Genomic DNA, 288,358 nt, shown 5'->3' on the forward strand with positions numbered 1-288,358 from the left:
CGATTCTCCTTCTGGCCTTGTAGCCAGATGGGAACCCACTGGACAAACCCCAAACCTCTTCACACTGGAATCCGACACTGAGAAGAGCAGCTTTGGGGAAAATCTCCCTAGAGATACTGAACCAGTGTTCAGAATGAAATTTTTCGCCTGACCTCCGTCTTCCCATACCCATGGCTCCCCAGAGTCCTCTCAGAGCTCTCCCGAAATCCCATTCACTTATGTCTCAGGAATATTGGGAAAAATGGGGCTTTCCAAGATATCTTTCTTGTAAACCTGATCCCATATAGATTTGCCAGAACCAAAACTAATTTGGAAAGTCCTTAATATTTGCCTATTTGATAAAATAAAAATAAAAATGGGCATAAACGTTTTTTGTCATTGAATTTTTAAAAACAATTTTAAACTTTTTTTTTTTTTTTTTTTTTGAGATGGAGTCTCGCTCTGTCACCCAGGCTGGAGTGCAGTGGCGCGATCTCGGCTCACTGCAACCTCTGCCTCCCGGGTTCTCGCCATTCTCCTGCCTCAGCCCCAGAGTAGCTGGGACTACAGGCGCCTGCCACCACGCCTAGCTACTTTTTTATATTTTTAGTAGAGACGGGGTTTCACCATGTTAGCCAGGATGGTCTCGATCTCCTGACGTCGTGATCCACCTGCCTCGGCCTCCCAAAGTGCTGGGATTACAGGTGTGAGCCACTGCGTCCAGCCAATTTTAAACATTTTTAAGGCTGGGTGTGGTGGCTTATGCCTATAATCCCAGCACTTTGGGAGGCTGAGGTGGGTGGATCATTTGAGGTCAGGAGTTTGAGAACAGCCTGACCAACATGGTGAAACCCCGTCTCTACTAAAAGTACAAAATTAGCTAGGCGTGGTGGCATGTGCTTGGAATCCCAGCTACTTGGGAGGCTGAGGCAGGAGAATCGCTTGAACTCGGGAGGCAGAGGTTGCAGTGAGCCGAGATAATGCCATTGGCCTCCAGCTTGGGCAACAAGAGTGAGACTCTGTCTCAAAAACAAACAAACAAACAAACATTTTTAAGTGTACAGTTCAGTGTTAGGTCCATTCACATTGTTGTGCAATCACCACCACTATCCATCCACAGAACTGTTTTCATCTTGCAAAACTGAAAGTCGATACCCACTAAACACTAAGTCTCAGCCAGGCATAGTGGCTCACAACTGCAATCCCAGAACTTTGGGAGGCTGAAGCGGGAGGATCCCTTGAGGCCAATAGTTCAAGACTAGCCTGGGCAACACAGCAAGACCCTGTCTCTACATTTTCTTTAAAAAATTAGCTGGGCATGGTGGCATGTGCTTGTAGTCCCAGCTACTTGGGAGGTTGAGGTGGAGGGATCGCTTGAGCTTGGGAGGTCAAGGCTGCAGTGAGCCATGATTGCACCACTGAACTCCACCCTGGGTGACACAGTGAGATCCTCCGGTCTCAAAGAAAGAAGAAGAAGAAGAATGAGGAGGAAATGGAGGAGAGGGAGAAGGAGAAGAAAGCTTCTTTCAAGTTCTTTTTTAGAAAATGCTGGTATATTAACCATGCTCTCTTGAAAGAACATTTTTCTTAAGTCAAATACTTTGTCAGCAATAATCCCACTGTTCCTCCAAACTTAACACTGGTTCAAGATTCTGTTTTAATTCTTGTGACAAATACTGTTGGATGAGGAGATAATTTTTCATTATGTGATCCAATGAACTCACCATTGAGTAAGAAGTATTGTTTTAACCAAAAATATGTATTTGAAATTTTAAAATGAGCCAATGAAAAGAATTGATGAAAGTCAAGCAATCTAATGTGGAATATAGAGTAAGATGGATTGTCCTGAAATATAATTTTCAAAAAGTTGAAAACATGACTTATGCAACTATAAGATGAAAACGTATCTAAGATTCTATTCAATTGATTAATGGAGGACTCAGTAAGTTGTTGATCTCAAAGGAGAACTAGCAAGATGTTAAGGTTCAAAGGAAAATCCGACATCAGGAATGATCACATGAATTTGCTAATAGGTGCCAAACTGGTTAACTAGTTAGTATCATATAGGACAAAATGAAATTAGTGGGTTTAACTTATTTATTTTCTGGCAGAAAGGACTGATCACTTATATTTCTCTTGGAAAACATTCATTTTCACTGCTATGGACATAAATCTTTTACATTATCATCAGTTTTCTGCAAGTTAACTTCTAGCCCTCTAGTGCTGCAAAATAGCCTAGTCAATAGGAAGTCCAGCGACGGTGCACCCAGCACCCCACTGAAAGGATACCCAGTAATCTCTTTTGCCCATTTCCAAGTTTTGGACAATTTTTCCTGACATTATCAATAAAAAATGTATATACATATATACTTAAGTTTATTTATTTTGCAAGGGGCCACAGTGGGGATGAAGTGGTATAGGCTGGTTAAAAATCTTAAGTGAATGGTATATTTGTTGAAACAATGACATGATTTCCAAGTTTGAAGTTTATGGAGAGCTGAACTTAAAAAAATTGTCTAAATAATAGAGACACACCATCCATCTATTGCTCCCCAAACAGGTGCCTGTCTTTGTTGATCAAAAATAATTTTCAAGAAAGCCTGCTAAGAAAAGAGCTTGTGAGGCCAGATGCAGTGGCTCACTCCTGTAATCCCAGCACTTTGGGAGACCAAGGTGGGAGGATTGCTTGAGCCAAGGAGTTGGAGACCAGCCTGGGCAACATAGCCAGATCCTGCCTCTACAAAAAAAATTTTTTTAAATGAGCCAGGCATGATGCTGCGCCCCTGTAGTCCCAGCTACTGGGAAGTTGAGGCTAGTGGACTACCTGAGCCCAAGAGGTTGAGGCTGTGGTGAGCTGTGCACTCCAGCCTGGGCAACAGAACAAGACCTTGTCTCCCCAAGAGGAAAAAAGAGCCTAGGAAGATGAGCTTTTTCTTTGTTTGTTTTTGTTTGTTTGTTTTTTTAAGAGAGGGGGTCTCACTGTATTGCCCACGTGGGCCTTGAATTCCTGGACTCAAGCAATTCTCCTGCCCTTCAGCCTCTTTAGTAGCTGGGACTACAGGCATGCCACACTTCACCCAGCTTGAAGTTGATTTTTAACTACTTGTTAAGACTCCACAACTTTAGCCCTTATATGGGTGTGTTTGAAAGTGGTGAGATTTAGGGCAGGCTCATGGCAGAGAGTAAACAAGTGAGGATATGGGGTGAAGTAGTGGGGTGCCTGCTCTCGGCTGCGCTCCCACAGACATCACAAGCTCAAAGCCTTCAAACCGGATCTTATTTATTTCCTTCTCCCCCACTAGTCATAAAACCTAGTGGATTCCACTCTTACACACTGCCCTCTTCACACTCATTTGTCAATGCCCAGCTGCAGGACACATCTATCTCTATCTCTATCTGTCTGTCTGTCAGTCTGTCTGTCTGTCTATCTATCTATCTATCTATCTATCTATCTATCTATCTATCTATGGAGTCTCACTCTGTCGCCCAGTCTGTCTGTCTGTCTGTCTATCTATCTATCTATCTATCTATCTATGGAATCTCACTCTGTCGCCCAGTCTGTCTGTCTGTCTATCTATCTATCTATCTATCTATCTATCTATCTATCTATCTATGGAATCTCACTCTGTCGCCCAGTCCGGAGTGCAGTGCTGCGAGCTCGGCTCACTTCAACCTCCGCCTCCTGGGTTCAAGCAATTCTCTCGCCTCAGCTTTCCGAGTAGCTGGGATTACAGGTGCCTGCCACCGTGCCCACCTAATTTTTTTTTTTTTTTCAGTAGAGACGGGGTTTCACCAAGTTGGCCAGGCTGGTATCGAGCTCCTGACCTCAAGTGATCCACCCGCCTCGACCTCCCAAAGTGTTGGGATTACAGGCGTGAGCCACCGCACCGGGCCAGGACATGTCTTCTATTGCCTGATTCCTGCAGCAACTCCGGGCTGGACTCTTTGCCTTCCACATCCCAACCCAACCCCAATCCCAATGCCACAGAACAGACAGAGATGTGTCAGTGATGAAGTCATTCACTGCTTGAAACTGTGACAGCTTCCCGGCGACCTCCATCACTTGGGTTAGGAGGGCTAACTTCCCTCTGCAGCTCAACGCCCCTCTCCAACCCTCTGCTCTCACTCTAGGTCCCCATTCCCCATTTCTACAACAAACTCCCGCTTAGATTCCTCCCCAACGTCCTTCTCATCCTTGGGTCTTGGTTTACTCCTTCCCTTGGGATGAGTACGGCTGTGATGGAGGTAGGGGCTGGCATCAGCGCGTCCCAAGCCGGGTGTCCTCAGAGCAGCGGGGACTGATGCCAGCCCCTCCCTCCATCACAGCCCTACTCTCTCTCACTCCCGGTGACCAGGTGTCACCTGGTCAAGTGTGTCGCCCCTGGGTGGCCTGGGTCTGCGTCTTCCGACCTCTCATCTGGGCCTTGCGCTGTGGTCACCTCATCCAGCTCCCTTTCACGTCCTGGAAGATTTCCGCCCCTTGCTCCCCTCACCCCTCTCCCCGGGGGTGCCTCCCTGAGCCCTCGAGTGGCTTGAATCCCCCGCAACATTTCCTCCCCAGCACTCTCCGGGGCTCTGCGTCCAGCTGTGTCATTATCCGATGAGTGTCTGTCCCCCTTTGCGAATGTGAGCGGCGAGAGGGCAGCAAGTGCGGAGCCAGAGACGGACGCGGAACGGGCGTGTCCTAAGCCCAGGCCCCGACAGGAGGAAGGACCCGCGCTCTGCGGCCTCCCCGGGACCCCGCAGCGCCCCCCGCTTCCCTCGGCGGCGCCGGAAGCCGCCGGCGGGTCCCCTCCCCGCGGCGCCTGTAGCCTTATCTCTGCACCCTGAGGGCTCCGGGAGGAGGCGCGGGCGCGCCGGGAGGGACCGGCGGCGGCATGGGCCGGGGGCCCTGGGATGCGGGCCCGTCTCGCCGCCTGCTGCCGCTGTTGCTGCTGCTCGGCCTGGCCCGCGGCGCCGCGGGAGCGCCGGGCCCCGACGGTGAGTGCGGGCTGGGACGGGCACGGGCGGCCGGCGGGGCCCCCGGCTGGGCCTCGAGGACTCTGGGCGCACGGACGCTTCCCCGCCCCTGGGCCGGGCCGGCGCGGTGCCGAGGCGTGGGGCGCAGGTGGGGCCCGCGCCGGCCGTTGGAGATCCGCAAGGAGGAGCTCAGAGAAGCGGGGGGCTCCCCGCCGGGCTTCCCTGCCCCCGCCCGACCCCGCGACGCCGGGGGACGCCGGTTTTCAGGCGGCCTGGCCGGGCCCCCAGGGACCTCCACTGCCCAGGAGGCGGGGTGGGGGCTGGGCGCGAGCGCAGACCCGGGCAGGGCGGCGCCCGGGGAAGGGCGGGGAGGCCAGGGCGTTCTGCGGCGCTGTCACGCTTCCGGCTCTGCGGTGGCTTTTGCATGACACATTTTTGACCCGAAGCAATTTTCTTACCACTTTTAATTTTTTCACGTTGTTAGAGAGCCGGATGCTAAATATGGTGAGAAAGACGCGTAAGGAAGAGTACAGGAATGAAGCCATTAATTCACTCATTCATTCAACAGATGGCCCTTGAACAGCTTCCCTGTGCGCGATGAGGGCGGGCAGTGCGGGCCCTCGTGGAGCTCATTGTCTGGAGGATTTAGACCAGCAAATGTTCTATTTCCAAGCAATCGAGGGAGTTGTTTTTCCTCCTCTGCAAAATGCAGTGTTGAGCTGAGTAAGAATTACACAGAGGATTCAGACACGCAGGGGAGGTGACATTCATCCACATAACTGTAATACAAGGCAGAATGGCATGAGTGCCATGAGAAGGTGTGGGTGGTGAGGGCAGGGAAAGGGGAATCGGTGGTGACCCTTGAGCTGGGCCATCAATGATTGGTCATATTTGGATATGGGAAAATGTGGAAAAGGTATCCCAGCTCATAGCAGAAGGCACTGTCACCTCTCCACAAATGAGTGTAGAATGAATGAATTCCTTCAGAATTCATGCCCGGGGGAGAAGGGAAGGAAGCACACGGAGCCACCAGAGGCAGAGGGCAGAGTGCCTTGATTGGCAGACCTAGGCCTTTGGACTTAGCTGTGCCTGGAAGCCACTGGAAGCTGTTTCAAGGAGTGACAAGAAAAGTGGGTCTAGCCAGTTCTAGGCGCTTCGGGAGCCACAGGTTACAGTGCAGACATGGCCAAATCCAAGCACCACACCACACACAACCAGTCCCGAAAATGGCACAGAAACGGCATCATGAAACCCGGATCACAAAGATACGAATCTTTTAAAGGGGTGGACCCCAAGTTCCTGACAAACACGCGCTTTGCCAAGAAGCACAATAAGAAGGGCCTAAAGCAGATGCAGGGCGACAGTGCCAAGGCCATGAGTGCACGTGCTGAGGCCTTGCCCTCATAAACCCCAAGGAGGTTAAGCCCAAGATTCCAAAGGGTGTCAGCTCTTGCCTACGTTGCCCACCTCAAGCTTGGGAAATGTGCTCATGCCCTCATTGCCAAGGGGCTCAGGCTGTGCCAGCCAAAGACCAAGGTCAAGGATCAAACCAAGGCTCAGGCTGCAGCTCCAGCTTCAGTTCCAGCTCAGACTCCCGAAGGAGCCCAGGCCCCTACAAAGGCTTCAGAGTAGAGATCTGTGTCTGCCAACGTGAGGACAGAAGGATTGTCCCCCTTGGACTGCCATCTGCATGGGGCTGATGTCCTCCTTTGCTATTTGTATAAATAAACTTGAGGCGGGGGGAAGAAGGGTCTAAGGAACCCCCATCTTCCTTACTAAAACCAAACACTGATCCTGAAGTGGAAGGAAATTTCCATGTGATGACATACAAGGAGACTTGTGGTTGAGAATCCTGCCTGCCGCCCCCACCCCCATTCTCTTTGGCTTGGGACTTTTACCATGCCTGATGGGTATTTCAATGGCTTGATCTTCTGGAGTGGCCATTTTTGTAATATTAGGTGCCCTGGTTAAGATTCCTTCCTTGGCTCTATCTCCCAGAACAGTGCGCATAGGACTTGTAGATGCTTGGCGTCTATTTCAGGATCTTCCTGTGATCTCTCTAAGGTAGGAAACTGTCCAGTGCGATCCCATTGAATTGTTAGACTAAGATGGCTGAACACAGCTAGTAGCTACGTAAGGTCATCTGTAACTAAAGGTTTTGGGGTGAATTTGGGGAAACAGAAGTCAAGGCTTCCTGGTTGAGCCCCCTCTCCTTATGTAGACATTCTCCCTTCATGTTCAACCTTGGAGAACCTGGTTTTATGAAGGGCAGGTTTCCTGACAGTGGACAATGTAGGGAAAGACTGGAGGCTTGGACAAGCCCATTGAGGAAGTTGTTGCAATAGCTGGCCTGGAAGTTCTGAGGACTGGACCCACAGTAATGACAGCAGAAACAGACTGAATGTAGACAGTAAGGTGGAAATGGACTGGAAGGAAGGATTTAATAACAGATATGAAGGTGCGAGGGAACAGAAGGGGAAAGATGACACTAAGGCTTGGGGGCTGGGTGACTTGGTATATGTTTCTACGGGAGGAGAAAGATTTGGAAAGAAAGATGATTAGTTGTTTTGGACATCCTGAATTTGAGGTGCTGTTATGGATTTGGAGAGACGAAATCAATAGACTTGATGGTTGCTTGAAACCTTGAAGTTGACAAGGTTGGGAGGATGAAAGACAGATTCTTGGAGAGGATTCTTGGAGTTTAGATGGTAGATGCAAGTCGAGAAGGAAGAAGCAGCATCTGGGTAGGATGGAGAAAGACTAGGCTCATTTAGTCAAGGAAACTAGGAGACGGGAAGCCGAGAGGCAGAGATTGAGAAAAAGCCTTTGAATTGGATGGATCTGGTCAGTGGAGACCCAGAGCTAGTAGAGGAGAGAGGGTGAGAGCTAGATGTGAGGGCTCTAGGTTGAGGGCAGAGACCTTGTTTACGGAGTAGATACTCTTTTTTTTTTTTTTGAGACAGTCTCACTCTGTCGCCCAGGCTGGATGGAGTGCGGTGACATGATCTCGCTTGCTGCAACCTCTGCCTCCTGGGTTCAAGAAATCCTCCTACCTCAGCTTTCCGAGTAGCTGGGATTACAGATATGCACCACCACACCTAGCAAATTTTTGTATTTTTAGTAGAGATGGGGTTTCACCATGTTGGCCAGGCTGGTCTCAAACTCCTGACCTCAAGTGATCTGCCCGCCTCAGCCTCCCAAATTGCTGGGATTACAGGCATAAGCCACTGCTCCTGGCCTCGGAGTAGATACTCTTTAAAGAAATTAGAAGGAAAACGAAGGTAGCATTCAGTTGGGCTGGTCAAGTCAGTCCAAGATTTTTAGAGAATGCAAAACAGACTCAAACATATTTTAGACTGAGGGGTATTATTTAGTAGAGAGGGGAAAATTGAAAAAGCAAAAATAAATGAGATAGTTAATGGACGGAGCAGGTCAAAAATTAAACTTGGGCTATAAGTTGGGGAGGTTAGTTTCTGAAAGTGGGGGGCGAGGAAGAAGATTAGAGGACTGTGTTTGCCTTCTCCCATGGCGGGCTACTTAATGAGTGCTATTCATATTTCAAAGCAAGCCTGGGTGTCCTCACTCCTCCTAGGAAGTCCGTTGCCGCTATCCGCTTCTCTTTACAGCACCAGTAATACCATATTCCGTGCCTTGGTTGTACACTTATACCATATTGCCGTGTGATTGTTTACTAAACTAAGAGCTCCTTGTGGGTAGGGACAGTGGCTTGTATTAGGAATCTGGTAGGCAAATAAATGAATACCATCCAAACAAGAATAAGCAAAGGCTATTTATTCAGAACTTGCTGTGACAAGGGAGTCAGCCATCATCACTTCCATTTGGCAGAGACTCAAAGATAGGCTGGGGGTGGAAAAGTTTTACAGTAGAAAAAGGAAGGGCGTTGGGGGTGGTGGTGGTTCAGGTACGCCCAGCTGGAGAAGTTTTCTAGCAGCATGCATCCCATGTGATTGGTGAGAGGGCCATATCTGGCTTTTCTGGTTAGTCCCAAGTTGGAATTGGGGGCAAAAATTAGCGTAGCTGGCCATTACTGATTAAAGCCTGACCATTTGGGGCTGATTGCTACAGAGTTCCTGGAATGATTGCTGCAGATTGTGGGTTAGACTTCTATTTTAATATATGGGCTGGGTGCGGTGGCTCACGCCTATAATCCCAACATTTTGGGAAGCCGAGGTGGGTGGATCACTTGGGGTCAGGAGTTCGAGACCAGCTTGGCCAACATGGTGAAACCCCATCTCTACTAAAAATACAAAAAAAATTGGCCGGGCCTGGTGGTGGGCGCTTGTAATCCTAGCTACTCCAGAGGCTGAGGCAGGAGAGCCGCTTGAACCTGGGAGGCAGAGGTTGCAGTGAGCCGAGATCATGCCACTGCACTCCAGCCTAGGTGACAGAGCAAGGCTCTCTCTCTCTCTCTCTCTCTATATATATATATGATCTGGCCATTGTCCATTTGTATATTCAGTCTGTCACTGGCAACATGGGCTGAATGACATTAATTGGCATCAAAGATGTTTTGGGGAGGAGAGCTGAAGTCAGTTGAGCTGAAGTCAGATGACCTGAGTGTAAGGAAAGTGTGTTTCGCGTAACTGATATGGCAGGAGGGTGTTGGTGGCTGGGTGGGGTGCAGGGCCCAGGGGAGTCCAGAGGGTAGGAATGGGCGAGGAGGGGTAGAACCAGTTAGTCCTGTTTCTTAACCTTTCTCTGGCATTCGTTGCTAGAGTCAGGCCTGTTGGCTCAGGCCTGGCTGGAGGTCAGGAAGTTGTTCTTGCTGTATACAAAGGTCACCTGACTTCACTCATCCTGCATTTCATGCTTGATCTTCCCTCTGTCTTCAGGAATCACAGCAGCACATTCACTATTCAGGGTGAGCCACAGGAGGAAAGAAGAGAAATAGAGTGAGTGGATTGTTTTGGAGTGATTTAAAGTTACTTAAAATAAAGGGTGCAGGATTAGAGTTGATGAAGATGCCCACCATGGCCTGTCTTCCACCTCCAGGGACTTGGTCCTGGGTGTATTCTTGGTCTTCTGGTCAAATCCTAAAATGGGATGCTAGGTCTCTGTAGCTCAAAATCACAAGTAGTCTGTTGGCCTCAGCTCTGCAGAAGAGAGAGGGAAAATGAACTGCAAAGATTAAGAAAAAGGATACACTCAGCTTGGCGTGGTGGCTCACACCTATAATCCCAGCACTTTGGGAGACTGGGGCGGATGGATCACCTGAGGTCAGGAGTTCGAGACCAGCCTGACCAACATGGAGAAACCCCATCTCTACTAAAAATGCAAAAATTAGCGGGGCATGGTGGCCCACACCTGTAATCCCAGCTACTCAGGAGGCTGAGACAGGAGAATAGCCTGAACCCGGGAGGTGGAGGTTGCAGTGAGCCGAGATTGTGCTATTGTACTCCAGCCTGGGCAACAAGAGTGAAACTCCATCTCAAAAAAAAAAAAAAGGTACACCCTTCTGGAGAATGAATCAGGTATGAGACAGGTGTGAAAAGAACCGGTAGGGGTTAAGTGAGTGACTGCCCGACGTGAACCGTAGGGTGTGGCGTAAATGAATGGCACTCAGTGTGGGTTGGTTTCTGGTCCTGAGGCCAGGTGTGGGGGCCCCACTGCTGGTTGATCTTGGTCACACCAGAAAGTGAACAGGATTGGGTCGTATGAGCCATTTTTTATGAGGAAAGGTTGAGAGTTCTTTTTTTGTTGTTTGTTTTTTGATTTTTTTTTTTTTTTGACTAGTCAAGTACAGTAGTGAGAAGGGGGAAAGAGTAGAATGAGAAGTTTGATCTGTAACTGACTGTCCACAATCAATTGAGATAACTCACTACCTTTGGACCAGCCCAAGTGAGAGTTCTTGATGGAGAATGTCAGTCCTAAATTTGGGTGGGTGTGGGAAATATATGACAATTTGAATAGCCCTGCAAATATTACATTGCTGGAGAGAGTAGAGTGCTCTCTGTCTTGGAGGGATTTAAAAGCAGAGTCTATGTATTCATTTCTGGATTTTTTTTTTGTCAGGGATGTTGGAAAGGAGAGAACATGAGATTTCTCAGATTCCTTCCACCTCTGGAATTTGGTGCAATCTCTTAAGAGCAATGCAATTTTATATAGTGTTAGAGACCACTTGGGAATGCTTTTTCTTCCTGAGTTTTGGGCCCCATTGGCTTATTTCCTCCCGTTGTTTGATCTGTCTTTCCAAATTTGACAGACAGAATCTCAGGAAGGTTGTGCTGGATTTGTTTGGTCTGACTGTGAATGGTTGAGGGTTAGGTTAAAAGCAGATTTAAAATTTAAGTACTGCATTTGTGCTTTTTTGTTATTGTTGCTGTTGGGTTTTTAGAGATGGGGTCTAGATTTTTGGCCAGGCTAGTCATGAACTCCTGGGTGCAAGTGATCTTCCCATCTCAATCTCCCAAAATGCTGGAATTACAGGTGTGAGCCATTGTGCTTGGCCTGCATTTGTGCTTTTAAACTACCTTCTTCCCTTGACTGTGAACATCTCTTTACTGTACTATTAAAGTCCATCAGCTAATGTCTCAGAAGTACACTGAAGTTGTTGCTCGTGTATTGAAGTAAAGAGTGAGAGTGGTTCTCAGAAGCTGGCAGCCTCCCTCCCATCCTGAGTTGCAGCTTTACTTGGTTGCAGTGGAGAGGAAGGACAGGTGAGCAGGGCTGAAAAGGTGAGGAGCTGAACTTTCAACTTCTGAGTCAGCTGTTACCCAGAAGGCTGGGAGGATGTGGCGAAGACAGGGAGTGATTATGTAAATTTGAATATTATGGTTTCTGGGATATCAGCCCATCAATGGGTAGACACCTGAATGCACAAAGATACTGCTCTTGATTTTTGCATCAGTGCATTTCTCCGTCACTCTTCCCATTGGTGTAATTGGGAGTTGGCTAGCCAACCACCAGTGTTAATACCTTCTTTTATTCATTAACAAAGAGTTGTTGAATGGTTGGTTATAACAATGTCTGACACATTTTAATTGCTTTTCATGTATTAACTCATTGATATGGTTTGGCTGTGTCCCTACCCAAATCTCAACTTGAATTGTAGCTCCCATAATTCCTATGTGTTGTGAGAGGGACCCAGGGAGAGATGATTCAATCATGGGGGAGGTTTCCCCCATACTGTTCTCGTGGTAGTGAATAAGTCTCACAAGATCTGATGGTTTTATCAGGGGTTTCTCCTTTCACTTGTCCCTCATTCTCTCCTGCTGCTGCTGTGTAACACATGCCTTTTGCCTTCTGCCATGATTGTGAGGCTTCCCCAGCCACTTGGAACTGTAAGTCCATTAAACCTCGTTTTCTTTGTAAATTACCCAGTCTCGGGTATGTCTTTATCAGCATCATGAAGAAAGACTAATATACACTCATTTACTTTTGAATCCTCACAACAACCATATAAAGTAGGTTTATTATTCTTCTGATTTTACAGATTTACAGGAAACTGAGGCACAGAGATCTCCAAGGATTACATAGCTAGTAAGTGGCATAGCTAGGATCGTAACTAACCCAAGCGCTTGTAACCACCATGCCAAATACCAGGCACTGCATCTTGCAGACTGTTTCTAACAATAATAATAAAATCTGTGGAAATGGATATAAATATTCATGTCAATTGTCTCATATTTGCATGTTGCTTTACACTTCATACAGCATTTATATTTCTCATTTAATCTAGACCACAACATGTTCATCTCATGGATTAAAATGAGAGACCTGGCTGGGCACAGTGGCTCATGCCTGTGATCCCAGCACTTTGGGAGACTGTAGCAGGAATATTGATTGAGCCCAGGAGTTAGAGACCAGTCTGGGCAACATAGGGAGATCCCGTGTCTATAAAATAATAATAATAAAAAATTAGCTGGGCGTGGTGGTGCATGCCTGTGGTCCCAGCTACTCGGGAGGCTGAGATGGGAGACTCGCCTGAGCCTGGGAGGTCGAGGCTGCAGTGAACCATGATTGTGCCACTGCACTCCAGCCTGGGTGAAAGAGGGAGACAAAAAAAAAATTTGGAGAACTGACAGTTTAACTTGCTAAAATCACATAACTAAGGATCAGGACTCCAACCCTGACTCTGGTTGAGACACCAAAACCTGTCTCACCCTCTCATTGTTAGGTGCAGTTTTAGCTGGGGTAGTCACTGCAGAGCTGGGACGGGTAGTGAAGCTAGCTCAGCAGCCTTAGCCGGGGGATGTGGTAATAGTAACAAAGAACACTTGTCAGGTTTTCTCTCCTTTTAGATTTTGGGTTCTTCAACTTTCCTATTTCTCTGCCAGTAATTCTAGACGTCCCTCGGGGTCCCTCACCTCTGCAGTCATTCCCTCGGTTACTACATGGCAACCACCTCTCTGCTTTCAGGCCCTGAGTATGCTGACGACAGAACTAAAGCCATCCTTGACGTGGGTACCAAGTGCCCCCGACCCAGCTCTCCCTCAGATCCTAGCAAAGCCCTAGTGATCTTTCTCTGGCCTGGAGAATTCCTCTGCCTTGGGTTATTCTATTACATTTGCCCCACAGCTGTGCTATGCGGCAGTCGAGACTTGGTGAAAGACTTCTTTCAGTATTGCCTTTTCTTTCCCCAGGATTCTGACTCCAGTCCCTGAGGTTGAGGTTCAGCTAGTCTGGCAGTGTTCCTCTCTGTGTGGTCCACCTGGGAGCAGTTTAGAAATGCAGATTCTCAGGCCCTGCCTCTCCCCTACTGAATCAGAATCTTTGGGGACACTGTGTTTTAACAGGATCGCCAGGAAGCATGACCAGCTGTCTTGGTTTGCACAGAACTGAGGGGTTTCCTGGGACACGGGACTTTTTGTATTAAAACTAGCATGAGTTAGTCACTCCGTCTCCAGGTGATTCTTAACTGAGCCTCAGGCTGTGGAACAGTGGACCCGTGTGGTCAGAGAGTTGTCCCGCAAAGTCCTGCAGAATAGGCTCATCATGGCTGAATAATAAGCACCCCTGCCTGTATTTCTTTGGAAATCACCTTCTCATCTGCAGATAGTCTGAGAAGCCTTGGCAGCCTGGAACCCATCTTAGGTTTTTTTGCTGGTGTGGGGAACAAACATGTATTGAGCCAAATTCTACTGCATGCCAGCTACTGTCTTTGGGGTTATACTTATGCTAAATTATTTTTTCTTTCTTTCTTTCTTTCTTTCTTTCTTTCTTTCTTTCTTTCTTTCTTTCTTTCTTTCTTCCTTCCTTCCTTCCTTCCTTCTCTTTCTTTCTCTCTCTTTCTTTCTCTCTCTCTTTCTTTCTTTTTTCTCTCTCTCTTTCCTTTCTTTTTGATGTGTGTATCTCATCTAAATAAATGATTCTTAATGGGTCATTAAAACAGGTACCCTAAGAATGAAGTGTATGCCAGGTGTGGTAGCTCACACTTGTAATCCCAGGACTTTGGGAGGCCGAGGTGGGTGGATTGCTTGAGGTCAGGAGTTCAAGACCAGCCTGGCCAACATGGTGAAAACTCATCTCAGCTAAAAATAAAAAAATTAGCCGGGTGTGGTGGTGCACACCTGTGGTTCCAGCTACTCAGGAGGCTGAGACACAAGAATCGCTTGAGCCTGGAAGGCAGAGGTTGCAGTGAGCTGTGATCGTGCCAATGCTCTCCAGCCTGGGGGACAGAGCGAGACCTTGTCTCAAAAAAAAAAAAAAAAAAAGTGTCAAAGACCTAGTATTTGATAGCACAACACCACAACAGGGTTACTATAGTTAATAATAATTTAATTGTATATTTTAAAATAACTAAAAGACTATGACTATTGTTTGTAATACAGAGGATAAATACTGAAAGGGATGGATATCCCATTTTACAATACATGATTACTACGCATTGCATGCCTGCATCAAAACATCTCAGGTACCCCATAAATATAAACAGCTATGTACTCACAAAAGTTAAAGTTAAAAATAAAAAAGAAGGAAATTTCAGAACTTTAGGGAGAAAGGACTTTCGGGGGGCTCTTTATCCTCTGCTACCTGTGAGCTTCTTAGAAATCCAAAATATAGGGCTCCTCCCCAGACCAACTGAATTGGGGCCTGCAGTTTAACAAAGGTTAAGATCCCCAGGTATTTTTTTGTTTGTTTTTTTTGTTTTGTTTTTGAGACTGAGTTTCGCTCTGTCGCCCAGGCTGGAGTGCAGTGGTGCAATCTCGGCTCACTGCAACCTCCGCCTCCCGGCTTCAAGTGATTCTTCTGCCTCAGCCTCCCAAGTAACTGGGACTACAGGCACCGGCCACCACACCCGGCTAATTTTTTGTATTTTTAGTAGAGACGGGGTTTCACTGTGTTAGCCAGGATGATCTCAATCTCTTGACCTCATGATCCGCCTGCCTCAGCCTCCCAAAGTGCTGGGATTACAGGCATGAGCTACTGTGCCTGGCCCAGGTGTTTTGTTTGTATTTTTCTTTTTTAGTATGTATGTATTTTTTTTTACCTTTACGGTTACATAGTAGGTGTGTATATTTATTGGATATATGAGTTTTCTTTTTTTTTTTTTTTTTAGAAACAAGATCTCATTCTGTTTTCTAGGCTGGAGTGCAGTGGCATGATCATAGCTTACGTAACTTTGCACTCCTGGGCTCAAGCAACCCCCCTGCCTCAGCCTCCTGAGGTGATTTGAATGCACTTTAAAATTCGAGAAGCCCAAAGTCCTTGTTTTAAAGGTGAAAAAACTGAGATCCAGAAAGGTTAAGTGGTGTGCTCAAGGTCACACAGTGAATTCGACTCAGCTAGATTTAGGATCCAGCTCTAACTAGCTTTCAAGTCCAGTGCTTCCCCCTATACCTGGCTGCCTTCCTCTAAGGCCATGTGTTTGTCTGGGGCTATTTATTAAATAAACTTGAACTTAATTCAGTTTCTTTTAAAACATTTTCTATTCTATCCTTCACTAATTCAGACTGGACTTCCTTTAATTTATCTGAGTGAGTCCCACCTCTTTTCTTCTTAATATTTTTTATGTTTATTAGATTTACTCAATAGTTACATGAAATAGCCATTTTCCAGCTGATATTAAGTTTTTTTATGTGTTTTTTTTTTTTTTTTGAGACAGAGTCTTGATCTGTTGCCCAGGCTGGATGGAGTGCAGTGGCATAGTCTTGGCTCACTGCAACCTCTGCCTTCCGGGTTCAAGTGATCCTCTTGCCTCAGCCACCTGAGTAGCTGGGATTACAGGTGTCCACCACCATGCCTAGCTAATTTTTTTTGTATTTTTAATAGAGACAGGGTTTCACCATGATGGCCAGGCTGGTCTCAAACTCCTGGCCTCAAGTGATCTGCCCTGCTTGGCCTCCCAAAGTGCTGGGATTACAGGCGTGAGCCACCGCGCCCGGCTGAGTTTTTGCAAATGGATCTATTTAATCTCCGCATCTTTATAAGGACAAGTTTTTTAAATTTTATTTTTAACATTTTTAAAGAGACAGTCTAGCTCTGTTGCCCAGTCTGGAGTGCAGTGGCTCAATCAAAGCACACTGCAGCCTTGATCTCCTGAGCTCAAAAGATCCTCCCACATCAGCTTCACAAGTAGCTGGGATTACAGGTATGCACCACCATGCCCAGCTAATTAAATTTTTTTTTTTTTTTTGGTAGCGATGAGGTCTTGCTATGTTGATCAGGCTGGCACTTTGGTAGGCTGAGGTAGGAGGATTATTTGAGGCCGGGAGCTTGAAACCAGCCTGGACAACATAGTGGGATCCTGTCTCTAAAAAAGTAAATAAATAAAACAAAAAATTGGCCAGGTGTGGTGGGATGTGCCTGTTGTCCTAACTACTCTGGAGGCTGAGGAAGGAGGATAGCTTGAGCACAGGAGGTCAAGGCTGCAGTGAGCTGTCGTCACACCATTGCACTCCAGCCTGGGTGACAGAGGCGACAGAGTGAGACCTTGTCTCAACAAACAAACAAACAAACCAAAGTGATGAGATTACAGGTGTGAGCCACTGCACCTTGCCCTAGACAAGTATTTTATATAAGAAAAAAATCTAAAAAATTTGCATTTGTCAACCTTAAATAATAAGATTCAGAACGTATGATTACATATAGAGTTTATTCAAGCATAAAACTTGAGGGTGGCCACTGGGAAACACTGACTTCAATGAATGGAGTGTTCATTCAAAAATGGGGAAGTTACAGTTTCATTTATGTAGAAATTGTAGCAGAATTACATTTTCCATACAAGACCAGTGCATATGCCACAGCGATTTGGTTGGTTACAGATTGCTACACTCCAAGGAAAATTACTTTATTACTCCATGAGGAGAGATAGCGATCTAAGGGGGTCTTATCTCTGGTGCCATTTGGGCTTAATTATTTACAGGGGGAAAAAAGGCAGAAGTTACAGCTGTATACTTTGTGACTCAAACTGCATAGCCACATTCCTCTCAAGGCTTGGTATAATTTAAAGTTCCAACAGCTTTAAGTTTGAATTACTTAATTTCTCATATTTCATTGTTTCAATAGAATCATATTTATGTCTATTATTGTACTACACACATTTATGTGTGACTTCAGTGTCTACTTAAGGTTTTTAGCCTTTGAACAGCGTGTTTATATTGTCTGTTCACTGGGGAAGTAGCTTATAATGGGCTTCTTTGGTTTTCAGTGAAAAATTCTTACAGGCTTCCTTAGCTTGGGTTACTTTAGTTACTTGTTCTCTAAAGCTATGTACCTGCTATCTACCATCTCTCAATGGCATCATGAGAAATTTGGGATCCAGACACAAAATAATTTCCCTATAGAAATTTGAGTTTCCCTCCCCTTTTTTGCCATCAAGGCTTTAATTATATTAGCCCCCAAGTGAAAACAAACCAAATGTTTATCATCAGATTGTGTACCATATATTATCAGATTATCATCAGATGCAAATTGTGCATCATATATTCTGCATCTTGCGTTAGGCAGTTGTTTCATGGTTGTCTACATTTGTTAAAACCCACTGAAACTGCACACTTAAACATGGGGGTGTTTTATTGTATGCATATTATATCTCAATAAAGTTGATTTTTAAAGTAAAAACTGTAATTTTCAATATTTTCTTACTATTGTGGTAAAGTAGACATAAGGCAAAATTTTACCATTTTAGCTATTTTGAAGTGTACAATTGAGAGGCAAGTTGTATATTGTTGTGCAACCATTGCTACCATCCATCTTCAGAACTTTTTCATCATCCCAAATTGAAACACTACCCAAGATTTAGGGTAGTTAATAAGATTGCATTTTTTTTTTTTTTTTTTTTTTGGATGGAGTCTTGCTCTGTCACGCAGGCTGGAGTGCAGTGGCACAATCTCAGCTCACTGCAACCTCCGCCTCCCGGGTTCAAGCGATTCTCCTGCTTCAGCCTCCTGAGTAGTTAGGATTACAGGCGCACGCCACTGAACCTGGCTAATTTTTGTATTTTAGTAAAGACGGTGTTTCACCATGTTGACCAGGCTGGTCTCAAACTCCTGACCTTAGGTGATCTGCCCACCTTGACCTCCCAAAGTGCTGGGATTACAGGCATGAGCCACCGTGCCTGGCCAAGATTGCATTCTATCTACAAATTAAATTGGGGAGAATGTTCATATGTTCATCCTTGTAGGGTTGATCACAAATGGGTTTTTCAACTTGACCCAGGATCCATTATTTAGAAAGTATTTCCAAGATTTTGGTTGTATGTCATTATGAATTTTTTTTTTTTTTTTTGAGATGAAGTCTTACTTTGTCACCTAGGCTGGAGTGCAGTGGTGCTATCTTGGCTCACTGCAACCTCTGCCTCCAGGGTTCAAGTGATTCCCCTGCTTTAGCCTCCTGAGTAGCTGGGACTACAGGTGTGTGCCACCACGCCTGGCTAATGTTTTTGTATTTTTGGTAGAGACAGGGTTACGCCATGTTGGCCAGGCTGGTCTCAAACTCCTGACTTCGAGTGATCCACCTGCCTCGGCCTCCCAAAGTGCTGGGATTTATAGGCATGAGCCACCGTGCCCGGCCCTGCATGTCATTATGAATTGACAATGTACTGATCATATGGTTTAAAATGTTTTGTGCTAAAATGTTAATGTGTTAAGATGGTTAAATATACTTACCTATATGATGGACATTTAGGTATGGGGACTCATCCTCACTTCAGTTTGGTGTGTTGTCCTTCTAATCTGGAGCCTTCTGGTTCATTTTCTCCCGGTCGTAAAATTCTGTTTTGTGCGGCATCAGTGAAGGAATCCAGGCATTTAACTACTCCTTGCAGGTATTTTCAACCAGTTCCTTGAACTTTCATTCCTGTTCCTTATGTCTGTCTTCTGAAATTTGCAGAGACTCTGCTTCCTGGGCCTTTCTAGGATTGGCTTTTAGTTCTTCCTCTCTGCTAAGGCAATTACCATGCATCCATCTCTTTTTCTTTTTTAACAGAGATGAGGTCTCATCATGTTGCCCAGGATTAGTCTCGAACTCCTGGGATCAAGGCCTCCCAAATGCTGAGATTACAGGCATGAGCCACTGTACCTGGCCCATCCATCTCTTTCTCATCTTCTTTATTTTTATTTTTTGAGATGGAGTCTCACTCTGTTGCCCAGGCTAGAGTGCAGTGGTGTGATCTCAGCTCACTGCAACCTCAGCCTTCTGGGTTCAAGCGATTCTCTTGCCTCAGCCTACCAAGTAGCTGGGAGTACAGGTGCCTGCCACTGCGCCCGGCTAATTTTTGTATTTTTAGGAGAGATGGGGTTTCACCACGTTGGCCAGGCTGGTCTTGAACTCCTGACCTCAAGTGATCCACCCGCCTTGGCCTCCCAAAGTGCTGAGATTACAGGCGTGAGCCACTCCGCCCGGCCTCATTTTCATTTTCTGAAATACTGTTAGCATCTTTTGTCTGCTATCATCTTCTCTCTCAGGGTTTATACCTTCCTAGTCTTTTATGTAATTTTTCCCCCAGTGCATTTGATAATATTTTCTAATTCTTTAACATCTTTAAAATTGTATTTACTAATCCCTAAATCCCCATTTTCTTTTTTCCTTTTTTCAGGTTTCTTATATTAAAATTCTAGTGTTTTCTTTTTTTTTTTCTTTTTCTTGGCTGCCTGCTTTTCTCTCTCTTTTTTAGGCATCAAACCAACTGAGACTGGGAGATTTCCAAACATGCTAACCATGCTGCTGTTTTGTGTGTTCTTTTTTAAAATAAGAGATAACTCAAAAATGAGAAAAACCACTAATTATCACTAGGTAATACCAAATTAACCATGGAATATTTATACTATCTCAGATCATAAAGGAAAATGCAACAAATTTGAAAAAAGTAAAAATTTTAAAGGCCGCATTGAAGTATAAAAGTATACTCTTAAGGTATAAACACGCATAAGTCTTACATTTGTGGAGTAAATATGTTTTTATACCTAGTGTTAAACATTTCAATTTTGATATTCCCTTTGTCCTAAGAATTATTTAGGAGAATGTTCTGTGTTTTGCAAGTATGTTTTTTTGGGGATGCCAGTCTTATGTTTTGTTTGATAGTTCTATTACATTATTATGTGGTCAGATAATTCAGCCTTTAACATTTTTACTTGTTTGGAATTTGTTGCATTTGTCTTTATGGTCTGAGATACAATAAGTTTTGGAAATATTCCATGGTTAATTTGGCATTACTTAGTGATGATTAGCGGTTTGTCTTATTTTTGTGTCGTCTTTTATTTTTTTAAAAAACACACAGAACAGCAGCATGGTTAGAGTGTTTAGAAATCCCTAGTCTCAGTTGGTTTCATGCCTGGAGCAGCCTAAGGGCTAGGCTGTCTTACCTGGGTAACAGTGGAGCCAAAACTAAAATGAAATTCAATGCTAGAAAGATTCTCTTTACTAGGTCGCTCCTGAAATTACAGAGGCACTGAGAGTGAAACACAGTATACCACATAGCCTTGGGTAGAAATTCTTGTTTGATCTTGGGCCATATATCACCATCTGGTAGATTTGGATGTTTTAGAAGTTTTAGCCTCAAACAATTCTGCTGTTTATTTCAATAATTGGGATCTGGTCATCCTACTGGGACTTGGCTGTTATATCACTGTCATCTTAAACACATTCATTTTTTTCTTTGGAAAAAAAAATGAGTAGGGTAATAGGCAGCTGTGTTCCTCTTCACTCCATTTGCTTTTTGAGTTGCAGCAAGCAGGATTTCAGATTTCTCTATCCAGGCAGTCAATAAAAATATATTGAGTGTCTGCACTGTGCCATCATAACATATGGGCAAATGACATCATCCCTATCCTTGAGCGGCTCATTCATAATACTGAGCTTGGAATACAAAGCTAGAACCAAATATAATGACACATTAACGTGATTGATAGGGAATGTGCCAGTGTTAGGGGAGCACAGAGGAAGATGCATTTAATTTTCCTTAAGAATGGAGGAATGGGCCGGGCGCGTTGGCTCACACCTATAATCCCAGCTCCTTGGGAGGCTGAGGCCAGTGGATCCCTCAAGCTCAGGGGTGCGAGACCAGCCTTGACAACATAGGGAGACCCCATCTCTACAGAAAATACAAAAATTAGATGGGTGTGGTGGCATGTGCCTGTAGTCCCAGCTACTTAGGAGGTTGAGGTGGGGAGAATTGCATGAGCCCGGGAGGTCAGGGCTGCAGTGAGCTGAGATCATGCCACTGCGCTTCAACCTGGGCAACAGAGTCAGACTCTACCTCAAAAAAAGAAAAAAATGGAGTAGTGGGGAAGACCTCAGAGAGAATGTGACATTAAGCTGGGTCTTAAAATATGAATAGGTGCTAGCTAGGTAGAGAAGAAGGCATAGGCATTTTAGGTATATAGAGAGGATTGTGATTGTGGCATGCGAGTAGGATAGTAGATATTCTGTTAGGGAAAGAGTAGTTAGCCTCTGACATCTGGCAAGTACCATGTGTGGTTGGGGCTCGGAAACAATGAGGCTGGAGGAGTATGTCTGGAGTGAGATCACTAAGAGCATTGACTGTGGCCTAGCTTGGTGGCTCACGCCTGTAATCCCAGTACTTTAGAAGGCCAAGGTGGGTGGATTGCTAGAGCCCAGGATTTCGAGACCAGCCTGGGCAACATGGCAAAACCCTGTGTCTACAGAAAAAAAAAAATTAGCCGGTGTGGTGATGTGTGCCTATAGTCCCAGCTACTTGGGAGGCTGAGGTGGGAGGTTCACCTTCTCCCAGGAGGTTGAGGCTGCAGCGAGCTGTGATTGTACCACTGCACTCCAGCCTGGGCGACAGAGCAAGACCATGTCTCGAAAAAAAAAAAAAAAAAAAAAAGAAAGAAAGACATTGCCACACAGAGGAAGAGATTTGCACTTTATTCTGTGAGAAATAAACAGCCACTGAAGGTTTTTAAGGATGAGACTAGGTGTGTCCTGTGTTATTTTGGTCTTCAAATTTTGGTTCTTCGTTGTAAATGTCCACTAACTACATGTGTCTCATCTTGCATTTTTCTTTTTCTGAAACATACACTTTATGATTCAGGTTTAGACGTCTGTGCCACTTGCCATGAACATGCCACATGCCAGCAAAGAGAAGGGAAGAAGATCTGTATTTGCAACTATGGATTTGTAGGGAACGGGAGGACTCAGTGTGTTGGTAAGTTCTGAACTCTGGGTTAAGTTGAAAAGCTGAATCGAGAAACAAGATTCTCTTGTATTAAAGAGTTGATGTCCTTGGGGGAAAACATTGTTATTTTGTTCACATGTTTTTATTATGAGAAGTTTTGTCAATTATAATAAGTCTTTGTTTTAGTGTTTGGATACATTCTTTCTCTAGTGTTTCCAAGATAGTATTCCTCATGTTAGAGGTCATTGAACTTGAATCTCTGGAAACTCTGGGACCTAACACAAATTTGACATCTGTTTTAAGTCTTAAGTTTAACTTCACAACTCAAGTGAATATTGCATTCCTTAATTTCTCTGGTTATTTTGATATGAAACTATTTATATTAGTACTATGAGGAAAAACAAAACAATTTGCCATCGGACTTTTTGGTTAATTGGTAAAATACTGTTGCTTTGGGTCTTATGTCTGTCAGAATTCATCCTCCAAATTTTTGGTAGTTGTGATACTTTTAGGGACTTAGATGACTTAAAGGAACTCAAAGCCCTTTAGGTTAGAAGCATCTGAAATTATTTTTTGCCTGATGATATCCACCATGCCATGACAGTCAGACAATATCCAGGTTGAAGCTCAATTCAGAGAGAGGGAGACTTTCACAACAATTTTACAATAGTAAATGTTGCAATAATCTTCCAATTTCCTCCCAGCAACCTTGTTATATGCATTAAAAATATTGATGGTTTTACCTTACAGTTGTGGATAGATGGTATATACAGCCTTGTTGTGATATCTTTGTGTGCTTTTTTTCTCCCTAAAGAAAAATAACAGCGAGGTACTGAGCCTCGATCTTGTAATCCCAACTATTCTGGAGGTTGAGGTGGGAGGATCACTTGAGGCCAGGAGTTTGAGACCAGCCTGGGCAGCATAGTGAGACCCCCATATCCAAAAAAAGTTTTTTTTAAATTAGCCACATGTGGTGGCACATGCCTGTACTCCCAGGTATTTGGGAGGCTGAGGCAGGAGGATGCCTTGAGCCCAGGAGTTTGAAGCTTCAGTGAGGTTTTTTTTTTTTTTTTTTTTTTGAGGTGGAGTCTCACTCTGTCGTCTGTCGCCCAGGCTGGAGTGCAGTGCTGCGATCTTGGCTCACTGCAACCTCCGCCTCCTGGGTTCAAGTGATTCTTCTGCCTCAGCCTCCCGAGTAGCTAGGATTACAGGCGGGCACCACCACGCCCGGCTAATTTTTGTATTTTTGGTAGAGACGAGGTTTCACCATGTTGGCCAGGCTGGTCTTGAACTCCCGATCTCAGGTGATCTGCCTGCCTCAGCCTCCCAAAGTGCTGGGATTACAGGCGTGAGCCACTGCACCTGGCCCTGCCCTTTGATTTTTGAACAAAGAAACTCCTCTTAATGGGCAGAAGGGACTTTATTAATTTATGTGGTACTACTCCCAGGCACTAGGTACTGTGCATCCCGATGCTTGGCCTGCTGAGACTTTGCCTTACATAGATTGCAGGCAAGGTTATCCATGTGCCAGAGGTGCTATAACATGGTATTAAGCCTAGGGTCTTGAGAATTCTAGACTCCTCTACAAACTGAAATGTCCCTTCCAGTGAGGTCCACAGAGGAGGCCTGTCTCAAAAACAACAGCAAAGGACAGGAATATTCCATTTTATGGACAGCTGGACTTGTTTCTAAAACCACTGGATAGTGTTCTGTAACCTAGGACGGACACTTGGCCTAACTATGGCTTGAGAGTCTGCTCTGTCTCTCTAAGCTCTTATGCAGATCTCCCCAAAGATAGTTTTTTTTTGTTTGTTTGTTTTTCTTTCAGACAGGGTCTCACTCTGTTGTCCAGGCTGGAGTGTAGTGGTGTGATCATGGCTCACTGCAGCCTCGACCTCCCAGGCTCAAGTGATCTTCCTGCCTCAGCTCCTGAGTATCTGGGACTACAGGCACACACCACCATGTGCAGCTAATTTCTCTCTCTCTTTTTTTTTTTTTTTTTGTGTGTGTGGAGGTGGGGTTTTGCCATGTGGCCCAGGCTGGTCTTGAACTACTGGGCTCAAGTGATCTGCCTGCCTTGGCCTCCCAAAGTGCTGGGATTACAGGTGTGAGCTACTGCACCTGGCCCCACTGATAGTTTTAATATGGTGAATCATGTTCCAAAGCCAATTACATTTTACAAAGGTAATACAGTCATGTGCCATATAACGATGTTTTGGTTAATGATAGACCGAATATACAACAGTGGGCCCATAAGATTATATAATGGAGCTGAAAAATTCCTATCACCTAGAGATGTCGTAGCTGTCATAATGTTATAACACAATGCATTATGTGTTTGTAGTGATGCTGGTATAAGCAAACCTACTGTGCTGCCAGTTGTATAAAAGTATAGCACATACAATAATGTATAGTACATAGGCCAGGCATGGTGGGTCATGCCTGTAATCCCAGCACTTTTGGAAGCCAAGGCAGGAGGATCACCTGAGGCCAGGAGTCCAAGACCAGCCTGTCCAACATGGTGAAACCCCATCTCTACTAAAAATACAAAAATTAGCCAGGCACGGTGGCAGGCGCCTGTAATCTGAGCTACTCGGGAGGCTGAGACAGGAGAATTGCTTGAACCCAGGAGGCAGAGGTTGCAGTGAGCCGAGATCGCGCCATTGCACTCCAGCCTGGGTGACAAGAGCAAAACTCTGTCTCAAAAAAAAAAAAAAGTATAGTACGTAATACTTGAAAATGACAATAAATGATTATATTACTGGATTATGTATTTGCTATATGTTTTATCATTATTTTAGAGTGTACTCCTTCTACTTATTAAAAAAAAGTTAACTACTAAACAGCCTCAGGCAGGTCTTTCAGGACGTATTGCAGAAGAAAGCATTGTTATCATAGGAGATGACAGCTCCATGTATGCTCTTGCCCTTGACAACCTTCCAGTGGGACAAGATGTGGAAGCGGAAGACAGTGATAACATGATCCTGACCCTGTGTAGGCCTAAGCTATTGCCTAAGCTATTGTGTGTGTGTGTGTTTCTGTCTTAGAATTTTTTTTTTTTTTAGCCAGGGTCTCACTTTGTCACCTGTGTTGGAGTGCAGTGGTGTGATCTCGGCCCACTACAGCCTCGGCCTCCTGGGCTCAAGTGATCCTTCCACCTCGGCCTCCCAAGTAGCTGAGACTACAGAGGCACACCACCACGTCAGGCTAATTTTGTTTATTTTTTGCAGAGACAAGGTCTCATTATGTTGCCCAGGCTCTTCTTGAACTCCTGGGCTCAAGTGATCCTCTTGCCTTGGCCTCCCAAAGTGCTGAGATTACAGATGCAAATCACTGTGCCTGGCCTGTGTCTGAATTTTTAATAAGAAAGTTTAAAAAGTAAAAACATTTTTTTTTCCAATTAAAAAATTAGCCAGGTGTGGTGGCATGTACCTGTGGTCCTAGCTATTCAGGAAGTCGAGGCAGGAGGATCCCTTGAGCCGAGGAGGTTGAGGCTGCAGGGAGCTATGTTCCCACCACTGCACTCCAGCCTTGGTTATGATGCAAGACCCTGTTTACCAAAAAAAAAAAAAAAAAAAAAAATTAAAAAAAAATAATAGAAGAAAAAAGCTAATAAAAGGCTGGATGTGGTGGCTTATGCCTGTAATCTAATCCCAGCACTTTGGGAGGTGGAGGCACAAGGAATCCTTGAGGCCAGGAATTCGAGATGAGTCTGAGCAACATATTGAGACCCCTCCATCTGTACAAAAAAAAAAAAATTATCCGGGCACAGTAGCAGTCACCTGTGGTCCTAGCTACTCAGGGAGGTTGGGGTGGGAGAATCACTTGAGCTTAGGAGGTTGAGGTTGCAGTGAGCTATGATCACACCACTGCACTCCAGTCAGGGTGACAGAGCAAGACCCTGTCTCCAGAAAAAAAACAAAAAACAAAAAAAACCATATAGAATTTCATATAAAGAAACAAAAAAAAATTCTTTGTACAGCTGTAGAATGTGTTTGTATTTTAAGTTAAGCATTATTACAAAAGAGTCAATAAGTTAAAAAATTGAAAAGTTTAAGTAAAAAAGCTACAGTAAGCTAAAGTTAATTTATTATTGAAGAAAGATCCCCCTTTTTTTTTTTTTGAGACAGAGTCTCACTCTGTCACCCTGGCTGGAGTGCAATGGCGCGATCTTGGCTCACTGCAACCTCCGCCTCCTGGGTTCAAATGATTCTCCTGCCTCAGCCTCCCAAGTAGCTGGGATTACAGGCGTGCGCCACCACAACTGGCTAATTTTTGTATTTGTTTTTTTTTTGAGATGGAGTTTCGCTCTTGTTGCCCAGGCTGGAGTGCAATGGCATGATCTTGGCTCACTGCAACCTCCACCTTCCAGGTTCAAGCAATTCTCCTGCCTCAGCCTCCTGAGTAGCTGAGATTACAGGCACACACCACTGTGCCCGGCTAATTTTGTATTTTTAGTAGAGACGGGGTTTCTCCATGTTGAGGCTGGTCTTGAACTCCTGACCTCAGGTGATCCGCCCACCTCAGCCTCCCAAAGTGCTGGGATTACAGGTGTGAGCCACCACACCCGGCCTAATTTTTGTATTTTTAGTAGAGATGGGGTTTCACCATGTTGGCCAGGATGGTCTTGAACTCCTGACCTCAGGTGATCTGCCTGCCTTGGCCTCCCAAAGTGCTGGGATTACAGACGTGAGCCACTGTGCCCGGCCAAGAAAGATACTTTTTTTTTTTTTTTGAGATGGAATTTCACTCTTGTTGCCCAGCTGGAGTGCAATGGCATGATCTCTGCTTGCTGCAACCTCCACCTCCCGGGTTCAAGCAATTCTCCTGCCTCAGCCTCCTGAGTAGTTGGAATTACAGGTGCCTGCCATTATGCCCAGCTAATTTTTGTGTTTTTAGTAGAGATGGGGTTTCACAATGTTGGCCAGGCTGGTCTCGAACTCCTGACCTCAGGCGATCCTCCTGCCTCAGCCTCCCAAAGTTCTGGGATTACAGGTGTGAACCAACGTGCCTGGCCAAGAAAGATACTTTTATAAATTTAGTGTAGCCTATGTGTACAGTGTTTAGAAAGTTTACAGTAAGGCTGGATGTGGTGGCTCACACCTGTAATCCCTTTGGGAGCTCTTTGGGAGGCCAAGGTGGGAGGATCCCTTAAGACCAGGAGTTTGAGACCAGCCTGGGCAACATAGTGAGAGCTGATCTCTACAATTAGAAACTAGAAATTAACTGGGCACGATGGCTTGTGCCTGTAGTGCTAGCTGCTCCTAGCCCCAGGAGGCTGAGGCAAGAGGATTGCTTGAGCCCAGGAGTTCAAGGCTGCAGTGAGCTATGATCGTGCCAGTGCACTTTAGCCTGGGTGACAGAGGGAGACCCTGTCTCTATATAAAAATAAAAGTCTACAGTCGTGTATCATAACGTTCTAGGCCTTCCTATTCACTCACTCACTGACTTACCTAGAGCAGCTTCCAGTCCTGCAAGTTCCATTTCATGGTAAGTGCTCTCTAGAGATGTATCAGTTTTTTATATTTTATACTGTATTTTTACTGTACCATTTCTATGTTTAGATATATTTAGATACACAAATACTTCCCACTGTGTTACAGTTGCCTACAGTATTCAGTACAGTAACATGCTATACAGGTTTCTAGCCTAGGAGCACTACACTCTACCATATAACCTAAGTGTGTAGTTGGCTATGCCATTTAGGTTTGTGTAAATACACCCTATGATGTTCCCACAATCATGAACTTGCCTAATGACACAATCCTCAGTATGTGTCCCCATCATTAAGTGACATATGACTGTAAAATAAAAATAATAATTAAAAAAACCACCCAGATCTTCTGGAGGGTACTTTTGAGTGAGTAAGAATTGAGTGCAATTGTGACAGGCCATTAAACGGATATGAGGGGCCCACTGGTGAAATAAAACACGAAGTAACAAACAAGTTACAAATTCATAAGTTGATGATTTTTCTCCCAAAAAAAGCTAACTGGGTAGATCAGCTCTAAAAGGACGCATAAACAATTTGGTCACAGGAGTTTCCTCTTAAATTAGAGGGTTAGGCAGAGTCAGCAAACTATGGCCCATGGGCCAAGTTTGGCCTGCGGCCTGTTTCTGTAGGTGGAGTTTTACTGGAACGTAGCATTGCTTGGTAGTTTACCGGTTGTCTACAGCTGCTTTCGTGCCCATGAGCACAGGTGAGTTGTTGCAACAGATACTGTGAGAAAAAGTTTGCTGACCCCTGAGCTAGAGGGCAGAGATGAGAGGGAGATTTATGTTCATTTTGCATCTTTCAATTTCATATTATTCAATGAAAAACACTCCGGGCAAGCTTCTGGAGACTCATCGAGCATCCATGTTCCAGGCCTCTGCACTGAGGGACTAACATTATTCACCACAGGTCATTGACCATTAGCATGAGCTGTTCCTGCTCCTGCATTAGCCCTGCTCCGGATGAGGCTGCAACACTAATTCCATTGTGTTTCTTGGTAGTTCAGAAGGAAGAAATTTTCCAGTTAATCACTGGCTGTAAAATCACCCTACCCTGGCTTTCATGAAAAACCATGAGAATGGCTGAACTGGAAAAGGGGAATTCTGCTGGTTTGTTTCCGTGGGCCTCTGAAAAGATCTTTTTAAGCTTGGAAAAGTTCAAAGAGAACCCTCTTCTCCCAATCTTCAAATCAGACGGATTGCCAGATTGAGGTGTTGTGTTTCTCTTGGGGTTTCATACACTCCTGGCACATAACTACGAGGGGCCCAGGTCCTGTAGTCTGGGGAGCATCGTGAAAGGAGAAGAGGCTGGAGAAATAGATCACTAAGGTCTGGTCACAGAACATTGGTTCCCGAGTCCATAGCATGGGAGGACAGTCTGGGCTGTTGAAGTCGGTGTGGATTGATAGCTCTTCCGGTGCCTTGTCTGTGTGTCAACAGATAAAAATGAGTGCCAGTTTGGAGCCACTGTTGTCTGTGGGAACCACACATCTTGCCACAACACCCCCGGGGGCTTCTATTGCATTTGCCTGGAAGGATATCGAGCCACAAACAACAACAAGACATTCATTCCCAACGATGGCACCTTTTGTACAGGTACTCAAGAAGGGGGCTGCGGTGTTGACAATTGGCGATGGCAGGATAGTATCTGGGCTGTGTATTTGTTAATATTAGGGAATTAATGTTAGTTTTGTTAGATGGGATAATGGTATTGTGGTATATAGGATAATATTCTTATTTTGGAAGATGCATGCTGAGGTATCTAGGGGTGTTATGATGATGTATCTATAATAGTGTTTCTTTAGTCTGTAAGCTACTTTAAATGGCAAAATGTAAACAACGATTGAATCTTGGGGGGATGTGGGTCTATGGGAGTTCATTGTAATATTCTTTTTTTTTCATTGTAATGTTTTGTTTGAACTTTTTTTTTTTTTTAAGGGGGGGATCTCACTCTGTTGCCCAGGCTGGAGTGCAGTGGCACAATCTCGACTCTCTGTAACCTCCGCCTCCTGGGTTCAAGCGATTCTCCTGCCTCAGCTTCCTGAGTAGCTGGGATTACAGGCACGCACCACCATGCTCAGCTAATTTTTGTATTTTTGGTAGAGATGCGGTTTTGCCCCATTGGCCAGGCTAGTCTCAAACTCCTGGCCTCAAGTGATCTGCCCGCCTCGGCCTCCCAAAGTGCTGGGATTAGTCACGAGCCACTGCACCTGGCCTGATCGTTTTCATAATGAATAGTGAGGAGGGACTCTCTGGAGATGGTGTGCCTCCTGCAGGTTCCTGTAACCACAGGTCGGGGGTCCTTGGGGTGAGTGGCACTCCTCAGCTCAGAGCACACTAATCTGGGGGCTGGCACCCGGCTGTTGGCTCACAGGAGGTCAGAGTTGTCCCTGTTAAGAGATGTGGGCTTGCCTCCCACATGTGTGCGCTGAGTGAGGAGTGCGAGTTTTGGGAGCACGGGAGCTTTGTAGGTTGGGTCTCTGAGCATAGGCTGGTCGAATACAGGGTGGGGACAAACCCTCCTAATTTTTAGCGGCTCCTCTGTTATCTGAACTCTATAAACAGCATACGCTATTTAATGTTGCTCTCTGGCTTTCTAGGAAAACCTTTGAACAATAATGAAGAGGAAAGGCAGAAAAAGCCTCCTGGTTCTAAGATGCTTTTGCATAGACTTAATGACTCTGCTGGAAAGCTTCGTGATATTTAAAGGTTTTCAGGAAAAATAAAATGAAAGGAGAACATATTTTATCTTCTTAGCTACCAGGAACCGTAGGTTCTTATGCTCGGATTCATCCTCCCTCTCGACCTGTACCAAGGCAGAATCTCTCAAAGGATACATTTGATTTATTCTTGGCACGAATGAACACATTCCTTCAGAGAAAACATTTTATAATATCCTGTTGTTCTAGGTAGCAAATTACTGGCTGCATGGTTGCAGAAGTATAATGTTACAGTATTAAATTTTGTATATTAAGAAGAAAAGACACTAACTAAAAAAAAGCATATAAGATGATGATCTAGTGTTTTGTTTATTCAATACACATTTCTCATGTACTTTTTCTTTTCTTTTCTTTTTGAGATGGAGTCTCGCTCTGTTGCCCAGGCTGGAGTGCAGTGGCATGATCTCGGCTCACTGCAGGCTCTGCCTCCCGGGTTCAAGCGATTCTCCTGCTTCAGCCTCCTGAGTAGCTGGGACTACAGGTGCGCACTGCCATGCCTGGCTAATTTTTGTACTTTTAGGAGAGACGGGGTTTCACCATGTTGGCCAGGATGGTCTTGATCTCTTGACATTGTGATCTGCCTGCCTTGGCCTCCCAAAGTGCTGGGATTACAGGCGTGAGCCACTGTGACCCAGGCTGGAGTGCAGTGGCACAATCACGGCTCACTGCAACCTCTGCCTCCTGGGTTCAAGCGATTCCCCTGTGCTTCTCCTGTCTCAGCCTCCTGAGTAGCTAGGATTACAGGCACCCGCCACCATGCCCAGCTAATTTTTGTATTTTAGTAGAGACAGGGTTTCACCATGTTGGCCAGGCTTGTCTCGAAGTCCTGACCTCGGCTGATTCACCTGCCTCGGCCTCCCAAAGTGCTGGGATTACAGACGTGAGCCACCACGCCTGGCCTTTCATGCACTTCTTATATGACAAGACTGTGCTAGTGGAAAGGTGACGAGCAGACAGCTAATTTCAGTATAAAGTGTTAGTCATAGGTAAGCAAACAGCATTTACTGGAATCTAGGGGTCACTTATCTTGGCTGTGAGGAAGGAATCAGGGGAATCTTCTGGAGAATATGATCCTTGAAATTGTGTTTTCTAGGCTGTGGGAGTTTGCCAGGGAAAACTTACAACTGTATATTTATCAGTATGTTTATAGTTCCAAGAGATGAATTCAGCTTTTGAAAGTTATGAAGAAGGCTGGGCATGGTGACTCACGCCTGTATCCCCAGGACTTTGGGAGGCCAAGGCTGGAGGATCACTTCAGACCAGGAGTTCAAGACCAGCTTGGGCTACATAATGAGACTTCATCTTTACAAAAAATAAGAAAATTAGCTGGATGTGGTGGCGTGTGCCTGTTGTCCTAGCTACTTGGAAGGCTGAGGTGGGAGGATCGCTGGAGCCCAGGACTTTGAGGCTACAGTGAGCCAAGGTTGTGCCATTGCACTCCAGCCTGGGTGACAGAGCGAGACTTTGTCTTAATTTTTTTTTTTAAGTTAGGAAGAAGAATGAGGAGGAGGAAGAGTGAGAAGATTGGTGGGAACAGGAGGAGGGAAGAAGAGGGGAAGAGGAAAGAGAAAAAAATATTTTATGTAAGGGCCAAATAGGTGTCAGCCGAACTAGACCTAATCTGCCTGGAACAAAATCCAGATCTAGGCTCTACTTTTATTTATTCCATTCTTGCAATGATTGAATGACCTTCTCTTTTGTAAAAAATTGAGCTATAGTTTACATACCATCAAATTCACCCTTTTGATGTATACAACCCAGTGGTTTTTAGTATATTCACAAAGTTGTGCTAGCATCACCACTGTCTCATTTTGGAGCATTTCCATGCCCCCACCATGAAGACCATGTCCACTGGCAGCCATTCCCATGACCTTTCCTTGTGAGTTCTCCAGTTATCACTTTGTAAAAGCTGATGAATTGCTTTTCTTGATAATACTGTTTCTTTCAGAATCACGGTTGCCAGAGAAACATCAGCGGGCTTTAGCTGGGGTAGAGCTTAGCAAGTGTTGGGGTATCAGCAGTTAGTCACTGTTTGCCTGGAACCACAGGATGTGAATCCTAGCTCCTGGATTCCAAGGAATCCTGCATCCAGGTGTTTATTGTGCTTTGCAGAGTCAACATCAAGCTCAGGAGCTGGTTGCAGGTAGGCCTCTGAATGTCACCAATGTTAGAGGAGGAATGAATTGCTGGGGTTCTAGTGTGAGATGATTCCAGCCAGTCATGGAGAACAGGCAGATGTTCTGGCCCTTAGAACTGCCCCCTGAATGACTCCTGGGAATCATGGAAACCACCATGAGCCACAACCCAGGAGAAGAAGCTCTGTGGCACTTCTTCTTGTGTGAGGGTGGTTTGACTTGGATGGGCTCCTTCAGCGATTGAATAGAATTACTGGTTCCCAAACAATAATTGGTGTGAGTGGAGAGGCGTTCATTGATCCAAGACCCAAAAGGAAAAAGAATAAAGAATATAAAAGTTCAAAAGGATTCTGAGACAATTTTCTTTTATCTTTTGGGGGCTAAAATGTCATTTAAGAAAAAGAAATTATAGCCAGGTGCATTGGCTCATGCCTGTAATCCCAGCACTTTGGGAGCCAACTGGGTGGACAACTTGAGGTCAGGAGTTCGAGACCAGCCTGGCCAACATGGTGAAACCCTGTCTCTACAAAAAGACACACAAAAATTAGCCGGCGTGGTGGTACACACCTGTAGTCCCAGCTACTCAGGAGGCTGAGGCAGGAGAATCAGTTGAAGTCAGGAGGCAGCAGTTGCAATAAGCCAAGATCACACCATTGCACTCCAGCCTGGGCAACAGAGTGAGATGCTGTCTCAAAAAAAAAAAAAAAAAAAGGAAATTATGGTATTACTAGCTTTTTGAATTTTTTTTTTTTAAAAAAACAGACTTTCTTCAATCATGCTGCTTCCTGTCTTCTGCTTAATCCCTGATGTTTTTATGCCAATGTCCTAGGAATTTCAGTTAGGGTGCTTTTTTGTTTTCTCCAAGTGGAATTGAACTATGTGGCTCTGATGAAAATAGTATTATTATTATTTTTAGAGATGAGGGTCTTGCTGTGTTGCCCAGGCCGGCCTTGAACTCCCGGACTCAAAGCAATCCTCCTGCCTCAGCCTCTTGAGCAACTGGGACCATAGGCATGCCCAGGCACGCCCAGCTGATGGAATTCTTAAAGTTGTAAAGTCAGTTCTGAGGGAAAAAACTACTAACTGGCAGAGAGATTTCTTCTCCAGCCTCTGGCTTATTGGGCAGTTTTTACCCTGTACCTGCTGCCTCTGATAGTCTTCAGTCAGGTGCAAAAAATCTGCAAAAGGGCATGTCCTGTCCTTCTAGAAGGCTGTTTTAAGGCTGTCTCATTTTCATAAAATTAGTAAGACCTTTCCTAATTAAGTTACCACCTTATTACCTGCCACACCATCCTATACTCATGGGCTGGCATTTTCACTCTCCTGGAGATTGTTTTCCTTATTTAAAACATTAAAAATTTTGTTTATATTTTAAGTTAATTTTAAGACAGGTTCTCACTTCATTCCCAGGCTGGTCTCAAACTCCTGGACTCAAGCAGTCCTCCCAAAGTGCCAGGATTACAGACATGAGCCACCGTGCCAGGCCTGTAAATTGTTTTCTATCTGAAGCCCTACTTTAGATGTTTTAGTATGAGGTTGGGACCATTCTTTTGTTATAGTGTTTGGGTATATTTATAGTGATTGGATATATTTATAGTGATTGGATATATTTATAGTGACTGGATATATTTTAGTGACTGGATATATTTATAATGACTGGATTCTTTTAGTGATCAGATGTATTTATAGTGATTGGATTTTTTTAGTGATTGGATTTTTTTTGTTTTTTCTTTGAGACGGGGTCTTGCTCTGTCACCCAGGCTGAGTGCAGTGGCGTGATTTCGGCTCACTGCAAGCTCCGCCTCCTAGGTTCAAGTGATTCTCCTGCCTCAGCCTGCTGAATAGCTGGGACTACAGGCATGTACCACCATGGCTGGCTAATGTTTGTATTTTTACTAGAGATGGGGTTTCACTATGTTGGCCAGGCTGGTCTCGAACTCCTGACCTCAAGTGATCCACATGCCTCGGCCTCCCAAAGTGCTGGGATTACAGGTGTGAGCCACCATGCCCGGTCAGGATATTTTTTAGTGATTGGAGATATTTATGTTTTTGAGTTCATTTTGTTGGGTGTCAGGGAGCTGGTGATGGTTATCAGCTTTTGTAAAATCCCAGAACACACTGACAAACATTTATTGAGCACTTGCTATGTTTTCAGTGCCTATGATATGAACGATACATGAGAAGAACCCATAAGGCATAAAATAAAATGTATGATACAATTGCAAACAAATGCATCTTTTTACAAGAGTAGCTTGAAAATGTGAAAAAATGGCTGTCACAATATCCTCTCCTTTTTTTTTTTTTCTTTTTTCTGTTTTTCTCTCCTTTTCTGTATTTGGATTGGGTCCCAAGACATAGATGAGTGTGAAGTTTCTGGCCTGTGCAGGCATGGAGGGCGATGCGTGAACACTCATGGGAGCTTTGAATGCTACTGTATGGATGGATACTTGCCAAGGAATGGACCTGAGCCTTTCCACCCGACCACCGATGCCACATCATGCACAGGTGGGTTTCTGCCAAAAAATGCGGCATCTCAAGGTGAAATTCTGTTGATGGTGACTTTCTTCTGCTCCAAGCCTGTGTTGGGGAGGCAGGTGGAGGCGATCTGATCCTTTGCACATTTTGTACAACCTATGAAATAAAGCAAATAACAACAATCAAGTTAGAGGGGGCCATGTTAAAAAAGCTAAAATTAGGCCAGGAGCAGTAGCTCTGTAATCTCAGCACTTTGGGAGGCCGAGGCTGGTGGATCACTTGAGGTCAGGAGTTCGAGACCAGCCTGGCCAACACGGTGAAACCCTATCTCTACTAAAAATAAAAAAAAAATAGCCAGGTGTGGTGGTGGGCACCTGTAATCCCAGCTACTCAGGAGGCTGAGGCGTGAGAATTTCTTGAACCCAGGAGACAGAGGTTGCAATGAGCCGAGATCATGCCATTGCACTCCAGCCTGGACAACAGAGTGAGATCTCTGTCTCAAAAAAAAAAAAAAAAAAAAAAAAAAAAAGCTAAAATTCATAAACTTAAAGGATTTTTATTAGCAGTTAATAGATATTCCGATATTAACTACTATGTTAGATAGTAAATGCCAATGATTTGGTAAGGTCCCTGCATCTCAAAAGTGACCCTGAAAATCATCAAGGTACATATATCTTAAGGTATTTTGCAATTGAGATTTTTTATTTCACTGGACAAGGCTTCTCTTTAGTTGGTGTAAATTAGTGAGGGTTGATTGCTAAGTTATTTCAGCTTTGTGCATGTATAGATGCTTTACCTATGGAAGGCCAAAAGATTGAATAAAGACAATTGTTGGAAATGTTCCCAGAAGTCATGTGGGAATGAACCAGTGTACTTAAAATATGGCTCGGGGGTGTGTGTGTGTGAGGAATAGGGTAGAGGTGGAGAGAGATTGTGAATTTTGAAGATTTACATTCACGAGGTAATGAATTTGACATTAATTTATTTTCAGAAATAGACTGTGGTACCCCTCCTGAGGTTCCAGATGGCTATATCATAGGAAATTATACATCTAGGCTGGGCAGCCAGGTTCGTTATGCTTGCAGAGAAGGATTCTTCAGTGTTCCAGAAGATACAGTTTCAAGCTGCACAGCCCTGGGCACATGGGAGTCCCCAAAATTACATTGCCAAGGTGAGTTTTCAAAAAATTCAGGTTCCCAGTTCATACCACCTTGAAACTGTTTTCATATTTTTCTCTAAATTTCAGTTTCAGGGAATAAATGAGTTAAGTAAATCTTTAAAATTCCTATTTGTTTCTCATAGATTTTCAGGTGATTTTCTTGATTTTTCAGGAATAGTATCATACCATCTGCAAATCATGATAATTCCATTCATAAATTTTTTTCTTTATAATAGTTATGTTTTTCTCTTGATTGATCACTTTGTATTTTTAGAACAAAGACTTAAATGGTAGTGTTGCCTTTGAATATTATTTTTTTATTCCTGATATTAGGGAAATGGTTTGGGTGTTTCTTCATTCCTGATGTTAGTTTTTTGATGTTAGGTGTATATATATATATATTCCCAGAAGTCATGTGGGAATGAACATATATATATACATATATATACACACACACATATATGTGTATATATACACATATATATACACACACACATATATATATACACATATATAATATATATATAAAAACGTCATGTGGGAATAACATATATTATATATAATATATAATGTATACAATATATGTAATATATATGTAATATATATGTTATATATGTAATATATATGTAATATATATTATATATAATATATATATTATATGTATTATATTATATATTTTATATAAATATATTTTTTTGAGACAGAATCTCGCTTTGTCACCCAGTCTGGAGTGTAGTGGCACAACCTTGGCTCACTGCAACCTCTGCCTTCTGGGTTCAAGCGATTCTCATGCCTCATCCACTCGAGTAGCTGGGATTACAGGCACCCACCACTACACCTGGCTAATTTTTGTGTTTTTAGTAAAGATGGGGTTTCACCGTGTTGGCCAGGCTAGTCTTGAACTCCTGACCTTAACTTATCTGCCCGTGTTGGCCTCTCAAAGTGCTGGGATTACAGGTGTGAGCCACTGCGCCTGGCTGATATTTGGCATATCTAATCATGTCTACTCATATGGCACTGTGTGCCAAGTATTATTTTAAGCACTTTATATATGATGATGGACCACATTGTAGTGGTCCCATAAGATCATAATGAGACTGAAAAATTTGTATTGCCTAGTGACATCGTAGCCATCATAATGTTGTAGTGCATCACACTCACGTGTTTGTGGCATTGCTGGTGTAAACAAACTTACTGCTCTGCCAGCAAGTACATTACTGTATGTATGTTACTGTATGTACATTACTATACATAAAAGTGTACAGTAATGTCCTAGGCCTTCACATTCACTCACTATTCACTCACTGACTCACCCAGACCAACTTCCAGTCCTGCAAGCTCCACTCATGGTAAGTGCCCTATTACAGGTGTATCATTTTTTAATCTTTTATTCTGAATTTTTACTGTGTCATTTCTATATTTAGATATATAAGTACTTCTCATTGTGTTATAGTTGCCTACAGTAATCAGTATAGTAACATGCTGTGTGAATTTGTAGCCTAGGAGCAATAGGTATACCATACAGCCTAAGTGAGTAGCAGGCTCTACTATCTAGGTTTGTGTAAGTACACTCTGTGACTTCACACAATGAAGGAATTGCCTAATGATGCATTTCTCAAAATGTATGCAGATTGTTAAGTGATGCATGACTGTAATTTGTTTAAGGTCACACAACTAGAGACAGAGCTGAACTTGAACCCAGGAATTCTAGTTTCAGAATTGTTTTCAGCCACTTTGTTTTGCTGCTTCTGCTTTTATGGTGACACTGGCTTTTGGTTAGTTTTTTTAAAATTTTGGCTTTCTGTTTCTTTTTCCTTTTTTTTTTCTTTTCTTTTCTTTTTTTTTTTTTTTTTTTAGACAGAGTCTTGCTCTGCCACCCAGACTCGAGTGCACTGGTGCTCCTGGGCTCAAGCCATCCTCCCACCTCAGCTTCCTGAGTAACTGGACTACAGGCACGAACTACCATGCCTGGACAATTTTTGTATTTTTTATAGAGATGGGGTTTCGCCATGTTGCCCAGGCTGGTCTTGAACTCCTGGGCTCAAGTGATCTGCCTGTCCCTGCCTCCCACAGTGCTGGGATTCCAGGCATGAGCCACCACACTTGACCTGGTTTTCTGTTTCTCTGTCTACAAATATTATCATTTTATGTGCCTGTTTCCATCTGAAAAATGAAAAAAAAATTTTTTAATTACCATTTTTCTAGTTTTTGGCTATATGTCCATAATCTAAAGGAAGCATCAATCTATTCCCACTTTTTAGGAATTTCTTTTTTTTTTAATTGGAAATAAGTTATTTTTATCATGTCTTTTAGGCAGGTGATTATATATATTTTTTCTACTTTTAAATAATGATGTGGCCAGATGCAGTGGCTCATGTCTGTAATTCCAGCACTCTGGGAGGCCCAGGCAGGGAGATAGCTTGAGCCCAGCAGTTCAAGACCAGCCTGGGAGTGGTGGTGCATGCCTATAGTCCCCGCTACTTGTGAGGCTGAGGTGGGAGGACCACTTGAGCCTGTGAGGTTGAGGCTGCAGTGAGCCATGATCACACCCTGCCCTCCAGCCTGGGTGACAGAGCGAGATCCTATCTCATAAAGAAAAAAAAAAAAAATAATGTGTGGGTTATATTGTTAGATTTCCTGATAATGATCAGTACTAATTGCTGGAATGAATTAATCTAGGTTTTTGGTGTTTTATTCCTTTCATTTGGATTATATTTGCTAAATTTTACTTAGAAATCTTGCATTGATATTCATAAGTGAAATTGCTCTATTTTCTTTTCCTGGGCCATCTTTGTTCAGTTCGGTATTAATGTTATTCTGAATTTAAAAAAAAAGAATGTAAAAATTTCCTTCTTTCTCTATTTCTGGAATACTACAAATAGAATTTTTAAAGATTTGGGAGATTTCACCTATAAAACCATCTGGATGTGGCACTATTGGAGAGGTAGCCCTTGGACTATTTGGACTACTTTTAAATTCTTCCTATACTTGCTGGTCTATCTAATCATGTCCATTCTTTTTCTTTCCCTCTTAAGATCAATTTTGGTAAATTATGTATTTCTAGAAAATCATTTACTTCATCCAGATTTTCCAATTTATTTGTGCATGCAAAGAAGTGTAAAGCCTTCTAATTTGCTGTGGTTATATTTGTTTATAACCATTTATTGTAGTGAAATATTAGAAACAATCTCAAATGTCTAACAATAAGAGATTGGTTAAGTAAATCAATCCCTTAAAATGGAATATTATGTATCCAATAAAATTATGTTAGAAAAACAATATTTTAAAAAGAATATTTATTGCAGGCCAGGCACAGTGGCTCACACCTGTAATCTCAGCACTTTGGGAGGCCAAGGCAGGCTGATCACGAGGTCAGGAGTTCGAGACCAGCCTAGCCAGCATGGTGAAACCCCATCTCTACTAAAAATACAAAAAATTACCTGGGTGTGGTGGCGTGCACCTGTAATCCCAGCTACTCAGGAGTCTGAGGCAGGAGAATTGCTTGAACTCGGGAGGTGGAGGTTGCTGTGAGCTGAGATTGTGCCACTGCACTCCAACCTGGGTGACACAGCAAGACTCCGTCTCAAAAAAAAAAAAAGAATATTTATTGACATAGATAAGTATTAATAGTATGTTTCAGAGTTACAAATTCTATGAATAACCATCTTAATTTTGAAAAAGTTCCTATATACAGATAAGCTTAGAAAAATGTTTAGAATGCCATACATCAAAATGTTAATGGTGATAGTTTCCAATGGGAGGGTTTGGGATCCTGGACTTCATATATATATATATGTATATACACACATATATATACATTTTTATATATATATACACATTTTTTTTTTGAGATGGAGTCTCACTGTGTTGCCCAGGCTGGAGTGCAGTGGCACAATCTAGCTCACTGCAACCTCTGCCTCCTGGGTTCAAGCCATTCTCCCTGCATCAGGCTCCCACGTAGCTGGGATTACAGGTGTCTGCCACCATGCCCAGCTAATTTTTTGTATTTTTAGTAGAGATGGGGTTTCACCATGTTGGCCAGGCTGGTCTCAAACTCCTGACCTCAGGTGATCCGCCCACCTTGGCCTCCCAAAGTTCTGGGATTACAGGCATGAGCCACCGCACCCAGCCAATTTTTATATTTTATATACTTTCTGTATTGAAAGAAATTTTTTTAATGGAATGCTTAATGCATTTGCATGTCATACTTGCACAGGGATCATGCTAGTATCTGTATCGTTCCAATTTTAGTATACATGCTGCCAAAGTGAGCATGATGGAATTTTTCACATATCAGACAAAGAAACCTGTTTTCATTTTGGAAAAAAGAGAAACCCTCACAATTTTCATTGAATTTATTGCATAATTAAGAAACCCCAGTGATGTGCATGGCTAAGTTAGTCATTTTGATATTCTGACTTGCTATGTAGGCTCTACACGCATTTTGATCATTAATTATCATCCTCAGGGGTTAAGAATTTCTAAAGATAACATTTTAGTTCTAAGATGATCTTTCAATGGATCAACTAAAATGCAGAACTTAGATTAAAATGTGCCATAGTGCCTATCAAAGAACGCTCTAAGGATTTACATAGGAAACCCCATATAAAACCATTTAGATTGCCTTGAAAATTAGCCATCATCTGGATTATTAGACTGAGAATGTAGAAAATTAATTTAGAGGAGAGTGCTTGCTGCATTTTCCCAAAGAACTGTTATTTAAAAGATCTTCGCTTCTTTTTTCCTTCTCTAATAAATGCTCCCTCTGCCCGCTGACACCTTCCTCCTCCTCCTCCTCCCCTGTGTCACTACATGGCCTCGGTTTCTCACTGCTGTGCCTGCTCCTTTCTGAGCTCACACACCCCTTCTTATTTATCCTTCAGTCTTCTTTGGGACTCTAGAATCTGGGCCATGTGCCAACTGACATTGTATTTTTATCTCAGAGTTATAAAGCCACAGGAATTGGGAATTCCACTAAAAACACTAGAAAATTATGAACTTGGATGCTGCTGAGGAAAAGGGTGTTTTTTGTTTTTTGGTTTTTCTTTTAGACAGGGTCTTGCTCTGTCACCCAGGCTGGAGTGCAGTGGTGCAACCGCGGCCTACTGCAGTCTTAAACGGCTGGGCTCAAGTGATCTTTCCACCTCAGCCTCCGGAATAGCTTAGACTACAGGTGTGTGCCACCATGCCAAGCTATTTTTTTTTTTAATTTTTCACAGAGGCAGAGTCTCACTATGTTGCCCAGGCTGGTCTCAAACTCCTGGACTCAAGTGATCCTTGTGCCTTAGCCTCCCAAAGTGTTGGATTATAGGCATGAGCCACCGCACCTGGCCTATTTCTAAATTTTTTTATGTATATCTTTTAGAGATGAGGTCTTGCTCTGTTGCCCAGACTGGAGTGCAGTGGTATGATCATAGCTCAGTGCAGCCTCGAACTCCGGACTCACGTGATCCTTCTGCTTCAGCCTCTCACGTAGCTGGGATTACAGGCATGAGGCATTGCACCTGGCCTCCTTGCTTTAAAAAGTTTTTTTATTGGGTAAAATATACATAATATAAAATTTACCATTTAACCATATATAAGTGGACAATTTAGCGCCACTAAGTACATTCACAATGTTGTGTCACCATCACCACTATCCATTTCCAGTACTTTTTCATCATCCCAAATGGAAAGTCTGTACCCTTTAAACACTAACTCCTCATTCCCTCTCCCTCGAGACTCTGGTAACCTCTATCTGCTTTCTGTCACTAAGAATTTGCCTATTCTACACACTTCAAATATGTGGAATCATATAATATTTGTCTTTTTATGTCTGGCTTTTGCTTATCATGTTTTCAAGGTTTATGCATGTTGTAGCATGTATCAGAACGTGATTACTTTTTAAGGCTGAATAATGTTCCATTGTATGGATGGATCACATTTTATCCTTTCATCTCTTGGTGCAACCTCTCTGCTTTCTGCTTATCAAGCTCCTTTTCATGTTTCAAGTTTCAGCTTAAATGTCACCTCTGGGGCCAGGCGCGGTGGCTTCTACCTGTAATCCCAGCTCTTTGGGAGGCCGAGGTGGGTGGATCACAAGGTCAGGAGATCAAGACTATCCTAGCTAACACGGTGAAACCCCATCTTTACTATAAATACAAACAATTAGCCAGATGTGGTGGCGGGTGCCTGTCTCAGCTACTTGGGAGGCTGAGGCAGGAGAATGGTGTGAACCTGGGAGGCGGAGCTTGCAGTGAGCCGAGATCGCGCCACTGCGCTCCAGCCTGGGCGACAGAGCGAGACTCTGTCTCAAAACAAAAAACAAAAAAACTGTCACCTCTGTCATTATTCTCTTTCTTAGTACCCAGTAAATAAGTATGTTATTTATGATTGATTTCATGGCTTTCATTAGTCTCCCCTACTGGACTATAAATCCGGGAGCTCAGAGACCATATAGCCTTCCTTAGCAGGATCTCACCAGGACCTAACACAGTGCCTGGCATACTCAAGGCCTGTGGAAACACCTTGAGGTCCCCTCAAAAGGCGCCACAGACGACGGCAGGCATCATGGAATGGGCTCCTGAACTGCCATCCCAGCTTATCGTGTTGCTGAGCCTTGTAGAAACCCTTGCCCCCTTTTTTGTTTTGTCCCCAAGCTTTATGTCCTTTCCCAGTTCTGTACCTCCTTGCTTTGTCTTCTAGGCCTTCATACTTGCTTCTCTCTTGGCATGACATCTCTAGGCTTTGATAAAGCAGAAACAGAGGCCTTGAGGCTGACTCCTGGCTTCCCCCATTATCTTTGTGTATGGCCCTGATAGGGTGGATGGCCCAGCATGGTGGGCTGATTACAGAGGCAGAGTTTCTCCTTTGAGCTGGTCAACGGGGTGGGACATGGTTTCCAAAGTCCATTAATAGCAAAGCCTGATTCTCTAGAGGTGGCCAGCTCTTTAAGGTGTATAAGTTTAATAGATTGGTATTATTTCCCATTTCACAGAGGAGTTTAAGGACCAGGATAAGGAAGTGACTTACTGTATGTCATGAGCTTATGCACCAAGATGAGAGCCCGATGCACTTTTCTAGAAGGCAGCCCCAGTCAGTGTGCCCTGGAGATGGGAGGTGATGATGAAAAAGCTGGAGGGCCCTAGGAGAGGGGTGCCAAGACAAACATGCACATTCATGCACAGTGTGGTCTAGGACCCGGCCAGAAGGGTATTCATTGTTGCCGAGTCAACTCTTCATCTTTTGAGATTTTTCTTAGTAGAGCCTGATTTATCTCTGCAAAAGTGGAAAGAGTTTGAAAAAGCTTCGACATAAATTGTACCACAATTTAGTGCATTCAAATGAAGAGTGGCAGATAAGCTTCATTACACGGCTGCCTGTGGAATTTTAGTGCTGGTATGGAAAGGATCCTGAGACCACATCCAGACTTAGCACAGATGAATGCTGTGATTGACTAATGATGCCACCATGGGTGAGGGAGGAGCGAGTGAGAGCACATTTACCTTGTGTCTGTCATCTGTGTTCCAGGTGATAGGATGTTTGCTCATTTGAAATACATTTTCTGGACTGGGCATGATGGCTTACACCTATAATCCTAGCACTTTGGGAGACCAAGAAGGGAAGATTGCTTGAGGCCAGGAGTTCAAGACCAGCCTGGAAAACATAGTGAGACCTTGTCTCTACAAAAACATATAACATTTTTCTGGGCATGATGGCACGCACCTGTAGTCCTAGCTGCTCAGGAGGCTGAGGTGGGAGGATCACTTGAGCCCAGGAGTTCAAGGTTACAGTGAGCTGTGATCATGCCACTGCACTCCAGCCTGGGCAACAGGGGAAGACCCTGTCTCTACAAAAATTTTCAAAATAAATAAATAAAAATTAAAAAACAATTAAATACATTTTCTGGCACCTCACGATATACTGATCTTTTAACACATTTTTAAAAACTGCATTGACTTACCCGTTGCATGCAACAGCTCTGTTGGGTTACACTTTTGCCAAGTAAATGCCATTAAAATATGTCTCCATATTTGTAAATGGTTGAAGTCATTTGAGTGTGCAGAATGAGTGATGACATTGGTTATAAGGCTGCCAATAGTGGGGACGATGCATGAGCTTTTGGCTCAGAAAGACCCGTGTAAGTTTTATCTGAGCCACTAACTAGTTGTGCAACCACTTCTGAACCTCTCTAAACTCCGGTTTCCTTTTGTGGAAGGGAATAAAATGGTGTTCATCCCTTAGAGCTATTGTGAAGATTTAATGGGATAATGAATAAAGCCCTTGGCCCTGTGCCTAGTGCAGAAAACGTGTGGCTCAATGTCACGGTCATGAGCAAGTGGGCCATTTTCTAGTGAGGAGTGGCAGGTCTCCTCATCAAAAACATAAGGTCTTTCTGAAACTTCTTACTATAAAATGAGAAGGTCTAAAGTTCTTCAGTTTTTACTTTACCTTATTTATTTATTTTCCATTCAGACATTCTATTTACAACTAGAACATTAGAATGAAGAGTTTTAATGTTATCTTTTGATAAAAAGAAATATTCATATGCAGCTCAAAGCATCAACAAACATTATTGTCACCTCTGCAAATGGAAGATCCTTACAAGAGATCTTGCTAAGCCCTTTTTTTCTCTTAACATTCATGCTTTTACACACCCTATCACCTCCTCTGCAGTTTCTGAAGTGTTCAGATTCCAGTTGTTTCCATATTAGACACTATTTATTGATGATAAGTGTTATATGAAAAGGAAAATTTTCTTTTTCCTCCAAGTGAGCTTTCTGTATGAATATGATCTGAAGAAAATATATTGTTAGTCAAGGCTAAATAAAGTTCATGGAAGAATTTAGAATACAAAATGCATCAAAAAGTAATCTGTTTTTCTTTCTATCGCCTTAAGAGCAAGTAGACTTTTGGGTACTAATGAGCTCATTAGAGCAGTTAATAAACTACTCTTGAGAATGTGCTTCATGGCAAACTATAACCCTCCCATTTTTCTTTTATGCTTGCAATAACATTTTCTTTTCTTTTCTTTTTTTTTTTTTTTTTTGAGACAGTTTGCTCTTGTCGCCCAGGCTGGAGTGCAATGGCACAAACTTGACTCACTGCAACCTCTGCCTCTTGGGTTCAAGCGATTCTCCTGCCTCAGCCTCCTGAGTAGCTGGGATTACAGGCGCCTGCCTCACACCTGGCTAATTTTTGTATTTTTAGTACAGATGGGATTTCATCACGTTGGCCAGCTGGTCTCGAATTCCTGGCCTCAGGTGATCCTCCTGCCTTGGACTCCCAAAATGCTGGGATTACAGGGGTGAGCCGCCGTGCCTGGCCACATTTTTTTTTTTTTAATAATTTCAACTTTTATTTTAGATTCTGGGGGCACTTGTGCAAGTTTGTTACAAGGGTATATTGCATAATGCTGAGATTTGGGATATGAATGATCCTGTCACCTATGTAGTGAGCATGGTACCCAACAGTTAGTGTTTCAACCCCCTTCCTCCCTCCTCCCTCTATTTGTCCTCCATGTCTGTCGTTCTCATCTTTATGTCCATGAGTACCCAATATTTAGCTCCCACTTATATGTGAGAACATGTGGTATTTGATTATCTGTTCATGTGTTAATATGCTTAGGATATTAGAATTTTCTGTTCCTGCATTGATATGCTTAGGATAGTAGAAGTGGCCTCTAGCTGCATCCGTGTTGCTGCAAAGGACATGATTTTATTTTTTATGGTTGTGTAGTATTCCATGGTGTACATGTATCACATCTTCTTTATCCAATCCACCACTGATGGGCATCTAGGTTGATTCCATGTCTCTGCTATTGTGAATAGTGCAGCAATGAACATATAAGTGCATGTGTCCTTTTGATTGAACGATTTATTTTCTTTTGGATATATACCAGTAATGGGACTGCTGGATTGAATGGTAGTTCTGTTTTAAGCTCTTTGAGAAATCTCCAAATTACTTTCCACAGTGGCTGAACTAATTTACATTCCCACCGACAGCATATAAGCATTCCCTTTTCTCTGTAGCCTTACCAGCATCTGTTATTTTTTGACTTTTTAATAATAGCCATTCTGACTGGTGTGAGATGGAATCTCATTGTGGTTTTGATTTGCATTTCTCTGATTAGTGATGTGGAGCATTTTTTCATATGTTTCTTGATTGCTTGTGTGTCTTCTTTTGAGACATGTCTGTTCATGTCTTTTGCCCACTTTTTAATGGAGTTATTTGTTGTTTGCTTGTTGAATTGTTTAAGTTCCTTGTAGATTCTGGATATTAGACCTTTGTCAGATGCATAGGTTGTAAATATTTTATCCCATTCTGTAGGCTATCAATTTCCTTTGTTGATAGTTTCTTTTGCTGTACAGAGGCTCCTTAGTTTAATTAGGTCTCACTTGTCACTTTTGTTTTTGTTGCAATTGCTATTGAGGGCTTAATAAGAAACTATTTCCCAAGGCTGATGTCCAGAATGGTGTTTTGCAGTTTTTCTTCCAGCATTCTTACAGTTTGTGGTCTTATATTCAGGTCTTTAATCTATCTTGAATTAATTTTTATGTACGGTAAAAGGCAGGGGTCCAGTTTCATTCTTCTGCATATGGCTAGCCAGCTATCCCAGCACCATTTATGTATAGGGAGTCCTTTCCCCATTGCTTGTTATTGTTTACTTCTTTGCGGAAGATAAGGTGACTGATCAGGTGTGTGGCTTCATTTCTGGGTTCTCTATTCTGTTCCATTGGCCTATTGGCCTATGTACTAGTACCATGCTGTTTTGGTTGCTGTAGCTTTGTAGTATAGTTTGAAGTCTGGTAATGTAATGCCTCTGGCTTTGTTTTTCTTTTTATCAGACATGAGGTTGCCCAGGGTGGAGTGTGGTGGTGCAGTCATGGCTCACTGCAGCCTCAAATTCTTGGGCTTAAGGGATCTTCCTGCCTGAGTCTCCCGAGTAGCTGGGACTACATGCCTGGCTAACTAAAACAATTTGTTTTTTATTTTTGTAGAAACAGTGTCTTAACATGTTGCCCAGGCTGGTCTTAAACTGCTGGGCTCAAGTGATCCTCATGCCTTGGCCTTCCAAAGTACTAGGATTACAGGAGTGAGCTACTGCGCCCAGCCTTGTTCTTTCTGCTGTATAACATTTTCTAAGTTCAACTTGCTAGATATTGAGACATTAGATTCCAACCTCCACCATGAGTGATATGTGTAATTTAGTGCCCAAGGGATCCTGGAATGAGGGGCCATCCTCAACAGTCAAATTCATGGTTGTATGCAGACATGCTGCAAGATACATGAAACTTTGTCGCAGGTTCCTTAGACCATCACAAAGATTAATGTTTAAAATAATGTTTATAATCCAAGAGACTGCAGGGGATATTTAAAAATACAGGGTATATGCACAGCCCAGAAAGAGCTTACCGTTTAGTAGGGGAGAGAACACTTTCACAGATGAAACAAATGAAGTAACTATAGGTATCATGCTGAATTATCTGATTTGGAACGTAAGCATTGTGCAGACCCTGGTATTAATCTGCCTGGACTGTTTAGGCCCTTACAACATTCCACTAATTTCCAGGTGATGTGTTAGCCTTCTGACTGGATTCTAAGGCACGCTAGAGACTTATTTCTGTTATTGTTGGGTAAAGATGAAAACTGACTCGAATGTGATTTTCTTCAGTTTTTAGCACTTGCTTCTGCTCTTTTGCAAAGCTTTACATATAACACTTGCTTATTTTTCTGGGGAGATTTTATTTTGGGGTCAATATCAATAAGTGGAATAGGTCTATCATTCATTCCCCTGGCAGTTGGCAAAATGTCTGCCTCAATTTATTGGCATTGTTGGTCACTTTTTTCTTTCTCAGCTTGTTATTTATTGATCTCTAAACAGTCTTAGATGGAGCCTTTATATTACTAGATTCTTTCTGTCATCAATCTATGTTATTGTGCTGATGCGTATAATAAACAGCAGCCAATATGGGTGACATTTGTGATACAGTCAGTTGTTGATTAGATGCCGTAAGTTGCCTGTACCTTTCATCAAACAAATTTCCTTCTGGAATATTTCCTTGGTAGAATATCAAAGCTAGCCCTGTGGATAAACATTTTTATCTTCAAGATATGAGATATAAGTTATATTATAAATTTGGCCCTTGAAACCAGCAGAACACATTCTCCTTCACTCCCTCAGGAGTCCTATTTTGAAGCTGATTATTTGAATAAAATCACAGACAATGGGAAAGTAAGGGAAAATTCCCAGCCATGCTCATAATTAGTTGACTGTATTTCTGATGCAGATGCAAACGTTGTTACTTAATAACGTAATTAGCCAGAGAAACATGTGCTTTAATGAATGCCCCTATGCATATGCAATGCAAATTTGTACTGCTTATTTTTTCTTCCTTGGGGGTATAAACTGCTTTTAAATGTTTATTTCCTTGTGATAGTAAGAGTTTTGGGGTTTTTTAATGTATTAAATAGGATTATATTTTTATTTCCCACTGTGGCCTCTGTTGGATTGATTTTTGAGTATTTCTTAGTAGGAACTACCTATTTTCTTGGATGCCATTTGGTCTGAGCAGAAGTGGCAGTAGCTGGGAATATCTGTGACGGGGTCATGTTCTAGGCAAGCCCCAGGCCAGACTATAATGTCATACATAGGGTTAAACATCAGGCCCAAGAAGGTTTCAGGGAGTCACAGAGCTACAGAGAGACATCTATTTCCAGCAGCTCTCTTGCTCTGGGAAAGCTCTTGGAGACAAGATTGGGCAGGAGGCGTTGTCATCGAACCCTTCCAGACTGACTTGAATGCTTATTCAGGCAATGTTTTCTCCTTAGGTTTTAGCTAACCTGTAAGATTAGAGAACCAAGTCAGGGCCTAGGTGGAGCCCTTCGTGGTGAAACTGCCCAGATTTACTGGACCTGGACTTTGAGGTCATACAAACCACAGTTTGGATATCAGCTCTTTTACGAATGGTGTGACTTTGAATGTGACTTAAGCTCTTAGGGCCTCCATCTTCGTATCTCTAAACTATATGAGATATAGTTTCCACCTACCTTGAAGGATTTTCTTTTTTGTTTTTTGTTTTTGTGTTTTTGGGACAGGGTTTCTGTCACTTAGGTTGGAGTGCAGTAGTGCGATCTTGGCTCACTGCAGCTTCCACCTCCTGGGCTCAAGTGATTCTCCCACCTCAGCCTCCCAAGTAGCTGGGACTACAGGCATGAGCCACCAATGCCTGGCTAGTTATTGTATTTTTTTTTTTGTAGAGATGTTGCCCAGGCTGCTCTTGAACTCCTGAGCTCAGAGTGATCTGCCCTCCTCAGCTTTCCAAAGTGCTGGGATTACAGGCGTAAGCCACCTTGCCTGGCTACTTTGTAGGATTTTCTGTTGGAATAAATAAGGTAGTGTATATCTGGTAGACTACCTTGTGTTTGGGAGTATTTCAATGAATGCTATATTCTCTCTCTCTTTCTTCCCTTCCCTTTCCTTTCCTTTCCCTTCCTTTCCTTCCTTCCTCCTTTCCTTTCCTTTCTTTCCTTTCTTTTCTTTCCTTCCTTTCTTTTGTTTCTTTTCCTTCCCTCTCCTTTCCTTCTTCTCTCCCTCTCCTTTCCCTCTCCTCTCCCTCTCCTCTCCCTCTCCTTTCCTTCTCCCCTCTCCTCTCTCCTCTTTCCCCTCCCCTCCAGTTCACTCCCTTCCCCTCCCCTTCTTTTATTTTTGAGATGGAGTCTCGCTCTATTGCCCAAGCTGGAGTGCAGTGGTGCATTCTTGGCTCACTGTAACCTCTGCCTCCCAGGTTCAAGTGATCCTCCTGCCTCAACCTACCAGGTAGCTGGGATTACAAGCATGCGCCACCACACCTGACTGATTTTTGTATTTTTAGTAGAGACGGGGTTTCAACATGTTTGCCAGGCTGGTCTTGAACTCCTGGGCTGAAGCAATCCTCCTGCCTTGGTCTCCCAGTGTTGGGATTACAGGCGTGAGCCACCATGCCTGGCTGAATGCTATTATTATTTAAATTACTGAGGCCTGAACAACTTTCTTATAATTCCCTGGCACAAGATTAATACTGGTTTTTGTGGGGCTTTTTCTCACCTCTCATCTACTTGGTGTTTGGTATGTGTGAATTACCTGCGTTGGATAATAAATATGGAAGTAATGTCTGCCCTGTTATTTGGACGTATGATCTACTGATGTTTGGTTTCTTCCTGAGGGGCTGTTGGCATATCATAGCAGCATTTATTGCATCTTGAACTGTGATAAAGTAGTAGCAAGCTATCAATGAACAACAGTGTAAAACATACGATTTTAAGCAGACCTGGTGGAGGTACAAGAATTATAAGACAAAGACTCTGTCCTTGAGGAACTGTCCATATATTTGGGAAGGCATGTATTCATAAAAAGACACTAAATCTGCAAGGCAGGAAATAAAGGTCATATGAACAGTATAGATAATGTTTGTATAAGGATAGATAATACTCGGCTGAGTGATGGCTCACGCCTGTAATCCCAGCACTTTGGGAGGGCGAAGTGGGCAGATTTCATGAGCCCAGGAGTTTGAGGCCAGCCTGGGCAACATGGTGAAACCCCATATTTACAAAAAATACAAAAATTAGCCATATATGGTGGTGCACGTGTGAGGTCCCAGCTACTTGGGAGGTTGAGCTGGAAGGATCACTTGCGCCTAGGAGGTTGAAGCTGCAGTGAGCTGTGATTGTGCCACTGCACTCCAGCCTTGGCGACAGGAGTAAGGCCCTGTCTCAAAACAAAACAAAACCCCCCGAAACAACAGAAAGAACAGATAATACTCTATACTTCGTATATCTCTAAGTGTAGGTAATACTCTTTATTCCACCCCCCTTCTCACCCTCACATCCAAACTATCACCACGAACATTCATTTCTGCTTCCAGAATACATCGCAAATCCATCTCTTCCTTCCATTTCCATCCCCTCTGAAGTCCATCCAAGACCGTATCATCTCTCTGTTGGACTACTGCTGTAGACCCTGGCTGATGTCTCTTTTTTTATTCCTATTCTTCTCCCAACCTTTCTCTACCTAACAGCCAAAGTGGTCTTTTAAAAACCTAAATCAGATTTTTCATTCCCGTACTTAAAACCCAACAAGAGCTTCAGTTGCTTTTAAAATAAAACCCAAGATTTATAAGGCCCTGTGTGGTTTGGCTCTGCTTTTTTCTCCACCTTCATCTCATGCCAGTCTCCCTCTCACTAACTAGGCTCCTGCCACGCAGGTTGCTTTTCCCTTTTTGGAACCCACCAAGAGTTTTCTTATCTCAGGGTCTTTGCATTGGTTCTTTCGTTTGATTGAAATATTCTTCCTTTGGTCCCAAACATGGCTTGCTCATTGCCATCCTTCAGGTCCTAATGTATGTGTCATTTCTTCAGAGAGATCAAATCATTCTGACTACTACTCTATTTAAAAAGTTTTTCTGGGAGGATCACTTGAGGTCAGGAGTTTAAGATTAACCTGGCCAACATGATGAAACTGTTGTCTCTACTAAAAATACTAAATTAGCTGGGCGTGGTTGCAGGCACCTGTAATCCCAGCTACTCAGGAGGCTGAGGCAGGAGAATTGCTTGAACCCAGGAGACGGAGGTTGCAGTGAACCGAGATTGCACCACTGCACTCCGGCCTGGGTGACAGAGTGAGACTTCATCTCAAAAAAAAAAAAAAAGATTGTAGGCCGGGCATGGTGGCTCACGCCTATAATCCTAGCACTTTGGCAGGCTGAGACAGGCAGATCATTTGAGCTCAGGGGTTCAAGACCAGTCTGGGCAACATGGCAAAACCCCATCTCTACTAAAACTACAAAAAATTAGCCGGGTGTGGTGGTGCATGCCTGTAGTCCCAGCTACTTGGGAGGCTGAGGCATGAGAATCACTTGAACCTGGGAGGCAGAGGTTGCAATGAGCTGAGATCGTGCCACTGCACTCCAGCCTGGGCAACAGAGTGAGACTGTCTCAAAACAAACAAAAACAAAAATAAACAAAAAACAAACAAAAAAAGTTTGTTTGAAGTTGAGGCCGGTAAGATCGCTTGAGTCCGAGAGTACGAGAGCAGCCTGGGCAATACAGAGACCCCGTCTCTACAAAAAACTGAAAAATTAGCTGGGCATGGTGGTACATGCCTGTGGTCCCAGGTCCTCGGGAGGCAGAGGTGGAAGGATTTCTTGAGCCCGGGAGGTCAAGGCTGTGGTGAGTTGTGGTGGCACCACTGCACTCCAGCCTGGGCAATAGAGTGAGATCACAACAACAGCGACAACAACAACGGAAGTTTTCCCCGTCCTATCACTTAATAATAATTGTTATTATTATTTCTATATAACATTTGCCACAATCACAGTTATGTGTTGACTTATTATTATCATTTTTTGCCTATTGGCTCTCCCTAAGCTCCATGAGGGCAGAAATCTTATCCACTTTGTTCACTGCTATAATGACTAGCATGTAATAGGCACTCAATAGTCAGGAATAAATAAACAAATGAACATAGATCTTAAAAGTTCAGAGGAAGACAGGATCCCTTTGTTAGTAATGGAGCAGATCAGGCACGGGGAAGGACTTTGCTCAGTGTGAGGGTGAAAGAGTGCACCTGCAGAAGAAGGTGTGAGTGCAAAAGCAGAGGAGAGTAAGCTGAGATGGGAGGCACGGGGACTATAGAATTTCAGAGTTGGAACAGCATTTTTCTTTTTCTTTTAGAGATGGAGTCTCACTCTGTTGGCCAGGCTGGAGTGCAGTAGCACAATCTCAGCTCACTGCAACCTCTGCCTCATGGGTTCAAGTGATTCTTGTGCCCCAGTCTCCTGAGTAGTAGGATTACAGGTGCATGTGCCACCACGCCCGGGTAATTTTTGTATTTTTAGTAGAGATGGGGTTTTGCCATGTTGGCCAGGCTGGTCTCAAACTCCTGGTCTCAAGTGATCTGCCTGCCTCGGCCTCCCAAAGTGCTGGGATTACAGGTGTGAGCCACTGTGCCCGGCCAACTTTCGAGAAGCTGTGAGTGTAGGGAAAAGAATATGACTGACATGCCTTAAACTCCTGGCCATCCCACAATTGCCTGTGTAACTTTGGGTGTATCATTCTATCATTTTGAGCAGTCTTTGCCTGTACAGTGGGGAAAATACCCCTTAACATGGATGGGTATTTTGAATATTAATGCTTTATACTTAGGATCCTGTTGGAATGCATATGATGACAAATGGTAGCCATTTGTACCAGGATTTCATTCAGATTGTCAGCTGAGGGTGTGCGCCAAAATGAAATTTGGAGCTTTGTAGAAATTTGAATACCAAGAACCCAATTCTGTACTACTGAATCAGAAGAGTTATCTCTGGGTGGGTGTGGGACTCCAGCATGTGCGTTTTTCTAAAGCTTCCCCGGGGATTCAGATGTATAGCTGTTAGAACCATGCGTTTAATCCAAGCCATGCTGAAATCCTCTCTAAATGTCTCTTGCTGAGGGATTGTTCAACTTGAATAGCTCTGTTAACGGGGAACTCACAGAGCCACAGGTCCAAGCTGCTTCCTAACGGGGCATCCACCTGAGCCTTTGAGCCTTAATCCCTAGATAACAAGTTATCGATTTTTATCAATTGGGTGATATTTGGTATTAATTTTTTTTTTTTAATCTTGCAGTCCCAACCAAAGTCATCATGCCTTCCATTATTCTTGGTCACGTCCAAGATGGAAGCCAATCTAGTTATCTTTTGTACTTTTATCCCTTTTGTATTTGTGCTTCTCTCCTAATCCAATGACTTGTCACTGGGTTCCCTCCCAGACTTCTCCACTGAGCACTTTAACCTTCCACCTTCAGTGTACATGAATCTATACCTCCAACCTCTTTAGTGATGTCCCCTCTACTTCCTGCTGTAACTGAACTCTGTCTTAAATTAGAAGATGTTTCAGATGTCAACAATGTGACTAGGCAGTCTTATGGAACATTAACCATCTCTTTGGTTGGTTGCTTGTGTACACACAAATATATTCATTCTTGGAATGCCTTGGGCCATTAAATACATCTAAAGGTTTGATGCTGGGAAAACATGATGAGGGCGAAGGGGTCTTGTGTCTGGTGAATATGCATGAAAAGGGAACCAAAGCTCTGTGGGCAAACATGGGACATGAGAGATAGACAGGGTTGGAAATTAGATGAGATCCTGCTCTGGGAAACCTCCCTCCTGGAAATAACTCTGGAGTCCTGCAACAGACCAAGCATCCATAATGGGATGGAAAAGAGTGCAGTTCCATTAAATCCACACATTCTGTATCAGAGGCTCATTTAAAAGAAGCCATCTATTTCTAAGGCCAAGGATGGCTGATGGGGATATGGAAACAGGTTATATGATTTTCTCTAGTTTGAATGCTGTTATCTCAATAAAAGGACTTCTGTTTAAAAAGCCTGGATGTCAGGAGGGCTGAATTTTCTTGGCTTTCTACGGATTGGGGAGAAAATAACAAATCAGAATGAATGCCTCAAGTTTTTTTCTTTCTTTTTTCTTTTTTTTCCTCTGACCATGGAAGAACAGATTTTTTTTTCTTTCTGCGTTTAGGTATAACTGGGACTATTGGTGACACTTGAAATTATTAGAGCCATCTTATTTTATAGTTATTATACTTTCTTGAATAACATTGTATCCATGAGTGCTACTGTGTGACATGAAACATTAGTATGCTTTACTTCTTCCCTTCAACTCACTGCTCTGGTTTTATTGAAATAATTTGAAAATTTATTTTTTTTATTATTTTACATTGTTCAACTTTTAGTTCTAGAATCCTTTACTAATAGTTATGTCAAACTCTACAGTCACATTTAAATGATTATGGAGACATCCATACATCTTGCTGATTTCATTGTTCCTTAGTGTTTTCTGTAAAACCTATCTGCCCTGCACACTTATTCTTACGATATTCGTTCTGATTCATCTTTTCGATTTTTTTTCCCCAGAAAAGATAAACGGATCGATTTTTTAAAATTCTGAAATATCTAAAAATGACTTTCTTGGGCTCTTAAGTGAAGTATAGTTTGGCTGGGTCTAGAGTGGTTATGTCATAATCTTTTACCTGTAGATAGTTCTTTGTAAATATTTAATTGTCTTTTAGTAGTCAGAGTTGTAGAGAAAAAAATTTCATATCAATTTTGTAATTCCAGGTTTGTCTCCTCCTATGCAACTGATTTTTTTCTTTGAAAGATGCATATAAGTTGAATCCTTAGGAGATAAATACTTTCTCCATTAATTTGCTTTAAAAAGTTCAGAGATTTTGAATATCTTCTATTTAACAGTCAGTTGGCAATAATTGCTGCAATTGCGTTATCATCTACTCTGGGATTGATGATCTGAAGATACATAGTAAAATGTACTAGAGAACTGTAATATTTAAAAGGACCCTAAGATATATTATTTCATAGATCAATGAATTCTTTATAAGTAAATAATTGCATAATTTGACTATTCTCTATGTGTGCATGTTTGGAAATTTTATTAAATTCAGACATACTTATATTGGATTATTTGATGGGGTTAGTGTTTTCTCTTTTCCTGTTTGAGTGGCCTCTATCACTATTAAATATCTATTTTAAAGATATGAATTGTAGGGCTGGAAGTCAGGGCTTGTAACCAGTGCTGTCTTGGTTCCCATTGCAGAGATCAACTGTGGCAACCCTCCAGAAATGCGGCACGCCATCTTGGTAGGAAATCACAGCTCCAGGCTGGGCGGTGTGGCTCGCTATGTCTGTCAAGAGGGCTTTGAGAGCCCTGGAGGAAAGATCACTTCTGTTTGCACAGAGAAAGGCACCTGGAGAGAAAGTACTTTAACATGCACAGGTACAGATTCTGTTCTTCTGGGCTCCTGCTACCCAGGAACAAAACAGCCAGTGGGAGCCGAGGGCCTAAAACTATCTGATTGCTGCTTCACTCTACATACTGTACCCAGCTCTGCTGTTTACCTGGTTGTGTACCTGGCTTCAGATTTGTCAGCTAAATCCTGAAGATTTACTGGGTGGATTGGAAAAATAAGTTGGATAGAAAATGTTATGCATCCATCTTTTGAGACTCACCTTAAATCGCTGTGATTCCTGTCCCCTCTGCTTGACTGGCTGAGACATTTTTCTCCATGAACCATTTTCTCAGAGGGGCAGGCTCCTAACTTAACACCTGTTGACCGCTTTTCAGAGAAAAGGTGGTATGATGAAAAATAGTTTTTTAATGTTTCTTAATTGTGTTAACACACATAAAACATAAAATTTAACATCTAATATAGTTTTATTTCTTTTTTTGAGATGGAGTCTTGCTCTGTCACCCTGGCTGGAGTGCACTGGCACGATCTAAGCTCACTGCAACCTCCGCCTCCTGGGTTGCAGTGATCAAGTGATTCGCCTGCCTCAGCCTCCCGAGTAGCTGGGAATACAGGTGCCCACCACCATGCCCAGCTAAGTTTTGTATTTTTAGTAGAGATGGGGTTTCACCATGTTGCCCAGGCTGGTCTCGAACTCCAGGTCTCAAGTGTTCTGCCTGCCTAGGCCTCCTAAAGTGCTGGGATTACAGGTGTGAGCCACCATGCCTGGCTTACCATCTAATATAGTTTGGATGTTTGTCTCCTCCATATCTCATGAGAAATGTGGTCTCCACTGTTGGAGGTGGGGCCTGGTGGGAAGTGTTTGGGTCATGGGGGTAGATCACTCAGGAATGGCTTTGTGTCCTCCCCTTGGTGATGAGTTCTTGCTCTTAGTTCACATGAGAGCTGGTTTTTAAAAGGAGCCTGACACCTCCTACTCTCTTTCTGGCTCCCTCTCTTGCTGTGTGACATGCCTGCTCCCTCTCCACCTTCTGCCACAATTGTCAACTTCCCAAGGCCCTCACCAGAAGCAGATGCTGGTGCCATGCTTCTTGTACAGCCTGCAGAACCATGAGCTGGATAAACCTCTTTTCTTTATAAATTACCTAGTCTCAGGTATTCCTTTATAGCAACATGAAACTGATGAATACACCATCTTAACTATTTTTAAGTGTGCAGTTCAGTAGTGTTTATGTATACCAATGTTGTTGCACAACCAATCTCCAGAACTTTTTCATCTTGCAAAACTGAAACTTTATACCCATTAAACAACAACTCCCCATTTGCCCCTCCCCACAGCCCCTGGAACCTCACCCTTCTACTTTCTGTCTCTTGTGAATTTCACTACTGTAGGTATCTCATATGGTACTTGTTCATTTGAGACTGGCTTATTTCACTAAGCATAATGTCTTTAAGATACACCCATGTTGTAACATGTGTCAACATTTCCATTCTTCATATAGTCCATTATATGAGTATCCCATGTTTTGTTTATCCATTCATTTGTTGATGGACACTTGGGTATGTTCCATCTTTTGGCTATGATGAATAATGCTGCTATGAAATGTGTGTACAAATCTCTCTTTGAGACCCTGTTTTCAATTCTTTTGGATATATATCCAGAAGTGGAATTGCTGGTGAAAAGGAGTCTTGAGGCCTGGTGCAATGGCTCATACCTGTAATCTCTGTACTTTGGGAGGCTGAGGCAGGTGGATCACTTGAGGTCAGGAGTTCAAGACCAGCCTGGCCAACATGATGAAACCCCATGTCTACTAAAAATACAAAAATTAGCCGGGTGCAGTGGCTCACACCTGTAATCCCAGCACTTTGAGAGGCCAAGGCAGGAGGATTGCTTGAACCCAGGAGTTCAAGACCAGCCTGGGTGACATAGAGAGACCCCCATCTCTACAAAAAATTAAAAATTTGCCAGGTGTGGCGGTGCACACCTGTAGTCCCCACTACTCAGGTGGCTGATGCAGGAGAATTGCTTGAACCCAGGAGACAGTCGTAAGCCAAGATCACGTCCCTGTACTCCAGCCTGGGGGATAGAGCGAGACTCTGTCTCAATAAAAACAGGAGTTTTGAGACTTCACTTCATATTCTAGCAATGCCATATATTAGCTGTGTGTCATTAGGCCAGGCATTCTGAGCCTCGGTTTCCTCATCTATAAAAGAGGGAAATAAAGTCTGTTTTTCTTACCTCAGAGAGTGTTGAAAAGGAATCGAATAAGATAATCTGTGGGGCGCATTTTAGAAAGCAGAAAGCACCATGCACATGTTAGTCTTTTTCCTAAAGTTGTTAGCCTCATGTGAAGATCTTCTCATGAATCAGAAGCGTGTACTTCCACATGATTCATTTCACACCTCTGCCTCTGAGGAACAAGGTGAGAAAAGGCAATGATTCTTACCATTTGTGGTGGTTGATCAGAAGGTATGACAAATGGTTGTCACATAGTCCCTGGGAATATATTTCTGGCTGTTGACTTGCTTGGCTCTGAAGACAGGTCTCTGAAGAGTGAAATCTCCAGGAGCTTTGATCTGGGTCTCTGGTTTGACTAGGAGCAGAATTGTGGTCTTGCCCACCAACATTTTCCATCTGAAAGTCTGGCCAGAGCAAACAAGACATGTAGGCCCCTGGGGATTATTTGTCCATAGAGCAGTGGTTCATAACGATGTTGGGGATGGGAATTTGAGGAAATCTGTCCATTCATTCAATAGATATCTATTTAGCATACACTATTTGTCAGGTACTTTGTCGGCATGACCCTCTTGGAATTTACAGTGCAACAGGGGAAACAGACCTTTTCCCCAAAGGTATGCACATACACATACACAGATAATGTTTTACAAGTAACAAGGTGTTCCTGGACCTCTGAAATCCTTGAGTAAAGCATTCTTGGGATAGATGGAAAGCTCACCTCTGCTGTTGAGGCCCTGTATGTGCCATGCAATTCCTATATTTGGTTATCTCCATCTCGAATTCAAGAGGATGTAGGCCAGAGACTGCAATCAGAAAAACAAAGAAGGGTAGAGCTGGATAAGAGCCCAGAGATATAATGCAGTCTTCTCTTAGAGAGATCTCATTGACTTGCCCAGCCTGCACAGAGGAGCAAGGGCAAACGTGTAACTGACACCAAAGACTCTAGGGGGGTCCAGTCTTAATAATTGGAGCTAATGCCACGCTGGACTAGACTGATGGTCACTCCAACCTATCATGGCATTTGCAAAAGCACCTCCAAGAGTTATTTGGAGGAGGTGAGGTAGCTGCCTCCTGGAATGCTGAATTCAATGTTTGGGGAAGTGTTCCCGGCACAGAGCAACTGCTGGAGTCACTTGGTAAGAGCTGGGTATAGCTTCTGAGCCTCAGCCATTTGCTTCATTGCTCAAGCTGCTCTGCCTTCACCATTCAGCAGTCAATGGGGGTATAAGAATTAGTCACCGCATGAAAAACCAGTGGACCTGCATGGGGCATAGTAAGCTATTAATTAGCTGATGCTTGTAGAGCACTTTGAAGAACAAACATGTTATGTAACTGCTAATTATAATTACCATCCTCAGCCTGCTACCTTTCACAAAGTCTGTGGCTCCAGCTGCAGCTGTTTCCATGGGTTTATGCGAGCTTTGATTTAAGAAAAGAAAAGGCATTCTCCCTGAGAGCTGTGATCTTTCTGTGAGGAGGCCTTTATGCCCTCAATCAGGATTGGCAGCTAAATTCAATTTCCGCAGATAAAGGGGATGATTTACATGCTGATTAATTCATGGTACAGTGCAGATGATCTCTGGGTGGGTAGGTAGGAGAGGCTTCTGGTAATGTAGTGAGAGCTGCTGATTACCATGGCTCTTGCTCAGCTACCCCTCTTCTTTTTTTTTTCCCTGTTTTTCACTTGTTACCTATTTCTTCACTCCCCTCATCCCAACTGTCTCTGTGTATTTTGTTGTTGTTGGAGATGGAGTCTCACTCTGTCACCCAGGTTGAAGTGCAGTGATCACAGCTCACCACAGCCTCCAACTCCTGGGCTCAAGCGATCCTTCTGCCTCAGCCTCCCAAGCAGCTGGGACTACAGACATGACCCACCATGCGTGGCTAAATTTTTAAAATTTTTTTTGTAGAGACGGGTGTCTCACTATGTTGCCCAGGCTGGTCTCAAACTGCTAGCCTCAAGCCATCCTCCTGCCTCTGTGTATTTTATATTTCCCTGTCTTCATGTTCACGTTTGGCTTCCCCTCTCATCTTTTTCTTCTTTTCTGCTTCTCTCTGAATGCCTCCTACCTCTGTCCTGTTTTCACTGTTCATCTTCCTGTTTAGTTCCAAACTGGGTAGAATAATTTATCTTTACCTGGGTTGTTTTTAAGGAAGCCACTAGTCTTTGGGATTAGTAGCACAAATCGTATGTGCTTTTAATGGGGTGTGAGCTCTATCAAGCTGGTGGGACTTATTTTTTCCCGCCCCCTCCTTCCCCGCCAGGCCAGTTTGGACTGGAAACTCCAGACAGCTGGGAATTAGGCAATCACTTTCGTGTCTGGAAAAACCCCAGGTGGAAGCTTGATGTTAATGAGTCGGTTTACCTCAAGATCAAAGAGACTGATTCATTCTTGATAAGACTTTCCCTGGCTTCCATTCTGCACAGGCCATTTGGCTTTTCATGTTTAGAATCTGAGTTAATGATTATAAGGCTGACGCTCACTCACTCCACGCTCTCGGAAGGGTAACATCTCTGCTGGAACAGAGGCTGTTTATCGCTAGGATCCTTTCTGTGCCTCTAAACTGCTCTGGGCACTGCTCTGATGCCTCCAGGACTACTATTGGCCTCTGTCCCTTCTGTTTGGCTGGTGACCCTCTTCTCCAGCCCACTGGGTGCTCACTTGCAGCCACACACATTTCAGATGGAACAGAAAGGTCAGCCGGAATAAATGGATACATTTACATAAATAGCCACATGGCCGGATGTATTGGAATATGTGAATGAGGTTTGGACCATCAAGCATTATAGCTACTGCTGGCTGAGCATGAACGTACACACCCAGGGCTCAGCTAGGGACCTTAATGCTCGATTTCATTTCATCCTCTTAAAACCCTTTTGAAGTAAGCTCTGTTATTTTCATTTCATAGATAAGTAATCTGAGACTCATAAAGGTTAAGTGACTTTTACATGGTCACTCAATAATTAGCAAATGGTAGAGCCAGGATTTGAAGTGAGACCTGTAAGCCCAGAAAGACCACATTCTTTCTCCTACGTCAGTGTCTTCCAAGCTTGAATTATTTGTATACCACCCTGACACAATGTTTACCATAATAAGAGTATTATTTACTTGGAGTGTTTCCTTAAACAACCTAACCTTAAATTTATAATTCAAATTTATTAAGGACAATATATATGATCTCATGAGTTTGATGAAGTAGGTGTATTTTTCTGATATACACAAAAACTGATACATAACGAACAGATAAAAATGTATTCCTGGCTGGGCGCGGTGGCTCACGCCTGTAATCCCAGCACTTTGGGAGGCAGAGAAGGGTGGATCACCTGAGGTCAGGAGTTTGAGACCAGCCTGGCCAACATGGTGAAACCCCGTCTCTACTAAAGATAGAAAAATTAGCTGGGTGTGGTGGCACGCGTCTGTAGTCCCAGCTACTCGGGAGGCTGAGGCTGGACGATCACTTGAACTCAGGAGGCGGAGGTTGCAGTCAGCTGAGAACATGACACTGCACTCCATCCTGGGCTACAGCGCAAGACTCCGTCTCCAAAAAAGAAAAAAAGTGTTCGCGTGCCACCAAAAATCATCCCAAAGTGTGCAATCTATTTTACACTAACGTACTCTAAGCCATGCTACTCCTATTTTATGTGAATCTAAGACTTCAAAGAAAGAAAGGAAACACATGAAAACTTTTATAGCCAAACATACATTTATTCAAGTAGCTACTGTGGGAAGCCATACCCTGATTTCTGTGGTGCTGCCATTATCATCATGTGTTTGCCTTGGAATCCTATTTGATAATGGCCTTTGGAGGTAGTTTATGAGCCGTATTAGAAGATCAGTTACATTCCTTTTGAAATCAGATGCTGTTTTGACTAGAAATGATGCTGAGCTTGCTTGACCATCTGTTTGGGTCACCTGGATTTATTCTCTATGACCTTTTGCTGTTTCCAAAAATAAAGAAAAAGGATATAAAATTGGAAACCAAGGGAGTACACTAGACCAGCCCCTGTCCTTGCACAGTGGGACTTCTGAAAGAGTAGTCTGGGCTCACTGTCTTATTCCCTCCTCTCCTATGCTCTTCTCAGCCTACTGGGGGGAAACCAGGCATCGAACACCCCCACTTCACTGTAGCATCTCACCAAGGTGACTGATGACCACCTAACTGCCAATTTCATGTTCCAGTTTCAGCTGTCATTCTTCTCAGCCTTTCCACAACATTTAGCATTGTTGATCCTTTATCCATCCATTCAACCAGTTCAACCAAATAATACATAGTTTTTAGTATCTATATTTAAAGCACTGTACTAGGGCCTGAGGATAGAGAGAGAAACATGGTCTTTGCCATCGTAAAGTTACATTCAGGAGAGGTGGTCATTATATAATGACTTACGTATTTAGTTACAAATGTGTTAAGTACCACATACAGAAATACTAGATGCTAACAAAATACCAAAATACATAACATTATGTATATCTATATCTATATATACATAACACATATATGTACCTGTGTGTACACACACACACATAGAGTAAAGCAAAACAAAGGCACTTACTTTATCACTCACTGAGACTTTCTCTCCCCAAATCCAATGAGACTTCAGCTGGACACTGTGGGGGCCTCCTTCTTTTAAGCCAGAGAGGCCTCTGTGTTCTACAACTGGGCAGGCTGAGGGCCTGCTCTTCCCACCTCTACCCAAAGTCAAACCACAGATCTAATCCTGATGCCGTGGGCACTCCATGAGGGGAGAAAAGCCACGTGAGAGGAGAGAGGGAGATGGAGTTTGCACCCTCTGCCTTGACCTGCTCCAGGCCCTTCTTGGCTAGGGGATGAGGAGGCTGTGGGAGACTGGTGGGAAGGAAGGCTGATAATTTTCTTTAAAAAATTTTGTTTTTATTTTTTAGGGACAGAGTCATGTTGTATCACCCAGGCTGGAGTGCAGTGGCACGATCTCAGCTCACTGCAACCTCCGCCTCCCAAGTTCAAGCGATTCTTGTGCCTCGGCCTCCTGAGTAGCTGGGATTACAGGTGTGCACCACCACACCTGGCTAATTTCTCTATTTTTAGTAGAGACATGTTTTCGCCATGTTGGCCAGGCTGGTCTCGAACTCCTGGCCTCAAGTAATCCGTCTGCCTCGGCCTCTCAAAGTGCTGAGATTACAGGTGTCAGCCACTGTGCCTGGCCTTGGAAGGCTGAGAGACACTCTTTCAAGTCCTTCCTTTCCTTCCTAGACATCAGTCACTCTACCAGCCTCCTGCCTCTCTTCTGCATTGCCTTTCTCCTCTGGTTCCCCCCTGGGTTTCAGTGTTTCCCAGTGTTCTGCCATTGGGCCATTCACTGTCTCTGTCCTACCTGCATATCTCACCTGCACCCATACCTTCAACTAACATTCACAGATCCATGACCTTCAAGAGCACTTTTTCCCTACATAGTCAGCAGGTAACATCGTCACAGCCCAGTGCCTGGCATGGCAGGATGCTTGGCATTTGATAGCCATTCAGTTAGTAGTGAGCAGGGAATGAAAGAGCCCCGGGACAGCTCCAAAGAGGACTTCCAGAAATGTTTTCAGTTATCAGCACTATTGGAATGAGGGCATGTAGTCTCCATTAAAAGGGCAGCATTAATGTAGATGTTGAATATCTGATTCTTTTATAAAGGAGTCTTTCCAACTAATTTGTAGGCACCTGGAGGGAAAAGCAACCAAACTTTGTTAAACTGCTCCCTGGGATGAAATATCTGACACCCCTATAATTGGATCTGGGTCCCATCTGTGCAGAGAGCATGGCACAGGCTGGAGGCAGATGGCATCTTTGAGATGCCATTTACAGTTGTCATAGTGAATGAGCAAGAAGGAAGGACAAGAAAGAAAACTCCTTTCTAATCTCTGCTTCGATGACAAAGGAACTGAGAGTAAAAGGGAAATTCGCTTTGCTGGCAACTCAGAGAGAAGATGAGGGCTGGGCTGGTGCCTTTTCTTTCTGGACCAGGTGGTGAGTTAGCATCAAAGGGATGTGTAAGTGAGCAGAGATGCCAAGAGCTCTGGGGCTTTGAAGGGCAGCAAAGAGGGTAGAGGCCAGAAATATCTGGGGCTTGTTCAGGCTGATAAAAGACTGGTACCAACATCATCTTTATGCTACCCAAGGGGGTGAACTGGTAAGGTCATTGTGTCTCTTAGGGTACCCATGCTCATAGTTGGAGTATTTCTCTTCTTTTTTTTTTTCTTTTTTTTTTTTTTTTGCAATGGAGTCTCATTCTGTCGCCCAGGCTGCAGTGCAGTGGCACAATCTTGGCTCACTGCAACCTCTGCCTCCCGGGTTCAAGCAATTCTCGTGCCTCAGTCTCCCAAGTAGCTGGAATTATAGGTATGTACCACCACGCTTGGCTAATTTTTTTGTATTTTTAGTAGAGACGCGGTTTCACCATGTTGCCCAGGCTGGTCTCAAACTCCTGACCTCAAGTGATATGCCCATCTCAGCCCCCCAAAGTGCTAGGATTACAGGGGTGAGCCACCGCACCCACTTGGCCCACAATTGGAGTATTTCTTTGATTTCAAATTGTGTGTGTTCTAGGGAGAAATACTGATATAGAGATCCAGGAATGCTGCAGACAGCCATAGGTGGCCTTTCTGGTATCTCGGCAGGAGTTTGCCTATTTTTCCCTCTCTGCCTCCATTGATTTTCACTTGCTAATAGATGACCTGGGCTTACCCAAGACCAGGTCATGTGGGACACAGAATCTAGGCATTGCTGCTGAAGGGATGATTTAGTAAAGATATAAACTCTTCTTTGGGCGGAGAGGTCAGTAGATCTGGGTCAATCCAAAGCTAGCATTGGTTCTGAGTACAGGAGAATAGGATTGGCCCTACAGGTACCTAAGGTGCAGGCTTCCTTTTGCACTTGGAGACTGCGAAGAGATTTACTAGAAGGGAGAAACAGGAGCTGAGTTGTGGAGAGTCATTTTCTGAGATGGAGAAATAGCTTTCTCACTCTTCTTAGATGGGAGCCTTTCACTGGGTTTATATTTATTATGCAGTAGAGAATCAAATCCCAGGCACCAGGAGTGGGAAACAAGGGCAGTAAAACAGGGAAAGAAGGAGAGTCAGCGTACGATGCCTGATTGTACTGGTCTCCACAGAGGGCGGGCATTACCACATCTGTGTAAAAGTGTCCTCAGACGCTGAAGAAACTAAGTCTTTGTTGGACAGCCCTTCAGAGGAAAGAAAGGAGGAAGGATTTCTCTACCAGCTCCTGTCCCCACAGGATTTTAACTCCCCTGCACTTCCAGATGGCATGTGCTGGGGTGTGGGTGCTGCAGCAGGGAAGCCCCAGAATAGGAGGCAAGACCTGGTCATGTTGTCAAAACCCATCCAGGGATGGGACAAGGAGCAGGGGAAGCTGAGAGAGGCTGAGGAGTTCTTAAGAGGTGTCTGCTTCAATGGGAAAGCTTGAGCTGGGGCTGTGGAATATCCCTTTTTGGTGACATAAGGACAACTTTCTCCGGGAATAATTATATGATAGCTTCTGTCTGCAGGAATTTTGTTTGTTTGTTTTTGTTTTTGTTTTTGAGATGGAGTCTCACTCTGTCACCCAGGCTGGAGTGCAGTGGCAGGATCTTGGCTCACTGCCACCTCTGCCTCCCAGGTTCAAGTGACTGCCTCAGCCTCCCAAGTAGCTGGGACTACAGGCATGCACCACCATGCCCGACTAATTTTTGTATTTTTAGTAGAGACGGGGTTTTGCCATGTTAGCCAGGCTGGTCTTGAACTCCTGACTTCAGGTGACCAACCTGCCTTGGCCTCCCAAAGTGCTGTGATTACAGGCGTGAGCTATTGCACCAGGCCTGTTTGTTTTTGATAGTATTGTAAATGAAATTGTTTTCTTAATTTCATCTTTGGACTGCTCATTGCTAGTATATAGAAATACAATAGATTTTTGTACATTGACCTTGTATCCCGCAACCTCACTGACCTCCTTTCTCAGCTGTAATACTTGTTTTGGTGTGGATTCCTTAGAGTTTTATATATAGAAGTACATAAGATTGTATCATTTGCAAGTAGAGATAGTTTTACTTGTCTGTAGGAAGTTTATTTTATTTTATTTTATTTTATTACTTTTGAGATGGAGTTTTGCTCCGTCACCCAGGCTGGAGTGCAGTGGTGCAATCTCAGCTCACTGCAACCTCTGCCTCCCAGGTTCAAGTGATTCTCCTGCCTCAGCCTCCCAGATAGTTGAGAATACAGGCATGTGCCACCGTGCACCGCTAAGTTTTGTATTTTTAGTAGAGATGGGGTTTCACTATGTTGGCCAGGCTGGTCTCAAACTTCTGAGCTCAGGTAATCCGCCAACCTTGGCCTCCCAAAGTGCTGAGATTACAGGTGTGAGCCACTGCACTCGGCTGGGAATTTGATTTCAAAGAAATAAAAAGCTAGATCCCCTTTCGTTCTTCCTGTCTGCACAACCACTTGCGGGTTGACTGGGAATGTTGAAAACTATGTTACCTCAGGGAACCAAGGCCTTCATATGGTTTCCCACATTGCTGAATTCATTACCTGGAATATATGCAGAATATTTAAAAGAAGCAGAACAACCCAGAGGAATCAATGGCATCCTGATAGACCAGGATTAAATAGCTTCAGTTACAGGAGTCCCAGAAGTACCTAGGAACCTTGTGGAGAATTTCTTTAGTTTGCCCCAACCTGTTTCTGAGGCGTGGTCCTGTGTGGTGTGACATGTCATTTTCCCCCTGGGGATAGCAGTGACTTAAAGGAGTTTCCCATTATTCTGCTGGGAAGAGAAAGGTGGAAGCAGGTCTTACCTGTGCAGTTGCAGGGAAGGTCTCACTGAGGACCCAGCTCTGGGCCTCATTCCATTCTACCAGAGTGGAATGCCAGTGGCATCCAGTGGCCTGTCAGGTGAATCACAGGTTAGAATTCTGACCTATACCCAAGCTGGAATCTTTCCTTTCCCTCTAAGTCAGGTAATGGGCCACGCTCATTCATGATGAAGAGAAGTTGGGTGATTGGCTTGGGAGAGCTTGCATTGCCTGACTCAGTGTCTGCCTCTGAGGATGAATGGTGACCAGCAGAGATACCAGCTGTGCAGAGAGACTGATCTCCTTTAGAATTTTCCTAAAGCCCATTGATGCATTTTGTGAGTTGACTGCCTTTTTCTCTTTTAGAAATTCTGACAAAGATTAATGATGTATCACTGTTTAATGATACCTGTGTGAGATGGCAAATAAACTCAAGAAGAATAAACCCCAAGATCTCATATGTGGTAAGTAAAGTGATCTACTTTTTCCTGCTAGGACAGACACGTCACCCATGGGAATATGAGTCAGAGGGACTTGCTTCCGTGAGAGCTTCTCAATCTAATTGCTTTTTTTTTTTCTTTTTTCTTTTTTTTTTTTTGTGAGACAGTCTCACTCTGTTGCCCAGGCTGGAGTGCAGTGGTGGGATCTCGGCTCACTGCAACCTCAGCCTCCCGGGTTCAAGCGATTCTCCTGCCTCAGCCTCCTGAGTAGCTGGGATTACAGGTGTGCACCACCATGCTTGGCTAATTTTTTGTATTTTCAGTAGAGATGGGGTTTCACCACGTTGGCCAGGCTGGTCTTGAACTTCTGACCTCAGATAATCCACCTACCTTGGCCTCCCAGAGTGCTGGGATTATAGGCATGAGCCACCGCGCCTGGCCTCAATCTAATTGCTTTCTGATCCCATTGTCATTTAAAAAGAGTGGACGAAATTTTTGAAGATATCTGGATGATTTCGTTATTTTGCATTTTGTGTTTAACATATTTGTCATTCAGCAGGGTGCATGTGTGGGGGATGCATTTATATTTGGCATCCTCACGATTGCTTGTTTCCAAGCACTTGTATTTCACTCCCCCAGAGCAAGCCCGGGAGCGTCTGCTGACTTGGTGACAGAGTGCGGCCAATGGTCCTCAGGTTGCAATTGTCTCCATTTGATCATTTGTGTGCAGGAGAGCACTTCCTAGGGAGATTGCTCATTTATGTCTCCTCTAGGGGTTTAATATTCACTGGGCTGATCAGACTTTATCAGCAGACCAGGTTTACCTTACGAATGCTCCCTGGCTGAGCAGCACAGTATAAAATAGAATAGTAGGAGAATGGGCTCCAGCACCACAAATCCTGGATTGTTTTGACTGGAGTCAGAGTGGGTTCTCTTGTCTTTTCCTCTCAAAGATATCCATAAAAGGACAACGGTTGGACCCTATGGAATCAGTTCGTGAGGAGACAGTCAACTTGACCACAGACAGCAGGACCCCAGAAGTGTGCCTAGCCCTGTACCCAGGCACCAACTACACCGTGAACATCTCCACAGCACCTCCCAGGCGCTCGATGCCAGCCGTCATCGGTTTCCAGACAGCTGGTAGGTGGAGGTGAAGTCTCATTTCCTCCTAGAAAATGCTAAGCACAGAATGTGGGGAAGTATGCTGCAGAATCAGCTGGGCTGGAGAGCTCCTATTTGCTGTCTGAGATTTATACTCAGATGTAGTTGCTCCAGCCACAGAACTAGAGCAGGTCAAGAGATCCGTATCCTCTTGGTACCAGGCTGAATGGGCTCTGGGGTATTTTTTCTCAGCTGAGCCCTCCGGGAGAGGTGAAAGTAATAAAAAGGCATTTAAAAGGAATGCCTTTTAAATGATGATCAGTCCACTCTCAAATATCCAAGGCAACAGAGGGTAGCCATGTGGCTTATCTTTGGTAGTAAACTCAAAAGTCATTTCTGGCCAGGTGTGGTGGCTCACGCCTATAATCCCAGCACTTTGGGAGGCTGAAGTGGGCAGATCACTTGAGGTCAGGAGTTCCAGACCAGCCTGGCCAACATGGCAAAACCTTATCTCTACTGAAAATAGAAAAACTTAGCTGGGTGTGGTGGCACACACCTGTAGTCCCAGCAACTCGGGAGGCTGAGGCACAAGAATCACTTGAACCCAGGGGGCAGAAGTTGCAGTGAGTGAACCGAGATTGCACCACTGCACTCCTGCCTGGGCAACAGGGCAAGACTCTGTCTCAAAAAAAACCCAAAAAAACCAAAAAGCCATTTCTTGCTCTTGCGTGTGAAAGAGGAGGTGCCAGGGAGGCTGACCCAGCAGCTTTAAAGAGATCAAGTTGAGAGTGGGGAAGTGGAAGCAGGGGCACCCCTAGGGTGCAGGAGGGTAGGTGTTAGCTGAAAAAAGGAGTGGAAGGAAGGAGCTTTAAGAAGTAGAAATAAACCTCATTTTACATAATTGTCATGTAGGTTTTTAACAACATTGTGACAATTACAGTAAGTTAAAAAAAAAAGCTCTGGTTATGGGTATGAGGACTAATTAAATACCTTGTAGACAGGTGGGGCACGGTGACTCATGTCTGTAATCCCTGCACTTTGGGAGGCTGAGGAGGATTGCTTGAGGCCAGGAGTTTGAGGTCAACCTGAGCAACACAGTGAGACCCCATCTCTACAAAAAAAAAAAAAAAAAGGAAGAAAGAAAATTTAGCTTGGTGTGATGGTGCATGCCTATAGTCCCAGTTACTCGGGTGGCTGAGGCGAGAGGATCACTTGAACCCAGGAGTTCAAGGCTGCAGTGAGCTATGATCATGCCACTGCACTCCAACCTGGGTGACGGGGCAAGACCCTGTCTCAGAAAACAAACAAAAAACCCGGTAGACAAACCTTGACAAGTAATTGATGTCATTTATTTATTTTTTGAGATGGAGTCTTGCCCTGTCGCCCAGGCTGGAGTGCAGTGGTGCGATCTCAGCTCACTGCAATCTTTGCTTCCTAGGTTCAAGCAATTCTCCTGCCTCAGCCTTCTGAGTAGCTGGGATTACAGGCATCCACGACCGTGCCTGGCTATTTTTTGTATTTTTAGTAGAGACTGAGTTTCACCTTATTGGCCAGGCTGGTCTTAAACTCCTGACCTCAAGTGATCTGCCCATCTCAGCCTCCCAAAGTGCTGGGATTATAGGCATGAACCACCACAGCTGGCCGATGTCATTTATTATTTTGGGGGAGTTGAGAAAGTTCTTAATTAGCTGTTTGCTATCCCACTGAAACTGTACCTTAACCCGAGTAGCTGGGAATAGTTCAGCAGAAATAGTTGAAAAAGTCTGCCAATCTTAACAATATAAAACCAACTATGAGATTATACAAATTAGGTCTCTTGACATTTGTATATAAATAAAACAAAATTAATTCTTTGCAAGTAAATAATATGCAGGCAAAGATATTATAAAATTAATATGGTAACTAATCAGAGAAGTCTTACAAAATTATTAGTAAACTACTATAGGGAAATGTCTTTAAAAGATCATCACTCACCTGCCACTGTTCAGTGAGGATGACAGGTTGCTGTTTGGCGTCAGCTGTTTTTACTAATATCCAATTACCTGTTCAAGTTCCTTTCCCTTGGGAAAAACATGGTCTTTGGAGTCAGGCAGATCCGGTTTTGCATCTTAACTCTGTATTGAAGAGTTGGCTGATCATGGCTGAGTTATTTAATGTCTCTGGACTAAAGGGAATTGGATTATATTTGCAAGTTAATCTAGAGAGAATTAGGATTTATGTTGAGCCATCCTAACTGGGAGCAAGGTATGTTTCCACATTTACTCAGTGTCTAGTCAGGTCTTCTGTTTATTTATGCACTGTTATAAAGACTTGTCATTTTTTTCCTCTAGATCCTGGACATTCTGTTGTCTGATTTCATTATTGGAGTTATGCTATTTTCCTTAAAATGAATTGGGAAGTTTTCCATTGTTTTTCCCTCTGGAATACTTTATATCACTTTTGAATTATTCCCTTCTTTTAAAGTTGAACATTTTCTCAAAAGATTGTTGAAGTTTCACCCCTTTCAGGAGATGATTCTTTAACAACTTTGTCAATTTCTTCCATGATTTTGGGTCTGTTTATGTTTCTGACATTTTCTTGAGTCAATTTTTATATTTTTCTAAAAAATGTATATTTGGTTGATATACTACACATATTGGCAGAATGGCATATGGAATATTTGCTTACATCTCCTCTGGGGTCATAGGTTATATAATCCCAGGTTATTCTGACTCCTAAGTTTGGTTCTTTCTCCTTTTAGAGGTTGATTGGTTTGGGTTGCGTGTTTTATTACTATTTTTTTTCCCCAAGGGATGAACTCTTGGGTTTTAAAATTGTTTTTCTTTTTCTAACTCACTAATTTCTCCTCTTGTTTTTATTTTTCCTTCTCCATGTTTCTCTCTCTCTTTTTTTCTTTCTTTCTTTCTTTCTTTTTTTTTTTTTTTTTTTTTTTTTTTTTGAGACACCCAGCTCTGTCACCCAGGTTGCAGTGCAGTAGTGCAATCACAGCTCACAGCAACCTTGACCTCCTGGGCTCAGGTGATCCTCCCACCTCAGCCTCCCAAGTAGCTGGGACTACAGGCGTGCACCACTATGCCTGGCAAATTTTTGTATTTTTTGTAGAGACAGGGTTTTGCCATGTTACCCAGGCTGGTCTTGAACTTCTGGGCTCAATTGATATGCCTGCCTCTGCCTCCCCAAGTACTGGGATTATAGGTGTGAGTCACAGTGCACAGCCCATATTTCTGTTAAATTGGTTATATTGTTCTGTTTCTAAATTCTTGAGTCACAGTGCACAGCCCATATTTCTGTTAAATTGGTTATATTGTTCTGTTTCTAAATTCTTGAGTTGAATGCATAACAAAATTCAACTTATTTTCATTCGTTTCTGTTTGATAATAAAAGTCTTTAATGTTTCTTTCTCCCTTGCAGATTTGAGCTTTGGCAGAATTCTTTAGGCATTGATACATGTTTCAAGGCATGATATAATTGCTATTCTGATTTTCTGTTTGACAGAATAATTATTTATGAGTGTTTTAATATGTGTTCTCTTTACCCTTACTTTCAAAGCATTATATAATCACTATTCTGATTTCCCCTTTGAATAATTAATTACAAGCATTGTATACAGTGGTAGATTTTTTCTTTGTAACATTTATACTGTGTTGTTGTTTTCTAGTTTTATTACATTTTGGTATGTTTGGAGGATTTATCGACATTTTCTTGGGCCTTACCATTTGGCTAAGTTTGGTAATTTCAGTAGGTGCTAGATAATAAGGTAGAGTGTTTGCCTGTAAGGGGAATAAGATCTGTTTTTAAGTCAACTTTATTAATAAGGTTATTCAGGACTTCTGGTTTTTGTTTATTTTTAACATGGATTGCCATTTTCTGTTCCTCTTAGAAATTCTTATTGGTTTGTTTCACACATTTTGATATGATTTTTACGTTCATGACTGATATCTTTATTATAGATTCTTTCGCTAGTAACAAATGGCTTATTTTAGCCTGTTTAATACCTTTGCCTTGAATTATATGTTGAAAGTAATATTGTTTTCTTAATTTATTTGTGCTTGCATTTGCATGATATGCCTTTGTCTACTTTTTTTCCTTCTTGAAAGCTATCTGAATAATATTACTATAAATGTACTCTAGGAGACAGCATGTATTGAGAGCTTTTCTGGAAAACTTTTATTTTTGATTAGATAAGTTATCCAACTTACATCATTGTTATTTGTGATATGATTTTCCTTTCATCTGTCTATTTATTTATTTACTTATTTATGAACAGAATCTCGCTGTGTCGCCCAGGCTGGAGTGCAGTGGCGTGATCTTGGCTCACTGAAACCTTGGCCTCCCGGTTTTAAGCGATTCTTGTGCCTTAGCCTCCCAAGTAGCTGGGACTACAGGTGTGAGCCACCACGTCTGGCCTCTTTTTTTCTTTTTTTTCTTTCTTTTCTTTTTTTTTTTTTGAGATATGGTCTAGCTCTGTTGCCCAGGCTGGAGTTCAGTGGTGCAACCATGGCTCACTGCAGCCTTGACCTTCTAGGCTCAAGCAATCCTCCCACCTCAGCTCCCAAGTAGCTGGGACCACAGGTGTGCAGATCACTTAATTTTTTCATTTTGTAAAGACAAGGTCTCACTATATTGCCCAGGCTGGTCTTGAACTCCTGGCCTCAAGGGATCCTCCCGCCTCAGCCTCTCAAAGTGCTTGGATTACAGGTGTGAGCCACTGCTCCCGGACTGTTTTTTCCCTTTTTAATGCTACTTTCCTGTGTCTTTTGTTTTCTTTTTGTTACACAGATTTTCTTTTCCAGTGAGTCAGATAGTATAGATTTTGTTTTCTTTTCTACAAGTGATCACATTTAAAAAAGACAAATTCTATTTGAGTGTGTATTTCTTTTTTCACCAGTGTTAAGACTGAAATATTGTTCACTTTTCCCTGAATGAGATAAGTTAGCATTCCTTTTATTTTTAAAACTTCCTTTTATTTCTTCCCCTCTCTCTTCTCTTAGGTTATTGGTTTAGTATAGCATTATATTACCAGTTTCTTATTTTTAACATGTATTATCTCTCCAAAGAGCTCACTCTTATATTGATTTATAGAAACCTTGGTAGCGATGATTTAACCTTGGGTACATGTTTTAATAGTTTCAGTGCTTACTGACAGTCTTTTCAAACCACGTTCTCTATTATTTCTCTGTCTCTATTTCTCTCTCTGTATGGTGATTTGCCTGCTCCTCAGGGAGGGAGTGGGATACTCTCTGAGTCCATGATGATCTGAGAATGTCTTTTGTTGCCTTCACATGTGAATGAGAGCTCAATTGAAGATAAAATTCTTGGGTCATAAACTTTTGTTCTTGGAATTCTAGAAGTATTTCATATTGACGTTGGGAACTGGAAGCTTTGAAAGAAGAGTTAGAAGGTGTGACTTTCTTTTAAAAAAAAAATCCTGGCCAGGTGTGGTGGCTCATGCCTGTAATCCCTGCACTTTGGGAGGCTTAGGTGGGCGGATCACCTGAGGCCAGAGTCAACATGGCTAAACCCTGTCTCTACTAAAAGTACAAAAATTAGCTGGGGGTGGTGGTGTGTGCCTGTAGTTCCAGCTACTTGAGAGTCTTAGGCACGAGAATTGCTTGAACATGGGAGGCAGAGCTTGCAGTGAGCCAAGATCGCACCACTGCACTCCAGCCTGCGCAACAGAGCGAGACTGTCTCAAATAAATAAATAAAATATAAAAAATTCGATGTAAGCAATTTGATTTTCAGCTTGTGTATCATGAAGGCTTCTTTAGCCATGAAATTTAAGACATTAATCATTTATTAATGTACCCGGCAAATGTTTATTGACCACCTATTATGTGTCTGATGTTTTTTAGGCATTGGGAATTCGATAGTGACACAGAAGTCTCTTCATGAAACCTCCGTCTGGGTAGTGGACAGATAGAAATGTTCATGTTCTGCACTGAGTTTTCCTAGTACCCTGTGAGTTGTTGTTGTTGTCGTTTTGCGACTGAGTCTTATTCTGTCACCCAGGCTGGAGTGCAGTGGCGTGATATTGGCTCATTGCAACCTTCGCCTCCTGTGTTCAAGAGATTCTTGTGTCTCAGCCTCCTGAGTGGCTGGGATTACAGGCTTGTGTCACCATGCCCAGCTAATTTTTGTATTTTTAGTAGAGATGGGGTTTTACCATGTTGGCCAGGCTGATCTCAAACTCCTGACCTCAAGTGATCCACCCGTCTTGGCCTCCCAAAGTGCTGGGATTACAGGCGTGAGCCACTATGCCCGGTCCCCTGTGAGTTTTTTGGTCTTTAGAATTTGGTTTAACTATATATTAGGAACATTTTCTTTTATTACATCTCTGATTGTTGCTTTTTTTTTTTTTAAGTTTGTTTTTTGCTCTTCAAATACCCCTATGTGGAATTGCTTGTTCGTCCACACTGGTTTCCCATTTTCTCCTTTTTATCGTCCATGTCTTTTTCCTCTGCCTTCTTTGAATATATAACAAGTTTGTTCTCTATGTGCACTTACACAAATATGCATTTTTGCATTGACATTTCCTATCTTTACCATTTCCAATGCACTTTAAATTCTGCTGTTGCACTTTCATTTCCTTTTCTTTGGGTCTCATCTAGTTCCCTTTTTATTTCTGCTTCTCTCTACCAGTTTCCTCTCTGCCGTCACGTTCTTTTATTATCTAATCCTTTATCTCTTGTTTGAATCTATTTTTAAAATTTTTATTGAACCGTATGAAACAGATGCTGCCTAATTTTACCATTCTTTTGCTCAATATTTTCTTTTTTATAAATATGCTCATTCTTTGCCTGCCGAGCACAATTTTCCTTTCCTTCCCTCTCCTTCTTTGTAGAATCATTTTGCAGTTTTTTCCCCCCCTTCTGGATTACTTATCCTTAGAAGATAAAAGTTCTGTCTAGGTCTGATATTTCCTTCATAATAAAATGGATGGCCTTCCCTTTGATCCTCCTTTTCATTGGATAATGTTAGTATGTTTATGTCAGATCTCAGTATGAAGGATTTACTGCTGGTTGGGTGACCCAGTGTCCTTTGGGCAGCAGCTGTGAGAAAGCCCACCACCCCGTGCTTTATTTCTGAGCATTTTGCTATGATTGGTGAAGCTGTTGGCTTTGGGCCTGGCTTCTTTATGGCATTACAGCCTACCAAGGCAGGAAAGAGGCAAGCCCCTTCTGTCAACCCAGGCTCTCTGCCAGATGGTACCTTCGGGTCCTGAGGCCTCTACTTCGAAGTCCTTCCCCATTACTAATCTACAGTGGGCTAAAGAAGGACTATTATTATTATTATTACTATTATTGTTATTAGCAGTAGCAATAGTAGTATATATACTATTTTTTTTTTAATATATACCTTGTTGCCTATCAGATTGCCTGGTGAGGTTAGGGGCGTGGTTGTTCATGCCTGTAATCCCAGCACTTTGGGAGACTGAGGCAGGTGGTTGGCTTGAGTCCAGGAGTTTGAAACCAGCCTGGGGACATGGTGAAACCCTATTTCTACAAAAGAAACCCCCAAAATTAGCTGGGCTTGGTGGTGCATGCCCGTAGTCCTAGCTACTCAGGAGGCTGAGGTGGGAGGATGGCTTGAGCCCGGGAGGTGGAGGTTGCAGTGTAGTCTGGGTGACAGAGTGAGACCCTGTTTAAAAAAAGAGAGAGAGAAGAAGAAAAATTGTCAGGCCAACTCTTAAAAAAATACAGACGTTGAAGCATTACTTCAAATCTGCTGATGTCTGGGTGATTCTGATGTGCAGTTTGGGAACCACTGGGCTAAATGGCTCCAGATGGAGCATGGGTCATTGATTTGTCTTGTGACCTGTCTTGATTTTTCCATGGGCTCTAGTTCTCCTCCAGTTCTTTCTTTTGAAACTTTGTGACTACATTCCTTTGCTTGGAAGCCAGGTTGCATAGTAGGTCTTAGGGTCTTTCTTTAGCCCCGGCTCTTCCATACTGTGCTAAGCTGAAATGTCTTCATGTTTCCGCCTTGTGTATGGCAACCGACCCTTCTTTCCAACCCAGATGCAAATTTTGACCCATTTTTACTTATTCTCCATCACTTCTGTCAGGCTTGGGCGTGGGAAGTGGGAGCCAGATGCCTTTGTTCACACTGCCATCTTCCCCTGAATTCAGACGATAATGACTATCTTATGTGAAAATCATATTGAGATGTGAACTGTGCAGACAGTACTGCTTCTGTTCTGCCTGTACAGAGACAGAAGCTTTATGTGGTATTTCTTACATACATGCATTTCTTACGTGCAGACACTTGGTATTCCTCACAATCACATGCATACATGTGACCATTTTTATTTCTGATGTCCTTATGAAATCTTTAAAATAAAAGTTGTGAAGACAAAGGAGAGCACATATGATAGGTCTTCACATTCTCTCTCATAACCATCTTTCTACACTTTCCAATTATAGGCAGGAATATTTTCCCCAGCTGGCTGCCTTGTGCTGAATATGTCAGTGATATTGAAAATGCTGTGGACAATTCTGATCTTGACTAAAATAATTTATTGTTCTCATTCTTAGGTAGCAGAAACTCCCACGGGAGAAATACACATATAAAAGGTAGTTATAAAATAGCTTCTCTCTGGTAGACATTTACACCTTTCTCACTGGTAGAAAACATGCAGTCTTGTTTGTTGGGAAATTTGCTTTTTCTTGAAAATCACTGATATTATTCCTGACTCTCTGTTATTCTTTAATTCATTAGTAACAAATCTATCCTTCTAAACTATATTAAGAAAATAGAACATTGTAAGAATGAATTAGACTGCAGGAGGTATGAAATGACTTTTTTCTGTACAATGGTTAAAACAAGTCTGCTTTCTGATTATTTTATTGCCTTAGTACTCAGCTGAGTAGCTCTTGAAATACTGTCTGCTGTGAAAGCAAATTTCCTCTTGCTTGGTCATCTACTTTCTGGTTATTTTCTAGGTTGGAAAGCACTTGCTCTGAGAGTTTAAATCTATAGCCTTTGATTTTTATTTGCCGTTTTCCTTATTCTCAGACTTTCTGGCTACTGCTATGCTTACCTTCATGACATTTTCCTATGGACGATCCAAGCGATAGGATTAACTTTCTAAAAATATCACAGCTTTCTTTATTAATTTATAGCAATTTTTAAATATTTCATTTGATTAAGCAGCCTATGACATAAGAAAAGCAAACTGAATTACTTGATTTTACAAACAAGGAGACTGAGGTTCAGTGACTTAGCTAAGGTAATTACAATTGAGAAGCTGGAGAGCCAGGACTTGAAGCTAAGTCTGCTGATGCCAGTTTTAATATTATTCCTGTTAAACACCCACTTGGCTCTCTTAAGGTGTCAGAGTTTCACTTGTACTCAGCCATGATGCATTTTGCTAAGATGGTGCAAGCTGTCTATAACTCTCTCTCTTGTCTTTTAGAAGTTGATCTCTTAGAAGATGATGGAAGTTTCAATATTTCAATATTTAATGAAACTTGTTTGAAATTGAACAGGCGTTCTAGGAAAGTTGGATCAGAACACATGTACCAAGTAAGGAGATCTCTTATGCTTTCCATTAAAGAATTGTGTCATTTAAAAATTTGGGCGATCTCCAAGTAAGTATCCAAAGTATTTAAAAATGAATGAACTTCTAGACAGTTTGTGATTGTTGTTTCTAGAGATGGATGTAAGATGTGAGATGGGTGTAAATGAGGTACTAACTTGAAGAAAGATACTATATTTGGTGACTTGCTATCATTTTCTGTGCCTGGCATTTCAAGCTTATATTTTATTTTAATGCATTAAACAATACAGCTTATTTTGCTATCAGATTCACATTTGGGCATGGAATTTTTTTTATTTTTTATTTTTATTTTTTGAGACTGAGTTTTGCTCTTGTTGCCCAGGCTGGAGTGCAGTGGCATGATCTCGGCTCACTGCAATCTCTGCCTCCGGGGTTCAAGCGATTCTCTTGCGTCAGCCTTCCTGAGTAGCTGGGATTGCAGGCATGAGCCACCACGCCCAGCTAATTTTGTATTTTTAGTAGAGATGGGGTTTCTCCATGTTGGTCAGGCTGGTCTCAAACTCCCAGCCTCAGATGATCTGCCCTCCTCGGCCTCCCAAAGTGCTAGGATTACAGGCGTGAGCCACCACGCCCAGCTGGGCATGGAATTTTAAGGAACTCATTGGATGGCTATTGACCCTCATTTAACTTGATTTTTTCTTAAACATCATCAGTAAAATTGTAAGTAAATTCAGGCAGGAACTGAGATTTATTTTGTGTCATTTTTAGTGCCTAGCAAGTCATCTGGTAGAGAGCAAACTCAGTAAGTATTACATTAAAAAAATTTTTTTTTTCTTTTTTGAGACCGAGTCTTGCTCTGTTACCCAGGTTGGAGTGCAGGGAGGCGATCTTGGCTCACTGCGACCTCCACCTTCCAAATTCAAGCAACTCTCGTGCCTCAGCCTCCCAAGTAGCTGAGATTATAGGTGTGCACCACTATGCCCTGCTGATTTTTGTATTTTTATTAGAGATGTCGTGTCACCATATTGGCTAGGCTGGTCTCAAACTCCTGACCTCAAGTGATCCACCCGCCTCAGCCTCCCTAGGTGCTGGGATTACAGGTGTGAGCCACCGCGCCCAGGCCAAAATTAATTAATTTATTCTATTTACCAAAAGTATATCACATATTAGGACTTGGAAGTTTCCAATTCAAACTGATAGAAATATATAGGTAAATAGGCAACTACAATATGGTATAATGAGTGCTTTGACAAAAAGTAAATTAATAATGGAATAATAAAAGTAAATAAGTATAAAAATAGATATTTTATTTGTGTGTGTGTGTGTGTGTGTGTGTGTGTGTGTCCAGGTACAATTTTTTTGTTTTTTTTGAGATGGAGTCTTGCTCTGTCGTCCAGGCTGGAGTACAGTGGCATGATCTTGGCTCACTGCAGCCTCCCTCTCCCAGGTTCAAGCAATTCTCCTGCCTCAGCCTCCCTAGTAGCTGGGATTCCAGGCATGCCCCACCATGCCCAGCTAATTTTTGTATTTTTGGTAAAGACGGGGTTTTGCCATGTTGGCCAGGCTGGTCTCAAACACCTGACCTCAGGTGATCCAGCTGCCTTGGCTTCCCAAAGTGCTGGGATTACAGGTGTGAGCCACTTGCTAGGCCAGGTACAATTTTTTTAACCAGAAGCAAAGACTGTTATACTGAGTCATAGAAAATAAGTAGGAATTGGCCAGGCGTGGTGGCTCACGCCTGTAATCCCAGCACTCTGGGAGGCCAAGGCGGGCGGATCACGAGGTCAGGAGATCGAGACCATCCTGGCTAATATGGTGAAACCCCATCTCTACTAAAAATACAAAAAATTAGCCAGGCGTGGTGGCGGGCACCTGTAGTCCCAGCTACTCGGGAGGCTGAGGCAGGAGAATGGTGTAAACCTGGGAGGTGGAGCTTGCAGTGAGCCAAGATCGCACCACTGTACTCCAGCCTGGGCGACAGAGCAAGACTCCGTCTAAAAAAACAACAAAAAAAAATTAGATAAAGGTTAATTTGTGTGACATGTGAAACACTTTTAAATTGACTGGAAAAAAGTCAATGTTTAAAAGCGGTTTGCTAAAGAAAATAGATGTATTGCCTAAACACGCATGAACACATTATGCCTCACTAGTAAGTGGTCCAGAAGAATAGGGGACTGCCAGACCGTGGAGGAGCAGCTCTGACGATAGCATAGTCTAGGTTGTGGCCATGGATATGGGTGGCCGAAGTGGAGTGAAGGAAGTTCATAGCATTGAGCTCAAAGAACTCTGAGGCCAACATTTGATGGTTTATCTGTAAGGACCTTTAAGTTATCCAAGAGAATTCAAAGAGTTTGAGAGAGAAGAATCCTTATGAACCACCTGTCAGGGTCTTGGATGACTGTCAAAATTGATAAGAGAAGAGTCAGTGATTGACGGGAATAAGGAGGGATTGAGGGTGGTATAGACAATGGTGCTAGCATCAGTGGCAACACCGAGCATATGTCTCCACCAGCTAATGCACCCTAACTGATCAAGGGCTGATCTTATTACTTATAGGACCTTCACGAAAGTTTTTTCCCTATAATTCCCTGCTGGAGCTGGCAGTGCGTAGAGGATGGTTAGGTGACAGTGTGTGATATGACTCCATGGATCAAAAGCCCTTTTACCAGAGGTCTAATAGGAAGGATCCAGTGAAGTACCATGGCATTTGCTTTGAATGCATAATCTGGGGTGGTCCCCATATGTTTTTGTTTTTTTTTTTCTTCCATGGGTAGGGTTAAGGAACCCACCTAGTTTAAGTACTCTGTTCTATGAGGCTTGTCCATGGATTTCTTACAATGAAAAGAAATTAAAAGAATTTTGGTTGGGTGCAATGGCTCACACTTGTAATCCCAGCACTTTGGGAGGCTGAGGTGGGCTTGAGGCCAAGAGTTTGAGACCAGCCTGGGCAACAAAGTAAGATCCTGTCTTTACAAATCAATTGTAAAAATAATTACCCAGGTGTGGTGGCGCGTGCCTGTAGTTCCAACTACTCGGGAGGCTGAGGATCACTTCAGTCCAGGAGTTTGAGATTGCTGTGAACTAAGATTGTGCCACTGCACTCCAGCCTGGGTGACAGAACAAGACCCTGTCTCAGAAAAGAGACAGAGAGAGAGAGAGAGAGAGAGAGAGAGAGAATGAAGTATTCAGAAGGGAAGGAGGAAAAAAAATAATTTTGCCCATTAGCTCCAATGTCATCTCTTTCACTTGCGTTATAATCAAGGGATTATTTTGGAATAGACTAATATTTTCTTCATCTGAGATGTAGTTATGCATATTAAGCTTGGTCCTATACCTGATTGTGAGGACAGGTAAGGTAGCTTTGTCAAGTCCTTCCTCAGGTTAGCTTGCTATTGTCTCAAAAGTAATTCTAAGTGGGCAAGTATAAATAAAAGGAACTTTCTTGTTTTAACTCCATTTTGCTAATCATCTAGGCACCTGTTAGTCAATGGAAAATCTAATGCAACACTTTCTTTTAATCTCATGACAGTTTACCGTTCTGGGTCAGAGGTGGTATCTGGCTAACTTTTCTCATGCAACATCGTTTAACTTCACAACGAGGGAACAAGTGCCTGTAGTGTGTTTGGATCTGTACCCTACGACTGATTATACGGTGAATGTGACCCTGCTGAGATCTCCTAAGCGGCACTCAGTGCAAATAACAATAGCAACTCCCCCAGCAGGTGGGTGTAGATGTCTTTCTTTTTTGTGCCTCAGGACAAATTACCTATGTGAATTGAGCAGTGTGGGCGGGCATAAGAGTGCTAGTTTGGGAGTCAAGAGACAGGGGTTCCAGTTCTAACAAACTTTGTTAGCTGCGTCTGGGGTTCAGGATGCCTGAATCTTACCACTTATCCCCTTCCCTGAAGGGTACTGGCTCATAGAGGGCACAGACCAAGGATAGACTGATTTATTCAGAGCTCCCTGGGAGTCCTAAATTGAGAATTCCATAAAGCATTTTATCTCACCCCAAATTTAAGACAACTGAACCCTAAGGGTATTCATTATCGGCAAGTAGAACGAACTTCCAGGAGACCAGAAACGTGGGTCCCACAGTGTCAGGCACTGGCAGGCAATACAGCCTCAGGACTGGGCCATGCATAAGCAAATTAACTTGACATAGAGAACAGAGGCCTGATTAAGGTCAGGCTCCTTAGAAATTCTTCCCTTGCAGCCTTTTGAGGAAGCCACATAGGTGCCAGCTGTATTAACTCCACAGCTCCCCCTAGTGGGATGGCTGTGGTGCAGCCATCACTACTATTTCTTTTGTTCTTTAATCCTGTGGGTTTATCAGACAAATTTACGGGCAACCAGAAGAGGCTGCCCCTTTGAAGGAAAGCAGCAGAAGAGGGTAGGTCCTGCTGCTACCTCCCTGAAGCCTCTCTGTGATATTCACCTCTGCTCTTTGTGGGTCAGGGTGGGCAGTTTGGCCTTTGCATTTAGAAGACTCTGGGCCGGGTGCGGTGGCTCACGACTGTAATCCCAGCACTTTGGGAGGCCGAGGCTGGCAGATCACCTGAGGTCAGGAGTTCGAGACTAGCCTGGCTAACATGATGAAACCCTGATTCTACCAAAAATACAAAAAATAGCTGGGCATGGTGGTGTGTGCCTGTAATCCCAGCTACTCGGGAGGCTGAGGCAAGAGAATCACTGAACCCGGGAGGCAGAGGTTGCAGTGAGCCGAGATTGCGCCATTGCACTCCAGCTTGGGCAACAAGAGCCAAACTCCATCTCAAAAAAAAAAAAAAAAAAGACTCTGAAATGTGTTAGACACTCATGAGAGCCACGTAGCACCTGAGGCTGAAAATTAATTTTTTTTTTTTTTGAGATGGAGTCTTGCTCTGTCACCCAGGCTGGAGGGCCAGGTGCCATCTTGGCTCACTGTAACCTCCACCTCCTGGGCTCAAGCGATCCTCCTGCCTCAGCCTCCTGAGTAGCTGGGACTACAGGCGCATACCACCATGCCCAGCTAATTTTTGTATTTTTAGTAGATATAGGGTTTCACCATGTTGGCCACGCTGTTCTCGAACTCCTGACCTCAAGTGAGGTCTTCCGATTCAGCCTTCCAAAGTGCTGGGATTACAGGTGTGAGCCACCGTGTCTGGCTTCAGTTTTTATCCTGTTTTTTATCAGATTGAGCCTGGCACCTTGTCCTGTCTATATCAGCAGAGTTTGCACAAGGAGCACCTCATGACATCATAAACCTACCCCCCAACACATTTTCAGCTGCATAGTAATGCTCACAAATTGAATATGAATTCCCTCCAATTATTAAATTCTCAGAGAAATAAAAATCTGTAAATAAAATCTAGCTGGGTGCAGTAGCTCACGTCTAATTCCAGCACTATGGGAGGCCGAGGTGGGTGGATTGCTTGAGCTCAGGAGTTTGAGACCAGCCTGGGCAACATAGTAAAACCCTGTCTCTATAACAATACACAAATTAGCTGGGTGTGGTGGCATACGCCTGTGGTCCCAGCTACTTGGGAGGCTGAGGTGGGAGGATCTCTTGAGCCTGGGAGGTTGAGGCTGCAGGGAGCCGAGATTGCACCACTGCACTTCAGCCTGGGCAACAGAGCAAGATCTCCTCAGATAAAGAAATAAGAATAAATAAATCCACCTCTCCTTGTAAAATAAACTAAAATGTAAAGGCATGAAGTCCCCAGTTTTTTCTATCCTACATCTTTTCTGCTGAGTCTTGGCCAGAGTGTCCTGCTGAATGGAGAGTGTGTTCTAGCTGTTGAAACCTAGGAATCTTGTTTTGTAATAGATGCTACTCCTTTGGTGTATAGGAGACTGGCAAATGCTGAGGTTTTGAGGCAGGCACATACTTGGCATATTCTAGGAATGTCATGGAAACCAGTATGGCTGGAGCAGAGAGCTGGGGACAGTGGTGAGAGATGAGGTCTAAACTCTAGCATGAGTATAATAAATGAGAGGCCCATGGTGTCAGGTTCAGAAAGAAGCCTGTTGTTACCTTCTCCTTTGCCTCCCTAAATTACTAGTAGTAAGTATAATATAGCATGCCATAGTTCAGCCTCTGTAGGTTACCAAGCAGTCTGGAGTCTACCACGTGTCAGTTTAAACTTAGATTGGGAAATGTCTTCTCGTCAGGGTAGTTGGATTCATTTTGACACTGTACTCTCCTTGAAAATTTTAGACATTTGCAGTGGTGGCTCTAGGTCTTTCTTGATGCCCGTTCCAAAGATTAAAACCTTTCCATTTTCGTTGCTCCCTTGAGCCCTATTTCTACCCAAGCTTCACCATTGCTGAAGATCTTTATCTGTTTAGTGAAAGAGTCTCCCTTCTTTCTGGGCAGGACACCCCACATTTATCTCAGGAAACTCTTCAAGTGAAATGCATCATCTTGCATGCTTCCTTCCCTGTCTCCATTTCTGACTCTTTTCTCTGAATTTCTCTAAACCCAGAAAGATCCCCCAAATTGTTTTAGTTCTGGACTCCACAGGCTCCTATTATTGAATGTCTGCCTGTGAGTCCTACTTCCTGGTTAGGAGATTTTCCCTTTTGTCTCCCATGGGGAATTACCCTCAGCTGATCTGTGAGCTGCTGTTGGGTTTCCAGAACCTGAACTTTCACTGGTCTGATGAGGTCCAAGAAACCCCCTGGGCTAGTGGCATTTCGCCCAAGTCCTACCTTCTTGCAATTGAATTTCCAAGACTTAAATGGTCGGTGCTTCTTTGATGGAAACTGAAACACTTCTTCTTGCTCCCGCTTCCTTTTCTGTATCAGAGAGATAAGCCTGCAATGTTCAAGGTCCCTCTGAGAACATTCTTACTTAGCAGGTCCTGCTCAGCTCTAAGCCTTTACCCTTCCATTTAAGTTGTTTCTGCTCCTTCTTTATTGCCAGGTAGGACTCATACCTTTTGCTAGCTCTTAGTATTTTTCCTTCTCTATATTTGCTTTTTGTTTTCAGACTTAGATTTTTGTTCTCCTCACATATTACTTTGGAATCTGCCTCTGAGGTCTCTGTGGAGAAAGAATGATGTCACAGAGCTCTCGACCTGCCATAAACATCCAGTGTTAAAATACCTTCTTCCCACTTTCATTTTCACTAGGAGGCATTTCTTTCTATTCAGTTCAGCCTAAACCCAGGCCTGGGCTTTATCAATTTTCATTCTCCCTGGACCTTGTTTAATACAGCTCTATTTCCCAGGCAGATGTCCTTATAGCCGGTGCAATACCTGTTGCCCCATCTTACAAAAACAATGCCACCTTGAAACTCACTTAGTGATGCTTGAAGAATTCTACACTGATCATTCACTGATCATTCTCTTTTTAAACATGTTCACGTTTCTTTGACTATAGAGTATCACAGTTCCAGTTATTAAGGAAGAAACGAAGAGTTCTCATTAATGCCTATTCTAGCTCCCCTATTTAAAACTTTTCCTTGTCATATTTTTCTAACTGGGCCAATATGATTTCAAATTTTCTTCTTAGTGTTATTTCCTTCACTTTATTTCATTCCCCCTAATCTTATCCTTTCTCCCTAATCTTATCCTATCTGCAAGACCAAAACCTGTTTTGTAAACTGATTTCATTCTATTTTCAGAGATGGGGAAAATCTCATTTCTAGGAACAGAGTTCTAGGTATACACTTTTTGCTATTTCTTTTTAGCATTTGAGTTTGTAATAATTCCACTGGACTTTTTTTTCTACTTTAGCCCCCAAAGAGTTTCTTATCTAGAATCCCCAGTCTGAGTTTCTGTGAAACAGATCATCCAGGGCCATTTAAAAGCCCTTGGTGTGGGGGTGAACTCAGCCTGTGGAGAAACCGTGGATCCAGTCTTTCTGCAGTTCTCTCCTTAGCCCTGGATGAAATTCCAAACAATATAAAGAGAAATGGAATTTTGGCAAGCTAATCTAATGTTGTCTACTAATATCTAGCTCCCCAAAATGCTCTTTAAAACCTCCCACCATTGCTCCCTTTGTGCATCTTAAACTTTAGCAAGTGTAATGATTACCTGGAGAGCTTATGAAAACACTGGTTCCTGGGCCCCATCCCAGAGGTTCTGATTCAGTAGGCCTTTGGGGAGGGGAGCAAATTTTCATTTCTAGCAAGCTTTCAGGCCTTATTGATATTGTCAGTCCACATTTTGAGTCGCATTGCTCTAACCACATAAACCTTAGCTACTTCTGGGCAATGTCAAAGCTCTTGCAGGTGGAGACATAATAAGAAAAGAAAGACTGAAATAAAAAAAAAGTGGTAGCTAAAATAATTCCATCTGCTCCTGCCTAAAAAGCCTATGTCTTAGAGCTTTGTCTGATTTGCAAAGTTTTCCTGGTAATCAGATATCTACCTACCTCATCTGTTCCTGAATTCCAGCTGCAGAGACCAGGAGCTCTCATATTCCGTCATGGTGCCTTGCTCCGCTGTGGCAGCTCTTATCTTTATACTCAAGGCCCCAGTCAGTATATCTGTCTTTTGCAGGGAGATACTGAATCTTACCTCTCCTTTCCATCTGAGATTAACAGGACAAACAGATAGATAAATGACAAGTAGAGGATCAACTTTATTGATCTGGGCAAGTTTCCAGGAACTCCCTCCAAAACTGAATTTCAGGTAAAAGCTATATTGAAGGATGAGGTTTAGCTATTGTGGCCAAGTGGAACTTCCTACTTGCTGGAATTCCCCCTGGAAATATGGGCAGTTGGGTCTGTAAGGGACCCTTGCCTGGCTTACCCACCCAGTCTCAGGCCGAAAAGCAGAGGAAAGGGCGGTGACAGACACTGGGTGCTTACCTCTTGGAGACCGGAGATACCCAGAGTGCTCCTTGTACCTGTGCACAGGCGGGTCCCAGAGAGCAAGTCTGCCTTTTGTTTGGGTGGCAACCTGTAATATATGAACTTATTACTTGGAAATGTGACTCAAGGAATGGCAGTCTCCTACCAATTAGATTACATATTTACTGTTCCTTCCTTGAGGATTAACATATAGGGAATAGGGAGAAGCCAAAATTGCCTTTTCCCTTATGGAATTGGAAAGACGGGTAAATAGCAACCTTTAATACACTCAAGCAAGGTCACTGATCTCTGTAATTATCTTGAACAGGAAAGGTCCATTATAGTTCTAGGAGTCTATGTTAGGAAAGCAATTTAAATTACTTTTAGGTTCCTTCAAATTCATTTGTTTTGAAGGAAAAATTTGTCCAAATTTCTTGGTTAATTTACCATCATTATTTTATTTATTGATCAAATTTTGTGTTCTTATGGACATAGATAGTTTATTCATATACTGAGAGCATGACTTCTTTGATTATTATTTATGTTGCCTTTCTTCTGTTTTATGGTTTCTTTCAATTTTGTTTACGATGTTTTTGACATATAAAAGTTTTAGATTGCTATACAGTCAAATCTATTGATCTTTTCCATTGTGATTCATTACATTGTTATTAAATGTAGAATTTTTTAAAACAAAAGAGTATTTATATTCTGTCTTATTTCTAGGAAAGACTTTAAGTGACCTGCATGGGTATATAAAATAAAAGATAATAGGTTAGATGTCTAGGCTAAAGAAGAAAGAAAACAAAAACAGAGACATAAAAAATATAGGAATAAGGTTAAGAATAATTCATGCCCTTATAACCTATTTACTTGTTCATTAGTGCCTCTAAAATTTAGGTTTGAGTTTTCCCATCCAGCCAGAAAGGGAACCATTGCATTGTCCATAATGTTACAACGAAGCAGTGTTTTTCAGAAGCACAATTCTTTTTCAACATTAAGAATCAGTTAGAAATTTCTGATTCCAGGGGGTCTCATAAATAGGACAGTGTCTGAGCAGCATTTTATGAGGATTTTATAAGGCTATTTTTTTATATTGCCCCTGAACACAGAAAAGCACAATTCAGTGTAGAGTGGCAGAAAAGATGCATTAGAAATGCCTGCTGTTTGCTGATCTGGCTTGATTCAGGGGTAGGATTAGGTTATTTAGATTATTTGGAGGTATGACTGGAGTCCATTTCTTTCAAGCATTGTTTTCTAAATATTGTTTCCCTCAACTGAGATTTGATGAATGTTTGGTGTCACTGAGCTAGCAACTGTTTTCTCTTATAAGTACCCAGGGAGCAATTGTTCTGTGCCACCAATTGAATAACAAGGACTTGTGCTTGAATTGAACGCTGCCCTCCTCTGCTGGAAGGTTGAGCCTGGGGAGCTGAGCCAAGGGAATTGTTTGAATCTGCTCTGCCAGTGAATGGGTGATTGAACCCTCAAAATTCCTCTTCTTGTAGTATAGTCACAGGTGTTTAGCCTGAAAAATTTCACAGTTGTTCTGACCAGATACCAAATTTGTCTAAAGAAAAATTTCAATAAAATAACAGTAAAGCTCCCAGCTTTGAACCATATTATATCTTGTTACCCTCTTTAAGATAAACTGCTCCCCAAATGTAAATCAAGGATAACTAAGATGATACCACTATTTATAGAGCAGTTATACAATAGTAACTTTGCTTTCAGGATAGTTGATTTATAGCCATTCTTTTCGACAATATTTAGCTTGCAAAGCCACTGTCTATATAGGCTACTTCTAATTAGAGATTTAAAAACCGCTATTATTTATGTACAAAAGAATGTTTTTATTCAGTTCTTTTTAGCAGAAGATTGCATGCATTTAGATATTCCCAAAATAATGTTGGTAAGTTTTAAAAAATCCTACAAGGAGAAGGAACAGAGCACTCTTCCCAGGGAGTAAAGCCCTGGTAGAAAACCATTACTCTTAAGGTGGCTTTCTGCTGCAGGTTTTGAACAGCACGCATAATTTGAGATCTATGTGGACTTTATAAAACTTCCCCCATAATGGATTCCTGTTCACAGAATTAAAGTCCAAACAAAAGATAATTAAGACCATAAATCATTTAATGTTGTTTCTGATATTTTTCCACAGAATGATAAATATTATAACAGTATTCTGTGGTTGAAGAGTTATGCCTGAAGTCTACCTTCTTTTCTTACAAACCATTAGCCTGAGAAACCCATACTTGTAGTTGGTCAAGCCAGAAATTGGCATATATTTTACATGGAATATACAATCATCTGAATGTGCCAAGTATGGAGAGAGTAAATGTTTGTTCTTTTAACAGATAAGATAGTGACCTTGTAGATCCAGCTCAGTGGGACCATATCCATTACCTTTACTCGTAAAGATGAATAAGTTGCTTAGAATTGGAGCCCTCTGCTAAATGGGTTCTAAGTGGCTCTGAAGGCAATAGATTCATCTCATTCTTTTTAGTACCTTCATTTTCTAATCATGCGTATAGACACAGACTCCAAAACTGTTCTCTCCTAGGCTGAAATCAGAGAAAGGGTCACATACTTTTTAGTCTAAAATATTCCTTAGTACCATGCAAAGGAAAGCTAACTACAAGATATTTTAACAACTTTTATTTACTTATAATTTTTAAATTTGATATAATTTCAAATTTTTCTCTTTCTTGCACTTCTACCCCTTCCTGTAATATATCCCACTTGGTCATTGTGTATTGTCGTATGTGGCGTTAGATTCTGTTCACCAATATTTTCTTTAGTATTTTTGCACCAATATTTATAAGTAATGTTGGTCTATACTTTTCTCTATTTTTTTTGACACTCTTTATCAGGTTTAAGCATTGGTATTTTCCTTTCTTCATAAAAATAATTTGTAAAGTTTCCTTCATTATTTATGCCCTGGGACAATTCACATAGCATTTGGACTATCTGATTTTGGATGATTTGGTAGAATCCATCAAATTCTATGAAATGATTTGGGTATGGGGCTTTTGTATGGGGTTATTCCTTGATGACATTCTCAATTTTTTTCTATGGAAATTGGTCGGTTTAAGCTTTTTCTGTCTAATGGAGTCAATTTTGGCAAACCAGATTTTGCAAGGAATTACCTATTTCGTCTAAGTTTTAAAATTTATTTGTACACTGACCTGCAAAGTAGTTTCATTTAACTTTTTGAATTTTCTTCTGTCTCAGTGATCATTTCTCCCTTTATCTTTATTTTCTGCCCCTTTTCTAGATTAAATTAGCTAAGTGGTTTGTTTATTTTATTAGTTTTTCTAAGATTTTGGTTTATTAATTGGATCTACTATTTTTTTTCTGTCTCACAATATCAGGGATTAACAAACTATGACTTGCAGAACAAATCTGGCCTGTCACCTGTTTTCATAAATAGTTTTACTGGAACAAAGGCAGAGTTGAATAGTTGTGACAGAACTGTCAGCCTGGAAAGCCTAAAATATTTACTTCTCTGGCCCTTTATAGATAAAACTTCTTGATTCTCGCTCTATATCATTATTTCTGCTTTCTTTTCTTTTCTTTTCTTTTCTTTTCTTTTTTTTGAGATGGAATCTTGCTCTGTCACCCAGGCTGGAGTGCAGTGGCGTGATCTCAGCTCGCTGCAACTTCCGCCTCCCGGGTTCGAGCGATTCTCCTGCTTCAGCCTCCCGAGTAGATGGGACTACAGGCATGTACCACCACGCCCAGCTAATTTTTGTATTTTTAGTAGAGACGGGGTTTCACCATGTTGGTCAGGCTGTTCCTGACCTCAGGTGATCCACCCGCCTTGGCCTCCCAAAGTGCTGGGATTACAGGTGTGAGCCACCGCACCTGGCCAGTTTCTGCTTTCATAACTATTATATCCTTTCTTATACTTTCTTTTGCTTTACAAAGGTGGTTGTACTATATCTTCATTGTGACTTGTGGCTTTTAGCATTAAAAGTTGTCCTTTGTCATATTTAATGCTTTTTGATTTGAATTCTACTTTGTCTTATATAGAGATTGCAGTGCTTACTTTCTTATAGTTTCAACTCCATCCTATTATTTTATGTTACAACTGCTATATGTATTGTGTTATATTTTCTGCATTTCTTTCTCTGTGTGATGGATTTTCTTCGCTTTATTTATTAATTTTTAAAGGAAGGTTTATATTTTTCCAGTGGTTACCTTTATACCTTTAAAAAACGCCCTCTCTTCTGTTTTCTCATTTAACTTTTCACCATCTGGTTTGTCAGGTTTTTTGTTTGTTTGTTTATTTGTTTGTTTTTAAGACAGGATCTCACCCTGTTACCCAGACTGGAGTGCAGTGGATTGATCATAGCTCACTGTAGCCACAACTTCCCAGACTCAAGTGATCCTTTTGTCTCAGCCTCCTGAGTAGCTGGGACTAGAGGCATAAGCCACTGTGCTCAGCTAATTTTAAAACTTTTTGTAGAGACAAGGTCTCTCTTTGTTGCCCATGCTGGTCTCAAACTCCTGACCTCAAGTGATCCTCCCACCTTTGGCCTCCCAAAGTGCTGGGATTATAGGCGGGAACCACCACACTCAGCTGGTTTGTCAGTTTTTGTTTGTTGTTTGTTTGTTTGTTTGTTTGTTTTTTGAGATGTGGTCTCACTCCCAGGCTGAAGTACAGTGGCATGATCATAGCTCACAACAGCCTTGAACTCCTGGGCTCAAGTGATCCTCCGACCTCAGCCTCCCAAATAGCTGGGGCTACAGCCACCACGCTTGGCTAATTTTGTTATTTTCATTTTCTATTTTAGTGGAGACAGGTTCTCCCTATATTGCCCAGGCTAGTCCTGAACTCCTGGCCTTAAGTGATCCTCCTACCTTGGCCTCCCAAGGTGCTGGAGTTAACAGGTCTGAGCCACTGCACCTGGCCTGGTTTGACAGTTTTTAATGGCATACTTTAATTCATTTATTGCCTTTATGACATTCAACTATTGAATCCACTAGTTTATTCTATTTTCCTTTTTCTGCATCCCTTTTCCTCTCAGTTTTTCAGTTGCATTATTTCTACTTTATGAAAACATATAGCATTTATATATCACTCTTCCTCCTCGCCCCATCTTTATTTTTGTCTTAGAGCTACAATTGAATACAGCAAATGCTTATCACCAATCCTTTTACTGAAGTTTCCTCAGTTTATCTCTTGGATGAAGCTCATTTTCTAGTAGATTCCTTAAGAGCACAGTATTCCTTGAGTTCTTGGATATTTAGAATTGTTTCTGTATAGCCTTGATATTCGAAAGGTAGCTTGGCTAGATATAAAAATCTTAATTCACACTTTCTTGGTTTGAGTGTCTTAAAAAGATTCAGTTCTTTTCTTGCCTTGCTTTCTATGTAGCTTTTGAGAAGTCTGATGCAGCCTGATTCTTTTGCCCTTGGATCTTATGTTTATTTCTTTGAGTGAAGACTCTGAGGATTTCTTCCTTTATCTTTAAAATCTAATAGTTTTACTTGGATACATTTTGGGGTTGATTGTTGTGGGTCAGATTTCACAGGTACCCAGTGTATCCCTTTAGTATTTCTACTCAGGTCTCTTTATTCTTGTAAAGTTATCTTGAATTGTAGTTTTAAACACTAATTCTGTTTCATGCTTGTTTATCTTCTTCAGATAATTTAATTATACATATGTTGGATCTTTGCCTATATTCCACTTCATTCACTTTATTTTTGACCCTTTTAACTTCTTTTTGATCTCATTTTTATTATTTTCAGTTGTTTTCCTATATTTCTTCAATGCCTTTTATTCAATCTACCCTTCTTTAGGCACCATGAAATTTAGTCTTTATTATTTCTAATGTGATTTTGTATTTTAATTTTTTTTTCCTGAACTCAGTCACCTGTTTCATTTCCTCCCTATTTTTTGTGTCCATTTATGTTTTAAGTTTTAAATTTCCTAGGCCTGGCTCAGTGGCTCTTACCTGTAATCCCAGCACTTTGGGAGGCCGAGGTGAGCGGATCACTTGAGGTCAAGAGTTAAGACCAGCCTGGCCAACATGGTGAAACCCCGTCTCTACTAAAGATACAAAAATTAGCCAGGCTTGGTGGTGCACACCTGTAATTCCAGCTACTCAGGAGGCTGAGGCAGAAGAGTCACTTGAACCCAGCAGGGTTCAGTGAGCAGAGGCTGCAGTGAGCAGAGATCGTGCCACTGCACTCCAGCCTGGGCAGCAGAAAGAGACTTCATCTCAAAAAAGAAAAAAAGAAGTTTTAAAATTTCTGACTCAAGGAGTTTTCTTCGTATCCCCAAATGCTTGAGGATACTTATTTCAGTTTATTAATGTATAGGACTCCCCCTCCACCCCAGTTTGTGGGTTTAAAAAAATGTAGAGCTTTTTACAAGCTGCATTGCTTTTATTTTATATGTATACTATATATGTATATTTTATATATGTATATTATATATGTATGTTTTATATATGTATATATATATAAAATACAAACTGCTTTTGTCTGTTAATTCCCAGGACAGAATTGCTGGTTTAGGATGGTTAACAAGATTTCTAGGTTAAGAGTGCCCTCTTCTGTCACTGAGTGAAATGCAGTTTCTTTAAAGGTTTTTTTTTTTTTTTGATAAGACTGGGCATGAATCATGTATTCTTCTCATTTTAGGTTCTCTTTTGCCTTGTAGGATCTTGCATTTCCCTCTCGCTTCTGTTGCCCACCACTGCTTAGTCTCCAAAGGACACCCATTCCTTCCCTTTTATCCTTTTCTTTCCCAGAAGCAATGCCGTTTTCTTACCACTACCTGACAACTCATGGACTTTTAATCCTTTCCTTGTAGTCAGTGCTCTGTCTATACACCAGGTCTCCTTTCTTTCTTTCTTTCTTTCTTTCTTTCTTTCTTTCTTTCTTTCTTTCTTTCTTTCTTTCTCTCTCTCTCTCTTTCTTTTTTTCATAGAGTGGAGTTTCTCTTGCTGGGAGTGAACCTAGCTTACTCTGGGTCACCTTGCTTCCCTCTTTTCTATTTCACACATCCCTTCTATCACCGCTCACTCTTCACAAGGACTTGTGGGAGATTGAGAGATAATTTTGCTGGAATTTCGTATTTATTTTTCTATTTAACAGAATTTTTTTTTTTTTTTTTTTTTTTTTTTTGAGACAAGGTCTCGCTCTGTCACCCAGCCTGGCAGGACACATCTCACTGCAGCTTTGACCTCCTGGGCTCAAGCAATCTTTCCACCTCAGCTTTTCGAGTAGCTGGTACTACAGGCTCCCGCCACCATGCTCAGCTAACTTTTTTATTTTTTGTAGAGATGGGTTGTGGTGAGAGGGGCGGGTCTCGCTATGTTGCCAAGGCTGGTCTGAAACTCCTGGGCTCAAGCAATCCTTCCACCTCGGCCTCTCAAAGTATTGGGATTACAGGTGTGAGCTACTGTACCCGGCCTTAACAGTAATTTAAAGTTTGTAATGTTTTCTATTTTCCTTTTATGATGACAGCTTCTGTTTTATGTTGTTTTATTTTATTTTATTTTTGAGACAGGGTCTCACTCTGTCACCCAGGCTGGAATGCAGTGGTGCAATCTCGGCTTACTGTATATGTTGTTTTATTTGATCTTCTTGCTGATCTGAAGAATATTTTGGAGGATGCGTAGTGAGTTATATTTAAGGGGCCACCATTATCTTTGATGATTGGAACTCTGATCGGTAATATATTACGTGCTAACTTCTCCACCTCTGTGTCTTTGTTCATGCCGTTTCTTCTACCTGGAGCCCACTCCCTTTTCTTGAGTTCATAGATTTCTTTCTTCCATGATCTCCACTTCCCACCTTTCAAGCTGATAAGTATCTTTCTTTCTGAATTCCCGTAACCTATTTTAACAGGAAGTATAGGTAGTAGTTTGGCACAGTTCCTCTGGAGTCAGGTGATCTAAATTCAAATCCCAGATCTGCCACTTACTATCTCTGTCACTTCGGACAAGTTATTTCACCTCTATGTGTCCCAGTTGCCTTAACTGTGAACATGGGAATAACAATATCCATATCGTCGGCTTGTTGTGAAGACCAAATGGATTAAAGCACATGGAGAAACAGCACAATACCTGACACAAGATGAATGTCTATCAAATGTTAACTATTACTTACATTTACTTTCTGACATTTATTATATACTCCCTTGTTTTTAAAACCGTACTTATATAGGCCATAACTTCTCTCCTAGGTGAAATGCATGTTATCGGCAGAAAGCATGTCTTACTCAGAGTACTTATATTCCACTGGGTCAATGCAATACCATTTGCTTAGCTTTCCCCTTATTGCTGATTGCATTTGAACAATCATAGCTGCTGTGATTGTTTAAATCACTGCCCTAGACACTGAGAGTGCAAAGATTAAGAAGATGTCTCTCTCTTCAAGGAGCTATCAGTTCAATGGGGGTGATAGACAAAGATCAATAATACAATATATGAAGCATATTTGAGGTATTTGCAGGGTACTTACAGGAGCAGAGAGGAAACAGTGATTGATTTTGCCAAGAGTCGCTTGCCCATACAAATGAAGCAGAAACAAAGTTTCGTTAAGACCTTAATTTTCTCTTTTTTGAGGCATTCTTGCAGTTCTGGTTTTTCAACTTCAGGATTCTAGATCAGATTGGCCCAGCGGGTGGAGAAAAGAGAGAGAACACAGAGTAACCACTAAAAATGCATTAGAGAAGGAAGATTTGTATGAGAGACCACCGCACGTATCTTTCATAGCAAAGGATCTGAGAGCACTAGGAAGGGACTTGGGATGAGCTCTACTGGGGATCCTTTTCTCCTCATTGAATGCATCATGGGTTCAACCTGCCTGTGGCTGAAACTGTAAAGCCACATGAATGGAGGGAAGGGAACCTAGAGTGAGAATGTCACTCCCTGACCCGGGTGGAACTGAATGAACTGAGCCAGTGAGACATTTCCTGTGAGCAGAAGGAGCTGCAGACTCACCACTACTGTTAGGTTACTTGAGCATATGTGTGTGTGTAATTTTAAAAAATGAAATAATTATATATATATTATTCTTCATTTTGCTTTTTTATATTATTCTTTGACTTTTGGCCTTACAATATCCTGTAGACATACTTCCATACCAATTCATGTATTGTCATCTCATTCTCTTTGAGGGAAGCACAGTATTCTATCACATAAAGGTATACTAATTTATTAACTTATTATCTATAGAAGGTTATTTGGGTATTTTTTTCCCCTTTCAAGTTTTTGTTATTACAGATAATGCTACTGTTAATATGCTTGTATATATTATGTTTTATTGATTCTCAGAGGCATTTTTTTTCACATTTTGGTATCTATGAAATCCTACAGTTGTTATACAGTCAGTCAGGTGGCTGCCAAGAACATAATTGTCATTGTCCATCTATGCATCATATTGGTCATAGTTGCTCATAGTGCTGTCACTTCTATTTAGTTACGGACACTAGTGGTGCCATTTATGTCTTGAGATCAATTGCCTACTAAAACTTTTTCCAAAAAGCTACATTATGATTTGACATTGAGACATAGTGTCATAATATGTAAAGCGCAATGGGAACAGAACAGCAAAGTATAAGATCAACTTTCAGCATCAGAATGGGTGTCAGTGGATGGCGAGAAAGTTCTGGAAACAAAAAGAGCACATTTTGAAGAAATACTGCCTCACCAAACTCTGGATAGATAGCACATAGGATGTTATTATGTGGAAAAATATAGACACCAACAACTCTTAATTGAGAAGTGATTGAGATGTGTTTGTTATATTCTGACCGTGAAGAAATTTTAGGAATGTCTCAATTAATTTTGCTTATATTTTTGTCTTATAATATACAATTAAAATTTAATATCTATGTTGGTCTGTAAAAGCTTTTTCAACCAGTATAAATTAGTTCCATGAGATAAGAAAATAATTGTGGTGGCTGGGGGCGGTGGCTCACACCTGTAATTCCAGCACTTTGGGAGGCCAAGGTGGGCGGATCACTTGAGGTCAGGAGTTCGAGACCAGCCTGCCCAACATGGTGAAACCCTGTTTCTACTACAAATACAAAAATTAGCCAGGTGTGGTGGTGCATGCCTGTAGTCCCAGCTACTTGGGAGGCTGAGGCAGGAGAATTGCTTGAACTCAGGAGGCAGAGGTTGCACTGAGCTGAGATTGTGCCCACTGCACTCCAGCCTGGGCAACAGAGACTACATCTCAAAAAAAAAATTCTTTAAAATCTTCGTGTAAGTTTTGGACACTTCTAGTTAGGTTTATTTCTAGGTATTTGAAGTTTGCTTGTGATATCCCATCTCATGAATACGGATCTTTTTATTTTTCTATTATATTCTGCTACTTGTTGTATTAGTTTTCTATTGCTGCTATGACAAGTTACTGCAAACTTAGTGGCAGAAAATAACATGAGGGCTGGGTACAGTGGCTTACATTTATAATCCAGCACTTTGGGATGCTGAGGTAGGAGGATTGCTTGGAGGCTGAGGTGGGAGCCCAGGAGTTCAAGCCCAGCCTGGGCAACATAGAAACCCTGTCTCTACAAAAAAATTAAAATAAATAAAAAATAAGCCGGACGTGGTGGTGTGTGCCCGTGGTCCCAGCTACTCGAGAGACTGAGGCAGGGGGATCACTTGAGCTCAGGAGGTCAAGGCTGCAGTGAGCCATGATCAGGTCACTGTACTCCAACCTGGGTGACAGAACAGGACCCTGTCTCAAAAAAACAAAACAAAACAAAAACTAAAAGCAACATGAATTTAGTGTCTTATAGTTCTGGAGGTCAGAAGTGTGAAATCAGTTTCACTAAGCTGTAATCAAGGTGTCAGTAGGCCTGTGTTTCTTCAGGGGCGGGGGGTATCTAGGGGAGAATCTATTTCCACGCCCTTTCCAGTTTCTAGATCCTGCCTATACTCCTTGGCTTGTGGCTCCATCCTCCATATTTAAAGCTCATCAGTTTAACCTCTGCTTCCGTTCTTAAATCTTCTAACTCTTATGTTCTTGTTGCTCTCTTATAAGGATCTTTGTAATCACATTGAGCTCATCTGGACAATTCAGGATAATCTCACTGTCTTAGTCACCTCTACAAAGTGTTTCTGCCATGTAAGGTAACATACAGGTTCCAGGGACTAGGATGTAGACATGCTGGTGGGGGGTGGGGGTCATTATTTAACCTACCATACTTGTTCTTGAAGATAGATAGAAAATGATCAGTTTTTGTATGTTGCCTTTCTGTTATTTTCAAACAGTTTCATGTTTGATTAGTTGAGTCTCTTAGATTTACTGGCAGTTGCATCATTTGTTGCTCTTTCTGGCATTTATAGCTCATTTTTTTTTCTTGCCTTTTTCTGCATTGTCTAGAATCTCTTGAATAAGGCTCAGTAATAGCTACAAGACCAGACATCCTTGTATCGTTCTTAACTTTACTAGAAATTGCTTAATTGCTTTACCACTGAGTGTGGTGGTTTCTTATAAACCCTATTAAACTAAGGCGTTTCTGTCAAATGAAGTCCTAGCTCACTAAGATTTCAAGTTAACAAAGTATATTAAATGTATTAACAGTTCCATTTATAAAAGTAACCACATGGTTTCTCTCTTTTAACCTATTAATAGCTTTTCCAATAATGATACTATCTGTATTCTGGGAATAAATCTTTGGTCGTAGTGTATTGTTCTTTGAATGTACTACTGACTTCTTTGTGCTAATATTTTATTTTGGATTTTTGTATTTATATCAACAAGCAAATATGGCATAGGATGTTTAGTGATTGGCTGTGCCATCCTTGTACAGGTTGGGCATTGTGGATTATTTAGTCATATTAAATGATTTGGGGACCCTTCCACCTTTTTGTATAGTCTAGAACTGTTTAAATACTATTGGAGTTATTTGTGTTTTGAAAGTTTCAGAAGTGTAACTTTGGACCACTACTACTAATCTCCAAACCTGTCTCTACCCAGCTGTGGGTCTGCATTAACCTGGAATCATCTGTACTCCTCCTGTTCCTTACCACCTGTTCATCTTTTCCTCCTGTTCCCTACCTGCTCCGTGTTGCAACATTTGAGGTACAGCTTGTGACTTGTACAGGTTTTCTTTGTGCCAAGCTGCCCAATCCATAGAGAGGAGTCGTGTCTACCAACTTGGCTTCATTTGTAGGAACCTGTCAGGCCAGGGAGTTACAAAATACAGCCTTACCTTTCATGAGACCTTCCTTTTTTCACGTAATTTGGGAGTTGTCTTTATCACTCGTTAATCATCACAGTGTTCCTGTGAAACTTCTTAGCAAGTCTGCTCTATTATTTCCACTTTAGGGACAGAGATCATTATTGAAGGAAGTAACCTCTGATGTCAGGGTTTTGAATAAATAGTCTTTCTTGACTACTTGGATGGGTGTACCTCCACATTAAACTGTATCAGATCTGAACTGTCTTTTAGATTGATTACTATGAAACTGAGCAGAGGACAAGAAATATTTCTTTGCTCACAAGAGATAAGGAAGCCCAAACCAAGAGAATCCCGCCACCTCCTATTCTTTTCCTCATGAAAAACCTGATTGCTTCAAAGCACTTTTTTCAGTTCCTCAAGGAGCAATTCTCTGCTGAAATGTTGCTCTTAGCTCAGAATTTCGAACCGACACTTATTTGTATAAATGAGGGTATACAAGGTCCAGGAAAAATAGTTGTAATTTTAGCTTAGTAAGCCAAGGAAGCTTGCAGTAAATAGACTCAAATAATTTTTTTCCTTTTTCTTTTCTTTTTTTTTTTTTTTTCTTGAGACAGAGTCTCACTCTGTCACCCAGGCTGGAGTGCAGTGGCACAATCTCTGCTGACTGCAACCTCCGCCTGCCAGGTTCAAGCGATTCTCCTGCTTCAGCCTCCCAAGTAGCTGGGACTACAGGCACACACCACCAAGCCCAGCTAGTTTTTGTATTTTTAGTAGAGATGGGGTTTCGCTATGTTGGCCAGGCTGGTCTCGAACTCCTGGCCTCAAGTGATCTGCCTGCCTTGGCCCCCCAAAGTGCTGGGGTTACAGGCGTGAGCCACTGTGCCCGGCCCACTCAAATAATTCTTAAGAGGGGTCCTCCGATTAAGTATCTTTGGATCTGAAATCTTTCATCAAGACTGAGTTTACCTAGATATAAAAGTGGTATTACTTTGAGACTGCTACCACTAATTTCTAAATTAAAATACTGTTGAACTCATGCTAACACTTATCCTTGGAAAAATGGCTCAATTAAAAGGTAGCATTTTTTCTATAGAGTGTAAATTGATTTCTCATTTCTTTTCCACTACAGTAAAACAGACCATCAGTAACATTTCAGGATTTAATGAAACCTGCTTGAGATGGAGAAGCATCAAGACAGCTGATATGGAGGAGATGTATTTAGTAAGTGACTGAAAGTTACTGTATTTATAGATGGTTGTCTTATGTGGGAGGCTTAAAAATACCCACAAACCTAAAAATCTACATCTGTAACTATCATTATCAGTAGACGATTTACTGTGACAATTGCATCAAGAAGCAAGAAGATGGCCACTTCTGTGTATTTAAAGACAGTGGCTGGGCACAGTGGCTCACACTTGTAATCCCAGTACTTTGAGAGGCTGAGGCAGGCGGATCACTTGAGGCCAGGAGTTAAGACCAGCTTGGTCAACATGGTGAAACTCTGTCTCTACTAAAAATATAAAAATTAGCCGAGTGTAGTGGCACATAGCTGTAATCCCAGCTATTCAGGAGGCTGAGGCAGGAGAATAGCTTGAACCCAAGAGGTGGAGGTTGCTGTTAGCCAAGATCGCGCCACTGAACCCCAGCCTGGGTGACAGAGCAAAACTTTGCCTCAAAAAAAAAAAAAAAAAAAAGGGGGGGGTGGGAAGACTGGGATGAGCTTCTACTAGAAGAAATTAAGTAAGAACAAAAGGGTGTCTCTTGGCCGAAGTGTCAGGGTGGTTAAGGAAAGGGTAGGGTCACCAGAAGCGGGCAGGCAGAGGAGAAAAACTGTTCTCAGGTTCTAGCAGACCAGCTAACAGTATTCTAATTGAGGTCCTGCTTAGTTTGGATTCCTAATATTCTTTCTAGGAAAATGTTCTTGTCCTTGCTCCTGCAGTTTTGCCAATAGACTTTCTTGTTGTGTATGTGCACTGTATGTGTGAGAATAAGGAGAAAGCTGCCAGTATTGGGACCTCAGCCTTTTGTGTGTTTTTATTTAAAAATATATTTATTATACAAATAGTATTTTAAGTACAATATTTATAGTATTGCAACTCTAATATTTGCTTACTGCTGCATTTCACCTTTTGAAGAAACATTAGAGTCCAGAGAGAGAGGAAGAAAGCTCATGAAAACGGGAAGGGGCTGGGCGCAGTGGCTCACGCCTGTGATCTCAGCACTTTGGGATTCGAGGTGGGCAGATCACTTGAGCTCAGGAGTTTGAGACCAGCCTGGGCAACATGGAGAAACCCTGTCTCTGCAAAAAATACAAAAATTAGCTGGATGTGGTGGCATGCATCTGTGGTCCCAGCTACTTGGGAGGCTGAGGAGGGAGGATCACTTGAGCCTGGGAGGTTGAGGCTGCAGTGAGCCGAGATCATGCCGCTGCACTCCAGCATGGGTGACAGAGTGAGGCCCCCATCTCAAAAAAAAAAAAAAAAAGAGAAAGAAAAAGGAAAAGGGGAGGTTTCAAGGCATCTAAAGCTTTTTAGGCCAACCATTCATCCAGTGAGCCTTTTTATGTTTCAGTTCCACATTTGGGGCCAGAGATGGTATCAGAAGGAATTTGCCCAGGAAATGACCTTTAATATCAGTAGCAGCAGCCGAGATCCCGAGGTGTGCTTGGACCTGCGTCCGGGTACCAACTACAATGTCAGTCTCCGGGCTCTGTCTTCAGAACTTCCTGTGGTCATCTCCCTGACAACCCAGATAACAGGTAAATCTTGAATAACAGCATTTGGATTAACAAAGTTACCACAGAATTGTTCATAGGTCCTGATAAAGAGGAACACTGTTGCTTTTTATCATTATATAATGAACTTTAACAGGGAGAGGAGGAAGGACGTGGAATTGGAGAGGTGCCTTAAGGCGCCTCTGTGACTGTTATGTTTTATTCTTTTTTCTTTTTTTGAGGCAGGGTCTTGCTCTGTCGCCCAGGCTGGAGTGCAGAGGCACGATCATGGCTCACTGCAGCCTTGACCTGGGCCTAAATGATCCTCCTGCCTCAGCCTCTTGAGTAGCTGGGATTATAGTTGTATAGGCCACCATGCCTGGCTAATTTCTGTATTTTTTGTAGAGACGGGGTTTCACTATGTTGCCTAGGCTGGTCTCGAACTCCTGGGCTCAAGCAATCCACCTGCCTTGGCCTCCCAAAGTGCTGGGATTACAGGTGTAAGCCACTGCGCCCAGCCTGTTATGTTTTATTCTTAAACAGATACCTGATAACCACAGGGGAGGTCTGTGGGGAGGGGGAGGGGGAAGATACCTGAAACAAAATGTCAGCATTGATGAAATGTGGGTAGTGTGTCCATGGTGTTGGTTGTATAGCTTCTGGATATTTAAAGCATTTAAAATACTTTATACTTAAACAAAAAATGCTTGTGGCTGTTTCTTTCTCAGGAATATTTAGTTGGCATCCTGTTGCAAGTACTTTAAGAGTAGATTACTAGCTAGGCGCAGTGGCTCAAACCTGTAATCCCAGCACTTTGGGAAGCTGAGGAGGGTGGATCATGTGAGGTCAGGAGTTCGAGATCAGCCTGGCTGACATGGTGAAACCCCATCTCTACTAAGAATACAAAAATTAGCTGGGTGTGGTGTCAGGTGCCTGTAATCCCAGCTACTCGGGAGGCTGAGGCAGGAGAATTGCTTGAACCCAGGAGGTGGAGGTTGTGTTGATCTGAGATCACACTCCAGCCTAGGCAACAAGAGCAAAACTCCATCTCAAAAAAAAAAAAAAAAAAAAGTAGATTACTATCAGGGGACAATGATTGCAGTCCTCCGGCTATAGGGCCCCAGTAAATTCACTTTCCACTCATTTTCTCCTCCCTCTTCACATCTGTGACCCCCACTTCACACATGCTCTGAGCAAATACTAAGCATATTAGCTTCTTGATTCTTATTTCACTGAGAAATTAGAAGTAGTCAGGTGAGGACTTCCCACGCTCAGCCCTGCCGTTCCTCCTTGCATCCTGTTCTGCCTCCCTTTCTGTCCCTGCTCGTGTGTAAGGCTGCCATCCCCTCAACTTGTGCCTTAGATCCCATCCCTTCTTCCCTGATCAGCACTTCCTCTCAATACAGAATTATCCCCAGCATTGCCTAGCATGTTGCAACATCTTCCTTATGAACGAAAAGAAAGAAAAAATGAGCAGACCTTCTTTGAGCCCATATTTGTCTTCAGCTACTTTGCCTTCTCTCCACCCCTTTCTATAAAAACTCATTGAAAGAAATGGCTGTTCTGTAGGCTCCACAGCCCTACCTCCTGTTCTCACTTTCACTCATCCCACGTGGGAAACATACGTCTTCATTGCTTTACTGAAAGGCTCTTCGTTTGATCTCCGTCTTGCCAAATCCAATGGCCAGTTTTGTTCTTATCTGATTTCTTCGATAGCGTTGACACTCCCTCCCTCTTGAAACCCCCTCTCCCTTAGTTTTGGTTCCTTCTGCCTTGCTGTCCCCTCTCAGTCTTCTTTGCTAGCTCCATCTACTTTTATGACCCCTCTTCAGCCTCCTTTTCTTCATTATCTACCCTTTCTGCTTAGGTGATCTCAACCGGTCTTATGGCTATAACTATTACCTATATGCAGAGGATTTCCAAAGATCAATTTCTAGTCCCAGCCTCTCCTTTGAGCACCAGACTCATATATCCACCCAACTTCTACACATGTCCTATTGAACATCTAATACACAAATCAAACGGAACTTGTGATTTCTCACCTCTGCCCTCGCCCCCAAATCGGTTTCCACCCAGGCTTCTCTGTTTCTATCTGTTACTCTCTGTCTGTTATTGGCATTTCTGTTCACCCAATTGTTCAGACCAAAAACAAGTCCTAATTGGCTCTATCCCATCCCCAAATTTCTAATCTGTCAACAAGCCCTGTTGGCTTGCTGTCTGAAATATATTCTGAATTCCACCACTTCTCCCCACCTGTGCCTTTTCCACAACTACCCTAATCCAAGACAGCCACCTCTTGCTTGGGTTCCTGCTGTAGTTTTCAAACTGGTTTTCTCTTGCCTATATACCTCCCACCCTGGACCTTAGTCTTAGTCTTCACCATAACTTTCAAAAGATCACTCAGCACTCAGAGTGATCTTTTAAAAATGCATTTGGGAACATGTCAGCACCAGCTCAAAACTCTCCAGTGAGTTTCCATTAAAGTTAGAATGGAATCCAAGTTCCTCATCATAGGACATGTCATCTGGCCCCTGCCTACTTCTAATTCATCTCCCCCTGCTCTCCTCCTTTCCCATTAAGCATCAGCTGTCTCCCTGGCCTTCTTGCAGTTCCTTAAATGGGTCAAAGTTTTTCCAGCCTCCAGACTTTTCCATCTGCAGCTCACACTTCCTGGGACACTGTCAACATATGGCGTCTCCATAGTTGTTCAGGTGCCTGCTCAACTGCCATCACCAGCCTCCACGCTAGTACTCTGTATCTACTTACCCTGCTTCAATTTCTTCATAGAGCTTCATATTAATAAAAAATATTAATTATTAGTTTTTAGAGATAGGGTCTCACTCTGTCACCCAGGCTGGAGTGCAGTGGTGCAATCATAAGTCACTGCAGCCTTGAGCCCCTGGGCTGTAGCAATCCTTCTGCCTCAGCCTGCTGAGTAGCTGGGACTATAGGCGCTCACCACCATGCCTGGCTAATTACAAAAGGGATTTTTTTGTTTTTATTTTTTGTAGAGATGAGGGTCTCCCTATGTTGCCTAGGCTGGTCTTGAACTTCTGGCCTCAAGTGATCCTCCCATCTCGCCTCCCAAAGTGCTGAGATTATAGGCATGAGTCTCTGTGCCCAGCCTAGAGCTTGTTTCCTAAAAACTTTTTTTTTTTTTACTTTCCTTCTCTCCCACTAAAATAGAAGCTTCCTGAAGACAGTGATTTTTGTCTGTATGTTTTACATTCAACCCTCAGTGGGTAAGAATGGTACTGATAGATAGCATAACAGCCCAAAATTTTAAAATAACAGCCAGTGGGTGGTATTGGTGCTGAGGAGATGTCTGGTTAGGCAATGAATTCTGGCTACCAGAAAGAATTCCCTGCATTTTGGGCTGGAGAGACAAGTGGTGTTCAGTCTGGGCATTTCTTTCTGTGGTGACTTATTAAAATGAATAGCGACTCCGTCTCCATTTCCTACTCTGTGGTCTTTCTCATATTTGGATGCTGTGCTTTTCTGGTTTGAAGGACCATTGCATATTTTTTTGAGTAAAGGGGAGGGGGTTTCATCTTGATGAGACACTTACTCCTTGTTTGGTAGGCTGAATAGAGCTTTAGTGGCTCAAGTTCCCTCTCTCTGTGCTCATGGCCACCAGGGGACATTGTTGAGCTGTTTAATGTTCATTGAGATGCCTATTTTCCAACTCTACCCACTTTAAAGGATTTGTAATTTTAAAGAAGCATAAAAAAATCAAGTTGCTTTGATCTTATGAAAGAGTTAAAAAAAAAAAAAAACCCAACCCCTTTCTTTTATAAAAGGAGGAAAAAAGAGAAGCTTATGTGTTGATGTGCAGAGATACTCATGGTTGCCTAAGAAGTGTGTGGCCTTATTTCGGTAAAATCATGAACTTTTGAATTTTGGCAGATGTGTTAGGCTAAGGATTTGGGTCTGGACAATGTAGCTGCTCCTTTCCCAGAAGGAAAGAGAGTGGAATTTCCCTTCTGAGTGTCTTACGTTAAATCTTACTGATGGGAACAGGATGAAAACAAGTGCTTTAAATACATCGCTGACCTCAGAGGACAGTGAAGGTTCTAGGAATGTTGAGGGACAGAGGCAAGTGTTTCGGTGAATGCAGGAAAGCAGGGGCTGGCGAGGGGGTGGGTGAGATGGAGCTGTGGCCTCACGGTGTTTCTGACTCTTGGCTGATAGGCTGCAGACGGCACATTGAACTGAATTCTTCAGGATAGCCCCACAGCACGCATCCCCTTTAGGACAGGGTGAGGAACAAACTTTCATCCTTGATGCAGGCCCCAAAGAGTCAGAAGAGCATCCACATGTTGAGTGTGCTATTTTCTTTTTCTTTTTTTTTGTTTTGAGACAGAATTTTGCTCTGTCACCCAGGCTGGAGTGCAGTGGCGTGATCTCAGCTCACTGCAACCTCCACCTCCTGAGTTCAAGCGATTCTTATGTCTCAGCCTCCCAAGTAGCTGGGATTACAGGTGTGTGCCACCACACTTGGCTAATTTTATATGTTTAGTAGAGATGGGGTTTCACCATGTTGGCCAGGCTGATCTTGAACTCCTGGCCTTAAGTGATCCGCCCACTTCGGCCTCCCAAAGTGCTGGGATCACAGGTGTGAGCCACTGCACTGGCCTCCTTCCCTTCCTTTCCCTTTCCCTTTCTTTTTTTGAGACAGTCTTGCTCTGTTGCCCAGGCTCTGTTGCCCAGGCTTGCTCTGTTGCTTACGCAGTGGTGTGATCTCGACTCACTGCAACCTCTGCCTCCCAGGTTCAAGCGATTCTCATGCCCCAACCTCCCAAGTAGCGGGGATTACAGGCACACATCACCAGCCCCGTCTAATTTTAAAAATATATTTTTAGTAGAGATGAGGTTTTGCCATGTTGTCCAGGCTGGTCTCAAACTCCTGACCTCAAGTGATCTGCCTGCCTTAGCCTCTCAAAGTGCTGGGATTACAGGCATGAGCCACTGTCCAGCTGAGTATGCTATTTTCTTGCTAAGTCTAAAAGCTTTGTAGGCAACATTTTCTTATATAGAGAGAGAAAGAGGAAACCAGAGAGGGAAGAGAGAGGAGGATGGGGGTGGGTGGGGGCGGGGTGGGGAAGAGAGAGAGAGAAAGAGAGAGAGAGTGAGCGTGAGAAAGCCAATACACACCTAAATGTGGAGATAAACCAGACCACTTGTCTTACACAACATGGTGATCATTTGAGATGGAATGTTTATTATGGAACCAAGCATGCTGGAGGAGCAAAGGGAAGAAAAGATGAAAAGGAAATTATTTATTCCCATGTCTTCAGTACCAAGGCTGGCAACTTCTTCGAGAAATTTCCCATCTCTCATTGTATTCATAACAAGAAAAAGGAAAGTACTTTTTCAGATGGTTAGGAAAACAACGGAAAACACAGGTGTGTCCCAGGCATTTATCAGATTGTCACTTTATCAGAGAGGTCCAGCCAGGACTGCCCTGATCCTCCCTGCCCCTGCCTCTGACACCGCCCTCCACGATGGGGTGTCCTCAGGGAAGACTGTGCAGGACTAGGTCTCTTGGTTTCTTTTACCGAGGCTTCTCTTTCATGGTTGGTTACCCACAAACCATCCAAGGATGCTGTACCCCTGTGTCCTCAGTGAGAAACCCATCTCCCCTGGCTGGTTCCAAGGTACCACACTTATCCCTGGGGGCCCCCTGGCTCCAAGGGGGCTGAAGCTGCACCACAGGTCAGCAGAGGGACTGGCCTTCAGGCCAGCTGTTTTCCTTTCCAAGTCTTCCTTGGACACAGGCTCTTTTGATATCTGGAGCCCTAACATTAGGTCACGCTAGGAGAGGCATGTTTGCCCTTCCATGCTTCCACAGTCCACGTATTTCTCTCATTCCCAGAAATCTCCCAACTGCTTTCTAGCTTCAAAACAAACCCCAAGCCCCCAAGTAAATGGCTGTGTGGGGATGGGTGTCTCCCAGACCCTCTTGCTACCAGCATCTGAATCTCAGCCAAAGTTAGCTTTTATAAAACATGCATGAGAAGGTATTCTTAGATCAGAAGCCTGGAAACTAGGGTTTCTGTGTGTGTTGGGAGAGGGGGAGGGGCTTGCTGAGCTGTAACAATTTAATTTAGCAAATATTTATTTATTTACTTGTATTTGTTAAAAATGAGATGGGTTGGCCAGGCACGGTGGCTCATGCCTGTAATCCCATCCCAGCACTTTTGGAAGCTGAGGTGGGTGAGTTCGAGACCAGCCTGGCCAACATGGTGAAACCCAGTCTCTACTAAAAATACAAAAATTAGCTGGGTGTGGTGTGGGTACTTGTAATCCCACCTACCTGGGAGGCTGAGGCGGGAGAATCTCCTGAACCCGGGAGGCAGAGTTGCAGTGAGCCGAGATTGTGCCACTGCAGTCCAGCCTAGACAACAGAGTGAGACTCCGTCTCAAAAAAAAAAAAAAAGAGAGAGAAAGAAAGAAATAAAAAAGAATAAAAATAAATAAATAATAAAAGGAGATGTCTTGAGAAGTCACTAGCAAATATTTTTCGATTGGTTATGTACAAAGACCTGTGCTGCCTACTGAGGATGTACACGTGAAAAGAAATTGGTTTCTTCTCCTTGGGAGGTGAAGTCTCATAACTTTATTGATGGAGAAGATATATCTAGCTGATAACTTGTAGTGGAAGACACTATTTTTTCTGTTGCCTTCAATTTTAATTTACCATGCCTTGGATGGGATGATATATCTGGAGAGGTGCCTGAGGATTAGAAAAGAACCATCATGCTGTGTTTATTTTTCTACCTACTTTTTATTATAGAAAATTCAGAAAAGTAGCATTGTACTGGGTTTTTGGGCGGTGGAGTTGTGTTTTAATTCAATTGTTTGTGTTTACTTGAAGTTTGCAGTACAAAGTTGGAGACGTTGCTTAGTTTTGATGCAGATAAAATTTTCTTCCATTTTTGGTTCTTTTTGTTCATTTTGATGGGTTTTACATAGAGACATTTTAACACATTTGTACTTATACTACCCTTTTTCTTTGGTTGATTTAATAGTTTACCTTCATTAGTGATATTAATCTTTTGATAAATATTACAAATTCCTACTCCAAGGCTATTTACTCTTTTGTTTTCTTTTCAATTTTTTTTTGAGACTGAGTTTCATTATGTTGCCCTGGCTGGAGTGCTGTGGCACAATCATAGCTTACTGCCGCCTCAAACTCCTGGGCTCAAGCAGTCCTCCTGCCTCAGCCTCCCAAGTAGCTGAGACTACAGGTGCATGTCACCACACCCTGCTAATTTTTTCTTTTTGTAAAGATGAGGTCTTACTATGTTGCCCAGGCTGGTCTCAAACTCCTGAGCCCAAGCAATCATTTTTGCCTAGGCCTCCCAAAAAGCCAGGATTATAGGTGGGAGCCACTGCACCTGACCTGCTTTTTTGCACTTAAAATTTAGTTTCAGGCTGGGCACAGTGGCACATTCCTATAATTCCACCGCTCTAGGAGGCTGAGGAGAGGGGACTGCTTGAGTCCAGGAGTTCAAAGCTGCAGTGAACTATGATCATGCCAGTGCACCCCAGCCTGGGCGACACAGTGAGACCACTTTTCTACAACAAACAAATAAACAAAACCAAAACAAAACCACTTAGGTTCATTTGGAATTTATTTTGATGTCTGATATGAGGCTAAATTTACATTGTAATTTTTCTCCCCAGCTGTAAGCCAGTTCCCTATCACCTTTGGAACTACTGACCATCCATGCCACCTGGTGCATTTCTTTGGGTCTCTTTCCAGACTGTCTAGCTTTTTTTCACTGTTTGTCTGTCCTGTGCGTGTACTTTACTATTTCAATTGTTGTAATTTTATGATACATTTAATATTTTTTTTTGCAGAGCAAATTCTCCTTCATTACTTTTCCCCACATTTCCCTCCATGTGAGGATTTCTTTTGCCATTTGCTTCTAGCAGAGGATGGATATTCCTGACATCCGAGGATGGTAATGAAGGTCTCTGTTCTGGTTCCTCTCCCATCTCACACACCCAAGGTGAAAGAGCTATATTTTCCAGCACAGGCAGGACCCATTTCTTGCCTTGGGTCTAAATCAGTTTAAATCAGTAACGAGGTTGATGGAAAGGAGAGCAGGTCTACCCAGGACATCAGTTTGGGAGACAAGGAAGAGCACCTTGGAAAATTCAGCTGAAAGTCAAGTTTGTTCCACCTCGAAATGTGGCTGAGAACCAGCCTGACGAGGCTTAGGCTTGTACATTGTAGAGAAAAAGTAGACTGTTTAAAATATAAGGCAGCGGCTGGGCGTGGTGGCTCATGCCTGTAATGCCAGCACTTTGGGAGGCCGAGGCAGGTGGAATCACCTGGGGTCAGGAGTTCGGGACCAGCCTGGCCAACACGGAGAAACCCCGTCTCTACTAAAAATACAAAAATCAGCGGTGTGTGGTGGTGCATGCCTGTAATCCCAGCTACTCGGGAGGCTGTGGCAGGAGAATTGCTTGAGCCCGGGAGGCGGAGGCTGCAGTGAGCTGAGATCACACCATTGCACCCCAGCCTGGGCGACAAGAGCGAAACTCCATCTCAAAAAGCAAAAGCAAAAACAAAAACAAAAACAAATAAAATAAAATATAGGGCAGGGAGACCTTAGGCAAACAGAGCAGAAAATGGTCTCAAAGTCACATGTTGATTGAACCAGATGACTGTGGTGCCTTGAAAACTGTGACTCTAGATTGGGAAAGAGTGACATCACCTGGACCAAGCAGGGGGATGGCCTTCCTGCTCGGTCTGCAGTTGCCTCTTCTGAGCTCAGTGAGTACTTTGTTCTGCTTCTCCTGGGTGGTTTTAAAATGTTAGCCAAGAGATTAGAGGAACTAGAATTATTACTCTTGGAGTAAAGAGCTGGTGGGGGCGGGGTGGGCGTGGGGTGGGGCGGAGTTCTCACACAGAAAAGAGTGACCAGTTAATCTCCACCTTGGCTGAGAAGAGGAGATACATAATAAAAAAAGTTAATTTTACTGTGACAACAAAACGTCACAAGTGAAAGGGCATTTCGGTGATAGCAAAGGGCCTGAGGGCAGTTCGATCTCAAAGGGGAAGGGGTACTTTCCCAGGGGGCATGTGTGGGCTTTTCCTCTCTCCTCCATCACTGCCACAGGAATCCAGCTGTTGTCTTCTCAGCTGTATCCTACAGAATCTCTCTCTGGACTGCTCTTGAAAATAGCATAGACCTTCATTTCAACAAATGAGTGATGTGAGGCCTAGACTCTAAGCAGAGGCTTTTCCAGGTGACCTCCTGGGGCACCTGGCAATGCCGCAGGTTTAGGAAAAACATGATCTATATTGCAGTGTCTAAAAGACTCTGGGAGAAATTCTAGACTCAACACTGTTTCATAAAGGCCACAAAGTTCTCTTACTCTTCCACCTGGTCTTAGAGCCTGGGTTTCTCGGTGGTCCGCCCTTGGCCCCCATCTCTCCTCACATACTTTGATACTGTCTCCCTGGTGGCCACGTTCACTCCTCCCTGTGAGCTGCCTCTGTATCTCCACCATGGGGTTTGCTCCTAGGCTCCAGACCTATGTTTCTAACTGCCTGCTGGAGGATTCCTTATACACTTCAACCTGAACAGACCTAGAAGTGAGCTGCTTCTCGTCTTCCCCCAGACTTGGTAAATGACATCACTGCTGACTTGGTTGCCAGATTCCTGCCGTCTCTCCCCTGAGCAAGGTTTCCATTTGTTCCCTCTTCTCCATTCTCAGTGCTCTCACTTGCAGCAGACCTCAAGCACTTCCGACCTGGATTATTGGACAACCTGTGTTTTTGCCCTTTTTCTATTCATCCTTTGATCAGCTCTCTAAGTTGTATTTTTGAAGTGCAGAACTGCTAAAAATTTTTTTTTTTTTTTTTTTTTTTTTGAGACAGGGTCTAGCTGTTGCCCAGGCTGGAGTGCAGTGGTGCAATCTTGGCTCACTGCAACCTCTGCCTCCCGGGCTCAAGCAATCCTCCCATCTTGGCCTCCTGAGTAGCTGGGATCACAGGTGCACACCACTGTGCCTGGCTAATTTAAAATATTTTTTTGTAGAGACAAGGTTTCACCATGTTGCCCAAGCTGGTCTTGAACTCTTGGCCTCAAACAACCTGCCTGCCTCAAGTGCTGGGATTACAGGCATGAGCCAGTGCACCCAGCCTGCTAAAAATCTTTCAATGGCTTCTTATTACTTCTGGAACCTCAGATCTCTCAGATATGACCCACACCTACCCCTCTAACTTGACCACCTACTTCTACTCTGCCAGACCTCAACCTTTCAGCCAGGAACTCCATGTAGTTCTATCCCTCCCTGCCACCACCTCATGCCTCTGCAGATGTCTATTTCCGTGTTTGATAGGCTCAGCTCCCTGCCTTCAGTTAGATGTTCCTCCTCACATCCACAGTGCTCTGTATATAACTCCATCACAGCTCTGGGCACTACCTTTACAAAACTGTCTCCATGATTACACTCCAAGCTCCCAGAAAGCAGAAAGCATGTCTTCTGTGCTTGTCTCCCCCAGCCTAGCACAGAGCCTGGGGCAGAGGTGGCTAATGGGTGTTTGTTGAATGCAGATATATGAATAATATATATAGTAGTGCTTTAACAACTGTAAAGGTCCAGGCAGGTCTAAGTTTTTATTTATTATAATTTGAGATTGAGGGTTTCTACCCCAAAGCTATTTTCTAATCTGGTAAATACAGTCTTGAGAATCTATTTTGGCCTCAGAGTCCTTCAGTTCACAGTGGCAGGGTTTAGGGCTAGGGTGGGGGGGTTGGGGGGAGGCATTCATACATATGCTTTCAATAGCTCTCTTTCCTTCCATCATGCCCTTCCTCCCTTGCCCTACTGAGCTGATGCAGTGATAGACTTTGAAGGAGGGGTGGTTTCGTCCAGGGTCTAAAGGGGGCTCTTAAGGCAGTTCTTCCTGCTGTCCTCACTGTCTCCACCACCCAAGGGGTTTAGGATTTGCCTGGAATTCACAGCAATTCTTCTTGCACAAATGCATAAGGACCACTTCCCTACCGTGTCCACTTGGCCTAGCACCAGAGTTCCTGCCAGTACACAGCTGAGGGTTCTGCCTTTCCACAGAATACCAAGGCGCTGGATGCATTCTATAGTCAGGGCTCTTTTGGTTGCAAGTGACAGAAACCCAACTCCAACCAGCTTAAGCATGTGGAATCTGTGGGATCACAGAACTGGGAAGGCCCAGGATGGATCTTGTTTGGAGACAGCAAGCTTCAGTCACACGTGGTGTCACCACAGGCCCGTTGCTCTTCCAGCCATGAAGCCCTCTTTCTGCCAAATTCTTCCAGCCAGACCTGGGAGGATGGACATTGTACTATTGGCCTACCTGGTACTTACAGCTACAATCTAAGAAGAAGAATAAAACCCTCCAATCTTCTAGGCCTGGTGTGGTGGCTCACGCCTGTAATCCCAGCACTTTGGGAGGCAGAGGTGGGCGGATCACCTGAGGTGAGGAGTATTGAGACCAGCCTGGCCAACATGGTGAAACCCCATCTCTACTAAAAATACAAAAATTAGCTGGGCATGGTGGTGTATGCCTTGTAGTCTCAGCTACTCGGGAGGCTGAGGTAGAAGAATCGCTTGAACCTGGGAGGCAGAGATTGCAGTGAGCCAGGATCATGCCACTGTACTCCAGCCTGGGTGACAGAGTGAGACTCCATCTCAAAAAAACAAATAAACAACAAAAAATAAAACCTCCAATCTCCTAAACAGATTGCTCTTTTTGAGCCATCTTCTGACTGGGGAATGGCAATCCATAATCACTGGGCCCTGGGCCAGTGGGGCTTTGGAGTACTGGGAATGCTGGCCCCATAAGAACCATATGGGAAGGAGAAGGGCCGCTCTCCACAGAAAAAGGGATGCTGAGCGCTTACATATAAAGTATGTAACATATGAAAAGACAACATGTACGGACTCGGAGACTCTCAGGCACAAGGTGTCCCTTCTTTGGGAGTTTCGCGATTACAGGGTTGCAGCTTTCCATGGTCTCTTCCAGGTTTGTTTTCTTTCAAGCCCCGTTCATTCAGCAGAATGCCGCTCCAGACCTGACTTAGGAACACTGCCTATTTCGCCTGGCTTCTGTTGCCACTCTCTGTGCTGTAAGGAGCCCTCTTTCTATATTACAAGTCACAGTTCCCTGAATGACATTTCCTGTGTACTCAAGCTGGGAAGGAGCTAAACCTGTCCCTATGGCCTCCCTCCTGGGGTCATTTCTGAGTTTTTTCTTTTCTATTCATCCCTTCCCTTTGAACTTGCTAATTAAGAGATCCTTGGTGTTTGACACCCCAGGACCCCCAAGCTCTGTTCCTTACGGTCTCAGGCACAGAGGTCTCTCATTCCTCAGGGATTTGTAATTCCAGGTTTCTACTTCTAGGTCATGGTTTAATCTCAGGTAAAGTGAACGCAAGCATTGTCATGGCCTGGCAATGTAGCAAAGGAGACTTTGGAGTCAAATTACCGAGTCCCACACTTGGCTCGGCCGGCCGTCTTCTAGTGGTGTGACTCAGCCTGCCTGAGCCTTGATTTCCTCACTGATAAGATAGAGATGATTGTCACGCAGAGCTGCTGTGAGGATTTGTTGAAACAGCAGAGGCAAAGTTCCTAGCATAGAATTGGCAACTAGTAGCTCAAGTGATATTATACAGGTGCCAACAGGAGCTGAGGGCTGCTGTGTTCCAGGCACTGTTTTATTCTCTTTGCTTGTGTTGACTCATTAACTATTATTGTTAATCATTATTAATTGGCTCATTAATTCCCTCAACAGGCCTAACAGGTAGAGGTTGTTTCTACCCCTATTTAACAGATGAGGCTGCTGGAGGTATAAGTGATAGAACCAGGATAGCAACCCAAGTCCTGTGTTCCTGCCCACTACATCGTATTATTTCTGCAGTTTAACTGTAGTCTAGCTTCTCTGATGTGAGCCACACTGGGTAGACCTCTAACTCTGCAGTAATTGTGGCAAGTGGATCATTTTATTGGAGTTGATGTGTTTGTAAAATCTTTGGGGATTCAGTGTTTTTATTTTTACTTTTTGAGACAGAGTCTCGCTTTTTCGCCCAGGCTGGAGTGCAGTGGCACGATCTCGGCTCACTGCAACCTCTGCCTCCCAGCTTCAAGCAATTCTCCTGCCTCAGACTCCTGAGTAGCTGGGATTACAGAGGTGTGCCACCATGCCTGGCTAATTTTTGTATTTTTTTACTAGAGATGGGATTTCACCATGTTGCCCAGGCTAGTCTCAAACTCCTGACCTCAAGTGATCCGCCCACCTCTGCCTCCCAAAGTGCTGGGATTACAGGCATGAGCCACTGTCCCTGGCCGGTGTTTTTAAAGTAGAGTTTGTTAGTTCACTCAAAGGGGATGAAAATTTGCCAGATCAATAGGTAGAACCAAATGTTTAAGATACCCCAAGGTGAATGAGAGGGGTGTGTAAGCAGAGCGTGAGTTCACATTCTGACTCTACGACTTGCTAATCGTGTGGCCTTTGGACAAGTAACAATCTGTCATGTATCAATTTCCTCATCTATAAAATGAGTTTTTCTGAGATAATAACCGTACTTGTTCCACCTCTGAGATTAGGGAAATTGAAGAAGATACATAAGCGTTGGAAAGGGATCAAAGTAATCAGTTTTATTGCTGGTAAAACTGGTTTGGGTCTGAGGCTTCTTTTTTTTTTTTTTTTTTTTCTGAGACAGAGTCTCACTCTGTCACCCAGGCTGGAGTGCAGTGGCATGATCTTGGCTCACTGCAACCTCCGCCTGCCCGGTTCAAGTGATTCTCCTGCCTCTGCCTCCTGAGTAGCTGGGATTACAGGTGCCCGCCACCACGCCTGGCTAATTTTTGCATCTTTAGTAGAGACAGAGTCTCACCATGTTGGCCAGGCTGGTCTCAAACTCCCGGCCTCAGGTGATCCGCCTGCCTTGGCCTCCCAAAGTGCTGGGATTACAAGCGTGAGCCACCACACCCCCGCACCCGGCCAAAATGAAGCTTCTTGAACTTCCTCCCACACCTACACTTTGTGCCCCACCTATGGGGAAGTGGAAGCTATAGTGCAGTGGTCCCCAGCCTTGTTGGCGCCAGGGACTGGTTTCATCAGAGACAGTTTTCCAACGGACTGGGGTGGGTAGGGGGATGGTTTCGGGATAAAATTGTTCCACCTCAGATCATCAGGCATTAGATTCTCATAAGGAGTGCACAACCTAGATCCCTTGTATGCACAGTTCACAATAGGGTTCATGCTCTTATGAGAATCTAATGCTGCCACTGATCTGACAGGAGGTGGAGCTCAGGCAGGAATGCTTGTCCACCTGCTGCTCACCTCCTGCTGTGTGGCCTGGTTCCTAACAGGCCACAGACTGGTACTGGTCCACCACCTGGGGTTGGGAACCCTGGCTATAGGGCAAATGTAGACCAGGCTTCAGGCAGGTGACTCAGGTTTGCCTAGAGATGGACAGTAGGACTGAGAGGTGGGAAATCACCTGTCCTGCATTCAGGCAGCCCCCACCCGCCCCCCCCCAAAAAAAGAAAGAAAAATAAAAAAATAAGGATGGGGCTACATGGGAACTAGCTGTTTCACAAATCACAGAGATGGATAGAAGGCCAGGTGGAAGCTCTTTTCCTAATACTTTGGAGAGGGAAGAAGTTCCTACATTGCACGGGTAGGAACCCCAAGAGAGGAAGCAAGTGATTGCTTCTATAAACATCATCCACTTGGTAGCCCTGTTGAGAAGATTAAGTAAGATGGGGCATATGTAGAACATCTCTAGTGTGAATGGTTAGTGCCCAGTATGTCTTACTTAGCGTGTTACCCACAAGGCAGAATGGCAGTTAGCACATTTATACCATGACTGTAACTACCAGTGAGGTGCAAGAACGCTGGTATCAGCCAGTCAGTATGGTTTCCTCCCGATGGAAAACCTATTTGGGAAATCTTGTTGCTGGGGGCGGGAAAATAAGGACAGAGAGCTCTGTGATTATAAAGGATATTGAAGGCTGATGTGGTGGTCTTCCCTACCGAGTAGGAATCTACCCACCAAGCAAACTGTAATACTCACCACATCTATCCTCTGCCAGTGCCACGATATACTCATCACTTCTTTTTATTGTGGCAAAATACACATCACAGAAAATGTGCCATTTTAACATCTTGAAGCACACAGTTTATTGGCATGTTGTGCAACCCTCACCACTGTGTATTTCCAAAATTTTTTCATCACCCCAAGGAGAACCTCTGTGACCATTAAGCAATATGTTCCCATTCCCTACATGCCCCCTGCACCCCCAGCAACTTCTTCTGTCTCTATGAATTTGCCTATGTTAGATTTTTCATCTAAGTGGAATGATAGAGAATCTGTCCTTTTGTGCCTGGTGTATTTCACTTAGCCTGTTCTTCCACATTGTGGCATGTACGGAATAGGCTCCTCGCTTCTGAAATTAAAACTTTCCTTTTGATAGCCCTCACGAGGACCTCTTTTGTCCTGCTGTTTACTTGTTCCAATCATACCCCTTTTCTTCTTTTCAACATATTTTCAGAGCCTCCCCTCCCGGAAGTAGAATTTTTTACGGTGCACAGAGGACCTCTACCACGCCTCAGACTGAGGAAAGCCAAGGAGAAAAATGGACCAATCAGGTCAGTAGCTGTCCTTTCTCCACGGTTGCCCAGTGATCCCCATGGAGTGTTTTGGAAACTTTGATTTTGGTGAGGAGAAGACTTCGGTGTTGGTGGCTGCACTTAGGTGGTTAGAACAATGCAGTTGGGGCCTCTTTTGTTTCCTTGGGTACAGACTGGCCTTTAATCCCAACCAGCATCCTTTCTAATGGTGAGAGAGACTTCTTTTTTTTTAAATTTAAATTTTATTTTTTATTTTTTTGAGATGGAGTGTCACTCCCATCACACAGGCTGGAGTACAGTGTTGCGATCTCAGCTCACTGCAACCTCCACCTCCTGGGTTCAAGTGATTCTCCTTCCTCTGCCTCCTGAGTAGCTGGGATTATAGGCATGCACCACCACACCTGGCTAATTTTTGTATTTTTAGTAGAGACGAGGTTTTGCCATGTTGGTCAGGCTGGTCTTGAACTCCTGACCTCAGGTGATCCACCAGCCTCAGCCTCCCAAAGTGCTAGGATTACAGGCGTGAGCCACCGCACCTGGCCACATAGAGAGACTTCTAAAGGACCCTATATACAAGCATTTGGGCAGTTTAGCTCAAGAAATTACATCCATTCCTTTGGTCCCTGGGTAAACGTTGGTTGCATGTTAGGACATGTCAGGATTGTCCTTTGCACTCATGTTTCGTAGTACATCCTTTATGGATGGTGGGTCAGGGGCATCGTTTCATTTCCCAAAGGCAGAATATGTTGCCCTTTATGTAAGGCTGATCTTGGGGGGTGTGCAGTGGTTTCTGAAAAGATCATTTAGGTAAATCTTTTTGTCTTTTCATGTATTGAGTTACGGGCAAGACACTGTATAATTAATGACTGCTTCTGGGATTCCAGATGGCATTAGGATGGAATTAATTTACCTCAGTTGGAGGACTACAGTGTGTTCAGTTAAGTGTTTTATTTGCAAAGGTCATGGCAGGATTAGGAAAGTAGCATCAGTCCCTTTTTTAGAGAGGAAGATTGAGGTTGGCATGGAGAGATGAACAGCTTGCTCACAGTACCAGGTCAAGGAGCTGAAAATGTACATGGCCTCACCAACATTGCCTTTGTCTCTGCTGACCCTTCGGTAAAATCAAGGTTAAAAAAAAAAAAGTGAGATATTATAAAATTACAAAAAAGAAAGTCTGGCGATATTATCTGTATATCCATTTATAATAAAACTTAGGGTTTTCCTGCTTTTATATTCATTTAAGTTCAGTAAATGTGCAAAGATCTTTCCAGGGATGGACACTGTATAAATTGTTCTGATTCTTGACAAGCTACCAGAAGGCATTGTAATTCTGTCATTATAAAGAGAACAGAAGTTGTGATGTCACTTCCTGAGAGCATTTGCAAGAACAAATGTGATATTTATGTCAAATAATGACATAATGCAAAAGAAAAGCCAAATGACAGCTTACCCTTGTGGCTATATGCCGGCCAGCGCCTCCAAAACAGGAAGTGGAGAACTGTGAGTCATTCGAGGGAGTGTGGTGGTGAAAAAGAGGAGAAAAGTCCTTCCAGAACAGTCATATTCCAAACAGCCACAGCTGCTTCTTTAACATCACATGGCTAATTACCAGCAGGCAGGGTGGTTTTCCTAAGCCTGACTCCTGGTTTGAGCTGGGGGGCAGCAGCTTTGCCAGTGTGTGAGACAGGCCTGAGTCTGCTTTGTGCACCATTTAGGGACAGTGTCTTCGGGTACATAATGGAGCAAGGTCCCTGGGACCAAGTCTCTGCTGAGGTTGCTGATGTTAGGCAGAGGATGGAGCCTGTTGCTGGGTTCCCTTAATGCTCGTGTCTCCCACGCTGCCAGATTATAGGAAACACCTGGGAGCTTTACCAGCGATACAAATTCCCAGAATCTACTCGTAGAGATTTCGATTCAGTAGGTCGGGATGAGGTCGGGGAATTTGTATAATAATCAAGCAACACAGGTGATTACGGTCAGGCTAATTGGGGAGCTGCTTCATACTCTGTCGTTGATGCCTCTAGTGAGCAATGTACGGAACCAAATGGGCACAGGTGAGCCTCGACCTTGCTCTTGACCACCACCACCTGCATGGAAAGATGAGAGGGATTTGAAGATGTACTTACGGACCGCATGGAGGTGCTGCAACATTTACTTTCTTACCTGTGGCTATGATGTAGGGATGTCTTCAAGTCTCCCGGCAAGTTTGTTGTTACAGGTGTTCCCCATAGGCAGTGGATGCTTAATAAATGTTTACTGGTGGTGACAACTTATTGCCCTGCGGGTTTTACTTTGTCTCTTTTGTAGAAAGCCCTTGGCTGAAAGTGAGCCAAGACTTTATGAAAATCAGGACCCTGGGCCAGGCACAGTGGCTCACGCCTGTAATCCCAGCCCATTGGGAGGCAGAGGTGGGCACACAGGGCAGTGATACGTGCAACAACTTCTCCCAGCTAAAGAGGTCAGGAGTTCAAGACCAGCCTGGCCAACATGGTGGAACCCCATCTCTACTAAAAATACAAAAAAAATTAACCGGGCATAGTGGCGAGTGCCTGTAGTCTCGGCTACTCAGGAGGCTGAAGCAGAAGAATCGCTTGAACCTGGGAGGTAAAGGTTGCGGTGAGCTGAGATCACACCACTGCACTCCAGCCTGGGCAGCAGAGCAAGACTCCCTTCTTAAAAAAGAAAGAAAGAAAAGAAAAGAAAAGAAAGAAAATCAGGGCCCTGAGGATACCTAGGATGTTTGGGAACGTGGTGGGGGGAGACTTTCCATATACAACACCCACTGTGGAGGAGGACTCCCTCTTCTTAACCTAGTGATTCATGGGCTTTTAGGAAGCAGGAGATAGGGCGTTTGACATGTGAAGCAGGAAGTTCAAATTTACTGGTAAAATAGAATTACATGGCCTAATGAGTTTTGGAAATTACCCTAATTATATTTCACGCTGATGTATGCTTTCCCTCTTTTCTGAAATTTCAACTCAAGAATCAGTCATTGCTGTTGGCGGAGGGGTGGGGCGGGGGTTGGGGAGCTATCATTACCAAAGAACCGTGCAAGGATTTGCAAGAATACAAGAGTCAGTCGTTCAGATCCCTGCTATCAAGCCTGACAGAGACAGCAGATGCTCAACATGGTACTAGAGGCAGGAGCTAAGTACCAGATAGATGGGAATAGAAGGGAAGTGTGATTCATTCTCAGTGCATTTTTATTCTCACATGTCCTTTCACTGCCAGGCTTTCTATTTGATGGGACAAATAATGAAACACATAACAAAAACAATACCCATTTGTTAGTGTGTTTTTCTGTCCACAATTGGGGAACAGTTTTTACAGTGCATACACGACATATTACTGTTCTGGCTGTTTCAGGGTGTTGTCAGACTAGATTAACTCATGGTGACTCTGCACTCTTGGCGTCTCATTTATTTCACATGAACTTTGGTATCAGCCCATGAACAGTAGGGGATGTAAATCACATGAGTTCTGTTTCAGGTCACCACATGATTGTCTGCAGCCTTTTTTCCGGACTTAGTACATTCACTGCGGTAGGCACTCGGTCTCCATGTGACTGCTAACCCTTTCCACAGTTGGGCTTTATTTGCCCACGTGAAAATCACTGATCAGGTCAACTTTATGACACACACACAGGGCAGTGATACTTGCAACAACTTCTCCCAGTTAAAGAGGATGTACTTGGCATCTCTCTGCAGCCAGAACTTGGAGAGGTCCCTTGCCCTGTGTCGTCTGGCATTAACCCTTTAGGTTCAAACTGGAATTCCATGATGGTTGGAGCCGTCAGACTGTAAATCCCACATGGACCCAGACTTTTTCTTTTCTAGTGTCCTGTCTCCAGTGCCTAGAAAGAGGCTTATTTCAGCTGGGCGCAGTGGCTCACGCCTGTAATCCCAGCACTTTGGGAGGCCGAGGCGGGTGGATCATGAGGTCAAGAGATCGAGACAAGCCTGGCCAACATGGTGAAACCCCATCTCTACTAAAAATACAAAAGTTAGCTGGGCGTGGTGGCATGCACCTGTAGTCCCAGCTACTTGGGAGGCTGAGGCAGGAGAATTGCTTGAACCCGGGAGATGGAGGTTGCAGTGAGCCGAGATTGCACCACTGCACTCCAGCCTAGCGACAGAGCAAGACTCCATCTCAAAAAAAACAAAAAACAAAAAAACAAAGAAAGAGGCTTGTCTCATAGCAGGTGCTCAATAAATATGAATGAATGAATGACCTCCCCATGCAAGGGTCTGATGGACACTTCTCCTTTTTTCTTCCAGTTCATATCAGGTGTTAGTGCTTCCCTTGGCCCTCCAAAGCACATTTTCTTGTGATTCTGAAGGCGCTTCCTCCTTCTTTAGCAACGCCTCTGATGCTGATGGATACGTGGCTGCAGAACTACTGGCCAAAGATGTTCCAGATGATGCCATGGAGATACCTATAGGAGACAGGCTGTACTATGGGGAATATTATAATGCACCCTTGAAAAGAGGGAGTGATTACTGCATTATATTACGAATCACAAGTGAATGGAATAAGGTATCTTTCTTTCCAAGCTCTTGTGAACTCTGTATTTTCTTCTTCGCATGACATTTAAATGTTTGAACATTTATTTTCCAAGTATATGAGAGGGTCACTGCATGTAACAATCGCAAAATGTTTGTGAATACTTTGCCTTTATGAAGAAGGGACAGGTGAAACCCTTACAGATGATACGGATTCTGAACCACCTGGGGACCTTGCTGAATCGACATTTGGACTGACCTGGTTTTTGTTTTTACTCTTAAGCTTTACAGATGCCCTCATTCTATTGCACTGCTGAAGTCTAAGTTGGAAAGAAACATCTAGATTCTCTGTTAACTTCCTTGTGCCCCTGCCAGGCTGCTGCTTCTCTCATTCTCCTGGGAAGCCGAAGATTAAGCACAGCACTGGGCTGTTTTTGCTTACATCCCTTCCGCAGCTATGGCATAGGTCCCACTTTCCCTTCTACAGTCCCTAGAAAGCTCTTCCAGCAGTGGTTCTTTCCTGAGACGTGGAACTCAATATTCATTAGATAATTAGGAAACATCATGGAGCTGCATTCATCAGTCAGGGATGGAAGATCTGGAAGAACAATTGTGATGGTTGACCTAGGAGAACCCTAAGCTTGTTGTAAATTCATATGGGCCAGTAATGAAAACTAGAAGGATTATATTAATACTAATACAAGCAGCTCTTGACTGATGAATTTGAGATAAAAGTATGTTGTCATCTTGAGTGTAAGGTTTATCACATATTTAAAACTGAGACACTCTATTAAATTCTGTGTGGGATGCAAATGTAATGTGTCACGAACATGCTTGCTATGAAACCAATAGTTACTTGTAAGACTGTTCAAGTATCAAAGATGTCTAGCAGCGCTTTGTGACAATAATGGAGGAATAAAGAAAGGAAAGTTAAAGCCCAGAAATATATTGCCCTGAACTTACCAAAAAGATATTTACAGCTTAGACAAGGCCTTTTCATTAGAAAATTACTTGGGGTTTCTGACTTGGAGTTTTTAGCCATAGACAAAACACTGGCAGTACAACATGAGTGCAATTTAGAGATGGTTCAGAGATCTACTGTCCTAGGTTAAGACTTTGGTTGGGGAGGGTATATTAGTCAACTTGGGCTGCTATAGTGAAATATGGTAGACTGGGTAGCTTGGGCAACAGACATTTATTTCTCACAGTCTGTGCTGGGAAGCCCAAGATCAAGGTGCCAGCTGATTCAGTTCCCCAGTGAGGACTCTCTTCCTGGCTTGTGGACAGCCGCCTTCTTACAGTGTCCTCACGTGGTGGGGATGGAGTGGGGAGGGGAGAGCTCTGATTGCTCTTCCTCTATTTATTAGGACACTTATCCCATCATGAGGGCTCCAGGCTTATAACCTCTTCTGAATCTATTTCTCTCCCAAAGATCCTGCCTCCAAATACCATCATATTGTAGGTTAGGGCTTCGACATTTGAATTTGGGGCAGGGGTTGTGTGGTGAGCAAGGGGCATAGACATTTAATTCATAACAGAGGGAATGAAGTTGGAGGTTAGGACAAGAATTCTGGTTTATTAGCCAGGCATGGTGGTATGTACCCATAGTCCTAGCTACTTGGGAGGCTGAGGCAGGAGATTTCTTGAGCCTGGGAGGCAGAGGTTGCACTGAGCTGAGATCATGCCACTGCACTCCAGCCTGGGCAACAGAGTGAGACCCTGTCTCACACGCACACACACAAAGAATTCTGGTTTATAGGAAACTTTCCTGTGATGTCATTGATACTCTCTTTCATGTAGCTGAACAGAAGAATATGTGGTTATTCTTTAGGATGTTAAAGGAGATGAAAGGGCTTTGAAAAAATTTATATTTGGATCTACATATTTGAATTGCGATGACTTTCCCATGGGTTTCAACTATATTTGTGTGACAATTACAATAAAATCAGTAGTGATTTAATTTTAATTTTTAATTGTGGTAAAACATATACAATATAAAATTTACTGTCTTAACCATTTTAAAGTGTAGTTCAGTAGCATTAAGTTCATTCACATTGTTGTGCAACCAATGTCCAAAACTCTTTTCATCTTGCAGAACAAACTTTATACCCATTAAATGACTCCCCATTCCTTCCTTCCCACAGCCCTTGGCAACCAACATTCTACTTTCTGTCTTTTTTTTTTTTTTTGAGGCAGAGTCTTGCTCTGTTGCCCAGGCTGGAGTGCAGTGGCATGATCATAGCTCACTGCAGCCTCAACCTCCTGGGCTCAAACAATACTGGTGCTTCAGCTGCCTGAGTTAACTTGGACCACAGGTGTGCACCATCATGACTGGCTAATTTTTAATTTTTATTTCTTGTAGAGATAGAGTCTCTCCATGTTGCCCAGGCTGGTTCCAAACTCCCAGGCTCAAGTGATCCTCCCACCTTGACCTCCCAAAGTGTTGGGATTACAGGCATGAGCCATCACACCCGGCCCTACTTTCCATCTTTATGAATTTGACTACTCTAGGTACCTCATATAAGTAGGATCATTCAGTATTTTCTTTTTGTGACTGGCTTATTTCATTTAGCCTGAAGTCCTCTAGGTTCACCCATGTTGTGGCATGTGTCAGAATTTCCTTCCTTTTTAAGACTGAATAATATTCCATTATATGAGTATACCACATTTGCTTATTCATTTATTCATGGATGAATAATGGGATATTTTCCACCTTTTGGCTATTATGAATAATGCTGCTATGAACATTGGTATGCAAATATCTGTTTCAGTCCCTGCTTTCAGTTCTTTTGTGTATATACCTGAAGTGGAATTGATATCACTTGATAATTGATATCACTTGGAATTGATATCACTTGAGATCAAATGATAATTCTATGTTTAATTTTTTGAGGAACTGCCATACTGTTTTCCATAGTGCTATACCATTTTCCATTCCCACCAGCAGTGCATAGGGCTTCCAATTTGTCCATGTCCGTGCTAACACTTACTGTTTTCCGTTTTCGTTTCTTATAATAGGCATCCTATTATAAGGTAGGGAGTGAGGTGACATCTTTTGTTTTGGAAGTGGGGGATGGGGTCTCACTTTGTTTACCAGGCTGAAGTGCAGTGGCCCAATCACAGGTCACTGCAGCCTTGACCTCCCTGGGGTCAGATGATCCTCTCACCTCAGCCACCTGAGTAGCTGGGACTACAGGTGCATGCCATCACACCCGACTAATTTTTCCATTTTTCATAGAGACAGGATTTTGCCATGTTTCCCAGGATGGTCTTGAACTCTTGGGCTCAAGCGATCCACCTGCCTTGGCTTCCCAAAGTGCTGGGATTATAGGCATGAGCCACCACTCCCAGCATGAGATGGCATCTTATTGTGGTTTTGGTTTGCATTTCCCTAATGACGAGTGATGCTGACCACCTTTTCACGGGCTAATCGGCCATTTGTGTATCTTCTTTAGAGAAATGTCTATTTAAGTCATTTGCTCATTTTTGAATTGGGTTGTTTTTGTTTTTGTTAAATTTTAAGAGTTCTCCATACATTCTGGATATTACTGTAATCCCTTGTGAAATATGTGATTTGCAAATATTTTCGCCCATTCTGTGGGTTGCACTTTTATGATACATAGTGTCCTTAGATGCATAAAAGCTTGAAATTTTGATGATGATCAGTCTGTCTATTTTTTCTTTTGTTGCCTGTGTCTTGTCATATCCAAGAAGTCATTGAGAAATCCGGTTTCAGGAAGCTTTTCCTCTATGTTGTCTTCTAAGAGTTTTATAATTTGAGGTCTTATATTTAGGTTTTGATCCATTTTGAGTTCATTTTTTATATGATATTAGGTAAGGGTCCAAATTCATTCTTTTATATGTAGATATCCAGTTTTCCTAGTACCATTTGTTGAAAAAACTTTTTTTTTTTTTTTTTGAGACTGTGTTTCACTTTGTCACCCAGGCTGGAGTGCAGTGGTGCAATCATGGCTCACTGCAGCCTCGACCTCCTGGGCTCAGGTGATCCTCCTGCCTCAGCCTCCCAAGTAGCTGGGACTACAGCTGTGTGCCACCATGTCTGGCTAATATTTAAAAATTATTTGTAGAGATGGGGTCTCCCTGTGTTGCCCAGGCTGGTCTCAAACTCCTGGGCTTAAGCGCTTCTCCTATCTCAGCCTCCCAAAGTACTGGGATTACAGGTGTGAGCCAGTGTGCCCAGCCTGAAAAAAACTGTCTTTTCCCCATTGAATGGTCTTGGCACTGTTGTTAACAATTATTTGACATATATGCAAGGGTTTATTTCTAGGTTCTCTATGCTGTTCCATTGGTCTATATGTCTGTCTTTATGTCACTACCACACTGTTTTGTTTACTGCAGTTTTGTAGTAAATTTTGAAATCAGGGAGTGTGAGTCTTCCAATGCCCCCATTTTGTTTTTCCCTTTGTGTATCTGTCCCAGTAAATAGCATCGCCATGCCTCCCGTTGCTAAGACAGAAACCTGTGAATAGTTCTTGTCTCTTCCTTCTTTCTTACCTTCTTGTCCAGATCATCAGCAAATCATGTCAATTCTACCACCTTAATTCTGTTTAAAATCATTCTTTCCTCTCCTTCATCTGCACTGCTCAGACTTTGTCATCTCTTGCCTGAACATCACTTTTCTACCACATCTTTCTGTCTCTTATTCTACCCATCTCCTTGCTTCATACCACTGCCAGCATGAGTTTTATAAAATGCAAGTATGATCCAGGCATTTCAGTTTAATAAGCTCCCTTCTCCACCTGGCCCCTGCCAGTTTCTCTCCTTTGATATACTCCATTCCCCCAAATGGCCTTGCTATTTGAAGTCCCTTCCATTCTCCAGTGTCTTGAAATGCGTTCTTCACTGGTTATTCTTGCACATTACCTTCCATTTCTAATATCTGCACTTAGCATCAAAGCAAATGTTAGTCACATTCAAACCCTTATGGCTATTTTAAGCTTTTCTCAGAATTTTTTTTTTTTTTTTTTTTTTTTTTGAGACGAAGTCTCATTCTGTTGCTCAGGCTGGAGTGCAATGGTGTGGTCTTGGCTCACTGCATCTCCGCCTCCTGGGTTCAAGTGATTCTCCTGCCTCAGCCTTCCAAGTAGCTGGGAGTACAGGCGCCCACCACCACACCTAGCTAATTTTTGTATTTTCCGTAGGGATGGGGTTTCACCATGTTGGCCTGGCTGGTCTCAAACCCCTGACCTCAGGTGATCTGCTCATCTCAGCCTCGCAAAGTGCTGGGATTACAGGTGTGAGCCACTGTGCCCAGCAGCTTTTCTCAGAATTTTTAAGCTTAAATTAAAAAAAAATTAATAAAATCTAAACCAGAATGCCCAAGGCTGTCATTTGAAAGAGAATCTCCTAATGACATTGGAAGGATCCTTCTCTAACCCTCACCATGCAGCTTCCTCTGGGGAATATTTTCAAGTCTTATACAGAGCAAGTCCCCAGCATTTGTAACAGGTAAATACGCATATCATAATGACAGGGGGGAAGAGGTGTTCATTCCACTGAATCTATAGATTTCTTCTACTATGGATGAGCTTTCATATATGTCCCTGTTGCTTTCTTCCTGGTTCATGGACACATTTTGGGTAACTGAAGTTGCTAAGTGACATCTAGATAGATGAAGTATTATATACTGGGACTTCTCATAGCTTTGCCTCTAGCATGCATCACTACTTCTTGCTGAACCTTCTGAACATGTGACCTCAGAATCCTTTTCAGCATAATTCTCTAGGCGGTCCATGCCAGTTGCTCAGAGCTGGTCAGGGGAATGGTCCTTTTTGTCACTCCTGTTGTTGGCCTATCATATGTGCTTTCCAAGACCTGTTGGAAACCTATAGAAGTGATCTGTAGGGTCACTTCTGTCCATGCAACCCACGCCGGTCCCTTGAACACTTAGTGATATCACAAGATATTAGAGCTAGATTGGACTTTAAAGGTCTAGTTCAAATTAAGAGATTGAAAAAGCTGAAACTCAGAGGGCTTCAGCCTCCAAACTATTTTTAAACTGACACTGTGTGCCACCTAGTTAAATGCATTGCTATGTTTTCCTTTATAGGTGAGAAGACACTCCTGTGCAGTTTGGGCTCAGGTGAAAGGTAAAATTATTTTCTGCCTATGAATGCTGTCCTTATTTCTTTTCTGCAGCATCAAGTTCATATTGATGAGATCTGTTTATATAATTGTCACTGGTGACCAGAACCCAATTCATACTACTTTAAGCAAAAAGCTTCATAGCTGAAAAAAAATGGGAGGAGGGTGAGTGGATGGGAGCTTATGGAATTATACAAAGAGCTACCCCACCAAGAAGGCTCCAGGAACTGGGACTGGGGACCCAACACCGTGAGTGGGACTTTCTATCTTTCTCTTGTTTCAGTTCTGTTTCTAAGAGTCACTTGGCTTAGTTTTCTTCTACTGTAGGACATGTGAGAGCGAGTGATGGCAAGCTCCCGCAGCTTACCGATTTCACTGGGAAAACATAGCTTTTCAATTCGGGGAAAGATTCTTTCCTGCTAGGTTAAGTGACTGCCCATTGGATGAATCACTGTTACTAGGAGATGGGCGAGGATGATTGGCCTCCCTTGGGTTTTATGTCTCCTCATGGCTGGTTGGAGGCAGAGCAGTGTGAACAATAGGTCCACTGGTTTGCACTGAAAGGGAGACAAAATCCCTATCAAGAAATGGGGCACAGGAAAAGATGCCGAAAAGCCAATACAAGAGCTACAACAGTCCACTACCATTCGGCTGTGTAGCTTGTGCACATACACATATAATATTAAGAAAAACTGTAATCCCAGCACTTTGGGAGGCCGAGGCAGGCGAATCACCTGAGGTCGGGAGTTCGAGACCAGCCTGACCAACATGGAGAAACCCTGTCTCTACTAAAAATACAAAATTAGCCAGGCATGGTGGCACATGCCTGTAATCTCAGCTATTCGGGAGGCTGAGGCAGGAGAATCACTTGAACCCGGGAGGCAAAGGTTGCGGTGAGCCGAGATCGCGCCATTGTACTCCAGCCTGGGCAACAAAGGCAAAACTCCATCTCAACAACAACAACAACAAAAAAAAAAAAAAAAAAAAAAAAAAAAAAAAAAAAGAAAAGAAAAACTTCTTCCCTTAACAAAATGGAACTATCCTATGCATGATCCCACATGGAACCCTAGTGGAAGACAACTGAAAGCTGGGTCCGTTACTGCATCCAGCTCCAAGACCAGGAATCCTGGGGATAGCATCTTCCTCTTGGTCAAGTCCAGATGTGTTTCTTGTGCTCTATTTAAGTAATCTATGACTAAATGGCAAATTTAACCAATCTCAAACCATAATACATAATATGAGAGGGAAAACTGAATAGCACAATAAATACTCTCATTTAGAAAGGAGGAAAAGATAAAGTAATGTACAGTGGTCAGGGGGCCCCGTAGCAATGATCACCTCTTGCTGGGCAGGACAAGCAAGCATCCCCTGCCCTGGCAGCAGAATGGGTCACTTGGGTGGTCAGTTTGGGTCTGCCTGATGGGACCCCTTGTCCATTTCCTCCAAAGCCTTTCCTTAGAGATGCAGTGGGAACATTTCTACTGAGCGCTGTATAGCTTAAACCTTTGCCTTGGAAGAGTTATCCAGGCGGGGAAATTGCCTTAGGGTTTGAGCAATCACAGGTCTTTGTTTTCCAGGCTCGGGATTTCCCTGGCAGTACAGTACATTTCTTTAAAACCAACAGGCAGCCAGCCAGTGGATTTGATTCCCAGGAATTCCATTAGTTTGTAGCTAATACCAGAAATCTTGTTGAGTTTATGACCTTGGAATCTGGACCTTTTCCGTGTGGTTTGTGGGTCCTAGCAACAGGCTGTGAAGTTCTGCCCTTAGCCCACAGTGTCAGTTTAACCCTTTACCTCCTCTCCCCGCCTCAGAGCAGCATCAAACAATCAACTGGCATGGTGAGGAAGTGCCAGTATAAACTTGCTTCCCTAAGGATTCCACTGGATAGCACTTTTTAATGGGGAATTTTTTATCCTGTCAGTAGAGAATACTGTGCAGGAAATATTTGGGAGGGGCTTGGGGAATTAGGCTTCCTCAATTTGTCTGCTTCTCTCCTGATCTTATTTTCATCTTTTTACCTCTGCTCAAACCAACTGCAACAAGGGTAGAGGACTTGGCGTTTCAGCAGGGTGCAAGGCGGGTTACCTGACTGTCAGCCATCTTGGATTGCTGATGACCAGGCAGTGAGGGCCCCTCTTGACAAAGATGGGTGCTGTCCTGTTTCTGTGTGCAGATGGGCCAAGTCCCTTTACTTGTAGGACTTTAATGAAGGCCACGAGAAACAGCCACACATTCCAACATTCATAAATTTTTTTTTGCCAGTCCATCCCCTGAAGCTCTAGGATTGGGCATGGCGTTCTCACGAGGAAAAGAGATGCTTTTATCAGAATAATTAAGATGACAAAGCTTCCAGACACAGAAATAATAGCTTCCAGAATCCACTCTACTCAGCAGCTGTTTGCTATGATTGGAAGACATTCAAACTGGGTAGAAGAAATCGCCAAAGAGCTGGCTGCAGTCATTCTGCTATGATTAAATTAACAGGGAGGATTTTGCTTTGAAAATATCTAAGTGGCTTTGGCAGTGCTCTGGTTTCCCCTCAGCTTGAGAACCAATATTGAAGGAGAGTTTGAGCCTTTGAAATTAAACCACTGGAAATCTCTGGAAGATAATAGGAAAAACACTGTTCTGTGGAAATTCTGAAGGCAATTCTAGCAATACTTTTTTATGTATAACATTTACCTGTGTTGTGCACCCATCTTGGGCAGTCTACTTTTTCAAAAAAGTCTGGAGACTGCCATTTCAGAAAGTAATTTGCAGAGAACCGAGATCTAAATTAGTCCTGAAATGGTGCCAGTTCACTCGTGCCAAGGCTCAGCCCCGTTCTGGCCTTTGCCCAGTGACAAATTATGCTATTTACCTTTCGCATATTGCCCCTAGAAGAGCTTTGTAAAGATGATCAGGAAACCAGCAGTCGGTTTGATGGAAGATGCAGAGGCCTGGGCTTACTTGCCTGAGTCTTCTGCTACTAATCAGCCAAGTGTCTTTGAAATAGTATTTAACTTGGCCAGTTCTCAGTCGCCCTCTCTCTGGGATCTCTGAGATCCTTTCCAGCCACAGAGTATTATGAGTCTGTGATTTCTTGAGTCACAAAGCAAGGTCATTTTATATATGTGAGGTGATAATAAGCTGTAATCAGGGAACATTCTCCAGTTGTAAGCATGAAACCTCTGAGTTATTCGGGACTACTCCTTTTTCTCTTTCAGCCCACATTTAGCACCTTGGGCACGCCTCTCTGATTTTCATTTCTGTGTTCACTCCCTGAGCATAGGCCTTCCTACCTGTAGCAGGGATGACGGGCAAATCCTCCTTCCTCATCTCCCATCACAAGAGTTCAGAATTTCCCTCGTCATTCCAGCCTACACACCACCACCTGACTTGTTTCTAAACTCAGAACTAATTTTGTTTCCTCTGCTTCTGTGGTCCTCCATTATTTTTCAGTTTGGCTTCCAAGTCCTCTATTTGACACAAACATACCCTTCTAATTACATCTTTTATTCTTCTCCATTCAAACCAATGTTCCAGCTGTTTTCTGGCTATGGCCCATACTTTCTCCTCTTAATGTCCTTGCTCATATAATTACTTGACGACTTCCATCTGGATTTCCTGATCACCCACCTGTGAATCTCTGCTTATCCCACCTGTTTTTCAAGATTAAAATCAAATGCCCTTTCCTCCCTGAAGCTTTTTAAATTTTCTCAACAGGGCAGGATCTGCCCCTCTTTGGCTATTCTGCTATATTTTAGAGCAATGGGTGTGCACTTGTTTTGTCTGTCTTCTACTACTAGATTTTACACCCTTGAAGGGCATTTGAAGAGGAGGAACAGAGCCTGGCATGCATTAGGTGTTCAATCAGAATGCACTGAATTGGGCTGAATGATTACTGAGGAAGCAGCAGTTAGTTTTATGGGAAATGAAGCATAGGAGGTGCAATACTTATCAAATAAGCCAGAGAAGACTTACATCAAGATATAAACCTAGTGTGTATGTATACATATGTATTTACTGTATATGTACATATATGTGTATATATGTACATATATACATGCACACAATCATTTTAAACCTTTATAGTTGTGATGGGAAGAATTCTAATATGGTTCCCAAATTCCTTGTCTTTGGTATACATCTACCTTCTCTCAGTTATTCATTCAAAGACTGTTCTAGGTATTGCTGTGAAGGGATTTTGGAGATGTACTTAAGCTCCCGAATAGGGAGATTATCCAGATAGGCTTGACCTAATCACAGGAGCCCTTTAAATCTGGATCTAGAGGTCAGAGATAGGGGAAGTTGGAGCTTCAAAGAATGAGATGGATTTGACATAGGGAAATTCTCCTGCAGCTTGAAGATGGAGGGGTCCACATGGCAAGGAGTGCAGCTTAACAGAAGGAGCTGAGCAAGGCCTGGCTGCAGCCAGTAAGAAAATGGGGACCCTAGTCCTATAACTGCAAGTGTCTTAGTCTGTTTTGTGTTGCTATAACAGAATACTGGAGGCTGGGTAACTTATTAAGAAAAGAGGTTTATTTAGCTCATGAGTCTGTAGGCTGGGAAGTTCAAGAGCATAGTACTGCATCTGGCCTGCTTCTGGTGAGGGCTACATGCTCACCAGAACAATGGTAGAGAAGTGGAAAAGCCAGCAGGTATATACAAAGAGATCATGTGATGACACAGGAAGCAAGAAAGAGTCTAGGAAGTTGACTCATTTTTATAACAACTAGCCCCCTGGTAATATAGCCCCTCCAGAGCAAGAACTCACTCACCTCTGAGAGAGGGCATTAATCTGTTCATGAGGGCTCCAACCCCGTGACCCAAATAGTTCCCACTAGGTCCCAACTCCTGACACCACCACATTGAGGATTAAATTTCAAGTGAGTTTCAGAGGATATAAACTCAAACCATAGCAGCAGGGAACTGAATGTAGCCAATAACCTGAATGAGCTTGGAAGCAGCTTCTTCTCCAGAGCCTCCAGAAAGAAGTTCAGTCCACCTGAGACCTTGATTCTAGCCTCGTAAGGCCCTAATATGGTTTTCTTCTATGTACCCACCCAAATCTCATGTCGAATTGTAATCCCCATGTATTGAAGGAGGGGCCTGGTGGGAGATGACTGAATCATGGGAATGAATTACCCCCTTGCTGTTCTCATGATAGAGTTCTCATGAGATTTGGTTGTTTGAACGTGTGTAGCACTTCCTCCTTTACTCTCTCTCTCTCCTGCTCTGGCCATGTGAAGACTGTGCCTGCTTCCCCTTCACCTTCCGCCTTGATGGTACATTTCTTGGGGCCTCCCTAGCCTTGCCTCCTGTACACCCTGTGGAACTGTGAGTCAATTAAACCTCTTTTCTTTTAAATTACCCAGTCTCAGGTAGTTCTTTATAGCAGTGTGAGAAGGGACTAATACAGGCCCTGAGCAGAGAACCCGCCACAATGTGCCTGAACTTACCACCCACAGAATTCTGAGCTCATAAATGGGTTAAAGCTACCTAAGTTTATGGTGATTTGTTAAACTGCAATAAAAATGGAATATAACAGTGTTGCTAATGTATCAAGCATTAATCTTTAAATTAATCTTTAAACTAATCTTTAAATTAGTTTTCCACTTTGATTTCCTTTGCCATCTTTGGCTCTGAATGGAATTCAAGTGAGAAGACCCTAGAATAGCAAAGAAAAATTTAACACAGTAAATAGAAGTCACTGTGCTAATTATTATTATTATTATTATTTACCATTTGGAGAACAGAATTGGTGCTTTCAGGAAGTGACCATGCCCGTGTATATTCAAGAAAAAATGTCCACACCCATGGAGCGTCCTCAAGCTGTCACAAAGTCTGAGAGTAGAAATAGGGCCTTTCTAACTTCCTCTTCAGCATGTGATATTTCTATCAGGGAAGGGGTTAAAGATAAGTCCAGCAAGGCCCCATCACTCCTCCTGAGCACTAGCTCTCTTGAGGGAGCCACCATAAAGAGAATGGTGAAGTTTAGTCTTAATGGACTTACTTTCTCCAAGATTGAGTAACTGATCTGGGATATAACACATGAATGATTCACTTGGGTTTGTAAAAAAATATTCTACAAGTGATTCAGAAGAAAAATAAACATGGTTCTCTGGCATGAGACCATGGAAAGGTAGGGTAACCAAAGGATGGTGAGGCTATAGAAAATACAATTCAAATTTGCCAGTTGTAAATTTTCTTATTAAGGAATTAATGAGGAAAGTCTCTAAAGAAGCTTGTGTGGCAACACTTGTGAGCACTCTTGATTAGATTGACTCAGATTTTTAGAGTATATATGCAAAGTAGACAAAAAGACATATAACCAGGAACTGATCTACCAGCAAGAATCATTCCTGGAGCCAAACCCAAATTGTGCTATGCAGAATAAATAAAGATGGTTTTCCAATACTATGTCTAGAGTAAGGAATAGTTGTGCCCAGGTAGATCCTGCTGGTGGATGGTCAAGTGAAAGTCAGCTTCCTTAACTCCTACTTAGCTTTTGTCCTCTTTGTTTGTGAGGGGATAGTTAGAAGAAAGAAAAGAGCTCGCTACCCTACATAGGTTCAAGTCTTCCAACATGGATGTAGCGTATTCTGGCAGGTTCATACAATTTTCACATGAGATGGATAAACCATTGCAAATGATCTTCAATAAACCTTGAAGAAAATGGAGAGATGTAAGAGTACTAGAGATGAGCAAAGAACAAGGAACATTGTACAAAGGAAGAACCACCAGAAGTGTAGATGATGGTAACTTGAAGTCAAGGCAAAGCAAGGTCTTCAAGTGATGGCTTGTGTATCCCTGGTAGAAAAAACAGCAGTTCCCGGGAGTCAGGAGCTTTAAGAGCAGATTAGGTCAGATTGCTTTCCATTTCTTCTTGCACAGAGTCAGTAATTGGTCAGGGAAATATGGCACGCATAATGTATTTTATAGACTTCAACAAACAATAATGTCCTTGTGGACAATGTGGGGACATGAGAGCTGTATGTGGGTTTAGAAACAAGCTGAATGGCTATGCACAGTTGATATCAACTCATTAACAATTATTGATGAGTTGAAATCAAACCCAAGAATATGCATGATATGGATCTCTGTCCACAGTCATCTTCAGTTCAACATATTCATCAATCAGTGATTAAAATATACAGAGGGTAAAAGTGTAGAGGAAAAAATACACAGAAAAAAAATTGATGTCAGAAATTGGAAGGAATACTGGGTAGATTGGATGAAATACCAGTGCAGTAAAGTACCAGCTCCCCCGTTCATCTCCAGAATTGTGTTTTCTCTTAAAAACAAAACAAAACAAAACAAATCTAGTTAATTAGTCCACCAAGATGGCATTTAAAAAAATGTTTCTGAGTCATGCACAAAGATGGCATCTTAATGCCTTAATTTGCATTTTTATTACTTGTAAGAGAGCATTTGCTCAAAGTTTTATTGATCATCTGTAATCATGTTTTTCATGTGATTTACCTTTTCATAGAATTTTCTCATTTCGCTATTGAGGTATGTCTTTATTAATCTGTAACACTCTCTGTATGTTAACTTCTTGCCCATTATTCTAGATATTTTATCCAGCTTGCCATTTGCCTTTTAATCTTGCTTATGGTAGTTTTTGGTATAAGAAGTGCATGCTTTTTAAAGTGGTTAAATCTCTCATTCTCTTAAGGTTTCTGTGTTAACGAATATGCTTAGAAATTTCTTACCCCCTTTAATATTAGGTAAATATTCACTAACATTTCCTAATCCTTTTAGGTTTCAGTTTAAGTCTGTAATCCATCTGGATTTTATTTTGATATATGGTGTAAGCTCTAGTGATCAAAATTATTTGATTCTAAATGGTTAGCCAATTTTCTCAGCACTGGTTATGAAAAATTTATCATTTCCCCAATGATCTGAAACAGTATCAAAACAACAAAAACAATAATAATTAACAATAGCTAACATTTGCTTATTGCTTATTCTGTGCCAGGCACTGTTTCAACCTGTACTAACTCACTGATTTCTCCCACTACCTAGAGGTGGGTAGTATTGCTATCATTCCCATGTTATTACAGCATCCCTCAGTGTGGGGACTGAGGCACAGAATGGATGAATAACTTGCACAAAGTCACACAGGCAGTGGTGGTGTTCAGATAAAGACTTGGACATCTGACTCCAGTATTCAAGCTTTGAAAGTATTTGATATGCTTGGATTTGTTTCTAGGCTATTTTGTTCCAATGTATTCATTCCTATTCTAATACTGCACTGTTTTACTGTCTTGCAATTCAAGTCACTCTCCTAATATTTTTTCTTTACTAATTCTTCACTTAATCACTGTTTCTCCTTCCATTTTATAATCTAGCTTCTTGGCTGGGCATAGTGGCTCATGCCTATAATTCTAGCACTTTGGGAGGCCAAGACGGGCAGATCACCTGAGGTCAAGAGTTCGAGACCAGCCTGGCCAACATGGTGAAGCCCTGTCTCTACTAAAATACAAAAACTAGCTGGGCGTGATGGAGTACACCTGCAGTCCCAGCTACTAGGGAGATTGGGGCAGGAGAATCGCTTGAATCCGGGAGGTGGAGGTTGCAGTGAGCCGAGATCATGCCACTGCACTCCAGCCTGGGTGACAGTGCAAGACTCTGTCTCAAAAAATAATAATAAATAAAAATAAAATAAAACAAAATAAGTAATCTAGCTTCTTAAAGTGTCAAGACCATTTTTCTTCTATAGACTAAAAGCAACCAAATAATATAAGCCATGTTTTCTAGAAAGGCTCTTGGCAGCACTTTTTGAGAATTAGTAACCGCCCAATGAGTTTTCCTTGCCTGCTGCCTAGACAGAGCTGATGTATCAAGACAGAGGAATTGCAATAAAGAGCTTAATTCACACAGAGCCGACTGTATGGGAGACTGGAGTTTTATTATTACTCAAATCAGTCTCCCTGAAAATTCGGGGATGGGGTTTTTAAGGATAACTTAGTGGGTAGGGGGTAGGGGATGGGGGGTCAGTGAGTCAGAAGTGCTGATTGGTTGGGTTGGAGATGAAATCACAGAGTCGAAGCTGTCCTCTTGCACTGAGTCAATTTCTGGTTGGGGGCCGCAAGATCAGATGAGCTGGTTTATGGATCTGGGTGATGCCAGCCGATCCATGGAGTGCAGGGTCTGGAAAATATCTCAAGCACTGATCTTAGGTTTTGCAATAGTGATGTTAGCCCTAGGAGCAATTTGAGCAGTTCAGAATCTTGCAGCTTCCAGCTGCAGGACCCCTAAACCATAATTTCTAATCTCATGGCTAATTTATTAGTCTTGCAAAGGCAGTCTAGTCCCCAGACAGGATGGGGATTTGTTTGGGGAAAGGGCTATTATCGTCTTTGTTTCAAAGTTGAAATATAAACTGAGTTCCTCCCAAAGTTAGTTCAGCCTACGCCCAGGAATGAACAGGGGCAACTTGGAGGTTAGAAGCAAGATGGAGTCAGTTAGGTCAGATCTTTTTCACGGTTATAATTTTCTCAGTTATAATTTTTAAAAAGGCGGTTTCAAGTTCTGCAGGGCTGTTTAACACAAGGTGTATTCTATGGCTGGTTTTACTAGTGCCAGGTACTGTACTGAGTTTCCAATAGAAATGCACTCCTCTTAACCTGGCTGTAAAGACCTGAGTTGTACTTAGCCACTCCCACCTTGGTTCCTTAAGGGAATAATAATAGTACCCAATGTGAAGGCTGGTTAGAAGCCTAAATGAGTGAATATTTGTGAGGTGCTTGGAACAGTGTCTGGCACATAGTAAGTGCTAAGTAAGTGTTTGCAAATTAAAATGAAATTTTTGCTCTAATCTAGAACATGATTCTCTAAGTCAGTCACTTGGCCCACATGTGCAACTCAACTGTGAGTGTTTTTTAGTTTATAATCGGGGATCTCCCTGGAGTTGGCATGTGATGGTCCCCAAATAGAAAGTATGTCTTTCAAAGTACTTTTACATCAATTTTCTTATTTTATCCTCTCAGTAAACCTGCTGACCTGAGCAGGGAAGTATGACCCTTGTTGAGGTATGGAGAAAATGACAGGTGACTCAACAAAGGATATTCCTTTGCTATATCTGACCATCAGGGCTATCAGTTTTGGAAACCAAATTCAAATAATATCATAATGACTTGTCCCTCCATGCAAAAGAAAACGGCCCATAAAAATCTATGAAATGTAATTGATTGCTATAGGACCAACAAAAAATGTAACACGTTGCGTAGTATTTGTATGCTCAACAAGATTAGCTGTTTTCTCCCTTGTAACTTTAACATGGTCTGGCTTTACACTTCCTTTTCAGAAATACCTTGTAACTGTAATTTCCTGAGGCTGCATATCCACAGGGCCAACTCAGGGGACACACAGGCATGTTGGGCATTCTTGGGATTCTTTGTTAAATGGGGCCAAGCTCTGGGTTAAAATGGATTGAGCACAGTGGGGTGTGTGCCTCCTGGGAGGTGGTGATGCCGTGCACTCTGGGCTAAGCCTGTGGTTTTGTCCCACAGATTCGTCACTCATGCTGCTGCAGATGGCGGGTGTTGGACTGGGTTCCCTGGCTGTTGTGATCATTCTCACATTCCTCTCCTTCTCAGCGGTGTGGTATGTGAGGGTGTCATTTTTGAGAAATGACTGGAATGGAGGGGAGGATGGGTCAGAGTCATGAAGAACAGCTGGGGATGAGGGGAGTCAAAGGGAGTGTGGGTGGAGGTTGTCCTTGGCTCAGCAGAGCACACTCAGCGGTGAAAGGCATGACTAACCCTGTACCTCCAGGTAGCATGGGGGATGCCTTCCCAGGAAAAGAGCAGGACCAGTGATGGCTGCCCTGGCCACACACAGAGGGTGGCTGAGCTTCCATGCTGCTCCCCCTCGCCTCCTCCCATGGGTGTGCGTGTGAGCTGTGCATAGAGATGCACAGTGGGAAAACCAAAGTTGTGTTCATATTTGTCTCTTTTCTTTTCCTCCTCCATGTCTAGATGGCAGATGGACACTGAGTGGGGAGGATGCACTGCTGCTGGGGCAGGTGTTCTGGCAGCTTCTCAGGTGCCTGCACAGAGGCTCCGTGTGACTTCCGTCCAGGGAGCATGTGGGCCTGCAACTTTCTCCATTCCCAGCTGGGCCCCATTCCTGGATTTAAGATGGTGGCTATCCCTGAGGAGTCACCCATAAGGAGAAAACTCAGGAATTCTGAGTCTTCCCTGCTACAGGACCAGTTCTGTGCAATGAACTTGAGACTCCTGATGTACACTGTGATATTGACCAAAGGCTACATACAGATCTGTGAATCTTGGCTGGGACTTCCTCTGAGTGATGCCTGAGGGTCAGCTCCTCTAGACATTGACTGCAAGAGAATCTCTGCAACCTCCTATATCAGCATTTCTGTTAATTCATTCAGAATCCATTCTTTACAATATGCAGTGAGATGGGCTTAAGTTTGGGCTAGAGTTTGACTTTATGAAGGAAGTCATTGAAAAAGAGAACAGTGACATAGGCAAATGTTTCAAGCACTTTAGAAACAGTACTTTTCCTATAATTAGTTGATATACTAATGAGAAAATATACTAGCCTGGCCATGCCAATAAGTTTCCTGCTGTGTCTGTTAGGCAGCATTGCTTTGATGCAATTTCTATTGTCCTATATATTCAAAAGTAATGTCTACATTCCAGTAAAAATATCCCGTAATTAAGATTGTTCTTCCCTTGGTTAATTTTTCTGTTACTAAGCGTCTTCTAAAAATGCTCTTTGCCCCCTGTTAGAAACTGAGATTTGGTGGTAGTGTAGTAACAATGCTTAAAACGGTATTGAGCCCATGGCCAGACTAGAGTCCATGTGTGTTTCAGGGGAGGGGTTGCCATAGAGGGTGACACTTCTTTTATCTAAACTTCAGTAACTGTGAATGTTACTACATTATGAACCATGAAACATTAGATATAAGCGGTGCTGGGCCTACTGTGAATATGCTAAGTTGACAGATGGAGTCTATTTGATTTTACTTTTAAATCATGAATTGGCATTCTTTCCTTTTTTTTTTTTTTTTTTTTTTTGAGATGGACTCCCACTCTGTTGCCCAGGCTGGAGGGAAGTGGTGTGATCTCTGCTCACTGCAACCTCTGCCTCCCGGGTTCAAGTGATTCTCCTGCCTCAGCCTCCCATGTAGCTGGGACTACGCCCCCCACCCCTCCACCATGCCCAGCTAATTTTTGTATGTTTAGTAGAGGTGGAGTTTCACCATGTTGGCCAGGGTGGTTTCAAACTCCTGATCTCAGTTGATTCGCCCGCCTTTGCCTCCCAAAGTGCTGAGATTACAGGTGTGAGCCACACGCCCGGCGCTAACTAACAATTTAACTCCAAGACTCAGTAAGAAACGAATGGTGGAGGAAAGACAGGGGCTTCTGGCTTTCCCTTCTCCTTCTCCCTTGCCTGCTAGGCCTAGAGAAGAAAAACCATGGAGGAGGGAAGGTGATAGTGCACAGCCTCAAGATGCAGCATAGACGAATGCAGTCCTTAGCAAAAGGAAAGGGCTTCCCAATGCAGTGGGCCGGTGTGTTCACCAGCTTGCTGGGTGTCAGTGAGGGAAGACTGAGTGCCCAAGGGCTTATGGGCAGATGAAGAGACAAGAGGAACAAGTACAAACTGCCCATGTAGCTGCTCCACCCCAGGGAGTCCAGAGTGTATCCGCTCTATTGGGAAGAATTAGAGAGAGGCGAGTAATATCCTGACACTCAGGTGTTCAATGCCAGCTGTCAGCCTCTGGCCCCTGCCAGTGTTAGGAATGATTCCCCTGTCCTCTGGGGTACTGCCCTCTGACGACAACTTAGGATCAGCATTTAAAACCCTTTCTGCTCTCGTCTTAGGTAAATTATAGACCAGAACGGGTCTATAATGGGGACAGGTCCCCATCCTAACCCCCAGAGATCGTTTCTCTCAATAGGTGAATACAAATAGCTCTCAATTTTTAATTTTTATGTGCAATAATGCAAACAAACTTTTTTTTTTTTTTTGAGACGGAGTCTCACTCTTTCTCCCAGGCGGGAGTGTAGTGGTGCTATCTCGACTCACTGCAAGCTCCGCCTCCCGGGTTCACGCCATTCTCCTGCCTCAGCCTCTGGAGTAGCTGGGACTACAGGCACCCGCCACCGTGCCCAGCTAATTTTTTGTATTTTTAGTAGAGACGGGGTTTCACCGTGTTAGCCAGGATGGTCTCGACCTCCTGACCTCGTGATCCACCCGCCTTGGCCTCCCAAAGTGCTGGTATTACAGCCATGAACCACCACGCCCGGCCGCAAACATACATTTTTATAGCTCCTGAACTAAATTGGGTATCAATACAAATTACTGTGGTTAGTGTAGGGCTCGGCCTCTGATGAGTGAGGATCTTTCCTCAAAGCCCACCTTTGTCCAAAGAAAGAATCTGAGCCTCCCCTTGACTTATTTTATTTTTTGCCAGTTTTGTAAATGCTGTATGCTTCCATACTACCCCCTTCCCTAATTTCCAGCTCTAGAATTAACTGCCAGAGATACAGTTGTCCACATGGAATGTAGTATAATTGTGATAGAAAGGAAGAAATCCCCCTTGCTTAGTATTAAAAGTTTCTGGTTAAAATAACTGACTAAATATTAAGTAAAACATCACCTTCTGGGTACAATGCAGAAAAGTAAAAGCAGTTCATATAAGATTACTAAACTTTGGGAGGTCTTCAAGACTAGCCCTGGCAACATAGCGAGACCCCATGTCTGCAAAAAAAGTTTTAAAAATTAGCCGGGCATGGTGGCGTGCACTTGTAGTCCCAGCTACTCAGGAGGCTGAGGCAGGAGGATCGCTTGAGCCCAGGAGTTTGAGGTTGCAGTGAGCCATGGTGACACCACTGCACTCCCGCCTGGGTGACAGAGTGAGATCCAAAAAAATTTACTGAAATAGCAAAAACGTGGACTTTGGGGTTTCCTCTAACTGCTGCAAATTATAACACAGAATTGCTCAGTGTTAATACTTGAATTGTGGGGCCAAGTCTTCTGGCTGCCCTAGTTCTCTTTTCTGGCATTTGAAAGCCCTTGAGCTAGCTATGGAGCTAATCTTTGGACAGGCTTTTTGGTTCCCAGGAATGTCAGGCCTTTGAATTTCCAATTTATATATATACAGTGTGTGTGTATGTATACCTGTCTTTTCACTGTAAGGCACCTCCACCCATCCCTTCTAGAAGGAGCCACAAACAATCAAGCAAATGGATGGAGGTTAATTAAGGGGAAGAGGAAATAGTCTGTTCTCTGACTCAAGACCTGAAATTGCAGTGGGGCACGTAAGGTAAGACCAAAGCAGAAGTGATTATCTTGAAATTCCACTTTAGCTTGGAATAAAGTTAATATTTAAGTTGATTTTAAAGGAAATAAAAAAGAACATTCAGTGTTCCCTTTTCATTGCTAATCTCACATTCTGATTTTCTAAACCTTCTGTTTTCCCATTCTTTTCTTCTAAGAGGAACTCAATGGTCTCATAGAAGTCAATCAAATAGCGTTGTAAGAACATTTTACCTACCACATCCTTTGTTGGTTAGACTGAACCAACAAAGCAGTGCCTGCTTCTGGGGAGGAAGGGTGTGGCCTTTTCTGTGCCCCAGTTTGTGGCAGGGTGAGTCAATGAAGCAAGTCAATTTAAAAGGCAGTGTGTGCTCTTGTTTCAGAGAGAGTGAATCCTTTGGGTGGTGGTGGTGGAGTGTGTGTGTGGTGGGTGGGGGGTGGGGCATGCACATCTAGATCCATACTTTTTGGGCTCAACTCAGGGTTACCAAAATAGAGTCAAACTCAACTCAGGATTACCTAAATGGAGTCAAATTTTGTGTGTGGTTTTGTAACATGATTCTTTCAGTCATCATTTCCTGGCCACATTTTTCATGTCACTCATGACTGCATTATAAGTTTGTACCATAATTCATTTAACCAATACTCTGTTGTGCATTTAGAATATTTTCAGATGTTTATTGTCCTTATAAAAGTCAGTATGAAGGTATGCAATTATCACTTAGGCCACATTCCTGGAAGTAAAATTGTTGGAATGGAAACTATGTACATTTTACAGTGCAGATTGCTGGAAGAGTTTTATGCAAAAATTTATACAAAAATTTACACTCTTACCAGCAGAAAGCCTCAGCGCCACTGAGTGCTATTGTATTGTTAATCTTGATTAATCTGGTATGTGAAGAAGGATGTTTCAATGTTTTGTCTGTGTCTCTCTGATTATTTTGCTTGTTGATTGGCCAGTTGTTAATTCTGTCTTTGTGAGTTGTCTTTTTCTCAGTACTTGGCCTATTTGTCTTTGATTTGAAAAAGCTCTTTATGTTGTAGTCATTTTAATTCCTGTCATATGTTTTGTAAACAATTTTTCGAGTTCATAATTTTTCAATCTTGTTTGTATTATATTTTGCCACACAAAAATTTTAAATTTGTATAGTCAAATTTATCAGTCTTTTTCCTTATGTTGGACCTTCTAATCTCAAGGTACTAAATATAATCTAGCATTTTTTTAAACATTAAAAATTTTTAATCCATCTATAATTTATTTTAGGATAGGGAGTGAGGCAGGGGAAGGTATCTTTTTAAATAAAAATCATTGCTAAATGGTTGGCTAGTTGTCCTATTAATAGTCATTGAGACCAGGAGCGGTGGTTCACCCCTGTAATCCCAGCACTGTGGGAGGCTGAGGTGGGAGGATCACTTGAGGTCAGGAGTTCGAGACTAGCCTGGGCAACATGGCGACACACAATCTTTACAAAAAATAAGAATTAACAGAGGCCAGGCTCAGTGGCTCACGCCTGTAATCTTTGGGAGGCCAAGGTGGGTGGATCACTTGAGGCCAGGTGTTCAAGACCAGCCTGGCCAATATGGTGAAACCCTGTCTTTACTAAAAATACAAAAATTAGCCAGGCGTGGTGGTGTGCACATGTAGTCCTAGCTACTTGGGAGGCCGAAGTGGGAGGACCCCTTGAACAGGGGAGGTTGAGGCTGCAGTGAGCCATGGTCATGCCCTGTACTCCAGCTGGGTGACAGAGCAAGACCCTGTTTCCAAAAAAAAAAAAAAAAAAAAAAAAAAAAAAAAATTCATTGAGTGTTTTTTTCTGTTAGTGATTTGAAATCATATACTGAATCATATGCTGAAGTCTATTTCTGAACTTCTTCTTTTGTTCTACTGATCTATTTCTGTGCCAATACCACCTACTGTAACTTTAAAATAGGTTTTTGTTTATACCAAGTAAGAATTAGTTACCATTATTTTTCCATTAATTTTTTTTTTTTTTTTTTTTGAGACAAGGTCTCACTCTGTCACTCTGTTGCCCAGGCTGGAGTGCAGTGGCACGATCTCAGCTCACTGTAACCTCTGCCTCCCTGCTTCAAGCTATTCTCCCACCTCATCCTCCCGAGTAACTGGGACTACAGATGCATGCCACCACACCTGGCTAATCTTTATATTTTTAGTAGAGAGGGGTGTTTCACCGTGTTGGCCAGGCTAGTCTCGAGCTCGTGACCTGACGTGATCCTCCTGTCTCCGCCTCCCAAAGTGCTGGGATTACTGGCATGAGCCACCGAGGCTGGCCTGAGTATTCTAGTTTATAACTTACAAGGTCATTCATATGTATATGTTGTTGTGCTTGTCTAGCTATTTTATATTTTGTTATTCTGAACTCTTGGCCTCTATCTCAGCTCCAGCCCCTGAAAGTGCAGGAGTGCTTTTGCTCTGCCAGTCGGCCTTTTTTGGGAAATCATATCAAGATGGCTTTTCCAGCACAATTACTTCCTAGAGTGTCTGCTTGATGCATGGAAACTCATAGATTTTTGGCATGCCAAACAGAGGGTTATCCTGCCGTCACTGCTGGCTCCAGCCACAGACTTCAGTTTTCTTACCTGTTAGAGCCTTTGTCCTCTGACTGGTGGAAATGGAGCTTGCTTCTTTTTGTTTTGCCTGCCACTAGTCTGGCAGCCTCCACCTCTTGACCCTTGGGTTTCTTATCCTTGGAATCAGATACGAGGCCCTGTGTCTTCTGTTGCTGTAGAGGACACAAGTCATATTCTCTGAGTGGAGATCTCTCTGAAGCTCCTCTTTCCAGGCTTTTACTGAGGGACCTCGGGACCCTCTACCACGTGGTGTCAAAGCTGCCAAGAGCTGTCATATGCTGGGTCTGTAAATTGACTTTCTCACCTCTGACCAGATGCATTCACTTGAGCGGCACAGAGATTTGGGGGAGTGAAAGGGCACTGTTTCTTTGGGTCCGTGGGCTTGTGTCCCATCCCCTAGCCTTGGGGTTAGCAGGATTCAGAATTTATGAGTGTGGTCTGCAAAAGTCTACCTCTACCAGATGGGGGAGAACCTAGTGTGTGGACCTGAAGGGTTAGCTCTGTGCTTTAGTCCCTGGGAGTGGCCATCTTGAGTCTTGGTGGGCTTGGCAAGTAAGGAGACATTGACCAGATTCAAAGCTTCCAGAGGTGGTGAGAACTCCAGGGCCCAGTAATGGAGAGTACAAAGGTCCTTCTTAGCCCCCATGACCCTTCCAAGCCAAGAACTTGGCAGTAGCTGTGAGAAGCAGAGATAGGGAGAGGAGTTGAGGGGCACCTATAGCTCTTAGCCATGAGTTATGACTCCCTGCATCCAAGGGAGACCCAAGGACATGAAAGGGGACTCAGTTCCAAGGATCAGAGGGAACTTGGGTTGTTTTGGGATAATGACTGTGGCTTGGGATGTCACAGAGATGAACACCAGAATTGGTGTGCAACAGATGAGCTCCAGTACCCCTGATGGTTTGCATGGGTTTTGCTCTGCTGATGATGGTCAGGGACAGCAGTGAGGCCCTTTACAATGCCGCCTTCCGCCTAAACACAGGCAGTGCCCACAAAAGGGGAGCTGTCATTATGGAGCCTAGGAATGAATAGTCAGAGAGCAGCGGCTGGGCAGTGCAACTCCTGCATTGGACAAGGTCCTGGCTAGAGAATGTCAATGTCCACACTGCATGTAGCCCTATCGAGGAGATGATGTAGGGGGCTGTCAGCCTTGGAGACTCTAGCCTAAGTACCCCACCACCACTCTGGCTGGGTTCCAAGGGCACAAATCAGCTTTCTGAATCTGACTTGGCTTCCTGTGATCTGCATTCATGAACATTCTTACTAGAGTTCTCATGGAAAATGAATACACAACTATTTGGTCTGAATGTGTCTGAGTTTGGTGTCTCCAAAACAGTTCTCTGGATTAGATGGAGAATGAAGAAACTTCACAAAGGCAAAAGAACAGGTCCCCATCCCGACCCCCAGAGACCACTTCTCAGAGTCTCCATCTGTTCATCTCTGGTGTTAGCCACGTTCCTTTACTTTCCCTCATTTCTGTGGCCACTCCTGTGGCTTCCTCTCTTTCAACCTGCAGGCTGCTGCTGCCCTGCCTCAGACCCTTGTAGGCTTCTGTAGAGATGCTACTCAGATGGGGGTGGAGCTAGATGCAGAGCTGAAACCCACCTAGGAGATCTAGCTTGGAGAGCTTGTGAATCTTAGGAGAGCTAGGCATAGAATGACTAAAGTTTGTCACCGCATGAGATAAAATAAATGAAAAGCCACTTCTGGAGGGAATGAGGCAGTCTGCCTTTATTGGAGAGATACATATTGTTGAACAGCTCTGGGCAGTTGACTGTGTGCCTGGGAGAGCTAACCATGTTTACTCTACACTTGACCTGTGATGGTCTGTATTGATTGTATCACACGCTTAGCTTTCTAAGGCTAACCAGGTCATCGTCCTCAGTCCCTGCCTGCAACTAGGTTGCCAACTGGCCCTTGATTTCCCACCCAACTTGTTCAGTTTGCCCTCAATCCTGGGGCTTCACTAATTTCCCAAAAAGATATGATTGGTACCACCTGTAGTTTGCTGTTGCATGTTAACCTGACTTTTGGGAAACTCAAATAAACACTTTTCAAACGCATTGACCATTTTTACTCTATGACTTCTGCTTTGCATGATCGCTAGCTTGGTCACCCTTCATGCTGCTTTCTGGTGAGCTGAAAGGAAAATAAATGGTCTAAATTGAGCAACAAGAAAGCAAACTTCTTTTAAGCAGGTACTTTCCAAGTGAAATGAGAACCAGAGATTGGGTCCAAAAGAGAGGATGCCCAGCTAGACTGAACTTTCAAGTGTTTTCCAACTGGAAAGCTCCAATGTTCTCTGATCTCAGTGAATTTCCAATCTAATTTCAAGGAAGTCCCTCGGGAGCCCCATTGCAAGGGTGGTTATAGAACCATTTACAACTGCTTTAATAAAACTAATGCTTATAAAGAAAGAAAACTTGTTTTTTAGTCATCCATAACACAAAAAAGTGAGGTTTGATGCACAGTAAAAGGAATCATTATTTAAGTTAGTCTGAGTTATATTGTATTTTGGAAATGCTCCACATTCAATATTTATGCCACATACTCTAAAACCAAAGTATGTAGATTAAAAAAAAACTATTTCCAGAAATAAGCTTGCTGAATCACCACAGGCTTAATTTATTTATTTTAACTACCAGTTTCCTGAATGTTTTTGTCTAATTGGCCTATTTGCAGTTGCCCTCGGTCCACCCTTGAGCCCACTCTTGAAGCCTGTCTGTCACTTAGAGAAGTACAAGTACTTCCTGCTGAGAATAAAGCCTTGATCGCAATTTCAGTGAATTATCAGGGAAGTGTGAGAATAAGTAGGAATAAATGTCTAAACATTTGGGAAAAACTTGTTTGCAATAAATATGGTTAACAGAGAGTGAATAGGCTTACTACATAAAATTGTTACTCATCAATTAAAAAAACTGTACAATCCTCCTCCAGGGGGAAAATGATCAGATATTTTAAGTCTGCTGATATTTTTCTCTGGATGTCAGACCTGTATACTTTGTCCTGCTTTATTGGAGTATAATTGGCAAATAAAAGTTTTATGTATTTAAGGCATACAATGTGATGATATGATACACCTACACACTGTGACATGATTACCTCAATCAAGCTAATTAACACATCCATCACCTCAGCTTTTTTGTGTGTGGTGAGAACACTTAGATTTACTCCTATAGCCCATTTCAGGTATACATTATTAACTCTAGTCACCATGCTGTACATTAGATCTCCAGAACTTATTCATCTTGTAACTGAAAGTTTGTACTCTTTGACCAACATTCCCCATTCCTCCCCAACCCCTAACTTTGGTAACCACACTTTTGCTCTCTGTTTCTATGAGTTCTCCTGTTTCGGTTCCACCTACAAGTGAGATCATGCAGTGTTTGCCTTTGCCTTTCTGTGTCTGGCTTATTTCACTTAGCATTATGTCCTCTAGGTTCATGCATGTTGTTGCAAATGACAGGGATTTCCTCTTCCGCCTCTTCTTCCTTCTTCCTCCTCCTTCTCCTTCTCCTTCCCCTTCTTCTTCCCCTTCTTCCCCTTCTTTCTGTTTTTGCTTTGTTTTGTGTTTGTTTTTGAGATAAGGCTGGTCTTGAACTCCTGGGCTCAAGCAATCCTCCTGCCTCAGCCTACCAAGTAGCTGGGGCTGGGTCTGCACGCATGCACCACCATGCCTAGCCGCCTTCATTTTTGTCTGAATGATATTCATGTGTGTGTATGAATATTTTCTTTATCCATTCATTTGTCTACAGGCACTCAGGTTGATACCGTGTCTTGGCTATTGTGAACGACTGTGTAATATATATGGGAGTGCAGATAACCTCTTCCACATACTGATTTTATTTCTTTTGGATATATACCCAGAAGTGGGGTTGCTGGATCATACCGTAGTTCTATTTTTAATTTTTTGAGGAACTACCATACTGTTTTCCGTAGTGGCTGTACCCATTTACATTCCCACCAACAGTGTGCATGGGTTTCATTTCTCCATATCTTCATCAACACTTGTTATCTTTTGACTTTTTGATAATAGCCATTCTAACAGATGTGAAGTGAAAGCTCATTGTGGTTTTGATTTGCATGTCCCTGATGATTAGTGATATCATACACCTTTTCATATACCTGTTGGTCACTTATATATCTTCTTTGAAAAAAATATATTCAGGTTCTTTGCCCATTTTTTAAAAATCAAGTAACTTGCTTTTTTTTTTTTTGCTGTTGAGTTGTATTAGTTCCTCACATATAATATTTTGGATATTAACTTTTTATTGATATATGGTTTATAAATATTTTTTCCCATTCTATAAATTGCTTTTCTATTTTGTTGATTGTTTCCTTTGCTCTGCAGAAACTTTTAGTTTGATATAATCCCATTTGTCTTTTCTTGCTTTTGCTGTCTGGGCTTCTGGTGTCACACCTGTATTTTTGTTTTTGTTTTTGTACCATAGAAAGTGAAGCAACAAATGAGGAACATGAGAACACTGGAGTAGAAAGCTGGGTGGGCATCAGACAGCTGACCAAAATTTTCACTATCAAAATGGCAGGTGAGATTTTTTTTTTATATACTAGTTATCACAACATCTTCAACCTTTTCTTTTTTTTTTGAGACCGAGTCTTGCTCTGTTGCCCAGGTTGGAGTGCAATGGTGTGATCTTGGCTCACCACAACCTCCACCTCCCAGGTTCAAGCGATTCTCCTGCCTCAGCCTCTCAAGTAGCTGGGATTACAGGCAACCACCATCATGCCTGGCTAATTTTTGTATTTTTAGTAGAGACGGGGTTTCACCATGTTGGCCAGGCTGGTCTCAAACTCCAGACCTCAGGTGATTCCCCCGCCTCGGCCTCTCAAAGTGCTGGGATTACAGGCATGAGCCACCACGCCCGTCCTATGTATCTTCAACTTTTCTATTACCAAGTACTAATTTTGTCTTTTCTTGAGTAATACTCCTGTTCTCTAATTGATGGCTTCTAATTGATCCCATCTATTTAGTCATATTTCTTAAACCCAAAGGAGGACTAGATGTGTATTCTCTATATTGAGTGTATCCAGGAAGCCTCCCAATATGGTTTCAAAGGAGTGAGACTGGAAGCATGAAATTCAGTCCTTCCTGTTGTTAATGTAGCATTATTTATTAGCAGATTGGACCTCTGACAGAAATGAACTGATATCATTTGCTTTAATTTTGATGCTGAATTTCCCCTGTGATTGAGAAATCAGTTTAACCTTCATTTCACAACATCCAGCAACACCTTACCCAGCTCCTTCAGTGATGGAGTTTTTATACTACACAGTGGTTCAGAGTGACAAGCATAACAACAGAGTGATTAAGTACAAGAGGCCAGCAAGGGCCACACAGGTGAAGTCTGAGCTGGCCTCAAAGGGTTAGTAGGGTTTTCTTTTCAGGCAGAGACGACTAGGAGGGAAATTCCAGGAATGGGGTGTGTGTGTGTAAGAATGTAAACAAAGGCATGAAACAGCACAAAGAACAACATTAAAGATTGAAATAGAGGGACTAGAGAGGAAGGTTCTAATGAAAAGGAGATGTTATCAAAATAAAAATGAAGAAGTTGACAGTGCATTGGATTGGCTGAGTGTTGGGGGGCGGTGCAAGGAAGTGGGTAAAGGAAGGGGACAATTTGCTTATGAAGTCTTTCAAAACAACATTTAAAAAGACATCTTCTAGACAAACCGTAACTCTAATGAGACTTCCCCAAAACATACTAGATATTCAACGGAATTATAGTTGTCCTTCTAAGTAGTTTCTTTGAAAGACTAAATGCATATTCCAGTGACACTATTAGTATTAACTTTTTTTTTTTCAGAAGTTACCTTTGGGAATTGCCTTCAGAGTGTTTATGAGCTGCAAAAGAACATCAATTAGTCTTATTACTTTACAGTTTTCTCTGTCTATGTAGGGTAAAAACATTATATATCCATATAAAATATATATCATTAAAACTTAGCCGGTTGGACATTTCTTTTTTTATTTTTAATTGTAACTTTTGTGGGTACATGGTGTACATATTCATGGAATGCATGAGATGTTTTGATACGGGTGTGCAATGTGTGATAATCACAACATGGAGAATGGGGTATCTATCCCCTCAAGCATTTATACTTTGTATTATAAACAATCCAATTATACTCTTTTAGTTATTTTTTAATGTACGATTCAATTATGATTGACTATAGTCACCCTGTTGTGCTATCAAATACTAGGTCTTATTCAGTCTTTCTAACTTTTTGGTACCCATTAACCATTCCCACCCCTCTCCCCTTCCACCACTCTTTCCAGCCAGTTGGACATTTCTTTTATAAACTGAAGTATGTAGCGAATGACTTTTAACCATTTCCGAAAATCAAACACGATGTAAAAATATTACACTTGTGGACTCAGAATACCAAAAATATGTGTTTCCAGCCCTGATGGCAATCTTCAAAGAGGGATTGCAGCATACCTGGAGTAGCCACAGCACCGTTGTCAGCACTGAGCCCACACAAGTGACTGTTGACACAGGGACCGTATTCTGTGTATATCTATGTTCTGAGAATATTTTGTTGTTGTGGTGGTGGTTGGAAAAGCTGTTATATGACAGTTTATGGCTCACAGTGGTGTCTGGCTGGTGGCCTTCAATGCAATGACTCATAAGAACCTCTCCTTCAGTCACCCTTGAAGACCCAACAAAGCTGGGGAAAGGAGGGGAATTTCCCGATACCATTGACAATGAAGATGGACAAGCTAATGGCAGAACCTCAGAAGGATCTGACTTCAGATATGCACGCAGCGTACCCTGGCTTCATTTCACAAAAACAGTACCCTTTTGCAAAGGGAGGAAGGGACTTTCCCATGACCCGAACCAGAAAATAGGCAGCCATGGGACTCTATGCACTGATTCCACCTTGGGGAGCAGGCAGAACATGTCCCCTTTGTGACCACGTTCACTGGCATCTTTCTGGATCCAGATAGAGTGCAAAGCTTAGAAACAGCTGAGTGGTACGCAGAGTGGGTACAGGTACAGATCATACCGTGCAGGCAGGTATGACCCCACAATAAACTGCCCAAGATATGTGTTGTATATGTGTTGTGTGTATTTGAGTTGAGTGCATTGGGTGCATGTTTGTATATACATGTGTGTGTGCGTGTGTGTGTGTGGTGTGTATGTGGTGTGTGTGTGAGAGCTGAGTGCATTGTGTCTATGTTTGTGTGTACATTTGTGTGTGTTGTGTGTGGGGGGGGTGTGTGTGTGAAGGGCACTGGCAGGATCCTGGTAAGAGTGAGTAATAGCAACTGCCATTGGTTATACCTCCTTCCTTCAACTTCAGAGTATGGGAGAGTAGTTCAGCAGAGACAGGAGAAAATGTTTCCTCAGCTGAAGACCTATACTTTTTTATTTGGGAAGGGGGTGATTTATTCTAAATAACTACACAATTCTTTTTATATTAGGGAAGCCACAAGCTGCTTGTTATCTATATTGCACATATTTCTCCATATTTGCTCTTTGTCTTGCAACTTTATTTATAAGACTTTTGCTTGTTTTTGCCATGGGAAAGTTTTCATTGTTACTTAGTCCAGGTTACTGATCTTTTGTTTGTGATTACTGAATTTCATGATGTGCTCAGAAAGACTTTCCACCCAAGATTTAAAAATATTTATCCATTTCTTTCCTAGCTCTCATGCAATTTTAGCCGTACTTTAAAACATTTGTTGCATTTGGAATGTATTTGGTGTAATGAATGAAACAAGAACCCGCATTGTATTTAAAACATTTCACACCAATCTGTATTTTTTCTTAATACCATTCATCATAATTATAATAGCACAATTATTTATGTGATTATCTTTACCCAATCACCATTGAGATGCCACCTTTGTATCATGCCATTTAAATATTTTTAAAAATGCTCCAGGGCCGGGTGCGGTGGCTCACGCCTTTAATCCCAGCACTTTGGGAGGCCGAGGTGGGCAGATCACGATGTCAGGAGATGGAGACCGTCCTGGCTAACACAGTGAAACCCCGTCTGTACTAAAAATACAAAAAATTAGCCGGATGTGGTGGCGGGCACCTGTAGTCCCAGCTACTCAGGAGGCTGAGGCAGGAGAGTGCCATGAACCCAGGAGGCGGAGCTTGCAGTGATCATGCCACTGCACTCCAGCCTGGGCAACAGAGTAAGACCGTGTCTCAAAAAAAAAAAAAAAAAAAAAAATGCTCCCTTCCACAATATCATGTTAGAATTTTGACCAGAATGATGATGATTTCCCAGATTATTTTGGAAGAATTTATATTTTATACCATACTAAATATTTCTGTTCCCTCACAGGGTATGCCTTTTCACTTAATCACATTTTTTTCTGTTTTTTTTTTTCCATATAATTCAAATTTATTTGTAGGTATTTTATACTTTCACAAATGGATTCATTTTAGATTATGTTTTAATGCATTATAAGATGTTTGATTTTTGAATATTAACATTATATCCTGAAAACTTTCTGAGCTCTCTTTTACTCTTTTTCTTTTTAATAGTTTTCAGCTGAATCTCTTAGACTTTCTATTATCTACAAATAATGATAATTTTGTCTTCTTCATTCTAATTTTTAAATTTCTTATTTTGTTCTCTTGTCTATTTGCAATGTCCATCGCATAATCTTGTGTAGATTATACGATGAAAATCACTAAGCATGATATCAACTTTTGGTTTAAGAGATGTTTTGATGTAAAGAAATATTCACCGAATCCCATTTTACAAAGAGCATTTATCAGGTATGGACACGAAGTTTTATGAAACGTTTTGTTGATACCTACCATAGGATCATATACTTTTATCTTCCCTTCATCAGTATTAGTAGATTTCCTAATATTTAGCCACCTATGCATTCTTGGAATAAAAGTTGCAGTCATGGTGTATTGCTCTTTAACCAAATCTGCTCCTAGGTTATATTTGCTGATACTTTATTAAGAATTTTTAAAAATCAATTTTGAGATATTTCTAGCTTTCTCCTTTGTATTATCTTTATAAAAGAGTCTTACATTGGTTTTTGTTAATTGGCAAGAATTTCTTCTTTCTCTGCCCTAGAACAGTTTAGTATAGAAATTATTTATCCCCTGGAAACCATCATTCTCAGCAAACTAACACAGGAACAGAAAATCAAACACCTCATGTTCTCACTCATAAGTGGGAGTTGAACAACGAGAACACATGGACACAGGGAGGGAAACATCACACACTGGGGCCTGTTGGGGGGATGGGGGCAAAAGGAGGGAGAGCATTAGGACAAATAACTAATGTATGCGGGGATTAAAACCTAGATGATGGGTTGATGGGTGCAGCAAGCCACCATGGCACATGTATACCTATGTAACAAACCTGCACATTCTGCACGTGTATCTCAGAACTTAAAGTATTATAATAATAATAATAAATTATTTATCTTTTTTTCATTTGGTTTTCCAGTTGTGTCATCAAGGGATTGTTCAATGCTCCCTGTGATCGTAAAGTAGACTTTGCCTCCAGATACTGCCCCAATCTGATAGAAAATGATGATGGAGAAAAAACTGCACTCAGCAGGGCAGAATGTCTTGCAACACCACATTCCTTAGTAATCAATAATGGGTCAGTGGGCTCCAAGGAAGAGTATTCCTTATTCTTCCAGCAGCTTGCTCATGCCCCTAGCACTTATATTGGTGGGATCTTTTGGAATTTCTTACACTTAGGACCTGCCATACTGCACTGTGCTCATGAACTGGAGATTTGTGTTTGATCATGGGACTCTGTCAACTTGCTCCACATGACATTATATTTGGCATTCTTCATCTTCAGAGTGTGTGGTATAATGTTGGGGGCTTTCCTCACTGCAATATAGAGTCCTTTTCTTAATTTTCAGTTCTTTTTATTCATTCTTGTTTGCATTGACATAGGGTTTGGAGGTTAACATACACTTCTGCCATCATTTTCCTTATAAGTCCTCACAGATTGTTTCACTTTGGAAAAGTCCATGAGTGTATTAGGCCACTCTTGCATTGCTATAGAGAAATACCCAGGACTGGATAAATTATAAAGAAAAGAGGTTTTAACTGGCTTACAGTTCTGCTGGCTTTATAGGAAGCATGGTGTTGGCACCTGCTTGGCTTCTAGAGAGGCCTCAGGAAGCTTACAATCATGGGAGAAGGCAAAGGGGGAGCAGGCATGTCATGTGGCAAAAGCAAGAGCAAGTGAGAAAGAGACAGAGAGTGAGGGGGAGATGCCACACACTTTTAAACAACCAGATCTCATGTGAACTCAGAGCGAGAGCTCACCAAGGGGATGGCCCAAGCCATTCATGAGGGATCTGTCGCCATGATCCAAACATCTCCCACCAGGCCCCACCCCAACATTGGGGATTATATTTCAACATGAGACTTCAGTGGGGACAAATATCGAAACTGTATCAGTGAGCAAATAATTTAAAAGATCATTTGGGAAAATAAATTATTATGAGAACCTAGTAAATTTTGAAAACGAAAAGACTTTCCCTATCAGATATTAAACTGTACCATAAGGCTTGCAGTAAATAACTTGGTACTGGTGCTGAAATAGAACAATTAAATGAACGTACAAATGAAATGAAAGTACACCAGGCAAACACTGGTGTCAACGTTTCAATGAAGGCCTAAATTTTGTAATTATGCAGTCCCCAGTGGGTGGAACAGGGGATACTAAATGAGAGACTGAGATTAAGCAGAAGACCCTTGAATGGTGTTTGCTTATTGCAGGTTAGTAACACCCCTTGTCCCTAGCTCCTGGCAGAAGCCAATGCAAATTCTTTCTGGAGGAAAACATCTTTAATTTGGATCATCAGGATCCCATTAATTATTATGAACTAGATCTCAAAGACCACCAAACATTCAAGGAAATGAGTCACTGTGAGAGTTAGCCAAATCTATAACTAATCACGTGGAAACTCCAGGGACTTCAGATATTGGAATTATTAGACACAGAATATAAAATAACTATGCATGGGATAGTTATATAAATAAGATTGAAAAAAAAAAAAAAAAGCCTGGCCACAGTGGCTCATGCCTATAATCCCAACACTTTGGGAAGCCGAGGCGGGTGGATCACCTGAGGTCAGGAGTTTGTGATCAGCCTGGCCAACATGGTGAAACCCCGTCTCTACTAAAAAATACAAAAATTAGCCAGGTGTGGTGGTGGGCACCTATAATCCCAGCTACTCTGGAGGCTGAGGCAGGAGAATCACTTGAGCCTGGGAGGCAAAGTTTGCAGTGAGCTGAGATCCTGCCACTACACTCCAGCCTGGGCAAAAGTGACACCCTGTCTCAAAAAAAAAAAAAAAAAAGAAAAAGGTTGAATTTAAAAATGGATAAGTAATCAGACAGTATTGTCTGTGACTGGGAAGATTTAAAAATAACCAAATTGAATCATCTCCTAGTTATACTTTTAAAGTGAAAAAAAATTAAATGGATAACAGCATATATATTGTGCTAACTTTTGTGTAAGAAAAAGAGAAAGATAAAAATACATATGTGTTTCCTGCATGAGGAAACGCTGGAAGCATATACAAGAAACTAATTAAGCTGATTATCTATGGGGGGTGGGCAGGGATGGAGTAGGAATAAAACTTCTCAATTTATACCTTTTAAACGTATACATTTAGTTTTTGAGCAGATAATAAAGCCACATAATTTTTGAATGTGGCTTTATTATCTGCTCAAAAACTATAATTTAAAAAGAATCAAATAGAATTTCCAGAAATGAAGCACAAATACTTTTTTTTTTTAAGAGTCTCATTCCGTTGCCTAGGCTGGAGTGCAGTGACATGATCTTGGCTCACTGCAACCTCTGCCTCCCAGTTTCAAATGATTCTCCTGCCTCAGCTTCCCGAGTAGCTGGGACTACAGGCATGTGTCACCACACCCGGCTAATTTTTGTATTTTTAGTAGAGACAGGGTTTCACCATGTTGGCCAGGCTGGTCTCAAGCTCCTGACCTCAAGTGATCCACCTGCCTCAGCCTTCCAAAGTGCTGGGATTACAAGCATGAGCCATCTTGCCTGGCCCAAACACAAATACTTTTTACAAAACCTTTCTCAAGTTGATCAGTGAGTGCAAATACACAGTTTGATGGAAATAAGACCTAGTGTTAGATGGAGAGAGAATTTATAAACTAGGAAGACAGATCTAAAGAAATTACCAAATTACCCACAATGAAGAATAAACAGAGAAGATTGTGCAAAATATAAAAGAGAGGTTGAGATATGGAGGATAGAAGGTGAAAATTAGAAATACATATAATTAGGTTTTCAGAAAAGAGAACAGGGAGAAATGAGGAAAGGCAATATTTGAAAACTTTGAGATTTAGCTGTTTATAAAGTCCTAGGTATGTCTCTTCTAGTGTATGAGAGAGTGATTAAAATTTAGTAATGAGGCCAGAGATGGTGGCTCATGCCTGTAGTCCCAGCACTTTGGGAGGCTGAGGCAGGTGGATCACTTGAGGTCAGGAGTTCAAGACCAGCCTGGGCAACATGGTGAAACCCCATCTCTAATAAAAATACAAAAATTAGCTGGGCATGATGGCACATGCTTGCAATCCCAGTTACTTGGGAGGCTGAGGCTGGAGGATGGCTTGAATGCAGGAGGCAAAGATTGCAGTGAGCCGAGATCGTGGCCACTGCACTCCAGCCTAGGCAACAAAGTAAGACTCTATCTCAAAAAAATAAATTAAAACATAAAATAAGCCAGGCGCGGTGGCTCACGCCTGTAATCCCAGCACTTTGGGAGGCTGAGGCAGGCGGATCACGAGGTCAGGAGATCGAGACCATCCTGGCTAACACAGTGAAACCCCATCTCTACTAAAAATACAAAAAAATTAGCCGGGCGTGGTGGCAGGCACCTGCAGTCCCAGCTACTCGGAAGGCTGAGGCAGGAGAATGGCATGAACCCGGGAGGTGGAGCTTGCAGTGAGTGGAGATCATGCCACTGCACTCCAGCCCGGGCGACAGAGCGAGACTCTGTCTCAAAAAAACAAACAAACAAACAAACAAAAACATAAAATTTACTAACGAGGGGGCCTCCCTGTATTTGGACATGTACAAAACTATTTGAAATGTCAGCACCACGAATTGGTGGAGGAGTAGGAGGCAGACAGAAAGACTGAGAAATGGAACTGAAATAATGACTGTCCCAGAGGGCAGCCCCCGATGGCACTGAAAATGGGGAAGTGTGAGGTTCCAAGGAGCTTGGATTGTGGGAATGGTGGTGGCAGCAGAGAGCCAGGAAAAGCAAGTTTGAGCTGACATGCTTACGGGAAATGATTATGTCTCTGAGGGAACCTGTAAAGTTTAAAAATAAACCAATAATTTGTACTCTGTTTACTCTGTGTATTTTTAATTTTTTACCAGAGAAAGGGCACGAGAGTAACTGAGAGAGAGGAGTCCAACTTTGGAAGGAGAGCAGGCCCAGCTGAGGGATCAAAATCAAGAATTAAGATTCAGAATAGTGCATTTCTAAATGAAACCACATGTTTTTAAATTAATGCCCAAACATTTCATCTATTTCTATGCAATCTTTACATAACAAGTGATCATAAGCAGGGATATTTCTTTGGGTCTTTTTTTTGAGACAGGTTCTTGGTCTGTCACCCAGGGTAGAGTGCAGAGGCGTGATCATGGCTCGCGGCAGCCTCAACCTCCCAGGCTTAGATAATCCTCTCACTTCAGCCTCCTGAGTAGCTGGGACTAGAGGCACACACCACCATATCCAGCTAATTTTTGTATTTTTTGTAGAGACGGGGTTTCTCCATGTTGCCCAGGTTGGTCTCAAATTCCTGGGCTCAAGTGATCCCCTTGCCTCCCAAAGTGCTGGGGTTACAGGCATAAGCCAACATGCCTGCCCTTTCTTTGAGTCTTTTAGGCAATTTATAAAGAGAATATGGCTAGAGGAATGATTATCATCTATTGAATGTTTACCTATGGCAGGAATAGAGCTAAGTACTTTGGAAACAATTATCTTCATTATCATCATCATCATCACCATCATCAATCCTATATTAAACTTGATAAAACTGAGGTTAAGTCATTATCCAGGGTCACCTACCAGTACCTAAGAGAGCTAGGATCCCAACCCAGGGCTTCTAACCTAAGGCTTTGTGCCCTACAACCTGAGCTTGGAAATTTTTTGTGTATAAAAATTATATGAGGCTGGGCTCCGCGGTTCGTGCCTGTAATCTCAGCACTTTGGGAGGCCGAGGGGGGTGGATCACCCGAGGTCAGGAGTTAGACCAGCCTGGCCAACATGGTGAAAGAAACCCTGTCTCTACTAAAAATACGAAAAGTAGCTGGTCATGGTGATGCACGTCTGTAATCCCAGCTTCTCGGGAGGCTGAGGCAGGAGAACTGCTTGAACCTGGGTGGCGGAGGTTGCAGTGAGCCGAGATCATGCCATTGTACTCCAGCCTGGGCAACAAGAGTGAAACTCTGTCTCAAAAAAAACAACAAAAAAATTACGTGAAGGCAGAAATTTGCTTCATTATTAAAAGATCCTCTGGGTCATAAACTCAACTTGCTATTTTCTAGTTAAGAGATCAAAAAAAGACTGACCTCAGATAAAAATTACCTGACCTCTGGTACTAAAAATCAAACACTAGCAAATGATTCACTTTGCTTCTCAATGTAAAGGTGACACATTAGTGTGCTATTTTTCAAGTTTCAGTATGATTCACTTTGTTTCCTGCTAAACATATTCCCAGTCTTGCAAACTTTGAGTTTAGGGTGGATGAGAATATGTGCTGTAGGTGCCTGTATGTCAAAACAATTTGTAGGATAGTTAATTTTTAAATGCCTCCTGGCAGCCGGTTTAAACATTATTATAACTACTGGCAGAGTTGAGAAGTAAATAATTTTGCCTCCTAGGAAACCACTAAATGAATGACTACTTTCTTTCTTTTTTGTATTTTTCTTTAAAAAGTTTTTTTTTTTTTTTTGGTAGAGACAGGGACTTGCTATGTTGCCCAGGCTGGTCTTGAACTCCTGGCCTCAAACCATCCTGCTGCCTCGACCTCCCAAAGTGCTGGGATTACAGGCATGAGCCACCGGCTTACTTTCTTGCTTCTTGTAATTGAATTTTGACACTCGACTGCATACTGGAAGTAGCTTCTCTTTCATGTCTCGTGATATTTAAATTTTTATTTTCATTTTTTTCTGCACAACTACTAAAGAACCCCACTCTGCACTCTTGTGCTTTACTAATTCTTGGCCATGTTAGAAACCCCCTGGGTATCCTTTAGCAGACTGGAAAATACCCCAATTCAAGGTATCAATTGCATTTTCCTGAAAGGACATTCTAAGTAAACTGGCTCACAGAGAATACGCTCTGTCATCTGAAGGCATCTTCGTTGCCTGTCCCTAATATTTCTTCACACCAGACCTGGTAAAAATGCACATGTCCCAGTTTCTTTTTCTTTTTTTTTTTTTTGAGACAGAGTCTCGCTCTGTCGCCCTGGCTGGAGTGCAGTGGCACGATCTCGGCTCACTGTAAGCTCCGCCTCCCGGGTTCACGCCATTCTCCCACCTCAGCCTCCGGAGTAGCTGGGATTACAGGCGGCAGCCACCGCGCCCGGCTAATTTTTTTGTATTTTTTTTTTTAGTAGAGACGGGGTTTCACCGTGTTAGCCAGGATGGTCTCGATCTCCTGACCTCGTGATCCGCCCTCCTCGGCCTCCCAAAGTGCTGGGATTACAGGCGTGAGCCACCACATGTCCCAGTTTCAAAAAGCTGTATTACATTGTCAACTGATTCAGACGCCCAAAATCAGTGCACATTATAATCACCTGGGAAGCATTAAAACCTACTGATGCTCAGGTGTCACAAGCAGAGATTCTGATTTCATTGGTCTGGAGTGCCACATGGTCATTGAGATTTTAAAAAACCTCCCCAGGTAATTCTCATGTGCAGCCAAATTTGGAAACCACTGCCTCACAGTCCCAGGTGCAAGTTTAGCCATGGTCCGGTTGGGAGTAGAGCAAAAGGGAAAATGTTCATTCCAGGCAAAACCATGGTGACTACCTTGGGTCTCAGGAAGCGCATCCCCTGGAGTCCTTGGAATCCAGTGATGGTAGCTTCCGCCAGTGTTCTTTCTTGGTGTCTGTCTCCCAGGGTCATCATACTTGCCAGAGAAACCTCATCATTGTTTTTACCAGTGGAGAGGATGTAGTTGATTTTATTATTATTATTATTGAGACAGGGTCTCTCTCTCTCATCCAGGCTGGAGCACAGTAGCACGATCCTGGCTCACTGCCTCAACCTCCTGGGCTCAAGGGATTCTTCTGATTCACCTGCCTTGGCCTCCCAAAGTGCCGAGATTACTGGTGAAAGCCACCACGCTTGGCCAATTTTATTATTTTTTTAATCCAGCACTTAATGTTGAATTGAGACTATGCCAAGCTTTAATGGCAATACTTGTTATGTAGAGCCTATTACTAAGTAACACTATTTTATGACAATCACATCATTTTAGTTATATTGGGAAGAAGATTATGGGTGCTTAGAACTCTTTTATGGGATGTGGGTCTTCAGTTGTCGTTTACTTGCTTTCAATTGACTCCTTTATCTTAGGCCACACACATACACATCTTGCCTGGGCTTTGAAATATTTTCCTTTTTCCTGCTTCCCACTCAATCCACCATATCACCTTCCACTGTCTCACTGCCAAATTCTTCAAGAGAACAATCTATACCTTCCACTAATCACCAAACAGCCCCAGATCTAGCTTCCATCTCTATGGCCCCATGGAAACTCTACCCTCGAAGATGATGAATGGTTTCCTACTAACAAAATCCAATAGCTTCTCGCTTCATTTTACTAGTTATTCAACACCATTTAAAATTCAGGCCAGGTGCTATGGCTCATGCCTATAATCCCAGCACTTTGGAAGGCCAAGGCGGGTGGATCACTTGAGGTCAGGAGTTTGAGACCAGCCTGGCCAACATGGTGAAACCTTGTCTCTACTAAAAATACAAAAATTAGCTGGGCCTGGTGGTGGGCACCTGTAATCCCAGCTACTCGGGAGGCTGAGGCAGGAGAATCACTTGAACCAGGGAGGTAGAGGTTGCAGTGAGCTGAGATCACCCCACTGCACTCCAGCCTGAGTGACAAAGTGAGATTGTCTCAAAAAATAAATAAATAAAATAAAATAAAATAATATAATATAAAATAAAATTCTATGAGGCCAGATGCAGTAGCTCATGCCTATAACCCCAGCATTTTGGGAGGCCGAGGAGGGAGAATTGCTTGAGCCCAGGAGTTTGAGACCAGCCTGGACAACGTGGTGAAACCCTGTCTCTACAAAAAATACAAAAATTAGCCAGATGTAAAGGCAAGAGCTTGTGGTTCCGACTGCTTGGGAAGCTGAGGTGGGAGGATCACTTGAGCCCGGGAAGCAGAGGTTGCAGTGAGCTGAGATCATGCCACTGTACTTCAGCCTGGGGACAGAATGAGATCCCATCTCAATAAATAAATAAAATAAAATTATATGAAGCAATGGTAATAAAAACAATTCGATCTCGACATAAGGATATATAGATCAGAGAAACATAACTGAGTCCAGAAATAATCTTGGATCTATGTGGGTAATTAATATACGATAAAGGTGAATTGTAAGTAGGCAAAGCGTCTTCTATTTCATCACTAGTGCTGGAGAAGAAAATTAAGAAAATGAAGTGGGATCTTTTCCTCATGTATCACCTACGAAAAGTAAATCTCAAATGGATTAAAGATATAATGTAAAAAAAAGAAGAAAATTTAGGAGAATATGGGCACAAATTTGGGTAAGAAGGGAATTCATAAGCAAGTCAGGAAAGCCAGAATTTATAAAGGAAAATATAGATATAATTGGCTACAATAAAGTTTGTGTGTACCTATTGAAAAACACCAACAGATATCAAAAGACAAATGATAGGGAAAAAAACACTAGTACCAGGTATAATAGAAAGAGTGGCTCATCCCTGTAATCCCAGCACTTTGGGAGGCTGAGGCAGGTGGATCGCTTGATCCCAGGAGTTCAAGACCAGCCTGGGCAACATGGCAAAACCCTGTCTCTACAAAAAAAAAAAAAAATCAGTCAGGTATAGTGGTGTGCACCTGTAGTCTTAGCTACTCAGGAGGCTGATGTGGGAGGATCAATTGAGCCTGGGAGGCTGAGGTTGCAGTGAGCTGTGATCACGCCACTACACTCCAGCCTGGGCGACAGAGCTTTCAAAAAAAGGAGCAAAGGGGACAGAGATATAAATAGACAAAAAAAAAAAAAAAAGGCGGGGGGAAGGGGGCAGAGATATAAATAGACCATTTATAGAAAAGGAAATCCAACTCTCCAATAAATGTGGAAGACGGAGGAATAAAAATTAAGGTAATTATGAAATGCCATTTACATTTGGCAAAACGTAAAACAGCACTGATGATATGGTAGGAATATGAATTTTTATAGTCTTTAGAAAGGCAATCAGTCTCATCATCTATGAAAATCAAAAGCATACTTAGCTTTGGCCTTGAAATCTCACTTGATAATCAACCATCAAGAAATTAACAACACCAGTATGTAAGCATACATATACAAGGATCTTTACTGCAACTATGCTTGTCTGAAATGTCAGAGAGAACAGTGCATGGGGTCTGTCACTTAGATTTGGGGAGCTGGGTCCAGAGAAAACCCTTACAGACAACATATTCTTTTCTAAGTTGATCCTCGTCTTATTATTTATTAATCAGCTCCTCTTTGTCATTGCTTCTTTTCTCTTAATGTATGTTTGCAATAGTGATATGAATATTTAAAAATCTCTCACTTTGATTATATTTTTGTCATTTCCCCCTTATTTCCAGAATTTTTTATTTTCTATATGTTGATGTCATGTTATTTGATGCATAAAAGATAACAGCTCTTAAATATCAATTACAAAGTATGTGTCTTCTAAAAATTTAATTATTTTCCTTGAATTCATCTAAAATAACAACCACAATCCTCACTTTTTAGTTTGCATTTGCCTCATATATATCTGTCCATCTTTTTATTATTCTGTGCCACTTTTGTGTTCTTATGTAATCAATCACATTTTAAATTCTACTTATGGTTTCCTTGAAGATTTTAAAAAGCATTATTTAAGTTATAATTCTCTATTTGTCAATGATGGGATTTAAAAAGAAGAATTTGTGGCTGGGTGCTGTGGCTCATGCCTGTAATCCCAGCATTTTGGGAGGCTGAGGCAGGCGGATCACCTGAGGTCAAGAGTTGGAGACCAGCCTGACCAACATGGTAAAACCCTGTCTATACTAAAAATACAAAAAATTAGCTGGGCGTGGTGGCGGGCGCCTGTAATCCCAGCTACTCTGGAGGCTGAGGCAGGAGAATTGCTTGAACCCGGGAGGCAGAGGTTGCAGTGAGCCAAGATCGCACGCACCACTGCACTTCAGCCTGGGCAACAAGAGCGAGACTCCATCTCCAAAATAAAAATAAAAATAAATATAAATAAAAAGGAGAATTTGCTTTCCTTATTTAATATGAGGCATTTAGAAAGCATTTGCTCCCTTTGCTTTTGAAAGAGCACTTGAAACAGCAATTCTGGGTGAACCCTGCATGTGGCAGTGGTCTTCATTTTTGTGGTATGAAGGTGTTTCTTATTAATCTACAGGGTGGAAGGAGGGCAGGAAATTAGGCTACTTAGCTGCATGCTCTCTCATTCCAGGGAGAACCCTCTTTACTGCTATTGGTCTCAGGTCTCTCACTGTAGCAACCAGTCTGGTAGATTTGTGACTCTTTGGCAAAGAAGACAGGACAAGATAGGGGTTAAGAGCATGATCTCTGGGGTCCCTCCACTAAGGTTGCACCCTGACTTCATCACTTACCAGTTGGGTGGCTTTGGATGATTCATCTAACATGTTTTGCTTCCTCATCTGAATAAATTGGGATGGCAATAGCATAATTCTAAAGGATGATTTTGAGGTTTAAATTATATAATCCATACTCCTGCCACATAGTAAATGCTCATTAAATGCTAACTGCTCTTTTTATTTTTATCATCATCATCATCATCATCTATGAAAGGGGATTGATGAATTTATAGAATCATTTCTGCCAGAGCCTAACAAAGTGGCATAACAATGTTTGCTCTCTCCTGCCCTAGAACTTTCTGCTCACACTGTTTCCACAGACCAAACACACACTAGCTAATAATAGGACAATCACAGATCAGTTAATGAAGAGTACGTGTATTATCTATCGACAGAGTGGAAACTGAGACTTCGTTCTGTTTACTCATTCCCCTTATATATCATAAAGGTCAAGTTCTAACCACCTCCAGAAATAAGGTGCTCCGTGCAGCGCCCTCTTTCCCTAATCTCTCTATAGCTCATCTTTCCTCTTCCTTCTACAGCCCTCTCAGAAGTCTCCACATTTCCCAGTTCTCACTTCAAGTTTCCTGGAAAACTCAGCCTCGTTCTAGGGGAGATAGAAGTTGTGCCCCTGGGAACTTCAAAATGCAAATTTAACTTCACCTGACTGCTAGTGCAGGCATCCTCCGCTCAGACCATCAGCTTCAAAGAGAGGAAGGGACCCTGGCCCATCAGTCGGGGTAGATGATGAATTCCCCTCTGGATTAATTTTCCCTCCAACAACAGCCATGGCTGATTCAGTCTCACAAGTTCCTTACGCAGCAAACTCACTTCATCATGGAGCTGAGGAATTGGCAAACTTCTTCTGGCAAGAGCCAGATAATAAATATTTTAGATTTTGTAGGCCAGGTGTTCTCTGTTGTAAGTCCTCAAGTCTGCCATGTTGCACAAAAGTAGCCACAGATGATACCTAAATGAATGGGTGTGGCTGTGTCTCAATAACTTTATTTATGGACACTGAAATGTGAATTTCATATGATTTTCATGTCATGAAATATTATTCTGCTGATTTTCTCCTCAATCATGTAAAAGTATAAAAACCATTCTTAGCTTGCGAGCACACCAAAACAGCTGGCAAACTGGAATTGGCTCATAGGCTGTTTGTTCACTGACACAGATACAGCCACATCACTAAGCGGTGTTTGGTCCTGCCTTGCTGACCTTTTTCGGTATCCTACTTGTGGGGGCCACAGCTCTGGTGGTCTCATAACCATACCCAGTCCTTCCCTCCTACCTGCCAAGCTTTCTGCTCAGTTCTTGTCTTTTGTCTGAAGAGTACAAAATTATTCTCCTTTATTTTATTCTTTATGGATTTAGTTTTTATATATGTCATGGTAAGAACGGTTGATATGGTGAGAATATATTCTCCTCCCAATTATTCCAGCACAATAGCACCAATGTTCATTATATTGAATGGAAGTTTTCTTCCTGGGAAATCTGTGATGGCTTTTAAAGAAGTCTTATATTGGTCAGGCACGGTGGCTCCTGCCTGCAATCCCAGCACTTTGAGAGGCCGAGGTGGGTGGATCACTGGAGGTTAGGAGTTTGAGACCAACCTGGCCAATGTGGCGAAACCCTATATCCACTAAAAATACAAAAATTAGACGGATGTGATGGCAGGCACCTGTAATCCCAGCTAGTCGGGAGGCTGAGGCGGGAGAATCGCTTGAACCCAGAAGGCAGAGGTTTCAGTGAGCCGAGATCACGCCACTGCACTCCAGTCTGGGCAACAGAGTGAAGCTCTGTCTCAAAAAACAAACAAACAAACAAAACAAAACAAAACAAACAGAAAAACCCTTATATTGAGTATTAGGATCTGTTTCTGGGCTAATTTGTCTCTCCTATTAATCTCTGCCAAATCCTGTGTGTTCAACTTTGATTTTATTCTTATAGTTTTATGATATTGTATGAAACTATATCCCATAGTTCTATAATTTTATAATTTTAATAGAGAGCAGAGCTAGTTTTCCCTGTTGGGCTTTTAGTTTTCAAAATTGTTTAGCTATTTGAAGCAGAATTCAGACTGACTCCTTCTATACCATCCAAATCCCTCTCCTCCTCCTCACTAGGGGCTGAAGAAGCTGAACACTCAAGTTCCCAATCTCCTTTGTTGCTCTGGGCAGACAGAAAGTACAGTTCCAGTTAATTAAGCAGAAGTGAGGTCTACTAGGGGAGTTTCTGGGAAAGTTTTTACTTCGCTGATAAAGTGAACAACTGTGGCTGTTCCTTCTTTTTTCCCCCTCTTTCTGTCTTGAAAGCAGATGTATGCTAACCATCTTGAACTTAAGAACCATTTTGTCAAGTTAAAAAAAAAAGTGAAGGCCGGGTATGGTGGCTCATACCTGTAATCCTAGTGCTTTGGAAGGCCAAGGTGGAAGGATTGCTGGAGCCCAGGAGCTGCAGGCTGGAGTGAGTTATGACTGCACCATTGCACTCCAGCCTGGGTGACAGAGCAAGATCCTGTCTCTAAAAAAAAAAAAAAAAGAAATTAAGTCAGTTAAGCCAGGCGGCTTTGTACAGCTCTGTGGAATGATAGAACTTATAAAATGTCCTTTCTCTAGAGCTGTGGGGAAAATGAGGCAAATACTGTATGGGCAACCTCCTGAATGTGTTTCATTTATTCATCTATAATAGCAGGGCTTGGATAAATCTTTCCTATATGCTATGTGTGGGGCTAAGAAATGACCTTATTGTCAAAGGTTGATGAATGCACAGATACAGGGTAAGAAGCCAATCTGGAATGATGGTTTCCATTTTCCACTTGAGAGTTTAAGCCTGGGCAGCAGATACCTGCTCTGTGAACTCTTTACATGAGCAACTTCCCAGCACAAATTGTTCTCATTTCCCAGGCTCACATGTCCACCAGTCCCTACTTTCTGAGGATGACTTTTTCTGTCAGATTCCCTTGTGTAGGGAACATTCTCTTCCAGTGAACCTGGCTACCCCACTGGAGCTTGTGGCTGTAGGAGACATGCTTGGAGCCAGTTGTTACTACAGGGGCCTGAGATAAGCCAAGGGTACCAGATGACTGTGAATTACAGGCACTGTTGAGTGTGTGCTTTGAGACCAGAAAGAGGAAAGCTTTTTATTCAAAGCAGAAGTAAAACAGGCTTTTGTGGGGGAAGTGGAAATTAGCTGGTAGGAGTTCTTTGTACCACACATATAAAAATAGGAGTGCTCCTGGAGAGGAGTGCAGCTGGCAGGCACCTGTGGTTGGTCAAAGCCATCAGCAAGGTTGCTTGCAAGCCAAAACCATGAGTCACCTTCAGTGGAGCCTGGTGTCCTGAATCCAGCACTTTCCTTCTTTGTCCCCATAACTGTGACCTCCCTTCAGAGGTTTTCTGAGGAAACTCAAGACCTGTACCCATTGAAATATGGAGGGACAGCCTGACCTCTTAAGCTTAGAATGTTGAGGCCTGAGCTTGCTCTGGGGCTAGAAAGCTCTGATCCTAGGCCGGATAATTTACTGAGTTATTTGTCTTTGTTTTCTTTGTACATTACTCAGCCTTCAGGGCAGGTAGCCAGGACTTTGAGCTTTCAGGGCCCAAAGAAGGAGCCTGCACATCACTTCCCGTCCTGACTTTTCCCTCCTTCACTCTGAGGGATTTGAGCATGCTGCGCTAGGAAAAGAAGTGGTAGAGTGTTTTTGAGAGACACAGTCCTTAAGATTATTCCCCAAGGGAAGGAAAGGATATGCACAGTTTTTAAAATAATGGGGCTCTGTGGCCCACCCTCCATAGAATCTCAGGAAGATGACAGGGTGTCCGGGAGCCATGACTGCATGTTGAGCCTAGAAAGGTCTTTCTGACTCTGGGTATGGAGGCTCTCAGCTCTGGCAAAGATTTCCAGGGGAACAACAGGGATGTCCAACTTCACTCTATAAGCTTGGCCAGCAGGCAACTTGGTGGAAACCTCGTAGATAAGGGGTTGGCCCATAGGTCAAATCTGGGCCGTCGTCTGTTTTTGTATAACCTATGAGCTTAGAATGGTGACATTTTAAAGTGTTTGGGAAAAAAAATCATATTTTATGACCCATGCAATTATAAGAAATTCAAATTTCAGTGTCCATAAATAAAGTCTTCCTGGGATACAGTCAAGTTCATTCATTTTCCTACTGTCTACGGCTGCTTTTAAGCAACAATGGTAGAGTTGAGTGATTGTGACAGAGAGCTGCTTGGATTGCAAAGCCTAAAATATTGACTATCTGTTCTCTACAGAAAAAGTTTGTGGATCTCTGATGTAAACCAATGACCAGACATACCGCATGAATGTTTGGCTTCACATAAACACTCCTGGCCATTAGCTCTGGGACTGGGCATGGGAATTGGAGGTGGGGAAGAGAAGGCAATCCTCTCAACCTCTGAAATTAAATTTCCCACTAGCTGAGCAGAAAGGAAGCTCAGTGTCATTCCTACCATAATTTAAAGTAAGTAAAGCCATATGAACTTTCTGGAACATTCAGGTTTGTGTTGCAAATTGATTCCTATCATGCTTTATCTCATAAGCCTCCCTGGCAAAGACTTTCTATTAGACAATCATGGCTTTTGTTTTACTGGTTCCATTATGGAAGTAACACCCTTAGGTCTCCTCCATCTCAGCGTGTCCAAATCCTACCGTTAGAGCCCAACTTAAACATTCTCCCTCCTCTCTGCCCCTAGTAGTCTTGACCTGCTTTTTCGACTTGCAGGTCCACCTAAGATTTTTCGGTATAAACTTACTTTCAAATATCATGACTGGTTTTCCTCAGACTCTTGGACAATTTCTCCCAAATTAGAAAGTTTTGATGGGATGTCTCCACCCTCTGAATCTTCCCTGGATTCTGTTGCCCACATCACATTATGGTAATTCATTTACAGGCATACCTCAGAGATATTGTAGTTCAATTCCATACCACTCCAATAAGGCAAATATGGCAATAAAGTGAGCCATACAAGTTTTTGGTTTCTTAGTGCATACAAAAGTTATGTTTACAAGGGTGTGGTGGCTCGTATCTGTAATTCTAGCACTTTGGGAGGCCAAGGAGGGAAGATCACTTGAGGTCAGGAGTTCAGAACCAGCCTGACAATATGGTGAGACCCCCTAACTCTTGAAAAAAAAAAAAAGTGTCATTTTTATGCATTGGCATTTCCTCCAGGTGATGAAATTTTAAAAATTAGCTGGGTGTGGTGGTGCATGCCTCTGGTCCTAGTTACTTGGGAGGCTGAGGCCGGAGGATCGCTTGAGCCCTGGACTTTGAGGCTGCAGTGCGAGACGATTGCACGATTTCCCTCCAGTCTGGGTGACAGAGCAAGACCCTGTCTCTAAAATAAAAAAAAAGTTATGAGTTATGTTTACACTATACTGGAGTCTATTAAGTGTGCTATCACATTATGTCTAAAATATGGACTTATCTTAATTTAAAAATACCTTATTGCTAAAAATGCTAATGATCATGTGAGCCTGATGATCATTTGAGCCATTTAGCAAGTCATAATATTTTTGCTGGTGAGGGGGGGGTCTTGCCTCAATGTTGCTGACTGCTGACCCATCAGGGTGGGGATTGCTAAAGGTTGCGATGGCTGGGAAAATTTCTTAACTAAGACAACAATGAAGTTTGTTGCATTGGTTGATTCTTCCTTTCATGAAAGATTTCTTGGTAGCATGCAATGCTGTTTAATAGCATTTTACTAACAGTAGAGCTTCTTTCAGAAATGGAGTCAATCCTTGCAAACCCTACCAGTACTTCTTCAACTAAGTTTATGTAATATTCTAAATCCTTTGTTAACATTTCAACAGTGTTCACAGAAAATTCACCACATGTCAATTTCATCTCAAGAAACCACTTTCTTTACTCATACATATGAAGCAATTCCTCATTCATTCACGTTTTATCATGAGATTGCAGTAATTCAGTCACATCTTCAGGCGCCACTTCTAATTCTAGTTCTCTTGTTATTTCCACCACATCTGCAGTGACTTCCCCCCACTAATGTATTGAACCCCTCAAAGTCATCCATGAGGGTTAGAATCAGTTTCTTCCAAACTCCTGTTAATATTGATATTTTGACCTCTTCCTATGAATCACAAAAGCTTTTTTTTTTTTCTTAATTGAGACAGAGTTTCGCTCCTCTCGCCCAGACTGGAGTGCAATGAAGCAATCTGGGCTCACTGCAACCTCCACCTCCCGAGGTCAAGCAATTCTCCTGCCTCAGCCTCCTGAGTAGCAGGGATTACAGGTGCCTGCCACCACGCCCAGCTAATTTTTGTATTTTTAGTAAAGACAGGGTTTCACCATGTTGGCCAGGCTGGTCTCGAACTCCTGATCTCAGGTGATCCACCCACCTCAGCCTCCCAAAGTGCTGGGATTACAGGCGTGAGCCACCGCACCCGGCCCACAAATGCTCTTAAAGGCATTTAGAATGATGAATCCTTACCAGAAGGTTTTCAATTTACTTTGCCCAGATCCATCAGAGGAATCACTGTCTGGCCTTATGAAATGTATGACAGATCCAACCTTATGAAATGTATTTCTTAAATAATAAGATTTGAAAGTCAGAATGACTCCTTGATCCATGGGCTGCAGAATGGATGTTGTGTTAGTAGGCATAAAAATGACATTAATTTCCTTTTATATCTCAATCAGAACTCTTGGGAACTCTTGGGTGACTAGTTACGTTGTCAATGAGCAGTTATCTTTTGAAAGGGATCTTTTTTCCTGAGCAATAGGTCTCAAGAGTGGGCTTAAAACATTCAGCAAACCAGTCTGTAAACAGATGTTTTGTGATCTAGCACTCTCTACAGGCAGAGTAGATTTTGTATAATTCTTAAGACCCTAGAATTTGGGGAATGGTAAATGAGCATAGGTTTTAACTTAAAGTCAACAGCTGTATTAGCTCCTAATGAGAGAGTCAACCTGTCTTCTGAAGTTTGAAGTCAGGCATTGACTTCTCTCTAGCTGTGAAAGTCCTAGATGGCATCTTCTTCCAATAGAAGGTTGTTTCATCTACAAAATCTGTTGTTTAGTGTAGCCACCTTCATCAATGATCTTAGCTACATCTTCTACATCTTCTGGATAACTTGCTATAGCTTCTGTATCAGCACTGCCTCAACTTGTACTTTTTTATGTTATGGAGACAGCCTCTTTCCTTGTTTTTTTTGGTTTGTTTGTTTGTTTGCTTGTTTGGTTTGTTTGTTTGCTTGTTTGGTTTGTTTGTTTTTTTAGACAGGGGTTTGCTCTGTCACCTAGGCTGGAGTGCAGTGACATGATCATGGCTCACTACAGCCTTGACCTTCCAGACTCAAGTGATCTTCCCATTTCAGCCTCCCAAGCAGCTGGGACTATAGGTGAGCACCACCATGCCCAGCCAATTTTAAAAAAATCATTTTTCATAGAGATGAGGTCTTGTTATATTGCCCAGGCTGGTCTTGAACTTTTGAGCGCAAGTGATCCTCCCATCTTGGCCTATGAAAGTGCTAGGATTACAGGCATGAGCCACTGTGCTTGGCCAGCTTCTTTCCTTAAACCTCATGAACAAATCTCTGCTTGTTTCAAGCTTTTCTTCTGAAGCTTCCTCACCTCTCTTAGCCTCATAGAACTGAAGAGTCTTAGGCCCTTGTTCTGGATTAGCCTGTGGCTTAAGGGAATGTTGTGGCTGGTTTGATCTTCTATACAGACCATTTGAACTTTCTCTATATCAGCAATAAGGCTGTTTTGCTTTCTTATCATTCGTGTGTTCACTGAGTAGCACTTTTAATTTCTTTCAAGAACTTTTCCTTTGCATTCACAACTTGGTTGTCTGGCGCATGAGGCTTAGCTATGAGCCTATTTTGGTTTTTGACATGCCTTCCTCACTAAGCTTAATCATTTCTAGTGTTTATTTAAAGGGAGAAATGTATGACTCTTCCTTTGACTTGAACACTTACAGACGGATGTGGGGTTATTAATTGATTTAATTTCAGTATCGTTGTGTCTCAGGGGATCCCTATTCCCTATGAAGGCCAAGGAGAGTGAGAGAGACAGAGAAATGGCCAGTTGGTGGGGCAGTCAGTACACACACATTTATCAAGTATGTTTACCATCTTATATGGGCATGGTTTGTGGCACCCCAAAACAGTTACAATAGCAACGTCAAAGATCACAGATCATAAATCACTGTAACAGACATAATAGTGGAAAAGTTTGAAATATTTCAAAATTATCAAAATGTGACACTGAGACATGAAGTGAGCACATGCCATTGGAAAACTGGCACCGATAGCCTGCTGGACTCAGGGTTGCCACAAGACTTCAATTTGTAAAAAACACAATATCTGTAAAGTACACTCAAGCAAAGCACAATAGAATGAGATACACTTATACGTTTCTTGTGAGTTTCTGAGTTCAGGGACTGAATCTCAGGTAGGTGAGCCATACTGGACAAGAATCAGCACGACCCGGGTTCGAACTCTGGTTCTTCCACTGGCTGTATGACCACTGCTGATCATTAACATTTTCAAGCCTTCATTTCCTCATCTGCAAAATTCCAGCAACAATCCCTATGCCTCCAGAAGTGTGAGAATTAAATGAGATAGTGCCTGAAAGTGCATTTTAGGACCACCTCTGTCTCTTCTGCGGTCCAACGCAGGAGGCATACAAAATTGCTGACGCTCCTGTCTGTGGCTACCACACTGTGGGCAAGATAAGGCCCTGGCTTTGGAAAAAACACTTTGCACCACGCATTTTCCCCTTCTTTGGAGGGTTGTAACTAGTCCTGAGAATTAATACCATTCTCTCACCCTCCCACTGTGCCTCTAACAAACACAGCATAATCTCATGATCATAGCTGTGATGGGAATACCCAAGAGAACAGCGGGGGGAGAGTTTGAATGGGATCAGATGTCAGAGTGGGGGGTGGCCTGGAGAGGCCCCAAGGCCAGGAAGAGGAGCAGAGCTGACCGATGCTTCCACTGATGCTGCAAGCTGATGCACACTCGGAGCCCCCAACCCTTTTGGAGTACACTGGTATCTGCCACCCAGCCACCAGTGCCATGGCTGATAATGTGGCTTTGCCTGAGATGTGACAATTGCCTCTCTGCTCCTGCTTGGCCCTGGCTTTTGTGTAATCTCATTGGAAAGAGAGCCGATTATCCTTGAGAGGCCAAACAAATCTCAGGATGTACATCCTGCAGAGACAGGCTAATTTATGATTCACAACCCTCCAAGTTTATTTATTTTTTTTAAAAAAAGGAGATATTATTTGTACTTCTTCCCGTGAAATGTGCTCTGTGCAGTTACTTTGATTACCTCCTTCAACCACTTAGCTGCTTCACCTCTCTGAACCAGCTCCTTCGGAGGGATGTCGCCTCCATCGGATGGGGCAGGATCAGAGGCTGGGAGTCAGAAATCTTGTTTTCTGGCTTTGCCCTAATCCTGCTTTTATACTCTTTTCTGTTCCTTTTCCACAATGAAAGACTGAAATAGAGGCATTGTCCACCTCTAAGATTGCTGTGAGGAAGTCCCTGGGGAGGTACGTTGACAGGAGCCAGGCTGACCTTGTACCAATTCCTCGTCTAAGACACTTACAGGAAGTCGTTCTGGCGTGAGAAGAGGCTACTTTGGGGAAGAGGCTGAGTTCACCCTGGAGCCCCAGCCTGCACCTTGCACTGCCATTTTCTTCTCCATCGCAGTCTCTGCCAAGAGTCTCCGCCAAGAGTCTCCCTGCTTCCAGGCATGTTTGACAGACTGTGTGCCTGGTGGAATCATCCCGTGAGGCCTTCATGGCTGGGGCAGGTCCCCCTTTAAAGGATCTTTGTAGTGGATCCATCCTCAGCGTTCTGAGGCACAATAGGTGGTTATCCTCTCTCCTGCACCTGCAATCTCTCCTCCAAGAGAGCATTTTTATCAACATGAAAACATGCTCTCTGCTTCCAGGTCCAAAAACAAACACATAAAAACCCAGAATAGGCTGAGTGCAGTGGCTCATGCCTGTAATCCCAGCACTTTGGGAAGCTGAGGCGGGAGAATTGCTTGAACCCAGGAGTTAAAGACCACCCTGGGCAACTTGGCGAAACCCCGTCTCTACAGAAATACAAAAACATTAGCTGGGTGTGGTGGTGCATGCCTGGGGTCCCAGCTACTCGGGAGGCTGAGGTGAGAGGATCACTTGATCCTGGAGAGGTTGAGGCTGCAGTGAGCTATGATTGTGCCCCTGCACTCCAGCCTGGGCAACAGAGTGAGACCCTTTCTAAAAACGACATAAAACGAAAAAAAACTCAACCCTCCTTAGAGCCCATGTTCCTCTTTTTTTTTTTTTTTTCTGAGACAGAGTCTCACTCATCACCCAGGCTGGAGTGCAGTGGCGTGATCTCTGCTCACTGCAACCTCTGCCTCCCAGGTTCAAGTGATTCTCCTGTCTCAGCCTCCAGAGTAGCTGGGATTACAGCTGCCCACCATCACCCTAGCTAATTTTTGTATTTTTAGTAGAGACAGGGTTTCACCATGTTGGCCAGGCTGGTCTCGAACTCCTGACCTCAGGTGATCCGCCTGCCTTGGCCCCTGAAAGTGCTGGGATTACAGGTGTGAGCCACCATGCCCGGTGAATTCTCCTCTTTGGATGCGACTCATTTTCTCTATTCTCCTTTTCAGCCAAACTTCTTGAGAGTGTCAGTTACCCTGACTGCCTCCACCCCACCCCCCCCGCCTCCTATTCCACCTGCAACCCATAGCAGTGTGGTTTCTAGCTGAGGCTTCTTGCCATCAAAACTTCTCTCCTGAAGCTTGCTTTCTTGCGGTTCTCACCTTATTTGATCACTGTTGATTCCTCTCTTGTTTTTTTCAGTCTGCTTTCCTTTGGGCCCCATGACATCTCACAATCCTGGGTTTTTCTCTTACTTCTCTGGCCACTTTTTCTTAGTCTCTAATTCCTTGGCTTTATATGCCGTCGGAGAGCACACTTCTTATAACAGAATGGCTCTTCGCAGTGTGGGAGCAGTTGGCTCTGATGTGTAAGGCCAGGTTGGGTCAGGATAAGCCCAGGGAAGAGGAAAACTGGGTTTTCAGCCCATGGGAATCACTGAAGAAGCAGCTCAACCAACCCTCTTTTCTCATCTGAGAAAGCCACTCATTGGGGGCTGTCGAAGGGGGATAGACTGTGATGGGGCCTGTGAACTGGGGATCCTTGATTGGCCCAGGGCCCCCCCAAGTGGGGATCTCTCAGTCAGATGGGTTAGCTTTGGCTCTCAAAATACATTATTTGCCCAGGAGTGGTGGTGCATACCTGTAGTCTCAGCTACTCGAAAAGCTGAGGCAGGAGGATTGCTTGAGCCCAGGAATTTCTGGGCTATCGTGTACTACGAGTGCACCCATGGACCACTGCACTGCAGCCTGGGCAACATAGTAAGACCTCACCTCTTAAAAAAATGATCTGAATGATTCCATTTATGTGAAATATCGAGAACAGGCAAATCTTAGAGATAGAAAGCAAATCAGTGGTTTCCAAGTTCTGGAAGAGAGAGTGGGAAATGACTGCTTAATGGGTATGAAGTTTCCTTTCAAGGTAATGAAGATTTCTGCAACAAAATAGTAGTGATGGTTATACAGCATTGTGAATGTACCAGGTGTTAACTAATGTCTAAAAAAAAAAATCATGACCAGGTGTGGTGGCTCATATCTGTAATCCCAGCACTTTGGGCGGCTGAGGTGGGTGGATCTCCTGATGTCAGGGGTTTGAAACGAGCCTGGTCAATATGGCGAAACCCCGTCTCTACTAAAACTACAAAATTAGCTGGGCGTGGTGGTGCATGCCTGTAATCCCAGCTATTTGGGAGGCTGAGGCAGGTGAATGGCTTGAACCTGGGAGGTGGAGGTTGCAGTGAGCCAAAATTGCGCCATTGCACTCCAGCCTGGGCACAAAGATTGAAACTCCGTCTCAAAAAAAAAAAAAAAAAATCATCTGGGGTTTACCTCTGAAGAGGAACCACCACTGCTGAATTAAGTCACCTAGACCAGCGATGCACTCAAGGTCAACCATGATGAGGAGATAAGGAACTCTAACCTGGAAATGACTCTTCCCACCAAAACAATTGGAAACCACTTTCCCATAATACAGAATGTGCTATTCCATAAGATAGCCATAAGAGGACTTCTAAATTATATTAATTAACAGTGCACTGTGTGGTGTGACCATAGAATACACGCTTACAGTTGCTTTTTGTTTTTGTTTTTGAGACATAATCTCGCTCTGTTGCCCAGGCTGGAGTGCAGTGATGCAATCTTGGCTCACTGCAACCTCAGCTTCTTAGGTTCAAGCGATTCTCCTGCCTCAGCCTCCTGAGTAGCTGGGATTACAAGCATGCGTCACCACGTCCAGCTAATTTGTGTATTTTTAGTAGAGATGTGGTTTCACCATGTGGGCCAGACTGGTCTGGAGCTCCTGACCTCACGTGATCCACTTGCCTCAGCCTCCCAAAGTGCTAGGATTACAGGCGTGAGTCACCACGCCCGGCCAGTTGTTTTATAAACTATTTTTTCTTTCAAACTGGTATTTATGTGACTATGATGAGGTCAGATTTAACGTTTTGGTGGAGCGTTCTGATAGCCTGAACTGAGGCCGAGGAAGAAAGCTAATTTGAAATATCTAAGGCCTTGAACTGTCAGGACTCTGTAACCTTTTGGAGAAGTCTCGAATTACCCTTGACAAGTGAGGTGAGCGAACACTGCACTGTGTGAGTCCTTAACAGATGTTGTCTCATTGTATTTCTCACAGCAACCCTATGAGGGGACACAGGACAGCTGGGATCTGAACTAAGTATTTATGAGTCTGTGAGTCTACGTGAGTCCATCAACCAGAACTGGCCAGGAGAAGAAGCTGCTGGTGTCCTAGGGGTTCTGCTTGTGGATGCGAGCGCATTCATGATGGCATTTATCTTACTGGGCCTCCAGTCTGGTGTGGCTGCAGGAGACGTGGGCTACATGCTCACCCTGTCTGGAACCTTGACGTTTTTCTGTCTCGCAGATGAACAAAACTTCTAGAGTTTGCTTACTTGTCAATTTCCCCCTCACTTCATTTCCTGACTTGTAAACAGGCAGGATGAGAGCAGGTGACTGGCACTTATGATAACCCAAGAGCTCTGCTGTGCTCAGCATATCCTGTTATTATAGGCCTCCAGTCTGCTTTGATATCTACCGTCCAATTTTCCCTCCTTTTCCTGGAACTGTAGTTAGGGGAGGGATTGGATTTATGGGGATAAAAATTTAAATTTTCCAGCCTGGGCAACATGATGAAACCTCATCTGTACAAAAAATACAAAAATTAGCTGGGTGTGGTGGCGCATGCCTGTAGTCCCAGCTACTTGGGAGGCTGAGGTATGAGGATTTCTTGAGCCTGGGAGGCTGAGGCTGCAGTTAAGCCATGATCATGCTACTACATTCCAGCCTGGGTGATAGAGTGAGACTCTGTCTCAAAAAAGAATTCAACTTTTCACTGTGGGAGTCAGTGTGTTGTAATTCATGAGTCTTGGAACTGGCACCGGATTTAAATTCTAGTTTTAACAGGAAACTGAATTTCCCATCCTTACCTGGACAGAAAAATATTGAACTCAGGCCAGGCATGGTAGCTCACACCTGTAATCCCAGCGCTTTTGGAGGCTGAGGTGGGTGGATCACCTAAGGTCAGGAGTTCAAGACCAGCCTGGTCAGCATGGTGAAACCAAGTCTCTACTAAAACTACAAAAATTTGCCGGGCGTGGTGGTGTGGGCTTGTAGTCCTAGCTACTTGGGAGGCTGAGGCAGGAGAATCCCTTGAACCAGGGAGGCAGAGGTTGCAGTGAGCCGAGATCATGCCACTGTACTCCAGCCTGGGTGACAAAGCGAGACTCCGTCTCAAAAAAAAAAAAAAAAAAAATATATACACACACACACACACACACACACACGCACACCCGCGCGCGTGCGCGCATGTATCTCAGAGTAATTCATGAGGCCTAAATAAAATAATTGGAAAAGACTCAATATATGATGGTGCTCATGGTGAACAGGATGGGATAAATGTAGTAACTTATTAAGAATATGGGGTTCAGTCTCAGTGCGGTGGCTCATGCCTATAATCTCAGCACTTTGGGAGGCCGAGGCAGGCGGATCAGTTGAGGTCAGGGGTTTGAGACCAGCCTGGCCAACAAGATGAAACCCCGTCTCTAGTAAAAATACAAAAATAAGCTGGGCGTGGTGGCGGGCGCCTGTAATCCCAGCTACTTGGGAGGCTGAGGCAGGACAATCGCTTGAACCTGGAAGGTGGAGGTTGCAGTGAGCTAAGATCATGCCACTGCCCTCCAGCCTGGGTGACAGAGCGAGACTCTGGATCAAAAAAAAAAAAAAAAAGTGGGGTTCAGCTGGAAATAGGGGGAGGCAGGGCCCTGCTTCTTCCTCCTTGAGTGAAGCAGGACGGTTTCAGGACTCCACCTTTCTTCTTCTCTCTTCCAGAGTTCACTCCTGGCCCAGCACCTCCAACCCAGCCTCTTACTTTATAGGCTTTGCCCCTTCTCCTGCACCAAGGCCGAGGGTTGGCATGGCTTGCTGTAAGTGTGTGGGGCCTAAAATTGGGAAAAATAATAAAATATGTGGTTTGTTCTTGGTGCAACTAATGTACTGAATTTAGTCCTTTCTCTCCTTAGGGTAAGCTTTCCCTCGAAGTACACTGATCTCTCCTTTCCATAGTCCCCTCCACACACACACACCCATTCCCAACCCTCAGCTTCCAGAAAGTGTGTGAATCAGGCCAGCTCCCTCCAGCGGTAGCCTCAGTCCCACCACAGCATGCTCTCAGTTGCTCAAGAAATGACCAGTGGAGCGGGTATCAGTAGAGAGAGTCAACAGATAATTCCTTGCTTCACTTATTAACCAGAATAAAGAAATCAGCTTGGTACTTGGATTACAGTATTTCTCAATTTCCTTCTATATTTCCTTCTGTATCAGCCTTTTGAATGATACCACCCAGAATAATATCAGGCCAAGTGAAATGGCTCATGCCTGTAATCCCAGCACTTTGGGAGGCCTAGGTGGGTGGATTCCCTGAGGTTGGGAGATCGAGACCGGCCTAGACAGCATGGCAAAACCTCATCTTTACTATAAATACAAAAATTAGCCCGGCGTGGTAGTGCACGCCTGTAATCCCTGCTACTGGGGAGGCTGAGGTACGAGAATTGCTTGAACCCGGGAGGCAGAGGTTGCAATGAGCCGAGATCGCATCACTGCACTGCAGCCTGGGCAACAGAGTGAGATTGTCTCAAAAAAAAAAGAAGAAGAATATCAGCTAGCATATATTAAACATACACTGTGTTTTTAGAACTGTTCTAGGATATTTAGGGTATTAACTGTATTAACTCAATTAGCAACAACTCCATGAATTTGAGACAATTATTTCTCTATCTTACAAATAAAGAAACAGAGGCACCGAAAGGTCAAATCACTCATTCAAGGTCATACAACTGGTTAGTGGTAAACCGAGAATCAAACCCAGGGTGTTTAACTCTACCTCCTGGGCTTTTAACATTGCATTAGGGCAGAATAGAGTATAGGAAAAGACTTTCAGTCAAGTGTTAGGGTCTGAATTTTGGGTCATAACTCAAAGGTCAATAGCTACTGGGATGTAATCAACATATTGTTATTTGCATATATCTATAACCAGAGTTTGTGAGTCATGCTATACATTAGTGAGGCCAACTTTGGAAAATATAATTTGCTCCAACATATTTGAAGATGTTACAAAAATTAGGACCTTTATATAAGATTTTAAAATATGTTCTACCAATAAAAAGAGAGTAAAATTTACTCACAAAATTTCCTTCTTATCTGGGTTCCGCTTATACCTTCCAAGCATCACCTATCTCGAGCAGGTGGCTCCAAAGCCATAGTTCTCATATACAGAGAAATTAAAAAGACCATATAAGTAATTTCTGCTTTCAAACTTACATACTCTCTACATTAAAAAATGTATTTCAATCCCTTACCTGATACTTAAAAACTTAGAGAAGGGGAAAATTAGCTTCAATCTTAAGATTTAGAGAGGCCAAACCTTTCTGGGTATCCCATCTTCGGGTGGGTAGCAGTAATGAGGGAGCATGACTGTATACTTGTCCCTGTACACTCCCAGCATCTGCTGGGTCGGGCCTGTGCTCTCTGAATATTTGGTAACATGGCAGCTCCTATCTTCCAGCTACTGCCCTCTGAAAGCCTGCCAAGAGCATTCCTGGTGACATCTTGTGCAACCTACAAACTCTTCTTATAGCACAGGCTCTGCTATGACATGGACCAGAGCAAAGGTAGACACTGCAAAATTATTTCTTCCGAGTGAGGCAAGTATGATTGAGCACATATCCTTGCTCTGTTTACTGGAGAAACAGACTGATCAACTGGCATGAAATGTTGAAACATGAAACTTACACTACCATTCGAAAAAAATCAGTCCTAACTGCAAAGATCGTGAAAATGAATTTGAAAGCATAGTGCAGCATGGTTGAAAGAGGAATATAATAATATCAGTCGATTATTTAGCACCTTGCACAATGTATTTTAGTTAATTTTCACAATGAGCCCTACAAACTGGGTATTACTATTATCCCCATTTTTATGGATTGGGAAACTGAAGCTTTGAGGGTTGAGGTAACTTGTTCACAGTTACACAGCTGGTAAGTGGTAGAACTGGAATTCAAATCCAAACAGTCTGACTCTGATAGTTACCTTCCTAATGCTAAGCAATGCTTCTGGGCCCTCCAAGCCTACTGTTACTGCTCTGAAGCCTGCTTGAGTTAATGATGTCACCACTCACTGGTCCCCAAACTCAGTAGCCATCTTGACTAGTCTTCATTCCTCTTACATCCATTTAATGTGTTTGTTGAGGCTCTGCCACGTGCCAGGTAGTATGGGTACAATGGCAAATAAGACAGTAAAAATTCCTGCCCAAGTTAAGGCAATGAGAGTCTTCTCTGGGGTTGTACAATTTGTATTTATTTATTGAGACAGAGTCTCGCTCTGTTGCCCAGGCTGGAGTGCAGTGGCGTGATCTTAGCTCACTGCAACCTCTGCCTCTCGGGTTCAAGCAATTCTCCTGCCTCAGCCTCCCAAGCAGCTGGGATTACAGGCGCCTACCACCACCCCTGGCTAATTTTTGTGTTTTTAGTAGAGACAGGGTTTCACCATGTTGGCCAGGCTGGTTTTGAAATCCTGACCTCAAGTTATCTGCCCACCTTGGCCTCCCAAAGTGCTGGGATTACAGTGTAAAGAGCCACTGTACCCTGCTGGGGTTGTACAATTTGGAATCAGATAGGGGAAATATCAGTCTCCTTCTGGTAATGAAACAGGGAGATGCAAGACCAGGCAGCCTCTTGCCGTCATGTTTCCTGTCATGTGGAGAAATTCAGAGGAAAGTAAGCCTGACATTAAGAGAAAGTCGGAAGTGAGAGATGCAGAGAGGAGCCTGGCAGCAGTGTCCAAGATGCTGTTTCCAACCGTCCCCAGACCAGTGCACCCTGCTCTTGCTGCATTTCTGTTAACGTTTTAATAATTTCCACTTTCTGCCTAATGGTTAGAGTTGTGTTTCTGTCACTTGCAGCCAAATCATCCTTGAATGATACAGACAAAGCAAACAGGCACCCACTATCCCACCCTCAGAGATCACCCATCTTCACATCGTGGTGTATATTCTCCCAGTAGCATTGCTTAAAGCACCTGTCCGGGTCCGTCATCCTGATCATGGCCCCAATTCACAGAGAGTGACCTCCAGGTGCCATGTGAATACACTTATTCCTACTCATCTGGCCATAGTTTATTAATCCAGGCATTCACTTCTGGCCCGTATTGGAACTATCAGAAAAATTCCTAAAATTTTACCTTTGGACTATAAGGACACAGGGACTAGATGGGAATCAGTTCATCAGAGTTGTAGAGGGAGAAGTTCCTCAAATCCATCTGTTGAGAAGAATCCTGGCATTATTGTTCCTTATCTGATCATATCTTAAAAGTATAACACTTCCTGGCCAGGTGCGGTGGCTTACGCCTTTAATCGCATCACTTTGGGAGGCCAAAGCAGGCAGATCACGAGGTCAAGAGTTCAAGACCAGACTGACAAACATGGTGAAACCCCCATCTCTACTAAAAATATAAAAATTAGCCAGGCATGGTGGCACGCGCCTGTATCCCAGCTACTCAGGAGGCTGAGGCAGGAGAATTGTGTGAACCTGAGAGGCGGAGGTTGCAGTGAGCTGAGATTGTGCCACTGCACTCCAGCCTGGGCGACAGAGCTATACTCCGTCTCAAAAAAAAAAAAAAAAGTATAACACTTCCTGCAATTTCATGAGATATTCCGCGTTTTTCCAATAAATTCATTCCCTCTTTTTTCTTTAAGTTGGCTATATCAGCCTTGGTTTATCACAAACAAAAAGTTTAACTCTTAAATTCTTTCAGATTTTCTCTATCTGTGGATATGTGCGAATATATAACATGTAATGAAAATTGGACCATACTCTATAAACCATTTTGTAAGAAACTATGAACATTTTTCAAAGACAATAAATATTATTTATTATTAACAATATAATAATGTATATATGTACTATTGTTTCTTTAACCTACTTCTTATTTTTGGCCATTTAGGGGGTTTAATATTTTTCTCTATTATTAAAAACTTCTACTTCTTTTTTAGGGTAGATAAATTCCTGAAAGTCACATTGCTGGGCCAAGTAAATGCAATTTGGAAGACTTTTAATTTGTATAACCAAATTATTTTAGAAAATGTGTGCCAATTTACATTGTCATTCTTGGAGAATGATAGTAATTTCCTTATACGGTCAACAACATTAGAAATTGTAATTATTTTGTATCTTTGTCAATCTAGTAAACAAAATGACACTGCTTTGTTTTAATTTGCATTTGTTTGATCGTTGTGAAATGAATCTTTTTTCAACCCAAATTTGTGGCTATTTGTATAATTTCATTTGTAAATTGTGTGTTTTGGTGCTTGCTTTGGCGGCACATATACAAAAATTGGAATAATACAGAGAAAATTACTGTGACTCCTGTATAAGATGACATGCAAATTTTGAAGTGTTCCATATTTTCATAAGAATGATACAATGAACTTTCGGGACTGGGGGTGAAGGTTGAATGGGGAGTGGAGGATAAAAGACTACATATTGGGTACAGTGTGCAATGCTTGGGTGATGGGTATGCTACAATCTCAAAACTCACCACTAAAGAACTTATCCATGTTACCCAAAACTACCTGTACCCCAAAAACTATTGAAATAAAAATTTAAATTAAAAAATATTTTTAAAAAATATCTGTTTTGGTCCTTTGTCCACTTTTCTGTTGGAATTTTAATTTTTTCATTTTTAATTTGTAAGAAACCTAAAAAAATATATATTTTCAAAATGCATTTGATATTTGAAAAATATTTGTGCTGTCACTATTTTTCCAGTTTGATATTTGTGTTTTATTTATTCTTTGTTATTGTTTTTATTGTCGCTGCTTTACAGGAGTATTTACTTTTATATGACCTTTAGTCTTATTAATATTTTCCTTTGTAGTTTCTGATTTTTATGCTATGCTTCTAAGGGCTTTTCTTTCTTTCTTTTTTTTTTTTTTTTTTGAGTTGGGAGTCTTGCCCTGTTGCCCAGGCTGGAGTGCCGTGGCAGGATCTTGGCTCACTGCAACCTCCGTCTCCCAGGTTCAAGCAATTTTCCTGCCTTAGCCTCCTGAGTAGCTGAGTTTACAGGTGCCTGCCATCACGCCGGGCTGATTTTTGCATTTTTAGTAGAGACGGAGTTTCACCATGTTGGCCAGGCTGGTCTCAGACTCCTAACCTCAGGTGATACGCCCCCCTCAGCCTCCCAAAGTGCTGGGATTATAGGCATGAGCCACCATGCCTGGCTTCTAAAGGTTTTTCGCATGCCAATATTATATGAATATTCACCTACTTATAGGCACACCTTGTTTTGTTACACTTCACTTTATTGCGCTTCACAGATACTGCATTTTTTCCAAATTGGAGGTTTGTGGCAACCCTGCATGAAGCAAATCTCTTGGTGCCTTTTTCTTAACAGTATGTGCTCACTTTGTGTCTCTGTGTCATATTTTGATAACTCATGCGATATTTTAAACTTTTCCATCATTATGGTGATCTGTGATCAGTGATCTTTGATGTTACTATTGTCATTGTTTTGGGGTGCTATGGATCACGCCAATATAAGACAGCAAACTTTTTTTTTTTTTTTTTTTTTTTTGAGAAGGGTTTCACTCTGTCACCCAGGCTGGAGTGCAGTGGCACAATATCGGCTCACTGTGATCTTGCTTCCCGGGTTCAGGTGATTTTCCTGCCTCAGCCTCCCGAGTAGCCAGGACTACAGGTGTATGCCACCACACACGGCTAATTTTTGTGTTTTTAGTAGAGACGGGGTTTCGCCATGTTGGCCAGGCTGGTCTCAAACTTCTGACCTCAAACGATCCACCTGCCTCGGCCTCCCAAAACTCTGGGATTACAGGCATGAGCCACTGCACCCACAAAGACAACGAACTTAATTGATAAATGCTGCGTGTGTTCTGACTGCTCCACTCACTGGCTGTTCCTTATCTGGCTTCCTCTCCTTGAGCCTCTCTATTCCCTGAGACACAATAATATTGAAATCAGGTCAATGAATAACCCTACAATGGCCTCTAAGGGTTCCAGTGAAAGGAAGAGTCACATGTTTCTCACTTTCACTCAAAAACTAGAAATGATTAAGCTTAGTGAGGAAGCCAGATGAAAGCCAAGATAAGCTTTCAAAGCTAGGCTTCTCATGCCAAACAGCCAAGTTATGAATGCAAAGGAAGAGTTCTTGAAAGAAATTAAAAGAGCTACTCCAGTGAACATACAAATGATCAGAAAGCAAAACAGCCTTATTGCTGATATGGAAAAAGTTTTAATGGTCTAGATACAAGATCAAAACAGCCACAACATTCTCTGAAGCCAAAGCTTAATCCAGAGCAAGGCCCTAACTCTTTTCACTTCTATGAAGGAAGAGAGAAGTGAGGAAGCTGCAGAAGGAAAGTTTGAAGCCAGGAAAGGCTGGTTCATGAGGTTTAAGGAAAGAAGCCATCTCTATAACATAAAAGTACACAATGAAGTAGCAAGTTCTGATGTAGAAGCTACAAGTTATCCAGAGGATTTAGTTAAGATAATTGATGAAGGTGGCTACACTAAACAACAGATTTCCAATGTAGATGAAATAGCCTTCTAGTAGAAGAAGATGCCATCTAGGACTTTCATAGTTAGAAGTCAATGTCTTCCTTCAAAGCTTCAAAGGACAGGTCGACTGTCTTTTTAGGGGCAAATGCAGCTGGTAACTTTAAGTTGAAGCCAATGCTCATTTACCATTCCCAAAATCCTAGGGCCCTTAAGAATTACACTAAATCTCATGCCTGTAATCCCAGCGCTTTGGGAGGCCAAGGTGGGATGATTGCCTGAGCTCAGGAGTTTGAGACCAGCCTGGGCAACACAGTGAAACCACGTCTCTACTAAAATACAAAAAAATTAGCCAGGCGTGGCGGTGTGTGCCTGTAGTCCCAGCTACTCGGGAGGCTGAGGCAGGAGAATTGCTTGAACCCAGGAGGTGGAGGTTGCAGTGACCCGAGACCACACCACTGCACTCCAGCCTGGGCAACAGAGCGAGACTCTGTCTAAAAAAAAAAAAAAATTACACTAAATCTACTCTGCTTGTGCTCTATAAATGGAACAGCAAAGCCTGAATGACAGCACATCTACTTATAGCATGGTTTACTGAATATTTTAAGCCGACTGATTCACCTGGTACAAAGTTGTTTAACTTTTTACATGAAATATTTGTCATCCCCTCCCCACCTAACCCACTCCCCCATTTGCTTTCTCTTATAACAAAGTCCTTAGTTTAGTATTTTCCAAGGTCAAACTCTGGGTTCTCTGCCCTCTAGTTTCCACATTCTCTAAGCTTATTTTTCATTTAGGTTTCTTATAGGACTGAGTATGGGACTGCAGTTTAGCTTGAAAAGAGACAAGCTTATATTACTTGAAAGGAAAGGGCATGTATTATGAGGTTTGCAGTATAACCCGAACTTTTTGCATTTTTAGGTGGAGAAAGGGGTCAAACAGCCTTGCCACATCTGAAGAGTTGACCTATGGCCTTGTTGTAAGGTAACTTTTTTGCTTTAGGGCTGCTACAGTGAGGAGTAAAGCTTTGAAGTGTATTGGGTTAGTAGAGCTCTTGGTAGAAATGGAGAACTGTGTATTAGAGATTTTCATATCAAGCAGTTTATGGTATTTGTTAACATTTTCTAAATCTTCATGTCAGTAATTACATTCTTTTGAAACTCAGGATAAATATAGTTATTTCCGTTGCTTTATTTATTTAATAATTAGGTTTGCCAGAGATTTATCTCTTTAATTGGTTTTTGTTTTCCCAAAGAAACAGCTCTTGAGTTGATTTATCTGTTCTATCCATTTTTGTTTCCTAATTAGTAAGCTTTCACTTTCATCTTTATCATTTTAATCTTCTTGGTTTTCTTAGAATGAATTTTGTTTAAATCCTTGTCATTAAATGTTAAACATTTTTGTTATTCTGTTTTGTAATAAAAGCATTATTAAACGACAGTATTCCATTAATATTTATAAGTTGTATTTTATAAATAATTTGCAATAGTATTTTAATTCGGTGGGGGGAGGTGTGAAGTCTTTTCTAGTTTCCAGTTGGTTGATATTAGAAATCAAGATGGAAGTTTTGTAACACCTCTCAGTAATAGTAATATTTATATCCAGGAATATAGGAATGCAGAAATCATCCTTATTCAGCCACTCTATAATTTTCCCTAGAGTTTTCTGCAGAGCTATATTAAAAAACACCTCTAATCAGTCTTAGAAACATGTCTTTTTTAAAACCTAGCAGTGCTCTCTCTAACCTGGCAAAAGTTTCATATTTTTAAACCACAGCCTTGTTCCATGTGTCATGTTCTCCTGTTGGTGGTGAATCATCAACGTGTCAGTTTTGCATAGTACTGAGGTGTTCTGCCTTTCTATCTGGCTCTTGGAAGGCCCATTGAAGAATGCCTTTACCCAGCTCCCTGAAAGATGTATAATAGCCTAGGTGAGCTTGAGAAAGAACTCAGGAATGGGAATATTCATGGCAGCACTGAAACTCACTTACTTATTATATACAATAACTGGAAATGTAGTTCTAAAGTGACTGCAAAAATCAAAGATTATCACTGAAGTTGATAGTATGGGCCAGGCACAGTGGCTCACGCATGTAATTCCAGCACTTTGGGAGGCCCAGGCAGGTGGATCACCTGAGGTCAGGAGGTCGAGACCAGCTTGGCCACATGGTGAAACCCCGTCTCTACTAAAAATACAAAAATTAGCCGGGCGTGGTGGCACATGCCTTTAATCCCAGCTATTTGGGAGGCTGAGGCAGGAGAATCTCTTGAATCTGGGAGGCGGAGGTTGCAGAGAGCCAAGATCGCGATTGTGTCACTGCACCCCAGCCTGGGGAATAGAGCGAGACTCCATTTCCAGGGAAAAAAAAATTGATAGTATGCCAAATGTGTACAAAAATAACCTGAGTGTAAAACCTATACTTGCGGCTGGGCATGGTGGCTCACGCCTGTAATCCCAGCACTTTGGGAGGCCAAGGTGGGAGATCACGAGGTCTGGAGATTGATACCATCCTGGCCAAGACGGTGAAACCCCGTCTCTACTAAAAATACAAAAATTAACCAGGCTGGTGGCACGCCCTTGTAATCTCAGCTACTCGGGAGGCTGAGGCAGGAGAATCACTTGAAACTGGGAGTCGGAGGTTGCAGTAAGCCAAAATGGCGCCACTGCACTCCAGACAGAGTGAGACTCCGTCCAAAAAAAAAAAAAAAAAAAAAAAACACCAAACAACCAACCAAACAAAAAAACCTATACTTGCACTATTTTATTCTTTTTCTGTCATTATCTTCTCTGCTAACCTGTAGGCTTTATGAGGGAAGAGATTGTCTCTTTTCTTTACCATTGTGTACTCCATGTCTTACACACACTAGTTGCTCAGTAACCAATACTGAACAGTGAAGGGAAAAAAAGGTAGGCTAGTCAAAATTTTAAAAACCTTTTTCTTATTATGCAAAGAAATAAAGACAAGTACTAATAGAGTTAGAAACATTTATTTTCCAAACACTACTAAAGGTCTAAGTAATAAAACTTTAAGCTAAATAGCAGAAAATAGAAAACAAAAGGAAAAAAACAAAGCATAAGAAAAAATTCAAAACATAAAAGTAAAGACCAGAGGTCAAATTAATCAATTCTGACAATAAATGTAAATGGGTAAAATTATCCTATTAAAAGACAAATAGATTAAAATTTAAAGTTCTATTATTTATTTGCCCTTAATATCTTATAAATAAATTTTATTTACATCAAACAGGCCAGACATCTGGCATTCAAAAATACCTACAGCTATAAAGTTAGAAGCTGTGAACACAGCCAAGGAGTGTTGGAGGTGTTGAAATTTTAAAATCTTCATGAATAACACAATCATTGAAGTTACATCCAAAAAGAACAGAGAAGAGGCAATATTGAAAGTATGAGGATAGGAAAGTGTCACTGATGCATTTTTGGAAACAGTATATTCACCTAAAGACACCTTTCAGGTGATAGCTAGCTTTGGGGCATTAGAAATTAATAATAAAAAATAAATTACCCAAAGGCACAGATGAAACATTAACAGAAGTATAAAAGTAATTTTATGTAAGGTTAAAAACCTATTTAAAAATACTTCCAGGCCGGGCATGGTGGCTCATGCCTGTAATTCCAGCATTTTGTAAGGTTGAGGCGGGTGGATCACTTGAGCCCAGGAGTTTGAGACCAGCCTGGGCAACATGGCGAAATGCTGTCTCTACAAAAAATACAAAAAATTACCCAGGCGAGGCAGTGCACACCTGTAGTCTCACCTACCCAAGAGACTGAGGTGGGAGCATCACCTGAGCCTGAGAGATCAAGGCTGCAGCAACTATTCTGTCACCCACTCCAGCCTGGGGGACAGAGTGAGACCTTGTCTCAAAACAAAACAGAACAAAAAACCAAAAAACTTCCAAATCTATTTTTAAAAAATCCATTACACAGACATTCAGTTTAAACTTAGCATTAAAATGTGTACCCAATACTCTACCTATTTGTAAATTCATATCAACATTAATTTATAATGTAGCATTTACTGCCAGTACTAAAAGAGGTTATCAGAAACCAGCTTCCTACCAAAATCTGGACAAAATATTTTAAAGCTAGTGAAATAATTTATCACAGGCCTATTTACTAGTGAGAAAATGTGGGCTCATTCTGTATACACAACTCCCTCACAATCTTAAGGGAAATACAAGTAATGTGTTTCTTCTACGGAAACAGTATTTAACACATTTAGCAGGAAGGAACATTTCTCTTATTTGTTTTCCTTTCTATTCTCCCTCTCCGCATCCCCAAAGCTTTATTAAAGGTAAAATTGACAAATAAAACTTGCATATATTTATGGTGTACAACTTGATGTTTTGATATGTGTATATATTGTGAACTGATTAAGTCCATCTAGTTGACATATCCATCACTTCACATACTTATTTTTTGTATGAGAATTTAAAAAATTGGCCATTCGCAGTGGCTCACACCTGTAATCCCAGCACTTTGAGAGGCCAAGGCGGGCAGATCATGAGGTCAGGAGTTCGAGACCAGCTTGGCCAACATGGTGAAAACCCATCTCTACTAAAAATACAAAAATTAGCCGGGCATGGTGGCGGATGCCTATAATCCCAGCTACTCAGGAGGCTGAAGGAAGAGAATCGCTTGAACCTGGGTGGCGGAGATTTCAGTGAGCCAAGATCACGCCACTGCACTCCAGCCTGGCAACAGAGCGAGACTCCATCTCAAAAAAAAAAAAAAAAAAATTACTCTTAGCAATTTTCAAGTAAACAATACATTATTATTAACTTTAGTCACCATGCTATACAATAGCTCTGTAGAATGTATTCATCTAGTCTAACTGAAATTTTTTTTTTTTTTTTTGAGATGGAGTCTTGCTCTGTGGCCAGGCTGGAGTGCAGTGGAGGAATACCGGCTGACTGCAGCCTCTACCTCCCTGGTTCAAGCGATTCTCCTGCCTCAGCCTCCTGAGTAGCTGGGACTACAGGCATGCACCACCACGCCCAGCTAATTTTTGTATTTTTAGTGGAGACTGGGTTTCACCATGTTGGCCAAGCTGGTCTCGAACTCCTGACCTTGTGATCCTCCCGCCTTGGCCTCCCAAAGTGCCAGGATTACAGGCGTGAGCCACTGCACCTGGTCAGTTTCTTCCTTCTTTTATCTTCTAGGTCAGTTACCCCTCTTCTATCTGCTTTCAATTTTAAAAAATATTACTATCATCTGAATCTACTATAATTTTCTCTTCAATTTTCTTTGTTGGTTTATGCCTTTTGAAAAACTTTCCTTAACATCATTTTAGTGTTTTTTTTTTAAAGAAGAGCAATACATTTATGCATTCAATCTGCTTTATTAATTGGAATCCCTTGCCCATGAAATATTAAAGACACCAATTATTTGGCCAGAAAAATATGATCATACATTCCCCAAAGCAAAAAATCTTCTAGGCCATATTGGCTGGCAGCAATGGAAAAGGAGAGATAAAAATAAGGATATGAGGCCAGGCGCGGTGGCTCACGCCTGTAATCCCAGCACTTTGGGAGGCCGAGGTGGGCAGATCACCTGAGGTAGGGAGTTCCAGAACAGCCTGACCAACATAGAGAAACCCTGTCTCTACTAAAAAAATACAAAATTAGCCTGGCGGGCTGGCGCATGCCTGTAGTCCTAGCTCTCCGGGGGGTTGAGGCAGGAGAATCGCTTGAACCTGGGAGGCAGAGGTTGTGGTGAGCCAAGATTGCGCCATTGCACTCCAGCCTGGGCAAGCGAAACTCTGTCTCAAAAAAAATAAATAAATAAATAAAATAAAAATAAGGATATGAGATATGGCAGGTTTTGCCACTTAGGCTTAACAGGCCTCAGCTGTGGCCTGAAACTAAGCTACTGTGGGTTTTGTGTGGACCAGGGGCTTCTTTTTCTCACATTTGTTTGGTACTGGTGGCTGCCAAATGGGAACTGTGAAATGTGGGGGACAGTTGGTGGCAACGGGAAAGCAGGCCTGAGCCAGATGGCCCTTCCTTCATGATCTTGTGTCACTCAGCTGCCTGAACTGGGGACCTAGTCAACCCAAGGCTGGGGTCAGTCTTTTTGCTAAACGAGAGATCTCCAGGGCTTACTGAAGAGCCTTAGGAAGTCTTAGGTCCAGACTGAGGGCAGATAGGGGCGCAGAGTAGAAAGAGGATGGAGGTAAAGGAGGAGTGATGGATGATGGCGGTGGAGAGTTCACCTCTCTTGTGGCTGAGCGTTCAGTGGCCTGGTTAGAATTGCCGTCTCTCAAGCATACTAAAGTTTGGCACGAGCCATTTTGGGGCCAGAACTGCATGAATATTCCTGAGGGTTTCTGGCCTTCTCTTCAGAAGCTAGAAGGGTGACACTAGGTTTGTGAAGGAGCAGGGAGAGGCCATTCTGAGCAGGGCCTCTTTCACGTGCAATGTGGGTGAGAGCTTCTGCCATGCCTTCCGTTGTGAAGGGCCTTGAGTTTCTATAGCTAAACGATTCATCATTGGCCAGGTGCAGTGGCTTACGCCTGTAATCCCAGCACTTTGGGAGGCCAAGGTGGGCTGATCACTTGAGGTCAGGAGTTCGAGAACAGCCTGGCCAACATGGCAAAACCCTGTCTCTACTAAAAATATAAAAAATTAGCCAGGCATGGTAGTACATGCCTGTAATCCCAGCTACTCAGCAGGCTGAGGCAGGAGAATCACTTGAGCCCGGGAGGCAGAGGTTGCCAGTGAGCCTAGATCGTGCCATTGCACTCCAGTCTGGGCAAAAAGAGTGAAACTCCATCTAAAAAAAAAAAAAAGGAAAAGAAAGACAGGACAACAGAATTATGACTGAGATGGAATATTCCACTCTCCAAGTGGGTGAGGGCTCTGTGCAAATTTCTCTCTCTTTTTTTGAGACAGTCTCTCTCTGTCGCCCAGGCTGGAGTGCAGGGGCACAATCTTGGCTCACTGCAACCTCCACCTCCCCGGTTCAAGCGATTATCTTGCCTCAGCCTCTCGAGTCGCTGGGATTACAGGTGTCCGCTGGCTAATTTTTGTATTTTTAGTAGAGACAGGGTTTCACCGTGTTGGGCAGGCTGGTCTTGAACGCCTGACTTCAAGTGACCCACCTGCCTCGGCTTCCCAAAGTGCTGGGATTACAGGCGTGAGCCACCACACCTGGCTACATTTCTCTTACTTGTAGAAATAAATGTGACATTTTTAAACCTGAGTACAGTGCAGTGAAACTCACATCAGTTATGCTGGTTTCTAAAAACTGCCCATGTTCAGGTGTTCAGAAGGGGGAGCTCTGTGGTTTAACTTGAAGAACCCAATAGAAGGTTCCCACTGCCCCCACATAGCTCCCCTACCACCTCATCTTTGCCTGGCATTTTTGTCATTAGCATTATTCCTGTACTTCAGGTATTTCCTTAGTAAGAGGAAACCTTTAACCCCCATGACCTGACTGGCATGGCAGACTGCAAGGAGCTGGACCAAGAGCAGTCCTAATTAGGAAACTTTGCTCTTTGTGGTCTCTTTTCTGCATTTGGTAAAACAACCACGTCAGAGGCCAGTTTTGGCTTAACTGCCCCTCAAAGCACATGGTGTGGTGGTGTGCAGCTTCCTTCCGGGGGCCTCTGCCTCCTCTGCACCCCAGAATCTTTTCCTACCACGGAAACTGCTCCTGACCGCTATTGATCTGCATTAGCAAAAGGTGACAGAAGGCCGGGCGCCGCGGCTCATGCCTGTAATCCCAACACTTTGGGAGGCCAAGGCGGGCGGATCTCCTGAGGTCAGGAGTTTGAGACCGGCCTGGCCAACATAGTAAAGCCCCATCTCTACCAAAAATACAGGAAAAATTAGCTTGGTGTGGTGGCAGGTGCCTGTAGTCCCAGCTACTTGGGAGGTTGAGGCAGGAGAATCACTTGAACTCGGGAGGTGGAGGTTGCAATGAGCCGAGATCGCGCCACTGCACTCCAGCCTCTGCAACAGAGCCCAGACTCCGTATCAAAAAAAAAAAAAAAAAAAAAAAGTGACACAAGCACAGCGGGTCCCAAGAGTCTCACAGCCTGCCCCTGCCTCCTGACCTCTCCTCCATATTAAGGAGATGGGGAATCCTTCCCAAGTTTCCCGCTTATAATTTCTTGGATAGAGTACTCCTTTTTCAGGAAGTGGAATTGTGAGTTGCTTACTGGAAACTCCCTTCCATTAATCCTTTTTATATCCATAAGCTCAGGCCAAAAATCTCAGTATCATTCCTGATTCCTCCCTTTCTCTCACTCTCCACATTCAGGCCATCAGTGAGGTCAGTCAGTTCCATCTTCATAAGGCATCTCAAACCACAAGGACATACTTTACATAGAAAAAATAAACCTGTGTGTAGTGCATGGGGGCAATTCGCTAGCAGCTTTTCTATTGAAGAAGGCTAAAGAACACAGGAAGTGGAGGTTAAAGGTTTGACTGTGTAGGAACAAAAGTTTAGGTCTCAGGATTTTAAAACGGGGAATAAAGCTGACTTTTAAAATACACAATATTTTCCACTCTTGCTCTGCCACAAGAAAAAAACTTCTTCTTTTTTTTTTTTTTTTTTTTGAGATGGAGTCTCACTCTGTTGCCCAGGCTGGAGTGCATTGGTGTGATCTCGGCTCATTGCAACCTCTGCTTCCCAGGTTCAAGCGATTCTCCTGCTTCAGCCTCCTGAGTAGCTGGGATTACAGGCACCCGCCACCACACCCAGCTCATTTTTGTATTTTAGTAGAGATGGGGTTTCATCATGTTGACCAGGCTGGTCTTGAACTCCTGACCTCAAGTGATCCACCCACCTCAGTCTCCCAAAGTGCTGGGATTACGGGTATGAGCCACCTCGCCCAGCCGCGAGAAAAAAAAAAAAAAAACTTCCGAGAATTGATATGTGCAGTCTGCACACATATACATCCCAATTTTAGTCAAAAGGCTTGCTGCAGTCAAATCAGACTTCATACAGGCACATAAACTGGAGGGCGGAGTTCAGCCAGGTGGTATCAGTTTCAGGTGACCTGTGAGTTCCCTGGAGGCAGAGTGGTTGAGGTCATATGGTATCAAGGCTGATGGGGGGACAGGGGACTGATGGATCATGAGGACTTGTTCCTTGAGTTTGTAGCTCAGTGGTTGTTCTTCAGGACAGGGACCCTTTTAGTCAAGGCCTGGAAGGGAGTCTTTTCAGAGGAAGGAGGTGTGAATTAGGGAGACGCGGAGTGAGGGAGAGGAGTTCATTACCTCCACCAGACCATGAGCTCCCTGGGAGCTGGGCCAGAGACTGGACTCCTTTGAGGATCCAGTGAAGAGTGTTTTCTTTCTGGCACAAAGGCTGGGGTGATTCTGCGGACACAAGCAGGTGCCCTGGTATTTATTGCAAGTGCCAGATGCCAGATTCTAATTGGGATCAACATCTTCCTCACCAGCCTGAAGTTCTGCACAGATGTTGGTTTTCCTTCCCTAGAGAGGGCTCACTAATCGTTAGACCCAAAAGGAAACCCTTGTAGAGACCTCCTTCCTTCCTCCACCCCTCCACTTTATAAGAGGATGTGGCTGGCTGGGCACGGTGGCTCGCACCTGTAATCCCAGCACTTTGGGAGGCCGAGATGGGTGGATCACCTGAAGTCGGGAGTTCGAGACCAGCCTGGCCAACATGGTGAAACCCTGTCTCTACTAAAAATACAAAAATTAGCCAGGCGTGGTTGTGCATGCCTGTAATCTCAGCTACTCAGGAGGCCAAGGCAGGAGAATCACTTGAACCTGGGAAGCAGAGGTTGCAGTGAGCCGAGATCACACCACTGCTCTCCAGCCTGGGTGACAGAGTGAGAGTGAGACTCTATCACTCTGTAAAAAAAAAAAAAAAAAAAAAAAAAAGAAGATGTGGTCATGGTGGGAGGGGTGTGGGGCCTCTACCACTTAGTGGCTGGGTAACTTTGGGCAAATTACATTCCTAAGCTTGTTTTTTTTTTTTTTTTTTCATTTTAAAGGTGAAAAGAATAATGTGACAAGCCTTGTAGGATTGTTATGAGCATCAAACGAGTTAATGAAGATAAAGTGTTTGATACAACAATGTCTGGTTAAACAAGGTCAATGCTCAGTACACCTTAGTTATGATTGGCACCTCCACAAGGGAGTAGGTATGGCTGAACATCTGATCCTCTGTGTCTTGGTCTGGGAAAACCCTGGATCCTGAGTAGCAAATGAGTGGGAAGAGTCCCAAGATGGTGCCGGGAAGGATGCAACAGGCAATGAACTTCCCTATCTCGCCCACCCCAATTATGACATCATCACACTGATGGGGATTGTGTCCCCACAATGTGGCAGGAATGTACAAGGAGGAGCATCCTTAGAGGCCCAGTGCTGCTCACACCCTGCCCCTGTCTCAGCCTTCAGGGCACCCCAAGTTTGCTGTGCTCTAAGAAATGGGGAAGCACAAATTTCCAGAAAAAACATAGCGAAGTCAACCCGAGGAGGTTGATAGAGGTTGGTGAGAATTAACTTTTGCCCAAAGAGAGACGCATGGGCTGGAAGAAAGAGAAGAGGCAATTTGTTTTGCAAATCGGGGACCTGGACCTGTCATCAAGTTTCCCACCGTCCAAAGGGGGGGTTCATGGCTCATTTTCATGGGACACATGGGCTGGGGATGGGAGTGAGGAAAAGGTGACGGATACACATCTGGGCTCACACTGCTGTGGCTGCTCAGAAGGGAAGGAAAGCAGCCTCTTCTGTTTGGGGCTTGCTAGACCCGAGCCTTCTGAACTGCCCACCCAGCAGAGAAAACAGGCAGGAAGAGAAACTGAATTAGAGAAGTGGAGGAGGAAGCTCACACCATGTGGTTGGTGGTGCTGTTGGTTTTACACTGCCAGAGCTAATAACCAGGTGTATTCATGAGGCTTCTGCCTTTTGATAACCTCAGACCGGGCCACATCTTCTGACTTGGCCATAAATGGGGAAAGGGCCTTGCCTAAGGTCGGTACTGAGTCAGAGGTAGGACCTGGGCAGGAGGCCTTTCAGCAGTGGTGCCTGCAGGTGGAAAACCCCAGCAGCCCTTTCTCCTGCTCAACCCCTCTCTCTCTCAGGACATAGAGCAAGTAGTGGTTTCTCAGTGTCCAGCCAGCTCTGTGTTCCTTTCCTCCCTATGCTGCAGGTGTTCCTTTCCTTCCTCCATCACATGCTATCACCACTTGCTCTATGTCCTGGGACAACTCTCCCCATTCAGAGCCTGATCACAGGGCAGAGGGAAATCTTCCCATCTTCCTCCTCCAGAAAACCAACACACAGACCCTCTTCTCCTTACTGATTTTATTGCTACTCACTAAAGAGAAGTAGAAAAGATCACAAAAAGCAACACATCTACGTGTTAAAAACGTAAGCAGTTTTTTCCTCTCTGATCTCTGATCTGATTCATTTGTGTATTCATTCATTCATTCATTCATCTGTCCATCCATTCATTTGTCCATCCAATGAGTATTTATTAAGCATCTGCTTTGTACCAGGGAGTGTCCTGAGCCGTGAGGATGCAGCAGTGAAAAAGACAGATGCAGACATGGTCCCTGCCCTCCAGTGGGTCTTGACTCTTCTTGACACAATCATGGGATCCTGTCGACTTCTGCGCTCTGAAGTCCTCATCCCATGTAGGAGCTGAAGACAGTGCCTACAAGAGCCCACATTTTAGGGCAAAGGCAAGAATAGACAGTCTGAGTGGTTGCCCTGCAGAGCCAGAAGCAGTGCAGCCAGGGGTGGATGTGCTAGTCTTGGTAGAGGAGGGGAAGCCAGAAGTCAGGGCCAAAGGGGCAGTGTCATTTGTTAAGGAGTGAGCTCAGGGCTGCAAACAAATGGGTCCAGACATTAGGAAGGGGTTGGGAGGAGGAGGGCAAGGGAGGTGGCCACTAATGGGTCAGGATGAGAGAAAGGCAAGGGTTTTGGAAATCTATCTTGCTGGGAGCTGGTTGAGTGGCAGGAAATCAAGGGTTAATGATAGTAACAACAATAATCCTTGTCATCAAGTGTGTATTGAGTGCTTACTGTGACTGTGCCAGCCACCAAGGCAAGCACTTTCCATATATGGTCGGTCTCACATTAAATGGTAAAGCGTTGGCAGGACATCTGCTCTTAAGCATAGAAAGGAACCAAACCTATCCTTTCTAGACCCCAGCAGAAAGTTAAGACCAAGATGAACCAGCCCACTCCTGACCCCAAGCTCTTCTTAGCATCTACATCCTACAGTGGATATAAAGATGAAATGAAGGCAGGTGACAGTTCCCTCACCCCAGGTGGACACTGCAATCTCTGAGTAACTCATCCCATTGTTAAACTTTTGTACCTCCAGGGATGATCATCTTTGAGTGTCACCTTTCAAAGGGACACAGATTCAAGTGCCTTGGGGGCAGCCAGGTGGTGTATATGAGTGCGAGTGAAGAAAAACCAACCCTAATTTTCAGAGCAGGAGAAAACCCATGTGGACTGAGGCCATCAGAAGCACACCTGTCCTTGCAAGCATGAACCCTAATTGCCAGATCTTCTGATATTTTTTTCCAAAGAAATCAGAAATTCACAGATTATAATATGAAATCTCTAAATCTTTTAATTAACAAAAAGATTAACAAGTTAATTAATTGGCAAAAAGTACAAAAATTAATACAATCAATCAATACCTCTCTGGGACTTCGGTTATACAAATCAAATTACACACATTTTACACTCTCTCAGCAATATCAAAACTGAGTTCAGGCGAGGCACGGTGGCTCATGCCTGTAATCTTAGCACTTTGGGAGGCCAAGACGGGTGGATCATTTGAGGTCACATGTTCGAGACCAGCCTGGCCAACATGGTGAAACCCCATCTCTACTAAAACTACAAAAATTATCCAGGCATGGTGGCAGGCGCCTGTAGTCCTAGCTACTCAGGAGGCTGAGGCAGGAGAACCGCTTGAACCCAGGAGGCAGAGGTTGCAGTGAGTTGGGATTACGCCACTGCACTCCAGCCTGGGCTACAGAGCGAGACTCTGTCTCAAAAAGCAAACAAAAAACAGTGCAAGGTCTCTGGAGCTCATTTCTAAAACATGTTAAGTCCTTCCACTGAGATAGTAACACCCTTAAGCATTGCGTGAACATCACTTTTTACCAAAACTCTAAAGCAGCTTCACAATTCCAGTAATCCATGGACTTAGGGAGGAGTGGAAAGGAGGGGAGGATAAGAAAAGAAAGGGAAGAGAGGGGAAAGGAGAAGATGAAAGAACTGGGGGCACTGGATGCGGTGGGTGGCTCACGCCTGTAAACCCAGCACTTTGGGAGGCCGAGGCAAGTGGATCATTTAAGGTCTCAAGTTCGAGACCAGCCTGACCGACATGGTGAAAGATCGTCTGTACAAAACATACAAAAATTGCTTGGGAGGCTGAGGCAGGAGAATCGCTTGAATCCAGGAGGTGAAGGTCGCAGTGAGCCAAGATTGAGCCACTGCATTCCAGCTGGCCGCATAGCCCCTTTTATACAAAGCCAAGGAGAGCATTATGCCAAGCACAAGTAGAATCTGTTTTCCAGAGCTGCTGCTTTCTCATGAAACCTGACTGGATAGTTGGACAGTTCATAGCCTCAAAGTCACACAAATGGTGTGGGGTAAAGAAAGCAGAAGACAGATGAGTTGAGTTGTACTCTACGTGGCTACAGGCAGGACAGGTGGGGAGGAATCAGCCCCAGCCTCAGGCTGCCTGGCAAGCACGGTCCCCTCTTTGCACATATCCTAGCAGAGCCTCCTTGGCATGCAGTTGGCAGGGCTTTTATAGAGGAAAGGGTTGAGACTTCACTGTTTTCCCAACAATGGCTCTGTGAAGGAGGCAGAGGTAGCGTTAGAGATAAAAGAGTTAAATCTGCCCTTGGACGAGAGAGATAAGAAAACCAAGGGTGAAAGGACAGAGGCCTGGGAAGTAAATGCAATGAAGTTAGATGCCTTCAAGCAAAAGGCCAGCTGTGCAGTGCTGGGCCTTCAAGATTGGGGATGACAGGACAGATAAGGGTCCAGAGGCAGTTCTGAGCCACACAGCCCTGCCTCGCTCATCCTTAGAGACACGCTTCCTGATTTAGTTAAGAGCATGAGATTTGAAGGATGTTCACCTGGTTTCAAATCCTTGCTCCAAGGATTATCTTATTCATTCACTCAGAAAATATTGATTGAGCATTTGTGTAGTGGCAGGACACACCAGCAAACAAAACAGATAGGATCTCTGCCGTAATGGAACTTGCATTTGAGTGGGTGGAAGACAGTCAGTAAACCAAATAGTATTAATAAGCCAAATGACAAGATATCTTAGAAGGGGATAGCTAAATGCTATATAGGAGGAAAGGCTGGTGTGATGGAGCAGTAGTACGAGGCTGGGTTCTAGTTTTTATTTTTATTTTATTTATTTATTTTTAGAGACAGGGTCTCACTGTGTCACCCAGGCTGGAGGGCAGTGGCACAATCAGGGCTCATTGCAGTCTCAAACTCCTGGGCTAAAGCCACCGCGCCCAACTATTTTTATGTATGTATGTATTTATTATTATTATCTTTATTATTATTATTATTTGTAGAGACTGGGTCCAACTATGTTGCCCAGGCTGGTCTTGAATTCCTGGCCTCAAGCAATCCTCCCGCCTTGGCCTTCCAAAGTGCTGGGATTATAGGTATGAGCCACCGTCCTTGGCTGAGTTCAAGGCAGGATTTATAGAGATGACAGCATTTCAACAAAAGCTGGAAGGTGAGCAAGTGAGCCATGTGGCTGCCTGAGGGACAGCAGTCTGAGAATGGGAGACAAGCAAGGTGGAAGTATGCCCTGTGTGTTCAAGGAATGGCAAGGAGGCCAGAGTGGCTGAGCAGAGTGAGCGAGTGACAGGTCATGGGGAATGGATCACATAGTAACCAGGAGGTTTTTCTGGCTTATGGTCTGAGAGCAAGGGACAGCACTGGTGAGATTTCTTTTTTTATTTTTTCGAGACAGAGTCTTGCTCTGTCACCCAGGCTGGAGTGCAGTGATGCAACTTGGCTCACTGCAACCTCCACCTCCAGGGTTCAAGTGATTCTCCTGCCTCAGCCTCCTGAGTAGCTGGGATTACAGGTGCCTGCCACCATGCCTAGCTAATTTTTGTATTTTTAGTAGAGACGGAGTTTCACCATATTGGCCAGGCTGGTCTCAAACTCCTGAGCTCAAGTGATACACCCACCTCGGCCTCCCAAAGTGCTGGGATTACAGGCGTGAGCCACCACACCCAGCCAGCACTGGAGAGAGTTAAGCTGAGGGGAGAGGTGCGCTGATTTACAATTGAAAACCTTTAAACAGGCGAGGCTCAGGAGGCTGAGGAAGGACAATCGCTTGAACCCAGGAGGCGGAGGTTGCAGTGAGCCGAGATCATGCCATTACACTGCAGCCTGGACAATAAGAGAGAAACTCCGTCTAAAAATAATAAAAATAAAATAAAATAAAATAAAACATTTAAACAGTTGTTGTGTTGCAGAAGGACTGCTGGGGGCCAAGGATGCAGGCCAGGACACTGACCAGGAGGCCACTGCAGTCATTCGAGAGGGAGTTGATGAGGCTTGCACCTGCCTGGCAACAGGAGAGGTGGCGGAAAGAAACAGGATTCTGGATGAGTTTAGCCTTCCCTCGTTTACTAGCTGTGTGACCTTGAAGATGTCTCTTAACCTCTCTAAACCTCAGATTACTCACTTGTAAAACTGTGGTGATTGAATCTCTCTCAGGGGATTATTGAGAGGATTAAATGAGATAATACATGTAAAGCCCTCAGCACCATCTCTGATAGGTGCTTCACTCATTCCCCTCATTTGCGCAAGTAATATTTTTTGAGCACATACTATGTGTCGAACACTGGAGAGATATCAGCAGAGACATAAACAAGTAACAGAATATTATTATAGTTGTAAGGGCTCTGAAACCACAAAGCATTAGTAGAATAGGGAGGACCTGTACAGGGGTAGGGAGGGTGGGGAGTGGGGAATTTTAGATAGTGAAGTCAGATAAGAGAAGGCTTTCCTGAGAGGATAACGTTAGAACAGAAACCTAAACAATGAGGAGCCAAGTATGTAGGGAACTGAGAGGAATATTCCAGAGAGGACAGCAAGGATAAAGGCCCTAAAATGGGAATGAGTTTCGTCAGAGCTGAGATGGGACTGGCTCTCAAGGTGGAGCTGGAGCAAAGTTACATTGTGTCTTTATTTAAAATTTTGGGCCAGGCGTGGTGGCTCACACCTGTAATCCCAACACTCTGGGAGGCTGAGGTGGTTGGATCACCTGAGGTCAGGAGTTCAAGACCAGCCTGGCCAACATGGCGAAACCTCGTCTCTACTAAAAATACAAAAATTAGCTGGGCGTGGTGGTGCACACCTGTAATCCCAGCTACTTGAGAGGCTGAGGCAGGAGAATTGCTCCAACCCAGGAGGCAGAGGTTGCAGTGAGCCAAGATTGTGCCACTGCACTCCAGCCTGGGCGACAGAGTAAGACTCCGTCTCAAAAAAAAAAAAAAAAAGATATTTTATTCACCATGGATTTTTATTGCATTAATTTTGAATTTTAGAAATGTTCTTTATGATGATTACTGAGGTTTTTGGCACCTTTCGAATTTTGCACCCAAGGGAGGCATCACTTGCCTCCTCCTAGTCCTGGCTTTGTGGGCAGAAAGAAGCTGAATAAAATGACAGCTGCTATTGATGTTGGAGTTATAGAAAGTCAGGAGTTAGGGAGACTCTCTACAGAAGTTGAGATGAGCTGGTGGGCAAGGCCTGTGATTCCGTGATTCCATGCTTTGCGCATGAAGTCAGGGTTACCGTAAAAAATAATCTAATGAGAAATATCTATCTCTCAGTATTCAATTTTTTTTTTTTTAGAAAAATCAAGAGCCCAGTTTACACTCAGAGCTTTTTGTCAAGACCCAGACCCCCTGAGCTTTCAAGTCCACCAGCTTTCCCTTCACCTTGTTCTCTGAGGCCACATGAGTTAAGGGCACACATTAGAGTCTCCTCCAAATTACTCCAGGTAGAGGAAGAATTCTGAGGCTATGAGGTCTATTCCTAGCCTGTGCTAATGTCACTGTTCTTCCCCAGTCCTCAGGTGATCTTTTTTTTTTTTTTTTTGAGAGGGAGTCTCGCCATGTCACCCAGGCTGGAGTGTAGTGGCACAGTCTCAGCTCACTGCAACCTCTGCCTTCCGGGTTCAAGCAATTCTCCTGCCTCAGCCTCCCACTTAGGGGGCATTACAGGCACACACCGCCATGCCTGGCTAATTTTCTTTTTTTGGTATTTTTAGTAGAAATGGGGTCTCGCCATGTTGGCCAGGCTTGTCTCGAGCTCCTGACCTCAGCTGATCCACCCGCCTTGGCCTCCCAAAGTGCTGGGATTACAGATGTGAGCCACTGTGACTGGCCCATGACCTCTCTATTCTATACAGTTCTTTTGACAATAAGACAATGTGTGTAAACTGCAAAGCTTTAACAAAGTTCCATTTTCCGGCTCTTGCAAAGCTTCAGACCTCTCTGATACCATTGGAAGAAAACCCTTCTACCCCCTGTTCTACCCACCCTCCAGGACCAGCCTGGTATGTCACAAAATTTGGGTCCCCACAAGTAGCTTTGCTTTATCAGGTGTACAGAGTCTTCTGTTGGAAATCTAGACCACATCTTGTTTCGCCATTTGCAGCTTGCCTCGTTTATTTTCTCTTCGTGGGGATGGAAGAGAAATAGCTTTCTCCCTTCCTCATTTGCAGGGACTTTCAAGGCTCCTAGCAGCTTTCTCACAAATAGGCTGTAGTGACCTGCTGGGATATCTTACCCTCCTTCTCTCCATTCCTTCCTTCCTCCCTCCCTCACTTCCTTCCTTTCTCCTTTCCTCTCTCATTCAACAGATACTTTTTTGAGTATCTGTGTACATACCATTGAGGACACAGGATGAACAAGACAGACACAACCCCTTTCATGTTGAGCTCACAATCTGGTCAGGCAGACACACGAAGCAGTCACTATATAGTTGCTATGATGGGGGAGGTAGAGGGTACTGTAAATGTGCGTAGATGGGAGGAAAGAAAATCTAGAGCCTTCTGCTCCTTTATAAAATACAGGAATGAGGTTCAGAGAAGAAAAGAGTAGTGTCGGCCGGGCACAGTGGCTCATGCCTGTAATCCCAGCACTTTGGGAGGCCTAGGTGGGTGGAGATCACTTGAGGTCGGGAGTTCGAGACCAGCCTGGCCAACATGGTGCAACCCTGTCTCTACTCAAAATACAAAAATTAGCCAGGTGTGGTGGCGCGTGCCTGTAATCCCAGCTACTTGGGAGGCTGAGGCACAAGAATCGCTTGAACCCGAGAGATGGAGGTTGCAGTTAGCCTAGATAACGACCCCGCACTCCAGCCTGGGTGACAGAGTGAGATTCTGTCTCTTTAAAAAAAAAAAAAAAAAAAGAGTAGCGTCCTCAGTCACAGGCTCCAGGGCTTCTCGTTTCTATCGCTTTTGCTTCCTAATAAGGGCCTCACTTTGGGGCTCAGAAGATCTGTAACAGTGAGGGGACTCCAGGTGTGTGACATAAAAGCAGAGGGAATTGCTAACAAGTGCTCAGCAGATGGCAGTCTGACAAAGTGCACGTGGCTGACGCCAAAGGCCAGGGCAGCTTCTGCCCTTCCCACACAGCCAGCTGGGCCAGCCTGGGCTCACTCTTACCCCAGTGCCCCGGGACGTTCACTCTCTAGGAGAGAGGGTCCTCAACCTGTCCTGGACTACAATGAGACTTCTTACTTTTTCCTTCCATGCTTCCTGCGCTAACTCTACTTTTATGTGTAATGCTTAGTCTGCATAGTGTGTGGTTTCCTAGCATTTGCTCGAATTCCACATGGAGCCCAGTGGTCCGTGATAGGCACTGTAAACAAGGATATTCTTGTCCATATTGAGCAGACAGGTTCTTCCTTTAAACTCCTTAATCAAACCACTGCATGTGCAACTTGCCCTTGTCCTTGAAGGGTAGCCTTCATACATATCTATAAAGACAAGATGTTCTGGGGATTTTCTTTGTTTTTGTTTTTTGGTCTTATTCTGTTGCCCAGGCTGGAGTACAGTGGCTCAATCATAGCTCACTGCAGCCTTGAACTCCTGGCCACAAGCGGTCCTCCTGCCTCAGCCTTCCAAGGAGCTAGGACTACAGGTGCATGTCACCACACTGGGCTAATTTTTAAATTTTTTTTTTTTTTTTTTGTAGAGAGAGGGTCTCAGTATGTTGTCTAGGCTGGTCTTGAGTTCCTGGGCTCAAGTGGTCCTCCTACCTCAGCCTACCAAAGTACTGGGATTACAGGCATGAGCCACCGTCCCTGGCCCCTACCTGAGATGTTCTGTATATTTCTACCTCAATAACTTATATTTCCACCTCAATAACTTATATTTCCATAGGCCTTTTACAGATTGGCACCAGGCAGGCACTATGGACACATAAATGAATCAATCTAGAAACCGATCCCCCCTCCCCCACCAGGCTAATTTTTACCGGTCTAATCTCAAACAACTCCCCTCCCCCGCCAAAAGTTGTTAATGTGGGTTTCAGCATGAGATCAGGAATTTAGGTCTAGAAGAAGGCACCAACTAGGAAAAGATGAAGGGCTGTCTTCTATGGCTCCCAGAAGATGGACATGTCTGCCAAGGTCAGGAAGAGGCCAAAAAAAAAGGTACTCTCCACAGGCAAGGTTATTTAATATTTCCCAGAATCCTTCTGACCTAGAATAATCTTTTTCCTTCCTGAAATTGTTGAGTCCTAGGTGAAAGCTGAGGGCAGGTGGCTGGCTGCTTAGAAACCAAGAAGAAGATCTGGAAATATAGGCAGAACTTTTTGACCTTAGAAAGACTTTTTGTTTCCTCGTGATCTCAGGCTACATGTGGTGGCTTGGTGACTTTTTGGCACTGCTCTTAGCTGACTCAGTCTTGCATTTTTAGCAGCACACAAGTCCGGCAAGTAAGCAGGATCTCTTGCTTTGCTGGGTTTGGAGAACCTCCCAAAGAGACATACAGATCAGAGTTCAGCCACGCTGTGCTCACTCTTCTCTAGCTCCACCAGGAAAACATAAAACGTCCACTCTTTTATGACAGCTTAAGCAATTAACATTCCTTAGGGAAAATCTAAATGCAAATTGCACCTGCCACCTCCGGTCCCCTAAGGGGATGAATGCGGGAATATCAAATCTCTTAACAAACAACTTGCGTGGAGAGTTTTGTTCCTAAGAAATCAACATTTAGTGTATCATTTTGGTAAAATAATAGCCCGTAAAGCAGTGGTTGTTAATGCTGACTGCACATTAGAATTATCTAGGAGGCTTTGAAAAATGCTGACATGTCAGCCCCACTCCAGAGTTTATGACTTAATTGGACAAGGGCCTGCTGACATCTGAGCCCCACTCCAGAGTTTATGACTTAATTGGTCAGGGCCCCCGTCAACCCGATCCCCTGCATCAGTAGTTTCAGAGCTTCTCCAGGTGAGATTACTGTGTGGCAAGGCATATAGAATTTACTTTTGTGCCAGGCACTTCTAAAGCACTGTATACATATTAATTGTTTAATCTTCACCACAATCCTGTGAAAAAGCTATTGTGATTAAACACATTTTACAGATTAAAAAAGCCTTAATCATATCTAATTTGCTTGGCTTAAAAAAGGACCATTGGAAGAACTGGCAGAGGCTTTGAAACTGAGTTTCTGTCTCTTCCCACCAGTTTCTGGAAGGTGAATTGAACAATATGGAGAGACATTTCCTCAAAGATATGAAGGAAGCCAGCTCCTTGGAAAGACAAACACAGATTTAGTGACATTTTAGATAACTGCAAGGTGTTAGCTGAGATCACCCTGCTCACTAGATTTAGTATAATTTAAAGTCCCCTCGGCCGGGCGCAGTGGCTCACGCCTGTAATCCCAACACTTTGGGAGGCCGAGGCAGGTGGTTCACTTGAGGTCAGGAGTTAGAGACCAGCCTGGCCAACATGGCGAAACCCCATCTCTACTAAAAATACAAAAGGATTAGCCAGGTGTGGTGGTGTACGCCTGTAATTCCAGCTACCCGGGAGGCTGAGGCAGGAGAATTGCTTGAACCCCGGAGGTGGAGGTTGCAGTGAGCCGAGATCATGCTGCTGCACTCCAGCCTGGGTGACAGAGTGAGACTCTGCCTCAAAAAAATAAAGAAATAAAGAATAAAGTCCCCATTCTATAACTTGTAGAAATCAATGCTCTCCAAATTTTTGCAAATGTCTGGGGGACTTAACTTCTCACAGTTGCTCCTGCTCTAAGATTGTGTTTCTGCTAGTAAGTTTAGATCATGAGCCATCGCACAACAGTCCATGGACCTAGATACAGAACACAGCTACTGTCCCCATTCTCCTCAACGGCCCCCACCTGCCCCACCCAACATGGCCTTCATTTGAGGAGATGATACTGAAAACTTGGAGAGATGAAGGAATTTATATCCATACAATACAAGCCCTAAGAATTCAGCTTAAATATTAGATTCCTTTTTTTTTTTTTTTTTTTTTGAGACGGAGTCTCACTCTGTTGCGCAGGCTGGAGTGCAGTGGCGCGATCTCGGCTCACTGCAACCTCCGCCTCCCGGGTTCAAGCGATTCTCCTGCCTCAGCCTCCCGAGTAGCTGGGATTACAGGCTCGCACCACCACACCCAGGTAATTTTTGTATTTTTAGTAGAGATGGGGTTTCACCTGTTAGCCAGGATGATCTCGATTTCCTGACCTCGTGATCTGCCCACCTCGGCCTCCCAAAGTGCTGGGATTACAGGCATGAGCCACTGTGCCCAGCCTAGATTCCTCTTAAAAGTTCTTTTAGCTGTTTCATCATTGGGAATTTTACTGTATCACTGCTCTCTACCTTTTCTCTCTTCCTGTCTCATTTCTGTTTTCTCTCTTTCTACACTTCACAACCAGGCTTTTCAACTTGAGAACCAACCTTATATGTCTAGAAGAATTATGAAAGTATTTTTTGGTAGAACCAAGAATGCTCCTTCCCAAAGATAAACTTTAGGGCCACCTGTTGAGATAATATTTACATAAGACTTTCCCCCCTTTCTTACATTAAAATAAAGATTTGATAACTTCGGACAAATTTATAAATCACCATGGGTTCCTGGGCTCTGCTAGGCAGCCTAATCTTGAAGGAAGAGAGGTAGTCTCAGTTTTCTTATTTGGGGCATAGCCATTGTGCTTTGACAAGTCAGCGTTAGGACTAGGCCTTGTACATAGGGGTCTCAGTAGGAGGAAAGGGAAATAGGCTTTAAAAAAAATTTTTATTATATATATATGTAATATGTATATATATATGGTCTCACTCTGTCACCCAGGTTGGAATGCAGTGGCGTGATCATGGCTCATTTGAACTCCTGGGCTCAAGCAATCCTCCCGCCTCAGCCTCCTGAGTAGCTTGGGACTACAGGTGCATGCCACCATGCCTGGCTAATTTTTGTATTTTTAGTAAAGAGGGGGTTTCACCATGTCGCCCAGGCTGAAAAATGGTCACTTTTATATTACTTATACAACTTTTGAGTTACCAGTAGTATAAAAGTAAATTTTTGTATGTATTATGTATGAGAGGCTGGGCACGGTGGCTCATGCCTGTAATCTCAGCAATTTGGGAGGCTGAGGTGGGTAGACCAACTGAGGTCAGAGGTTTGAGACCAGCCTGACCAACATGGTGAAACCCCATCTCTACAAAAAGAATACAAAATTAGTCGGGCGTGGTCGCGCATTCCTGTAATCCCAGCTACTTGGGAGGCTGAAGCAGGAGAATTGCTTGAACCCAGGAGGCAGAGGTTGCAGTGAGACAAGATCGTGCCATTGCATTCCAGCCTAGGCAACAAAAGCAAAAATCTCCATCTCAAAAAAAAATGATGTATGATAATATAATGTAGTATGTTTATGGATATACATTAGTACTCTGAAAATAGATATAACTAGAAGAGCTATATCAATAAGACTGAAAGAAAAGTCTAGAAAACTTTATCTATACATTATTTATTATATTGTATACACTGTACATATAAATACTCTTCCATATATCATATAAGTGAGAAAAGTTTGGATAGTTGAACAAACGACATTGGAAAAGTTGGCTAGTCATTTGGAAAAAAAATTGGAGTCACTTTGTACTTACTAGAAGAATATATAGGTGAATACAGTCATGTGTTACATAGCAATTTTTTGTTCAATAATGGATACATATACGATAGTGGTCTCATAAGAGTATAATGGAGCTGAAAAATTGCTATCACCTAGTGATGTTGTAGCTGTAGCCATCATAATGTCATAGGGCAGCACACTACCTTCCCTGTGTTTAGCTGCACAAATACCATCGTATTACAATTGCCTACAGCATACAGTACCGCAGGCTATCCCATACAGCCTGTGTGTGTAGTAGGCTCTACCATCCGGGTTTGTAAACGTACACTCTGTGATGTTTGCACAATGATGCAATCTCCTAGCTACGCATTTCTCAGAATCTGTCGTTAAGTGACACGTAACTACTTATATTATCTCAAAGTAAGAAAATATTGTCTAATCATGGCATTGAAGACACTAAAATAGATTTAACTGCCACTTCAAAACAATACCCATGGGAACTTAATGAGCCTGCAAAGACTCATCTGGAAATGAGAAGAATCTAAAAGCTGAGGGTATGCCTGCAGGACCAAACTTGACCTACCAGGGCAGAATTCCAGAGGGCGAGAGTAGAGGAAAAATTTACGAATACCAACTACAAGGAGGAGAGCGGTCAGGGAGAAACTATTCACCTTGAGGGTCAAACAGAAGACTTGGAGAAAACATTCATCCAACTCTTGGCCTTAAGCGATCTTCCCACCTCAGCTTTCCCAGAAGCTGAAGCCACAGGCTCCTGGCCACCCCCACAGGTGGAGAAAGCATTTGTGAAAACAGCAGGGACTTTCAGATAACACATGCCTTGCACTTACACAAAAAAGAAAGTGCGTGTGACCTCTAGAAGCCAAAGAGAGGAAAGATGTAGAAAGGAATCAACTGAATGAAGACCCTGCGTGCAGCTCACGCCTGTAATCCCAGCACTTTGGGAGGCCGAGGCGGGTGGATCACCTGAGGCCAAGACCCTGCGCAGCAGCTCACGCCTGTAATCCCAGCACTTTGGGAGGCCGAGGCGGGCAGATCACTTGAGGCCAAGAGTTTGAGACCAGACTGGCCAACATGGCCAAACCCTGTCTCCACCAAAAATACAAAAATTAGCCAGGCATGGTGGCACACGCCTGTAATCCCAGCACTTTGGGAGGCCAGGAGTTTGAGACCAGACTGGGCAACATAACGAGACCCCATCTCCAAAACAGAAAAATCAGGCGGGGCGTGGTGGCTCACGCCTGTAATCCCAGCACTTTGGGAGGCCGAGGCGGGTGGATCACCCGAGGTCAGGAGTTCCAGACCTGGCCAACATTGGCAAAACCCCATCTCTACTAAAAAGACAAAAATTAGCTGGGCGTGGTGGCAGGCGCCTGTGATCCCAGCTACTTGGGAGGCTGAGGCAGAAGAATCACTTGAACCAGGGAGGTGGAAGGTGCAGTGAGCCAAAATGACACCACTGCACTCCAGCCTGGGCAACAGAGTGAGACTCTGTCTCAAAATAAAATAAAATAAAATATCACATAAATGTCAGAAGAAAAGATGGAGAAATAAAAGCAATCAAAAGAAGGATGAGAGGCTGTGAAAGGCCCATGTGCCCTGCTAACTGAGACTTGGTCATGACCCAGTGGGCCTGCATTTCCTACGGAGGATAAAAAGCTAAAGATTCAATACCTCAGCTTCCTCAGAAGGATACAGGTCTTCTTCTCACATGAAAACATGTTGAAATTACTTTAAGAAAAATCAAGTTGCAGAGATGTATAGAAAAAATTGTGTGTGTGCGTGTGTGTGTGTGTGTGTGTGTGTGAAAGAGAGGCTGAATTGTGCCTTGGCTCACCCCCGACCAATTTGTACGTTGAAGCCCTAATCCTCAGCCTCTCAGGATGTGACTGTATTTGGAAACAGAGCCTTCAAAGAGGTAATTAAGGGTAAATGAGGTCATTAGAGTGGGTCGTAATCTAACAGGACTGGTGTCTTTATAAGAAAAGGAGATTAGGACACAGACTCACACAGAGGGAAGACCATGTGAGGACACAGGGAGAGGACGCGGCCACCCAAAAGCCAAGGAGAGAGGCCTGAGAAGAAACCAGCCCTCTCAACACCGTGATCTTGCACTGCCAGCCTCCACAACTGTGAGAAAATAAATCCTGTTTGTGGAGTAACTGGTCTGGGGTATTTTGTTAAGGCAGCCCTAGCAAATAGGATGTAATAAAATAAAACTTGAAGAAAATACGTAATTTTTTAATTTTTTTAAGAGATGGGGGTCTCACCGTATTGCTCAGACGGGTCTGGAACTCCTGGGCTCAAGCAGTCCTCCTGCCTCAGCCTCCTTAATAGCTGAGACTGCAGGCGTGAGCCACCTGGCCCAGCTCAAAACTGGAAGAAAATCCATCCTACTCTAGCTGAGGTTACTTCTGAATGGGTGGCTATACAAGGGACTTTTAACTTTTTTTTTTATTTTTTTAAGTCAGAGTCTCTCTCTGTTCCCAGGCTGAAATGCAGTGGCGCAATCAAAGCTCACTATAACCTCCGCCTCCTGGACTCAAGGGATTTTCCCATCTCAGCCTCCTAAGGGACTACAGGCATGTGCTACCATGTCTGACTAATTTTTGTGTTTTTCGTAGAGATGAGGTCTTGCCATCTTCCCCAGGCTGGTCTCAAACTCCTGGGCTCAAGCGATATGCCGGCCTCGGCCTCCCAAAATGCTGGGATTACAGGCATAAACCATCATGCCCAGCCTTAACTTTTATTTTTTGTTTTTGTTTTTTGTTTGCTCGTTTGTTTGTTTAGAGATCATATCTCGCTGTGTCGCTAAAGCTGGAGTGCAGTGGCAAAATTTCGGCTCACTGCAGCCTCCACCTCCCAGGTTCAAGTGTTTCGCCTGCCTCAGCCTCCCTAGTAGCTGGGATTACAGGCACACACCACCACACCTGGCTAATTTTTGTATTTTTAGTAGAGACAGGATTACGCCATGTTGGCCAGGATTGTTTCGAACTCCTGACCTCAGGTGATCTGCCCACCTTGGCCTCCCAAAGTGCTGGGATTACAGGCGCGAGCCACCACGCCCAGCTTAACTTTTAAATTATGCATTTTTGTTTGAACATATTATAATAAGCATAATTTCTTTCTTAATGGAAATAAGGAATCTTTTAAAATTAGCTAAGATAAAAGAAAGTTAAAATGCAGAGTAACTGACGCCTCTCTCGTGTGGCCACAGTTTTGCCTCTGCTGCCAATAATGCAACTTACACAAGCACATCCTGTTAGCTACAGTTCACTGTGTCTGTGGGAAGACGGCCTGGACCACTATTAAAAGATACCCATGGCTGGGCGCAGTTGCTCACGCCTGTAATCCCAACACTTTGGGAGACCAAGGCAGGCGGATAACCTGAGGTCAGAAGTTCGAGACCAGCCTGGCCAACATGGTGAAACCCTGTCTCTACCCAAAATATTAAAAAAAAAAATTAGCCAGGCCTGGTGGTGGGTGCCTGTAATCCCACCTACTTGGGAGGCTGAGGCAGGAGAACTGCTTGAACCCAGGAGACAGAGGTTGCAGTGAGCTGATACAGTACCACTGCACTCCAGCCTAGGTGACAGAGTGAGACTCCGTCTCAAAAAAAAAAAAAAGGTACCCACCTAGTGTTAATAATGGTATCAAACAAGAATGCTCTCTGCTTTGAGCAAAACCAAAGGAGTGATACCTATGACCAGCTCTAGGGAAATCTAATATCTACTTAGTAGTTTGTTCTAGGGGAAAGAACTGGGACTGGGAGGTCTTTATTGCAGAAGGTAGAGAAAAGTAATCAGGCATTTTTTTTCACTAATGTGTTGAGCCCTTATTTTATGCAGTCATTATGTTAAGTGATTTTCATTTATTATTTCATTTAATTGGGAAACAGTGCTTTGGGAGGTTGAGGCTGGAGGATCACTTGAGCCCAGGAGTTCAAGACCAGACTGGGCAACATAGTGAGACCCCATCTCTACCAAAATTTTTTAAAAATTAGTCAGGCATGGTGGCATGTGCCTGTAGTCCTAGCTACTCTGGAGGCTGAGGTAGGAGGATTACTTGAGCCCAGGGGGTCAAGGCTGCAGTCAGCCATGGTCATGCCATTGCATTCCAGCCTGGGTGACAGAGCAAGACCCTGTCTCAAAAAACAAACAAACAAACAAACAAAATAAAATAAAGATTAAAAAGTAAAAGGGCAGCTGAATCTGAAAGAGTTTAACGAAGTTGGTCAAACCTCTCAGCCGACACAGAAGCAGCCAGGATTTGGACCCATGTAGTCTGGCTTAAGGCTAATGCTCTCTTAACCTACATCTTGTGTAAGAAGGGCTGGCATCAAGTTTTACTGCAGCTACTTGCTAGATAAATGACCTTGGACAAATCCCTCCCTATCCATAGGCCTAACTTCCCTCTTTGGTAGAGAGAGGGTCTTCACCTAGATACCCTCTGAGGACCTCTTGGCAGTCCTGGCCCTATTCCATCATTTTGGCAAATGGTCTGGGTGGAGGAGTCCAACAGATGGGGCTTTGGTTCCAGCACAAGATTTGCCTTAGCTTTGAAGAGGCAGCTGTGTCCTGGAAGATAGGCACTGTCACCAGGAAAGAGATGATGTCTTCTCTGCAGGATCTGCTGGGGGAGGGAGGGGGACTCACTCATAGCCAGGCTGTGTTGCAAGACCTTGGGGAGCTCCCTACCTCCCCTTCCTTCTGTGCCTTACTCCTGCCTCTACTCTTGGCTCCACTGCCATTTTCTCAGCTCTGTGTTGCCCATCAGTGGTGATAAGTAATGCCAAGATCAAGCTGCTGGCAGTTTTTTCGTTTGTTTGTTTGAGATGGAGTATTGCCAGTTGCCCAGGCTGGAGTGCAGTGGCACGATCCTGGCTCACTGCAACCTCTGCCTCCTGGGTCCAAGTGATTCTCCTGCCTCAGCCTCCCAGTAGCTGGGACTACAGGCATGAGCCACCACACCCGGCTATTTTTTGTATTTTTAGTAGAGATGGGGTTTCATCATGTTGGCCAGGCTGGTCTTGAACTCCTGACCCCAAGTGATCCACCCACCCCGGCCTCCCAAAGTGCTGGGATTTCAGGCTTGAGCTACCGCATCCAGCTGCTGCTGGCAGTTTAAAAAATGTTTTGGTAGAGATGGGGTCTCACTATGTCGCCCAGTCTGGCAGTCCAAGATCAAGGTGGTCCCGCCACCACCACCCCTGCACACCAGCCTGTGCCTGTTCAAGCTGAACTTCATTCTTCTCCATGGACACAGCAGCCTTATCACACCTCTGCACGTTTCATACACATGACAGTCTCCTCTGCCTGCAATGACACCCACCCCTTTCTTCATATCTTTAAGTTTTTTGTTTGTTTGTTGTTTTGAGACGAGTCTCGCTCTGTCACCCAGGCGGGAGTGTGGTGGTGCGATCTCGGTTCACTACAACCTCTGCCTCCCGGGTTCAAGCAATTCTCCTGGCTCAACCAACTGAGTAGCTGGGATTACAGGTGCGCACCACCATGCTGGCTAATTTTCTTTTCTTTTTTTTTTTTTGAGACAGAGTCTTGTTCTGTCACCAGGCTGGAGTGCAGTGGCGCGATCTCGGCTCACCTCAACCTTTGACTCCCTGGTTCAAGCTATTCTCCTGCCTCAGCCTCCTGAGTAGCTGGGATTACAGGCACGCGCCACCACACCCAGCTAATTTTTGTATTTTTAGTAGAGACGGGGTTTCACCATGTTGGCCAGGATGGTCTCAAACTCCTGACCTCAAGTGATCCGCCCCCCTCCACCTCCCAAAGTGCTGGGATTACAGCGTGAGCCACCACGCCCGGCCACCTTTAAGTTGTTTATACTTCTCCGGGTCTAGCTTAGAAGTCCCTCCTCCTTGAGGTCTGTCTTTAAATTAGAAGTGCCCTCTGTCCCCCTCTGACCGCCCATTGCATTTTATCAATCCCTTTCTTCAAGCAGGCACTACTTCTTTTTCTCCTAGTGGTTAAATAATCATGTCTCAACTGGACTGTGAACCACAAGGCAGGATTCCTGTCACATGAAGCATCTTGGATTTCCCCATGGCACCTAGAACATATTAATGAGTAACAAAGATTGTGTACCTAAGTTCAGAGCATGAGTAAGAAACTGAGTGACCTCAGTTGCTGAGACTCTGAGGCATGAAACTTAAGAATGGAACACAGAGATGGAAGAGAACAGAACCCTTCAAGGGAATATTTATGGTGGATGGAAATCAATCACCTTAGGCTAGAGATACAGAGGGCATATAGTGAGGCTAAAAGGAAGAACAACACAAGTACTGTCCTGGTGGACAAGAAATGCAGTCTTGGCCAGGCGCGGTGGCTCATGCCTGTAATCCCAGCACTTTGGGAGGCCGAGGTGGCGGATCATGAGGTCAGGAGTTCGAGACCAGCCTCGCCAACATAGTGAAACTCCGTCTCTGCTAAAAATACAAAAAGTAGCCGGGCATGATGGTGCGTGCCTCTAATCCCAGCTACTCGGGAGGCTGAGGCAGGAGAATAGATTGAACCTGCAAGGCAGAGGTTGTGGTGAGCCGAGATCACGCCACTACACTCCTAGCTGGAGGGAAGTAAAGAATGATATGGAAGTACATAAACAGTCCACACTCCACTGAAATTTTCATACACATAAAACCAGAGCCTGTGGCAAACTCCTCGCTTTGCTTTGCCGATAGCTTTATGGTGGTTGTGAGAGGAAAGGTAGAGAAGCAATACTGATCAAAAAAGGAAGTTAAATGTATAAGAATCATAAGAGAAAGAAACTATGGCTTGAGGTACTGAGGGGGTAATTTCTTTATGGGGATTAGGAAACAAAAATGCACTTTTGCTGTAATAAGGTGGGTTTTTTTCCTCTGAAAACAACACTAATGTATTTTTATTTATTTATTTTTTTTGAGAGGGAGTTTCACTCTTGCTGCCCAGGTTGGAGTGCAATGGCACAATCTCGGCTCACTGCAACCTCCACCTCCCAAGTTCAAGCAATTCTCCTGCCTCAGTCACCCAAGTAGCTGGGATTGCAGGCATGTGCCACCACGCCCTGCTAATTTTGTAATTTTGGTAGAGATGGGGTTTCACCATGTTAGTCAGGCTGGTCTCGAATTCCTGGCCTCAGGTGATCCACCCGCCTCAGTCTCCCAAAGTGCTGGGATTACAGGCGTGAGCCACCGCACCCAGCAGAAACACTAATTTTGAGCTAGAAAACGTGGTGGATCTTAGAATTGGGATACGATGGGACTTCTGCTCTCAGGGGCTAGGACACTGAGATGGTAGGAAAAGGGAGTTACAGGTAAAATGTGTGGCTATGTTTAGAAATATCTCCGCATGTAGCACTCTAGCCCTATACGAAGACACCTTGGGAAGAGGCTGTGTCCATGTGTCACCTACAGATAGAGCTGTGTGGCAGAAATTTCCCACACTAGATGTGGCTGCAGCTGAGCACAACACTATAGAGGAGAAGCATTATCTTCTCCTCTGCCACTGGGTGTGTCTTGACAGCCAAAGCACTTTCTTCCATAGTCAAGGTCCTCTGGATCTCCAGCACACCATATGTTGGTGAAAGTGGTATCTGGGTGACCATCATGTGGACTCGGAAAGCACAGACCTGCTGACACAGCAAGCATTAGGTTCTCCAGCTTCTAGAGTGGAAGACAGCAAGGGAGAAGGAGATCAGGAATGGGTTTGTGTATGAGTTTTCTATTGCTGCTGTATCAAATCACCACAAACTTGGTAGCTTAACAATACAAATGTGTGATCTTACAATTCTGGAGGTCAGAAGTCTAAAATGGGCCTCACTGGGTTAAAATCAAGGAGTCAACAGGACTGCCTTCCTTCTGTTTTTTGTTTATTTGGTTTTTTTGTTTTTGTTTTTGTTTTTTGAGATGGAGTCTCGCACTGTCGCCCAGGCTGGAGTGCAATAGTGCAATCTCCGCTCACTGCAAACTCTGCCTCCCAGGTTCAAGCGATTCTCCTGCCTCGGCCTCCTGAGTAGATGTTATTACAGGCACCTGCTATCATACCTGGCTAATTTTTTATATTTTCAGTCAAGACAGGGTTTTACCATGTTGACCAGGCTTGGTCTTGAACTCCTGACTTCATGATCCACCCATCTCGGCCTCCCAGAGTGCTGGGATTACAGGCGTGAGCCACCGCGCCCGGCTTGTTTTGTTTTGTTTTTTGAGACAGGGTATCACTCTGTTGCCCAGACTGGGGTGCAGTGGTACGATCACTGCTCACGGCAGCCTCCATCTCTCTGGGCTCAGGTTATTCTCATGCCTCAGCCTCCTGAGTAGCTGGGACTGCCAGCACGTGCCACCATGCCTGGCTAATTTTTGTGTTTTTTGTAGAGATGGGGTTTTGCCATGTTGCCCAGGCTGGTCTCGAATTCCTAGGCTCAAGCGATCCGCCTGCCTTGGCCCCCCAAAGTGCTGGATTACAGACATCGGCCACCATGCCTGGCCTTGCATTCCTTCCGGGGGCTCTAGAAGAGAAGTCATGTTCTTGCCTTTTTAGCTTCTAGGGGCTGCCTGCATTCCTTGTGTCTTGGCCCCTTCCTCCATCTTCAAAGTCAGCAGCATAGCATCTTTACATCTTTTCTTCCTCTGTCTTCTACATTCAAGGGATCTTTGTGATTAAATTGGGCTCACTTGGAGAGTCCAGTGTGACCTCCTTATCTTAAGGTCTGCTGTTTAGCAAGCTTAATACCACGTACAACCTTAATTCCTTCTCACTGTGTAACATAACATATTCTCATGTCACATAACACATCACTCCTGACCAGGAGATCAGGACATGGACATCTTCAGGGTGCCATCATCTGACTGTTACAGTTAACAAAGATTTTGTGCCATGGAAACATGAAGAAAAAAACCCTTATCCTTATTTTCCTTCTGTCTTTCTCATCAGGTAGAAAGATCTTTGGATCCAAAAGAGAAGACTCTACATTGGTTAGACTCAAAGCTCAAGATAGGTGAAGAGGGAAGTACATTAACTCCCCACGTGAATGAGTGCTGGGCTCCAGTTTTGGAACAGAATTTGCCGCAAGATACTGAAAGAATTTAGGAATGAGATTTCCAGGTTGCTCAAAGAGAGCTTTGAGGATGTATGGAGAATAGTCAAAGTGTTAGAAGACTAGAAATGGGCAAACAGTGTACAGTTTTTTGAAGGGAGAAGGTAGATCCCCTAAACTATAGGTGAATGAGATTGACATTGCTTCCAGTCTCCCAGGCTGGGGTGCAGTGGCATGATCTTGGCTCACTGCAACCTCTGTCTCCCAGGTTCAAGCGATTCCCCTGCCTCAGCCACCCAAGTAGCTGGGATTACAGGCGTCCACCACCACGCCTCGCTAATTTTTGTATATTTAGTACAGAAGGGGTTTTGCCATGTTGGCCAGGCTGGCCTCGAACGCCTGACATCAGGTGATCCAGTCACCTCAGCCTCCCAAAGTGATGGTATGACAGGCATGAGCCACCGTGCCCGGCCTGAAAATAATTTCAAATGAAATATGAAAGGAATGGTTCCCAAGCACGTAAAAGAATCCTTTGCAATTATGAAACAGTATAGGTGCTCTGAGAACAAATCATGTCAGATAAATGTTATTTCCTCCTTTGACATGGTTTCTCCATGGTAGATTTAGAGGAGAGATGGACTCTGTGCATCACCAGATTATAAGAACCTCATGGAGCTTTCCTAAGGCAGAATTATGTGGCTCATCTGTAAATTATCAGTGGTGTGCTGGGGTCGCCTCATGCTGGCTCACAAGAGCTGTTTATGCATATACATCTCTTTCCAACTCTGTGTTCAATGACATCACCTTGGTAGTTTGAAATCTGCCATGGTAGGAAGTAGTTATGCCATGGAAATCAGCAAACGTTACAAACAAACTAGGGTTTTTTTTTTCTTCTGGGTAGTCAGCTGTTAAAACACTTACCACCACAACACGGCGTCTACGGCAAGTATCTGGTACAGTGCCAAGACACAGCAGGTGCTCAATGAATGTTGGCTGAAGAAATAAATAACTTGACCAAAAAGCTAAACAGAGTCTCCCGTAATAAAATTGGGGTCAAGATAAGAGACATCTTAGCTGCATGCTAGCGCAATGAAAATTTTAAAAACAAACAAACAAAAAGAAAAGAAAAGAAATAAAGAAAAAAGAATCAATGTCAAGTTGGAGGGAATTTTCTAAGACTGGAAAAAAAAAAAAAAAAACTCTGCCCTTGGTCCTGTGAGTCTTGAGTAATCTTTGCCAATGTAAAGTCCTGTTCTTGGATTAAATGAGAATTAAAGTAACAAAGCAAATTATAAAATGCAGGGTGGGGTAGAGGTAGGAGAACATAGCAGCATGTGGTGTGAAAAGTGAATCTCACTATTCCAAACTGGCCAGAAGATGATTAATGCATTGTGCCCAGATCCAGGTGTCACACAGTTGAGCATTCAAAGAAGAGTCACTAGAGTGATGGAAAACCAAAACTTGCCAGATGAGGCTTGACAGAGGAATTATGAGTGTTTTCATTGGAGAAGACTCAAATGAGTGTGAGGTTGACCCCAAATATTTGAATGATTATCACATTGATAGGGCCATCACACTGCCCAACTCCAGGGACACTGTTTACACAGTAGTCTACGTGAAAAGCAGCAGACACCCACAGCTGAGCAATGTGCAGTCTGTACAACTGGAAGCACTTGTCCTGCATATGGCAAGGTATCACTATTTCAAATAGTAGGAGCCCCTGAGAATTATGTTTCAGCTCAATTTCGGCAAGACCCTCAGAACTGCTGAAGAAGATCCCTCTTGCCTTCGATGGATTCAAAGCAGAGGCTGAATGGCCCATGTCTTAGAGGTGGCATAGGGAATTCTGACAACAGAAATTCTGAAGGAGGGTTTTTTGTTTGGTTTGGTTTGGGTTTTGTATTTTTTTTTTTTTGGTTTTTTTTTGTTTGCTTGTTTGTTTGTTTTTTTTGAGACAGAGTCTCACTCTGTCGCACAGGCTGGAGTGCAGTGACGCAATCTTGGCTCACTGCAACCTCTGCCTCCCAGGTTCAAGCCATTCTCTTGCCTCAGCCTCCTGAGTAGCTGGGACTACAGACACGTGCCACCATGCCCGGCTAATTGAAGGAGGGTTTTCTTGGATGACTTTTTACATTTTTCTAACTCTGAGATTCACTAGTCCCAGAGATAGAAACTGTCATTTATGGAGCTTCTACTTGTACTAGCTACCGTGTTGGGAGCTTTATGTATCTAATTTAATGTAATATTCAGAACAGCCCTACAATGTGGATATTATATTTACAGATAAGAAATTGAGACTCAGATATTAATTCTTTGTCTGTAGTCATTCAATTATTAAGAAATTTAGCCAGGATTTAAAGCTGAGAGTATATGATTCCTTTGTTCTTCCTGGAACACTGGGGATTGGAAGGAAAGCTCACCACCCGCCAGCCCCCCATCCCAGAACTTTTGGTTGGCAATGTGACAAGTCTCAACAGTGGTGGTCATGTCTTATAGGCAAGACTTCATACATTGCCTGAGCTGATGACTCAGGCTGAAGACCTCCCCTTCTAGCCTTGGGATACCTAGTGCATGGGATCAGACTCTTGCTTTGCTTCTTCCCTTGGGCTGTCATCACAAATTCACAATGCCCTGAAGAAAAGGAAGATGCTCAGGAAAACGTAGCCTCTGACCGAATCCTCCTCTCTAGATTGAAGGTTGCGAGTCAGATGTCTCTTTATCCTGCCTCTCCACCTACTACACTGAAACTCAGGTCTTGACGGTGACTCTGTGGCTCACAATCAGCCCCAGGATTGCTTGCTTGCATGGAGCCAGTGACAGACTGGAGCCAGTCCCTGGGAGCTACCAAGCAGCTGACAAACTGGGAAGCGTGATCTTTGACTCATTCATCCATTACCCAACTAATCAGCACTGCATAGCTTGGGTGTTCACAGTGTGTCACCGCGCACCAGAGCCACACCTCTCCATGGCTGGAACAGCTTGCCTTGCTGGCTCCTGAAGCATTTAGAGGATGTTTGTTGACTGGGAAGAACCAGTGCCTTGACTATTACCTAATGAGCTGTATCCACCAGTCATGTAACTCTCCAGTTTGAGAATTTGGTTGTGGGCTGATGTTGTGTCTTGGGCAATTACTTTGGATTTATCTGGAGCCACCCCTGTTGACAGTGGCTAGCACTCACACCTAGGATTAAAGTCTACTTATTATCAGAGGGCAAACACCTGTCCTCCCAGTGAACACAACTACAATTACAGTCAGGGATTCATATCTCATTCTCTTTCAGCCTCTCAAGGGCACAATTTATTTTTGGCCTTGCTATTTTTCTGTCTGAATTATTTCCCTGCTATCCAGGCACTCCAGAACCCAACATTATTCTGTTCCATCCCACCACCACCATTATTGTCATGTCTGTAAATACACCATAGAACCATAAAAATTGTCACTACAGACAAGACAATGCACAGAAGGCTCGTCCAACATAAAACAGAAACTGCCATGATGTTTCAACTCAATATCATATCCTCCCCCACCTTAAATGAAGAGCTGTTGTAATGTGTGGCACAAACAATGGTAAGAAATTGGTAAAAGGCGGTACGTATCTTTATTTTTCTAGAAGATTCTAACATTGTCTTGGAATTCATCAACCTCAAAACTTTGTAAAGACATCATAATGAAATGCTGAAAGTGACTGAAAAAGGGCTGTACTACACACTAGTTAAAAAAACCCACAGTGAGGCCGGGTGCAGTGGCTTACGTCTGTAATCCCAGCACTTTGGGAGGCTGAGGTGGGCGGATCACCTGAGGTAAGGAGTTCGAGACCAGCCTGGCCAACATGGTGAAACCCCGTTTCTACTAAAAATACAAAAATTAGCCTGGCATGATGGCAGGAGCCTGTAATCCCAGCTACTTAGAAGGCTGAGGCAGGAGAATCACTTAAACCCAGGAAGCGGAGGTTGCAGTGAGCCAAGATTGTGACACTGCACTCCAGCCTGAGTGACAAGAGTGACATTCTGTCTCAAAAAGCAAAAAAAAAAACAAAAAACCCACAGTGGGTTCTGATCTCCAACTCCTGCTCCTCTTCAGATGATGCCAGTGATTACCCTAAACCAGTGGGGCAGGTTGGGTCTAATTGTTTGTAGGCAGCCCATGTCTCCTGGTCTCACACAAGATGCCCTGCACTGGGATATCTGCTTGTTTCTATAGGATCTTATTACTCGGCATCATCTTTCTGCACAAGCTGAAGCTGCAGTGTTTGGATGCTGAGTCTGAGAATAGCTGAGTGACGCTGAATGCTCTGAATCTCCAACCCGAGGGCTGTGAGCATGTAATCTGCTGGGATTTTTCTCCTCTAGTGACTGTATTCATATATGTGGTGGCCAAGAAAAGGAGGTTTAAAGCCCCTCTGTCTGGAGGAGTTCCTTCCTGCTTGAGATCGGAACTGAAAATGACTCCTCCATTTGCACAATGCTCTGGTATTTCCTGGGCAACAGTGTTACATGCTTCTGCAGCAAGAGTAACTTGAGATACTGCTTTTTAATCACTTCTTGCCCAATATCTCATATTACACAGTCATAATCCTCTCATACTCATTCATCAGAAAGCAGAACAGTTGGTGAATAGCTTGAGTTCTTCAACTGCAATCTGTAAAGGATATAGTGAGGTGGTATTTGTGTCGTTTTATTGGAGAAATCAGGGGAAGGTTTGATTGGGGAGATATCACCTGCCTACATCATTTTCTTTCTTTCTTTCTTTCTTTCTTTCTTTCCTTTTTTCTTCCTTTCTTCTTTTCTTCTTTCCTTCCTTCCTTCCTTTCTCTTTCTTTCTTTCTTTCATTTCTTCCTTCCTTCCTTTCTTTTTTTTTTGTTGAGACTGAGTCTCACTCTGTTGCTTAGGCTGGAGTGCTGTGGCACAATCTCAGCTCACTGCAACCTCTACCTACCAGGTTCAAGTGATTTTTCTGACTCAGCCTCCCAGGTAGCTGGGATTACAGGCATATGCCACCACATCCAGCTAATTTTTATATTTTTAGTAGAGACAGGGTTTCACCCTGTTGGCCAGGCTGGTCTTGAACTCCTGGCTTTAAGTGATCCACGCACCTCGGCCTCCCAAAGTGCTGGATTACAGGCGTGAGCCACCGTGCTCAGTCATTGACTACAGCAGGAGACATCTCATATCGTGGGCTGCAGAGAATTCCAAAGAATGCTACTTCCTCATTAGAGCCATCTTTAATGGATATTCCCTGAAAGAAAAAGATTAAAGTTCAGTTTGCTACATGTACATCTGTAGAACGAATTCCTAGAAGTAGAACTGTTAGGTCAAAAGGCATGTGTATTTATTTATTTATTTATTTTTTGAGACAGAGTCTGGCTCTGTCACCCAGGCTGGAGTGCAGTGGCACGATCTCGGCTCACTGCAAGCTCCGCCTCCCGGGTTCACGCCATTCTCCTGCCTCAGCCTCCCGAGTAGCTGGGACTACAGGCGCCCGCCACCACGCCTGGCTAATTTTTGGGTTTTTTTGTATTTTTAGTAGAGACAGGGTTTCACCGTGTTAGCCGGGATGGTCTTGATCTCCTGACCTCGTGATCTGCCCGCCTTGGCCTCCCAAAGTGGGCATGTGTATTTATAATTTTCATACAGAGTTTGTGCCAATTTCTGCTTCCACCAGCAAATGTAGGAGAGTGCTCACTTTCCCACACTTTTGTAAATAAAATGGGCTTTCAAACTTTGCCAGCTTTATAGGTGAAAAAATATGTTTGTGCCTAACTGTGAAAAATTCATCCTTTTGTCACTGGAGACTTTTTGGAAGACAGGATTGGGTCCTGCCAATGTTTCCTTGTGGTTTACTCGTACCTCCCAGGGTCCTGAAGAAAAATGGGGGTAGGCCAGGAGCAGTGGCTCATGCCTGTAATCCCAGCACTTTGGGAGGCCAAGGTGGGAGGATCACTCGAGGTAAGGAGTTCGAGACCAGTCTGGCAAACATGGCAAAACCCCATCTCTACTAAAAATACATATATTAGTCGGGCATTGTGGTGGGTGCCTGTAATCCCAGCTACTGGGGAGGCTGAAGCATGAGAATTGCTTGAACCTGGGAGGTAGAGGTTGCGGTGAGCTAAGATTGTGCCACTGTACTCCAGCCTGGGTGACAGAGCGAAAAGCCACCTTTTATTTTTCTCCAAAAGAAAAAGCAAAGAAAAGAAAAGAAAAATGGGGGTAGAAGAGAGCAAGGAGATCAGGGAGAAGGAGAGAGGAGAGGAGTAGCAGAGAGCAGAAAAGGGGTGAGGAGCTGGGCACGGTGGCTCATGCCTGTAATCTCAGCACTTTGGGAGGCTGAGGTGGGTGGATCACGAGGTCACGAGTTCGAGACCAGCCTGACCAATATGGGGAAACCCCGTCTCTACTAAAAGTACAAAAATTAGCCAGGCATGGTGGCATGCGCCTGTAATCCCAGCTACTCAGTAGGCTGAGGCAGGAGAATTGCTTGAACCTGGGAGGCAGAGGTTGCAGTAAGCTGAGATTGCACAACTGTAATCCAGCCTGGGTGACAGAGCGAGACTCCATCTCAAAAAAAAAAAAGAAAAGAAAAGAAAAAAAGAAAGAAGGAAAGAAAAGAAAAGGGGTGAGGAGGGTGAGGAAGTAGAGTAGAAGTAGGTTGGGGCAATCAGAGTGTAACTAGAGGTTATAGGTCCCAGCTAATCAGGTATGTTCTTGTTTTCTCTCCATTCAACTTATGTCCACCCATCAACACACCTATTTTCTACCCAGGTGCTTTACTTCCTGTGATCAGAGAGTTGTGTTGTAGGTGCTCAATCATCTTGACTGCTCATGACATTCTCAGATCTCAAGACAGACACTAGACATGGATGTACCTACTGCCCAAGGAGTCCTTTCTAGGAGGGCCAGGGGGAAAAAAAAAGTGGAGGGAGTTGTTAGGATAAACAGTGAGGCTTCTAACACTGCAACACTGATTATTTGGGATGGGAGAAATGACCACAGTGAATTCTGGGCTAATCAAAAAGACCTCAGGTCTTACAACTGGGAGATAAAAACTAGTGGATCAAAAGTTTTAGTACTAATTTATACAGTTTGTGCAGAGTGCAATTGCCAGAGGAAAAGCTAATCTGTTAGGATCTTTGGGTTGTAAGGTACAGAGAGGTTTATCCAGATTGCTTTGAACATTGATGGTTTATGAAGCTACACGTATAAGGCAGAGTGCTGGCCATACAGCCAGGTCTCTAATGAACCTTTATGCAGCTCAACAACTATCCTCCCCCGTCCCCCGGGCCTAGAACATAGTTTGATAATGGGAAGATTACACAGCAGGGATCCCCAACCAGTACCAGTCTGTGGCCTGTTAGGAGCTGGGCAGCACAGGAGGAGGTGAGCAGCAGGTGAGCAAACAAAGCTCCATCTGCTTTTACAGCCCTGCTCCATCACTCACATTACCACCTGAGCTCTGCCTTCTGTCAGCTCAGCGGCGGCATTAGATTCTCATAGGAGCGCAAACCCTATTGTGAACTGTGCGTGGGAGAGATCTAAGTTGAGCTCCTCATGGGAATCTAATGCCTGATGATCTGCCACTCTTTCCCATCACCCCCAGATGGGACCGTCTAGTTGTAGGAAAACAAGCTCAGGGATCCCACTGAGTCTATATTATGGTGAGTTGTATAATTATTTCATTATATATGACAATGTCAGAATAATAGAAATAAAGGCTGGGCACAGTGGCTCACACGTGTAATCCCAGCACTTTGGGAGGCCGAGGCAGGTGGATCACCTGAGGTCAGGAGTTCGAGACCAGCCTGACCAACATGGTCAAAACCCGTTTCTACTAAAAATACATAAATTAGTCGGGCTTGGTGGCAGGTTCCTGTAATCCCAGCTACTTGGGAGGCTGAGGCAGGAGAATCACTTGAACCCGGGAGGTGGAGGTTGCAGTGAGCCGAGATCATGCCACTGCACTCCAGCTTGGATGGCAGAGACTCCATTTCACTAAAAAAAAAAAGAAAAAAAAAAAAAAGAAAATGCACAATAAACAGAACACCTTGAATCTCCCTGAAACCATGCCCCAACTCACCATCCCATCTGTGGAAAAATTGTCTTCCATGAAACTGGTCCCTGGTGCCAACAAGGTTGAAGATGGCTGTTATACAAGATTCAGTGTGGGTCTAGCAACTGGGTGATCACTCCCCTTCCCTCAGCAGCAGGAGGAGCCAATGGCTGCTTTATCACCTCACCATCCTTTTGATTCAGCTTCTCCATCTTTTCCTCTGCTATTCACATCTTTACCTGAAAAATGTTCTCTTTTTTTTTTTTTTTTTTTTTTTTTGAGATAGTCTTACTCTGTCACCCAGGCTGGAGTGTGGTGGAGTGATCTTGGCTCCACATCCCTGGCTCAAGTGATCCTCCCACCTCGGCCTCATGTATAGCTGGGACCACAGTCACACACCACCATGCCTGGCTAATTTTTTGTATTTTTTGTAGAGACAGGGTTTTGCTATGTTGCCCACACTGATCTCAAACTCCTGAGCTCAAGCCATCTGCCTGTCTCAGCCTCCCAAATTGCTAGGATTATAGGCGTGAGCCACTGTGCCCAGCTGCAATATGCTCTTTATCTCCATCTGACCCTATAGTGTCTGCTCACTCATAGCTTCAGGTCGTCTTACTGCCTCTTCTGTGTGTCTTTCACCTTTTGTTCCTCTTACCAATTGTTCAATGCCCAATATCTCCTATTTTAAAATTCTCAAATGATCCCTGGGGTCCTTTGTGGCTCTGCTGATCTAATTTCATTCTGCCAGTCCCCAAATACCATATCTGCTCTTTCAGGCTACTTGTCTTCCCTCCTGTATGATTGCCATGTTACCTACTATTCTGGAGAAGACAGCAAAGACCATTGTCTGTCAATGTTTAAAGGGAAAAAACGGTCCCTTCTATCCCATTTCCCATCAGAATGGATTGCATTGCCAGATCAGCTGATGGCCCCTGATAGACTCAGAGGATGTTGCAATGTGAAAGGCAGTGTGGAGAGGAAAGAAAGCTTGTTCCCCATTCTTCATACTGTCATGGAGAAGGGGAGAAAGTATGGGCAGACATGTTCACTCCCATTTTCCTCTTTTCCTTCACACAGTCCTCCAGAGGGAGGAAGAGTGACTAACTGGAAGAGTGAGGATGGGCATGTTCTCAGCCTACTCTCGGCAAACTCAGATTCTGTGCTCCTCCACGCAGAGAACTTACCAGAACATGGTCTCACTCTCAGAAAAGGAGGACTACGATTTTGGCAATAAACACTAGGAAGCCTGGGGAGATCAAGCCATGGTCTCTTTTCTCAGTTGGAAAGCTAGTCTTTTGATCTTGAGACGGAGTCTTGCTCTGTCGCCCAGGCTGGAGTGCAGTGGCGCGATCTCGGCTCACTGCAACCTCCACCTCCCGGGTTCAAGCGATTCTCCTGCCTCAGCTTCCTGAGTAGCTGGGATTACAGGCACACACCACTATGCCCAGCTAATTTTTTTTTTTTTCAGATGGAGTCTCGCTCGCTCTGTCACCCAGGCTGGAGTGCAGTGGCACGATCTCGGCTCACTGCAAGCTCTGCCTCTGGGGTTCAGGCCATTCTCCTGCCTCAGCCTCCCGAGTAGCTGGGCCTATAGGCGCCTGCCACCACGCCTGGCTAATTTTTTGTATTTTTAGTAGAGATGGGGTTTCACCATGTTGGCCAGGCTGGTCTCGAACTCCTGACCCCATGATCTGCCTGCCTTGTTCTCCCAAAGTGCTGGGATTACAGGCATGAGCCACTGCACCTGTGCATTGACCTGTGCAACTTCTATGATGATGTTGCAGTTGCCCTGGAGTTGGCTTAGGAAGAAGTGATGTGGTTAATTAGCCCATTTCCCAATACAGTGTCATTCCCGGGCCTGGATACTTGGGAAAGTACCCAGTGCAAGCCTTAAGTACAAAATAGGGTGGTTTGCTTTAAGAGTCCTAAAGCAACCTGAGGAACAACGCAAGATACCCTGCAGGGTTATCAGCCTCCTACAAGGGAGTCCCAGGCCCATGACTCTATCCAGAAAGATTCTCCATTCCTCATTTTCCTCTATGGCTACCAGTCAATTTCTGAGGTTTGACTGAATTATCAAATTCAAATCTGCCCAGATGTCAGTGTTATCATTTTCGTGTCTCCTGATGGAAATATTCTTTGATGGGTTACTAAGACCTCTAAACCAGCAGAGCCCATAGTTGAGGAAATGAGAATGAAAAACTATCTAAGTGGGTTATTAGATGTAATAATGAACGATGTTAACACTCATTTCTTTTCTTTTTTGAAACAGGGTCTTGCTCTGTCACCCAAGCTGGAGTGCAATGGTGTAATCATAGCTCACTGCAACCTCGACTCCTGGGCTCAACTCTCACTTCAGGCACGTACGTGTCTTACCCAAGGCATCGAAAATACCTGGTATGTCTGGCCTCCAAGTCCTGTTAGCTTTTTTTTTGTTTTTTGTTTTTGAGACAGAGTCTTGCTCTGTCACCCAGGCTGGAGTGCAGTGGTGTGATCTTGGCTCACTGCAGCCTCCAACTTCCAGGTTCAAGCAATTCTCATGCCTGAGCCTCCCTGGTAGCTGGGACTACAGGCACGTGCCACCACACCTGGCTAATTTTTATAGTTTTAGTAGAGATGGGGTTTTGCCATGTTGGCCAGACTGGTCTCAAACTCCTGGCCTCAAGTGATCTGCCTGCCTCGGCCTCCCAAAGTGCTGGGATTACTGGTGTGAGCCACCACGCCTGGATGATATTTTGAAGACTTCATATAAAAATAAGTACCTCAATAAATTTTATATTGACTACATATTGAAATGATACTATTTTAGATATCATGGATTCAGTAAACTGTGCTTTTAAAATTAATTTCACCTGTTTCTTTTTACTTTTAAAAAATGCAGCTACTGCCGGGCGCGGTGGCTCAAGCCTGTAATCCCAGCACTTTGGGAGGCTGAGGCAGGCGGATCACGAGGTCAGGAGATCAAGACCATCCTGGCTAACATGGTGAAACCCCATCTCTACTAAAAATACAAAAAATTAGCTGGGCATGGTGGTGGGCTGTAGTCCCAGGTACTCGGGAGGCTGAGGCAGGAGAATGGCGTGAACCCGAGAGGCGGAGCTTGCAGTGAGCCGAGATCGTGCCACTGCACTCCAGCCTGGGCAACAGAGCGAGACTCCATCTCAAAAAAAAAAAAAAGTTAGACGTGTGGCTCACATTATTTTTCTGTTGGACAGTGCTGCTCTAAAGGCTTAATTTGCTTTTCTTACCATAATAGCCCTCATGACTTGGGTTAGAGAGTCAATTTGGAAATTATCCCAATTGTTGAACTTATTTATTCCAATTGTACACTCAACCACAAGATGAGTTTGGGGTCTTATTAGAGCCCAATGTGAGACTAATTGGAATCAAAGCTTTATAATCTTATCATGAGGCTGCCACTGACTGGTAATCCATGACAGCATTCTAGTCTCCCATTATTTCAAAGCCGAAGGTTTAGATACTTTCCTTCCCTATGTGTACAGCTACCCCTATGAATAGCTGTCTATTTGGAGAAGTTGAGGGGGAGGAGGCTGAGTATATACCTGTCATGTTACCACAGCCTTTTTTTTTTGAGGATATGCACCTTTCCTTTTATTTAAGGGGCTCAGAGTCTCTGAAATTAATCAGACCTGGGAATTGAGTGAGGAGGCAGGATTCTATGGTGGTGGTTCAAGTAAGGCCTCTTATCACCAAACTTGGAGTTTTTTGGTTTCATACATCAAATAAAACCTTGTGGTGGGCTACCCATCTGTTTCAATTCTGGATCTTCTGTTTAGGTAATTAGGTACCACCAAAGAGTCAGACTATTCAGATGACTACGTAAGTATCTCTGGCAGTTATGACAACTGTAGATTCCATGCTTCGAAATGAAGTGCTGATGTTTGGCCTTGCTTGTGTGTTCTACTCCCAATTCCATCACCCTTATTGGAATTAGGGAGACTATGTCATCCCATAAGGAGTGCAGTTCATCCCATTTGCATCCATGGCCTACAACTGCTTTACATAGATTCTAGCTCTCCTTGCACCAATGCATTTCTCAGTGGTTTGGTGATATGAATATATTGTTAGTCTTTACTGGAGGGGCATGATTTTTTTTTTTTTTTTGAGATGGAGTCTTGCTCTGTCGCCCAGGCTGAAGTGCAGTGGCATAATCTTGGCTCACCACAACCTCTGCCTCCCGGGTTCAAGCAATTCTCATGCCTCAGCCTCTTGAGTAGCTGGGATTACAGGTGCCTGCCACCACGCCTGGCTAATTTTTGTAATTTTAGTAGAGACGGGGTTTTGCCATGTTGGCCAGGCTGGTCTCCAACTCCCAACTTCAGGTGATCCGCCCACCTCAGTCTCCCAAAGTGCTGGGATTACAGGCATGAGCCACCAAGCCCGGCCCAGAGGGGCATAATTTTGAGGTGGGTGAATCACATACGATAAATCCATTCCCAAGTCCCCATCTTCCTATCTTTGCATTCCTTCCTCTACATCGTAGGCAGAAATTTCTGGCCTCTTGGCTCCATTTGGTGTGGTCTATCTTTGAATCACAGTTTCCTGTCAGCCAACTGAGAAAAACAATTAGAATCACTCCTAGCTGCTGGAGCTGGCATTTTCATCCAAAATCTCTGGAAAGAATACCATATTCAAAAATTTAGCCTAACCTGCCAGGTGCGGTGGCTCACGCCTGTAATCCTAGCACTTTGGGAGACCGAGACAGGTGGATCACCAGAGGTCAGGAGTTCAAGACCAGCCTGGCCAAGATGGCAAAACCCCGTCTCTACTAAAAATACAAAAATTAGTCTGGTGTGGCGGCATGCACCTATAGTCCCAGCTACTCAGGAGGCTGAGGCAGAAGAATCGCTTGAACCTGGGAGGCGGAGGTTGCAGTGAGCTGAGATCGAGCAACTGCACTCCAGCCGGGGTGACAAAGCAAGACTCCCTCTCAAAAAAAAAAAAAAAAAAAATTTGCCTCAGCTTCATCTATGTCCCTCTTTCCTTGGTCCAGCCCTTATGCTCACAGGCATTCTCCAGGGTTTTGCTAATAAAAGTGAGCAAATGCTTAACATCCTTGTGATGTTTTAGCTTCCTCCTTCGTTCTGGATCCCCAAGGGCATGCTGGCTGTCATCTGGAGGCAATCAGAGATGGTAAGAATGCCCGGTATAAAGAGAATTGGCAAAGGTAACTCCCTGTAGCAAGGTGGGTTCCCTGACAGAAGAGGAAAAGGAGGGAGAGCTGCATTTGCTGGTAAGAGAGGCTCACTGGGACTTGGGATACTCTGAGTCACATGAATTCCCCCAAACCAATTCTTCTAGGCCAACTACTACTTTCTGATCAATGCCATAACTTTTGCAATAGACCTGATGAGGCTATGAACTCAACTAATGTTTTAATTCAACATACTACAGAATGAAACTTTGAGTGTTAGGAAGCAGCAGGGAATACCAAGCTGGTCATCAAATCTGAGTGAGTGGGAAACTGGAGCAAGGAGATAAAGTCAGCAGGACCGAGAGCCAGTCATATGCAGGAACAGATTGGAGAGTAACGTTCTGGAGAAGTCAAGTGGAGGCAGGAAGTCAAATGAAATGGGCTGTGATCCTGACATGGACTTTTTTTTTTTTTTTGAGACAGAGTATTGCTCTGTTACCCAGACTAGAGTACAGTGGCACAATCTCAGCTCACTGCAACCTCTACCTCCTGGGTTCAAGTGATTCTCCTGCCTCAGCCTCCTCAGCTATGATTACAGGCATGCACCACCACACCCAGCTAATTTTTTTTGTATTTTTAGTAGAGACGGAGTTTCACCATATTGGCCGGCTGGTCTTGAACTCCTGACCTCAAGTGATCCACCTGCCTCAGCTTCCTGAAGTGCTGAGATTACAGGCGTGAGCCACTACGCCAGGACCGGACTTTTGTTAGGTGTCAGCCTTCTGTGACTTTGGGCAGCCTGCCCCTCCTAAGGAAGGCTTAGGGTTGGTATGAAACATTAAAGAGTTCCCATTGTAGAAAGTGAGAGTGGTACTTTCCCATCTGACCTGTACAAAACTAAAAAGAAAATGTTTCAGCCACATTTAGGTCTTAGGAATGGGGGAGAAACAGAATTCCTCACTAGGATTAGAGCGACAACCTTCCTGCTGGGTGTCTATGCCTTCAAGCTCATTCTCTCTAATCCATCCTCCACACAGCAGCCAGAGAAATCTTTTTTTTTTTTTTTTTTTTTTTTTTTTTTTTTTTTTTGAGATGGAGTTTTCGCTCTTTTCGCCCAGGCTGGAGTGCAATGGCGTGATCTAGGCTCACCACAACCTCCGCCTCCTAGGTTCAAGCGATTCTCCTGCCTCAGCCTCCCGCGTAACTGGGATTACAGGCATGCGCCTCCACGCCCGGCTAATTTTGTATTTTTAGTAGAGACGGGGTTTCTCCATGTTGGTCAGGTTGGTCTCGCACTCCTGACTTCAGCTGATCCGCCCGCCTCGGCCTAAGTGCCAGGATTACAGGCGTGAGCCACCGCGCCCGGCTCAGAGAAATCTTTCTAACACACAAAACTTTCAATTACTTCCTACTGCCTTCACGACAAAGCCCACATTCTGGAACTGGACTTTGAAGGCTCTGAATGCCCCAGAGCTGCACAGAACCTAAATTTGCAATCTGTAGTTAATTTTCCCTGTGTAAAAAGTGAGACGAATATGGGTAGGAACAGAAAAAGGGGGAGGAGCTTGGAAGGTAGGGAAAGGAAACTTCAAGGCCAAAGAGAGAGAGAGAGAAAGGATACTACTGCCAATAAGAAATCCTTGATGGAAGAACAGATCAAGGATTTTTAGAACAGCCATGTCTAAGGAGAACTTTTTTTTTTTTTTTTTTTTTTTTTTTGAGACAGACTCTCACTCTGTCGCCCAGGCTGGAGTGCAGGGGTGCGATCTAGGCTCACTGCAACCTCTGCCTTCGGGTTCAAGCGATTCTCCTGCCTCAGCCTCCCAAGTAGCTGGGATTACAGGCACACACCACAACGCCTGGCTAATTTTTGTATTTTTTTTTTTCAGTAGAGATGGCATTTCACCATGTTGTCCAGGCTGGTCTTGAGCTGTGGGCTTTAAACCACACGCCCGCCGGCCTCCCAAAGTGCTGGGATTACGGGTGTGAGCCACCGGCCCCAGCCAGGAGCAACTGTAAAGTTGTTTGTTGTGCACTGTAGAATGGCGTTGCAGCCCCTCCCTCACAATTCATAAACCTCAACAAAGCTTGAAAGCACTTTTACTTCCCCACTTTCTTCTTTCACACCCCTACTCCTGTGTTTTGAGATAATTTAAAATTTTAGCCAAGGCTATTAAATTTTCCTCCATAATAAGTCTCATCTGATTTAAAATTCTCATTATTCCATGTCACGTTAGCATCTATTTAGAGTATGACAATTACAAGGTTCATTATTCACCATTGTTTTGTTGTATTCTTTGTCTTTCCCTGTTGCTGAGTTTTTTTTTAAAACGATTGTTTTAGGCTGGGCACAGTAACTCACGCCTGTAATCCCAGCACCTTGGGAGGCCAAGGCGGGCGGATCACCTGAGGTCAGAAGATCAAAACCAGCCTGGCCAACATGGCGAAAACCTGTCTCTACTAAAAACACAAAAATGAGCCAGGTGTGGTGGTGTATGCCGGTAATCCCAGCTACTTGGGAGGCTGCGGCAGGAGAATTGCTTGATCTTGGGACGTGTAGGTTTAAGTGAGCCAAGATCGTGCCAGTGCACTCCAGCCTGGGTGACAGAGCAAGACTCCATCTAAAAAAAAAATTATTATTTTAAATTGACAAATAATAATTGTACATATTCATGGGGTACAAAGTGATGTTTTAATATATATAATTTAAAGTGATCAGATCAGGATAATTAGCATATCCATCCTCTCAAACATTTATCATTTCTTCATGTTGGAAACATTTAATATCCTCCTTCTATTTGAAACTGTGTAATATATTATTGTTAACTATAGGGATCCTATAGAATACTAGAACTATAGGAACTATGAATTCTATAGAACACTAGAACTTATTCCTCTTATCCGGCTATAATTTTGCATCCTTTTTTTTTTTCTTTTTTTTTTGAGGTGGAGTTTCGCTCTTGTTGCTGAGGCTGGAGTGCAATGGCACAATTTCGGCTCACTGCAACCTCTGCCTCCCAGGTTCAAGCGATTCTCCTGCCTCAGCCTCCTGAATAGCTGGGATTACAGGCACCCGCCATCATGCTCGGCTAATTTTTTTTTTTTTTTTTTTTTTTTTTTTTGTACTTTTGTAGAGACAGGGTTTCACCATGTTGGCTAGGCTGGTCTAGAACTCCTGACCTCAGGTGATCCGCCTGCCTTGGCCTCCCAAAGTGCTGGGATTACAGGCGTGAGCCACTGCGCCTGGCCTCCTTGCATCCTTATTTTCTTAAGTACTTTCTTGACTAATTTCCTCAGGTTGAGTACATGGGTAGTATACTTTCTGAGGTCCTACAAGCCCCTAAATACCTTATTTTTGCCCTTATATAATAAGATTTTGGCTGGTTATAAGATTTTCCTATCACAATTCCCCCAGTAACCTTCAGTATTGCCGACAGTCCAGCGATGGTCTAACTCCCTTTCCTTTGTCAATAACTTGTTCTTTCTGGCTGATGACCGTTAAATTTATCCTTCGGGTTAAAAAATTTAACCTATTTAATTTTTTCCCATTTTCTTCTTTTAGGACACTTCTTTGTCTGCAAATATGTCTTCTCATTTTACCCACCTGGGACTAGGAAGTCATTTAAATCTAAAGAAGCAAGTCTTTGGTTTTCTTCTGTCTTTTCCTTTTTCCTTCTGGAAATCCTATTATTAGACAATTTAAGTCTCCACCTAAACGGTCCTCTCTGTCTTGTATCTGCGTATTTCTCTTAGTATTTAGTATATTTTGTTTTGTTTTGCTCTGGGTTATAGGGATCCCACTAAACGCTATTTTGATTTTCAGAAGTAATCATTCTCTTTAATTCCTACATTGAATTTCTAAATTTAGAAATCATACTTTTCAGTACCATAATTTCATTTTTTTATGCTCTAATTGTATCTTCTTAAATGTCCTCATTATGTTTCTCCTCCTCATTAGGTTTTAACTGAAGTTTACTTCTCTTTCTCTTATTAATTCTGCCTCTATGTTAGCCATATTTTCTGGTCATGCAATTTGGTCTATCTCCGGGAAATTGCATGTTTCCTTTGCAAGTCAGCTGTTGGAATTCTTCAAGCCGTAGTGAACTGACTGCCACTGGATGGGCCAGCAGTAATGAGACAGGCAGCTGGGACTTTCTGTTGAGGTTTTTGGGGGCGTGGTATCTGTTCTCAGATGCAAGAAGTGAAACCTTTTTTTCTAGTGCCACTGAAATCAATGGAATTGATCAGTTTCTCCCAGATGATGGTCATAGCAAGGCAGTAGGGCAGCCAGATTTGGATCCTCATCTCTAGATACCAAACTATGAGCTCTGAGCTGTGTCTGGACTCTTCATTTGGTGGCTGAATTGTCCTAGCTGGGAGGGACTGAAAATCAAAAGTGATCAGCCAGTACAGGTTGTCATTTTCCCTGAATTTCCCAAGGATAGGCAAATACAGCACTGTTGGCCCGAATCAGTGGGACTCTGCAGGACAGTGTTTCCCAGCTCCACTCGGCAGCTTTGGCTCAGTCTCAGTAGTCACAGCAATGGTACTCCTCCATTCATTTTTTGCCCCTTGGGCTAATCCATGAAAATAAAGTAAAAATTTTAAGTTCCAGCCACCCTAGTGACAAAATTCAAAATCCCAGTTTTTAGGAGAAAAATTATGAAAAGAAAACCTTCTGTTAACTTTTCAACAAGTTTTCCTCTGCCTTACTTTCTCTATCTGGTACTAGACCTATTACTTGTGAGTCAACATCTGCTGTTCCATGTGGCCTGGCTTGTAGAGTCCTGTGTGTTGTAACCTCTGGTGATTACAGGTCTATTACGCTTTGCTTAGAGATCAACAGAGTGACATCCTAGGGTCTGAGCCTCAACCCTCCAGGCCGCAAGCCTCCCACTTCCACTCCACCATCCTTGACTTGTGGAACATGCATCCTCCTGGGGATAAACCTCTACCGAGATGTTCTTGTAAGAGTGGCCGGAAGTGCCTGCATCAGAACCTCAGGAAAGCTGATAAAGTTGCAGAGTCCTTGCTTTCCTCACGTGGGAGGGGGTGCTGCTGCTGGCATTTAAGATGATTCTGATTCATGCTACAGTCTGACAACCTACAAAGCTGCATGGAAGAAAACTCTCTTCCACATGGCCTGGAGAGACCTAAGCATCCACGTGCTCACTGCTCTCAGTGCTCAGAGAAGAGAACACCTGGGAAATTGTCTTTGAATTATATAGAACAAGTTGTCCACTAAATGAATAACATCTGGAAGCATTCCAACCTGGTAAAGCCCCTTGAGTGTTGCCTATGATGTGGGTGCATCTGATTCCAGGTCATATGTACAATGCTCTGCTGCAGACACTTTAGCTTTCAGATTTTGTGGAATATTGTTATAGGAACACAGGTCTATGCAATGAGGTCTTGTAGCTGCTTCCTAAGCTTTGCACATCAATCCATCAGCTCTAACATTCTGGACAATATTATTGCTGGCTACAATAGTACTATTTATAATAGTTCAAATGAATCAGATTGATTTTCTCCTTGAACACCAGAATATTTACTCTGAATCATCAAGGGCAAAAGGTCAATTCCCCTCAAAAAGATCATGCAAACCTCTCTATCAGAGGATAAACAATTCTTCAAGTATTGAGGAAAGAAAAGTGACTTTGGGCCAGGCATGGTGGCTCACACCTATAATCCCAGCACTTTGGGAGGCCGAGGAGGGAGACCTCACTTGAGGTCAGGAGTTCGAGACCAGCCTGGGTAACATGGTGAAACCCCATCTCTACTAAAAACACAAAAATTAGCTGGGCATGGTGGCAGGAGCCTGTAATCCCAGCTACTTGGGAGGCTGAGGCAGTAGAATCACTTGAACCCGGGAGGTGGAGGTTGCAGTGAGCCACGATTGCACTATTGCACTCCAGCCTGGGTGACAGAGTGAGACTCCATCTCAAAAAAAAAAAAAAGAAAAAGAAAAAAAAAAGAAAAGTGACTTTGTCCATTGGGTAGCCAAGCTTTCATTTTGCTCAGTGACAGAGTCTAGTACTTAAGATCCATATCATAGCAACACAAAACTTCTATTGAGGATGTAGCTTTTCATATGCATCATTCCCTTCACTTCTCACATTGGTGTCCACTGAGGCATAGAGACACGGTACAGGATACAAATGGTGATGCTGGAAAGTGAACCTAAGTCTGGCTGTACAATCTACACACCTCACCACTGTGTGATCAGCTATAGGCTTAATGCTAGTGAGACAGGCATGCTTACCTGTATTTGTTCATTAATTTGTTCAATAAAAAGGACTTTGTGTAAGGTTCTACATGAGGTGCTTGGGACACAAAGTCAAGTAATTTATGAACCCTCCCTGCCCTTGCCATTTCCAATCTAATGACAAACACAAAGAACTAAAGGGGCAATTAAAATAATTAGTGTAAGTGCTAGAGCAGAAGAAGGGTGAGGCTGGGGAGGCACAGACACAGGGTACATAACCATGTGATTGTCCGTCAGAAAAGCCCTCCTGGGGGAGTTGGCTTCTGAGTTGAGTCCCAAGGGCCGAGCAGGGCTTAATTAGAGGAATTGGGGGACCCAGGTGAAAGCAACATGCACCAAGGCCCAGAGCGGGAAAGGCCAGGCATCAGGAACCTGGAGGAAGTTTACTTTGAGGAGGGTTTATATGAACAAGTTAGGAAAAGGGTTGAGAGACAAGCAGGAGGGGTTGGCTGGGGCCTAACCTAAAATGGCCTCTCTGCTGTGAGAAAAGCTTGGGCTTTATCCTGATGGCAACATCAAGCCATTACAGTGTTTTAAGAGGAGGAGTAACAGGCTCAGCTTTTCTTCACAGGGGGAAGCTGCTGATAGACACGGGAGGGATGAACTTGCCTGCAGCTCTGTTCTTAGATCACAGAGGCCCAAGTTCAACTGGCACGGGGGCTGCAAACCTCCTGCTCAACAGCATATATGACCAGAAAAAGAAAACATCTGAAGAGAATTATGAACATGCTATATGCGTCTCTAAAGTATAAATGACTAAAACTGACTTTACAAACACAGAACTGAGTATTATCAATGAAATAAATTGAAAATATTATCAAAATGCCAGGCCCATAAAGTTTTATGGATACATTCTTTTAAACTTTTTTTTTTTTTTTGGAGACAGTGTCTCGCTCTGTTGCCCAGGCTGGAGTGCAATGGTGTGATCTCTGCTCACTGACTGAAACCTCTGCCTCCCGGGCTCAAGCAATTCTCCTGCCTCAGCCTCCTGAGTAGCTGGGATTACAGGCATTCAACACCATGCCCGCTAATTTTTGTATTTTTAGTAGAGATGGGGTTTCACCATGTTGGCCAGGCTGGTTTTGAACTCTTGACCTCAAATGATCTGCCTGCCTCGGTCTCCCAAAGTGCTGGGATTACAGGCATGAGCCACTGCGCCCAGCCTCTTTCAAACTTTTAAGGAACAGATAATTCCTAGCTAAGTAATTTTTTTCTGGAGCATAGGAATAAAAATAGCCCAACTGACTTTGCACGGTTAGCATATTCTAACTCTGAAGACTAGGAAATATATTATAAAATAATAACAAATGAAGTTCAGGAATGTATCTAAAAAACAGTACCCAAAGGCCAAGTCAGCTTTATTTCACAAATGCAGATATATACAGACTCTGAAAATATTGTTACTTCAAAGCTGAAAATGGTTTTATTTGAAAAGAGGGAGGGAAAGCAAATTTGGGAAGACTAATCTTTGATCTGGACAACTTCCATGGGCCATTTAGTTGCACAAATGCTAATCGATTATTTCCATGCCTACTCTATCTTACCTTGAGGAAACACCTTCCTAAATGCAAAGGTTCTAGAAGAGGGAAGGGCTCAGCTTGGCAATATAAAAGCTATTTTATATTGCTAAAAGGAAAAGATGTGGAACAAGCAATAAGAAAACATTTGGATCCTCATTTAAATAAGATTAAAGCCTGTAATCCCAGCACTTTGGGAGGCCAAGGCAGGCGGATCACCTGAGGTCAGGAGTTCAAGAACAGCCTGGCCAACATGGTGAAACCCCAACTCCTCTAAAAATAAAAAATTAGACGGGCATGGTGGTGGGTGTCTGTAATCCCAGCTACTTGGGAGACTGAGGCAGGAGAATCACTTGAACCTGGGAGGTGGAGGTTGCAGTCAGCGGAGATCGCACCACTGCACTCCACATTGGGCAACAGAGCGAGACTCGGTCTCTAAATAAATAAATAAATAAATAAATAAATAAATAAATAAGATTAAGACGTGGAAGAAAATCCAATGACTAAAAATCATACATACAAAAATACTCAATCTTACCAGCCATTAAAAAGCCATATATTTAAAGAATGATGTACATTTTCATCTGTCAAATTTAGAAAGATTTAGAAAATAGCTATTCTGACTCCTAACAAGGATGACAAGTAATGAGAAACGCACACACCTTCTCTGGAAAGCACTTCAGCAGTATGTGCCAGAATGTGGGAAGGAAATAATACGTTGAGAGTGATATTTATTTTTCCTTTGCAAACATTCTTATCACCCCAAAAGAAACCCTGTTAGTAATGACTACTGTTAGTAGTCATGCCTCATTCCTCCCATCCCCTAGCCCATGGCAACCACTAATCTACTTCCTGTCTCTATGGATTTGCCTGGTCTAGACATTTCATACAAACGCAATCATACACTATGAGGCCTTTTGTATCCAACTTCTTTCACTTAACATAACATTTCCAAGATTCGTCCATGTTGTGGCATGCATCAATACTTCATTTCTTTTTCTTTTTTCTTTTCTTTTTTTTTTTTTTTTGAGACAGAGTCTCACTCTGTTGCCCAGGCTGGAGTGTGATCTCGGCTCACTGCAACCTCCACCTCCTGGGTTCAAGCGATTCTCGTGCCTCAGCCTCCTGAGTAGCTGGGATCACAGGCGCGTGGCACTACATCCATCTAATTTTTGTGTTTTTAGTAGAGACAGGGTTTTACCATGTTGGCCAGGCTGGTCTCAAACTCCTGACCTCAAGTGATCTGCCCGCCTCGGCCTCCCAAAGTGTTGGGATTACATGCGTGAGCCACTGGGTCCGGCCGTTCCTCTGTTTTTTAGGGATAAATAATATCCCATTGTCTGTATATGATCAAGTTTTGTCTGTACATTCATCAGTTGATGGACATTTGGGTTGTTTCCACCTTTTGGCTATTATGAATAATGCTGCTATGAACATTCAAGTTTTTATGTGGACGTTTTGTTTCCAGTTCTCTTGAGTATCTACCTAGAAGGGCTTTTGTTCATTTCTTCTGTTTCAGGTTTATAGTAAATATGTACTATTTTTATGATCCAAAACCAATATGTAACTTAAAGAAAATAAAACACAATAAGAATCAATGGGCTTGTAGGATGTTGATAAGATAGACTTGACAGGGTCACCTCTTGATTCCTTCCAAAAACTGCTAGCTTCTCAAAGTTTAAGAAAAAAAACAGGCCGGGCGTAGGGGCTTAGGCCTGTAATCCCAGTACTTTGGGAGGCCGAGGAGGGCGGATCACAAGATCACGAGTTCGAGACCAGCCTGACCAACATGGTGAATCCCCGTCTCTACTAAAAATACAAAAATTAGCCAAGCGTGGTGATGTGCACCTGTAATCCCAGCTACTCAGGAGGCTGAGGCAGGAGAATCGCTTGAACCCGGTAGGCGGAGGTTGCCGTGAGCCAAGATCACATCACTGCACTCCAGCCTGGGCGACAGAGGCAGGTTCTGTCTCAAAAAACAGAAAGCAAACAAAAACAACAACAAAAACCCAAAACCAGAACTAGAAGATTCTAGAAGGGGAAAATAAAATTTTAGTATTTTACTCATGTGTAGAGAAATCTTTTGTTTTAGTAGGGTGAGGGTGGGGGGGTTCGGAGCATGAAATAGCAAACACTTTACTAACACAATGAGAGGGTGGAAAGGTATTAAATGACATATGTGCCAGAATTAATGTTTTGATTCTGGCTTGACTGTCACCAATAGACCTTTCCCGAGTGACTATTACATGAATGCACTGGAGGGAAGGGTACAAAGAGAAAAAAGCACAAAAAAGGACTACTAAGATATGCAAAGTCCAGGCCCCTGAAAACTGGAAATGACCTGCAGACACATAAGTGAAATGCCTGACAAAATGAAAGGGACAAAATGTGGGCACACACAACTCTGGAAAGGTCCTGAATTGAATGTGAGCTGAGGTTTAAAGGAGGAGAGTATGTTGACCAGGCGCGGTGGCTCACGCCTGTAATCCCAGCACTTTGGGAGGCCGAGGCCAGCGAATCACTTGAGGACAGGAGTTTGAGACCAGCCTGGCTAACATGGTGAAACCCCTTAAAAATACAAAAATTAGCTGGGTGTAGTGGTGCACGCCTGTAATCCCAGCTACTCAGGAGTCGGAGGCACAAGAATCGCTTGAACACAGGAGGTGGAGGCTGCAGTGAGCAGAGATTGCGCCACTGCACTCCAGCTGGGTGACAGAGTGACACTCTGTCTCAAAAAACAATAAAACAAAAAAAACCAACAATAAAGAAGGAGAGTATCCCCATAGGCAGGGAAAGTGAGGATGAAGGGAGAGAAACTTTCAGGGCAAGGAAACAGCATGGGAGCAAGGAAGCTCTGGTTCCACATGGAAAAGGGTCGGCTGGTGAGAGTGAGCCATTGGGTTGGGGGTGGAGAGCTCAGGATGGAGAGATGGTGATGTGAAATGAGAATAGAAAATTAAGGACCATCTTTTCCTGGGCTTGGAGTAAGGCTGAGGAACATGGGGTCAGAGGAAGAAGCTGAAGTCAGAAGTCAAGCTCCAAGTCAATGTAGAGACAAAGCAGGAAGTAAAACAAGCAATATAACCAAAAATAAGCGAATCAGAACAAAATGAAAAAGGGCAGACTGTGGGCAGGGCTAGGGTGCCCACAGCTGCTTCCGGGATGCCGATTATGCTGTTGGGAGACAGTCTAGGATAAAGTCAGGAGACTGGAAGATGGGGATGGACAATTCCCCTTCATCGTCTCTTAATGACCCAACTTCTTAAGACATTTCTCACAAATTCAAGTCAGGCTTAGTTTTCTGGCTTAGTATTACTGGGACCTTGGGTGGAAATGCATAGTTGTTGCAGTTTCCAAATATCTGTGCCCATCGCTTTCATGTCTTTTTCACACGCAGCCAAACCTAAAGCATCTGACTTCTGCTTCTTCCACTCTGATGAACTGGCTTCCTGGGAGCTGCCTTTCTTAAAATGTTTCCTTGGCATCAGAGTCATATGGGTGCTCTCAGGGTCAGGAGCAATTTCTGTCTTTGAAAGTCCCACCCCTTTGTCTCTCACTGTAGAAAATATATCACTGTGTAAAACAAGAAAAATCATTCATAAAGAAGCTGTATTACTCCCACGCAGACACTTCATCTATCAACATCTGAGACAATTCACTATGGCGGAGACCCACGCTGGCAACTCTACAGGGAGTTTCCTGCCCCAGAGTTCACCAGCCTCTTCTCATCCTTTACGGTCAACGGCCCCTCCCGTGACCACTTCCTTCTTGAAATCTCTCTTTCCAAGGCTACTGTGGCACTCCTTTTACTATTTCTTTCTTCTTTGGGAGGAAAAAGGCACTAACTGTCCCTATGCTCATGTACATCACCTCATCGAATCATCTCTACCACCTCAGAAGGTGCTTTAATATCTCCATTCTACATGGTTAAGAAAGCTTGGCTCAGAAAGATGAAGGAAGCTTCCTGAAGTCCCATAGCTACCAAAAAGCCCATTTGGACCCCAGGTTTGGCAGCGCCTTTTCCTAGATGTTTTTCTTCCGTTGTCTCTCTAAATGGCACTTTGACTTTGGTTATAGTCACTGTCTCAGCCATCACCTCCAGGGAAATTACTCCCAAGTCACCACTTCTAACCCATTCCTTTCCCCTGCTCCAGAGCTGCACAATAAATAGTCTGCTGGATTTCTCCAGCATGTTCCTTAGGCTGGCCTGGTGTCCGTCAGTCATGAGGGGAAATGATAGAGGTTTCACGTCTGGTGACAAGGGTTGGGAAACAAAGGTGGCATGACCACAATGGGAGGTATGCAGGCAGCAGAGGAGGGGTGCAGATACTCTCAGTCCTGTAGAAGAATAAATGATATCCCTAAATTGCTTAAATTAGATAATTACAAGTCCATGCTATTAGCATGGATGTCTTAATGATGATTAGTCTAAACAGCACAACCACATGAAACCATTCCAGACACCCACAGTCTCTGCCAATTTCTCTCGGAACTGAGGAGGGGCCTTGTGAAAGGCTTAGCACATTTTGGTTCTTAGGAAACTAGCTGCTTAGGGATCTCTTAAAGATATGTATTTTTGTTTTTAGAAAATACTAAGATAGTGATTTTAAACTTTTTTCTAGGTATCAATATTTTTAAAGCAAATTATCCAACTAAACACATATCCTTGCTGCTCTGCAGAGACAGGTACTCACCATTTTGCGGTTTGCTTTCTTTTCACCGAAATGAACTTGATATGGTCGTAAACTATAACTTGAAATGAATAAATAAATAACTCAAGCACTAGATCCTGATAAACTTCAGAAGGAAAGGTCTGAACTATTTCCATTCTCATGAACACAGTCTTGTGGTATGCATCAATCTTATCAATCATGTATGTAAAGCATTTCACTTTAAATGAGCTTTATAGTAATTTACATTCTTGTTCTACAGGTTTGAATCTGGTTCTCTAGAACAATTTTTGAGTTAGGATACAGATGGTTATTAAAACTGTGATATTTTTCCCCCTTAAGGTCTAGGTAAATTTTAAAGCCAGTGTAAGTATAAATTTAAATGTGATCCAGCGGAGAAATATACCACACTGGGACCAGATAGAGGGGCTACTCCCAGCTCTGCCACCAGCACCATGCCTACCTAACCCTATGATCACAGCTCTCACCGTGGGTGTCTCAGCTTCTTCATTCTAAAATAAGGGTGAGGGATCCTCAAGATCCACCTAGCTATGAAATTCTAAGACATACTCAACTTTGTGTTGATCATTTCTTAAACTGTAGGGTTAGAAGTACACAAATGAGAAGGAATGTTTGTTTACTGGGCCAGATCCCTTTTAGACTGTGTCTTAGTTTCTTACGGCTCCGATAACAGAATACCATAGACTGGGTGGGTTATAAACAACAAAACTTTCTCAGTTTTGGAGGCTGGAATGTTTAAGATCAAGGCCCTGGCAGATTCAGTGGCTAGTAAAAGCTGACTTTCTGGTTCATAGCTGGTCACCTTTTTGCCGTATCCTCACATGGCGGAAGAGGCAAGAAAGCTCTCTGGGGTTTCCTTTATAAGCATCAATCCCATCCTGAGGGCTCTGATCACCTACCAAAGGCCTCACCTTGAAAGACCCTCCTCACATTGGGGATTAGGTTTCAACATAGGAACTATGGAGAGACAAAAATATCAGCTGAGAGCGGATTCTTTCTACCCCGTATTTGTTCTCCAGTTAAGAACATTCTTTTCTCATGGGATGGTGGTAAAACAGGCCTGTAAAGGCCTCCAGCTTGGGAGGGACCTGGCCTTGGAAAGTATGTAAGGTCCATCTCCCATCTGGGTCTCAAGTAATAATGCCACTCCATTCCTTCCTTTGGATTTACCTTTTCTAGCCATTAGAGTGGTAAGATCTAAAAGGCTGAGTTCAAGCTGTGAGCCCGGGGGGAGAGGGGCCCAAAGGACCACTGGCTCTTTCCTAAAGGTCATTACGAGCCAGTCATTCTCACAGAAGAATCACGGGTAGAAGAGCTCAGGCCTCACCCAGAATGCTTACACCAAAATCTATGTGGGCAGGGCCCAGGGGGTGTGTGTGCATGTGTGTGTGTGTTGTGTTATGTGTTGTGTACAGGGCCCAGGGGGTGTGTGTGTGTTGTGTACAGGGCCCAGGGTGTGTGTTGTGTTTTTTTTTTTTTTTTTTTTTACAAGTTCTCCAGGTGATTTTAACAGGCAACCAATGTAGAAAAGCCATACTTAAGTCACAGGACTGCCTATGTCCTTATTTATTTTACCTACGGCTCAGGTAAAAGGAAGATTTCAAAAGGAATACTTGACAGAACTCTTCTAATAATTCTGATGTGAATGGTGGAACATGCTACTTACAAAAATACAGAAGAACCAAAAATACACTATTGCTAACGTTTTGATTGTATTCAAATTTTTATTTTTTGAACAAAAATTTAAGACAATGATTTTAAATAATAAAACATGGTATATATTCTAGACACTGGTTTTTTAAAAGATTTATTAAATTTAGACTCCTATAGTTCTGTTGTGATGCTTTCTTCAACATTTATATTATTTCTTACCATTTTATCATCACTCCAAGCTTGCTAAACAAAGAATCTCTCTGTTAAGTGAAGTTTTACATTAAGGAAATACTCCACTAGCACACTGAACAAACCTACAGAACCGTCCTAGTTTATATTTACAAAACACAAGAAGTCTGTCCAGCCATTTTGGTTTTGTTGTTACACTGTCCATACTGAGATCAGCAGAAAGCTAAGTAATACACAAGATTACGCTTCGGCAGTGCAAAGGATGGCATCAACCAAACTTCATTAAACAGACCAACAAGTACAAACATGGTGAGCAAAGTTCAACTCAGGTAATAGTGATTAAAAACAAAACATGTAGTGGGTCACAACCAGACTGGTTTTCACTGTGCAACTTTCCTCAGGGAACAATACCCATTCACAGAAAGAAAGGAATATGCATCCAAGCCTTTGTTCATAAAGAAAATGCCCTTCAAACAAATTCATCATAAGGCTAAAAAAAAAAAAAAAAAAAAAAAAGAGAAAGAAAGAAAAAAGGATGAAGCAGTTTGGCCCAGAGAAAAGCTTAAATATAATGTGTATACATACTTATAGATATGTTGCCATTTAAACCATGGATATAGACATTTGACAATTAAATGAATTGGCTCAGTAAAGTGAAAAAGTGTTTTCTATAAATATGTAGTTATTGCTGATATGCTACACATTATGCTTTGACATGGAGACTGTAGTAACTCAGAATTTAAAGCTGCCATATTGCCAGTGTTAGCCCTGCAGTAGGCATTCCTGTGGACAACATGCCATCCAATCCTGAAGAAAAAGCAAAACACCACTACTTAACAAAGAAAAGGCTTATGCACTGTCCCTTACATTTTTGTTTTTTTTTTAAAAAAACAAAACAAAACAAAATCAAGTCCAGTTCACCACAAGTTAAGCACAACCTGGCGAGCAAGTTTAGCGGCATGATGGGGAGAAAACAGTGAGGTACAGCATGCATTTACAACCAGCGCTGATGTAGTCTATTTTGTCATATAAACTGGAATACAAAAATCCAATTTAAATAAGACTAGACTTACTATATAGTAAACAAACAAAAACAAAAAACAAAACAAAAAAAAACACACACAGTAGACTTAGTTTGATACTGATTAATTTTAAGAGTAAACTCATCCTGTCCCCTCTTAATACTCTACTGCAATTTATTGATGGCTAGAATATTTACTGACTTAAAAAAGATATTAAATACTTGTATCATGAAATTACATTCTTATTAACAATAAGACTTACTGTGTAAGAAAATAGCTCATGTGTGAAATGTGTCTGAAATGCATTTTTTCCTAACAACTATCAAAACATCCACTCACACTAAAACGAAACCACTCCCAACCCCCCCTGAAAAAATGTTAAGGGAAGACGGGGTGGGCTGGGGGAGGAGCAAGGAAGGAAAAGATTTAGCTATACTAATTACAGCACAGTGATTAACAATGGTTCAAGACAGAACCAACAAGAGTTGGTCAAAAAGATGCCTTCAATACATGGCTACAATTAAAAACCAAACTCAGCCGCTTTTGGTTCATTGCAGTGAGACCAAAAAAATTATCTCTCACAGATTCATATAAATACTAGACTCCAGCTCTTATATCATTTTTTTTAAGTTTTTCTGTTTGTTTCTGCAAGGCCTAGCTATCTTATTACAATTTATATTTGCTCTGCAACAACTACAAGAGGTAGGCATAAAGCATGAAAAAGTTTCTCAGTTAGTACCTCGCCATGTGTTGTTCACTGCACAAAACCATTCACTTTGGACATGAATAGTCATTCCATTATCTTCTAAACTCTAAAGCAAAGCTGCTGCCACCCGTAAATATTCTAAAAGAGTGTACTCACAAATAAGAAACTTTCTCTACTGAAGGATACTGTCAGAGTTTGTTGCAGAGCATCTATATATATATTTATTTATTTATTTTAAAAAAATAAACAACAATGATGAACAAACCCAGGTTCCTAGAACCAATTCTCTTGATTCTCTACTTCCACAAAATAAAGCGTATCATTTGGCCAAGACTACAGATGTGTTTTTTTTTTTTTTTCACAGATGCAAGTGCCATGCAAAAATAAATTAAAGAACAGATACCAAAACATACATGTGATAAAACTACAGAAGGTAGATTTTTAAAAGCATTTATATAAACATAATTTATAATACTTCTCTTTTTTCCTTTATATACAGTCACAAAGCTGTAGTTATACATCTAGGATTTCCTCTGCTGTACCCCCACAGCGTAATCTGTAGCGACCAGTTCTCCAGCTTATAGTTGGGTCCCATAATGCAGACAAAAAAATGTATATTGTCATGGATTCGCGGATGAACCAGGCGACTGCATAATCAAGTTTTGAAAAACACAGTGTGCCACCCTAGGAATGGAAAAAAAATTTTTTTAATTTCCCTCACTGTCAAACTAAAGACAAGGTTAAAAAATTAAATTCTTGGATTTCACTTTTCTAAGTATACTATGTAAAATCAAGTCTGCTTCCTTATGTAATTTAACTGCCATGTTATACCGTTCAAGAAAATGCTAATTGTTAATGAAGCATTAAAATAACTGCTATCTTAATGTATTATTAGTTTGAATACTCACTGATTTAATTAACTTCATGTTTGATTATATAACCAATAGAAAGTTGCAAATCAACTTAAGTTTTGCGTCAACATTCCACTAGAGAAAGTAATGTTCAAACCTGAGACTAACCTACAATGGGAAGCTGAAGGATGGCTCAGATACATTTCCTTCAACTTTTTCTAAATTGAAATAGTTCTGGTTCCACCAAGGGACTGCCAACCTTTTCATGCCTATCCACATACCTGGACACCCCTGAGTTGAATGTAGTCAAATATAAACCATGCCAGGCAATGACACATGAAAAATACCATAATATCCCATCTGAATACATGGTGGGCTGCCCATCCAATAATTAAACTGGCAACAAAGCATTCTGAAATTGGCTCACAAATTATTGTAGCAGGAAGCATGTTAATTCGTAGTTTGGTCCACCTGGAAAAACAAAAAGGATTTTCTTTAAAACAATATCCTGGCTACAAGACGAATCCTTTTTTTTCCCCTCAAATAATCAATTTTTTTACCTTGTGATAGAAAGACCATTCTCTTTAAACTTTTTTTGTTTTTTTTTTTACTTGAGACGGGGTTCTGCTCTGTCACCCAGGCTGGAGTGCAGTGGCACTCACTGTAGCTTCAATCTCCCAGGCTCAAGCGATCTTCCCACCTCATCCCACCAAGTAGCTGGGACCACAGGTGTACACGCCACCACACCTGGCTAATTTTTGCATTTTTTGTAGAGACAGGGTTTCACCATTTTGCCCAGGCTGGTCTCAAACTCCTGGGCTCAAGCAGTCCTCTCCCCTTGGCCTCCCAAAGCGCTGGGATTACAGGTGTGAGCCACCACACACAACCTAAAAATTTTTTTTAATGACTCTCTTTTCTATTTTTGTCTAGGATGTCAAAGAAAAATGTCTTTAAATTCATTTGTATGGCCTACGCTCTGATGAATACAGATAATAAAATTTAATCAGCACAGAAAGTTAGAAAATAAAGATCAGCATATTAAAAAATTCAGTCTCAACATTTCTCTATTGAGTGCTTTCAGTGTTACACAGCAAATAAAATACATTTAGACATTAAATTTATCTTAAACACAGACGTTAAACTCTATTTTCTGCAACTAAACAAAAATCTTCAACCTTTAGGTACATTCATTTAACTACATTAAACCTGTAAAAATTACCACCCCCCACCCCACTTTCCTTTTAACGAAGTATAAAAAGAAAACAGTTGATTTACCTGATCATTCTGGATTGAAACTGAGAAATTGAATATGAGCCAGAGTTTTGCATTGCAACTTGAGTGGACATTGCAAACCTCCAACCTCTGAAAATTAAGATAATTAGAAAATAAGTTATGATGATGAACACATGCAAGCGTAACTGGTTATGCATTCAGTAATCACTATAAAGACCAGGCAACTGCCAGTATTCAGGGTGAGCCCAGCTTTCATGATTAGCACATGACTTAAGGTCTACCATACGTATGGATGTTTTAGCAATTATGCTGGCCCGTGACAGCACCATCTAAGAACTAGAAGAAACTGTACCCACCTTACTTTACAATTTAAGAAACTTAAAATGCAGTCATTTTGAAAAAAAATGGAGAGGGCTCCATATTTAATAGATTAGTCTCTGATGACTACTAACCAAACAACAAGACATGTAAACAGAAAGTGGCATTATGGATCTCATGGGAGACACTAGGAAACCATGAACCACATGAACACAATCATGACAGAATTTGTATTTAAAACACACTTCAGTTTTTAAAAAATTTAAAAGAATTCTCACACAAGGCAGTGATCTCCTTTAAAAACAAGTATTTTAGGCTGGGTGCAGTGGCACATGCCTGTAATCCCAGCACTTTGGGAGGCTGAGGGGGGCGGATCACGAGGTCAGGAGTTCAAGACTAGCCTGGCCAACATGGTGAAACCCCGCCTCTACTAACATACAAAAAAAAGTAGCTGAGCGTGGCGGCGGGCGCCTATAATCCTAGCTACTTGGGAGGCTGAGGCAGGAGAATCGTTTGAACCTAGGAGGCGGAGATTGCAGTGAGCCGAGATTGCGCCACTGCACTCCAGCCTGGGTGTCAGGGCGAGACTGTCTCAAAAAAAAAAAAAAACCAAAACAAAACAAGTATTTTGTGATAGAGAAATGCTAAGTCAGTCATATGAATCTTTCAGTGGCTTCTTAGCAAAGTATCATATAATTCACTGACAAATTTCAAATTTTGAAATGATAGTCTTTAAATTTTCACCTACTAGTTTATGACTGCACTGATAGTTTTAATTCTTCTAAAACACAGAAATTTGTATCTATATAGTAAAAATTCTAAACACAGAGAAACTTACTTTTAATCACTTTAAAACACATTAATTTGAAAAATGTAGAGGAATCAGAACATTTACTTTCTTCATTAGTACATATCTACAATTCTATAATTAGAATATGAATTACTCTCTAAAATTATTGATCTGCTGGGCGTGGTGGCTCATACCTGTAATCCCAGCACTTTAGGAGGCCGAGGTGGGCAGATCACTTGAGTTCAGGAGTTCAAGACCAGCCTGGCCAACATGAAGAAACCCCATCTCTACTAAAAATACAAAAATTAGTGTGCATGGTGGTACATGCCTGTAGTCCCAGGTGCTCTGGTGGCTGAGGCATGAGAATCACCTGAACCCGGGAGGCAGAGGCTACAGTGAGCCAAGATCGCGCCACTGCACTCCAGCCTGGGTGACAGAGCAAGACTCTGTCTCAAAAACAAACAAAATAATAAAATTATTGACCTATTCTGTACTTACTAGCAAAAAAAATAAAATTAAATTAAAAAGCCCTAATCTATAGGTTGAACAAAAAGAATAAACCAACAGAAGTTAGGTAATAAAAATACTATGGCTTCATTTAGTTGTCTTACCGGTCAGCTATCGCTTTGGCCATAAAGTAATCTTCGGCAATGTACTGAGCAAAAGCTATAAGTCCTCCTGCTTGATCCAACACATCTTTTCTCATTAAACAAGACATTCCTGTCACACATTTGAAACCAGTTACATTGGCAGAGATATAGTATCTTGGATGTGAAGTTCCAAAATATACCTGCCCAAAAAACCACAAACGTGTATGATTAGAATTTCATGTTAAAAGCATGGTGTTTACGAACTGTTTTTCCCAATGGTTTTTTTATAAGTATGATTGAGTGAATATCCTATTATTCTTATGTAGACTACCTGAATAAAAAGTGGTAGACAATATTGCTTTCATAGAGCAAGCACAGTTAGTAAGCTAAAAATGCATCCAAATAAAACTTAATTTAGATACAAAATAAGGTAAAAATATCACTCATTGATATATAAAATATTAACAAATATTCAATGTATCTTGTTTTTAGGGTGTTCATGTAAATATACACACACATCTACTTTACTGGGATCAATATACATATTTGGATGTTACGTATATGTGTGTATATATACATGCATGCATACACACACCACCCATAGGTATATCAACCTTCGGGACAATCCTATTTTTTGGGGGGGTGGGGGGTGGGGAGGGGACACAATCCTATTTCTTAATTCCTTTTCTTGCATCCTTTTGTAGCTAGCTGCTCCCTCTCCCTTAGTCAGTAAAATTCTTCCCAATTTCTCCATTTTTTTCAATGTATTTTTCATAACGGGGATACTAAAATTCTCTCATCCCCTACTGCCATTTCTCTGCATATACTCTGAAGTCATAAGATATATAAGCTGATAAATCAATGGTAGAAAAGGACTGTTATTACCCTACTTAGCAGACATAAAATCCTATTTATTATTTACACCTCAGATATGTTGCCTTTTCTAATTAGCCTGAAATAAAGAGTAGTGATCTTTCTTAGGAGTTACACACACAGTGCAGAGCAAGAGAATTCTAAGGGGCAATTATGATTATGATTCTTGCTACCTACCCTGAACCCAGACTCCAGTGAAGCCCTAGTGTTTGTGGGACTGAACTGAACCTGACTTCTAAGAACAGAGGCACATATCTTAATTCCTTAGTAGTTATTGAGGTCTTAGGAATGAGATGTTAGTCACTGAGCTGAATGTGCTCTTTACAGTTGAGAATGATTAATTCTAAGTATGGCAGAGTGACTTCCAGAGATTAAACCTACACTAAGGCAATGGGTGTATTCTGGGAGATGTTTATTGACATATACATCACGGAGATGTTATTGACATCTGTATCAATTTGGATATTTCTAAGACAAAAATACAATTTGGTATATTAGAATACATTGTATTTTATTTTAAAGTGGCTACTCAGTTTCTTTTTCTAAACTAAAATTCTGGTATTTAAGACTAACAATTTCTTGCAGTAGGACAAATATATTTACAGGCAATATTAAGAAAGAGCTCATGGTTCAAACTGCCAAAGGCCAGATGCAAGTTCCCACAATGTACCTTTACCCCTTCAGATATGTGGCAATCATAAGACTGCAATTCAAAAGAATATAAATGCAGATATGCTTAAGAGCAAGTTGACATATTTAAAGACTGAAATCACATATCTGTCCTTATAACATTACAACAAATTTTTCCTCCCAAATGTTTAACAGTACAGGAATGATTAACTCAAGCATAGGACACACATACGATGGCCTATGATACAGCCAATAAAAATTACTTTTATGAAAAGCTATACGGGAAAAGCTTACAAAGTCACAAAAATAAGATACAGATTATTTTTAGAATACTATCTCAACAATGTTTTCTAAAGGGCCCAGAAGGGGGCGGTGGGGGAAATAAAGACTCCAAAGTGTCCAAATGATACAATGTTTATTTTTAAAAACAGAAACTTCCGGCCGGGCATGGTGGCTCACGCCTGTAATCCCAGCACTTTGGGAGGCCGAGGAGGGTGGATCACGAGGTCAGGAGATCGAGACCATCCTGGCTAACACGGTGAAAACCTGTCTCTATCAAAAATACAAAACATTAGCCAGGCATGGTGGCGGGCACCTGTAGTCCCAGCTACTCAGGAGGCTGAGGCAGGAGAATGGCGTGAACCCAGGAGGCAGAGCTTGCAGTGAGCCGAGATTGCGCCACTGCACTCCAGCCTCGGGGACAGAGCGAGACTCCATCTCAAAAAAAAAACAAAAAAAACAAAAACAAAAAAAACCCATAAACTTCCTGTAATTGTTAGGGTTCTAGGTTGTTGGTTTTTGTTTTTTTGCATCTTATACTTTTCCATTATTTATAGTTTCCTATGGATGTTACTATTTCTAAGTTGGAGAAAAAATAAAATGAAAACATAAGTTTCTCAGGTAATTATTAGAAATATGTTTTAAAAGGACATCAAATAGGTTTTATAAGGACTTGTATGAATACATTTTCTTTTCCGTATATTTGAAATACTTTGTGATATTTTAAAAAGGTTCTTTTGAGGGCTGGGCGCAGTGGCTCATGCCCGTAATCCCAGCACTTTGGGAGGCTGAGGCAGGCGGATCACTTGAGGTCAGGAGTTTGAGGCCGGCCTGGCCAACACGGTGAAACCCCATTTCTACTAAAAATACAAAAGTTAGCCAGGTGTGGTAGCACACCTGAAATCCCAGCTACTTGGGAGGCTGAGGCAGAAGAATTGTTTGAACCTGGGAAGTGGAGGTTGCAGTGAGCCGAGATCGTGCCACTGCACTCCACCCTGGGCAACAGAGCAAGGCTCTGTCTCAAAAAAAAAAAAAAAAAAAAAAAAAGGCTGGGGGGGAGGGGGCCAGCGGTTCTTTTCAGATCGAATGTTTGAAAGAACAATATAAAGAACTGAACTCTAGAACAGGAAGTGAATACTACAAGGCAAGAGGTTAGACTGTGTTCAGCTGGCAATAAGACCGCAGGCATTTCCTGCGCACAGCTGTTCACTGCCAGGGTACAGTCAGGGTCCCAAGAATTTCCTCACTAATGAAAACAGCTGCTCTCAACTCAGGGCTTCTAGAACACAGCAGGTTCCCAAATGGACTTAATACAGTTAACTTGAGATACCTAATTCCAGCTCCCATAGTCTCAAGCTTCTGGGAAATGAGGGGTCTGATACCATGAACATGATTTATAACCACCATACTCACCTGCTCTAAGGTGGCAGCAAAGCCCTGTCTGTCTGCTACGTAAGGCAGCCCGTGAACCAAGCCTACTTTTTCTGTCATTTGATTCACCATATCAGTAAGCGTATCTGGAATTACTACAATTTAAAAAAAAGGCAGAGAGGGGGAGAAAAGAAAATTTGTTTTTAGTAGAATGCCCATTAATATAAAATATATTTTGTGAATTGTTATTACATTCTTAATAAAATACATTATTTTAAACATATGGATCTAATAAAATGAATCTCAACCACCTTTCTGAGGAGAATACAAAATTTCAAAAGGGCCTAATTCTCGAAAGCTAATTTATACATTTTTTAGCCCAGTATATACCTACTATGTACCAGAGGCAGAATATACTTTGAAAAAGTTACCCCCTGTTGGAACTTCTAATTTGGAATGAGGACAATCTGTCCTAGTGGAAAAGGCTCAGGAGCAGAGGCTAAAGGACCTCAGTTCTCGTGCTGGCTTCTCTACTCTCCAACCATAGGAAATGAGACTATTTTCTCTGTGAGTATCAGATTTCCACACAGGAATGGAACGTGATTATATTGAACAGAGATCTGTACACTGAAAAACATATGATAGTAAATAATTTAAGATAGCAAATATGAAGAATGAACATCATCTCTGACCAGCTGATAGATCTGTAATGGTCCTGATTAACTCATAGGAGTGCAACATTTATGTTCATTTTCTAATTTGCATTTTAAGCTAATAAAAAATTTAAATTATTGCCCAATCTTTTAGCAAACATCTCATATCATTTTTACATGACCTTATTTTTCATTTCCTCCAAGTCTTTAAGAACTAAATCTACTGTAAAAAGAAAAGTTGTATTTAGACCTTAAATACTCATTCTAGGTCAGTGCTTCTCAACTGGGGGCAATTCTGCCCCACAGGGGACATCTGGCAACATCTGAAGATATTTTTGCTTTTACTACTGAGAAGGGGGTACTACTGGCATCTCATGATAGATACCAGGGATGCTGCTAAACATCCTACAAGACAGCTCCCACAACAAAGCCCAAAATGTAAACAGTATTGGGGTTGAGAAACTTAAGGCAATTAGAATATAAGAAAATATTATAGAACACTGAAACTATTATGAGTGTTCAAAAATGCAAGTTATAATTTCAGTATATGAAAGGCTTCTTGCTAAAATCATTTAAGTAAAAAGTCATGTGTATAGTCCGATAAGTGTATGTGTTTTAGTAAAATACGCACCTATTAATTTCTGTCCCTTTGTGAGACGGTGTATTACGCAAGCCGAAACACATTAAAGATAAGTGTCAGGCAAACAAGGGAAAAGTTACACCCATGGGAAAGCTTGCAGATTATATAATGAACCACAACCATTTTTAATTTAATGGTTGAAATTTTCTCTTCAAAATGAACACATTTTAATACATGTAACATTCTAGTTTAGGATTAAAAAAATCAAAATCTTAGTAAGCATAACTGGACATATTACCATGAAATGATGATGAAATAAATTACTCTTTTAGGCAAATAAAAAGAACTCATGAATGTATCTGAGATTGCTTTTAGCATTTTATCTTCAAATTAATAGTTTTATAAAATAAATAATAAAAAAACCTCACCTCTTATTCCACTATCACAAATCCATATAAGATCATACTTTGCAACTTCATATCCTGGCATTAAATTATTAATTTTAGGATTAATGCCAACTTTTTTGCCACCTAAAAATGTAAAGGTACAGTAGTAAAAGATTTATGCAACATTAAAAATATTTTATAGTATAAAGATACATGATAGAAATGAAAATACTTGCATATTTAATAATTAAAATAAACATACTTTCATATTATTTAACATTATTATTCATAATAATATATTTAGGAAAAAACTGTCCATTCTCAAAAGGAAAACTGTATCATTTATCTTTGAAAATTCACTGTTTCACTTTTTCTAATTCTTAAGTCCTTGCCTTAGTAGTTAAGTATGAGTCAATATTTAACGGCAATTGTACAACATGGCAACTATAGGCAACAACAATGTATGGTATACTTGAAAATGACTAAGAGTAGATTTCTCACCACAAATAAAGTATAAGTACATGAGAAAGTATATAACAACATGTTGTTTACTTGAAAACTGCTAAGAGAGATTTCCCACCATGAATAAATATGTGTGGTAATGCATATGTTAATTAACTTAATTTAGCTATTCCACAATGTGTACATATATATATATTTCAAAACATCATGCTGTACACCAAAAACATATACAAATTTTATTTGTCAATTTAAAAAATAATCCTAAGGGAAAAAGCTATAGGTGTTATTTTGAAGCTATAATTAAAACAGTATAAATTCATAAATACAGTGAGATTATATTTAATAAAGGTTTATTAAATATAAACACACATGGCCAGGCACCATGGGCTCACGCCTGTAATCCCAGCACTTTGGGAGGCCGAGGGGGGTGGATCACCTGAGGTCAGGAATTCGAGACCAGTATGACATGGCGAAACCCCATCTCTATTAAAAATACAAAAAAATTAGCTGAGCATGGTGGCGCCTGACTGTAATCCCAGCTACTGGGGAGGCTATAATCCCAGCACTTTGGGAGGCCGAGGCAGGTGGATCACCTGAGGTCAGCAGTTCGAGACCAGCCTGACGTGGTGAAACCCTGTCTCTGCTAAAAATACAAAAAAATTAGCTGGGCGTGGTGATGCACGCCTGTGATCCCAGCTGCTCAGGAGGCTGAAACAGGAGAATCGCTTGAACCCGGGTGGAAGGGGTTGCACTGAGCTGAAATTGTGCCATTGCACTCCAGCCCCGGTGATAAGAGCAAAAAATCCGTATCAAAGAAAAAAAAAACAAAAAAACCCCATAAATATATGACAGTAAATAATTTAAGATAGCACATGTGAAGAATGAGCATCTCTGACCATGAGTTGATAGATTTGTAATGGTCCTGATTAATTCGTAGGCATGCTACACTTATATTAATTTTAAAATTTGTATTTTAAGCTAATAAAAAATTTAAATCATTGCCCTATCTTCAAATAGCAAAGATCCGATATCATTTTATACGACTTGTTTTTTAGAGAGACCACATCAGCTGTATGTTAAAAAAAAACATTAATAGCAAACACACCTCTACAAGTCTTTCAAATAAGCCTGTAGGCTTTTGGAAAAATACCCTTCTTGTAATGTAATAAAAGTGAATTCTATCATTCACTCCAATTATAGTCAGTAAGATACAGAAAAGGCCACACATTTAAAATATTAAAGAAACAAAAAATAACAGACCCTCATGTCTGATTAATGGGAAAAATATTATTTTGTGTGTGATTTTGTTCATCTCAGATATGAAAAAAAAAAACCTTTGTTTTTATAACTTTTCTCAAAAGGACGTAAACACCTTTCAGTACTCCAACAAACATGTTTAAAACAAACATGGCTAACACCTTAATCTTCAGTTCAATGCAGAGATTACTGATACTTAATACTATCAATGGAAAATGGTTACTACAAAATTTGTTACTTACCTATAAACAATCTAGCATCAACATTTGGATATTTTCCAAGAAGCTTCTTACATACATCAATGGCTGGATCATCATGATCTTGTACACAAAGGAGCACTTCATACTAGTCAAAAAGCATTGTATGTAAATTAAATTCTTTAAAAAAAATAAGCACTTACTAGCATGTATTGATTGAACAAAAGCACAGGAAAAAACAAGCAACTGTATTATGCAAAGTTTTAAAAGAGAGCATTCACAATGGATGCAAACACTTATGATAACAAGTGTTGCTTTAATGGAGTGAAGCTTCTAATTAGGAGCCTATCTGCAAGCAGAATAAATAAGGAAGAGACTGGCACTGCCCACAATTGCAGTCTTGCCATTCCCAGATAGGAACCTCCTAGGAATTAACTGGATCTCAAGCTTGTCCATGGCCATCACTACTGAAGATTTACTAACTGCTCACAGGGTGCCTAGCAGAGTAAAAAGTGACATCAAAAGGAAGCAAAATAAACACAACCTCTCTCTAGAAGCTTTGTCTCTATACTTAATATTATTTCATGAAGGTGCAACAAATTTCATATAAAATCCCATTATAATAAATTTAAAGGGCCCTTCCAAATTCATCACATGAAAAGGACAAAGTAAGATTACCCTTTTTTGTTTCATAACTTTTTGAAACAAAACAGAATTTGATTTCAATGGACATTTACGATCTTGAAATGCATGCTTAGCCTTGTAACTATGAAAATACCTACAACTTTATTTTGCCCAGTGCTATGTTTAGATTTTTAACAGTAAATTAAGAAAGGCATTTCTTAACACCTGCCCAGCTGTGACAAAATTACCCTGGGGCTGGGCACGGTGGCTCATGCCTGTAATCCCAGCACTTTGGGAGGTCAAGGTGGGAAGACTGCTTGAGCCTAGGTGCTCGAGAGCAGCCTGGGCAAAAAGGCGAGGCCCTGTCTCTACAAAAAATTTTTAAAATTAGCTGGGCATGGTGAGGCATGCCTGTGGTCCCAGCTACTTGGGAGGCTGAGGTGGGAGGACTGCTTGAGCCCAGGAGGTTGAGGCTGCAGTGAGCCGAAGACTGCGCCACTACATTTCAGCCTGGGAAACAGAGTGAGACCCTGCCTCAAAAAAAAAAAAAAAAAAAAAAAAAAAAATCACCCTGGGGCATTTATTTTAAAAAGAGAATTGGACCCTATTTTAGACTGTTGAGTCAGAATCTCTGGGGTGATCTGACATGCAGCCAGATTTATAAAATCCTGAACTGAACCCCTAAATTTCCATTAACAACTCAATTTTTTTTTTTTTTTTGAGACAGAGTCTCACTGTCACCCAGGCTGGAGTGCAGTGGCATGATCTCAGCTCACTGCAACCTCCGCCTCCCAGGTTCAATTGATTCTCCTGTCTCAGCCTCCCAAGCAGGAGTAGCTGGGACTACAGACGCCCGCCACCATGTCCGGCTAATTTTTGTATTTTTAGTAGAGACGGAGTTTCATTGGCCGGGCTGGTCTCAAACTTGTGACCTTGGGATCTGCTTGCCTCTGCCTCCCAAAGTGCTGGGATTACAGGCGTGAGCCACCATGCTCAGTCAACAACTAAATTTTTTAAGTATTTGTCCTTAACATACAAAAATACTACTCTATTATTCGTAGGATATGTATTCTAAGTAGTGATTTTTTCCCCCAGAAGTGGTAATAAATTCATGTTGACTCAATGAAGAAATTTCCTACCAAATCTTTTCTAAAACTGGTTGAACGGCCAGGCACGGTGGCTCATGCCTGTAATCCCAGCACCTCAGGAAGCCAAGGCTGGTGGATCACTTGAGGTCAGGTTTCTGAGACCAGCCTGGGAAACATGGTGAAACCCTGTTTCTCCTAAAAATACGAAAAATTAGCCAAGTGTAGTGGCACGCGCCTATAATCCCAGCTACTTGGGAGGCTGAGGCAGGAGAATCACTTGAACCCAGGAGGCGGAGACTGAAGTGAGCCCAGATCACGCCACTGCACTCCAGCCTGGACGACAGAGTGAGACTCCATCTCAAAAAACAAAACAAAACGACGACAACATAAAACTGGTCGAACATTTTTAAGCACAGAAGGGAGGTTAATTATGTCCATGAAAACATAACAAAGCTAACTAACTCAAGAGAACGACAAAGTCTGTTATATTTACTTCCACTGATAAGCATACACAAGTAAAAAGTAGAAATAAAATGTTTATAGTGCCTGTGAGCATAATAACAATTGTTTGCCCACTACCTATAATCTCAGCAAAAACTGCCAATAAAAAAATTCGTGGGCCAGGCGTGGTGGCTCAAGCCTGTAATCCCAGCACTTTGGAGGCCAGGGCAGGTGGATCACCTGAGGTCAGGAGTTCGAGGCCAGCCTGACCAACATGGTGAAACCCCGTCTCTACTAAAAATGCAATAATTAGCAGGCATGGTGGCACACACCTGTAATCACAGCTACTTGGGAAGCTGAGGCAGGAGAATCGCCTGAACCTGGGAGGCGGAGGGAGGTCGCAGTGAGCCGAGATTGCGCCACTGTACTCCAGCCTGGGCAACAAGAGTGAAACTCCGTCTCGGGGAAAATAAAAATAAAAGAAATTTGCAGTTGATCACAAAAGAACCAAGACTAAGGTTAATGAAGAAGGTTTAGCTAATAAGATTTTTTGTCAAATGAAAAACATGTTTTCTTAATAATTAAGTCGATGATGAAAACAATGTATATTTTCCTCATACTTTCTACCTACATACTGCTGTTATTATATATTCTATCCAATATCTACCTCTAATGATGACTGACGAAAATTGCCACTCAAGAGGTACTGAAACCAACTTGACAGTTACCTGGTCTCCAGAGGCCAGATAAAAATCTGAAAATGGAAAGGGCCCTACTTCTACCATCCTCCTGAGATTTCCTTAAGAGCTGACTCTAAGTCACAGAAAGTGTCAGTCAGCCTCCCATCCAGACTCTCAAAACAATGTTTGGCTGAGCCACCAAAAAGGCAATGACCTTCACAATAATGATTAGAGAGGTTAAGTGACTTTTCAAACGGCAAAAGTAACAACGAGCTTTCCTACTATAGGAGGCTGCTCAGCCAGGCTTGCTCTAAAGAGTTCCTTGTTTTTCCAAACATAGCATAGTTTCTTTTTTTTTTTTTTTTGAGACACAGTCTCGCTCTGTCACCCAGGCTGGAGTGCAGTGGCGCTATCTCAGCTCACTGCAAGCTTGGCCTCCAGGGTTCACGCCATTCTCCTGCCTCAGCCTCCCGAGTAGCTGGGACTACAGGCATCCGCCACCACGCCCGGCTAATTTTTTGTATTTTTCTTTAGTAGAGACGGAGTTTCACTGTGCTAGCCAGGATGGTCTCAATCTCCTGACCTCGTGATCTGCCTGCCTCGGCCTCCCAAAGTGCTGGGATTACAGGTGTGAGCCACTGTGCCCAGCCAGCATAGTTTCTTTAATGGTTTTTTTTGAGACAGGGTCTTTCACTGTCACCCAGGCTGGAGTGCAGTGGCGTGATCTTGGCTCACTATAGCCTCAACTTCCCAGGCTCAAGCAATCCTCCCACCTCAGCCTCCCGAGTAGCTGGGACTATAGGTGTGCACCACCACACCTGGCTAATTTTTGTATTTTTAGTACAGACGACGAGCTGGTCTTGAATGCTTGGGCTCAAGTGATCTGCCCACCTCAGCCTTCCAAAGTACTGGTATTACAGGCATGAGCCACTATGCCCAGCCTTTAATGCTTTTTTAATGCTATTTTGTGAGTATGAGTACATATGATGAAAGGAAATGTTTATAAGTAATGCAATTCCATAAAGTACAATAAAAAACTAATCTTAGCTTTTATTTTCCCCAGCAAGAGAAAACTTTGTAAAAATATAGTACTAGAAATATACTCAATGGGAAGAAAAATGCTATACTAGTGTTAAGTAGGGAGGTTATAAGTAAGGGAGGTACAGTCTGCCTTTATTCAGATGCAAGGTTTGAAGTTTTAATTTTTATTGATTACACTGCTTAAACATAATTTTTAATTAAAAACAAACACTTTCTGATTAGCCAGAGTGTAAATGAGACTCATATTCATATTATCCAAAAAAAAGTTCAGACTCAAATACATAAGATTCATTTGTTTTTGATATTGGAAATTACACCAAATTGGAGGCAGCATTCCAAGTATTTTCTAAAGTATCAGATTTTAACCAGGAATCATTTTTCAGCTAACAGCTCTGTGTCTTCACAATTTGATGAGATATTTTATTTGCTAAGAATCCCTGTATTAAAATTGTTAAATCAGGCCAGGCACGGTGGCTCACACCTGCAATCCCAGCACTTTAAGAGGCGGAGGCAGGGGAATCAGCTGAGGTCAGGAGTTCAAGACCAGCCTGGCCAACATGATGAAATCCTGTCTCTACTAAAAATATAAAAATTAGCCAGCGGTAGTGGCATGCGCCTGTAATCCCAACTTCTCGGGAGGCTGACACGGGAGAATTGCTTGAACCCAAGAGGCGGAAGTGGCAGTGAGCCGAGATTGTGGCATTGTACTCCAGCCCGGGTGACAGAGCAAGACTCTGCCTCAAAAGGAAAAAAAAAATGTCAATTCTATAATTGCAAAAAAGAAAAAAAAATCATAGTTATGACAGGTTCACTGTTAATAACTCTGATAGTTGATTTAGGTATTCTTCACATGGCCAGAATTTACTGAAGTAAAGACAGCAAGCCACTTTAGATGCAGATTATTGACTATTCCTGCTACTGCTTAATCTCTCCCCAAATCCCTTCTACGCTGGTGACAAATGAGTGTTCAATGCTGTGGAAAATGAACTGCATCACCTTTTCATTCTTTTATGTCTTCCCAAGGAATGAGTATCAGTATAAAAGTAGATTTGTGAGATGAATACAGCGCAGAGATCTTTCAGAGCAACTAGTCTAGTCTCACCAAAATTGAAACCTAGAAATTCAGAGCAAGTACCAGTAGCAGTAAATTTTCTTGCACATGTCCAAAATTAAGTAAAATTTTAAAACTTGAAGATATGTTTTATTATTTTCCCCCAAATGGCCTATGATAGTCCCAATCGAATATCAGAAGAGAAAGTTATGTCCAAAATGAAAACATTTCCATACTCCGGTAAAACGATGTTCACACCAGGCAAAATGCAAATATGAAAGGGCACTGCGCCTGGCAGTCACGTAAATGTTTATTTTGGGTCTCCTTGACTTCTTGGTGACACAAATGCCTTGTCTGTTCACGCTCAGATATGCGTGATTTCAGTGGTTTAACTTTAGTCTCCTGTGGAACATTTGCCATTGTATTTGGTTTTCACCAAGTAAATAAAATGCTGTGAGATCAAATATTTCCCTTAGATTGCAGGTACTTTGCACTTCTCCTCTGCTTTCCAAACTTTCTATTTATACAGCTAAATATACTTTTATAATTAGAAAATAAAATTCTGTACTAACAAAGAATAAAATAATCTGCAGATGCTATTCTTCATCTTACAATGAATGTCAAAATAGCTTTCTCCTCAACCCACTTAAATGATATAACTAAATGGAAAAAGAGCTACTACTCTAAGTGAAAACAAGAGCTCTTGAGATCATTCTAAACTGTAATTTCCAAAACAATTTTTTATTTCAATTTTTTAATTTTTATTTTTTGAAGGTGGGGGTCTCACTGTGTTGCCCAGGCTGGTCTTGAACACCTGGCCTCAAGCAATCCTCCCACCTCAGCCTCCCAAAGTGCTGGGATTACAAGCACAAGCCACCACGCCTGGCCAAAATCTTCATTCACAAGAAATCAGTTATGGGGTCATTAGAAATGCTCATAATCAATGGATACATATAACCCTGGGGTTACTTTTTAAAATTCTTTCAGTAGGGCATGGTGGCTCATGTCTGTAATCCCAGCACTTTGGGAGGCTGAGGTGGGGGGATTGCTTGAGCCCAAGAGTTCAAGACCAGCCCCGGCAACATGGCAACACCCTCTACAAAAAATACAAAAATCAGCCAGGTGTGGTAGCACATGCCCATAGCCCCAGCTACCAGGGAGGGTGAGGTGGGAGGACTGGTTGCGCCTGGGAGGCCGAGGCTGCAGTGAGCCACGACTGTGCCACTATGCTCCAGTCTAGGTGACAAAGCAAAATACTGTCTTAAAAACAAAAACGAACACAAAAAACCATTCTTTCTACAACTAAACCCCTCACTGACTTCCTCAAGCATTTAAATCCCATGACTATCATCTCACAAGCACTACAACATAAAAATTCCATGACCAATTTTAAGAGTGGCTGAATGGGGAAAGTGAAAGAGGATGGTTAAAAAACTGAAATGTGAGATTAAGTTTCACAATGATACTGCATATGACTCTAAGCTATGCTCTAAGATTCATTCATAATCAACAGAAAATTTCTTTCATTCGTAAACATTAATTCTCCTTTGCATTTACTTTTATGGAGCTTGAAAATCTCCCATTTTTCTTACTGCAAAGCTTATTTTACAATTAATTTTATTTATATCTTTCTCAATTACAAAAGGCTAAGTTTTACCATTTTTTAGTTTGAAAAAACAAGTATATACAATTATATCTTATTTAAAAATTATATATTTAATTGATTGAAGTTAACACATGTATTTAATTCAAATATCTAAAATTATTAAGCATATAAACAGACACAAACTAGAACATATAATTTTTTTTGCTTCAAAACAGCTTCCAATACTCCAAAATTGGCTTCTAAACTCCAAAACTCCAAAGCAATAATATAAAAACACTAAAAATACAACTGAATGATACTCATGTCTACCTACTTAATAAGTGCTGCATTAAGGCTATCACATCTGTGTCTTCTCTATTCTTTTCATTGGTGCTACCGAGAAAAATAAAGGCTAAAAGAAAAGAAATAAGAGCATGAAAACCAGTCACCATAAGAAGTGTAGTGCGCATATCATCTTCCTTCTGATTATTTGAGCTACCCTGTCTAAAAAAATTAAGAGGGACGACTCTCCCAGTAGCAAAAACAGCTATGGAAAAACTGAGGCAATAGGGTAAAAATTGAGGCAAGTGAATAGAGACCGCAAAGGGAAAACTAAACTGTACTGAAAGTCAAGTGGGTAGAAGCTTAAAGACACATTCTTCTCACAAGTGATCTGTTACCACCAAAATGCCCTTTCAAAAGCAGTCTCAAGCAATTTAATACAAAGCTGCTGTAAAGCTAAGTACAAAAATCAAAGAATATTAAGTTATCCTAAGAAACTACAGGTGGACTACTAAAGCAAAGTGATAAAAAGAATACTTTCATCTCAAGAAAACTGGAAGGTCTCCAATTAAAGGAGTACACTGAGTTTACAGATATACAGATTATATAGATAAATGGTATAAGCAATACAATTAGCTATTAAAATCAGAACAGTAAGGAAATTAAAAATGAGGTAAGATGAAACCCTACCGTACCACTAACTGTAATCTATTCTTGGCTCAAAGCCAGTTTCTCCGGAGAAGTCACGTTTAGTTCTGGCTGTACTGCAACCCATTTCAGACCACTAACACTGCTTTCTCCCTCTCCTTGTCTCCTCTTCCTATTGTTCATATCCAGCTCTTATGGAAGAAAATTTTTATTTTCAAACTACCACGCACTTGACAATGTCTGAGTTTCAGAAGGTTTACTCAGGGATCTCTACTTCACACGGACATATAGGTGGTTAGAAAGGGAATTTACACCCCTTCCTCAACCTATTTCTGTTCTGTGATGACTACTACTAAAGGTTATATTTTATGAGGCCAATATCATCATGAATTTTTAATACCTTCACCTTATACAGTGTTAAAATCCCTAAATGTTTATCATGAGGGGAACAAAACAAAACAAAAAACCGTAACAATGAACTTACTTTGGGATAATCCAATTCAAAGAATGTTTCCAGGTTGTTGATTAAGTTAGGATCTACCCCTTTCAGTGGTTTCAGAAGAGAGACACCTGGGAGCTTGCTATAAGGCTGTTTGTCAGTTGCCTTCTTGTTGAGGTGTAATCGGCTAAAAAGCAAATGATATAAAAATTATTTCTATAGAATACATTAGTGTCAAATCAAAGCACTGACAAGCTATCAATAAATCACTAAATTCTAAGTTAAGATTTTTAACACTTGACATGTTTCTAAAAGAGGATCTAAACATGAAGGGAAGTAGAACCAGGTAAGCATGGCTTTCAATGCGGTCCAAAACAAATTCATAAACTTTCTTAAAACATTATGAGATTTTTTGCGATTTTTTAAAGCTCATCAGCTATTGTTAGTGTATTTTATATGTGACCCAAGACAATTCTTCTTCCAATATGACCAAGGGAAGCCAAAAGATTGAATACCCATGATGTACTACTCTCTGACTATTGCTATACTCACAGAACTATGCCAGGCATAGCGCAGGCATTTCAATAAAATACATGGTGAAGAAATGAATGGCAGTGTTAGCCCAAAGATTAACTCCTCTTCCTCTTAAATTGCCACTGAAGTGGCCACAGAACTACAAAAACAGGTAAAATAAAACACCGTCTGCAGCAGAAAATTATGAAAGGATAACCAGAACTTTCTGAGAAATTTCTTTGCAGTGGGATAATACACAGTTAAAAGAAGTGTCAAGCAGTCTGCATGGCAAGCAAGATAATGGGACAACTGGAACTCCCAATATTAATAAGGTCAGAATGGCAGGGGTAGAACAGAAGGAAACTGAAAGTAAGAAAAAAACTCAATGATGAGAAAAATGTCTATTAATGACACTGGAAGATATACCCGTGCCACCAGTTCATAGATAAGTGACCAAATGGCCAACGTTCTCACTGCTGGTCCATTGCAAGGATGCTGCAGCACAGCAGGGCTCCTAATGAAAGAAGCAATGCCACACAGGTGCGGTGGCTCACGCCTGTGTAATCCCAGCACTTTGGGAGGCTGAGGCGGGTGGATCACTTGAGGTCAGGAGTTCGAGACCAGCCTGGCCAACACAGTGAAACTCCATCTCTACTAAAAAAAAAAAAAAAAAAAAAAAATTAGCTGGGCGTGGTGGTGGGTGCCTATAATCCCAGCTACTCGGGAGGCTGAGGCAGAAGAATCACTTGAACCCGGGGGTGGAGGTTGCAGTGAGCCAAGATTGTGCCGCTGCACTCCAGCCTGGGCGACAGAGTGAGACTCCATCTCAAAAAAAAGAAAGAAGCAATGCCAGAGAAGACAGAACGTGCCCCAGTTAACATCAGGCTGTCGCAAAAAGATGCCATTCAATACAGTGGTGAAGTTTCTAAAGGAAGCCACTGAAGCCTTCCTCCTACTTCTCGTAAATACGTGACAAGTACTTCTCATAAACAAGTCTCCAAGCATTCGACAGTAATTAGGCACTAGAACATCATGGGTCCATCTGCAAGATATTCTAAGACACATGTTCTTCCACATTTTAACATCTCTGACATCAATGGTACCTTACAATTGCTGCCAGGCAGATGGCAGCTCTGACTTACTGTGAAAATCAACCAATGAGAACTTCTAGATGATCAAAAAATACTTGCATCAATGCATCTTGATTTGATAAAATCCACTATTAAACTGGGAAAGACTTTTGGAGGGACATCAGTACCACCACCCAGACCACTTAGCCACGGGCTTGGTCTCTAACTAAGGCAGGTGTGTGCTGTAGCAAACATCTAACGTTTTAGATAAAGCCATACAGTTTTACACACACATGCACACACGCACGCACACACACACCAGGTTTACAATGGAAAAACTTTAAAACCAACAAGAAATTTAAAGAACAGGGTGGTATCAATTTCTGACACACCAAGTACCAGAAAATACTGGAGCACCATCTATCGCAGTGCTACTCAAAGTGTGGTCTGGTCCAGCATTGCTTTTTACTGGTTTGCAAGTGAGAAACAATTGAGTGAAACCTTTTAGAAACTTGTATAGCAATTTAACATTGCCATGACATTAAGCATGTGATCAGCAATTTATTTTTATTGTAGTTTACCAAAGTATTGGCTCATGGCAGATTGGAATTTTTTTTTTATTTTTTTAAGACAGAGTTTTGCTCTGCCACCCAGGCTGGAGTGCAGTGGTGCGATCTCAGCTACTGCAACCTTCGCTTCCCGGGTTCAAATGATTTCCCTGCCTCAGCCTCCCAAGTAGCTGGGATTACAGGCATGCACCACCACGCCCAGCTAACTTTTTGTATTTTTAGTAGACACAGGGTTTCACCATGTTGGCCAGGCTGGTCTCGAACTCCTCATCTTAAGTGATCTGCCCGCCTCGGCTTCCCAAAGTGCTGGGATTACAGGTGTGAACCACTACACCCAGCCAGATTGGATAATTTTAAAGGACAACTGCTTTGCCATAGATAGTTTGGAAAATATTGCTCTACAGAGTTCATCTGGAGGACCAGACAGGTAAAACCATGATCTAAAACGCATATAACCACAAAAATAATCACTATTCTATTTCTAACAAAATAGCAGACTAGATGCCTGAAACCCACCGGGTAAAGAACATCTAGACTGCTGGGGAAAAAAGTTTATATTACACAATTAATTGATTCAACAGGATATATATATATATATATATATATATATATATCCTGTTGAATATATATATATATCCTGTTGAATATATATACATATCCTGTTGAATATATATATATATGTATATATATCCTGTTGAATATACATATATGAGATAGGGTCTTGCTCCGTTGCTCAGGCTGGCATGCAGTGGTGTAATTATCCGCATCTCCCAGGCTCAAGTGATCCTGCCACCTTAGCCTCCCCAGTAGCTAGGATAACAGGTACACTCCACCACACCAGGCTAATTTTTTTATTTTTTTATGGAGATGGGGTCTCACTATATTGCCCAGGCTGGTCTTGAACTCCTAGGCTCAAAGAATCCTCCTGCCTTGGCTTCTCAAAGTGCTGGGATTACAGGCATGAGCCACCACGTTCAGCCCCTGAACTGGTAATATACTGATATGGTTCAAATCACTAAAAATATTAAGAGGGTCTGATAAAAGAAATCTGTCACCACTGGCCCCCCATCTGCCTGTTTCCATTACTGCTTCCCCAGCATTACTAGTTTCTTGTCCTTCCAGAGGTTTTAAAAATGCATATACAAGTCAAAATATATACACACATTTATGGTATATACGAATTATATATGTACATATTCATAAACTTTTCTCTCTGCCTCTTTAATACAAGTGTAGTAAAAGCATGTTTTAAAATACATAATTGAACCGTTAGGACAATAAAGAAGAGTCTCTAAGGTCAGAAATGAGAAAAAAACCTCTTCAGTGACTGAGTGCTAGAGTCCATGCTTGCCTCCTGACCATCTATTGGTCCTTGGTGACCTGGAGATGGAGAGAAGCCTGAGATAAGAATGACAGGACAACTGTTCTGAGAGCCTTGGGTAAATCTGGACTCCCTGAAAGGCAAGCAGAAAAATCCTGGTCCATAGAGGGAAGATGCGGATGCTCTCTATCTTGGATTCAGTCCGCAGTGAAATAGAATAAAAGAAAAAAGTCTTGGCCAGGCACAGTGGCTCATGCCTGCAATCCCAGCACTTTCAAAGGTGGAGGCAGGTGGATCACTTGAGGTCAGGAGTTTGAGACCAGCCTGGTCAACATGGTGAAACTCCGTCTCTACTAAAAAATACAAAATATGGCCAGGCATGGTGGTGTGCACCTGTGGTCCCACCTACTTGGAAGGCTGAGGCATGAGAATCCCTTGAACCTGGGAGGCAGAGGCTGCAATGAGCAGAGATCGCGCCACTGCACTTCAGCGTGGGCAACAGAGAGAGACTCCATCTCACACAAAAACAAAAACAAAAAAGAAAACAGTCTTCTTGGAGAACACCTCACCACGTGGGTTTGGGCCAAGAATGCAACCTCCCTGTGTACCTGAACAAAACCCAAGAGAAGAGAAGGAAATGAGGGAAATCATTATATATGACCACAAATAATATGAAAAGAACCACACAAGTTCTAGAAATGACAGTTACAATCACTGACATCAGAAACTCAAAAGACAAGTAATACAGAATCTTGCGTACTCACAATTTACGAAAGAATTGGAATCTAGATTAGAAGAAGCTACCCAGAATGCAACCCAGAGAGAGGGACAGGTAAAGACACAGAAATCATGAAAAAGTTTGAGATGTGGATGACAGAATAAGAAGGTCTAAAATCCCAGTGATTTTTATCTGTTGGTCCCACTGTGTGATCCTTAAGTGCTATTAAACTACCAAAACATGCAGGTCAAGTGCTGGCCAAGTAGCAGAGAGACCTGGCCCACTAATAATCTCAGTGCCTGTGGCAAGGCTTTAGATCAAAAACAGCAGCAACGAAGATCATCTAAGCTGTACTGAATAGCCTAGAGGCGATTACACTTTGGTAAAGTTTAGAGTAGATCCTACTTCTCCCTTCTCCCAAGATGTTTTACTTTAAATATCATTAGATACACCTCCTCCTTTGAAGAACTTTTCGTGTTGAGAATGCAGTATTTTATCATAGATTCATTCTGACTCTCCCAACAGCCACAAAGCCCTCTCTAGGTTTATGGATGAAGAGAATTGTTAAGTACTATATCTGAAATTTCTACTCCAAATAAGTCAGACTATATCACAGGGCCTTTAAAAAATGTATTTGTGCCTCCCCTCTGTCCCTGTCTCTCTCTAATATTTTCTTTCCAAAACCCAACAGGTCAGTTTGTTGTGTACCCCCTAGGGTACGAGATCCTACCTTGCAGAATACTGTTTTGACTTACATAACGCAACCAACAAAGCCACGTGGTACAAATTACTTGAAATGTTTGTCAAAACAATAGAAGAATATCCATTAAGTCACCAAATAAACAAAACACCTCTAGCACTAGGCTCAGCACACAGTGGTACTCCATGACTGCTTTGCAGTCACTTACTGGACAACATCTTTACAGCCCCGAATGTACACTAGTCATTATCATATGCACTGAAATGCAACAAGCAACAGGTGAATTCCCTACTGTCAAGGAGCTGTGGCTTAATGGGGAAGTTGGGTTGCACATGCCCAGAAGCTCTTCTCCTTACAAAACTCTTAAAGATGTCAACAAAGTTTTGCTCTGGAGAATCGTTCCACAGGCGGAAACAATGCCTTTGGCCATGACCAGTGTGTTGGAAACCAATCTACAGATTTCTACACAGAAATCATGAAAGAGTTTGAGATGTGGATGACAGAATAAAAAGCTCTAAAATCCCAGTGATTTTTTTCAAAAAATTTTTTTAAAATCCCAGTGATTTTTTTTCAAAAAAATTTTTTAAATCCCAGTGGTTTTTTTCAAAATAAAGAAGAGTTTCCAAGGTCAGAAGTAGCCTTGTGGGCTGGTGCAGTGGCTCATGCCTATAATTCTAGCACTTTGGGAAGATGAGGCAGGCGGATCACTTGAGGTCAGGAGTTCAAGACCAGCCTGGCCAACATGGCAAAACCCCCATCTCTACTAAAAATAGAAAAATTAGCTGGGCGTGGTGGCACACGCCTATAATTCCAGCTACTCGGGAAGCTGAGACACAAGAATGACTTGAACCTGGGAGGCAGAGGTTGCAGTGAGCCGAGATCGCACCACTGCACTCCAGCCTGGGTGACAGAGAGGGAGAGAGGGAGGGAGGGCACTGTGATCAATTGCCTAGTGTTTCAAAAGTGGCCTCCATGGTGGAGCCCTTAAAGTGGGGCAGTATTATAAGTGGCTCGGACAGGGTCTTACAAGTTTTACTGGTTTCTAACTAGTTTTTCTTTTAGTGTCTCAGATCAGGGTTTCTGCATTTCCTAGACAGTATGAACTTGAGCCTATGATTCCTACACGTTGCACAAGCTTTCTCATGGGTGTCCATTTCCACCCTCAGCCTAGGGCAGACGACTTGCTTTCTAGGTTCTATACTGGGAATCCAGTTCTTACCTTCCTATAATGCATCTGGCTTGCAGCCTTGACCTTTTTGTTGGGGAAGTGGTGTGGGGGGTACTTTTTATTGATACATAATGTACATATTATAAAGTCACCTGTAAGTACACAGCTCAAAGAATTTTCTCAAAGTGAAACTCTCATGTAACCAGTACCCAGATCAAAAAACAGTATTAGCAGAACCCCAGAAGTCCTCTCGTGTCTCCTTCCACGTACTATGCTCCCCTCAAGGGTACTCACTGTCCTGACTTCAGACTAGTTTTGCTGGCTTTAAATTTTTATATAAATGGAATCCCATAGGATGTATCTTTCCTGTCTGGCCTCTTTGGGTTGCGTTATGTTTGTGAGAATCATCCGCGTTGTTACATTTAGCTATCATGTATTCACTCTTGTTACAGGATAGTTTTACTAATATACCACACTTTATTTACTTTCTGTTGATGGATGTTTGGGTTGTTTACAGTTTGAGGTTATTATAACTAGTGTGCAGCACTGACTCTGTCCTCGCACTAGTACTAAAAGCCCTACTCTTCCCACCACCCACCCCCCAAGCCTTCAACTTTTGGACAAGATGAAGAAACGCTAACTGGATTTACTCTCTCCCACCTGAAACAACCAAAAAATCAGAAAAAAATACAGGAGACAACAGTTTTGAAGATACTGGACATCAAGCAAAGGAAGATAGTGATTCCTATGACACAGAAAATAAGGTAGGCTGGGTGCAGTGGCTCATGCCTGTAATCCCAGCACTTTGGGAGGCCAAGGCGGGAGGATAATTTGAGGTCAGGAGTTCGAGACCAGCCTGGCCAACATGGTGAAACCCTATCTCTTCTAAAAATACAAAAAATAATTAGCCAGGTGTGGTCTCACGTGCCTGTAATCCCAGCTACTCGGGAGGCTGAGGCAGGAGAATCACTTGAATCCGGGAGGCGGAGGTTGCAGTGAGCCAAGATCGCACCACTGCACTCCAGCCTGGGCAACAGAGCAAGATTCCATCTCAAAAAAAAAAAAAAAAAAAGAAAAGAAAAGGAATTGAAGAGCTGGAGTCAACAGTCCAGAAAAACAAAAACATCCAGCACCCAACACGGTGAAATTCAAAATGTCTGGTATCTATTAAAAAATTTCCAAGCATGCAAAGAATCAGGAAAATATACCAATGAGAAGAAATATCAATAAATTAAAACCCCACCGGGATTCAAATTAGCAGACCAGACCAACCCACTGCTTTGCATTCCCTCTTGGTTTCTGGAATATGCAGATTTTCCTTTCACATTTTCAGGCTCTGGGTGTGTAAGTGTCTAATCATTACAGCATTTCCATGTGTTAATAGGAGAGGTGGTTCTCACATGTGCACACGCCACCTCTCATTCAGAAGTAGAGTCTGTACGGGACTCTGCAAATGCAGTGTGATACAGGCTATCATCAAAGTATGTTTGGAACACTTTGAGAGAAGAGAGATGGAAGCATCCAACTACTCCTAGGAGGCGGTCTTTCCAGACTTTCATACTCCAAGTGTGGCCCATGGACCAGCAGCATTGGCAGCACCTGGGAGCTTTTCAGAGCTTCAAAATTTCAGGCCTCATCCCCCAAAACTACTGAAACTGAATCTTCAGTTTAACAAGATCTCTAGGTGATTCACAGGCACACTCAAGCTTGAGCGGCACTGCTTTAAGACTCATCTCTGCTATAAATTCTTCGTGACTTCACAGACAAGGCTGAAAAGGCCTGGAGCTCATCCTCTAGGCAAGAAATAACCATGAAAGACTAAAAGGAAGCAACCAGGATCATTTTTGTATTTATAGAAGTTAAGAGAATAAAGTACAGGCAGGGGAGATGGAAGGCAAGGGAAAAATATTGCAAAGGTCCAAAAGAAAGAGAGAGGCACACAAACCAGAAAGGCATAAGAAACAAGTGAAAGGCTGGGTGCAGTGGCTCATGCCTGTAATCCCAGCTAATTTGGGAGGCTGAGGCAGGTGGATCACCTGAGGTTGGGAGTTCAAGACCAGCCTGGCCAACATGGTGAAACCTCGTCTCTACTAAAAATACAAAAATTAGCCAGGCATGGTGGCGCACACCTGTAATCCCAGCTAGTCGGGAGGCTGAGGCAGGAGAATCACTTGAACCCAGGAGGCAGAGCTTGTGGTGAGCCGAGTCCGTACCACTGAACTCCAGCTTGGGCGACACAGCGAGACTGTCTCAAAACAAAACAAAACAAAACAAAACAAAACAAAACACACACACAAAAGAAACAAGCGAAGGAAGCAAAGTCAAGAGAAGGTGAGAACTCAGAATCAAGGAGTTTAGCCAATAACTGATGATGGTATTGCTGGAGGGGGAATGAGGGAGAATGAGGGGTATACCTAGGTCAGGCTATGGTAACTAGTGGTGCCATTCATAAAATCTGGGCACAATGAGAGATGGGAAAGAGTAATGAACTTTTGAACATACGAACTTTAATTTACTCTCAAGACATCAAGTGGTGACATCTCATCTAGGAGACCAGAGGTTTGCAACTTGTAGTATAAATAATGCCCACAGGTAGAGATCACAAGTGAATAAACCAGATGGAGAGACTAGGAATCTGCATTTTTCACAACCATACCAAATGATGCAGGCTGGCAGTAAACTACACTGGAGAAACACTACAGTAGAATATAAATTCTCCAGAGCCCAGCAAAGCAATAATACATAGTATGTTCTCAATTTTTAAAAATAATTTTGAATAAATGAAGAGTAAATAAATAAACAGATACAGAGAGCTCAGCAGGTAAGGTTAGCCTAGAGATAAAAATACAGAAGCCATCCACCGTAAGGTAAATACACGAGCTCTCTGAGGCACAGCATTCTTAGAAGATGGCCAAGAAGGAATATATTATTATTGAATCAGTAATGCATGAAGGAGAGGCCGGGCACAGTGGCTCATGCCTGTAATCCCAGCACTTTGGGAGGCTGAGGCGGGTGGATCACCTGAGGTCAGGAGTTCGAGACCAGCCCAACCAATATGGTGAAACCCCGTCTCTACTAAAAATACAAAAATTAGCCGGGCATGGTGGTGCGCCTGTAATCCCGGCGACTTGGGAGGCTGAGGCAGAAGAACTGCTTGAACCTGGGAAGCAGAGGTTGCAGTGAGCCAAGATTGTGCCACTGCACTCCAGCCTGGATGACAAGATCGAAACTCCCTCTCAAAAAAAAAAAAAAAAAAAAGAGTAATGCATGAAGGAGACTAAAAGTGGGGATCAAAGAAGCAGAAAGACAGCTAGGATGCAAGTAAAGTGACAGAAGGGTTTATCTGGCCAGGCTGTTTTCTTTCTCAAAGGGTTCAAGAAAGAATAACACTGAATGCTGCTGGAGAGACCAAGGTAAGAATGGTAATGTCCAGTAGATTACATATGTACTTGCTGCTATCTCTGAGCACTTTTGGCAAGAATTGGGGCAGTTCATGGAGGATAAGGGTAGACAGCTAAAAATCGGTTAAAAAGTAAATGAATGGGAGTTGAAATGTGATAACAGTAAACAAACACTAGTTTCTACTGAAACCTGACAGTGAGTGAAAGGGCCAAAGAGTGGAACAGACGGCTTCTAGTTAAATTTTTCTAGTTTTTTTTGAGATACAATCTTGCTCTGTCACCCAGGTTGGAGTGCAGTGGCAATCATAGCTCACTGCATACCACTGCCTCTGGCTAATTTTTTAAAATTTTTCTGTGGCGATGGGGTCTTGCTATATTGCTCAGGCTGGTTTTGAACTCCTGGCCTCAGGCGATCCTCCCCGCCTTGGCTCTCTAGTTGAATTTTTTTTCCTCCGAGACAAAGTTTTGCTCTTGTTGCCCAGGCTGGAGAGCAATGGCACAACCTTGGCTCACTGTAACCTCCACCTCCCGAGTTCAAGTGATTCTCCTGCCTCAGCCTCCGGAGTAGCTGGGATTACAGGCGAGCACCACCACACCCGGCTAATTTTTTGTATTTTTAGTAGAGATGGTGTTTCCCCATGTTGGCCAGGCTGGTCTCAAACTCCTGACCTCAGGTGATCCACCTGCCTCGGCATCCCAAAGTGCTGGGATTACAGGTGTGAGCCACCACGCCCAGCCTCTAGTTCAATTTTTTAAAGACTACTTGAAATTCTTTAAAAATTCAAGAAGAGCTAGCCGAAGGGTAAAGAGAGAAAAAGAAAAAACTAATTTAAGGCATGATGGGATCCACAGTATGAAGTAGGAGCTAAGATCATCTACCAAGAATGCGGTAGAATGAAGATTTAGAAGAGGTTTTTTTAAGTGATGGATGTCAGAGCTAAACACAGAAAAAAAAGCACTGCCAGGCAGCACCGCAATGCAGGTTTAGCTGAGCCCTGAGACTACCAATGTGTAGTAGTATTAGTCCACATGGCTGTGTGATTACCCTCTGTAGGATTTTCAAAGTTGAGCAGCTATAATTATTGGATGGATTCAAGATAACAGGGCAGACTGATACGAGGTGAGGCAAGAGGCAAGATAATGAAGTGATGAACTGTGGGCTCTAGGCTAAATGGGGAATTAAATGAAGCCAAGAGGTGGCAGGTGCTGTACACAATTGTGGGCAGACAGCCTGGGGCAATCATTCTCAGCCTAGGCTGCACATCCATGTCACCTATGGAGTTTTGAAAATACTGATGCCTGAACCAATTTAACCATGTCTGTAGGGGTGAGACCCAGGCAGCAGTCGTTTCTTTTTTTTAAGCCCTTGATGTGACTCCATAGTGCAGTCAAACTTGACAACCACAGGTCTAGAAAGACTGGGTGACTGAAGAATGGAAAAGGCCTATAATCCCAGCACCTGTGGAGGCCGAGGCGGGCAGATTGTTTGAGCTCAGGAGTTCGAGACCAGCCTAGCCAACACGGCAGAACCCCGTCTCTACAAAAAACACAAAAATTATCCAGGTGTGGTGGCATGTGCCTGTAGTCCCAGCTACCCAGGAGGCTGAGGTAGGAGGGCTGCTTGAGCCTGGGAGGTCAAGGCTGTGGTGAGCCATGATCGCACTACTGCACTCCAGCCTGGGTAACAGAGCGAGACCCTGTCTCAAAAAGAAAAGAAAAAAAGCCAAGGTGGGAACATTTTTTTTTTTTTTCTGAGGCAGAGTCTTGCTCTGTCACCCACACTGGAGTGCAGTGGCACAATCTTGGCTCACTGCAAGCCCCGCCTCCTGGGTTCAAGCGATTCTCCTGTCTCTGCCTCCCAAGTAGCTGGGATTACAGGCGCCTGCCACCACACCCAGCTAATTTTTGTATTTTTAGTAGAGATGGGGTTTTGCCATGTTGGTCAGGCTGGTCTTGAACTCCTGACCTCAGGTGATCTGCCTGCCTCGGCCTCCCAAAGTGCTGGGATTAGAGGCATGAGCCACCACGCCCGGTCTGTCTCATTTTTAAATAACTTCTTTTACAGTTCTGTTTTCAAATTTGGCTTTTGCAAGAGGAAAGCCTGGGATGCAGGGAAACCCACTGGAGACAGGTAAAGGTTAAACAAGGAGGGTGGGCTCCTTCCCCTTCAGATGGCGGGAAGCAGCCTCTGCAGCAACCTTAATACAGCTCTTCACAAGTGAGGCACAAGAATTTCACTCGGCTGGGTACAGTGGCTCATGCCTGTAATCCCAGCACTTTGCTGGGCTGAGATGGGGGAATCACTTGAGGCCAGGAGTTCAAGACCAGACTGGCCAACATCATGAAACCCCACCTCTACTGAAAGTACAAAAATTAGCGGGGTGTGTTGGCACGTGCTTGTAGTCTCAGCTGCTTGGGAGGCTGAGGCACAAGAATCACTCAAACCCAGAAGGCGGAGGTTGCAGTAAGCCGAGATCGCACCACTGCCATCCAGCCTGGGCAACAGAATGAGACTCTGTCTCAAAAAAAAAAAAAAGAGAGAATTTCACGCTAGGTTTCTAAGGAAGAATATGAATTCCACAAGGGCAAAAGTTCACCTTGCTTAACAACCCCAGAATGTGTTGTTTTTATAATTCCGCTGTGTGGTTCTGCTGAACCAATTTATCTGACTCTAGGAATTTATCTTTCCTGCTCCAAGTCACAAAGCTTGTTAATATTTCGTGTAAAATTAGGTTCACTGCTATATCAGCAGGTCCCTAACTTCACATAGTCCATGCCAGCAATTTCCAGTGACTAATGACCTTTGTTATTGTTATCACTCATGACTATATTACTGTCTGTTTATAATTGGTATGTCATGACCAATTTACTACCTGCATCACTTATTTCAAAAATGGTATTGCTTCAAAATGGGCTTCATAAGCAATATAAAGCACACCTTCTTGTGCAAGCTTAACTTTGCTAACACAAATTCTCTCACAGAAGGTAAAATAACCAATAGTGAGTTAGCTCTATAGGAAAACACAAACTCTGCCCACTGGACAATGGGCTTACTACACTATAGAATGTAGAAGATTCCACCACCATAGAAAACAAATAGGAGATGGCTGGGTGCCATAAGGGGCACCTAACCCAATAAGGAACTAAAGTCTAAAATGACTTGAACGAGTAGGAGTTAATTAAGCAAGATTTTTGGAAGGAAAGAAGGAAGAGAAAGAAAAAAGAAAGAAAGTAAAGACAATTCCAAAGAAAGCACATTGTACATTTGGGGAAATGCCAGTAATACAACGTTGCTGGTTCAGCTCCTACAGAGCTGTGCTTGTCTCATTAAGGAGTTTGAACTGTAACCCGGAGGCAATGAGGATTCATGGTAAGATTTTAAGCTACTGTGATCCAAGATTAGTAATCCAGAAGGATAAAGGCTACAATAAGAAATATAAAATCGAGGGGGCACAAGGCTACAGCTAGAGATACCAGCGAGTAGACATAGCTTCAACATCTAGGATAGATATGAAGGTGTGCTGAACTAATTAATGTCAGAGAGAAAGGGAGGGATAATGAATCAATAGAACCATCACTGAATACTAAAATCTTGCCATTTCCACTTTGCTCTTTTCCTTTTCTTCAACTTTTAAGTTCAGGGGTACATGTGCAGGATGTGCAGGTTTGTTACGTAGGTAAACATGTGCCATGGTGGTTTGCTGCACAGGTCATCCCATCACCTAGGTATTAAGCCCAGTATCTATTAACTATTCTTCTTGATGCTCTCCCTCCCCACATTGCCCCTCACTTTGGTCTTTAAAGCTATCACACTATAGTCTAATTCTGTATCTTCCCAGGCTCAGGTTAAAGGGGCTGAATTGCTGGACTGCCTTATTCATTTCCCTGAAAGTAGCCCTGTAGCAATGATCCTGACTGATGAACGTTTGACCACAGTCCAAGGGCACTGGCAGGACTAAACCCAAAAAAGACGTTCTCAATTTACATTCCACTAAGGCTCGTAACACCAAGTATTCATGAATTTAAGGCAAAGATCGTACTAACTAAAAATAATATCCCAAATGTTTTTGACAGGTAGTTTATCGCAGTTATCCTGACACAATGAGTATGCAAATTCCATTCAAAAACTGTGCATCAGGTATTGAAGTTGCTGTACATTAGAAATAGCATATTTGGGTTGGGCGCAGTGGCTCACGCCCGTAATCCCAGAACTTCAGGAGGCCAAGGTGGGGGGATCACTTGAGCCCAGGAGTTTGAGACCAGCCTGGGTAACAAAAATTAGCTGGGCGTGATGGCATGCACCTGTAGTCCCAGCTACTTGGGAGGCTGAGGTGGGAGAATTGCACGAGCCTGGGATGTGAAGGCTGCAGTGAGCTGTGATCGAGCCACTGCATTCCAGCCTGGGCAACAGAGAGGACTGTCTCAAAAAAATAACAATAAACAAAATAAAGGAAATATGTTTGTAGAAAGCAGAATTAACTTAAAAAAAAAATCTTAAAAAATCTCCAGGGGGCCAGGCATGATGGCTCACACCTGTAATCCCAGCACTTTGGGAGCCAAGACAGGTAGATCACTTAAGTCCAGGAGTTCAAGACCAGCCTGGGAAACATGGCAGAACCCTGTCTCTACAAAAAGCACAAAAATTAGCCAGGCATGCCTGTAGTCCCAGCTACTTGGGAGCTACTTAGGAAGCTGAAGCAGGAAAATCATTTCAGCCTGGGATGCGGTGGTTGCAGTCAGCCAAGATCGTGCCATTGCACTCCAGCCTAAGCAACAGAGCAAGACCCTGTCTCAAAGAAAAAATACACACACACACACACACACACACACACATACATATACACCTCCAGGTAAAAAAGGACCTCTGTTTTACTTGAGGGTAGCTAATATTTAAGGACACATAAATTATTTCCACACTAGCCTAGCACCTCCAGTCGAAAGATAAAGCCTGATGCTAAACATTAGGACCTTATGTACACAGGGACATAATAATAATATGAGGTGGATGGGATAGGGAAGAGAGCATGAAGCAAGGTTTCTGCTTAGATCACTTCATCACGCAGCAACGTGGCTCCCAAGGGCTAGAAGAGAAACACTACCATCAGTTCTAGGCTTTTACACAATTTCACCTTAGGCCCCAACCTATCAAGCCACACTAGCACTTACCATTAAAAAAAAAAAAAAAAAATTAACCCATAAAGGCTATTTAACTTGCCAAGGCTATAATCTTTAGTTATTTTTAGGAAATCTTCAATCTCAACAATAAGACTCTTGAATTTGAAATGTCTCTAATCTGAATGTTACCTTTGACATTGTTGGCAGAAATCCTACAAACATCTGCCATCTAAAATAGGTTAAGAAAGGGCAATAGAAGCTTTGAAACATACCCAAGTATAAAGCAGAACTTAGTTTATAATAAAAATATTTCAAAACAGTGGAATAATCAAATAATCATCTGATAAGTAATTCTGGACAAGTCTCTAAATATTTAGAAGAAACTATAATTAGGGCTCTAGCTCTCATATAACAAAGTAAAATACTGGGTGAATTCAGGGTAATATGTGAAAAAATTAAGAAAAAAATACTAAGAGGAAGCAGAGACTAACATATATAATAATTTGGAGGAATAAGGAAGATATAAACATTATAAGAGTTAGAAAATGTAAAAGAAACGGAAAGACCTATCTACCTAAAACACACATGCACACACACTTTTCTCCATGTCAAATATATGTACAAAGTTAAAAGACAAAAAACAGACTGGGGAAAAGAATGCTACATGTGACAGAAAACAACCTTTATATCAGAAAGATGAATTCAGCAACAGATTGCAGCACAGGCAAAGGATTATGAGTATGTAATTTACATCTAAATGTAACTAGCATATAAACATATTTTAAAAGTGCTCAATGTAACTTTAAAGGAATGAAAATAGAAACAGAAAACAGTGAAATGCCTGCTACTTAGTGTTTGTAAGGCAAAATGGGGCCATCATACAATGTTACCAGGACTGTGAATATACATAACATTTCCATGGGGCCAATATGTATCAAAGTTTAAAATGTGCACCACTTCTGGCCCAATAATTCCTCTTTCGGAAATATAACTGAGATCATTTCTCAAAGATGTATGCATATAAATTCATCACAGTGTTGTTTGTAATCTAGATAAATTGGAAACAACCTAAACATCCATCAGTAATAATAAATAAATCTTGGTACCTGGTAAACTAAAATATCATGCATCTATTACAAATGATGTAGAGATCATACAGATATTGACATGCAAAAAACGGTCAAGACATTTTACAGGACAGTTCCATGTGAACAGGGGACTTGTATGTTTGTTCTTCACTCTTCCAGCAACTAGAACAGTGCCTTGCACAAAACGGCTTTTCAATAAACATTTATTAAACACATGAACTTTAAAGCAGGTTACAGAACAATAATCATAATATAGTCCTTTTCTCTCTTCCCTCTTCCCCTCCCTCCTTCTCTCTCTCTCACACACACACACAGATTGGAAGGATAGTCACAAAAGGTTAACAAGGTAATGTAGTTTTGGTGTGTGCATGTTTTAATTTTCTCCATCTCTCTCTATTGCATAAATTCCTTACACAGTAAGCATTTTTTATTTTTATGACGGTAAAAAGTAACAATTTTTTTAAAGAAAAAGAACTCACATATTTTAAATGAACTCCAGAATGTGCTGTGACTAAGCTCACCAACTCCAAAAACTAAAGTCAACAATATCCAAGTGGCATGTTTTCTTTCACTTTCAAAGAAATATCAGTATAACTTGTACCAGCATCATCTTTCTCAGTACCAGGAAATGCCACACTATACTAATAAAATACAGTGTTTCCAAAAGCAAAGGCACACTTTTTCCGCAGTAAAAAGGAAAAAAAAAAAACCCAAAAAACTAAAAGTAACTAATTTCTTAAAGTCTCTTCCACTAACATACACTCTATTCTAGTTCATGGTAACGATTACTATATACAATTGCTCTTTTCTCCCCCCAGACTAAAAATCCAAGTGAATCGATATCAGTAATGTGCTCTATACAATTTTTTCATTTCTTTACAGAGGCAGATTTCACCTTAAACAGTGGATATACCAAACTAGCCACATAACCCATGTCTCTATTCACGCCATCACCCAGTTCTATTTTACTTACACGCTTCGTCACAATCTCATAACCTTATTTAGATTTTATCTGCTCCTTCCTTCTAGAATGTAAGCCCCATGAGGACAGGAATTCTGTCCTGCTCACCACCATGTCCCCTGGCCAATAACAGTGCATGGTATCTAGTAGGCCTCAAGAAGTATTTGTTAAACAAAAATGAAAAGATGTGGCCGGCACGGGGAGAGTACAAATCTACATAAAACAATAAAACGAGGAACTGAAAAAAGGAAAGAAAACCACGCTGAGATGTACAAGCTGACAGGACTCAAAGCTATCATGCCAGCTCGGAGGTTTGGTGGACATTTTTCAGGGTGGACAGGTGCTTCACACCTATCTAAGCGCATAGAGCCCTTCCAGGAAGAAGAAAATCCACAGGGAGGTGTCCAGATAGCTGTGAGCAGCTCCCAGAAAAGTGGACACAATCACCACCCTAACAGAAACGTGGCCCAGGTCGGGAGAAAAAAACAATACACCATACATCTCGGCCCAGATGAAAAATCACACGAATCCCCAGCACAATCAAACCAAGCCACCACCTTCAGCCTGACACGTAAGAGCAGTCTCCTTTAGCCTGGCTGGGCAGTCGCCTGCAACCCAGCAAACCCTTCCCACGCCCAACACTTTTCCCTCGCAAAGACCACCGCCACCGCCGGTCCGAGGGGCGAGGGAACGGGGGGAACAGCCTGACGATCAGCTTTCTCCACCCCCGCCCGAGCCCAGTCCCCTTCAAAGCGCAAACGTTTCCCATTCTCGCCTGTCCCCGAGGCCCGGACCCCTGCCCCGAGCCCCTCCTGCGGTCCCTCACTCACGTGTAGATGATAGCCATGAAATGCATCAGCCACAGCACCAAGAAGAGGACGAAACCGAAGACGGCCATTCCCTCCAGGGCCAGGTCCAGCAGCGCCATCCCCCGGCCCGCCGGCCCGGCCCGGCCCGCTGCGGCCGCCAACACGGACAACGCTCCCGCAGGAGGAGGACAGGGTGGGCGCCCGGTGCGGGGGCGCGGGAGGCGAGAGGAAGGTGGGGAGAGGAAAGGGCGGAGGGGGTGGGGACGGAAGGGGCGGGCAGGGCCTGCGCGCCCCCGCCCGCGCGCTCTCGCCTGCGCGCTGTCTTCGGCGCGCTCGCGGGCGGCTGCGGGTGCTGCGGTCTCCCGGCTCTGGTCGGGGCGACCGCGGCCCCGCGCTCCGGTTCGCCTCTCCCGAGCCTCGCGGCCGCCCACCAGACCCTGCGCGCGGGCACCTCCGCCGCCTCTCCGTCTCGCCGCCGGGCTCCCGGCCGAGCAGCTCCGCCGCCGCAGCTCCGCGCACTAATCAAAACCGGCGGCTCGCGCCCCACTCCTCGGCACGTCCCGCCCCCGGAACCGCGGCGCCCGCCTCTCCCAGGGGCGGTGCCCCCACCGGTCCACGCCCACCCTGTCGCCCGCGCGCCCGCTGCGGCGCCGGCGAGAGCGCGCCGGGGAGATCGTGTCCTGCTGCCCGCAGGACGCAGGCTGGGCTTCCTCCGGCTGCTCGCTCCCGCTGCCGCCCACCTAGGCGGAAAGCGCTGCAGCCCTGGGCCGGGCTCCCTCGGTGTCGGTGGCAGCTCGGGACCCTGTGCCTGGCTGGAGGCTGCTCTCTCTCCGTCTGGCCCTGCTGTTCCTGGGTGCGCCAGAAAAAGACACGGGTTCCGGGCAGCTGCCGGCGCTTGTCTAGAAATCCAACTTCCAACGCCGCGTCTGCAGCCTCCCCGCCGGGCACTGCTACTGCTCGGAGCAGCCAGGCCCTCCAGGCCACGTTCCTGGGCGCAAGGGATGCCCATTGCCTTCCCTCTTACTGCTTTTAATGCTGTGGGATCTTGGATCAAAAGGGACCGGAGAGTAAAATAATCTCCATGCGCCTCACAGATCTCTAAGCGCCTTAGCGACCGTGTGTATTATAAAAAGAAATTCTCAAACTCAGAATTAAAGAATCAGTTGATATTGAAATTCCCTAAGACTGCCATCCAATACGGTAGCCACATGTGGCTAAGTGAGGGTTGGAAAGGCAGCTTGCCACTCTGGAGTAAACAGTACATCAGATGTGGAAGACCATCTCGTTAGTAAATTTTATATTGATTGCATGTTGAAAAGATAATATTTTGGACATATTACATTAAATTAGGTAAATTATTAAGTTAATTTCTCTTTTTAAATACTTTGGCTAGGTACTAGAAAATTTTAATTGTACGTGTGGACAGCACAGCTCTAAAATGGGAAGAAATGTCACTTTGGGTAGTAAGGTAACTAAGTATTTGTCCTAATTTTAAGTCATCCCAAGAAGATGCTAGTACTCAATGTTTGTGTTTCTTCAATCTAGATGAGTTTATACTATTTCTGCATTGTTTTATGTTTATTGTTGCAAGTGATTTCCTTTTAAATAATCCATGACCTCCCTTGAGATATTTCAGAATTGAATTCAATTTTGAAAAGAAGTTGTGGCTGGGCGCGGTGGCTCACACCTGTAATCCCAGCACTTTGGGAGGCGGAGGCAGGTGGAGCATGAGGTCAGGAGTTCAAGACCGGCCTGGCCTAGATGGTGAAACCCCGTCTCTACTAAAAATACAAAGAATTAGCTGGGCGTGGTGGCAGGCGCCTGTAATCCCAGCTACTCCGGAGGCTGAGGCAGAGAATTGCTTAAACCTGGAGGGGCGGAGGTTGCAGTGAGCCGAGATCGCGCCACTGCACTCCAGCCTGGGCGACAGAGCGAGACTCTGTCTCGAAAAAAAATAGATGAATTTAAAAAAAAGAAAAGTTGTTTATTATTGCTGTTTATGGTAGTTAATAGTCACTGAATGATCTACCTCAATCTGCAATTAAATGACAAACTACAACTAGAAGAGTTAATGTCCGAACCATTCCTCGATTAACATCCTTGGCTCCACTGGTGCAGAATCAGTGGGAAAGAACAATGTTTCAAAATCAAATTCCCACTGTTGAGAGTTACTGGCTGATAAAAATAGCAGGATGGAGGGCCAGGCGCAGTGGCTCATGCCTGTAATCCCAGCAGTTTGGGAGACTCAGGTAGGAGGATTGCTTGAGGCCAGGAGTTTGAGACCAGCCTGGGCAACATGATGAAACCCTGTCTCTACAAAAAAAAAAAAAAAAAATTAGCCAGGCATGGTTATGGCACCTATAGTCCCAGCTACCGGGAAGGCTGAGGTGGTAGGATCACCTGATCCTGGGAAGTGGCGGCTGCAGTGAGCTGTGATCGCACCACTTAACTCCAGCCTGGGTGACAGTGAGTCCCTGTCTTAAAAAAAAGTGGAATAGAATTCTAACATCGAAATGACGTTCCAAACAAAAATTTACGATTGTAGTTAATTCTAAGGCACACTTCAAAAAAACACTTTAACAAATTTTAATTTCTCTGAAATGGGAATGCATCTCACAGTCAATGCCATCTTAGAGTTAATTGGCGTTTTTCCTTTTTTTTTTTTTTTTGAGGTGGAGTCTCGCTCTGTCGCCAAGGCTGGAGTGCAGTGGCGTGATCTAGGCTCACAGGAACCTCCGCCTCCTGAGTTCAAGCAATTCTCCTGTCTCACCCTCCCCAGTAGCTGGGACTACATTTGCACACCACCACACCCGGCTAATTTTTGTGTTTTTAGTAGAGACGGGGTTTCACCATATTGTTCAGGCTAGTCTCGAACTCCTGACCTCGTGATCCACCTGCCTCGGCCTCCCAAAGTGCTGGGATTACAGGCGTGAGACACTGTGCCCAGCCAATGGCTTGTGGTTTTCTTTTACTCAAATATAAAATAATAGTGCATCTCAGTGATATATAAAATAATGCTGCATCTTATCATTAAATGCCCTCTTAGATTTGAGGAACACCAATTGCTTAATTTAAGCATTGTTTTATATTCTGCATTTTTTCAAAAATGTTTTCTGGAACCTTACAACAAAGGGTTTTATATAGTATGACCAGTAACACAAAAAAAGAGGCCAAAGAAATGTGAAAGTAGATATTCTTAAGAGTTAACAAATTTGCTAAATTGAGTATAATCAGTAGATTAAAGATCAGTTATATTATACTTGACCCTAGTTAAACTATGTTTACCCAAACTTCGTTTTAAAACAGCTTTAGAAAAGGGAAGAGTACGAAGACAGTATAAAGATCTGTGGTTGCCATGGAGCAGAGGAAAGAGGGACAAATAGATGACAGGATTTTTAGGGCTGTGAGTGAAACTATTCTGTATGATCCTATAATAGTGTATACATGTCATATATTTGGCAAACCCCGTAGAAAATACACCACCAAGAGCGAACCCTAATGTAAGCTATGGACTTTAGGTGATAATGGTGTGTTAATGTAGGTCCATCAGTTGTAACGAATATGGTGCTCTGGTGCAAGATGTTGATAGTGGAGGAGGCTGATGGAGGGAATGGCAGTGGGTATATGGGAACCTTCTGTACTTTCTGCTCAGTTTTGCTGTGAACCTAAAACTACTCTAAAAAGTAAATTCTTAAAAAAAATTAGTGAGTGTTCCACTAAAGGTGTTCTATGTATATATGTATACAAATATGTGTATAACATTGGAAATGCTATAAATGTCTGAATAAGATATACCAGTTTGCGGCTGGGCGCGGTGGCTCAGGCCTGTAATTGCAGCACTTTGGGAGGCCAAGGTGGGAGGATCTCAAGCCAGCCTGGGCAACATAGCGAAACCCTGTTTCTACAAAAAATAGAAAAATTAGCTGGGCGTGGTGGCAGGCAACGTGGTAAAACCCTGTTTCTACAAAAAATACAAAATCTAGCCGGGCATGGTGGTGGGTACCTGTAATTCCAGCTACTTGGGAGGCTGAGGCAGGAGAATCACTTGAACCTGGTAGGCAGAGGTTGCAGTGAGCCAAGATCATGCCACTGCACTCCAGCTTGGGTGCCAGAGCGAGACTCTGACTTAAAAAAAAAAAAAATTACCAGTTTGCCATCAGATCCCAGGATTTAGCACCTTGTGGGCACTTAAATATTTGTTGACTGAATGAATAGATAAAATGTTTATTTATCCATTGACAGAAGTCACTGGAAAAATTTCAGTGACTTCTGAAATTTTCTGGAAAAAATTTCTGGAAAAATTTCTCAGCTTTCTCCTTTGTCTGTAAAGATTTTTAAATGGTTTTTCGTTGTGAGAAAAATACACATTAACTTCCATACCTCCTCCTTTATCTTATAAAATTAAGCTAAAGAGTTAGAGTAATTACATATTAGTTCAACTAATCACGTCCTGAAGACCTGCTCCAAAGCCCATACTCTACTTGACAGTCAACAACATAATTTTCGTCTCAATATCACATATTTTCCATCTTTGTCACTGTTATAAATAATTTTTCATGTAAACATTTTAAAGATCACAATCCAGTTTTCTATGGTGAGTGTATTATTATTTTTAAAAGATAGGCATACTGTAAATTTTCAGCCCTATAAAAACTTAAAAAATAAGGTGAAAACAAGGTGATCCTCCAGAAATTGAGTAAATTTGAAGTTTCATAAACAAAGAATCAATTGACATGAAATTTGTGGTGCTAATGCCAAGAAAAAAGTAATTCTTGTCTTTTTTCTAAACATGTTTAGAATTAAGTAGAAAAATACCTTAACTATCAGCTCAGGTGATTAACTTACATTGGTTTGTTATGCATGAAATGGTAACTTTGTAAAAGCCTTCAGATCCTAAGATACTGTGTTACTGTAAATTGCCTTTAAATGATACAAAGATTCCAGGCAAATTATCAGTTCAGGGCCTGATCTT

The 288,358-nt window shown here is 42.9% G+C and overlaps 2 protein-coding genes, 2 non-coding genes and 1 pseudogene across 17 annotated transcripts; 3 read left to right on the forward strand and 2 right to left on the reverse strand.

Annotated features, from left to right (window-relative positions):
* Positions 1–4,721: 4,721 nt before the first annotated feature.
* Positions 4,722–139,899, forward strand: SUSD1 (sushi domain containing 1). Of its 14 annotated transcripts, none has more exons than XM_063788414.1 (18): positions 4,802–4,959; positions 22,394–22,507; positions 29,411–29,566; positions 35,178–35,330; positions 36,292–36,471; positions 56,090–56,269; positions 67,658–67,755; positions 68,685–68,871; positions 77,369–77,407; positions 78,250–78,359; positions 81,863–82,055; positions 100,392–100,483; positions 101,834–102,020; positions 117,534–117,630; positions 121,971–122,148; positions 128,185–128,224; positions 138,722–138,815; positions 139,190–139,899. In XM_063788414.1, coding segments are annotated over exons 1-18 (2,202 nt in total). In that variant the 5' UTR covers positions 4,802–4,856; the 3' UTR covers positions 139,191–139,899. The 14 variants fall into 14 exon arrangements, with proteins under 14 accessions (XP_016816921.1, XP_016816924.1, XP_063644487.1 ...); XM_063788410.1 differs by having other exon boundaries at positions 4,803–4,959; positions 121,890–122,148; XM_016961432.4 differs by lacking the exon at positions 77,369–77,407 and having other exon boundaries at positions 4,722–4,959; positions 121,890–122,148.
* Positions 6,037–6,680, forward strand: LOC104007981 (large ribosomal subunit protein eL29-like; annotated as a pseudogene).
* On the reverse strand, positions 40,631–40,734 carry LOC112204440 (U6 spliceosomal RNA). The gene has a single exon (XR_002938087.1). It is a non-coding gene; the product is annotated as a U6 spliceosomal RNA (small nuclear RNA).
* Positions 139,900–183,985: 44,086 nt separating the features above from the next.
* On the forward strand, positions 183,986–184,090 carry LOC112204442 (U6 spliceosomal RNA). Its single transcript, XR_002938088.2, has one exon. It is a non-coding gene; the product is annotated as a U6 spliceosomal RNA (small nuclear RNA).
* A 61,648-nt stretch (positions 184,091–245,738) lies between these two features.
* On the reverse strand, positions 245,739–283,906 carry UGCG (UDP-glucose ceramide glucosyltransferase). The gene is made up of 9 exons (XM_016961429.4): positions 283,408–283,906; positions 265,999–266,140; positions 258,120–258,222; positions 256,201–256,302; positions 254,582–254,694; positions 251,408–251,586; positions 249,731–249,817; positions 248,737–248,926; positions 245,739–248,288 (listed from the first exon to the last, which is right to left on the reverse strand). The coding sequence occupies exons 1-9, from the start codon at positions 283,503–283,505 to the stop codon at positions 248,118–248,120; spliced, it is 1,185 nt and encodes a 394-aa protein (XP_016816918.1). The 5' UTR covers positions 283,506–283,906; the 3' UTR covers positions 245,739–248,117.
* Between the last annotated feature and the right edge of the window lie 4,452 nt (positions 283,907–288,358).

Source organism: Pan troglodytes, chromosome 11 (assembly GCF_028858775.2).
Source record: "Pan troglodytes isolate AG18354 chromosome 11, NHGRI_mPanTro3-v2.0_pri, whole genome shotgun sequence".
Lineage (NCBI taxonomy): Eukaryota > Metazoa > Chordata > Mammalia > Primates > Hominidae > Pan > Pan troglodytes.

What these genes read in the sequence shown, in the direction of transcription:
- SUSD1 (XM_063788409.1), top strand. Translation starts at nt 4,857, where the DNA reads ATGGGCCGGGGGCCCTGGGATGCGGGCCCGTCTCGCCGCCTGCTGCCG. An exon ending in CGATGGCACCTTTTGTACAG is followed by an intron (nt 29,567 to 35,177) that starts GTACTCAAGAAG and finishes TTGGGTCCCAAG; the next exon opens with ACATAGATGAGTGTGAAGTT. An exon ending in GATCAGAACACATGTACCAA is followed by an intron (nt 78,360 to 81,862) that starts GTAAGGAGATCT and finishes ATCTCATGACAG; the next exon opens with TTTACCGTTCTGGGTCAGAG.
- UGCG (XM_016961429.4), bottom strand. Translation starts at nt 283,505, where the DNA reads ATGGCGCTGCTGGACCTGGCCCTGGAGGGAATGGCCGTCTTCGGTTTC. An exon ending in TTCATGGCTATCATCTACAC is followed by an intron (nt 266,141 to 283,407) that starts GTGAGTGAGGGA and finishes TTTGCTTTTTAG; the next exon opens with CCGATTACACCTCAACAAGA. An exon ending in TTTCAATCCAGAATGATCAG is followed by an intron (nt 248,927 to 249,730) that starts GTAAATCAACTG and finishes TTGTTTTTCCAG; the next exon opens with GTGGACCAAACTACGAATTA.